Source organism: Stomoxys calcitrans, chromosome 3, assembly GCF_963082655.1.
Source record: "Stomoxys calcitrans chromosome 3, idStoCalc2.1, whole genome shotgun sequence".
Classification (NCBI taxonomy): Eukaryota; Metazoa; Arthropoda; class Insecta; order Diptera; family Muscidae; genus Stomoxys; species Stomoxys calcitrans.
In genome coordinates, this window is record NC_081554.1 from 94,704,772 (window position 1) to 94,983,677 (window position 278,906).

Sequence of the window (278,906 nt, forward strand, 5' to 3'; positions counted from 1 at the left end):
CTAGACCAACGCTTAAACTTCCGTCAACATATCTCAATGGTTGTAAATAAAACACGTGGTGCTCTTGGCTTCATGAAACGCTGGAGTGAAGAACTTAATGATTTCTCCGTGACGGAAAACTTTTATACGTCGCTTGTCAGAAGTAATCTCGGGTACGGTTCAGTGGTCTGGGATCCGTACTACAATATTCATTCTGATTTGATGGAATCGGTTCAAAAACAATTTCTATTATTTTGTCTCCGCCGACATGGGTGGGACAGAAGTTCATTACCTTCGTATGAGTACCGATTACATCTTATAAAGCTTCCTACATTAAAAAGTCAAAAAAACCACGCTAACCATTACGTTTCTGACTAAATTAATTCATAGCCGCATAGATTCTTGCTTTCTTTTGAGTCGAATTTTATTTAACGTTCCTATCAGACCTACCAGATATTTTGATCTTTTGAAAATTTCTTCTTATAGAACCAACTATACCAATAATGATCCTTTTCGGCACCTATGTTATCAATTTAATCAACTCAAAGATATAATAGATCTATCTGAGAATCGTGAAAGTTTAAAAAGGAAAATTATATTATTTTAAATTCTCGGGTTAATACATATGTAAATATATTGTTTTTAGTCTGTAGGGGTATTTCTTATCTATAGACTTAAATAAAAAAAAAATAAATAAAAAAAAATAGCAGCTACATATATCGAAATTTGTTCCGATTTGGACCAAATACTAACAAGTACAAGTCATTGTTCAATTGTGTACAACAAATATTAGTCTTTTTAGTAGCTATATCTAAAATTAAATATCTTATCTAAAAATAAGTCACTGAGTCAAATTTCAGGGAAATCGGATTATAGGGGGCCAAGACTTTAAATCGAGATATCGGTCTATATGGCAGCTATATCTAAATCTGAACCGATTTGAGCCAAATTGAAAAAAGATGTCGAAGGACCCAACACAACTCACTGTCCCAAATTTCAGCTAAATCGGATAATAAATGCCTAAGACCCTAAATCGGTCTATATGGGGGCTATATCAAGATATAGTCCGATACAGCCCATCTTCGAACATAACCTGCTTATGGACAACAAAAAAAGAATCTGTGCAAAGTTTCGGCTCAAATTCTTAATTTTTAAACATTGTAGCGTGATTTAAACAGACAGACGGACGGACATGGCTAGATCGTCTAAGATTATTACGGTGATCAAGAATATATATACTTTATAGGGTCAGAAATGGATATTTCGATGTGTTGCAACCGGAATGACATAAGGAATATACCCCCATACTTCTGTGGTGGGTATTAAAATGCAATTTTTAATACCTACATGTTTTCCTAAGAAACGTCTTCCAATCTACGCAACGCAAGGCTAACTAGATCATGTATGTTTTTTGATACGACAAGCCGGCAACAACAGATAACGGAATTCTTCTCTCTTTTAAACGGGTGTAGAGAAGTTCTCTCTGAGGCATTGTTATACTCACTCCCACTCTTTTGCACAACAAACGCATTCAAGGCTAAGCAATGATGAATCTATCGAAACACATTGTCTAGCTGCGCCCTTAATGGCCATATCAACGTGCTATCAGCAGGAGATTGACATACACAAGGAAACATGGCAGCTCCTTGGACCGTTTGAGAAATGCCTTAGAGAGATGTATGTTTTGAAAACATTTTGGTTTGGTCGTGCAACTCTTAACAACAACAAAGAAAGCAACGTTAAGATCAACATTGTGTAAACAAAGTACCGATCCTTTGGGACACTTGGCACATTGTATTCTAAATGATCCGTCCGTCTGCAGGTTTGTTTCAAAATTGACATGTCAAATGCTCGTAATAATACTAAGCGACTTGCTGACTGATTGTTTTATGTACTAAGGCATTCATGGCAGACAAGGTCGTTAAGATCATTAACAGATGATTTTCTGTGAAGCTGAAGGTCAATACCAAAGGATATGAAAATGAGACTTCAAATGTTGAAAGAAAAATAAAGAATATTTCCACAGACATGCATATTTCCAAAATGCATTTATACAGACATTACCAATACCCACAGAAATATGCTCGCAGTACGGTGTTTTTGTGACACTGGTTTTTTGAATGTCATTGATTTATGTCATTGGCTTCTTCTTTTTTGCTCATGACACCGTTGCTGCTCATATTTTACATTTAGATAGTGACGAGATTTGGCGTTATAATAGTTTGCAAATCGATTTTAAACGCTTGGCATGTTCTTTTAGTTTCTATTGCCAGTTACAGTATTATTTCCACTGTTTGGGCATGCTTTAGCTTCCATTTGGATTCAATTGCAGATGCTATTTGTAAATAATTTTTGTCAACCAATTAAGGCAGTTAGACAAAACATTTCAATCTTGCTTAATTACGTTTAAATTTTACCTTGGGAGAAAACAGTTGACGATCCTTTCAGTACATATAGCAGACTTTATTCAATAATGTAAATATGGTAACCGAAAGCTTAGGGAAATTGAATCGCGGTGCCATATTTCATAATAGAGTTTAAAGATTTTAAGCATACGCGGCTCCATATAACGTTTTTTTTTTAGCATTTAAGGACTTTTAAGTGCTAACCAAGTCTAATTTCTATAATTTCGCTTTCATTAGGTGTGTGGGGTACATTTCCCATAGAAAATGCGGGAGAGTAAAAACATCCTTTACTGTCTTTCGTTATTTATTTTAAATATTTGCACTATAAATGGTACTTTTTGTATCCAAAGAGTAATTTGTAAAAATACAGCACATTTTGAGAATTATTTCCATATTTTGTAGTTAAACTCATGGCACAGAATATCGATACCAAGCTAATGTATCTACATAATACAATAGCTATATTAGGTTATAGACCAATTTGGACAATTCATTCCTTCGTGGTTGCAAATCATATCAACACATTTCTTTGGGCTTAAGAAGTCAAATCGAATGGTCGATTTATATAGAAGATATGAATGTATGTATATCAAGTTATGGTTTGAACCACACATACCGATTTGGTCCATACTTGATATGGATGTTGCAATTTTCAACAAAATTATATGTACAAAATTTTAATCAAATCGGATCCAAGATGTAAAATTTTTAGATCGGTTTGTTTAGAAGCTACAATGGGCTATAGACAAAACAATACCTGCAAAGCTCAGAAAAAGCATCCTTTAAGAGTTCAAGAAGTCAAATTGTTAGATGAACTTTTATGAAAGTCATGCCTAACATGGATCGATCTGGCTGATTTGCACTCCCAAGCGTCTGGATCAATATCAAACATTTATGGGAAAAATTGATGGGCTAGCTTTATTCTTTAGGAAGATAGCGTGCCTTCGACAAACGGACGGATATGGCTAAATCTACTTTGGAACAAGGATTTAAGGTGTTGCAAACGGAATGACGAAGTTAGTTGTACCCTCTCCGATTCTATAGTGCAGAGTAAAAAAACATTTTTTGGTCAGTGAAAATTTTTCAAATGTGTTGTCGTTGTACACTGAGGCGGCAGCCCTTACCAATGAGGGACTCCATCGGGTCAATCCGGTACGTTTAACTGGCTGCCATAGGATTGTATCTCCACACTTAGTTGCGGACTATTTTACAATGTATTTAATCGTTCGCGGGGGTACTGCAGTATTCCTATAGTCGGAACAGTACATTAACATTCCTTTAATACGGACTTTTCCATCCTTAAATTGTATAGAAAGGCTGATTTTCGTATAACATCCGTTCCAAGTTGCAAATTGCAGGTTCTTAATTGTCAAACGCTTTCAATTTTGCTCGCTCTCTTCTGACCGTCACATAAGCCGATCTTTAAATTTAATTTTATAAGACCACAGTTTAGAATTTTTTTCACCCGATGAATAATTGCTGAGTATGGTGCTGTCGGTTCGACATAAATGTCTATAAGTTGTTTGTTGAGGTTATATTAAATTCTTTTTTTTTTTTTTGATTTCGACATATGCGGCTTGACTTATGGGTTTCTACATATTCCAAACATTGGTCCTGCCAAACTAAGCGCTGTTTATTATGTTATATAAGTTAGAGCATTGGATTAGAAACTATGCAAACTTAAACCACACAAAAATGTTGATCAGCTACCTGATGCCGCGAATTGTAAATTCGAATATCAAAAACATGGAGAAGCATTTGATGAGGGTACAGCAATTTGTTATTGTGATATAAAGCAATTGACGAAATAAGTATTGCTAAATGAATCTTTGAAGGGCCTCTTGATTGGCGATGAAGTCTTAGGCAATGATAATATCAAATTGCAGAAGTATTCTTAAATTTGGAATACATTCCCTGCAGCCACCGGCTAGACTACATACTTTTCTGGCATAATAAATTTTATTTGGAGATTTACAAATATCCTTTCATTATATGGGTATTATACGACAGTTTGCAGTATAAAAGCTGCAAAGCATAACACAACCAAGCTATACGAATATCACAGAGTCATTCGTTTATTTAGTTTCATTTCCAACTAATGGAAATTTGAAAAAAAAACGTGTTGGAAATCATTTACCATGACCTACCACAAGTGCTATTAATGAGATCGTCATCCTTCATGGAGTTTCGCAGTAAAGCGTAAGCCCAAACCATAACAGAAATTTTTGGGAATATTGGCTGGTGCACTTTTAAACAAATAAAAGCGCATTAAGTTCGGCCGGGCCGAAACTTATATACCCTCTACAATGGATCGCATTTGGCGCGTTCTTTGAATGACTTTTTCAAATAGGAAATACATCAAGTTATGGACCGGTATGGTCCATTTTTGTCGCGACTTTTAGAAGTCATAAAGAATACCACGCTTAAAATTTCAGCCACATCGAGTGGTAATTGCGTTTTCTAGATACTCAATCCATTCGGTCGATCGGTTTATATGAAAGTTTTTCAGGTTATAGACCGATTTGGACCTTACTTGGCACGGAAGACATAAGAAACCTTTGTGTGAAAACATTTCAGTCAAATCGAATGTTAATTGCGTCTTCTGTAGGTTCAAAATTTCAGCCAAATGGGATAAGAATCTGGACCCCTAGAGGCCCAAGAAGTCAAGATCCAGGAGTTCATATGGCAGTTATGCCAAAAAAATACCGAAACCGACCAAGACTAATAGGAAGACAGACGGATATGGCTAAATTGACTTAGAATGTCAACACAATCAAAAAAATATATATTTTGTAGAGCCCTAGATCAATATTTCGATGTGTAACAAACAGAATGACGATAAATTATGCGAACTTAGCAATATGCATTAAAATACAAATTCCAGCCAGATTTAAAGCCAAAAAACATAAATCCCTATAGCGAATACCTTACAACACCGAGTCTAAGTACTACTATTAATGCACAGAACCTATGTCCAAATCTAATCAGACTATTGAAATATCGAATAGAAGCCTTTAAAATTTTTTTACGATAGGACCTAAATTGTGGCTACTACAGCCTTAAAAGGCCATATCGGATGAAAAATATGTATGGGAGCTATATCTATATCTGGACTGATTTAAATTAAATTTCGCAAACATACTGGGAGGTCAAATAAAACACCTCACGCAAAGATCGGATCAAAATTGTGGCTACTACAGCCTTAAAAGGATATATCGGGTGAAAGATATATATTAGATCCATATGAAAATCTGATCTGATTTTTTTCAAAATCGATAGCGTTCGTCCTTGAGACAAACAAGCGATATATGCAAAATTTAATGACAATCGGACAATAAATGCTATCTCTACCTTGATCACAAGAATACATGGACGGACGGACGTAACTAATTCGAATCAGGAACTGATTCTAAGCCAATCGGTATACTTATCATTGAGCCTAGCTCTTCTCCTTCTTAAAGTTCCAAACAAATGCACAAAGTGATAATACGCTATACCACAGTGGTTGTGAAGGGTATAAATATAAAGCGAGGAGGTTAGCATATTTGCTTATGACGCTCAACGCCTGGGTTCGAATCCTGGCGAGAATATCAGATAAATTTTCAGCGGTGGTTTCTCCCACCTCAATATTGACCCAGAGAAAACGAAAATCTGCCTGATCACGAGAAACATGAAGGTGGAACAATTTGACACACCTCGTTTCCTCAATAGAACGTTTTCGTAATCTGGCAAGGTTTAATACTAAGGAGTGGTCTTGGACAGCAAACTGAATTGAAAGTATTACATTCAGGAGTATACCGTGAAAGCTCACAGATGTTGGCCACTATGCTTTTGATTTGATCAATTCTTCTGCGATGGAGAAAAAGCACAATGAAAGGATTATACAATACATGTTGCCTTGGCATAGGCTGGCATATAAAGACCTCACCCACTAGAGCAATGGAGACTATACTAGATTTCCGACCTATAGACATACAAATTATGTATGAAGCAACCACTGCGGCTATGAGACTTAAGGTGATGGGAAAATAGATAGAGGATAGGAGCAGGTCCCACCATCGCGGTATAATCGAGGCCACGCCCCCTGGGGCAATAGAGACTACACTAGATGTTCGACCTATAGACATACAAATTATGTATGAAGCAACCACTGCGGCTATGAGACTTAAGGTGAGGGGAAAAAGATAGAGGATAAGAGTAGGTCACACCATCGCGGTATAATCGAGGCGACGATAGGAAACATGAAAATAATGTACGAAGTTTCGGATCGGATACCTGAGACGATAATTGAGGTCTAGTTCGAGGCACTGCTGCCAGCGGTACAGTCTTGGATTGACGGAACACTGGTATTGCCATCTGGAAGTTCAGGATACACGGATGGATCAAAGCTAGAGGACAGAGTGGACCTGAATTCTACATAAAGAACCCAGGACTGAGATCTGTTTTCAATGGCCTGATCATAATGCGGTGCTGCAGGGGGAAATCCGAGCAATAACAACCAGGAGGTGATTAACGGGCTCTCTGATAGCGGAGTAAGGGGGAATAAAAGAGCTGACGATTTAGCAGTGAAGGCCAGAGGTTTGCAGTCAATGACAATGCAGTTAACCCGAAGATTTTCGGGTCGACGCAATCCGAGTTAAGGGCGTGGGCGAGCGTGGAACAGCAAAACGGTCGGTAAAACCACGAAAATCCTAAGGGAAGTGCGGCAAGTGATAGCATAGTGGGGTTGATAATGAGAAATTGGAGCATTTTCCTATTTCATTGCCCAGCTTTCGCGGATATTAGACATCGTCACTTAGGGTGGGACACAATACCAGACATGAACCAACATAGGGGAGTGAACCATTTAGGAATTTTGTAAGTAGAACCGAAATCCTGACTTAGATTTTTTTCGGGGTTACTTTTTAGTATTTTGAGCGCACAACAGACCGATTACTGGCTTAAGTGTATAAACCTTTTGTCAATTTTACCTAACTCATTCTATCCCCTCCTAATGCTTGCGACATTTCTAAGATACTATGCCATGCATAAAAGCCATGTAAAAACGGACTCGGCTATAAAAAGAGATCCCTTAGCATTAATCGGAGTTTTAATGGAATGCTAACGGGCAAATTTGCAGTTGAAAACATCAGTTGTCTATTATATAATATTTATGTAGGTAATTTTTTGGTTAGATAAGATTGGTTCGGTGTGTTGCGCTACACTATAAAATGGATTTTTACAAATAATTAATCCTTTAAATATAAAAAAGCTATTCCGCAGAAGTGTATTAGAAATTTAGGATTCTTACTGAATAAACATAATTCTTTTTGTTTCTCTTTCTAGCGTTCGAAGCCATCAATACAACTTCCAACAGAGGGTGTTGCAGCACGATTTCGTTGTCCGAGTTTGATGATTTTTATCTCTATATATAAAAGAGACGCGTGATTGACTGACTGACTGATCAACGCCCAGCCCAAACGGCTAAAGCTAGAGTCATGAAATTTTGCACGTGGTTTTGTGATATTCGTACGTTTAGGTACTAATAAGTACGAAATAGTGACTTTTTACCCAGCGCGAACGGATGGGGATAGAATTATGATTTTGAGCTCAAATTAAAAAAGTCTCGAAAATATAACATTTAGTGACAAAAACTTCCCTAAATAGTATCGTAAATGGGAAGTATGCTACGTTTAGTACCGCAATTGGTACTTTTTGGTTCCTTGTTTGTTAATTGAGCTAGAGCTTTGAATTTTAGAATTTAGGTACACTATGGCAACTTAAATGAAGATGCCAAAGAGTTCTTGGACATTGAGAATCAAAAAGGTACCCAACTTCGCTTAAAGCGAACGGGTAGAGCTAGAGCTTCGAAATTTGGCTTAAATGATTGTTAATGCGAAATATACCCCCTTTATATCCCCCTTATAGAAAAATGTGAAATATAGTAATGTAAACGGAAAAACGTACGTTTAGTACCGTATTTGCTACAATTTCATACTTTTTTTACGGATTGAACTAGACCTCTGAAATTTAATATGTAGGTTCTACTAAGAAATATATGTTGGCTGACTAAGTACTTTTTAATAAATCATACATTTTGGTACCAAAAAGAACGAAATAGCTTATTAACTTTTACAATGAACGGAGAAGGGTAAAATTAAACAAAATAGCTAAAAATGATCGATGTCTTAACAAATATACGATAAGTTGTACCAAATATGAAATGTTGAAATCGTAGCAGGAGTGGATAAAAAGTACTTGAGTGCTGAAATTGGTACTATTTAGTACTTTCTTTGTAGATTGTGCTAGAGATCTGAAATTTGGGGCACAGGCACATCTTGCAGTATGTACCGGACGAATAGATGATTTTGTTGATATTCGACCATTTTAGTACTAAGACGTACAATATAGCACCTTCTTTACGGATTGAGCTACAGCTCTGAAATTAGGAATATTGTTACATCTAGGTGCTATGTACCGAATGACTAGAAGATTTTTTGATTTTCGTTCATTTTGGTACTAAAAAGTGGTACTTTTTGCGGACTGACCTACATCTCTATAATTAGGGATATAGGTACATCTTGGCAGTATGCCACGGATAATTAGAAGATTGTTTTGAAATTTGTACATTTAGGTACTAAAACGTAAAAAATTTTACTTTGTTTACAGATAAGGCTAAAGCTATTAAAATTGCGATACAGTTACACCTTAGTATTGGGAGTACCATCGAGGGCTGCGAAGCGACCGGGCATAAGCTAGTATTATAATAATTTAGAGAATTTATATATACGCAGCAATTTTTGCAAATATTTTGAATTTTAAACATTTTTGAAAAAAAATTATTTCCTAAGCCAATGCAACAAAAAATCATTTGTTAACATTTTATGACCATTTAGAAAGCTAGATTTAATGATTTTGGTATCAAATAGAACCTGCTGTCAGAGAAGTAGGTTTATTGTCATAAATTAATTTTTTTTATAAACCATCAAATGCAGCAAGACATTAAAACGGATTACAGAAATCTCACCTAAAGAATTTTCGGAAATTGTTTCGTTTGATTATTGGAATATAAAATATTGCCAATTTTTGACAAGCCAATTTCCCCTCAAAACATGACGGGAAAAATTGTTGTAACTGGTTTCAGTTGTCTACTTTACGCCAGTCCAAATTTCATTACTAGGGCAGCTCTTATCTTTGGTATTATTCGTCGCTAATGTGAACCTGGGCACACAGAGCAGCAGCAAAACCCTTGCCGTTGTCTAGCGTTCGAAGCCATTAATACAGCTTCCAAAAAATGTTTGCACTGTGTTGGCAATCAGTGTAGAATTCAGCTCTGACTTTATGAGCAAATGTCACCGCCGATGTGTATGTTCCTACAGCCAATAGTTACCACAATTTTTAAGAAAACAAGTAAAAAGGCGTTAAGTTCGGCCGGGCCGAACTTTGGATACCCACCACCTCGGGTATATTTGTCAACCACCTTTCGTTAAAATCCAGTGAAAAATGCATACATTATGCCCCATAGCAGCTATGGGGACATATCATCCGATTTAGACCAAATGCTTATAAGTACAAGTCATTGTTCAACCGAGAGATCGGTCTATATGGCAGCTATATCCAAATCTGGACCGATCTGAGGCAAACTGAAGACAAATATCGAAGGGCCCAACACAACTCACTGTCCCAAATTTCTAATTCTAAAATTTCAGCAAAATCGGATAATAAATGTGGCTTCTATGGGCCTAAGACCATAAATCGGAGGATCGGTCTATATGGCAGCTATATCCAAATGTGGACCGATCTGGGCCAATTTGACGAAGGATGTCGAAGGGCTCACCGCAACTCACTGTCCCAAATTTCAGCAAAATCGGATAATAAATGTGGCTTTTATGGGCCTAAGACCATAAATCGGAGGATCGGTATATATGGCAGCTATATCCAAATCTGGACCGAACGGGGCCAAATTGACGAAGGATGTCGAAGGGCTGAACGCAACTCACTGTCCAAAATTTCAGCAAAATCAGATAATAAATGTGACTTTTATGGGCCTAAGACCAAAAATCGGAAGATCGGTCTATATGGCAGCTATATCCAAATTCGGACCGATCTCGGCCAAATTGGCGAAGGATGTCGGCTCATCGCAACCTACTGTCTCAAATTTCAGCAAAATCGGATAATAAATGTGGCTTTTATGGGCCCAAGACCCTAAATCGGAGGATCGGTCTGTATGGCAGCTATATCCAAATCTGGACCGATCTGACGGGGGATGTTGGGGGACGTAACACAACTCACTGTCTCAAATTTCAGCAAAATCGGATAAAAAATGTGGCGGGGCAATATCATGATATAGTCCGATATAGCCCATCTTCGAACTTAACCTGCTTATGGACAAAAAAAGAATGTTTGCAAAATTTCAGCTCAATATCTCTATTTTTAAAGACTGTAGCGTGATTTCAACAACCAGACGCACGGACATGTCTAGATCGTCTTAGATTTTTACGCTGATCAAGAATATATATACTTTATAGGGTCGGAAATGGATACTTCGATGTGTTGCAAACGGAATGACAAAATGAATATACCCCCATCCTTCGGTGGTGGGTATAAAAAAACTAAATTGTGGTATCTTTACCAATTTCAAAGTAACAAGAATTTTGGTAATTTTCGATTCTGAAAAAATATGGGGTGGGCCCGTGGGCCCCCCAAAATAAAATCCTGGCTACATCCCTGATGGCAGCTATATTAAAACATGGACCGACATGGCCCATTTACAATCCCAATCGCCCTACACTAATAAGAAGTATTTGGGCGAAATTTCAAGCGCTTAGCTTTATTCCTTCTAAAGTTAGCGTGCTTTCGACAGACAGATGGACGGACATGGCTAGATCGACTTAAAATGTCATGACTATCAAGAATATATATACTTCATGGGGTCTTAGACGAATATTTCGAGGTGTAACAAACGGAAAGACGAAATTATGCCGGAGGGTATAAAATATATCAGGAATAGATGGTGTGAAGCTCGTTAGAAATTAGTTAAATCGTCATTGAGTTTAAAACATTGATCGCACTGCACTATTGATATGAGAGAAGTATCCCCAGTTCCTAAGATCGCATGTTCATGGGAAATTTAGTATTTAGTAGTTAAATTCTGTAATGAATGTTTTCAATTAAGCGGAGCTGGTAACTGTGAACTGTGACTTTTTAGCAAAAATTCGTATTTAAGTTAAACGAGTTTTCAATAAAGCGTAGTCAAATATGTTAAAAAGTCCTTAACATCAATTAGTTCAAGTGATTTTTTCAATTAAAAGGTGTTCAATTAAGCTAAGCATATACATGTTTCCTTTATATCTGTCTGATATTTTATTTTTATTATAATCTATGAATAGCCTGTCAAATGCTTCTGGCAACAACACACTTTTGCTGACTTTTAAATGTTTTTCGCTATGCTACACTTTGAATAGAAAGTATTAAACAATGGTCTATAGCCGGACAATATCCTGCAAGGGAATCTTAATAAACTACAAATTACAAGAATTCACTAATCAATAGCTGTGTTTTATTTTAGTACTATAGAGTGCAGTGCAATGAAATTTGTTTGAAAATGACATATGTACATCAGGACAACCAGGCTTATGCAGAACATATGTCGTCAGTATTGCCATGATATTAATATTAAAACCAATTATTTATAAAATTGCGCGCACAAATCTTAATACATTTTATTTGTGCGCATATTGTGCACATATTTGGCAAATTTTATTTATAAATTTTACAATTATTTTCACTTTTTTCCTCTTATTGTTTTGACAGGTTGACAAATGACCTTACCACCTCATAGTAAACAAACAGACTTGCACTGGAAACATTTTTGTCTTTTCATTTTTGCCCTTCACGGCTTGTCTATTCAGTAATAAAATAAAATACAGCAAATATTATTGACATCACAAAATGTATTGACATTAAACCTATAGAAGATGACATTAAACCTATAGAAGATATAAAGATTTCCCAACCCTTTCATCGATGACACGTAGCCTCGGACTACGTTGATCACTAGAACTTTAAATATTTGTACTTGAAAATTGATAGGTTTCCTATTAAGAAACTGATTATATTTGTGATACATATTTTTAGATAATAGGTTTTGCTGTGTTACTCATAAACAATGCTAATATGGAATGGAACTTTTATCTATTACCGGGGATTTTTACAGAACTTCACATCGTTCCTTATTTTATTAGCTTGGGTTTAATGTGTCAAATAAAAATTTTGCTAGCACGCCTTGTCTGTGATTTATTAAGAGACCCACGTTATCAATGTTCAGAAAAATTGGGAAAACAGCCAAAACAAATGGCAGTTACTTCAGTTAATATCTATAATTCAACGTGAGAATATATTAAAAAGTCAGCCGGCTAAAACAAAGCGTTCAATTTCAAGTGATTCAGTGTTGAATTTGTAAAAAAAAAGAAATGAAATTGTTACCTGTGATATTAGTGATTGGCATGGTTGCCTATTCCAGAGGTGAATTTCATTAAATATTATGCAGAAAAAAACTTTGATCATAGGAATTTGTTAAAAAGTTTTCAATTTTTTTTAACTATTTTTTTTTGTATTGTATAAAGAACATCCTTTATTTAATGTCCTAGACGCAATTGTTACACAATCATTGAAATTTTGTAATATTTTTTATACAAGGAAACTTTCACATAGAAACGGAACTACAATTAAAACTTCAAAGAGCCGCAGATTCAAATATTGCTTTAAGTTTTTGTAATTTATTTTTCACATAGTTTCACTGAAATAACATAGTGCTAAAAATTTAAGTCTATCATTTTTAATGAGGGGTTCAAAATCTGCTAACTCAATTTTTAAATGTTGCTGAATATTTTACGTTTCAGAGCAATAATGCAAAAATAAGTCCCATTCATAAATTCCATATTGGCATATCACATGTTCGATTGGTATGGTTTTGGAGGTGAAGTAGTCCCTTCGGAAACTGGATTAAAATGTTTATATCAGAATTGTATTCTATAATGCAAGGTATTTGGGCATTTGTGTTGATTGATTGATTATTGAAGTGGGCTGCCAGCCAAATTCTTAACGCCAAGTTTTGATGTCAAATTCCTAATTGTATGCCAAATATCTTTTGTATACCCTCCACTATAGGTTTCAAATGCAAATTTTCCCATGAACATTCCGTTAATGAACAGGGGCAAACTTCTCACATATCAATGAGTTGCGTCCGTTTCATGTTTAAGCTCAATGATGAGCGGCCTCCTCATTTGAAGTTGACCTCAAAAGTGTCGTTTAATTCAAAATTTAAATTTCAACCTACAACAATATATTGTGAACCATTCGAAAAGGTATAACATTTTCTTTCATATTCCTGAAACATGTAGCCTTATGACACATAACCTAGTTGCAGTAGGTTCATGAACAAGTCATATGACCTTGATACTTTAAACCTATCTGTCTCATCCGTCGATTAAAACGTCACTTTTAGAGTTAAATTCCCCTCTGTACGGAGAGCCGCAGTGCTACACCTCTTTAAGGAGAAGTTTTTAAATGGCATAGTACCTCACAAATATCGCCAGCATTAGGAGGGGATAACCACAGCTGAAACAATATTTTCTGATGTTCTGGCTAGAATAGTCCTCCATTCTACAATAGGATAAGAGTATAGTTCTTTATTCCGTTTGTAATATTCGTCGAGGAGTGAATCTAGGCACCTAACATTTTGCATAAGTACTTCACAACGTAGGTCGGATGAGATTGTAAATCGGTCAAATCGGTCCACATTTAGATATAATTCCCATATAAGCCGATCTCCAAATTATATTTCTTATGCCTTTAAAGAGCGCAATTCTAATCCTATTTGGCTGAAAATTTGTAAGATAATTTTTTCTATAACATTCAAACTTGATAATACTCCCATATAAACCGATATTCCGAATATATTTATTTCTTGGGGCTCTAGAGGTCACGATTCTCTTGCACAATGACTTCTTCTATGACTTCCAATATATGCGCCTAGAATGGCTCGAATCGGTTTAAAATTTAATATAACTCCACATAAACAGATCTCCAGATTGCACTTCTTGAGTCTCTGAAAGTGCTGTTCTTGTCTGATTTGGATGAAATTTTCTACACTGACTTCCACTATGGTCCTCATTTACAAGTTCCAATTCAATATTTCAATAGGTATACAAAATTAAAGTCTAACTAGATTTCAACATAGGTTTCATGGATTAAAAGGAGTATGTACGTAGACTCGGTGGTGTAGGGTATCATAAAGTCGGCTCCGCCCGACTTTTGCCTTTTCTAACTTCTTTTTTATGATTATCCTTTGTCGCCTAAAAGGAGATACCGTGCAAAGAACTTTGCAGATGCGATCCATTGTGGAGGGTAGAAAGATCCGACCCGACTGCACTTAGCACGCTTTTGCTTGTTTTTAATCAATTTTGTACGGTGTGATGTTAGTTGATGAACCGCACAAACTTTCGAATGAAGAAGCTACCCAATCCCAAGTTGTAAATTGGCCAAATCGGTCAAGAGTTAAGTTTACCTTATTTGTTGGTACGGTTATTTTATACTAAAAAATTCTTTCTTCGTCATTTCTTCCAACATCCATGCAATGAAAGGGTCGAATCAGCTCCCTTTTAAACTCATCTTACGAGTTATCTACTTAAACACCAGTAGCTCCCATAGTACGGACCTTTCCTTTTAAGATTTCTTGAGCACCGCGCAAATTATTATACGATTTACCTTACATTTTGCATTAGTTCTGTTATGACTTTCAACCAAGCTTATTTCAAATCGATCCTGGTATAGCTTCGATGTATACCGATCTTCCATAGAGAGCAACTATATTTGACTTCAGACCAATTTCTTCGAATGAGATTAACTTTTGCATGTGGATTTTGTTTTAACTCCAGATATACACGTTAAGAACGATATTAATGACATCGTCCGGAAAACTAACTTCTGTATCAACCGTTTTTCGGAGAGCTTTATTCTGAACTTTCACGAGTTTTCCCGCTTTATATTACATTTCTTAAAATTATAATGGGAAAGTTTTTCATCCATTACATGTAAAATAAGTAAAAAGGTATTAAGTTCGGCTGGGCCGAACTTTGGATACCTACCAGCTTGGGTATATATGTAAACCTTGCTTCGTCACAATTCGGTGAAAATTGGATAACGTACTCATCCAAATTCGGCATAGACATTGAGTTGTCTAATAATTATACAATAAGTCACTGTTAAATTTTGTAGAACAAAATATTGGTCTTTTCGGCTTCTAAATTCTAATATAAACCGATCTGAACCAAGTAGGACACGGATATCGAAAAGCCTAACATAAGTCACAGCATCAAATTTCAACGAAATCGGATAATAAATGCGCTTTTTATAGGGCCAAGAGTGTAAATTGGGAGATCGTTCTGTATGGCACCTATAATAAAATCTGGACCAATCTGATCCAATAAACAAGGATATAATAATCATCCTATTTTATTATAACTCCACTACTATATCCACAGTTATATCTTAATATGAGCTGGTCTCGATCATATTTTATTCAGATCCCGAGAACTCATATAAAGTAACATTTTCAGACAAAAAATCTGCTTTTTACGGGATTAAGACCCTCAATTAGAGATCGGTCCATATGACAGCTATAACTATACAGTCCGATATGAACCATATTTAGGTCAGATTTCGTGAGGCTTGAGATAACTTACTGTTTCATATTTCAACGAAAGCGGGTAATAAATAAAGCTTTCATGGGCTTCACACTCTTTATCACGAGATCGGTCTATATGGCAGTTCTATCCAAATATAGTCCCACCTGAACCATACTCACTGTTTCAAATTTCAGCGAAATCGGATAAAAAATAAAGTTTTTATGGGCATTAGAAATTTTATCGGCAGAACCATCTATATAGCAGCTATATCCAAATATGGTCCGATTTGGAACTTAACCAGTGTACATCAAAAAGACGTATCTGTGCCAAATTTCAGCTCGATATATCAATTTTTGAAGGGTGTAGAGCGATTAAAACAGACGGACGGACAGACACACGGACATCGTTAAATCGTCTTAGAATTGCACGACTAGCCGAAATATATACACTTTGAAGGGTCAGAAATTAATATTTCAAAGTGTTGCAATCGGAATGGCTACCCACCTATTGTGATGGGTATAAAAATACAAGTATGTTTGTTAGCGTAAATTCTACGTCAGACAATTAGATTACCATTTCTGTATACGTGAAAATCTTATATTTACAAGACGGCTAGAATCTACACACTGTAAAAGTACAGAGAAATTCATTACAGCCATTTAAAATCTAGACCCAGAGAATAAGTTGCTATCAGCCACCACTGCTGACTTTTAATTAATTTTTATACCCTACGACACAACTGTAGCCACAGGGTATTTTAGATTTGTGCATTTGTTTGCAACGCTAAGAAGGATAAGAGCTTGACCCATCGATAAGTATACGGATCGGATTAGAATTACTTCCTGATTCGATTTAGCTATGTCCTTCAGTCCGTCTGTCTGTCTGTCCATGTATTCAAGGTACAGGTCGTATTTGTTGTCCGATTTTCACAAAACTTTGAATAAGTCTCTTCTTTGGTCCAAGAACGATCACTATTGATTTTGTAAAAAATCGGTCCAGATTTAGATATAGCTCCCATATATACCTTTCATCCGATGTGCCCTTTTAAAGGTAGAAGCCACAATTTTGGTCCGATCCTTACAAAATTTGGCACAAAGTGTTTTTTTTTGACGTCCCAATACGTGTGTAAAATATCATTGAAATCGGTTCAGATTTAGATATAGCTCTCATATATATCTTTCATCCGATATGCCCTTTTAAAGCTGTAGGAGCCACAATTTTTGTCCGATGTTTACAAAATTTAGCATGATATATTTTGTGTGACGTCTTAAAACGCGTGCAAAATTTCATCTCAATCGCTTCAGATTTAGATATAGCTCCCATTTATATCTTTCATCCGATTTGACCTATTAAGGCTGTAGATGGTACAATTATAATCCGATCTTTACCAAATTTGGCGCGAAGTTATTTCTATTCGATTGGATATTTCAACAGGTATGTAAAATTAAAGTCAGACTAAATTGGAATATAAGTGCCATATATTAAAAGCATTACGTAGACTCGGTGGCTACTATTAATTTAACACTAAAATGTGTATAACCAGCACTTATATCCAAATCTAGTCAGACTTTAATTTTGCATACCTATTGAAATATCGAATAGAACCTTCTACGATTTTCTTACGATAGTACAAAAAGGGACATGCAACATTTTGTGAAAATTGGACAACAAATGCGACCTGTACCTTGTTTAGTGATTCTAAGCCAATCCGTATACTTATCGATGGGTGCTTCTTAGCGTTGCAAACCAATGCACAAACTTATTGGTTGCCCAAAAAGCATTTGCAGATTTTTCATATAGTCGGCGTTGAAAAATTTTTTCACAGCTTGTGACTCTGTAATTGCATTCTTTCTTCTGTCAGTTATCAGCTGTTACTTTTAGCTTGCTTTAGAAAAAAAGTGTAAAAAAGTATATTTGATTAAAGTTCATTCTAAGTTTTATTAAAAATGCATTTACTTTCTTTTAAAAAATCCGCAATTACTTTTTGGGCAACCCAATATAATATCCTGTACCACAGTGGTGGTGTAAAGTATAAAAATGTTAGAAAATCCATTAAATACGATACGAACTATCATTCGATACAAAAATCCACTCGATCACATATGTGGTATTTAGACCCGTGAATTTCATATATCGAAAAAATGAGATCCACAGTCAAAAATAAGCGACCGATTCGTAAATATAACTGCTCAGGCAAATAGATTAAGGGTACAAATTCAAAAACGGGTTTTGGTTTTTATACCTTCCACCATAGGATTCTGTTTGTAACACCTCGAAATATGCGTCTAAGACCCTATAATGTATATATATTCTTGATCGTCGTAATATTTTTAGTCGAATTAGCCATGTCCGTCTGTCTGTCGAAAGCACGCTAACTTTTAAAGGAGTAAAGCTAGCCGCTTGAAATTTTGCAGAAATACCTTTTACTAGTGTAGGTCGGTTGGGATTGAAAATAGGCCAAATCGGTCCATGTTTTGATATAGCTGCCATTTAAACCGATCTTGGGTCTTGACTTCTTGAGCTTCAATCAAATCGTCCGATTTGATTGAAATTTTGCACGTAGTGTTTTGAAATCACTTCCAACATCTGTGCTAAGTATGATTCAAATCGGTTCATAACTTGATATAGCTGCCATATAAACCGATCTTGGGTCTTGACTTCTTGTTTTGCAATTAAAGAAAGAAATTTAAAACTTTTGAACTTTCAAATGATAATTAAAGCATTTCCTGCATTTTAAGGTAATTTTGTGACAATTTTTATGCAAAACATTTTTATTTAATTTATAGTATTATATTCTGAAATTTCATAAAACTAAATTCTGAAAATCTTTAATGTAATTTCAATTGTAACATTTAAGTGCTTCAGTTTAGTTTAACTAACAAATTTCTCTGATTGTATACATTCCCATTAAACATTATCGAAACTTTTCAAAGCTTTGATATTCACAAATGTTACCATCATAAGTGAGGACATTTTAACTGATGAAAACTGTTCTTGATTTAAATCTGCGCCAATGTGCCAACTGGAAGTCACGAAGAAGAATAGTTCGTTTTTAAGATGTTTGATTTAAAACTTTGGAAAATCACTTTCCACAGTTTTCAGAAAAAATAACTTTTTATTTTCGTTCGCTGCCGTGCTTAGTTTAATGTTCAAAAGTGTGCTTATATTAATTACTTAAACATAGATTTCAAGTTAAAATGGTTGCGAAATAGAAAAATTCCTTCTACAGATATGTTTCTCAATTTTCTCCAACTCATATATTTTGGTCACTTTCAAGTAATTTCCCAATATTTCGTTTAAATAATTTATATGAACTATTTCTTTCAACTATTTCGCAAGGAGCTATCAAAGTTATCTCTATGTCAGAGATAAAAAAACTATTTGTTATCGTTTATGTACATATCTTTATTATTCACATTTAGTCAGATATGACTAATAGAAGCGTAAATAAAATATTCAATATCTATTTCATTTGCATGTAAGGTTAGATAGGGGTTGTCTTTATTACTTAGGGCGGGCTAGGCTCGATTCTTTATGGAAGCATTTTTCGATAACTTGGCTCTCCTATTGACACCTCTATATCAACATATTCAGTTTTATAATCATTTTGCTATAATTTATAAAAAATTAAATGGATGATTTATACGGATGATTATCTTCAAGTATAAGCGTATGGCTGTATGGGTTCATAATTTGATAAAAGCCCTTTTTGGCTTATTTCTTAGAAATATTAAATTCGATTTTAAATATAAAATCACAGCAAAGCCTTAACTGAATGAATAAAATCCTTAGTTTACTCAATAATGCAATTTTTTTTTTTTGGGAATCAATTTTTTTTTTGAAAACTGTTTCATACTGAGGCCTTGTTTCCATATAAAGTACAATATGCGGAGGCTACTGTGGCACGCAGGTTAGCATGTCCGCCTATGACGCTGACGTCCACCTGGGTTCGAATCCTGACCAGAACTTCAGAAAACATTTGCAGCGGGGTTATTCCCTCCTAATGCGGGAGCATTTGTTTGCTTTTAGGTTAGGATGGGTTGAAAAGAGGGTGCAGAAATGAATCCGTCCCATGCCACTCTGGACATACACCTAAGCCAGTAATCGGCATGTTGTGCGCTCTAAAAACTATAAAGTAACCTCTAAAAATAATATTTTAGGTAAGGAATTCCTTGCTACTTACAAAATCCTTAATCAATACCATGTCTGGTCTCATCATCTTCTCCGTATGCCCTACACATGCTATCACTTGCTACACCGATTTTACATTAGTGAACTCGTAGTCCTATGTGTCCCGTTATGATACCAATAGCTATACTGACCTCCTTCTTGCTTCCTTTCATTAATAGCCTCGTCTTCTCACGATCTGGATCCTCACATAGGATTTTCGTCGTCCTAAACGGTCGGTAGTATGGCGAAAATCCTATGGGGGGATCCAGATCGTGAGAAGACGAGGCTGTTCCACAATGTTTTATGCGCATTCGCCCAATCCCTTAACTCGGACTGCGTCGGCCCGAAAGGCTTTAGGTTAACCAAGATTTTTGACGGCAGCCCTCTGGCCTTCACCTCCAAATCGTCTTCCCTTTCATTTCCCCTAACTCCGTTATGGCCCGGCAACCAAACGATGCGGATTTTGCCATCCTCAGAGAAGACGTTAATCTCCTTCTTATACTGCAAGACTGTTCGTGACCTTACCGTCCTGGTTGTTATTGCCCTTATGGCAATTTTACTGTCGGTAAAGATGTTCGCACTCGACGTCCTCGCGTTAGCACCACACCACTTCACACATTCCGTGATCGCCCGGATCTCCGCCTGGTCAAGCAGTCTAAAACAGATCTCAGTCCCTGGGTTCTCAATGTAAACCCCCAGGCCCACTCTGTCCTCAAGCTTTGATACATCCGTGTTCCATGATCTTCCAAATGGTAATACTAGGGTTCAGTCAATCCAAGACAGTGCGTCTGGCAGCAGTGCCTCGTACTCGACTTCAAGGTTCATCTAGGATATCCTATCGTCGCCTCTATTATACGCCGATAGTATAAGCTGCTACTATCCTCAATCCATTCTCCCATCGCCTTAAGTCTCATAGCTGCAGTGGCTGCCTCACACTTAATCTGTCCTCAGATATTGAAATCGTCTTATTGAGGAAATGTGGTGCGTTTAATTGGCCCACCTTCGTCTTCCTCGTGAACAGGCATATTTCAGTCTTCTCTGGGTTAACATTGAGACTTCTAGGTCTAGCCCAGTCATATGCCATATGCAAGACCCTTTCGGCCCTTCTGCATAGCTCGTTCGGATCCTTACCCCTTAGAAGTATTATAACATCGTCTGCGTAGCAGACGGGTTCAAATCCCTCCTCAGTCAGCATCCGTAATAGGTCATTTATGGTGGTCAGCCATAGAAGTGGCGATAAAATGGCCGCATGTGGCGTGCCCTATGCCTCTTTCTGCCTTATATTTATGCCATGGGACACACATTTTATGCAGCTGTTCCTCAGCATATGGTTTATCCAGTCTCTAGGGACCGGGTCCACCCGGTACTGGTCTAAGGATTGGATCAGTGTGTCGGTCCGCACATTGTTAAAAGTCCCCTCGATGCCAATGCATACCGCCAGTGTGTACGTTTTGGCATCAAAGGATTCTTCTATTTTATGCACAACCTCATGCAGGGCAGTCTCCACCGACCTTCCCTTGACATAGGCATGCTGTTTGTATTTGAGCATGGTGTCCACAATGCGTTCCATAGTTTTGAGTAGAAAGGACGTAAGGCTTATGGGTCTGTAGGCCTTTGGTGTCTCGTAATAACTTGCCTTGCCAGACTTGGGTATAAACACCACCCTTGCATCCTGCCAAGCTTTCGGAGTATATGCAAGTCCTAGGCACACTGTGAAAATTTTGGCCAGATGAGGCGCCAGATAGTCTGCTTCTCTCTGTAGTAATGCCAGAAATATTCCATTAGGTCCGGGTGACTTAAATGGTTTGAAGCTCTCAAGGATTCCTTCACCATAAATTCCGTAATTACAAACCTTCGATCAGAGTCATTATTCCAAGATTCCGGTGTCTCCGTGAGTCCCTTCGTATCCTATGGAAATTGGGTTTTCATCAAAAGCCTAAATATGTCTTGCGTTGTCTCTGCTCTCACTACCATGTCGTCTACTGGTTTCAGTTTGGACATGGGTTTTTGAGAGAAACTACTTTCATCTTGGAGGCGTCATTAACGCTATCGACCTTCTGTTAAGTCATGTTAAAACTTCTCAAAAGGGTGTCGCACTGTTCGACTCGACTATAAAAGTGTTTGCACTTAAAGCTTCATCATAACAGTGGGGATAATACTCTCATATCAATGAGTGCTGTCCCATACAAATTTAAGCTCAATAATAAGGGACCACATTTTTATTGCCAAGTCTGAATGGCTTGTGACAGAGCGACACCACTTAGTAGAGAAGTTTCAATGGTCACTTGTCCAAATTTCTTCATGTGTAGATTTGTGAGAAAGTGGTTAAAACGATATATATTTAATGGAACCTTTATTATATTAGCAATATAAAAGGGTAAAAATAAAATATGTCTCCTTCTTTTTGTAGTGCATTGTCTAGTTTCTCTTAGACAGGGCAAAAAATAAAGATAAGAAATGAATTTAAAATTTTTTTCTTTAATGCAGTTTCCGCTGACGGTTTAATGTGCTTCAAATGTGATGGCCCTTCATGCGGTAGTAAGGATACAATGACCATCATATCTTGCGCAAGCGATTCTGTTTCTTTCAATCCTGAATCAACTACTCTTTCGACAACACCTGAGTCTTCAACAGTATCGCAATCTCCAACGTCATCAGAGTCTTCAACAGTATCACAATCTCCAACGTCATCAGAGTCTTCAACAGTGTCAGTGTCTTCAACAGTATCACAATCTCCAACGTCATCAGAGTCTTCAACAGTGTCAGAGTCTTCAACAGTATCACAATCTCCAACGTCATCAGAGTCTTCAACCGTATCACAATCTTCAACGCCCTCAGGATCACCTTCGACTTCTGAACAATCCTCAACATCCGAACAATCTTCAACAACCGATTCGAGCTCAACATCAGATTCGACTACAACATCAGAGTCATCTTCAACATCGGAATCTACAACGGTTACGTATACTTCATCTGAGGGACCCACCACAGTTTCAACTACCTCAACACCACCGGCTCAGGTCTCATATGCCTGTTATTCCATTGTTTACAAAAGTAAGTTAAGTAAAAACTCCATGTCCTCCCAGTCATGCATACTCGACATTACATAGATGTTGCTGATTAACCTTTTAAAATAAGCTTTATTAACGATTCAAAGGTTGATAAAAGGATTAAGTTTATGGCAAGCTTAACAATTGTATTAAAACAAGCGCCGGTCCCAAAAACCACTGAAAGTTTTTTGTTCTCATCTATTACTAAACTGATTTAACAACAAGTCGATTAATAACAATTTGCACTTCGGTAAATATCCTGAAAAAAAAATTAAATTTTGTAAAATGCCAAGCTTAATGTTCAGGGAGATCCTTTCACTTCCTGTTTTGGACACGCCTCCATTTTGAACGTGCATTTGTTGTACTTCATTTTTATTCAACGATTCGCCAAAGCGATACCTTGAGGTTTTTGAAAAACAGGCTTAATGCCATCAATATTAATATTGATGTTAGTGGATTTTGTAACTCTAAAATTAAACTATTTATATTGAAGGGGCTACAATCGCGAGTGATGACTGATAAGATGTTTAGACTTATAGAAAAACAGCTATGATGGCTATATGCATGTCTAGAATACTGCATGAGCAAAGTCTGAAGGTACTTTCAGATTAATCAAACATCTGACTCAACCTATTTTATCATTCTTGCTCAAAATATGTCATTTGACATATTTTGGACAAAAACAAGATGCATCAAATATTTGACTATTCTAAACGAACCTTAAGAGAAGTCTATAATTTGTGTTAAAGATGGTTGCATTCTATTAGGAGTTACATGCGTTGAGCAGTATGTTTGCACATAAACGTGCTGTATGCGTCTTTTGGATTGAAGATTTCACCGATTTTCAGTGACCGGTGACTGGTCCCCTGGCTATCTATATTACAGGCGATTTTTATATGAGCATGTCATACCTAGGGACCAATAATTTTGAACCGGTCATTTCATCGGTTTAAAATACTGGTAATTTCACTGATTTAAAAAATCGGTCATTTCACCGGTTTGAAAGATCGGAAACAATTAAAAAAAAAATACGAGTCATTTCCGTCGTTGAGACAAACACATCACTTCACCTGTTTGGACAATTTTTTTATAGTTATACCCTCCACCATAGGATGGGGGGTATACTAATATCGTCATTCTGTTTTTAACTACTCGAAATATTCGTCTGAGACCCCATAAAGTATATATATTCTTGATCGTCGTGACATTTTATGTCGATCTAGCCATGTCCGTCCGCCTGTCCGTCCGTCCGTTTGTCTGTCGAAAGCACGCTAACTTCCGAAGGAGTAAAGCTAGCCGCTTGAAATTTTGCACAAATACTTCTTATTAGTGTAGGTCGGTTGGTATTGTAAATGGGCCATATCGGTCCATGTTTTGATATAGCTGCCATATAAACCGATCTTGGGTTTGACTTCTTGAGCCTATTGAGTGCGCAATTCTTTTCCGATTGGAATGAAATTTTGCACGACGTGTTTTGTTATGATATCCAACAACTATGTCAAGTTTGGTTCAAATCGGTACATAACCAGATATAGCTGCCATATAAACCGATCTTGGGTCTTGACTTCTTCAGCCTCTAGAGTGCGCAATTCTTATTCGATTGGAATGAGTTTTTGCACGACATGTTTTGTTATGATATCGAACAACTGTGCCAAGTATGGTTCAAATCGGTCCATAACCTGATATAGCTGCCATATAAACCGATCTCGGGTCTTGACTTCTTGAGCCTCTAGAGTGCGCAATTCTTATCCGATTGGAATGAAATTTTGCACGACGTGTTTTGTTATGATATCCAACAACTGTGCCAAGTATGGTTCATATCGGTTCATAACCTGATATAGCTGTCATATAAACCGATCTCGGCTCTTGACTTCTTGAGCCTCTAGAGGTCGCAATTATTATCCGATTTGCCTGAAATTTTGTACGACGGATTCTCTCATGACCATCAACATGCGTGTTTATTATGGTCTGAATCGGTCTATAGCCCGATACAGCTCCCATATAAATCGATCTCTCTATTTTACTTCTTGAGCCCCCAAAGGGCGCAATTCTTATTCGAATTGGCTGACATTTTACACAGACCTCCAACATATAATTTAATTGTGGTCCAAACCGGGCCATATCTTGATATCGCTCTAATAGCAGAGCAAATCTTTTCTTATATCTTTTTTTTTGCCTAAGAAGAGATGCCGGGAAAATAACTCGACAAATGCGATCCATGGTGGGGGGTATATAAGATTCGGCCCGGCCGAACTTAGCACGCTTTTACTCTTTGTTTATTAAGATTCTTTCAGAAATTTTGTTTAATATGTAAAAAATAAAAGTAACGTATAATTGAATTAATTCATTACATAAAAAAGTAAAACAATTTAGAATTCATAACGAAAAATAATTAATTTAAGACTAAAAATTAGTTCTTAATTTTTAAATATGGTTTTGTCATTAAATATATCGCTTTTCCAAGCTATTGCTTTATCCTTCTATCATTTTACGACGGTGGAATTGCTTCTAAAAAAAGAGAAGGAAACTAATTAAAATTTTGTGTCAAATATTTGCGTACTTACCTACTTGTATGTCACTTTCGTTTGAAATTATAACACAGACTGAAATAATTTGTTAAACTGCAGCCAAAGCAAACAAACATCACTTCTGCGAGCTAGTAACGGTTTAAGTTGTTGTTTTAGTTTGGTATCTTTTGACCGAAGCAAAAAAGAAAACTCATCCAGAGCAATGAAGAAAAGCACCAAAAGCAGCGAATACGTACTTATGAAAAAACGAACTGTCCCCAACATAGAGACAATTGAACCGGTGTTTTCATTGGTTTATTTCGCGAAAAGAAAAATTCCTCAAAGCAACCACGCATTGGACTAAAATTACTGGTGATGTAATCGGTAATTTATGTTAACAGGAGTGATTTTACCCCCAAACTTCCTGCAGGGTTACCATGCGTATTTTGTTATATTCAAATTTCTAAAAATCATATTAATTATATCATTTCCAAATTTAATTTCAATGAACATTGACAATGATTTTTAAAATGATTTGTTTTCTAATGGCGCTTTTAGACGGCATATCATGATCGTACTCATCGTGTGTATCTGCTTTTGCCAAAAACCGTACATCGATTTTTTCTTGTCTTGTCTTTGATTTTATTTAATTTTTTTCATATTTTACTTCTCATTTTATAAATTTATTTCGCACAAAACATGCTTTTCAATATCTGTCAATGCTTACACATTTATATGTAAACGGCAATCGAAAGACGCCATTCATCGAAAAAAATCAAATGATTTTGATTTTTCAGCCATGACTGGTGATTATATGTACATGTGATGCATACACCTTTGTTTTCACCAATACCATTACAATGACCATTCATCAGATGTGCCATGTAAACTCCGCATACAAACCTTTACTGATAAAATGTTTGTCCTAATTCTCAAATACTAGTAGCACTTTATAAGAAATTTATGAGCGTAATCCTCACAAATGTCCCCAACATAAGGAGGAGATAATCACCGCTGAAATTTTTTATGATGTTCCCGTCAGGATTCGAACCCAGACGTTCAGCGTCATAGGCGGACATGCTAACCTGTGAAGCAACGGTGGCCTACAAGCCCTGTTTTATTTTAGTACCATCCAGTGCAGTGCTGCGAAAATTGTATGAAAATAACATCTATCCAGTACAAGGAGGTTTATGTGCAGGAAGGTCAGCGCAGGCTTATGTAAAACACATGCCTTCAGGACTGCCATTTTATGTTTTCCACAATTGAGTGCGGCCAACTGTAGAAATGCCTCTATTGTGAATTGCAAAATAAAACTAAAACCAGTTATTTATAAAATTAGGCATACAAATATTAATCTATTTTATTTGATATCTATGCCCGCACATGTTTTGCAAATGATTTATACATTTTTTTTATAAAGTTTACAAATATTTTTACTAGTTTCCTCATACTGTTTTGACAAGTTGTCAAACGGTTTTACCAATTGATGTCAACAGACTTGACTGGATTCAATTTTTGTCCCTCACGGCATGTGTATCCAGTACTTAAATAAAACACAGCAATTATACAGAGTGCGCAAGAGAAACTTATTTATTTGAAAAGTCAATAAAAACATAGGAAATTCAGTTTTTTTTTTATTTGGGTATACAACATCCTTATTTTTTTCATGCATTCTTGAAGATGACAATCCTTATTGCTCATACACTAATTAAGTTAACTCTTAAAATTCATGCTATCGTTTTGCAGCATATCAATCGGTATATTGGAAATCAATAGAAATCGAAAGAAATCGCACGAACTCAAATTTGGAGATTGTCTCCAATAACTGAAACCCCACGTTTCTAAAGTTCATTTCTTCGAGGCTTGGAAGAAAAAATTCTTCGATCATGTGCCTGTAACGAACTGCATTCACGTTAACTGTGTACAACTGTCTTACTCTTTCGAAATTTTCCGGAATTCTGATGGCCAGTTGAAATCAATTGCTGGTTTTAGCGACACTTGCACACTCCCGAAATGAGTTAGGTTAGGTTGGTTAGGTCCATGCCACTATGGACATACACCTAAGCCAGTAATCGGCTTGCTGTGCTCTCTAAAAACTAAAAAGTTACCTCGACATAGAAAAATTTAAGTTTCGAAATCCATGTAGTTTGCAATATCCTTAATTATTTTCCACACCAACTGACTGGGGAGAGAAAAAAACTTGGAGAGTTTTTTCAAGTTAGTTTCTCCGGCGCATCCGAAGTTGCTAGTTAACTGTTATTGATCCAGCGGGTGATTTATTATTTTTAAAAGATATCACCATCTATCGGTCAAAAAATATTAAACCAAAACAGGGTCGTGAACTTATCGAAAACAACGAAACTTTCAAAAGGTTTGCGACTGTGCTGAATCTTGGCATTGTTATTGTGAATTTATCAACGATTTATTGTACAACAATTATAATGGCCGTTATTAAGGCCGATATACAATTACCGCGTTGTGAACACTTGGTAGTTTTTGGTTAGCCACATAGAACGCGTTGATTGGTCGTGGTAGTGTGAATAATTGCTGTGTTTTATTTTAGTACCGGACAGACAAGCAGTGTTGCCGTTTTTGGTAGGTTTTTACTCTCTTGGTAGGTTGGTAGGCTAACGCTCAAACTAATACCGTCTCATCTGCTACCCCTGTTTCGGAGCCACATAGTATAACTTTCACCTGTAAATACAAGTGGACAGACCGATACACGGGCATCGCTAAATCGTCTTAGAATTTTACGAAGATTAGGAGCACATATAGGAACAAAAATTATTTTTTATACCCTCCACCATAGGATGGGGGTATACTAATTTCGTCATTCTGTTTGTAACTATTCGAAATATACTTTATGGGGTCATAAAGTATATATATTCTTGATCGTCGCGACATTTTATGTCGATCTAGCCATGTCCGTCCGTCTGTCTGTCGAAAGCACGCTAACATCCGAAGGAGTAAAGCTAGCCGTTTGAAATTTTGCACAAATACTTCTTATTAGTGTAGGTCGGTTGATATTGTAAATGGGCCATATCGGTCCACGTTTTGATACAGCTGCTATATAAACCGATCTTGGGTCTTGACTTCTTGAGACTCTAGAGTGCGCAATTCTTATCCGATTGGAATGAAATTATGTACGATGTGTTTTGTTATGATATCCAATAACTGTACCAAGTATGGTTAAAATCGGTCCATAAACTGATATAGCTGTCATATAAACCGATCTTGGGTCTTGACTTCTTGAGCTTCTAGAGTGCGCAATTCCTATCCGATTTGGCTGAAATTTTGCATGACTTATTAAATTCTTATTTTCAATAACTGTGTCAAATAAGGTTCAAATCGGCTCATAATCTGATATAACTGCCATATAAACCCATCTGGGATCTTGACTTCTTGAGCCTCTAGAGGTCGCAATTATTATCCGATTTGCCTTAAATTTTGGACGACGGATTCTCTCATGACCACCAACATACGTGTTTATTATGGTCTGAATCGGTCTATAGCCCGATACAGCTCCCATATAAATTGATCTCTCTATTTTACTTGTTGTTTTCTTATACCCTTTAATTGTCTAAAAAGAGATACCGGGAAAGAACTAGACAAATGCGATCAATGGTGGAGGGTATATAAGATTCGGCCCGGCCGAACTTAGTACGCTTTTACTTGTTTTTTTTTTTTTTTCAAATCATCCAGGTTTATATTGAGCCAGTTAATGGAAATTTTTCTAATTGTTTTGTGGCATTATTAAACTTCTATTAATCAAATAATCCTGTTCATAAATCTATAATTTTAATTTTTTTTTCTTTGACAGATGGCGATAATTCTATAACTCAAAAAGGTTGCGTGGCCACGACAACATCTGAGAGTGCTTGCGGAGTACTGGGAAATTATACGAATTCGCCTATTGAAAACTGCGATATCTGCTTATATTCTGAGTGCAATTCCAGTTCAATCATTAGATTCTCAATTCTAACTCTATTGGGTTTAATCTTAATTGGATTCATTTTGTAAATTCGTATATTCATGATTCATATATAAAATATTACTGATGTATTACATATAGATAAACCTAATACACAATATCTTATTTTGATTTACTATCTGTAATGTAAAGGACAATAGTCCTCTTTTATACAAATGACATATGTCCAGTACAAGGAAGTTTTGGCTACATTGCTAGTGCAGGCTTTTGTAAAACATTTGTCTTCAGGATTGCCATGATATGTTCTTCACAACTAAGTTTAGCCACTAGCAGAAATGCCTCTATTGTGAATATCAGAATAGAAATTAAACCAAAAATTTATAAAATAACATGACTTCTATGCCCGCACATGTTTTGCAAATTTTATTTATATTTTAAAAATATTACCACTTTTTCTCATTCTGATGTAAAACAAACAAACTTGCAATTTTTTATTTTGAGTTTTATTATTTTCATTCACAGTACTAAAATAAAACATAGCAAATATTATTGTACCCTTAGTTGAATAAATTTCATGGCTACGATACAAATGTAAAAATTTAATAAAATCCTTTTAAACCTATCTATCAGTTGTACCAGTTTTTTTTTTAATGAAATATACAGTCTAATACTATCCGGAAATTAGAGGATAGAGTGGGCCTGGGGGTCAACATTGAGAACCCAGGGACTGAGATCTGTTTTAGACTGCCTGATCATAATACGGTCCTGCAGGCGGAGATTAGGGCGATCAGGGAATGCGTGAAGTGGTGTGGTGCTAACCCGAGGATGTCGAGTGTGGACATCTTTATGGACAGTAAACTGGCCACCAGTGCAATAACAACCAGGACGATAAGGTCTCGAACAGTCTTAGAGTGTAAGAAGGAGATTGACGCCTTCTCTGAGAATGGTACAATCAGCATCATTTGGGTGCAGGGCTTTACTCCGTTATAGACCGGGCAGACGATTTGGACGATGAAGGCCAGAGGACTGCCGTCAATAAACTTAGTTAACCCGAAGCCTTTCGGGTTGACGCAGTCCGAGTTAAGGGAGTGGCCGACGAATGTGCATGCAACATTGTGGAACAGCGAAAACGGTCGGTAGGACGGCGAAAATCCTAGGTGAGGATCCAGGTCGTGAGAAGACGAGGCTATTACTGAAAGGAAGCAAGAAGGAGGTCAGTATAGCTATTGGTAGCATTACGGGACACATTGGACTACGAGCTCCCTTATGTAAAATCGGTGCAGCAAGTGATAGCACGTGTAGGGCATGCGGGGAAGATGACTCATTTCCTTTGTCAGATACCGGCAATTAGGTGGGGACACTATACCAGACATGAACCAATTGGGGGAGTGGCATGGAAAACAATTAAGCATTTTGCAAGTAGCACGAAATTCCTAACTTAGATTTTCTATTTCGAGGTTACTTTTTTTGTATTTAGAGCGTACAACAAGCCGATTACTGGCATCGGTGTATGTCTGCACCCTTTTGCAACTTAACCTAACAGTCAGCCTGCTATAATAGCAGCAAAATTAACTACTATTATTCAGCAGACGGTGTTTCCTATTTTCAGCTAACTTTTTTTTATGAGTGTATTACTGAATTGTTACGATAGAAGTCTTGTTGTATTAGGAACACAAATACGTTAAAAAATAGTCATGACGAAAACGGTCCATATCAATTCTTTTTATATAGTCGAATGAAGCATTATATAATTCGTATAATAGAATACAATATTTTATAATGTACTAGCTGACTCGGACCAGCTCCGCTGTGCCTTCTTTTACTTTATATGGAACAAAAGTTTCCTTGGAATATTTGTTTTCGACAATTAAAGATCTTTTAGTGAAATACCACGCAAACTTGACTAAGTTTAACAATATAATTACCTTTATCTGTATCCTAAAAGATCTTTATTGGTCTACGAATTTTAGTTTGGATGTAGGGTGTACTCCATTCTTAAAATACTTCATTTCAGTCCGATATTCTCATGATGTCGATTAAGTGGTGTTTTCGGGGTAGAGGTGGTCCCCCAGATACTTGGCCCTGAAAAATATCAGCATCGTACTCTTCTCTCAAATAACATTTTTTTAAACCCCATATTGCCATTAGCTTAAGAGGAGTTTATAGGATGAGGCGTCCCCCAAACACATGGCCCCAAAATAGGTTATCAAATTCGTTTTCTAATCTCAAATACCTTTCATTCGAGCCACATATTGGCGTGGTCGTAAAATTTTTTCCTTTGGGGGTGTTTTGGGAAAGGTGTGATGCCCTGAATACATGGTCCTACATATGAATATCAAATTCGCATTCTACTCCCAAATACCTTTAATTGAGCCCCACATTGAGATGGTCAGTAAAAAATTGCTGTTTGTGGGGTATTTTGGGAAAGAGATAGACCCCCAGAAAATGGTCTCGAAAATGGGTATTAATTCTTGCTCTACCCCCAATTCCTTTCATTTAAGCTCCACAATGATATGGTCGGTAAATATGACCGAATTAGGGGTATTTTGGGGATTGGAGTGGTCCCCCAAACACTTAGCCCTGAAAATATATCAGCAACGTGCTCTATTCTCATATATCTATTTATCATTAATGTATACCCCATATTGCCATTGGTTTCAAAATTGGATATCAAATTCGTTTTCTAATCTCATTTTTTGCAAAAGTCAGCAAATATGTCCGGTTTGGGTATTGGCCCTAAAATCTGTGAATATTTAGTTCCACTCTCTTTAAGACCCAAATTGTCTTGGGGTTGTTATGGTGGTGGGACGTCCGCTAGACCGTAGGCCCCTAATGTTGATATTAGATACGTGGTCTACTCCCACATACCTTTAATTTGACCCCCATATTTCCAAGTCGGCAAACATGAACGGCTTGGGGGTGTTTTGGGGAATGGGCGGCCACTCAGTGAGTTGGCCTTGAAAATGTATATCGGATTCATGTTCCACTTTAAAAGCTCTTTTATTTGAGCCTCATACAGCAATAGTCAGAAATTACTTACTATTTGGGTGGTGTTGTGGCGGTGGAATATTGATATCAAATTCGTGCTTTACCTCCGAAGACCTTTCATTTGAGCCCCATATTGCTATGGTCGTAAATTTGTCCCCTTTGGGGGTTGTTTTTGGAGAGAGGCGGCCCCCCAAACACTTGATCACGTGTTTGGATATCAGATTCGTATTCTACATTCAAATACCATTTATTTAAGCCTCATATTCCCATGGTCAGTAAATAAGTCCAGTTTGGGGGGTGTTTTGGGAAAGAGGTGGACCCCCAGAAACGTGGACCCACATTTGGATATCAGATTCGTATTATACTCGCAATAACCTTCATTTGACCGATTTAGGGGTGTGAAAATATCAAGAAAATCGGTTCAGCCGTTTCTGAGTCTATAAGGAACACACATACAAACAAACACAAATTGGTTTTTATACCCTCCACCATAAGATGGGGGGTATACTAATTTCGTCATTCTGTTTGTAACTACTCGAAATATTCGTCTGAGACCCCATAAAGTATATATATTCTTGATCGTCGTGACATTTTATGTCGATCTAGCCATGTCCGTCCGTCTGTCCGTCCGTCCGTCCGTCTGTCTGTCGAAAGCACGCTAACTTCCGAAGGAGTAAAGCTAGCCCCTTGAAATTTTGCACAAATACTTCTTATTAGTATAGGTCGGTTGGTATTGTAAATGGGCCATATCGGTCCATGTTTTGATATAGCTGCCATATAAACCGATCTTGGGTTTGACTTCTTGAGCCTCTAGAGTGCGCAATTCTTATCCGATTCGAATGAAATTATGTACGGCGTGTTTTTTTTATGATATCCAACAACTGTGCCAAGTATGGTTCAAATCGGTCCATAACCTGATATAGCTGCCATATAAACCGATCTTGGGTCTTGACTTCTTGAGCCTCTAGAGTGCGCAATTCTTATCCGATTGGAATGAAATTTTGCACGACGTGTTTTGTTATGATATCCAACAACTGTGCCAAGTATGGTTCATATCGGTTCATAACCTGATATAGCTGCCATATAAACCGATCTTGGGTCTTGACTTCTTGAGCCTCTAGAGGGCGCAATTCTTATCCGATTGAAATGGAATTTCGCACGACGTGTTTTGTTATGATACCCAACAACTGTGCCAGGTATGGTTTAAATCGGTCCATAACCTGATATAGCTGCCATATAAACCGATCTTGGGTCTTGACTTCTTGAGCCTCTAGAGTGCGCAATTCTTATCCGATTGGAATGAATTTTTGGCACCAAGTATTTCGTTATGATATCCAACAACTGTGCCAAGTATGGTTGAAATCGGTCCATAACCTGATATAGCTGTCATATAAACAGATCTGGGGATTTGACTTCTTGAGCTTCTAGAGGGCGCAATTCCTATCCGATTTGGCTGAAATTTTGCATGACGTATTTTATTTTTACTTTCAAAACCTGTGTCAAATAAGGTTCAAATCGGTTCATAACCTGATATAGCTGCCATATAAACCGATCTGGGATCTTGACTTCTTGACCCCTAGAAGTCGCAATTATTATTACCGATATGCCTGAAATTTTGTACGACGGATCCTCTCATGACCATCAACAAACGTGTTTATTATGGTCTGAATCGGTCTATAGCCCGATACAGATCCCATATAAATCGTTCTCTCTATTTTACTTCGTGAGCCCCAATGGGCGCAATTCTTATACGAATTGGCTGAAAATTTACACAGGTCTCCAACATATAATTTAATTGTGGTCCGAACCGGACCATATCTTGATATCGTTTTAATAGCAGAGCAACTCTTTTCTTATATCCTTTTTTGCCTAAGAAGAGATGCCGAGAAAAGAACTCGACAAATGCGATCCATGGTGGAGGGTATATAAGATTTGGCCCGGCCGAACTTAGCACGCTTTTACTTGTTATATATAAAATTTCGACCACAATCCGTACCATTTTTAGGAGCCATAACGAAAATAGTTGTGAGAAAATTTCGAGAAGATAAATGCACTTGCAATGGTAAGGTTAGGTTTTAGTGGCAGTCTACTATATTTCTACTATCATATTTAGGTCAGATATCAAGAGGCTTAAGATAACTCACTGTTTGAAATTTCAGTGAAATTGGGCAATAAATAAAGTTTTTATGGGCTTCAGACCCTTAATAGGGAGATCGGTCTATATGACAGCTATATCTAAATATAGTCCGATCTAAACCATATTTGGGTCCTGTATTAGGAGGCCAAAAATTACTCACTGTTTAAACACAGGGAATGTTGCAGAGGTATGACGTTGCGGTTTTTTTAAAATGTTGAGTACTAATTCTGTTATATGTTTTCAAATTCTTCTGGTTCTCATTTTTATACCCACCACCGTAGGATAGGGGGTATATTCATTTAGTCATTCCGTTTGCAACACATCGAAATATCAATTGCCGACCCTACAAAGTATATATTTCGGATCGTCGTAAAATTCTAAGACGATTAAACGATTTCCGTGTGTCTGTCCGTCCGTCTGTTGTAACCATAAAAATTGAGATATTGAGCTGTCATTTGGCACAGATACCTCTTTTTTTATGCACGCTGGTTAAGTTCCTCAACGGGCCAAATCGGACCATATTTGGATATAGCTGTTATATAGACCGATCTGCCGATAAAGGGTAAAAGGCTTCCCGACATCTGACTCAAATAAGGTTCAGATCGGACAATATTTATATATAGCTGCCATATATACCGATCTGCCGAAAAAGGGTATGAAGCCCATAAATTTGAAACTGTGTGTTATTTGAAGCCTACCGATATCTGACCTAAATATGGTTCAATCGGACTATATTTATATATAGCTACCATTTAAACCGATCTCACGATTAGGGGTCCGAAGCACATAAGAGCTATATTTTTTAACTGATTTCGCTGAAATTTGAAACTGTGAGTAGCTTTATGCCTCCCAACATAGGACCCAAATATGGTTCAGATCGGACTATATTTAGATATAGCTGTCATAAAGATCGATCTGCCGATAAAGGGTCTGAAGCCCATAAGAGCTCTATTTATTTCCCAATATCGGTGAAATTTGAAAAAGTGGGTTATTTTAAGCCTTCCGACATCTGACCTAAATATGGATCAAATCGGACAATATTTAGATATAGCTGCCATATAGACTGATCTGCCGATAAAGGATCTAACCGATTTCGCTGAAATTTAAAGAAGTGAGTAGTTTTACGCCTTCCAACATGGGATCCAAATATGGTTGAGATCAGACTATATTTAGATAAAGTTGCCATACAAACCGATCTCCCGATAAAGGCTCTGAAGCGAATAAAAGCTTTATATTTCATCCGATTTCGCTGAAAGTTGAAACAGTGAGTGATTTACGCTTCCCAACCAATCCAACTCAACTATACAACAATATCAATAGTGACTTATATTCATTAGACCACTCAATGTCCGCGCCGAATTTAGGTGCAGAAGTTATCCAATTTTCACCGGATTGTGACGATACATATATACCCGAGGTGGTGGGTATCCAAAGTTCGGCCCGGCCGAACTTAATGCCTTTTTAATTGTTTTAATATTCAAGATGTTTCTGTAGTAGGGATGTTGTTAAGATCAAGCAAACTGCTGGAGCAAATTTGATATGCATGCTTTTTAGATACTTCCAAAATTCGTTTTAATAATAGTGAAAAAATATTTCTTAATAGCTTTATTAACTTTATTTTATAAAAGTGTAATATTTTTTATTTTCAATGATAATATTGCGTTTACATGATGTTTCAGTTTTTTGTGGTTTTGTAAAAAAAATTGCAGATTTTATTTGAAATTTCTTAAATTTAAAATTTTTTTCAATTTTTGTTGAAGTTTTAGTAATTTTTATTCCTAATACATGAAAAGACCTCTTTGAATAATGATAAAATTACAACGACCCACGATTGGATTAACACCCCGATTATGTTACCACCAATGTCGCTACGATTATGACTTTCTGTTTAGTTAAATAATTTCGATTTACTTGAAATTTAACACTGGCCACGCTTTGACTTATAATACCATATCACCGAAGTAACAAGAATAAAATTAGAAGTGAGCTTGCAAAAAATTCTTATAAGTACTTGGCAAGGCTATATGCAACGCTGTTAAGTAAAATTAGGCAATACACATTCATTTGTAGGCTAACTGCTGCATTTGGTGGCATTTTATTATTACAGTCGTTGGTGTAGCACAGAGTGCAAAATTTGTCATCCGTTAGGCATTCTCGTAAGCCCTGTTCAGCTAATTCGTCCACACAACCGCGCATTGTCATGTTGGAATCAACTGCAAAGAGAAAAGTATCAATTTTCAAAATTGGCGAAATCCTAGGTCATAAAAAAGATCATCAAAACTAAAACTACACTTACTCACCCTTGAATATGGTATAGCATCCTGAATGACCCTCATTGTTGTCGGGATTACCGGTTTTGCAATTCATCTTATTTGTTGGATTCGAATTGCAGAAGACCTCATCTTGACTGTTACAACTGAAGCATGTCTTAGGAAATTTGTTACTTGAATTTGTTCCCACGGATGCTGGCGTTGCTGATTCCGGTGCAGCCATATCAGGAGCATCATTTTGCATTTCGTCTACTGGATGTGCATGTTCTTGCGTAGGCTCCCCTGCTGGATCACCAACAGTATCAGCTTCGGCTGGAGTTTCATCGGGCGTAGCAGCATCCGCTTCCGCAGCGGGTTCAGTTTCAGTTTCCGTTTGTGGTTCAGGTTCTACTTCAGATTGTGGTTTCTCTTCTGATTCAGCTTCTGCTACAGGCTCGGGCTCTGGTATTGATTCTGGCTCTGCTGCAACAGCTGGCTCTGGCTCCGTTTCGGCAACAGCCTCTGGATCGGCTGGTTCTGTCTCCACCGCTGATGCTGGCTCAGGTGCGTTTTCTTCCTCGGGCACCGCAGTTTCTAGTTCGGAAGCAGCTTCTTCTTTCGGCTCCGCAGGTGGAACTTCCTCAACAGCATCTTCGCCCTCTGTTGCAGCTTCTTCTTCTGCTGGCATTTCAGGTACCAGATTTGCTTCGTCACCATCCTCTTCTTCCTGATGCGCATTTAAGGGTCCTGGTTTATTTTCAAATACCTCAACGTTCGGCTCAATTTCATTATTCAACTGCATATCAGCTTCATGTTTATTTTCATCTGATTCCGTTGGTGGTCGCTTTTCAATTGATGTTGTGTGAATCGCATCATTAGGTGAACTATCTTGAGTCGTTAATTGCAGAACAATAGGTAAAGATGTGGTCTGTATTGTTTGGTTATCGGATCCTGAAGCTTTAAAGAAATAACAGCAAACAATTATTTATTAATAATGACGGCTAAATAAATTTATACTGCCATACTTCAAGGGGTAAGAAATGTAATACAAATCTTTGATAGACAATGTTATTTTATAACTATACATGTAAAATTTACAAAAATTGCAAATTTGCTCAAAAATGTTCCAATAAGTGACTGGTGGTAAACTGCTCACAAATCAATGAGTGCTGTCCGATTCAAGTTTAAGATCAATGGTAAGTATCAGAGATGGTCCGTAATACGATTTTTTAGGTTTCCGACTGTCAAAAAGTTGTAAAAGTCGAAAACGTCGTATACTTGTATAAAACGTAGAAAAAGTCGCAAACGTCATAAACCTTAATAACTCAGTGTAAAAGTTTGATTTTTAACAAATATTATTGTCACTTATTTGTTGTATATAGAAGAGTTTATATGTAAAAAAATTTCGCAATAAAAGAAATATTAAGTTTTTTTTTAATTTTTGCATTTACATTTTTCACACAATAAATTGGAAATATACGCAAATTTCAAGTCAATTTATAAAGTAACGTTTAAGGATTTTTTTGTGAAGCAAAAAATCAATAAATTATTAGTTTTCATCAATTATATTTAAAAATTGCAATTATTTTGTATCCTTTTGCAAAATTATTTGCTTCTCCCGTTTTAATTTGCTTTTTGAAAGCTGTTGTAAACGACATATGTTAAAAATGCATGACATGAGGAAGTGTCAAGTGAAATGGTACATGGAGTGTTATACTTATGCCAAAATTTTTAGTTAATCATATCAAAAAATCGACATATTTTCGTTCGAATTTTTTTTCTGTCAGAAACCTAGTTTTTTGGCTAGGTTTACGACGTTTTCGACGTATGTAATATACGTCGGAAATGTATGTCATATACGTCACTGTTTCTGACAGGCCATCTCTGGTAAGTATATCTAAGATGTAAAGTACACTATAAGGAATAATATGCCACAATATCATATCAATCATTCCCTTAATCTATGTTCCTGCCGCCGTAATTGTCAGATTAGCAACCACCCTTTATTTCTTAAGTTTAGCTAAGTTCTTCGTTGTATTGCATTTTGCATATTTTGGCCATGAACATTCCATTAAGGAACAGGGGCAAACTTCTCACATATCAATGAGTGCTGCCCGATTCAAGTTTAAGTTTAATTATAAGGGGCCTCTGTGGCCCGGCACCCAGAACAGGTGAATTTTGAACTGTTCAGCAATCTCGTTGAGAGATCTGCGACAGTCGAGGGCGATTTTTGTGTTCAGAAATTCGTTCTCCATGGATTTAATGGCTGCCTGACGGTCTGAGAATATATTTTTGCCAATCGTCGTAATGACATTATGTCTTAGCCATTCCACCACTTCCTTAATTGCAAGGATCTCTGCTTGATACACACTGCAGTGGTCGGGTAACCTCTTCAATATGACCAGTTCTAGATCTTTAGAGTATACCCAAAGCCCACCTGATCTCGTTTAGTTTGGAACCATCCGTATAGAAGTCTATGTAACTTCTATTACCATGGATATCGTAGTTCCAGTCGGTTCTATTAGGAATAGTGGTACAGTAATTGTTATCAAAAAGCGGCTCAAGTAGTGTGTAATCCACACTGCCTGGAACATCCGATATTGTATCAAGGATAACACAGTGTCCGTAGCCGCCACATGACCAATGAGAAAGCTCCCTTACCTCACGGCAGTGGTCGCTGCAATTTGGGTAGCCACAATGTCCAGAGCCATAACATGTGGCATTAAATTCGGTGCATCAGATGGTGTCGTCCTCAGTGCGGCTGTGATGCGGTTAAGATGCGATTAGGATCCGGTTAAGTATTGAGCAGTAGATAGATTTTTAAAGCGCCGTCTACCAGACCACTACACCATATAACATAATAAGTCTGACAACTGCAATATATACCCAATGCATGACTCGCGGTCTAAATCCTCAACTTTTGCCAATGGCTCTCTTGCCCTTTCCAAAATGTTGGATTTGAAGTTCAGTTTCCTGTCCAGCAAAACACCCAGGTATTTTGCGCTTTCTGTAAATGGAACATTCTCTCCACCCAAGGAGACAGGGCCACAGAGATATCCCAGGAAATTCTAAAGCAGACGAACTTGCGAGACTAGGAACAAACTTACACACTCCAGGGACACTGGAATTTGTGGGTATGCCTCTAGCGACATGTAATCTAAGTTTTTAGGACCAGGTCTGAAGGACAACGAATGATAGATGGTCACAAAGAGGGGGCTGTGAGCATTTTAAAACTATGTAACCTAATCTGGACTTAAAGAGGCCTACCGCTTTGCTAAAACACAATGACCAGTCATTGTGTCCGTAATGACAGGTCACTGTCTAATCGGAAAACATGCTGACAGACTGAAGGTTGTGTGTGTGTCCAGCACTAACCGTTAGAAGGAGTTCCACTGTAGGTTCTCATTTCTTTGAGAACCTATCTGATTTAGCGGATGTTCGCAAGTTCGGACATTCGCAAGTTATTGGCCTTATTTTACGGCTGGTACTATCTTCATTTTTCACAGTTGAATACACATGTTTTTCGTGATTACGTTTTTGAAACACTTCAAAAACCTCTATGATAACCTAATGCTAATTCCACTAAGGAAGAGGGGCAAACTTCTCACATATCAATGTGTACAGTCTGATTCAAGTTTTTAAGCTGAATGATAAGAGGCCTCCTTTTTATAGCCGAGTCCGAACGGCGTGCCGTAGTTTGCACCTCTTTGGAAAGAAGTTTTACATGGCATAGTACAAGGTGGTCTCACGCGAACAGCTGAAAACAGCCAGCCAGTTTGACGGTATTAAGATGTCAATTATGTGTTTAGATTCATTGCAAGCAACCCCATTTTTTGCACGTTGTCTTTGTTGGTTGTTCGTTTTCTTTCATTTTATCTGAACACGTACACACACGAGCGCAAATTTCTTTGGGTTTGTGTTTCTCATTCTCAAGTATCTTTGGTTGTTTGAGAACAATGTTATTTTTGAAATGGCATCTTGATGACGAGATGGCGGATTGCACCATATGGCAAATGTTACCAGCATTAGGAGGGGAAAACTAAACATTTTTACTGATGGTCTCTCCAAGATTAGAACCTAGGCGTTCAGCGTCATAGGCGGACATGCTAATTTGATAACATAATACTTTTATTAAAATTGTTTCAAAGAGCAAGTTTTTTGCTTCAAAATCTTTTATCTAAAATAAGTAATCACGAAAAAATTCTGCGAAAAACGAAAATAGAACCAGCTGTTAAAGTGCAAGAAAAGGACTAAAAACATGTCACTCATAAAAAAAATCTGCTGAAAATAGCAAACACTGTCTGCCGACTGTTAGTAGTTAATTTTGATCCTTTTACATTAGTAGTTCTGCAATTTCAGAACAGCAGACTTACTGCTGAAAAGTCTGTAGTTTGCTGATAATAATTGCTGTTTAACAATAACGGGGATGTTAGAAGGAAAAATAAAATATAAATGTAAATGTGTGTCTCATTGGATGTTTATAATCACCACTGAATGTATAATTTCCATAAACTTTTTTCTTTAAATTTAGAAACAAAAGGCCATGCCAGTCATGTACAAATTATTAGAGCAATAACAAACAAGTAAAAGTGCGTTAAGTTCGGCCAGGCCGAACTTTGGATACCCACCACCTCGTGTATATATGTAAACCATTTTTCGTCCAAATCCGGTGAAGAATGCATACCTTATGCCCCATAGCAGCTATATCGAAATATGTTCTGATTCGGACCAAATACTAAAAAGTACAAGTCATTGTTCAATTGTGTATAACAAAATATTGGTCTATTTAGTAGCTATATCTAAAACTAAACCGATCTGAACCATAAACGACACGGATGTCGAAAAGCCTAACATAAGTCAATGTGTCAAATTATGTTTATGGGGCCAAGACGTTAAATTGAGATACTGGTCTATATGGCAGCAATGTCCAAATCTGGACCGAATTGAGCCAAGTTGCAGAACTCACTGACACAACTCACTGTCCCAAATATGGGGCAATAAATACGCCTTTTATGGCCCTAAAGACTCACATTTAGAGATCAGTTTATATGGCAGCTATATCCAAATCTGGACCGATCTGAGCCAAATTGAAGAAGAAGGGTATAACACAACTCACTGTCCGACATCGGACAATAAATGCGCCTTTTATGGGCTCAAAACCTTAAAACGAGAGATCGGTCTATATGGCAGCTATATGCAAATCTTGATCGATCTAGACCAAATTGCCGAAGTACGTCGAGGAGTTTAACTTAACTCACTGTCCCAAATTTCGGAGGCTTCGGACAATAAATGCGCCTTTTATGGGCCCAAAACCATAAATCGAGAGATCGTTCTATATGGCAGCTATATTCAAATCTGAACCGATCTGGGCCAAATTGAAGAAGGATGTCGAAGGGCCTAATACAACTCACTGTCCCAAAATTCGGCGACATCGGACAATACTTGCGCCTTTTATGGGCCCAAAACCTTAAATTGAGAGATCGGTCCTTAAGGCAGCTATATCCAAATCTGGACCGGTCTGTGCCATATTGCAGAAGTATGTGGAAGGGCTTAACTTAACACACTATCCCAAATTTCGGCGGCACCGGACAATAAATGCGCTTTTAAAGGGCCCAAAACCTTAAATCGAGAGATCGGTCTATATGGCAGTTATATCCAAATCTGAACCGATCTGTGCTAAATTGTAGAAGAATGTTGAAGGGCCTTACACAAGCCACTGTCCCAAATTTCGTCGACATCGGACAATAAATGCGCCTTTTATGGGCCCAAAACCTTAAATCGAGACATCGGTCTATATGGCAGCTATATACAAATCTGGACCGATCTGAGCCAAATTAAAGAAGGTTGTAGAGTGGCTAAACACAACTCCCTGTCCGAATTTCAGAAAAATCGGATAATAATTGTGGCTTTTATGGGCCTAAGACCCTAAATCGGCCAATGGTCTATATGGGAGCTATATCAAGATATAGTCCGATACAGACCATCTTCGAACTTAACTTCGAACTTAACCTGCTTATGAACAAAAAAAAAAAACAAAGAATCTGTGCAAAGTTCCGGCTCAATATTTCTATTTTTAAAGACTGTAGCGTGATTTCGACAGACAGACGGACGGACATGACTAGATCGTCTTAGATTTTTACGCTGATCAAGAATATATATACTTTTAGGGTCGGAAATGGATATTTCGATGTGTTGCAAACGGAATGACAAAATTAATATGCCCCCATCCTTCGGTGGTTGGTATAAAAAATGTATAAGTGTATAAGTTAACAGGCAAGCATAACCATATAAAAGCTGCCTAGATTGGCTGGGCCGAATCTTGGGAACCCACCACCATGGATTCTGCTATAAATTTTTACAAACCAACTATAGTTGAGGGGCATAATTTTGTTCTACAAACCAGCAAAAATTAAAGCTTCTAGGAACGAAACAAGAATATTCGAGGAATAGAACACCGCATGCAAAATTCCAGCCAAACCGGACAAACATTGCTGCTTGTAAGGACTCAATAAGTCAAATCGCGAGATCGGTTTATATAAGAGCTATATCCAAATCTGAACCGGTATGGCCCTTACGATCTACATCAATAATAAGCAAAATTTCAAGCGACTAGCTTTACGCGTTCGACCGCTATCGTGAATTCGGCAGACGGACGGACAGAATGTCGAGTTGACCAAGAATATATATAATTAGATCAATAATTCGAGGTGTTCTAGCGGAATGACTAGATTAGTATTTCCCCATCCTATTGTGGTGAGTATAAAAATAGCTTACATTTTTTTAGCAGATTTTTGTACTAAAAACAGCAGATTTTGTTGGCTGATTAAGCTGACAGAATTGTTTACTAATACAGCAGCCCTATGTTTGTTGCTTTCCCATTTTCAGCAGACAAAATCTGCAGTTTTAGCAGATATTTTTGTTATTTTGAATAACAAATAAGATTAAGTGCAGTATGAATGCGCTGCGGAATGTTATTGTATGAGAATGAGCCAAAGTACCCATAGATACCCATTAGTGCAACTTGCAACTCGTTTTTTGACCGACTGAGAGCAAAGCTCAAGACAAAAGGTAGTCATATGGAGCAGATGCAATTGAATTCAATAGGAAATATTTTCAGACAAAAAAATTTTGTCGTATCAAGCGTATTTATGATATCTGTGCGGACTTTATTCGCATTCAAATTATTGCGAAATCCGACGGAATCTATTCTTCGCCAGACGAAAGTCAAACAACAACACACAACAAAGACAACAACATTAGTAGTAAAGTGTCTTTATTTCATTATACAAATTAAACCAAATTTGAAGTTTCGTATGCATTTACAAATTAAACCAAATTTGAAGTTTCGAAAAAAAATGTACGGCTATAGCAGTATGTCATCAGCAGGTATTAATAATGCATATGCTTTTTCGAAATACATATTAAAGAGAACAATGCGATTATTACAAGATTTTGTTTAACTAAACTCTTTTATAATTGTCGATATTGAAGAGCCGTTTTAATATCACCAATAAGATTTTTCAGCCCAATACTTCTCTTCCTTTCAGAATATTAATAATTTCGACCTCGCACAATAAACGTTTTCCAAAGAAGCGCAATCTGTTATCTGTCAGTATAGGACAGATTCCCAGAAAGTGCTGAATAGTTTCTTTCTCCTCCGGGTTACATAACGTACATTTGAGATTTTCTACTTAGCCATACTTATTGCCATTGAGATAAATCGAATCACACCGTGCTATAAATATCCATGCTACTTCTCCAGTATTATACTGTCCATTAAAGTAAAAGCCATTGATAGGTAATACTCATATGCAAGTTGTTGCAAAAATGCATTCACTGTAGCCTCCACATCGAAAGAACGTGATGAGTTGTCTCTCCAAAGAGCTAGGCTTTCCCTTTCCATTACAATAAAGCTCAACTAGAAAGATTAATAATCATTTTTCACTAAAACTTAGTGGTTTTTTAATATAGACAAATGACTCACAAGATTGTAAGTAATGGTATAAAATATATCTAATCAACATGAAGAAATTTGAACCCAGTCAATCATTATTTCTTATGAACGTAGATTTCCCGGGAAAGTTGATACCTGTCAACACCTGTAAATTATCTTTACTATCTGTGAGTAAAATATGGGAATGGTTGTTGTTTATTCTATTTGGTGATATCAGCCAATGCTGTTGAATTTTGATTGAAAGCCATGCCAAACTGTTGAACTATATATTGGGTTGCCCAAAAAGTAACTGCGGATTTTTTTAAAGAAATGCATTTTTAATAAAACTTAGAATGAACTTTAATCAAATATACTTTTTTACACGTTTTTTCTAAAGCAAGCTAAAAGTAAGAGCTGATAACTGACAGAAGAAAGAATGCAATTACAGAGTCACAAGCTGTGAAAAAATTTGTCAACACCGACTATATGAATGAATAATCCGCAATTACTTTTTGGGCTACCCAATATTAATATACATTTTTGGCAATGTTTTGCGTAGATTTTTGTTTAAAAGTAGGAAAACGGTCTTAGATAACAGCAGACAATATATCGAATGTCTGCTGTTATCTGCAATGACAGTGTAAGTTAAAAAAAATCTTTTTATGAGTCTTATTCTTATAAATTTGTTAATCCTTTCTCTTTAAGGTTTGTATTTAAATGCTGCACAATTCAAATTGAATGAACGCTTGATTGCTGTGACAGCTAGTCATTTGGCGCTCAAGAGCGGCATGGCGTGAAATAACACACAGAAAGAATACAAATTTCGGTTTTATTAAGATATTTGTTTTATTAATAAACGATTTGCAATATGGATTTATGAGAACCTGAAAAATTCAATTAAAGCGGTTATCAACTCAATACACCAATTCATTTGAAAATCTTTTGTTTCTGCAAAAAAATATTTTACTGACTTAATTAATCCCTCATATAATTTCTACAATGTTCTCCATTTTTGGGTGCATTTCGTAAATATATATAAATGCAATTGGTCCATTCGTATTTGCACATGCTGTATCTGCATCTGGTTAGTAGGTCCGTTTATGACCCTGAACGCCTGGGTTTGAATGCTGGCGAGACCATCAGAAAAAATTTTCAGCGGTGGTTTTCCCTTCCCAATGCTGGTAATATTTGGGAGGTACTATGCGATATAAAACTTCTCTCGAAAGAGGTGTCGCACACATACAGTCACATTTTCATTTTGGCCGTGGGTCATGTTGTTCCGCAATACAGTTTTCGGCAAGTGCTGTTTTTTTTGGTTAGTACTTTGGCTCTTATTATACCCTCCACCATAGGATGGAGGTGTAGTAATTTCGTCATTCTGTTTGTAACCCCTCGAAATATCCATCTAAGACTCCATAAAGTATATATGTATATTCTTGATCGTCATGACATTCTAAGTCGATTTAGCCTTGTCTGTCCGTCTGTCTGACGAAAGCACGCTAACTTTCGAAGGAGTAAAGCTAGCCGCTTGAAATTTTGCAAGAATACTTCATATTAGTGTATTTCAGTTGAGATTGTAAATGGGCCATATCGGTCCATGTTTTGATATAGCTGTCGTATAAACCGATTTTGGGTCTTGACTTCTTGAGCCTCTAGAGGGTGCAATTCTCGTCCGATTTGACTGAAATTTTGCACGCCGTGTTCTGGTATTACTTCCAACAACTGTGCCAAGTATGTTTAAATCGGTTCATAACCTGATATTGCTGCCATATAAACCGATCTGGGGTCTTGACTTCTTCAGCTTTTAGAGGGCGCAATTCTTATCCGATTTGGCTGTAAATTTGCATGAGGTGTTCTGTTATGTCTTTCAAAAACTGTGCTTAATATGGCACAAATCGGTACATAACCTGATATACGTGCCATATAAACCGATCTTGGGTCTTTACTTCTTGAACCTCTAGAGGGCACAATTCTCGTCCAATTTGACTGTTTTCAAGAATTGTGTATGGATGTGTGTGATATGCACATGCATGTATACGCATGTACGCTTGTATATGTCACTTATATCCCCAAAAACGCAGTGTAATCGGACAGGATTTATTTTTGGATTAAGTTAAATCCAGATCATACAAATTTCAATCTAAACATGCTATTATGGTTCTGCTTTATTTTTAGACATCGGAAACATGCAAGTGCATATATTTTTTGGAGCATCGGTAAAAAATTTTTGAAAGCACTGAAATTTGTATGTGCGAAAAAGTGCATATTTCATGCAGCTGAATATTTTGCAATTTCCTGCATATTTTGCATATTTTTTGACATCAAAAACGGCAGATATCGAGTATGGGTGAACTGATTTGACAGAATTTTTGCTTGCACCATTAAAGAAACCCAAAAACACGAATCTGTTAAATAAATTTCCGATCAAGCTATTGAAAGAACGGCGCACCCCAAACTGACTCAGACAGATCAGGTCAATGTATGACTCAAATGAAAGGTTCGATATTACAATACGAATCTGACAATCAATTTTTGAACCATTTTGAACCAGAAATATATGGTTAAAGCTGCCATATAGACCGATCTCCCGATAAAAGGTCTTGGGCCCATGAATTGCTCATTTATTAAACAATTTCGCTGATATTTTAACACAGTAATATTACATCTTCATCTATGATATTGATACAGCCAGACTAAGTTTGGAGCTTCTGGAACGTTTTAAGCTTCGGGATCCTGAAAAGGCGTATTTATTACGAAATTTAAAATAGTGAAGATCTCTTGATATTTTTCCCGAATTTGGTCAAAATCGAATTATGTTTGGTTATAGCTGCTATATGGACCGATCTCACGATTTAAAGAATTTGGTCTATAAAAGGCTGATTTATTACTCGATTTGTGTGAAATTCGGAATACTGGGTGTTAAGAGGACTAATACAACTCTTTGTTTGAGACTTCAGCTAAATTAAAAAGAATGCACTTCTTTTGTCTCATGAACCTAAAATATTTAAAAATGGTTCGATATGGTGCATATTTGGTTTAGATGTTCAGTGAACTAGTATAACTCTTTCTTTAAAAATTTTTGGGAAACCAAGCATTAAATGGGTCTTTAATGGGCTTAGAACCTAAAATCGGAATATCGGACTATATGGAAGCTATATTGAGATATCGATCGATCTGGCCCATGTTCGCTATGGATCTCAATGCAACTCACTGTGATAATTTTCACAAAATGTGCCCTTTAATGCTCCAAGAATTTGAATCGGGAGACCGGTATATATGGCAGCTGTATCCAAATTTTGTACGATATGATCCATACTCGATACGTATATTGAAAAGCCTAGTACAATTCACTGTGCCAATAAAAGCCGGATACAACATGCGGCTTTTATTGGCCTTGTACCTTAAATCGGGAGATCGGTTTATTTAAGCGAAAAAGGGTAATAAATGCGGCTTTTAAAGGTCTAAGACCCTAAATCTGGAGATCGCTATAAATTTGAACGTTGTAAGTTCTCAAGATACAATTAGAGGAAAATGGGTTTAAAGAGCACATTTAAACCCAGAAAATTACTTAAAAACCTAACCGTTCACTTGTTTAATGGTGATTTCGATTCTGAAAAAAATTTTACACTAATGTTGCACTTATACGGGACAACATTTTGCATATGTCGCCCCAAACCTCTCATAATGTTACACTTTTTAAATTTTCAATGGAACATTTCTACCCAATAATAGGGTAAAAATCGCATCCTTGTCTTCTGATGAAGAACTTTCTAGCGATGCATCTAATACGTTAGCTTAATAAAACGCGTTCACTTTTTCAATTTTTATATAATTACTGTTAATATTTTGCAACTTTTTTCCAAACATTCAAACAATTTTGTCTTCTTCTTTAGTTCAAACAAAATTTGCTTGAATGGTAGTCGTTGATTTTAAGTGCGACATTCTCCATCCTAAACTTGGCACGGTTTTTCCACTCTCTGAAGGCAACACCATTACAAACGAACACTACCGCCGGTGATGGGGTTACATTCATTGGACAAACGAACACAAAACTTAAATTAATTTGGATTTCAGCAAATTAATTTAATTTGCTGATTTGCAAAATCGAAATCAGCATAAGATTCTAAACTTATCTATTTCGCCACGTAAATTTTGCATATATATTGCATAAAAAAATTATTTTTCAGATATGTACTCAAAATAAGTTTTCCAACACCAAATTATGCATAAATACAAATTTTGATCAAAATCGGCCCACAAAAAGTGCATATCAAAAATTTTAAAATAAAAAAATAAAATAAAATAAGTTCGGTCGGGCCGAACTTTGGATACCCACCACCTCTAGTATATTTGTAAATCAACTTTCTTCATGATCCGGTGAAAACTGCATAATCCAAGACCCATAGCAGCTATATCGAAATATGGTCCGAATTGGACCAAATTCGACGCGGATATTGAGTGGTTTAATAAATACAAGTCATTGTTCAATTTTGCAGAACAAAATATTGGTCTTTTTGGTAGCTATATTCAATATAGACCGATCTGAACCATATGCGACACGGATGTCGAAAAGCCGAACATAAGTCACTGTGTCAAGTTTCAGCGAATTCGGATTATAAATGTGCCTTTTATAGGGCCAAGACTTTAAATCGAGAGATCGGTCTATATGGCTGCTATATCCAAATCTGAAACGATCTCGGCCAAATTGAACCTACGGAAGGAAGGACCTAACACAACTTACTGTCCCAAATTTTGGCAAAATCGGGTAATAAATGTGACCTAAGACCCCAAATCGGCAGACCGGTCTATATGGGGGCTATATCAAGATATAATCCGATATAGCCAATCTTCAAACTTACCTGCTTATGGAGTGGCCTAACGGAACTCACTGTCCCAAATTTCGGCGAAGTCGGACAATAAATGCGCCTTTTATGGGCCCAAAACCTTAAATAGAGAGATCGGTCTATATGGCAGCTTTATCCAAATCTACACCGATCTGGGCCAAATTGGCGAATGATGTCGAAGGCCCTAACACAACTCACTATCACAAATTTCAGCGAAATCAGACGATATATGCGGCTTTTATGGGCCCGAGACCTTAAATCGAGAGATCGGTCTATATGGCAGCTATATCCAAATCTGGACCGATCTAGGCCAAATTGAAATGTTGACCGTAAATGTGCCTCTAATGATCCATCCGCTTAGTCCAATTTTGCCAAACCGCACCAAACTGTGAATTTTTCTGGATGCATTGGTAGCTTTTGCAATGCTTCTGGCTGATCTTCACTTCAAAATCGACAATTCGGCTTATTTATGTACCGTATTAGCCTTCGGTAATACGTCTCTTTCATTGAGCTTCGTCGCTCAATGGAAAAGACGGGCGATGAACTTTCTTAACAGAGTACGCAATTTGGTAACAAAATTCAATAATTTGCAAGCGTTGTTCGTTTTTAAGACGACTCATGGTTAAATTATAAACCAAACTAAAGATGTTTGTTAGTCAAGCAAAACACGAAACGTGCGAGACCTTTTAAAACCAGTATAGCCAAAAAGATAATAGCTAAAAAATTATCCTTTTTATCCGCTCTCTACTAATTATTTCCATGTATAAGTATGGTTTTCGATTGTTACTCTCTTTTTCTATAGTAAATTGTATGCTTGAATTTAAACTATTAAATGTTGTCAAGATTTTACTTATTGTACTATTAATAATCCCAATTATAATCCCCGTTTACACTGCTCATTAAGTTTTATAGGATGTGCATTACACACGGCTCAAGGACTACAATTAGACTACCAGAGCGGCATCACGTGCTTCCTGGAAGCTTTTCTGCGAACAGGGCGATAGCGTTAATGACGCCGCCAAGATAAAAAAGTTTCTCTCAAAAACGACGTGGTAGTGAGAGCAGAGACAACGAAGGACATGTTGAGGCTTTTGATGAAACCCCATTATCCACTGGATATGACGGAACTCACGGAGACACCGGAATCTTGGAATAATGACGTTGATCGAAGGTTTATAGTTTCGGAATTTATGGTAAAGGAATCCTTGAGGAACTTCAAACCATTTAAGTCACCCGGACCTGAAGGAATATTTCCAGCATTACTGCAAAAAGAGGCAGACTATCTGTCGCCTCATCTGGCCAAAAATTTCACAGTGTACCTAGAACTTGTATATACTCCGAAAGCCTGGCAGGAGGCAAGGGTGGGGTTTATACCCAAGCCCGGCAAGGCAACTTATTCGTCATCAAAGGCCTACGGACCCATAAGCCTTATGGCCTTTCTATTTAAAACCATCGAACGTATTGTGGACACCATGATAAAGAATAGTACAGCGAAGTGCTCAAAAACAAACAGCATACCTATGTCAAGGGAAGGTCGGTGGACACTGCGCTGCACGAGGTTGTGCATAAAATAGAAGAATCCCTCGATGCCAAAACGTACACACTGGCGGTATGCATTGACATCGAGGGGGCTTTTAACAATGTGCGGACCGACACACTGGTCCAATCCTTAGACCAGTACCGGGTGGACCCAGTCCTTAGAGACTGGATAAACCATATACTAAGGAACAGGTGGATTAATTGTGTGTACCATGGCAAACATAAGGGAGAAAGTGGCACAAGGCACGTCACAGGGGGGGCATTTTATCGCCACTCTTTGGGTGACCACCATAAATGATTTATTACAAATGCTGACTGAGGAGGGATTTGATCCCTACGCAGACGTTGTTATAATACTTCTAAGGGATAAGAATCCGAACCAGCTATGCAGAAGATGACGAGACGTTGCAGCATTTCTTTAGTCATTGCCCGGCTTTCGCGTCTAACAGATACCGGCACTTAGGTGGAGACACAATACCTGACATGAACCAACTTAGGGGAGTGGTATTGAAAACAATTACGGATTTTGTAAGTAGCACGGAATTCTTAGTTTTTTTTAGAGGTTACTTTATAGTTTTTACACAACAACAAGCCGATTACTGGCTTGGGTATATGTCTATAGTGGTATGGGGCGGATTAATATCTGCACCCTCTTTTCAACCTAACCTAACCTAACCTTAGGCTCTCGTCAGCCGATTTCATAGAGAGAAACCAGATGATCGAACCATTAAATCCGGAATTAGAGAACGGTCAAAAGGGGTTTTAAAACAAGTGCAATATTTTGTTTGAGGTATCCACTCCAGAAATAGTTAAAAAATCCCCAAAATGGTATTGGTTGGGCGTCAATTCGAAATTCGTGCGCTAGTTGACGTCACAGGTATTTTAAAAAGCACTAAAAATTGCATCGGGAAGCTTGATGATGAGAAAGCTGTGGGCAACGTAGGTGCCGCGTTGCGTGCAATACAACAGAAATAGCAACATTCACAAATCCAACAATGTGATGGCAAAGACAATTTTTTTTTAAAACAGGATATCGACACTATTGAAGATCGCTAAAAAAGGTGTATCGAGCTAAAAGAAAATTATGTTAAGTGGAGAAAAATTCCCCAAATTTGTTGTGTTTTCTTTGTTCGATATCGATGGCTTAATACAAAAAGGGCCTAACAAGATTTTCTTTCTGGCCAAATACCTCAAACTTAATTCTTAATTTCGGAAGAAACTTATTTATTTTCTTAAATCTTTTAACTAGTAAATTTAACGACTGAAATAAAAACTGTTTTAAATTAAATGCGTTTGTAAAATTTTTGATGCTCATTGTATACCCCACACTCAACCAAATTTGTTATTTAAAACAGAAAAAATTTTTGCTAAAACAGCAGTTTTTGTCTGCTGAAAATGGGAAAGCAGACATTACTGCTGCTTCAGCAAACATAGAACGGCAAACAGTTCGGTCACCAAAATCAGCAAACAAAATCTGCTGTTCTAAGTACGAAAGTCTGCAGAAAAATATGTTATGCTATTTTTTATGTTTGCCTGTTATTTGTTTTGCTAACTTTAGGCATTTGAGATTATATTAATTTGTGGAATATTACTGTAAAAATGGTGTCTGACCCATCCATTGGTATACATTTCGAAATGTGGCTAAGCTCGCTTGCATTTTTTGTTATTCCTCTAACTTTTGTTTCTAAATTAAAGAAAAAAGATTATGGAAAGTACACATTTAGTGGTGATTATAAGCACCCACTAATACATTTGTATTTAATTTTTTCTTTATTCTGTTTAGAGCGCACAACAAGCCGATTACTGGCTTAGGTGTATGTCCATAGTGGCATGGGGCGGATTAATATCTGCACCCTCTTTTCAACCTGACCTAACCCAATTTTTTCTTCTAACATCCCCTTCATAATTAAGCAGCAATCATTTTCGTTGTTCTGAAATTGCAGAACTACTGCTGTAGTAGCAAAACTACTACTACAATAGCAGCAGAATTAACTACTAATATTCAGCAGACAGTGTTTGTTATTTTCCGCAAATTATTTTCTATGAGTGCACAACACCCACCACTGCAAGCCGTGCATGCTTGATTTGTATGGTGCTTATATTTCGGGCAGTTTAAACAGCGCACTCGATCTGACTTATTTTGATCTCTAAGCTATTTTCGAAAATACTTTTCTATCCAATTATTTACATTTGAGGACGAATGGGACATATACGGGTTCTCATAATTTTTTTAAATATTTGCATTTGGTTACACTTTACTCAGGGAATAGGGCGATTCTAAGCACGAAAATGCAACAAAATCAAAACTTCACTTATTAAATATTTTTTTGATTTACAGCAATATTTGTTGAAAAAATCTATTTCATGGACTATCGCGGTAACTCGTTTCATAAATATCCCTCCCTTAATACATTTTTAAATTCTTGAATTAGATAGGAATAAATTCTTAGCTGGCTGCCAGAAAAACAAAAATGACAGTACAAAATATGCATAACGATGTAATAACGAAATTAAACTAAAATGGCTCATTGCAAACTTAGCTTATGGTATAAATATTGTACTTTCCAATATTTACCATTTGATTCGACTTCGGCTTCTTGGGCATTGAGTAATGCCGTTAGAGAGCATAAAATTATGAATTTGGTTAAAAACATTTTTTTGCTATGTTATTAAACTACAATTGGCGAGTAATCCGCAATTAAAACTGTCACACAATGGACACCGACTATTGCAACACAAATCCAAATGATAACTGAAGATCGCGTTACACTTCCTTGAATACGGAGTCGACAGCTGTAACTTTTGGTTTATCTTCGAATTTATCTCCTATTGATTTTGCACTCTGCTATCATATGGTTTGTTATCATTGGCAAACTCTTTGTGGGATTTTATTAACGGATTGAACTGAAACACGATCTGATAACTGGCCACTGGGCTGGGGTTGAAATCGAGTTCAATAACAACGCGAGCAAATATTTGTCCATGCACTTGAAGCCGTACGAATAAACTGAACATTCCAAAGTAAGTGCTACTCTATCCAGGGAAATAGTTTGAACAGTTGCCAGTACATGCATGTTTTTTATTGACCTCGTCTCAACTTAACGCCAGTCCGGTCGTACAACAAATCAATATTTAGAGAATGTCCTGTATTTCTCACCTCCCTTCTAAACGAACAATGGAATTACAACACAATCAGTTGTGGGGCTTTGTGGGAAAGTGTAAATATAGTATCAACAACTGAGCCTAAACACCACCCACTGAGGACACTCGTACACATGACCGCTGATTTTTCAACCTGGCCAATTATAAAGTTAAATAAATTCCATGTACACATGAATGAATTGCTTTGTGTGTCATGCCTTTATCGTCCACAACCCAGCACAACATCTATCATGTAGGAAAAGCTGAACTATATTCCGTAAAAGGGTTGGTATTCTATTCTGCTTTCAGAATAGACGCGGAAATCTTAAATTGTTCCGCTAGCGGAATTTGACAGTCATGTTTTGTTTTTATATTCATACCAAAAGACGTTTTTTATCTGTACTTATGGTTTTATTATTTTTTCCAAGTAAACAAAATGACAAAAGGAAAAAACGAACCATTTAAACCAATAAAACAAAAATGATGCCGACTATGATGTCAAGCGTTGCCAATAAAATTTGCAATTTTCCTCACTATAAACACAGTACTACTTTTTCACCTATTTTCTTCCAGCGTTTCGCCGATGTTGTTTTTTTATATGGAGTTTTGATGGCATTCCGCCTGAAAAGCTGAACAGAATACTCAGCTAAAAACAAACAACAACAATCAGTGCTGTTTTCCTAAAGGCCAAAACAGAATGAGCCCGTTGAGGATTTTCGCGTTGAAAACTGCAACTCTGCAAACAAATGTCAAAAAATCAAGTAGCAAATGTTATCTATTGTAGTTTTTACCTTTGACGACTAAAAACACTACCTGCGTATGGCACGTTGCTTATGTGGGATTAGTGTGCAGAGTTGCATTTTTGCAAGGCGACGCACAGTGGGAGAAATTCGGTCACCTCGCTATATCGAAAATTTGTTGGGGCTTCGTTTATGTTCCGGTTTTCAAAATGTTTCCTTTTCTTGGATAGTGCTCAAAATCTCTACAAAAAACACCGATTGAGGTTTCGGGGATATTCGACTTTTCATTTTTTTGCAATTTTGACCTGCTTCTTAGCATGCTACTTACGAAGATATTTGTAGTTCGATTTTCATTTTTATGGATAATTTGAATTCGTGACAAAATTTACAACGACTTTGCCCCAAAAGTGTCTACATCTGATTATTCAGTTGCAACTTATACAGTTTGGAAGTTAAAATTTGTGAAACAAGTGTATTTTTGCTTGTTTTGGTCAATAAAAGTGTTTTCATTGACTAGTCTTTATTGAAACAAATAAAAAGGAGTTAAGTTCGTCCGGGCCGAACTTTGGATACCCACCACCTCGGGTATATATATAAACTGCCTTTCGTCAGAATCCGGTGAAAAATTCATAATTTATGTCCCCATAGCAGCTTAATCGACACATGGTCCGATTTGGACCAAATTCGGTATGGATATTGAGTGGTCTAATAAGTAAAAGTCATTGTTCAATTTTGCAGAACAAAATATTGATCTTTTTGGTAGCTATATCCAAATATAGACCGATCTGAATCACATAAGGCACGGATGTCGAAAAGCCTAACATAAGTCACTGGTCAAATTTCAGCGAAATCGGATTATAAATACGCCTTTAATGGGGAAAAGACTTTTAATCGAGAGATCGGTCTATATGGCAGCTATTTCCAAATCAGAACCGATTTGGGCCAAATGGAAGAGGGATTTCGATGGGCCTAACACAACTCACTGTCCCAAATTTCGGCGAAATCGGACAATAAATGTGCCTTTTATGGGCCCAAAACCATAAATCGGGAGATCGGTCTATACGGAAGCTATATCCAAGTCTGGACCGATCTGAGCCAAATTGAAGGAGGAAGTCGAAATGCTTAACATAATTCACTATCCCAAATTTCAGCAAAATCGGATAGTAAATGTGGTTTTTATGGGACTAAGACCTTAAATCGGCGGATCGGTCTATATGGCGGCTATATCAAGATATGGACAGAGAAAGAATCTGTCCAAAGTTTCAGCTCAATATCTCTATTTTTAAAGACTGCAGCGTGATTTTAACTGACAGACAGACATGGCTAGATCGTCTTGGATTTTTACGACGATCAAGAATATATATGTATACTTTGTAGGGTCGGAAATGGATATTTCGATGTGTTGCGAACGGAATGACAAAATGAATATACCCCCATCCTTCGGTGGTGGGTATAAAAATCGTCTAGGTGCCCAATATATACTATCCATCCTTCCATCAGTAAATATATCCAAATTTTGATAGCTTTAGATCAATATGTAAAAAAGAAAGTACTGTTTTATACCTTTAAGTACCTAAATGTACGATTTACAAAAAAAATCTATTAGTCGCCCGATACAGTATATAACCAAAATTACCGAGATCTCACCCAATCCATAAAGAAAGTACGATTTTCTACGTTTTAGGACAAAAATGTACGAATATCAAAATAATCTTCCAGTTGCCCATTATATACTGTCAAGGTGTACCTGTATCCCATTTTTCAGAGCTTTAGCTCAAATTGCAATGAAAGTGCAATTTTGTACGTTTTGGTACTTAAATGTACGAATTTCAAAATAAAAAACTGCTTATCGCCGAATATACACTTTCAAAGGTTTCAATCATACCACAATAAGTAAGATTCCTTCCACTTCTGGTACGATTTGTGACGACATACCGTATTTTTGTTAAGATTGAATAATTTTTGTCAAATTGGTTAATTCTAGCTATTCCCGTTCGCTGTAGGCGAAGATTAGCTATATCGTATATGGCACTTTATGGTGCCACAATGTACGAATTGTGATAAATCATTTAGTAACCCAACAAAAAAAATTTGCTAGTTGTACCTATATACCAAATTTCAGACCTCCAGCTAGATTTGTAAAGAAAGTACCAAATTGTACCAGTTTTAGTACCAAATTGTACCAATTTTAGTACCAAAATGCACTAATTGTGAAAAAAAAATCATTTAGTCACCCATCATAAATTCGCTAGTTGTGCCAACATGCCAAATTTAAGACCTCTAGCACCATTTGTGAAGAAATTACTAAATGCTACCAATGGCGGTACTAATCGCACATTTTCTCCCGTTACCAGTACTTTTTTTAATTTTTTATTTTCACTTTCATTATATTGCAGCAGATGTCTTTTATATAAATTTCAAAACTGTAGCTCTATCCGTCAAAATAAAAGTCCGCTCATTTCGTATATTGTTGGCACTGTACAAATTTCCAAAAACTCATATATTCCCCAATTTAGGTTGCCAAAGTATTCCTACGTTCCATAACTCAGAGCTGTAGCACAATTTATATAAAAAGTAGCAAATAGTACCAAGTTCTGCATTAAATGTGCTATTTCTCCCACTTCCGGTGCTATTTTTGGAAATTTGTTCGACTAAATCATATTTGTTCGAGACGCTCTAATTTGACCCTCAATTCATTCTCCTTGAACTTTCCCTTCGCTCTCTACAAACATTCACCATTTCGTATTTTTTGGTACATTTCAGTACCTAAACTTACGAATATAACCAAATCCCGTCTTATCCCGTAATTTTAGCTTTAGACGTCTGGGTTGGGCGATGATCAGTCAGTCAGCTATCAGTCAGTCTTGTGTCATTTTTATATACATAAATAGAGAAGAGATAGAGATTAAACAAATTTCGTTAAAAACTGGTAAAAAATTCAACATTCGTCAATTCAAAAATTTATTTGGGTAATTTGTCTATATAGCAGTTGTCTCCAAATATAATCCCATCTGACCCATGCACTGATATCGTGAAGTTTAACACAATGGACTGTTCCGAATTACAGCAAAATTGAATAGTAAATGGGCCGTTCATGGTTCCAAAAAATAAATCTGGAGATTGGTCTATATTTCAGTAATATAAACTTCAAAACTTAACATGTCAATGAGGGAAAAAGCTTTGCTCACATCTTAATTTTTAAAACTGAAGCGTGATTTAAACGAACGCACGGACATTGCCAGATCGTCCTTGAAATTTACTACGACCCAAATTTGTACTTTGTAGACTCTGAATACATATTTTGATGTGTCGCAAACTCAACGACAAAATTAGTATTCACCCATCCTTAGGTGGTTGTTGTAGCCAAATTTTTGTATGTCGAGGTAGCGACCCTCGTCAAGTTTCATCGGTGAGAAAGCTCGTTCCGGTCCATAGACCTATTCCTGCGGAAACGTTATGATCATTGGTATTTAAAGCGCCATTTACTCGCCTTATCGCTGATATCTGTGACTGCAATTACAGCTACTCTCTATACGATGCATCCCACTATTCGCAACCGGTGGACGCGCCCGTTAGCTCTCAGCTGAGCATCTCCTGATAATGATGAACACCCTCAAATGGGAGCTCAGAGTTCGAACCCGTTCGGTGCTCACAGGCATTCCGTGCCGCATGGCGCTGGGTACAAAAAATACTGTTAGGCCTTCGTCTTAGCGAGCTAACTACGGTTAGAATTGCATCCTCTATGGATCCCAAGGAGTCTTACTGGCTGACAGAATATGGAAGCTAAATCTGTTAATGAGCCGATTTGAACAATACTTGTCATATACGTTGGAAATCAAAATAAAATAAAAAATTGCAGCTAGTTTGGATAATATTTGCAAAAAGGTCTATCTGGAAATCGGTCCATATGGAAGCAATATCTGATTATCGACAAAGCATAAATTTTGGAAATCTATCTAAATAGACTCCGAATATAGAAAATTTCTTAAAACCCTTTAGTCATGTGCTCTTCTTTAGTTTTTAATTCCAAGTTTTGAGATATCTTTTGGTGTATAAACTATGTACGTTCCGCATCAGTCTTTATTTATATATAGAGATATCTATTTTCCAACTTCTATTTTACTCTATTTGGTTACATTATTTTTAACAAATTTTACATAAGGACATTTGAGAGGTGCGGTTCATGAAATCTAAAGTGCGTCCCTGTTGTTTTCTAAAGCTTTTCGTCACTTTCTAGTCTTTTAAAAGGGTGTGATCAAATAATAATGCCAAATATAAATCGCACAAAGGCGTGAAACCAGCTAATTAAATTAGGACGTTTCGAAACACAATTTGTTAGTCTATCTTACGGAAGTCAATATTAGGATTTTAGTTCTGAAATGTGTGTTGTGCGAACATGTAATAATACGACCATTAATCGCCTTCACTTGTCGCATGCATCCAAAGCAGCAGTTACTTTAAATTTTAATGATGTGAAATTCGAATATGACACGAACCCACAGATAAACGAATCCCTTCAATAAACGGGTGGTACTTTCACATGCCGATAGATGGAACATTTAAGAACTATGTATAGAAGTACTATATAAAGAAATGGGAGAAAACTACATGGCATGTGTGCGTTTGTGCAAATGTGATATATGTGTCACAGTTCGAAAGTGGAAGATGTACCTTTGACTACTAATGGTGCCTTTCAATTTAGTGGCTTGGAATAAAACACAATAACAATAATGAACTCACGAACCACATCATTAAATGGACACCACACAGAATGACAATTCAGGAAAATTATTTTTTCAATGATGTTAAAACCACATCATGCAAAGGAAAATTTTCTTGGAACGTCATCACCATCAGTTGGTTTGAAATTGTGTCCATAATATGTTTATTTATCAACCAGGCAACTTTTAAATTTAAATGGCCGATGACAATTTCAAGAAAATTGACCAAATACAATTTCTTTTTGAAAGTCAATAATAAGCAGCAAGTTGTCGGTGGGTAATTTAAGACATGTCATATTAGGACAATCGTTTTAAATGTAACCATTACTCCATGTTCTGCTTTAAAATATTAGTAGATTCTAATACATTTTTTATCGTTCGTTCCCACGCCACTCACACCCACCTCTGCCGACCGAGGGTGCCACCTCTCATTACGTAGGGATGCGTACACCCCATAGTTCGAACTATGGAGGTTTAGAGTAATACTGGCTACAGAAATTTCACAGCCAGTTAAAAACTAGAGTTAGATCAGCATACACATTTTGTCTAAAGCAACATAGATATTACACACCAATGAAATATGCATTTCTTTGGCAACTTCTACAACAAAATACAGAGGAAGGATGGATTTCTTTATTATATGATTAGGATCGGTGAAGGATATACTAATATACAATTTGTTATATACATCACACAAAGAGCGAAGCGGATTGTTTAATTCGTAATTATATCTTACTAAAGGTAGTCTAAGAAGTATGTAATGCACAGTATTTCAGAGAGGAATATTAAAATTTAGTACGCCAGTAAACAATTGGGAATCAATCTAACCACGCAATAATTGCAACAGCCAATGCGGTTCTAAGCATCAAGCGTCTCCTTTCGGACGTTGGTAAATCAATAAGTTTCAAGCGGTTCTCGTGGGACGGAGGAACTTCAGCCGAATTCCATGGTAGACCCTTAAGCTCAAAAAAAGAAATTGTACCTTGACTGTTTCAATCCTATCTTAATATCACTTGTAGAATGGATTCCAAATCACACAACCATACTCCAATGTACGGCCAGACTAAGCTGGTAAACAAAAGTTTGGTCACATAAGGATCATTAAACTCCTTGGACTACAGTTTTATAAAACCCAACAAATACTTCGTCTAATTGATAACCGAGTCAAATTAAAACGTAATCTTCCATCCAAAATTACACAAAGATCAGTAAAGAAATCTACTTTATTCAATTAATAAGAATCTATATAATGGTCATATAGAACAGGTCTAGCCCTGAAAAGCGATAACATCTCGCATTTCTAAAGATTAAGCGCCATGACTTTAACACTCCAACTGTCCACCAGAGAGTGCCGATTGGCCTGCTAGCACAGTGACTACTCCGAAGAATCCAAATTACAATATAGTAGCACATCATCTGCGAACATTAAAATCCTTGAAGACTGAATAACTGATGCAAGATCATTCAAGTAAAGAACGAACAGCAATGGACCTCAATGGCTGCCCTGTGGAACACCAGAATAAGCAGCTATATCCTTGGAAAGAATATAATTAAGTAAACTTTCTGCGTACGGCCTTGTAAATAAAAAGTTTGCCAATTCAAATTAACTGAAGGGAAATCCATCATGTCAAGTTTAAACAGTAATAAATCGTGCGCCACATCTGTTTAAAAAACAATCTTATACATGGCACGTCACTTCCAATAGTTTGGTCAAAGTCCTCCTACCCCTAATAAAGCATTGCCCTTAATTCTTCATTATAAATCTGCTACTATTTCTATAAAAAGGAATTATATAACTTGACCTCCAGTAATGAGGAATAATCCTGAAAATGGCGAATCGTTGAATATGGCCGAAGGGTTGGTATTCTATTCTTCTTTCAGACAGCAATCAAATGTTTTTGTTTCCATACCAAAACACGTTTCTTTATCGGCAGTTATTGTTTTCATTATTTAATATCATTTTTTGCAAATAAATATTTAAAAATTAGCCATTGAAACCACTATAATATTTTTGGCCATTTTCCTCAGCGGAGTACTACTTTTCCTCCTGTTTCTAGCCAACGTTTCGCCGCAAACATCTCAGATACGAAGTAGACCATGCCGGTCCCCATTCATAATTAGGCCTCACAGTGGGAACAGACATTCATGCAGCACATAAAAAAAACGAAATTCACAAATCCATGCCGAATAAAGTCGAATGGTATCCATCCTCATGTTTCGCAAATGGCAAACATCTACATAAAAAACGTCCACATCTAGATACAGATCGAGGTAAACACCAGGTCCGAAATCCTATCCCTTACATTACGAAACAAGCACTGATCAAAAAGTGTCCTCCCAGAATGTATCCATATCAATTGAAGAACCTGTTGATGAAACACATACATATCCAACGGCGTTCTCTTTGAAGACTCGTGTTATCTTGAAGTCAGCGAAACAAACAAGTTCGGAATCAACCTGCAAATTCGATTTCTCCCCTATCAACTCCGAATGTCTCAGGTAAATATCTATCTCCAATATAGGAGCACGTTAAAATGGGAATATGGCCTATATATTTCATCTTGACTCATAACAAGTAAAAAGGCGTTAAGTTCGGCCGGGCCGAACTTTGGATACCCACCACCTCGGGAATATATTGTACGTAAACCATCTTTCATCAAAATCCGGTGAAAATTTTATACCTTTTGTCCCATAGCAGTTATATCAAAATATGCTCCGATTTGGAACAAATACTTATAAGTACAAGTCATTGTTCAATTGTGTGTAACAAAATATTGGTCTTTTAAGTAGCTTTATCTAGAAATAAACCAATCTGAGCTACACACGACACTGATTTCGAAAAGCCTAACATAAGTAACTGTGTCATATTTCAGTGAAATCGGATTATAAATGCCAAAACTTTAAATCGAGATATCGGTCTATATGGCAGCTATATCCAAATCTGAACCAATTTGGCCCAAATTTCAGAAAAATGTCGAAGGGCCTAACTCAACTCACTGTCCCAAATATCGGCGAAATCGGACAATAAATGCACCTTTTATGGACCCAAAACCTTATATCGAGAGATCGGTCTATATGGCAGCTATATTCAAATCTGGACTGATCAGGGCCATATTGCAGAAGGAAGTCGAGAGGGTTAACTAAACTCACTGTCCCAAATTTCGGCGACATCGGACCATAAATGAGCATTTTATGGGCCCAAAACCTGACATCGAGAGATCGGTCTATATGGCAGCTATATCCAAAACTGGACCGATCTTCACCAAATTGATGAGGAATATCAAAGGGCCTAACACAATCTACTGTACCAAATTTCAGCAAAATCGGATAATTAATGTGACTTTTATGGGCCTTAGACCCTAAATCGGAGGATCGGTCTATATGGCAGCTATATCCAAATCTGGACCAATCTGAGCCAAATTGATGAAGAATGTCGAAGGACCTAACACAACTCACTGTCCCAAATTTCAGCAAAATCGGATAATAAATGTGGCTTTTATGGGTCGAAGACCCTAAATCGGAGGATCGGTCTATATGGCAGCTATATCCAAATCTGAACCGATCTGGGTCAAATTGACGAAGGATGTCGAAGGGCCTAACACAACTGACCGTCTCAAATTTCAGCAAAATCGGATAATAAATGTGGCTTTTATGCGCTGAAGACCCTAAATCGGCGGATCGGTCTATATGGGGGCTATATGAAGATATAGTCCATCTTCGAACTTAACCTGCTTATGGACAAAAAAAGAACCTGTGCAAAATTTCAGCTCAAAATCTCTATTTCTAAAGACTGTAGCGTGATTTCAACAGACAGACGGACAGACGGACGGACATGTCTAGATCGTCTTAGATTTTTACGCTGTTCAAGAATATATATACTTTATAGGGTCGGAAATGGATATTTCGATGTGTTGCAAACGGAATGACAAATTGAATATACCCCCATCCTTCGGTGGTGGGTATAAAAACTCAATACCATCATAATCCGTAAGTGTAACCCGTTAAGCAGCCATGGAGTTATGAACAGCTATAAGCACACCTCCACAAAGTCTACCTACTCTATCACATCTATAAACTTGTTATTGGTTAGGAAAAAATTCGGTTACCGATACCAGGTTTCCGTGAAAACGAATATCTTGAAATCACTAACGAAAGATTTCAAATTGATGTCCCTAAGTTTAGTATTCAGGCCTCCAACATTTTGGTAAAGTGTAGACAAAGATTAACTCAGTTTTTGGAACAGGAGAAACAGAAAGCATAACCACAGGTCATACAGCGTTAGTTCTCTCCCTCGACACGAATACGTTAACCAAACCGCCATCCGCCTAAAATGTACTGCACACCATTAAACCAAATAGTTTAAACGGCACAATTATTTTAAAGAATGATATATCACGTGGTGTGGGTGAATTAAAGTCACAAATTTAAAATCATCGTCATTAACATTATTTATCATGGGTCTAATGTAAGCAGCGATGTCCTCTACAGATGTTCCAGAATGCAGGCTGAATGTAAAAATGATTTTCCTCAGAGATACTACGACTATTCGACCACTACCGGTAGGAGGAAAAGACTCGGTTACAACAACAGGACGAACCGGTTCACACAATCACAATCACATAAGGGCTCGTGGAGTTGTCTCCACACAATAATTTAGAGGAAATCGTTGTACGTTAGAAAAAAACGTCGACGGCGACAGGTAATTGTCCGAAACTAGAAGCTCCGCACCTTTACGTGGCGGAGCCACAAGTAGAGAATGTAACTTAATTAAATTATCACCAATAGCAATGGACGAGAATTTCTTTCGTTTGGGAGAACCATCTGTATACTCAAATTTTTCAAAATACTGCAGTTTAGTGAAAAATGCGTTGAAATCCCTCCTCAGCTGTTTCAACCTTAGATTCCTAAAAAACGATAGAAATCGATTTCCAAAGACCAACAATTGACACACGGCCAACGATGCCCGTTTTTACAATCAGTTATAAGATCAAAATTCCTACCATTGAAACCTGCGCATTTCAAGTGTGCATGCTTCTCTCACAACCAGCAAGTTATTATTCGGTCATTAACTTTAGTATTGTTACAATTATTGTACAAATCATCCATTATATTATATTATTACAATCACGAGGGATAGCTGTGAGCATCACACAGGCTTACTTACTTACTTTAATTGGCTATGACAGAACATTTGTTCCACTAGCCGAACGTAGAATAGCGTTCAAAGCGCCTCGAACTTCTGCGCTCATTCTAAGGTCTCTGACACCAAGTTTCGAGGTGTCTCCCACCACTTGATCTTTCCATCGGCCTTTTGGTCTTCCCGTTTTGCGTGTACCACCGTTTTTGCCTTCGAAAGACTTCTTTGCTGGAGCTTCTTCATCCATTCTGACAACATGACCTAGCCAACGTAACCGTTGTATTTTGATGCGTGTAACTATGCTTTTAACTCATACATCTCAAGGTTCATACGTCGCCAATATTCTCCATTAACGCAAACTGGTCCATGTATTTTACTAAGAATCTTTATCTCAAATACTCCAAGCACTGCCTCATCTGCTTTCATAAGTACCCATGCCTCAGAACCATATAACAACACGGGTAGTATCATTGTCTTGTATAGTGTAATCTTCGTCTGTCGAGAGGTAGCCTTGTTTCTAAACTTCTACTTAATCCAAAGTAGCATCTGTTTGCCAGTATATTCTTCGCTTTATCTCAAAACTGGTATCATTCGTTTCGGTTACGGCGGTGCCGAGGTAGATAAAGTTGTTGACTATCTCCAAGTTGTGGTTCCCAACTTTCTCCATGTTCTTTATCTGCTCGGTTGTACAAGGCGTTTTGGGAGTTGAAATTATCCTTTTCTCTTATCTCCATTTAATGCCAGACCCATTTTCGCTGACTCTTTTTCAATTCTTTCAAAGGCTGCAGTTACTACTTTCGGTGACCGACCTATGATGTTGTCGGCATAGGCGAGTAGCATGTTGTTCTGCAGTTGGGTCACTGCTACTTGGACCTCATTCTGAATAGGAGGTAAACATTCTATAACATCATTCGCCGCCAACGTCGGACACTAGCAGTTGGGTAAAATTTTCTTTCCATATCCTCAGCGTGCTATCTGTGTCAGTAACCAGATTTCCTTCGTTGTCTCTGCAGGAGGATGCATATGCATCAAAGCCATCGGTTTAATGTTTAATTCTTTGGTTGAATTTTCGAACTTCATTCTGGCTCCTGTACATCTCAATTCGCTTACAATCACGTCTTTCCATTTCCTTTTTCTTTCTGCGGAATAGACGTTTCTCCTCTCCCCTTTTCTTCATCTGGCGCGTTGCAACTGATTACAGGATTGCTCTATATGCCGCATTCTTGGCTTCAGTAGCATCTCGACACTCTTGGTCATACCATGGGTTTCTTGGATTAGGCTGCCGGTACCCAAGTTCGGATTTCGCGGCATTTTCCATGGAGTGGACAATGGTTTGCTACTGCGCCATTATATCATCGGAAAAAGGAGTGCTTTCATCAAGCAGTTGGGTCAGTCGAGTGGAATATGCCGCTGCCATCTGTTATGTTTGCAGCTTTTCAATGTCGAGCTTCCTCTTGGTTTAAGATCGTACTTTCCTCGCCATGTTTAAACGGGTGCGAACCTTTGCGGCAACAAGGTAATGATCCGAATCCATATTCGCTACACGGATCGATCGTACTTCTAACAGCGGTCATATTCTCTCTCTAGGCGCTAGTAAAAAATATCCTTGGTCTGCTCGTCCTAGTCTCCCGTCGGGACCTAAGCACCAATAAGGCTGATGTTGAAGATCCACGGCCGAATTCATGCCTCTTGTTATGGCAGCTATAGTATATAGTTCAGCCTATACACCGAAAAAAAGTTGGCCCAAAATTTAAAATTCTTCTTTATTCGAAGGATTTTAGCAATGAAAATGAGCTAAAGAACCAAAATTTTTCAATAAAGATGCATCTTCAATTTAATTTCCGATTAACTAACGGACATGACCATCCGTTTCAAATTTTAATGGCTGACTGATTCCTATTTTACTTCATAGATGACTGGCTGGTCAGTATTACGATAAAACAAATTTTTTAAATCTATATCTTTTATTTAATCTCTACCTAAATGTCTAATGAGCAAATGTATCAATAATGGGCACGTAGCTAAGAAATGTTGGACATTTTCATTTTGTCTTGTGTAACAAAGCGTAGATTGTTTATTATACCCTAAACCATAGGATGGGGGTATACTAATTTCGTCATTCTGTTTGTAACTTCTCGAATTCTTGATTGTCATGACATTTTAAGTCGAACTAGCCATGTCCGTCCGTCTGTTTGTCGAAAGCACGCTAATTTTCGAAGAAGTAAAGTTCGCCGCTTCAAATTTTGCACAAATACTTTTTATTAGTGTAGGTCGGTTGGGATTTTAAATGGGCTATATCCACGTTTTGATATAGCCGCCATATAAACCGATCTGGGATCTTGACTTCTTGAGCCGCTAGAGGTCACCATTCCTATCCGATTTGGCTGAAATTTTGCATGGCATGTTTTGTTATAACTTTTAATAACTGTGCTAAGAATAGTTCAGAGCGGTCCATAACCTGATATATCTGCCATATAAACCGTTATGGGATCTTGACTTCTTGAACCTCTAAAGGGCGCAAGTATTACTCGATTTGGCTGAAATTTTGTACAACAGCTTCTCTCATGACCTTTAACATATGTGTCGAATATGGTCTGAATCGGTTTATAGCCTAATACAGCTCCCCTATAAACCGATCTATTTTACTTCTTCAGCCCCTAAAGTGCGCAATTCTTAGTAGATTTGGCCGACATTTTACACAATGACTTCTACTATGGTCTACAATATTCAGTTCAATTATGGTCCGAAATGAACTATAACTTGATATTGTTCCAATAACAAAGCAATTCTTTTCTTTATCCTTTATTTGTCCAAAAAGAGATATCGTGGCCAGAGCTCGACAAATGCGATCCATGGTGGAGGGTATATGAGATTTGGCCCGGCCGAACTTAGCACGCTTTTACTTGTTATTATTTGCTTTGACATACTTGATCTGCATACACTTTGAAATAACTTTCATTTGGTCAATAAATTAACTTGTGGATTTTTTATTAAGCTTTCTAAGTTGCATTTATACAGCTTTTTGAAAAAAATATTTCTGTTTTTTAAATGGTTTGCATACGGTATAGATGGTGCTTATATAACTGCCAGACATTTGTACTCGTAAACAACTTCAATGCTTTGGTTGAGGTAACTCCATAAATCATTTCTGGAAAATCTTACACCTTTTCATTATTAGCATTATTTTTGATGCAGTTTTCTTCAATGTTTATCATGTTTTGTAATACTGTGCAGTCATAAGCCACTATCATTATGTTGTCCACGAATAACAATACTCGAATATTTATGTGTAACGTCTACGATCCTACGTCCTCCTTCCAGCCAATCATGAAGGTCGTTTAAATAAAATGTAAACAACTACGGTGACAATAAACATTCTTGCTTCAATCCTGTATAATATTAAAATTGTCGGTTAGTTCACTTCCGGTCTATAAGACAGATCTCGTATTTTTATACAACTTCTGTATCGTACTTGCCATTTTTGTGGACATTCCTATTGTATGCACACATTTTTCTGCTATTTTTTGTGAACTATTGATGCGAAATTTTAAATATTGACTACTGTCGAGTCGATCCTAAACCAGACTTCGCCCGATCCTAAACCAGACTTCATTTAGTACGTTTGTTTAATCACCCAGCTTGAAATTCTTGATTATAAAATCCAATGTACTTTCGCCATTGTATTCCTCTATAGTTATATCCACTATAGTTGCTTGGTATAGCAACACTTCCTTTTTTTTGGATTGAGAATACAATCGTAGCATTATTAGTATCATGGACTCTCCATTGTTAAAAAATTGGCTGGGGATTCCAGTAAATTCATTTAGGAAATTCTCGGATGCATTTTTTAAATATTCATATGGCACCCTATCCGCACCTGGACCCTTGTTATATTTTGTTGTGTCCAAAACGTATTTCCTTCACACCAATTTCACACCACCATCCGTTTGAAAAGGAATGGCGTATTGTGGTTGGTTGAGCAGGGAATGGAGGTATACCTTGAATTCATTCGTTGGTGTATTTGTAATTATCATAAAAAGACTTCAAGACGTGAACCAGATCTTTAAAAATTACCACGTAATCTCTATGTTTAGCTTCTTGCAGTTTGTGACTTAACTTCCTTTGATATGTATCTTTTCCGTTTGCCACCATGGTAGCAGATTCAAAGATTTTATTATATCTGTCGCATATCCATCTCTATACACAGTGGCATGTGATCCGACCATATTTTGTCCTCAATACTAAATTTCCTGATTAATTCCAACGCATCCATTGCAACTGCTGCTACATCGTTAACCGAAGTGCCCACTGTTGATGTTGTTGTAACCAAATTTTCATGTGGAGCTCCTGTAGGTGAGCAAGCTCGTTCCGTTCCAAAGGACCGATCGCCGCGGGAACAAGGTGGCCATTGGTTATTTAAAGGCGTCAATAACTCACCTTGTCATATTGAGCATAGTAGGCACTCAGAATGCGTGCAAGAGCCGGTGCGACCCGACCTATCACTGAGACTCTCCTGATTGTCCGCGACTGCAGTTACAGCTACTCCGGAAGGACCATTCCACTATCCGCAACCTGTGGACAAGCCCGGTAGCTCGCAGCTAAGCTTCTCGTGACAGCAATGAACATCACACAGATCGGACCTCAATGTTCCAGCTTGTGTGGTCTTACAGTTATTCCGTGCCGGGAGTGCCTACTGTGCTATATATGTGTAATTTCCTACCTCATCACCTACCGTTTTGCCATTTAACACCGCGAGACCATTGTCGTCACAAAACTCAATAAACCTTTTGACTTTTGTATTCAGCGTCTTATCCTTTGATTCCCGAATATCCAAAACAGCCACGAACTCTGTCATCAGCCGTTAAGATTTTGTTGCAGTGTACCAATTCCTACTTTCATATCCCCTGCCATAGCAATGCTGTCTTTCTGGATTGTTTATACCCTCCACCATAGGATGGTGGTCCGTCCGTCTGTCTGTCGAAAGCAGCTAACTTCCAAGGGATTAAAGCTAGCCGCTTGAAATTTTGCACAAATACTTTTTATTAGTGTAGGTCGGTTGGTATTGTAAATGGCCCATATCGGTCCATTTTTTGATATAGCTGCCATATAAACCGATCTTGAGTCTTGATTTCTTGAGCCTCTAGAGGGCCAAATTTTTATATGATTTGAATGAATTTTTGCACGAAGTATTTTGTTATGATATCCAACAACTGTGTCAAGTATGGTTCGAATCGGTTCATAACCTGATATAGCTGTCATATAAACCGATCTTGGGTCTTGACTTCTTGAGGCTCTAGAGTGCGCAATTCTTATCCGATTGAAATGAAATTTTGCACGACGTGTTTTGTTATGACATCCAACAACTGTGCCAAGTATGGTTCGAATCGGTATACAACCTGATATAGCTGTCATATAAACCGATCTTGGGTCTTGACTTCTTGAGCCTCTAGGGGGCGCAATTCCTATCCGATTTTTGCATGACGTATTTTATTCTTACTTTCAACAACTGTGTCAAATAAGGTTCAAATCGGTTCATAACCTGATATAGCTGCCATATAAACCGATCTGGGATCTTGATTTATTGAGCCTCTAGAGGTCGCAATTTTTAGTCGATTTGCCTGAAATTACGACGGATCCTCTTATGACCATCAACATACGTGTTTATTATGGTCTGAAACGGTCTATAGCCAGATGCAGCTCCCATATAAATCGATCTTTCTATTTTACTTCTTGAGCCCCCAAAGGGCGCAATTTTTATTCGAATTGGCTGACATTTTACACAGGTCTCCAACATATAATTTAATTGTGGTTCAAACCGGATCATATCTTGATATCGCTCTAATAGCAGAGCAAATCTTTTCATATATCCTTTTTTGCCTAAGAAGAGGTGCCGGGAAAAGAACTCGACAAATGCGCTCCATGGTGGAGGGTATATAAGATTCGGCCCGGCCGAACTTAGCACGCTTTTACTTGTTTTTAAATATCCTCAATTATCTCAAACTCTTTGTTCCAATCTTCTCCCTTTATATAAGTAGTAACAAGATGCTCCAGCCTTTATTTATGTTTACTTCCTTTTCTGAACAGATCTTCTCTTACTGCAATGTTAGGCAAGGTTAGGTTGAAGAGAGGGTGGGCATATTAATCCACCCCATGACACTATGAACATACTGCTAAGCCAGTAATCGGCTCTAAATACTAAAGAGTAACCTCGAAAAAGGGCACGCCACAGGGCGCATTTTATCGCCACTCCTATGGGTGACCACCATAAAGGACCTATTACGGATGCTGACTGAGGAGGGATTTGAACCCGTCTGCTATGCAGGCGATGTTATAATACTTCTAAGTAGTAAGGATCCGAACGAGCTATGCAGAAGGGTCTCGCATATAGCATATGACTGGGCTGGACCCAGAGGTCTCAATGTTAACCCAGAGAAGACTGAAATATGCCAGTGAAACAAAACACACACAAACGTGACTGAGCTGTTTTAACCAGTGTCGGCAAAAAGTTCATAGCTAAAAAACATCCTTTAGTATATAAATAGTATGTGTATATAATATTAAAAATCAGAACCATAATTTTAAAGGGAAAACTGTATATTCGAATGAATGAATACAAACATAAGCCTTAATATAAGAAACCAAAAATGCTGAACCAATCGGGGACTTTAGCAAATAACGACATTTCTAAACAAATGGAAGTTAAAATTTATTTTAAAGCGCGAAGATTACTATCGCTTGTGTAAATTCCGAATACAATAGAGTACCTGAGGCGACACTTTAGGTCGAGTGCTAGGCTCTACTGACAGCGGCATATTTTTGGATTGACGCAACTCTGGTAATGCTATCCGAAAGTTCATGCTACACAAATGGATCAAAGCTAGAAGACAGATTGGGCCTGGCAGTCTACATTGAGAACCCAGTACTGAAGTCGGAGAATCGTGTCCTAAAGGCGGAGATCCGGACGATCACGGAATGCGTGAGGAGATGTGGTGTCAACTCGAGAACGTCGAGTTCGAACATCTTTACGGACAGTAAACTGGCCATCAGAGAAATAACAACCAGGATGGTAAGGTCACGTACAGTCTTGAAGAGGGAGAATAATGCCTTCTCTGGGCATAGCACGATCGGCATTGTATGTGTGCCGGACCATAGCGGAATGAGCTGAGTCAATAAACTTAGTTAACCCGAAGCCTTTCGGGTTGACGCACTTCGAGTTAAGGGCGTGGGCGACGAACGCGCATTTAACACTGTGGAACAGCGAAACGGTCTGTAGGACGACAAAAATCCAATGGGGAGATCCGGATCGTTAAAAGGCGAGGAAGGAGATCAGTATAGCTTTCGGAATCATAACGGGGCACATAGCACTATGAGCTCACTTATGCAAAATCGGTGCGCAAGTGATAGCTTCTGGGGAAGATAATGAGACGTTTAAGCATTTCCTATGTCATCGCCCGGTTTTCGATGGCTAACAGACACCGGTACTGAAAGAAAAACCGTTTATTCATTAATATAAAGAACATTTACGTTTATATAATGAAAATTTTCGTTAATGTAATGAATTCAATCGTAGACGTTGTTTTCTGAATTCGTCAATCGTTGTTTTTAAGAATTCCCATTCATTAATATTACGAAATTTTTACTTTGCATATTTTAATGAAAAAACTGGGAAATTCCCAACTATTGCCATGAAACACTCCTGTATGTTCCACTCAATAAAGACTTTTAACTTTTGGGCAGATTTGACCACGAAAATCGAGGTTTGAAAACACCATAGAAAAATGAATGAAAAATGTTCATTAATATAACGATGAACCATCAATTAATATAACGATCAACCAACAATAATAACAAATTGCAATCACTAATACAACAACCCAGTTCATTAACTGAACGATTGACTTTGACATGAGGGGAAACATTAAAAAACACGTAACAAATGACTGTTATTAATATAACAACAATTTTCGTTAAAAAAGTAAGTATTAACACCGAGTTCGTTAAAACAACAGGGAAATACGTTAAATGAATGATTTCTTTATTTAGAATATATTATCGTGTTCGTAACGATAATCATCCTATAAACGACAAAAAATCGTTCTTAATAATAATGAAATTAAAAATTAGTATGCTGGTTGGCTACCCTAGTTGTTGTTGAAGTTGCACTGAAAGAATACCCGCTTTGTGAAATTAACGTGCAGCGTTCGTTGACTTGCATTCATTATTAGAAAAACAATTACGTTTATACAATGAAAATGTTCGTTAATATAAGGAATTCAATCGTTGACGTTGTTTTTATGAATATCGTCAATCATTGTACCTATTATGGTTTTTATTGCAAAATATTTTGTTTGGGTTAAAATGAGCAAATAGAGTTTATACAAAATAAAATGTTAATAAAAGGAAGATTTTATGATTCCTTAAACTGTGAATTCACTTTTAAGACATTTTAGAAAATATTTCACATAATGCATGTTTGTTTAAACAATTTTTTAGCAGTAACACATTTGGTCAGATCGAGTTTTTGGCAAACAGGTTTTTGTGTCAATAAGTTTGCCCCTTTTCCATTGTCTTAATATTTATATAAATAAAAAAAATTTTAAATATAAATAAAAAATGCTTAATACGGCCATCTGCAGACTGTCCAATATAAAAGTTTTTCCATAAATAAAGAATTTAAATTTTTATACCAGTGGCAACATTTATTTATAGTGAAATGAAGTGAAACAATGTTTAAAATCAATTTGTGTTAGTTTCGAAATTTTAAACTAAAAACAATGAAAAATAAAATAAACATTGAACTACTACGCCAGTTATTATTCTGCTGCAACTCCAAAAAAAATTATTTCAATTTTAATCGCGGATGTGAACATACGTAAATGTTGCCAGTGTAAGTGGAAGTGAATAGATGGAAATATTTTTAATCGCTTTGTCGCTTTCTTAATAAGAATAGACAGGATATGTAAAGAATTGCGTTAAATTCTAGTGATATATTTCTTCCCATATAAATCGTTTATTCCTTTTTTTATTCCAAGAACAAAATTGGAAGAAATTGGATACAATGACAGTCACTATTTCTCAGTTCACCGTCACGGTAAGTATCAAAACTTACAATATGGAGAATTCGCAGCAATTTTATTTGCCTTTATTAAACTGCGTTTTCAGATTTGTTTGAAAGAGAAGTGGGAAAATACATTTAACGCACTGATAGAGTATTGATGCATTTCCAATGGATTTCTACTGGCGTTCAAATGCGCATGTTCGCCTATTTGGTCGGTAAGCATTAAACTGAAAATAAATAATAATAATATTTTGCATTTTGAAAATAGTGTGGACCTGAAAAATGTAAATCAAGTTGATACTGTGAAAAGCAGCGAATCTTTGGAACTTCTTTATACGGCGTTAATGGTTATAAACTTTAAAGACTTATCTACAAATATGCAAAGTATCTGTGATTATCAATACAACGATTACATTTTCTTAAATGGTCCAATTTCGTTCGTTGCTACAACGATTGGACTTCATTAATACAACAATTCTATGTAATTAATATAACGATTGAACTCACCATTTGTATTTATTTATGTATTGACCCTGGTTGTGAATACAATGTAACAGGTTTCATTATATTAATGAAATTGTACGTTGGTTTAATATTTACGTCAGATTTAATTTATACAACGATCAAAATCGTTGATAGTACGAACATATTTCTTTCAATATACATAGGTGGGAACACAATACCAGACATGAACCAACTAAGGGTCGTGGTATGGAAAAAATTAAGGATTTTGTAAGTAGCACGGAATTTCTAAAATAGATTTTCTTTTTCGCTGACAACAAGCCGAATATTATCTTAGGCGTATGCCCATAAAGGAATGGGGCGGATTAATATCAGCGCCCTCTTTTCAACCTAACCTAACCGAGTGTTCACTCTTTCCTTACTATATTGCAAAAGACTACCAGATGTTGACGCAAATAGGGGCTATTTTTTTTCTAAAAAAGTGGTTTTAAATTTCCTTAATAAAGGTCATGTATTAAGGAAAATAAAAAAAAAAACACTTTTTTAGAAAAAAATCGCCCTATACTAAATAAGCGAAAAAAAGCTACAGAAATGTGTTTTAGCATCATCTTTTGTTCTATTCAAACGCTAAAAGCGGACCCTCCCCCTTACCTGAATTTTCAGAAACGTCAGATCTCGGAGTTGGGCGGTGCGATTTAAGCGAAATTTTGTGTGATATCTTATGGTAATTCAAAAACAAAAATTTGGTGTCCAAATTCCGGAAGAGGTACTTAGGAGGAGGCCCCCAACCAAAACCTACTATATATATACACCAATCACGATAATATAGGACTCAAATGAAAGGTATTTAAGATTAGAAAACATATCTGATATCCAATTGTCGGACCAAGTTGGTCCCCTAACCCCAACCCCCAAAATCCATATTTACCAACTATAGCAATATGGAACTAAAATGAAAGGTATTTGAGAGTAGAATACGAATATGATACCCAAATGTGGGACCAAGTTACTGGGGATCCACCCCTTCCCCAAAACGGTCTTATAGATTGACCATGGCAATATGGGGCTCAAATAAAAGGTATTTGAGTGTAGAATACGAATGCGATATCCAAGTGTGGGACCAAGTGTTTGGGTGGCCGCCCGTCACCAAAAACACCCCCAAAGAGGGCAAATATACGACCATAGCAATATGGGGCTTAAAATGAAAGGTCTTTGGGAGTAAAGCACGAAACTTATATCAATGTTCGGGAAAAGTGTTTATGGCGCCACCCACCCCTATAACACCACCCAAAAATGGCGTATTTGTTGACCATTTATTAGGTATTTTTGATTGGAACACGAATCTGATATAAATTTTCGGGGTCAAGTCATTGAGTGGCCGCTCCACTCCCCAAACACCTCCCAAACCGGACGTTTTTGCTGACTATGGGAATATGGGGCTCAAATAAAAGGCATTTGGTACTAGACCACGAATCTAATATCAACATTCCGGACAAACTGTCTATGGGACGATCCACCCTCATAACAACCCCCAAATAGGACGTATTTGACAATTTGGCGAGTTTGATTTGGTGGAGTTCGATATTGATAGTTTTTAGGGCCCATACCTCAATCCGGACATATTTGCTGACTTTTGCAATAAGGAGTGTAAAAAAGGTATTTGAGATTAGAAGAGAAATTTGATACATAATTTTGAGGCCAATGGCAATATGGGGTTCAAATAAATGATATATCAGAGTAGAGCACGATGCTGATATATCTTTAGGGCTAAGTGTTTGAGGGACCATCCCACTCCCCAAAACACCCCTAGTCGGAGATATTTACCGACCATGTTAATGTGGGGCTCAAATGAAAGGTATTGCGGAGTAGAGCACGAAATTGATACCCACTTTCGGGACCAATTTTTCCCCCAAAACACCTCACAAACAGCAATTATTAAAATGAATTTGATAACCAATTTTGGAGCCAAATGTTTAGGGGACGCCTCATCCCATAAACTCCTCGAAACCAATGGCAATATGGGGTTTAAATAAATGGTATTTTAAAGTACAGCACGCTGCTTATATTTATTGGGGTAATTGCGGATTTTTCATATAGTCGGCATTGACAAATTTTTTCACAGCTTGTGACTCTGTAATTGCTTTCTTTCTTCTGTCAGTTATCAACTGTTACTTTTAGCTTGCTTTAGAAAAAAAGTGTAAAAAAGTATATTTGATTAAAGTTCATTCTAAGTTTTATTAAAAATGCATTTACTTTCTTTTAAAAAATCCGCATTTACTTTTTGGGCAACCCAATATTTCAGGGCTAATTGTCTGGAGGACCACCTCACCCCCGAAAACACCCCTATTTCAGACAAACATATTTACCGATCATGGCAATATGGGGCTCAAATGAAAGGTATAGGGGAGTAGACCACGAAATTCATACCCACATTCGGGAGTCCACACTGGGGGTCCACACAACCCCCTAAACCCACCAACCACCATCCTGGGGCCTTCCCACTTCCAAAAATCCCATGCCAATATCTTGCTGAAATAAAGTCTTTTAGGAGTGGAGTACGATTTCGTAGACCAACAAAGATAATATGGGATCCAGATAAAGGCATTTATTTTGTTATGCTATTAGTCAAGCGATATACATCTTCTATTTTTCGTAGCATGGTATTTTACTAAAAGCTCTTTAATGTCGAAAGTAAATTTGCAAAGGATATTTTTGTTTCATATAAAGTTAAAAAAGGCGCAGCGGAGCGGGTTAGATATAAAATCTAAAGTGAAATCAATAGGAGAACATAATATGTATACACTTATATGTATATATTATAAACTTTTACTTCATAAAATACTTATTTGTTTTCCACTGTACAATTGAAAATTAAATAAATTAATTTAAACATTTCAAGAATAAAATTCAGTACAAAATAAAGTTATATATGGCGCAAGATATAATTATATATACAGGATATAATTATATCTAGTGCAAGATATAATTATATCTAGCATCATATATAAAAATATCTAACACCAGTTATAGTTGGATATGGCAGATCCAATTTGATCTAATTATTACTCAGGACCATTCGTTTTTTTTTTAAAGGTGTTGTGTTTTATTATATATAAATACCGAAGGGGTAGGTATTGGTTGAAATTACAACACATGGATGAATTTGAGTACGATCCACACACTCACATGTGAGTGTACGCAATCACTTAAGCGGCTGATAAATTTGTTGAAGTCATATTAATTTTTATATGTAAATGACATATAAAAAGCCAACATTTTAGCCAAAAAATCAAATTTGATACCTCTGTCAAACTAGCGAAAGAACGAACTTCGAAAATGTCCCGCTAAAAGGAATATAGTACCACCCTTAATACGTGTCCGCGTATGTGAAATGTGATTCCAAGGTAGTTGCAGTAGTTCATATGCCTTTTTAAAAAGCACATTTTTGTAATTGGTAGTTATGTATGAATTGAAAATATTCATAAATATTTTAGAGATAACAGCTTTTTTTGTTGTAGCTTCATCGACCCAATTTTTTCAATAAAGGCTTTTTGGCGTATTTTGTTCGCTCTTCGCGATTACTTTTTTAGAAAAAAAAACTTGCTCATATCATTCAGTAGAAAATGTTCTCATTACTTATCTAAAAATTTGTATTTTATCATTGAGATTTTTGCACAGAAAAAATGAGATTTTTTAATTAAGAAAGTTTTTTGTATTCAATTAAAAATTTACCTGAAATTAGACCTATAAAGATATTTATAATCGATTTTGTCCTCTGTATTTATGACAAGCTTAATAATTTAATTAAAGCGGTTATCAACTCAATAAACAAATTAATTGCAAATTGTTTGTTCTTTCACCGCTTAACATGAAACCGAGTCCATCACAATTATTAAAATTCAATTCAAAAGTTTTACTGAAACTTGAGCAACCACCGAATAATCTGATTTTTCATTGCCTAGCCACTGCAATCAGTTTATAAATTGATATTGGCTTTGTGATAAAGTAAATAAGTAATTTTTAGAATACTGATACAGAATTGGTAGCATTAAAGGTAATTAACATGAGTGGTGGTACTCCCATAAACTTAGACAATGTCTAACAAAGAAATCAATACAGTTCGTTGTTACAGCTTATCGCAGGCACTAGCGATAAGAAAATGGTTTGGTTGATACAGCATTCGCTATATCGATTTTTCAAAACATTTCTTTAGGAATGCTTCAATTACGCGACTTAATAAAGGATTCTTTAATAAATTTTGCTTCCTTTTACCGATGCCATGGTTAGTCGCTACTGTGGTATCACAGTTTACTTAAAATTATCTAAGTGAGCCTATAAAGAACTGCCACTCTGACCTTACCTACGGAATTCATAAAATGTTAAAATATGTACCCCACATCAAAATATTTTGGCTGAAATTTAATCTCTAAGTAGTACTTTCTTAGGCGTACACTCTGAAAAATTTATCATCTGTAAGAACAAAAAATCTGCTGAAGAAAATTTTGCTAAACAGCAAATATTTGCTGCTGATCTGAGATGGCAAAATGTTGAAAGCAACATTACAAAGCTATAAAGCTTATATGGATAGATCCCAGAAACAGTTTATCAACCACCAAATTTTCAAATAATTCCAAATTAATCTTTAGGTTGACTCAATTTTAGAGTAGAGTATTAGACCGAATCTTTGGAATCCACCACCAGGGATTCTGCTAAAAATTTTTACAAAATAAATTTACTTGAAGGACATAATTTTATTCTATATACCAAACTTCTATCAAACCAGTAAAAATTAAAGCTTCTACGAACCGAACAAGTATAATAGAGAGACCGGTTTATATGGGAGCTATATCAGGTTATAGACCGATTTGGACCGTACAGTTGTTGGAAGTCATAACAAAACACTACGTGCATCCACATCGGATAAACACTGCTTCTTGTAAGGGCTCAAGAAGTCAAATCGGCAGATAGGTTAATATGGGAGCTATATAACGGTATAGACCGAACTTGGTCTACAACGGAATCGAGGGTCAGGCGTAATGGGTTAAAATTTTGTCTCTAAAAGAATTTATTGAAATTTGTCTATAGAAAAATTTTTAGGAAAATGTTTTTTGGGATAGATTAGTACAATAAAAAGACTTTAAAAATGTTTATGGAAAATGTAGTATCGGAAAATACAAAATTTTATTGAATTTTTGGGTTTAAAAAATATTCTCGAGGTTAGGTTGCCTTTGGAGAGTTCTTCGCTGAAATTTAGTGCTTAAAAAATTCATTAACATTTTAGTCTTTAAAAAAATCTTTATTATAAAAATTTTGTCTCTAAAAAAAAATTAATAAAAAAGTTGTCTTTAAAAACTTTTAGAAAAATCTCTTTAAAAAATAATTTCGATGGATGTCCGGCTCATGCAAATGTTACGTTAAAATTTTATCTTTAGAAAAATTTGATTAAAATTTATTTAGAAATTTTTTTTACTTAGAATTTCACTACAATTTTGTCCTTAAGAAAAAAATTTAAGGCGGCCCCGGCAGTAGCAAATATTGTAAATATTATATTTATGAAATGAATATTTATTAATATTATAATTATGAAATTTTATCATTTTAAATAATGTTACTGAAATTTTTCGTTTGGTATAAATTTAATTTAAATTTTTGCTTTAGACAAACCCATTTGTGAGGGGTTTCGTTTTATAGACATAAACTTAAAAGGATCAAGAAACAAACTCTACGCAAATTTATACCCACCACCATAGGAAAGAAGGTTTATTCATGTAGGCATTCCGTTTGCAACACATCGAAATACCCAATTCCGACCCTACAGAGCATACACTAAACCAATTTTTGTTCTTATTTTAAAGATTCGAGTCAAAATTTAGTAAACTTTATTTAAATATTATAAATTTTCTAAATTTTTAAGGAAACATTCCCTTTGGTGAAAGATATTTTCCTTCATACAAAGGATTTTTTATTTTAAATGGTAGGTTAATAAATCCTTAACTATGCGTCTTTATACAAAAAACAAAAATCTAAAATGAAGGTCAATATATTGTTGAAAGTTAGGAAATTGACCTTGGGACAAGACATTAGTAAATCGTAGTTAAAGACGCAAAATAGCCTTAAAATAGGAGCGTCTTTAAATGTTTAGTTGTTTTAAGGTTAAGATGTCATTTGCATCTCCGATCATCCAGCTCGTCTCGAAAGAGAAACAAACAAAAATAGTAAAATTTAATGATCTCGCCCTAACAGGCAAAAATATGAAAAAGTTAAGATGCTAAGTTAAAAAAAATGTTAATAGGTATTAAATTGACTGTCATCTATGAAGTAAAATAATGATCAATCAGCGATCAAAATTGGAAACGGTTGGTCGTGTCCGTTAGTAAATAGAAAATTAAATTTAAAGATGGCATCTAAAGTTTTGGTTCTTTGGCTCATTTTCATTGCTAATATCCTATGAATAAGGAAAATTCTTAAATTTTGCACCATTGTATATATTCTGGATCGCAGTTAAATTTTAAGATAAGTTAACGATAACTGTGTATCCGTCTTTAGTAATGCAGTCTTCAAAAATTGAGATATTGAGTTAAAGTTAAGTTCTAAAATGACAAAATCGAATCATATTTAAATATATAGCTGCCATATAGACCGATCCCTCGGTTTAGGTCTTAAGCCCATAAATAACCGTATTTTCCTATTTCGTAGAAACTTAGAGCAGTGAGTTGGACTAGATTTCCCGTTGTCTGAACCAAATTTGGTCCAGAGCGGACCACACTCTGATATGAATTTGAAACATGGAGTTGTACTAGTTCACTCGATTTCCGAAACGCGTATGGTCCATTTAAGGACATTTTTGGATATAGCTGCCATATGGACAATCTGCAGATCTGCGATCTTAAGCCATAAAATCCTCATTTACTACCTGATTTCCTTGAAGTTTTAAACTACAACGTATATAAACTTCTCGACACCGGAACCGACTATGATCCAAATCGGCCCATACTTGGACATTAATACAGATTTAATAGGTTTATAATAAAAAAATTATAATAAATATATCCATGGCGATAGGTATTCAAAGTTCGGCACGGCCAAACTTAATGCGTTATTACTAGTTTTTTTTTTAAATTGGTTAGGAATTGCTTCCGGTATGTGCTTAAAAAGCAAAGTCGGATGGTCCGTTTATAAAGTAGCAATAGACACGGATTCAGACTATACGTGGCATGGATTTTTCAGGTTTTAGGACAAATTATTTTGCAAAATTTCAGTCAAGTCAAATAACAATTATGCCCTTTAGACGCTTAGGAAGTAAAACCGGGAGGACGGATCATACGGGAGTTGGAGCTCGTAGGAGAAATTATGCAAAATTTTACCCAAATCGGATAAGATTTGTGCCCTCTAGGGACTCAAGAAGTATAATCAGGAAATATTACAAAAATATTAGGGGTCATAAATGAAACCGGTTTGCAAAATTTCAGCCAAATCCGCTAAGAGGCTCAAGAAATTAATTCAAAAAATCGGTTTATATGGGTGCTTTATAATGCTATAGCCCGATATAGGCGGCGATCAAGAATGCATATAATTAGAGTTGCACATTGCTTGATATTTTTAACGAAATGACAATATTTATATATCACTTCAGTGTGTATTAGAAAAAAATTTAAAAATAAATAGTCAATTTAAAAGTATAGGAGCGGGAGCGGAGCGGAGCAGGAGCATGGAGCGGAGAGGAACATTTTTTGCCGGAGCGGAAAAAAGGTGCTCACTCCGGATCCCTGTCTTAGACACAAATTTTAAATTGTCGTTTGTTCGCCTTTAAATCATAGAATAAAATTTTTGAGGTTGATTACGCAAAGTTCGTTTGAAATGACCAGAATTTATATTAAGCTCGATAGACACTTTCAATTTTTGTAGCGTGCGTCACACAACTTTGTAACCATTTTTATTTTTTTTATTTCATTCGAAAGTATTTGCAACTCTCTTAATAAATTTCAATCAAAAATATCTTAAATATGTAAGGTTCGTCATGCAGGATTCAGATTGAATTTGATAAGTACACCGATCGACTCAGAATCACTTTCTGATTTAACGAGTTAGCTATGTCCGTCTGTCCATGTTAATTTGTGAACAAAGTATAGGTCATATATAGCCAGTAAGTATATAGCCAGGAAGCCAACCAGTAATAAGACTTATTTATTTCAAGGCAGGCTACTACTGAATCTTCAGTTCTCCCATTCTCTATACCCTCGAGTAGTTTAAATTCTTAGTACACGAACCATTTCTCCACACACCCATGGTTCCTGGATAAGAACCACGTCAAATCCTCCTGGCATCGGAAGGACCTTTGGTGCTGCCGAAGCGTTTTACAGCGGTGGAGATTTATCTGCAAAAACCGGACCATAGTCAATATTCAAAATTTCCACCAATGTTGCGTTAGCCTCTTCCTCTGATTCAGCATGGAGTTCATCCTTACAAGATTCGTTCGATCTTGTCATGATGAGTTTCCTTACGCATCCTAGGACGGGGAAGAAAGCAGTGGAACCAATCTTCCGCAGGACACTGGCTACTTGCGGTGTGGACGATTCTTCCTTAGATGCTTCCCTAGCTGCTACCCGCGAAGTTCATTTTAAATTTCGCCCTTCCCCGCTGGCGCTCACCTTAAAGCCCAATCCAACCTGACGACCTACCCACAGAGCTTATCGAGTTCCGCCTCGACGGGTTCCCCTCCTGTTTTGACCGTGGTGGGAGGATTTTCCGTCTCTTGCAAACCACCATACTTTAGAGATGTGGTGGATAGTTCCTCAGACAAGTGCTCAGCAACAACTGTTTATTCGTCTTCCGATGTTAACAATAACAAGAAGTCAAGATCCCAGATCGGTTTATATGGCAGCTATATCGGGTTATGAACCGATTTGAACCTTATTTGACACAGTTGTTGAAAGTAAAAATAAAATACGTCATGCAAAATTTCAGCCAAATCGGATAGGAATTGCGCCCTCTAAAAGCTCAAGAAGTCAAATCCCCAGATCTGTTTATATGACAGCTATATCAGGTTATGAACCGATTTCAACCATACTTGGCATAGTTGTTGGATATCATAACGAAATACTTCGTGCAAAAATTCATTCAAATCGGATAAGAATTGTGCCCTCTAGAGGCTCAAGAAGTCAAGACCCAAGATCGGTTTATATGGCAGCTATATCAGGTTATGAACCGATTTAAACCATACTTGGCACAGTTGTTGGGTATCATAACAAAACACGTCGTGCGAAATTCCATTCCTATCGGATAAGAATTGCGCCCTCTAGAGGCTCAAGAAGTCAAGACCCAAGATCGGTTTATATGGCAGCTATATCAGGTTATGGGCCGATTTGAACCATACTTGGCACAGTTGTTGGATATCATAACAAAACACGTCGTGCACAATTTCATTCTGATCGGATAAGAATTGTGCACGCTAGAGGCTCAAGAAATCAAGACCCAAGATCGGTTTATATGGCAGCTATATCAGGTTATGGGCCGATTTGAACCATACTTGGCACAGTTGTTGAATATCATAACAAAACACGTCGTGCACAATTTCATTCCTATCGGATAATGAAGATCCAAGACCCAAGATCGGTTTATATGGCAGCTATATCAGGTTATTTACCGATTTGAACCATACTTGGCACAGTTGTTGTATATAATAACAAAACACGACGTGCAAAATTTCATTCAAATCGGGTAAGAATTGCGCACGCTAGAGGCTCAAGAAGTCAAGACCCAAGATCGGTTTATATGGCAGCTATATCAGGTTATGGACCGATTTGAACTATACTTGGCACAGTTGTTGGATATCATAACAAAACACGTCGTGCACAATTTCATTCTGATCGCATAAGAATTGTGCACGCTAGAGGCTCAAGAAGTCAAGACCCAAGATCGGTTTATATGGCAGCTATATTAGGTTATGAACCGATTTGAACCATACTTGGCACAGTTGTTGGATATCATAACAAAACACGTCGTGCAAAATTTCATTCCTATCGGATAAGAATTGCGCACTCTAGAGGCTCAAGAAGTCAAGACCCAAGATCGGTTTATATGGCAGCTATATCAGGTTATGGACCGATTTGAACCATACTTGGCACAGTTGTTGGATATCATAACAAAACACGACGTGCAAAATTTCATTCTGATCGGGTAAGAATTGTGCACGCTAGAGGCTCAAGAAGTCAAGACCCAAGATCGGTTTATATGGCAGCTATATCAGGTTATGAACCGATTTGAACCATACTTGGCACAGTTGTTGGATATCATAACAAAACACGTCGTGCAAAATTTCATTCCTATCGGATAAGAATTGCACACTCTAGAGGCTCAAGAAGTCAAGACCCAAGATCGGTTTATGTGGCAGCTATATCAGGTTATGGACCGATTTGAACCATACTTGGCACAGTTGTTGGATATCATAACAAAACACGTCGTGCAAAAATTCATTCCAATCGGATAAGAATTGCGCACTCTAGAGGCTCAAGAAGTCAAGACCCAAGATCGGTTTATATGGCAGCTATATCAGGTTATGGGCCGATTTGAACCATACTTGGCACAGTTGTCGAATATCATAACAAAACACGTCGTGCACAATTTCATTCTGATCGAATAAGAATTGTGCACGCTAGAGGCTCAAGAAGTCAAGACCCAAGATCGGTTTATATGGCAGCTATATTAGGTTATGAACCGATTTGAACCATACTTGGCACAGTTGTTGGATATCATAACAAAACACGTCGTGCAAAATTTCATTCCTATCGGATAAGAATTGCGCACTCTAGAGGCTCAAGAAGTCAAGACCCAAGATCGGTTTATATGGCAGCTATATCAGGTTATGGACCGATTTGAACCATACTTAACACAGTTGTTGGATATAATAACAAAACACGACGTGCAAAATTTCATTCTGATCGGGTAAGAATTGCGCACGCTAGAGGCTCAAGAAGTCAAGACCCAAGATCGGTTTATATGGCAGCTATATCAGGTTATGGACCGATTTGAACTATACTTGGCGCAGTTGTTGGATATCATAACAAAACACGTCGTGCAAAAATTCATTCCAATCGGATAAGAATTGCGAACTCTAGAGGCTCAAGAAGTCAAGACCCAAGATCGGTTTATATGGCAGCTATATCAAAACATGGACCGATATGGCCCATTTACAATACCAACCGACCTACACTAATAAGAAGTATTTGTGCAAAATTTCAAGCGGCTAGCTTTACTCCTTCGGAAGTTAGCGTGCTTTCGACAGACAGACGGACGGACGGACGGACGGACAGACGGACGGACATGGCTAGATCGACATAAAATTTCACGACGATCAAGAATATATATACTTTATGGGGTCTTAGACGAATATTTCGAGTAGTTACAAACAGAATGACGAAATTAGTATACCCCCATCTTATGGTGGAGGGTATAAAAAGAAAAACCTAAATATTATATTAACATCAACATTGTATCCTCAAATATTAAATTATTTTAAATATAAACTTCCAAACGAATTACTAAAGTTTGTACTTGAAGTTGTTGAATAAAAAGCAATTCCCGAAGCAATTTAACAACAAATTGCTGCTATTTATAAACCATTTATGTCGATAAGGCATTACCAGTATCTTTTCGAAAATCATTCTATTCGGTCATTCAGAGCGTTTCAGTTAGCGAACGTGCGAGTTAGTTATATTAAAATAAAAACGATTTGATTATTCTGACGAAATGGAATTTAGAGATTCTTTTTTTGTAACCCTTGTGATATTATTAACGTCAACTTCATCCAAAAGTTAGTTAACAAATTGGGAATATAACAAATCAGATCAGTATTACGATGTATTACAAATGACGAAATGGTATCAAATATCCAATAGCAAAGTCAACGTCCATTAATACCGCCAAAGGATTTTCCATAAAAAATGTTACGTTGTCCTGCTCAAAGGTGTTTTTTTATCTATTGCGGAGAATAATTTACGCTGCTATTACAATATAAGACTTGTCACATGAGCTGGCATTTTCTGTATTCAAAAGACTTGTCTTATGTACGTCAAATAGACGTCAAATACAGCGTGCTCCAATCAGCATGTGTCTACATATACGTTCGATGAAATAAAAGCGCGATTTAACCAAAAAAAGCTGCATATATATTCCAAAATCCATTTTCATAATAAATTTTTCGTACTTACCACATGATGTGTGCAACATGCAAAAGATAGCAACAGAGTTGCTACCTTTTAATTATACAAAAAAATGAAAAACATGGTTCAATTAAGACATTTGTTCATTCAATTAAAAAATTCGCTGAAATCGGAGCTATATTGTATTATTGATTAATAATTTTGTAATTTGGATTTATGACAAGCTTAAAAGTTCATTTAAAGTAGTAAATTATGAAAGTTGTCCCTTCTCTTAAATAACATTCATTTTTTTTAATTTAATAAAAGGATATAACTGATATTTTTTTGGGTTATTAAAAAATATTTAATTTTATTGGATTAAATTGCTGATAAAACATGTAATATATTGATTTAAAATAATTATTTTTTAATTTAGTTTTCTACAAGAAAGAAGAAAAAATTGCCTTCTATTTATAAGCCTCTCTTCATTGTCGTGGATATCGTCTCTAAAAGGTATAATGAATCAAATAATTTATATACATATTAAAATGAATAGTAATAAATACCAATCTTTGCATTTTGCGCAAAAAATTCAGATCCAAATGAAGGAATACTGCATTTGTTATCTTCCGTCATCAGCGTCGTTTTCCAAGCCAATATAGTCTCTATGAGGATAATAACATCTTTTTATATATAAGAATCTATTTGTGTTTGTTTTTTGGTTTGTTTGTGTGTTGCTTATAGACTCAAAAACGGCTGAACCGACTTTCTTGAAATTTTCACAGATGATGCATAATGATCCCGTGGTGAAAATAGGGTACTACATTTTTTGATATCCTTTACCCTAATTTTCAGAAGCGATGGTGCGATTTAAGCGAAATTTTGTGTGCTCGCTTATAGCAATCTAAAAACAAAAATTCCGTATCCAAATTTCGGAGGGAGTACCTAGGGGGACCGCCTTAACCCCAAACCTACCAAATATATATAGACCAATTACGACAATATGGGACTCAAATGAACGGTAATTAAGATTAGAAAATGTATCTGATATCCAATTGTCGGACCAAGTGCTTGGGGCACCACCCAACCCCCAAAACATCCCTAAATCGGGCATATTTACCGATCATGGCAAAATGGGACTCAAATGAAAGGTATTTGCTAATAGAATACGAATCTGGTATCCAAATGTGAGACCAAGTTTCTGGGGCTCCACCCCTTCTCCAAAACACCCCCCAAACAGGACTTATTTACTGACCATGGCAATATGGAGCTTAAATAAAAGCTATTTGAGAGTAGAATACGAATCTGATATCCAAACGTGGGACCAAATATTTGGAGGCCGCCCCTCCTCAAGAACATGCCCCAAAGAGGACAAATTTACGACCATATCAATATGGAGCTCAAATGAAAGGTCGAAAGAACGAAAGTACGAATCTGATATCGATATTCGGGAAAAAGTTTCAATGGGGCCACCCCAACCCCATAACACCACCCAAATAGAAAGAATTTGCTGACCATTGGGATTCAATATGGGACTCAAATAAGAGGTATTTTAGAGTAGGACACGAATCTGATATATATTTTCAAGCCAAGTCACTGAGTGCCCGCCCCATCCCCCCAACCCGTTCATGTTTGCAGACTGTGGAAATATGGGGGTCAAATGAAAAGTATTTGGGAGTGGTCCCGAATCAACATTCGGGACACCACCAAACAACAAAAACCCCCAAGTAGGACGTATTAGCACGCCAAGACAATTTTGGTCTTCAAGACAGTAGAGCTCGATACGGATAGCTTTTAGGGTCTTTACCCCAAACCGGACAAATTTGCTGACTTTTGCATTAAGGGGTTTAAATGAAAGGTATTTGAGATTAGAAACGAATTTGAAATCCAATTTCGAGGCCAATGGCAATATGGGGTTTAAATAAATGATGTATCGATATATGAGAATAGAGATGCTGATATATTTTCAGGGTTAAATGTTTCGGGGATAACGCCACTCCCCAAAACACCCCTAAATCGGGCATATTTACCGACCATGTTGATGTGGGGCTCAAATGAAAGGTATTGGGGAGTAGAGCTCGAAATTGATACCCACTTTCAGGACCAATTTTCTGGGGGTCTACCCCTTTCCCAAAATACCCCACAAACAACAATTATTTACTGACCATGGCAATATGGGGCTTTTTTGGGCACCGCCCCTACCCCAAAACACCCCCCATAAATTTACCGACCATGCCAATAAGTGTTTTAAATGAAAGATATTTAAGATAAGAAAACATATTTTATAACCAATTTTGGGATCAAGTGTTGGGGGGACGCCTCATCCTTTAAACTCTCCTTAAATCAATGGTAATTTGAGGTATAAATAAATGGTATTTGTCAGAATAGCACAATACTGATACTTTTCTCGCAATTTTCGCATTACATATGTGTGAAAGAACACACAACAAAACGCAGGAATTGATACTCACAATTTGTATTATTAAATAACAATTTAATGCGTACTATTAAAAATACGTTCAACGAATATCTTCTTTACCAATCACTTGCCTTGATACAAAAAAGCGGGTTTCAATGTCAAAAATAATTAAAGCAATTAACGCCTTGTATGTTTTGGAGTATTTGAGAGAAAGATTCTTCGTAAAATATATGGACCAGTTTGCGTTAACGGAGAATATAGGTGACGTATGAACCATTAGCTGTATGAGCTGTATAACGACGTTGCATAGTTACACGCATCAAAATACAACGGCTGCGTTAGCTGGGTCATGTTGTCAGAATGGATGAAGAAGCTCCAGCAAAGAAGTCTTTTGAAGGCAAACACGGTGGTACACGCAAACCGGGAAGACCAAAAGCCCGATGGAAAGATCAAGTTGTGGGAGACACCTCGAAACTTGGTGTCAGAGATTTTAGAATGAGCGCAGAAGATCGAGGCGCTTGGAACGCTATTCTACGTTCGGCTAGTGGAACAAATATTCTGTCATAGCCAATTAAAGTAAAGTATGTAGGTCAATACCATGTTTAATCGCTGAAATTTAGGTCTATATTTTTTCTGTGTACATACGACAAGTCTTATCGTGTTGTAGCAGCTTTAGACTCTCTATCGAATAGCTTCGCAGCAGTTTCAAAATCATCTGCAGATGTCTTGCTCCAAAGACTCTAACTAGTGTTCGATGATACACGATGTTATACATATTTATAGTTATTCTTATTTTTCAATCACAAACCCTTTAATATTTCTATGTTGCAGTTCTGTGCTATGCCATTGTTTGCTACAAATGTGATTCCATCTCACTTGAGGCATGTGCCACCTCATTAAATGTTACGGAATTGCCATACGAGAACTGTCCTTCAGCGTCCTTGCAATGTACAATGTCCATAGGTGAGTACATTAGTGTATTGCAAATATAGCATTGCATTACTAATTTTAAATGGAAAAAATATTATTTGCATAATAAAACACTGATGAATATCAAATATGCTCTCATCGCTACACTGAAAACAAATTTCCTAACTTGAAGATTTGAGCCATAGATGTCGAACTTAATATAAAGTCACTACCCATTCTTGTGGTGGAATCCCTTTGAAACTTGAAAGAAGCATTCGGTTTACTGATAATCAAACACTAAACCTGTGTGTGTATGTATTGTAGTAAATTTCCCAAGATATCAGGTTTGAAAAGAAATATAAAGAAACAAGTAATGACGGGCTAGTGTCGGGCGAAATCAACCTCTTGATATCCTACACCACATTGGATACGAAGGCTAAGTTGTCGAATTTAAAATTTGCTTAAATTTGATATGCAGAATATTGATCATAACCAGTACATAAGGGAAGATCGATTAATAAATGGGTTAGTAAATGCCTTACAAGTGAAAATGGGGAGATGCATATATATGGGACCTATATCTAAAACTGAACAAATTTCTATGAAATACAAATTTTGTAAAGATTGCTTAACAAATTACTAAATTATTGAGTTTTATTTAAAATCGGACTAAAATATATATGGAAGCTATTTCTAATCCGAACCAATTTCAATTAAATTCAAAAGCAATACCGGAAGTCATAAGGGAATCTTTTGTGCTAATTTTCGATTAACAAATGACCAAATTATTGTAATTCTAGTTCAAATCACACGAACATATATATGGGAGCTATATCTAAATCTGCACCGATCTCTATGAAATTCAACAATAAAGCCGAGACTTATAAGAGAATCTCTCGCGAAAAATTTAGAATCGGTTTACAAATGACGATATAATTGCAATTTTAGTCCAAATCGGACAAACATATAAATGGGCGCTATATCTAAGTCTATACTGATTTCTATGAAATTCACAAATAATGTCGTGATTTATAAGAGAATCCCTCGCGCAATATTTCGTGAGAATTAGTTTACAAATGAAAATATAATTGTAATTTTAGTCCAAAACGGACGAACATATATATGGGAGCAATATTCAAATCTGAACCCATTTTTTTCCAATTTCAAAAGGTTTTTCTATAGTCCCAAGAAAATGCTGTGCCAAATTTTAATTCGATCGGATGAAAATTGCGACCTGTACTTTGTATACAAATTAGCATGGACAAACGGACAGACGAACAGACAGACGGGCATAATTAAATCGAATCAGAAAGTGATTCTGAGTCGATCGGTATACTTATAAATGGGTCTATCTCTCTTCCTTCTGGGTGTTACAACTAATTCACTAAATTATAAAACCCTTTACCCCAGCAGTGGTGTAGGGCATAAACACTATATTTAATACCAAACAAAAGAATTTAAAAGAAATATGTTTTCTTAAAAATCTTCCTTTCTTCTAGTTGTCTTTGGGATGCTTTTAAATAAGGTTAAGTTATGTTAGGAGTAAGTGATAGTCTGCCGTCAGACTCACATGGATATTTTTGTTCATTGTGATAACACAGGAGAAAGAAGATAACTTCTATATCCTACCGTTGAACAATCCAGATCGCTCTAAAACAACCCAACAACTTGCGAATGTGTACATCCGCAAAATCAGAAAAGTTCTCAAAGAAATGGGAACCTAACGTGGAACTCATTCTGACTTCCTGTGTGGGACACACACAGCAGATGTTCTACAGTCTCTTCTTCCTCGACGTCCTCACAGCTTCTGTAGAAGTCGTTACTTGCACTTACCTGATGACGGCCAGCGACAGCAAGGCGTAAGACCTCTTCAAGTCTAGATTGGACCACATAATTTTGATCTGTTTACAACCCCCACTTTGTGATAATCTGTTATTTGTTGCCCTTTGGGCCTGAACCTATAGACTTAGCCTACTTGCCGCTAGAGGCAGAGCCACGGATTCCAGTTTACCTGTAATGTGTAAGGTAGTCCCTAGTCTCGCAAGCTCGTCTGCTCTACAGTTCCCAGGGATATCTCTGTGGCCCGGCAACCATAACAGATAAATTTTGAACTGGTAAACCAACCCGTTGAGGGATCTGCGACAGTCGAGGATGGTTTTCAAATTTAGAAATATGTTCCCCATAAACTTAATGGCAGCTTGGATGTCTGAGAAGATATTTATGTAGGGTGATCATTAAACCAGATTTTTTCCAAATCTGTTTTTTGAAAAAGCTAATTTTTCAAGTATTACCTTTTTCAAAAACCTGTTTAAGTTTTGAGATTGAAAAAAAAAACTGGTTAAACAAGTAAACCATTTTAAAATTATTTAAATAAACCTTTAGATGAAGTCAAATCCTTTTGACACTTTCTGAGACAACATTGATTTAGCGGCGACAACATGTCGATAAAAATCTTTTGAAGGAAATATTGGTATGAAATTTCCGAAGAAAACGAAATTTTCTCTAAACTAAATTTCAATGATATTTTATCTTAAGACAAAAGCTCTATAAATTTTTTTTCATACATTTTTTGCCCCAGTTTGATGAACTTTTCTGACCATGTCTGATCATGGTATGATTTTCGCTTAATTTTTTTTATACATAGGTGTCTGAGGAGTTTATAGAACTTCAGATTGCATCTACGGGACGATTTGTTTGCCCAATTGCCTACCTTGATGCTTTCAGATTTTTATACCCTACACCACTGCTGTGGAACAGGGTATTATAACTGTGTGCGTTCCATAAGGAAGAGCGTCAGACCCATTAAAAATATACCTATCGACTCAGAATCACTTTCTGATTCGGTTTAGCTATGTCCGTCTGTCTGTCGGTTTGTCCATGCTAATTTGTGTACAAAGAACAGGTACCTTGTGAAATTGGAAAAATAAATTATTATCGCATTTTTTTTATTTGCAATTTATATTGGAAATATAAGACAATAAGCAAAACAAATCACAAACAAGTAAAATGGCGTTAAGTTCGGCCGGGCCCAACTTTGGATACCCACCACCTCGGGTATATATGTAAACCACCTTTTAGCAGAGCAAAAATAAAATACGTCTTTTCAGTTGAACGATTTGATATAACTATGAAGAAAATATTTTATTGACATAAGTTTCAAAGACAAGAACAAACAAAAAAAAATAATTTACAAAATCAAAGCCTACTTGTTTTGTTCGCACAAGTACATTTTCAAATAAGTACTTTTCTAACACCCCCACTCGAACAAAATTTATATTACTTGCAAGCCCATTTGTTTTGAACAAAATTTGTGCTTGTCAGTTGGTACTGGCTTTGTTAAATTATCTGCTACCATGAATTGAGTTTGGATTCCCACGAAGTTAACTATATTTTGATCTTTTTTCTCGCGTACAAAATGATGTCGAACGTCGATATGTTTTGATCTCGCTAAATACTTATTAGTTGATGCCAAATTTATAGCGCTTTGATTATCGCAATATATCTCCGTCGGTTCATCTTGAGATTGTGGGTTGAGTTCTGCATTTAAATTTCTCAGCCATATAACTTCCTGTACCGTAGCAGATAGCGCCATATATTCAGCTTCCGTTGTAGAAAGAGCAATAGTTGGTTGATGTTTTGAAACCCAGGATATTGGTCCACCTTGTAATATACAAATGTACCCAGTCACTGATCTTCTTTCATCAATATCATTTGCCCAGTCTGAATCTGAATATGCGGCCAGTTTCTCATTTTCTCCTTTAGAAAATTTGATTTTTGCGCCTTTCGTCCCTTTTAAATATCGGAATATTCGTTTGACTGCTGACCAATGTTCTTTTCCGGGACACTTGTTGAATTTGCTTAGCTTGTTGACTGCCAAGCATATATCCGGTCTTGTGCATTGCGAAGCAAACAGCAAACTACCAATCGCTTGCTGGTATGGTATTTCCGACATTTCCTTGACTTCAGCAAATGTTTTCGGAGACATTTCCTTGGAAAGTTTAACGTTGACATCCATCGGGGTCGATACGGGATTGCAATTTTCCATGTTAAACTTTACTAACATTCTGTCGATATACTCTTCTTGGTCCAAATAAATGTCCCCGTCTTTGTTTTCTATACGTAGACCAAGGCATTGCTTTGCCTTTCCAAAAAACTTCATTTTGAATTGGGACATTAATTCCGATATAAGTTTCTCCCGAAATGAATTTTCATTACTAAAGAGCAAAATGTCATCGATATATATAGCCAAAAACGTCATAGATTTTCCATTTCTATGTATATAAATACACGGATCCACTTTTGAGCGTATAAGTCCAGATTTCTTCAAAGCTTCATCCAGTTTGTTATTCCAAACCAAACTTGATTGTTTCAGTCCATATATAGCTTTGTTGAGCTTCAAATGCTTTCCCTGTTCCCTAATAGAAACTCCATCTGGCTTTTCGATATATATATCTTCTTTTAACTCACCTTGCAAGAATGCTGTTATTGCGTCCATCTGATAAATTTCCAGACCATATTTCACTGCCATGGCTATTAAAAATCGAACTGATGTATATCGAACCACCGGGGAATACGTTTCTTCGTAGTCGATCCCTTGTACTTGGGTGCATCCCTTGGCCACCAATCTTGCTTTGTACTTGATATGGTTATCAGGTTCCCGTTTCTTCCTAAATATCCATTTTGTTTTAACAACATTTGTTCCAGGTGGTTTTTCGACACATGTCCAGGTGTTATTCTCTCTAAGTGACTCTAGCTCACTCTCAATCGCCTCAATCCACCTTTCTTTTTCACTGCCTTGGGTAGCCTCAGCAAAACTTTCGGGTTCTTCTGTGCTATCTAAATTTCTTGTTGCCAATGCTTTCTTTTTTCCAGCTAGACGTTCGCTTCTACGAGGAATATCAACATTATAACCTTGAGTATTGACACTATCACCTTGAAGCTCTACAATTTCATTTTTCTGGTCACAAGGTAATTGAAAGCTCTCCTCTAAGCTATTCTCCAAATCCCCCACTTCAGGTTCATTTTGTGGTGGAGACGATGAACATGATTCAAAATCGCTCTGGTTGTCAGGAGTTTCTGTATAATCTGCCCCCACTTCAACCGCATACACAGGAACATCTTTCTTGTCTTCGTCAATGATACCAGAATAATAAAAAGAGCTTTCATGGAAAATTACATCTCGACATACAAATACTTCTCTCCGCTTTGGGCTATAAACTCGATATCCTTTCGAAGTTGTACTGTATCCCACAAAAACGCACTTTTCGGACTTGGCATCCAACTTTTTACGTTTTTGCTTTGGGATATGTGCCATAGCTATGCAACCAAAAGTTTTTAAATAACTTACATTTGGGGTACGGCCGGTCCACATTTCTTCTGGAGTATTTGGCAGGTTTTTTGAGGTGATCTATTTATTATGTAGCTTGCACAATTAACAGCTTCGGCCCAAAAAAATTTCGGCATATTAGCATCACACATCATTGTCCGTGCTTTTTCTATCAAGTTGCGATTCATTCTCTCCGCGAGTCCATTTTGCTCCGGAGTATATGGAACTGCAGTTTAATGTATTATACCACATTTCTTCAACTCGACGGCCATTTCTTTATTGATGTACTCCGTTCCATTGTCTGTACGTATTATTTTAATGGTAGCTTCCATCTGGTTTTCAACCTCAGCTTTATACTCACGGAAACAGTTTATGACTTCATTTTTACTTTTGATAAAATAGACCTTTACTCTGCGAGTGAAGTCATCAATGAACGTCACGAAGTAAAGACTGCCTCTGATGGATTTGACTTCCATTGGTCCACAAACGTCTGAGTGTATGACTTCTAAAACTTTAGATGCCCTTGACCCTTCTGTCGGAAAACTGCTGCGATGCTGCTTTCCTTCTGCACACGACGTACATGACGTCAAAGAACTTTCTGGAAACCGAACACCTTTTACCAAGCCTTTTGAAAGCAGTTTCAAATTATCAGATCCCAGATGAGCATACCGACGATGCCATAAATCAATGGAATCTTCTTTTGCAATGAAGACAGCATTCTGGGAAGGTGTATCGAGTTTATACAAACCATTCGTTTGACTTCCAGTTGCAATGATTTCCTTCGACGAATTCAAAATACGACAACCCTTTTTATCGAAAATTACGCTGTTGTTGTGTTCGACTATATTCTTAATTGACAATAAATTCATCTCCAACGATGGAACATAAAGAACTTCGGGCACGGTAACGATTTCATTACCTCTTGGAGTCGAAACAGTCATGGATATATTACCCTTTCCAACAGCTTTCATGGTTGCATTATTTGCAGTTTTTATCTCTCCAGAGAAATCACCAATCGTCTCGAAGCATTCCCGACTTGAAGTCATGTGGTTTGTAGCACCGCTATCTATGTACCACTCGTTGTCTAAGGACTTTGTGCCTAATGCAGCGAGCATAGAACCGCCTTTGTTGGGAGTTTTATCTTTGGCTTTTGATTTGCATTCTGATGCGTAATGGCCTTTACCATCACAATTAAAACATCGCGACTTACCCTTCTTATCTTGCTTGGAGAACTTTTTCTGACATTTTGCGTTCTTTCCATCAATATTTCTGGTTTTCTTGGAGAACAAAGCACTATTTGAAGTTGATGGCTCAAATTTGACATCTTGCAGAAGTTTCATTTTGACCCCATCGGCAGTTAACGGCTTCCCGGTACTTCCAATTGTCATTATCATGGGCTGATACTCGCTTGGCAATCCCTTCAGAAGTAAGCTTCCAATCCATTCATCGTTCACACTGAATCCTATATCATTTAATTTCTGGGCTGTTGAAATTACTTGATTGACGTAATCTTCCACCGATGAACATTCCACCAATTGAATGGAGCACAATTTCTGCAACAGGCCAATTCGTCTATCCAATCCGCTATCTTGAAAAAGATTTTTGAGAGACTTCCAGACTTCCGCTGATGTGTTGCAATCTCGCACATGCACATATAAGCTTTTGTCAATAGCTAGGATTATCTTGCATCTTGCCTTTTTATCCTTCTCAGCATCCAAAACGGCATTGTCTCCTGAAGGTTCAATACAATTCCAAGAGTCCTCTAATTCCAATTGCGTTTTCATGGCAAAGCTCCATGTTGACCAATTTTCGGATCCAACAAGCTTTTCCATCTGTTGTATTGTTCCAATCGAATTCATTGCACAAATTTCAGGACAAATTCCACGAGAAAAAAAACAATATTCAATTAACAGATTTTCTCTGGGCCCATAACCTTTTAGCAGAGCAAAAATAAAATACGTCTTTTCAGTTGAACGATTTGATATAACTATGAAGAAAATATTTTATTGACATAAGTTTCAAAGACAAGAACAAACAAAAAAAAAATAATTTACAAAATCAAAGCCTACTTGTTTTGTTCGCACAAGTACATTTTCAAATAAGTACTTTTCTAACACCACCTTTCATTAAAATTCGGTGAAAATTGCATATCTTATGTCATATAGCAGTTATATCGAAATATGATCCAATTTGGACCAAATGCTGATAAGTACAAGTCATTGTTTAATTGTGTATAACAAAATATTGGTCTTTTTAGTTGTTATATCTAAAAATAAACCGATCTGAACTACATACGACACGGATGTCCAAAAGCATAACATAAGTCAGTGTGTCAAATTTCAGTGCAATTGGATTAAAAATGCGCCTTTTATGGGGCCAAGAATTTAAATCGAGAGATCAGTCTATATGGCAGCTATATGCAATTCTTGATCGATCTAGACGAAATTGCAGAAATATATGGAGGGGCTTAACTTAACCCTTTGTCCCAAATTTCGGAAAAATCGGACAATAAATGCGTGTTTTATGGCCCCAAAACCTAAAACCGAGAGATCGGTCTATATGGTAGCTATATCCAAATCTGGGCCGATCTGGGCCAAATTGACGGAGGATATTGAAGGGCATAACACAACTCACTGTCCCAAATTTCAGAAAAATCGGATGATAAATGTGGCTTTTATTCGCCTAAGACCCTAAATTGGAGGATCGGTCTATATGGCAGCTATATCCAAATCTGAACCGATCTGAGCCATATTGACGGAAGATGTCGAAGGGCCTAAGACAACTCTCTATCCCGAATTTCAGCAAAATCAGATAATAAATGTGGCTTTTATGGGCCCAAGACCCTAAATTGGAGGATCGGTCTGTATGGCAGCTATATCCAAATCTGAACCGATCTGAGCCATATTAACGGAGGATGTCGAAGGGCCTAACACAACTGACCGTCTCAAATTTCAGCAAAATCGGAATATAAATGTAGCTTTTATGGACCTATGACCCTAAATCGGAGGATCGGTCTATATGGGAGCTATATCCAAATCTGGACCGATCTGGGCCAAATTGACAGAGGATATCGAAGGGCATAACACAACTCACTGTCCCAAATTTCAGCAAAATCGGATAATAAATGTGGCTTTTATTGGCCTAAGACCCTTAATCGGCGGATCGGTCTATATGGGGGCTATATGAAGATATAGTCCGATTTAGCCCATCTTCGAACTTAACCTGCTTATGGACAAAAAAAGAGTCTGTGCAAAGTTTCAGCTCAATATCTCTATTTTTGAAGACTGTAGCGTGATTTCAACAGACAGGCGGACAGACGGACGGACATGTCTAGATCGTCTTAGATTTTTACGCTGATCAAGAATATATATACTTTATAGGGTCGGAAATGGATATTTCGATGTGTTGCAAACGGAATGACAAAATGAATATACCCCCATCCGTCGGTGGTGGGTATAAAAATATGTGGATTTGGGTGTTGACGATGTCTTTGGAAATAGTTGCACTATGTTAAATGATTTCTTTCTCAACTGAGAGTACTTCGAGATCCTTTAAAATATCCTTGTTTCTTGTAAACCACGGCGCATCAGTTATTAACCTTAAGTTCTTAGATTGAAACCTTTCTAATATTTCATGTGTTGGAATTTCTTGCAGTACCCCAAAGTTGGAGTCCATAGGTTCATTCAAGATTAAGAATAGCTTTATAAAGTCGTAGCTTGGTCCAAGAAGCCAATATAATTTGCGAGTTTTTATTGTCAATTGCTCTTGTTTGGCTTTAATGTGTGCCTTCCCGGTTAGTCTTCTATCGAAAGTCAATCCAGGATACTTTACAGTGGCTGTTGGTGGTACTACAGTCCCATGAATGTTTACCGGGAGAAATCTTTACGCATTGTTGTAAATGTTTGCTGAGTTTTATTTTAGTACTGGATGGATAAGCCGCGAAGTGTAAAAAAAAACGCAAACAATTTTCCAGGGCAATACTGTTTGTTTGTCATGACGTGGTAACGCCATTTGCCAACCTGTCAAACCAATAAGAGGCAAAAAGGAACAAATATTTGTAAAATTTACAAAACATGTGTGGCCATAGCAGTCAAATAAAATTTATTAAGATTTGTGCGCACAATTGTATAAATAATTGGTTTTCATTTTAATTTTACATTCGCAATAGAGGATTTCTGCAGGTGACCACACTTATTTGTGAAAACAGATCATGGCAATCCTAACGACAGATATTATACGTAAACCTGGAGCCGAAATACCATATACGTGAACGAGTAAAATCGTTCGAAATCTCTCTATTGTGATCTATGTATATTTTTATTAGACGGGAATTTTTGAAATTTAAAAACGCGAATATTTAAATCTATCATATATAATACCTTTGACATACAAATTTATACACAAATGGTAAACCTTCCATTAAATAAAAGTTGAAATTTAAATACTCGATCACGTATGCGATAATTCGGCCCCAGCACTGGTAATTTATCCAGAACTTCGTTGTCCTAGATAGATGTCATTTTCATACAATTTTCATTGCACTGCACTAAATAAGTACTAAAACAAGTAAGAGCGTGCTAAGTACGGCCGGACCGAATCTTATATATCCTCCACAATGGTCGCATCTGTCGAGTTCTTTGCACAGGAGCAGCTATATCAAGTTATAGTCCGATTCGGGGCTCAAGAAGCGAAATTGGGAGATCGGTTTTTATGGGAGCTGTACCAAGCTATAGATCGATTCTGACCATATTGCACACGTATGTTTAAGGCCATGGGAGGTGCCGTTGTACAAAATTTGTGCCAAATCGGATGAGAATTGCGCTCTCTAGAGGCTTAGGAAGTCAAAACCCAAGTTCGGTTTATATGGCAGCCATATCAGGTTATGGACTGATTAGGACCATACTTCGCATAGTTGTTGAAAGTAATATCAAGACACTATGTGCAACATTTCAGTCAAATCCGACGAGAATTACGCCCTCTAGAGGCTCAAGAAGTCAAGACCCAAGATCGGTTTGTATGGCGGCTATATCAGGTTATGGACCGGTTAGAACCATACTTCGCATAGTTGTTGAAAGTGATACCAAAACACTATGTGCGAAATTTCAGTTAAATCGGGCGAGAATTGCGCCCTCTATAGGCTCAGGAAGTCAAGACCCAAGATCGGTTTGTATGGCAGCTATATCAAAACATGGACCGATTTGGCCCATTTACAATACCAAGCGACCTACACTAATAAAAAATATTTGTGCAAAATTTCAAGCGGCTAGCTTTACTCCTTCGAAAGTTTGCGTGCTTTCGACAGACAGACGGACGGACATGGCTAGTTCGACTTAAAATGTCACGACGATCAAGAATATATATACTTTATGGGGTCTTAGACGCATATTTCGAGGTGTTACAAAAAGAATGACGAATTTAGTATACCCCCATCCTATGGTGAAATGTATAATAAAACACAGCTGTTGTGTGTATTGACTTTTCTGTGTTAACTTTTATGTCCCATTTAGATGGCCATTTTTCAAGATTATTAATTTGACTTTGCACAAGACTTAATGAGTGGATAGGATATTTCCTTCATCCAAATGTTACCGTGGCGTCAACATACGTTGCCAAAGAAATATCACTTGAATTTGGTATATCTGCCGTAAAAATAGTATAAAGTACTTGTCCAAGTACGCTGCGTTTAGGAATGCCAACCTAAATTTCAAAAAAATATGATGTTTCGTCCTTGACTTTGACTTAAGAATTGAGCTGGTAACCATTTCTTGATCTTGTAGAAAAATGCCAACATGCCATGCGCGATCAAAGGCTTGCTGAACCTTTCCGTGCCCTACCTTTTATTCTCTTGGGCATCAGTTATAACATTTGCTATCCGATGGCATTGTGTAGAAAACCAAACTGATGCTCTGGAATAATATTTTGCTCCTCCAATGCTGGCAATAATCGTCTTAAAAATATTCTTTCAAATATTTTTGAGAATACCGGCAAAAGGCTTATGGATCTAAACTATGACATAAAATTTTCCGGTTTATTTGGGAACATAAGGTCTTTACGCCCATTTCCATTGCGTAGGAAAATAGTTTAGCCTCATCATAGAGTTATAAACGTGAATTAAACACAGTTTGGCTTTTTTAGTTAAGCTTTTAATTACTTTAAAGTAATTCTATCACAATCAGGGGATTAACAATTGCTTAACTCATTGATCTTACGCTTAACTTCGTTCGGTGTAATATTTTGGGTTGCCCAAAAAGTAATTGCGGATTTTTCATATAGTTGGCGTTGACAAATTTTTTCACAGCTTGTGACTCTCTAATTGCATTCTTTCTTCTGTCAGTTATCAGCTGTTACTTTTAGCTTGCTTTAGAAAAAAAGTGTAAAAAAAGTACATATATTTGATTAAAATTCATTCTAAGTTGTATTAAAAATGCATTTACTTTCTTTTAAAAAATCCGCAATTACTTTTTGGGCAACCCAATACTTAAGAAAAAGGTGAATTAGCATGGTGAATGTAGTCAAGTAGTTTGTCAAGTAGTTTTTTTAGATTATTAATTTTTTTTTAACATTTTGTTTATTTTTTCACATCTTTAATGTTTTAATTTTTAATTTATACGTCTGTAAAATCAAATCTTTTATTTATTTTTTTTTTGGCTGCTGCACATGGCAATGCGAATAAAACCTATAATGTCAATTTGGCAGTGTACAGAAGTTTGACAGATGAGTGAGAATTTTTACCCCCATCCCCACAGAGTTGTATCGTTAATATCGTTGTTATTGGGAAAGTGACTCACCCTCTTATAACTGTACAATGCTTCAGGCTTTATTAAATAGTCTTTTATCATGTTTGCTCCTAGTAAACACAAATTTTGCCCATGAACATTCCACTAAGGAACAGGGGCAAACTTCTCACATATCAATGAGTGCAGTCCGATTCAAGTTTAACCTCAAAGATAAGGGGCCTCATTTTTTTAGCCGAGTCCGAATGGCATGCCGCAGTGTGAAACCTCTTTGGAGAGAAGTTTTACATGGTATAGCACCTCACAAATGTTGCCAGCATTAGGAGGGGAAAACCACCGCTGAAAATTTTATCTGATGGTTTAGCCAGGATTTGAACCCAGGCGTTCAGCGTCATAGGCTGACATGCTAACCTCTGCGCTACGGTGGCCACGGTATGCTCCTAGTGTTTTGCCACATTTTACTTAACCTTTGTTTTTGTCTAATAATACAACCAATTTCAGTGAAAATATGCATACCTCTTGAGACAGGGGATTGTGGCATAGTAAACAGCTTCACAAATTAAACCTCTCAAATATTCTACAGCATCATCGATATCTATACCATCTTTGAGCTTCTTATTAGGATTAATGTTGACGTCTATCCAATGCTGAAATATTCTTATATGTTGTAATGTACAAGTGTGGTTAGAACTAGGGTTATCGCAACTACAGACGTCTTGGTGATGGCTCGGTATTCCAGCGTATACAGCATAATCAAGTAGGTCAGGAATTTTAGAGAGAACCCAATATATTCTTTGTCAAGCATTTGTAAACCTCTCTTCCTTTAGGGTTTACTTATGTTTAGCCTCACCATGGATGCATGGCATTAAAATCTCCTCCTACGATAAATTTTGAGCCAATGGTGAAACCCATCTAGGAGTTCGTACTTTATAATACTTTTTATTCAAATGCAGGTGCCTGCGTGATCACGATAGCTTGGATGATTGGTAGCTATTAGGTCGTAGCCGTTTATGCGAAAATGAGTTTCTGAAACGAGAAGAATATCGATATAAATTGTCTTAAAAAAAATTTCAACTTCATTTTGTTGTTTTGGAAGCCCATTGGCATTCCATAATGCAACTCGAAAATTTATTTGCATAATTTGGATACAAGTAATGACATCATGCCTATCAAAGAGTTCGTCAATTCAATTTGCTTGTTAAGTATCGCTCAATTTTATCAAACGAATTTGATAGGGTCTGGCACGGTGCACTTTTATCAAAGCTTGTCGCCTTTGGTGTCGGTAATAACTTCGTTCGATTTATATCGAGCTTTCTCAGAGATCGCACAATACGAGTTGTTGTAGATGGGTTCTCATCAGATGGGTATACATTGACCGCAGGTGTGCCACAAGCCTCTGTCCTTTCCCTTTCCCCTTCCCTTTTTCTTATTTTCATTGACGATCTATTGGATCAGACTTAAAATCCAGTCTACTCATTTGCCGATGACAGTAGTCTGTGTCATTCATATTTATTCGACCATAGGCCCAGTCCTCAAGAAATTGTGGACAGGAGGCACATTATGGATGAGACGCTCTCCCAGGATTTATTGGCCATTTACAATAGATATTTGATATTGATATATTTGATAGATATTGAGCAGTCAGATGCTCTTGATGTTCTGGACATGAAGATACAATGTGATGTCCGTTGGTCAAAACACGTATTCGAAGTGTCGAAAGAAGCATTCAAGTGTTTGGGATATCTTAAGCGATGCAAGAAATATTGCACCTGTTCTGATCTTCTCAATATCTATACTACCTACATCAGAGCTCCAAAATCATCCTTGGAGCTACTTGACCGGGTTCAACGGAGAGCGATGGTGTTGATTGGGGACAGTAGGGTATCCAACTCTATTGCTACCCTTGAACATCGTCGGAATGTGGGTAGCGTTGTATTGCTCTATCGTTATTTTCATGACGTGTATTCCAGGGATATTCGTCTTCTTATCCCTGACGTTAGGATGTTCACCAGGAATACAAGACTTGCCAGGAACTCACACTCGTTTGTAATCGATTGGCCAGTCGACCGGACCATACATTGCCGAGAAAATTCATTTTTCGCCCAAACCATTCGTATATGGAATCGACTTCCGGCTAATGTCTTTCCCACCGGCATTGACGTTCAGAAATTAAAGACTAATATCAATAAACACTACTCCCCCTTTCCCCTTCCAACCCTTTACTTTCCTAATTGCCAACGCAATGCACTGCATATGTTGGTTATGTGAAATAAAAATGTTTATGATAATGAGTATGTGTTTTAGGAAATACTCCAGGTTTATGGTTCGGAAATCAATGATAGTCTCCAGTGACATAGTGGGCAGTCCTCTGGCCTTCACTGCCAAATCCACATTAATTACCTTCTGATACTCCAAAAATGTTCGTGACCTTACCGTCGTGGCCAGTTTATCAAGTTTATGGATGTCAAGAATAGTCTCCAGTGCTCTAGTGGGCATGGTCCTAATCGCCTCGCTTGTCCCATTACAACATGTTCTCTGAACCTGTTGTATCATCCTTACGTTACACTTTTTCTCCATTGCAGTCCACCAAACTATTGATACATAAGTAAGTATTGGTATAGTCACTCTTCTGTAGAGCCAATGGACTATCCTCCGATTCAGGCCAATCATCCGATTTCAAGCCTATGGCCTGTCTACATAGGGCCCAACATCTGTGAGCTTACTCAGTACGCTCCTGCATGTGACACTTCCTGTCCAAGATCAACCTAAGTATGTGATGTATCAAATATATCAAAATCGTTCTTCCTCATGAACAGACAAATTTTAGTATTCTCAGGGTTAACATTGAGACTCATAGGTTAGCCCAGTCGCATGCCATCTGCAAGACCCTTTCGGCTTTTCTGCATAGCTGATTCCGATCATTACTCCTTAGAAGTATTTTAACATGGTCCACGTAGCAGACGGGTTCAACTCTCTTCTCAGTAAGCATCCCTAATATGCTATTTATGGTGGATGGACAGAGGGAATCCAGCCCTCTGTAGTAGGCTAGGTTAGGTTGAAAAGAGGGTGCAGATATTAATCCGCCCCATGCCACTATGGACATACACCAAAGCCAGTAATCGGCTTGTTGTGCACTCTAAAAACTATAAAGTAAGCTCAAACAAGTAAAAAGGCGTTAAGTTCGGCCGGGCCGAACTTTGGATACCCACCACCTCGGGAATATATTGTACGTAAACCATCTTTCATCAAAATCCGGTGAAAATTTTATGCTTTTTGTCCCATAGCAGTTATATCAGAATATGCTCCGATTTGGACCAAATACTTATAAGTACAAGTCATTGTTCAATTGTGTATAACAAAATATTGGTCTTTTAAGTAGCTTTATCTAAAAATAAACCGATCTGAGCTACACACGACCCGGATTTCGAAAAACCTAACATAAGTAACTGTGTCATATTTCAGTGAAATCGGATTATAAATGCACCTTTTATGGGGCCAAAACTTTAAATCGAGATATCGGTCTATATGGCAGCTATATCCAAATCTAAACCGATTTGGCCCAAGTTTCAGAAAAATGTCGAAGGGCCTAACTCAACTCACTGTCCCAAATATCGGCGAAATCGGACAATAAATGTACCTTTTATGGACCCAAAACCTTATATCGAGAGATCGGTCTATATGGCAGCTATATTCAAATCTGGACTGATCTGGACCATATTGCAGAAGGAAGTCGAGAGGATTAACTTAACTCACTGTCCCAAATTACGGCGACATCGGACCATAAATGAGCATTTTATGGACCCAAAACCTGACATCGAGAGATCGGTCTATGTGGCAGCTATATCCAAAACTGGACCGATCTTCACCAAATTGATGAGGAATATCAAATTGACGAAGGATGTCGAAGGGCCTAAGACAACTGGCTGTCCTAAATTTCAGCAAAATCGGTTCGGTCTATATGGGGGCTATATGAAGGTATAGTCCGATATTGCGCATTTTCGAACTTAACCTGCTTATGGACAAAAAAAGAACCTGTGCAAAATTTCAGCTCAATATCTCTATTTTTAAAGACTGTAGCGTGATTTCAACAGACAGACGGACGGACATGTCTAGATCGTCTTAGATTTTTACGCTGATCATATTTCGATGTTTCGCAAACGGAATGACAAAATGAATATACCCCCATCCTTCGGTGGTGGGTATAAAAAGAAAATTTTAAGTTAGGAATTCCGTGCTACTCACAAATTCCTTAATTGTTTTCAATACCATTCCCCTAAGTTGGTTCATGTCTGGTATTGTGTCCACATCCAAGTGCCGGTCTGTTAGATGTGAAAGGCGGACAATGATAAAGGAAATGCTCCAACGTCTCATCATCTTCCCGCATGCCCTACACATGCTATCACCTGCCGCACCGATTTTACATAAGTGAGCTCGTAGTCCTATGAGTACCGTTATGATACCAATAGCTATACTGATCTCCTTCTTACTTCCGTTCAGTAATAGCCTCGTCTTCTCACGATCTGGATCCCCCACAGGATTTTCGCCGTCCTACCGACCGTTTCGCTGTTCCGCAATGTTGCATACGCATTCTTCGCCCACTCCCTTACTCGGACTGCGTCTACCCGAAAGGATTCGGGTTAACCAAGTTTATTGACGGAATTCCTCTGGCCTTCACCGCCAAATCGTCTGCCCTTTCATTCCTCTTTACTCCTGCACCCAAACGATGAGGATTTTGCCATCTCTGAGAAGGCGTTAATGTCCTTCTTACGCTGCAAGACGTAATTAGTCCACCAAACAACTGAGGCGTATTGATCTAATCACGCTCCTATAGAGCCAATAGACTATCCTCGGATTCAGGTCCCATTTCGAGCCTACGCCCCGTCTACAGCCTACACTTTGAGCCTACACTCCTGAATGTGACACTTCCAATTCAGTTTCCTGTCCAAGATCACATCTAAATATCTTATTATCATTAAATTGGGCAACTTTCGTCTTCTTCGTAAACAGGCATATTTCAGTCTTCTCTGGGTTAACATTGAGACCTCTGGGTCTAGCCCAGTCATATGCCATATGGAAAACCCTTTCGGCCCTTCTGCATAGCTCGTTCGGATCCTTACCCCTTGGAAGTATTATAACACCGTCTAAGTAGCAGACGGGTTCAAATCCCTCCTCAGTCAGCATCCGTAATAGGTCATTTACGGTGGTAACACATAGGAGTGGCGATAAAATCTCCCCCTATGGCGTGCCTTGTGCCACTTTCTCCCTTATATTTATGCCATGGGATACACAATTCACCCACCTGTATGGTTTATCCAGTTTCTAAGGACCGGGTCCACTCTGGTCTAAGGATTGGATCAGTGTATCGGTCCGCTCATGGTTAAAAGCCCCTTCGATGTCGATGCAAACTGCCAGGGTGTACGTTGTAGCATCGAAGGATTCTTCTTTTTTTGCACAACCTCGTGCTGGGCAGTCTCCAAAGTCTTTTTCAAAAGTCTCAACATGCTTCCGTTATCTCTGCTCTGGCTCCCTAGTCGTATAATAACTTTTGAGTTTGGACATGAGTTTTTGAGAGAAACTTTTTGGCGGCGTCATTAACGCTATCGACCTGTTCGCAGAAAAGCTTCCAGGAGGCACGTTTTGCCGCTCTGGTAATCTTATTGTATTTCTTGAGCCGTGTGAAATACACATACGACGTGCTCTGTCTGCGGACCTCTTTCCCAATATTGCGAATCTCCCCGGTCATCCAGGGTTTTTGTTGCGCTGATGTCATTTCTCGAACTGGACAACCATCTTCGAAAGACCGCACTAGTGCAATCGTAATCCTGTTGACATTTTCGTCAATGTCTTCTATGATTGGACAATCTAAATTATCTTGACCAGGTCTTATTCCGGAAGCTTATCGGATTCGGCGCTGGCCATGCTATTCTAAACCTAATGTAGTGGTGGTCAGAGACAGAGTGTTCCATGGAGACTCTCCAATCCTGAACCTCATCGATTAGATTTTCTTTACACATCTAACGCCTTCACCCTTATGCTACTAACAAAGGTAGCGGTGTTGTTTATCCTAGCATCCGCGTAGAGCATCTTGTGACCCTTTTTGATTCCTCATGAAATATTCCTCTTCTCTCAGCAGTTAGACCTGCCTGGAAGACATATTTTCCGAACGAATTGACACATTTAAAACCCTTCTCCCGAATCCTATTAACAAAGGTAGCGGTATTACCAATATTAAGTGTTATTAGGTCGGTTGTTAGTATTCAAAAATTCTGTCAGGGCCTGTCACCGCCGTACTTTCCATGGATTTTGGAATTCATCACAAAGCACTATGTGCAGCGTAATCGGGTAAAAATTCCGCCCCTTGTGTCCCAAAATGTCAAATCGGGAGATTGACTTACACTAATAAGAAGTATTTGTGCCAAATTTCGAGCAGCTATATCATAAAGTTCAAGAATATACATATATGCTTTATGGAGTCTTAAACCAATACTTTAATATGTTTCAAACGGGTTGACGAAATTAGTATATCCTCATCCATTGCATAAAAATCTCGATTAACTAGCAAAACCGAGCAAATGTTCTAATATATACTTGCATTTGAAATATGTGTAAAATTCCAAGACGATCTAATCATGTCCGTCCGTCTGTCTGTCTTTAAAAACGGAGATACTTGTATAGTAAGTTACATTAGACACATCGACTTCCGTGCCGAGTATAGTCCACAATAGACACATATTGGGATATACATAGCTGCATTCAGACCGTTCAATCGATTTAGGTCCTTGAGCCCCTGTAAGGTTATTATACCCACCACCGATGGATGGGGGTATATTAATTTTGTCATTCCGTTTGCAACACATCGATGTATCCATTTCCGACCCTATAAAGTATATATATTCCTGATCAGCGTAATAATCTAAGACGATCTAGACATGTCCGTCCGTCTGTCCGTCTGTCTGTTGAAATCACGCTACAGTCTTTAAAAATAGAGATATTGAGCTGAAACTTTGCACAGATTCTTTTTTTGTCCATAAGCAGGTTAAGTTCGAAGATGGACTATATCTTGATATAGCCCCTATATAGACCGATCCCCCGATTTAGGGTCTTAGGCCCATAAAAGCCACATTTATTATCCGATTTTGCTGAAATTTGAGACGGTGAGTTGTGTTAGGCCCTTCGACATCCTTCGTTAGTTTGGTCCAGATCGGTCCAGATTTGGTTATAGTTGCCATATAGACCGATCCTCCGATAAAGGGTCTTAGGCCCATAAAAGCCACATTTATTATTCGATTTTGCTGAAATTTGGGACAGTGAGTTGCGATATGCCCTTCGACATCTTTCTTCAATTTGGCTCTGATCGGATCAGGTTTGGATATAGGTGCCATATGACCGATCCCTCGATTTAAGGTTTTGGGCCCATAAAATGCGCATTTATTGTCCGATGCCGCCGAAATTTGGGACAGTGAATTAAATTAAGCACCTTGACATACTTCTGCAATATGGCACAAACCGGTTTAAATTTGGATATAGCTGCCATATAGACCGATCTCTCGGTTTTAGGTTTTGGGCCATAAAAAGTAATGCTAGGCCCTACGACATCCTCCGTCAATTTCACTCAGATCGGTCCAGATTTGGATATAGACCGATCTCTCAATTTAATGTTTTGGGCCCATAGAAAGTACATTTATTGTCCGATGTTACTGAAAATTGGAACAGAGAGTTAAGTTAAGCCCCTCCATATATTTCTGCAATTTGGTCTAGACCGATCAAGATTTGCATATAGCTGCCATATAGACCGATATCTCAATTTAAAGTCTTGGCCCCAAAAAAGGCGCATTTATAATCCGATTTAACTGAAATTTGACACGGTGACTTATTTTAGGCTCTTCGACATCCATGTCGTATATAGTTCAGATCGGGTTATTTTTAGATATAGCTACTAAAAAGACCAATATTTTGTTATACACAATTGAACAATGACTTGTACTAATTAGTATTTCGTCCAAATCGGAACATCTTTCGATATAACTGCTATGGAACATAGGGTATGCAATTTTCACCGGATTTTGATGAAAGGTGGTTTACATATATTCCCGAGGTGGTGGGTATCCAAAGTTCTTTTTACTTGGTTTTTATGTGATTTCATTGAAATTTTGTACTTTTTTCTCTGAAATTTGTATGGGATGTGTAGACAGCCCATTTTTCATCTGATGGCGACGAAATTCGGATATAATATATATATATATATATATATATATATATATATATATATATATATATATATATATATATATATATATATATATATATATATATATATATATATATATATATATATATATATATATATATATATATATATATATAGGCGGATCTAAATCACCTCTTGCCAATAATACGATCGATTTTCATCCATTTGATTAACATTGCAGTTTTGTATTTTAAGCTGCAATTACATTCCAAGTGATTTAAGTGCCTAAATTTTACAACTTACAAAATCCTCCTATTAATTTCTTTTCAGTCGACTCCATCACATATCGAGGATGTTCAAGTACCACCCCAAGCATTGGTGCTACATATAGCAAGAAATGCAATACAAACCTTTGCAATGTTGGCGTATATCCTCCGGGTAGAATGAAATGTTATCAGTGCAGTGATGTAAGTTGTGCCTCCAGTCCCCAAGGAAAACCACATCCCTGTCGATACCATCAAGAGGTAGATCAATGCTATTTGGATATACGCTCTGCCACGGAGGTGTATCGAGGATGTCGCTCTGACACCAATCACACTATGGCAAATACTGTCATCTATTGCGATTACAATGGATGCAACGAAGATTCAGCGTTTGGAAAGCTAAAATGTGCATATTGCGATTCCAAATTGAGCTTAGGATGCAAAAGAGACCTAATGACACCATCGAATATCACCCAGTTCGAAATGTGCGAAATGGACATGCCGCTCAATGGAAACAACAGCTGTTTTCTATATAGGAACGTTGATCATGTAGTAAGAGGTTGCTCCGACCGGCACATAACAAACGAGATAAAACTTAATATGAAACGCGTTACCAATTGTACCAATAAGGACTTCTGTAATACTGGTAACCTGCCACTGCAACAGTGTTTACAGTGTAACTCAGAATTAGGAAATGATAACTGTCGTTATCTACCCACTAGTGTAAGTAAATCCGTTTGTGGCGCTGCAGAAGCATCGTCCTGCTATGCTCAAGAATTTGTTAACTGGCATGTGCAGCGAGGATGCGCTAGAGCCCCTCAAAGAAATGATGTAAATCGTCAATACGAATGTGATGATAGGGACGACTGCAACGCAACTCCATTCATCCGATGCTACAAATGTTCCACCGAAAGTAACAAGGACTGCGGTACTTGGCAGAAGCCAGGCTTCTTACAAATCGAGGAGTGCCAGCAACAAGGAGCTAATTGTCTAATTGCAAAATTCAAAAACGGCGTTACCGAGCGGGGTTGTGAAAACGAACATTTCAATTGCTCCCTGAGTACGGTTGTCGATTGTCAACAATGTCAAGGAAGTTTTTGTAATCGCAACACCTATCCCACAGCCCGCTTGCTGTGTTACCAATGCGGCTCTGAATCAAATGATTGTAGCAAGGTCTTAGCACAAGTCCCCCTCCCATGTCCGCAAAGTGAGCTGGAACCTGTGAACGGCGGAAAATCGGAATGTTTTGAATATTTCAATAATCCCCTCAATCGCGCCGTTCGTGGATGTGCCTCAAATTCCACAGAATATTATAGATGCATGCTGCAATCCAAATCAGGTTGTCGTTTGTGTTCTACAGACGGTTGCAATAATCAAATGTCAAGGCTAGCAAGTGACTAAAAGGATCTAAAATTTTAATTTAATCGTGTAATTATAATAACCCATAATAATAATTTTTTTTGCGAATACGGTCGTTAATATTCAAATTAACTCAACCTGTTTATTTAACTTTTAGTGATTCCATTTACATTCGAATTCGCTACACCAAAAGTGAATTTTAAAAATTTTATGTTTCTTCAGATGTTTTAAAGCCCGTGTCCAGAGCCATGAGTATTTTCGGGTGTACATTATTTTATTTTGTCGTATGTGTTGTTCAATACATACTATATCCGCTACAATATTTCTAAAGTTAGTAACTTGAGCCCGATATTGTCCGTATTGGCCTTGATGTCCATTATAGGGGTTTTGTGGCGTGCCCCCTCAATTCATATAACAGATTTGTTCATTACTCCCAAAGTCCAACGCCTGGGAGATATTTGGAGGACCTCAGACACTTGGTTCCTAATGTTGTTGTAGCAGTTTGTTGTGTTCTATCTTTCGTCAGCTTGATTCTGTTGAGTGTTAAGACCCAGGCACTCTGCGACTAAGATGGGGTGCGTCCACTGGGATCTGGGTCTGAGTCGAGTGGGTCTGACTGGGCAGTTATACAGGTGACGTATATCGTGTGGTCCCTGGTTACAATCGGGACATACATCTTCCACGTCGGCATCAATCCTTGCTCTGTAGGAGTTGAGGCGGCTACATCTGCCGGAACGTAATTGAGCCAGAACTACTCTGGTTTGCCGGGGGAGGTCAATTTCTTCTGGTGCAATGTGAGGCGGTCATTCTCCAAGGACTACATTCACCCGGTAGCTATTTACCGCATCTGCTACCGTGTCTGCAGGAATGTTGTCTAGATCTGCTTGATATGGCGCTGGATCTAGAGGTTCTCTCTTGTAGCGCTGAACCACATGCTGTACATCATGTAGATCTACCTTAAGGCTTCTGGGCGGTGGATATCTATCCACAAGATAATGATTTGGATGGTCTCTGCGAATAAATAAGAAAGTATTTATTAAATAAAAAAATATATACTCGAAAGAAAAATAAATATTTCTTTCACAACAAGCAACTCAATCAATCAGTACGAAATAATAAGGATTGTGAAAGAATGTGTTGTGCTTTTGGTCTTGCAATTACATCAACAATATTTGGATAAAAGTGGAAGATGCTGACAAAGACTTTTGGAAAGTTGTGCTTTTTTTACTTATAACAGTGAAAATTATACAAAATCTAATTATTTTTACAAATAAATGCAGCATTTGTCTCTTTTTAAATTGTTTTGTGTTTCATTATTTATTAATTACGAAGGGTGGGTTTTGGTGGATATTGCAACACATTCATGAATTTCAGTACGACCCACACACTCACATTTGCCATATTATTTTTCATATTTAATGGCAACATTTTGTCAAACCACCGAAAAACGATTTCCGGAAATTTTTCCACAAAAAAGAACGTAGTACCAGCCTTTATGTGGTGATTGGCTGTTGAAATATGTTGAATAATGTACGTTTAAAGATATTTTCGCGATATTTTTCGCCGGTTAGTTTTTTGAGATAATAGATTTTAAAGCAAAAAAACTAGCGGATTTCAGTTTAGTAGGACAATCCGTCATACTTATCGTGAAATTTTAATATGATTGTTATTTTATCGTTGTTATTTTAGTAATATTTTAAAAAAGTAATAGCGAAAAAATGGTTTCCAACGGTGAAAAACGAAGATAGTACCAGCCTTAATAGGTTAATGTAAACATACCATTAGAGAAAGTAGATTTGATAATCGATACGTTGAATTATCGATAAGTTGAATAATCGATAAGTCGACAATCGATTCAGTTACACCACCGATGAACTGTCAAATTAATTAATTGGGTATCGAGTATCAAGATTTCCTATTTAACCATTTAATTAATATTAAATTAAAACCAGCATAGATTTAATAACATATTGGGCATGGCTAATACAATTGTGAACAAATTACTTCTAGTGGCCGGTTTTACCAGTTTGTTGCATGCCGCATACTCAGCAACTCACTGTAAGTACTTCGTCATTCTCACGCTGACGAGAAGAAAAGTACTTGTTCACTACTCCATAAATATCCATTGGTTTACTTTTCAGATCGGACATATTTACGATTGATTGAACAAGAATTCACCAAATTACCACTGGATGTAAGTTTGTGGTGTAACCTGGCATGAGTGCCCACTCTCTTATATTTTCCGTAATTTCTTTACAGATTGTGGTACAAACGGTCGTCAGCTTGATAATAGTTATTTATAATGTAATACAAATTGTAGGCAACTTCAAGGAAATTCGTGCCACAGTTGACATGCAAGCCAAATCTTGGGACACACTGGGCAATTTTCCCTCTTTCTATTCATTCAATCACCGTGGCAGAGCCTTATCACCCACTTATGTACCTGAAGAGGAATCATCTGAAGGAGGCAAATCTAAATTGGATTTGAATTCATAAGAACGTGAGAGGAAAGTTTACATATCTGAGGCACATACGCAACACAAAGAGTTATTTAAACAAGGGGTTTTAGTTTAATTGAGATAATGTTTGTCATAAGGCATTTCTATTCACTATGTTCTTTCTTACATTCTTTATTTAGCCATTAAATACAAGATTGTCATACATTTTACGTGCGTTGTTGTAGCCACATTTGCATGTGGAGGTAGCGATCCTCGTCAAGCTCGTATTGGTGAACAAGTTCATTCCGGTCCATAGGACCTATCGCAGCGGGAACTTTATGGCCGTTCGTTATTTAAAGACGCCAATAACTCGCCTTGTCACATTGGTGCCATGCGTTCTCTTACTGGAACTCTCCACCCGATACCGCTGATTGTGCGACTGCAGTTGTAGCTAATCCGTATAAAGCATTCCACTATCTACCGCATCTGCTACCGTGTCTGCATTAATGTTTTCTAGACCTGCTTGATATGCCGCTTAATCCAGAGGTTCTCTCTTGTAGCGCTAAACCTCGCGCTCTACATCATGTAGATCTACCTTAAGGTTTCTGGGCGGTGAATATCTCTCCACAAGATGATGATTTGGATGGTCTCTGCGATAACAGCCCAAAAGGTATTGCTTAGACAGCATGTAGGATCACACTGCTAGGATTTTTGTCTCCTGATAGAGGTGGTCTACATGGGAACTGAGGAGACAGTTCGGAGTGCGGCATTCTGACAGATCTGAATATTAGTCCACTGCGTGTCACAAAGCTGATAAGATCACACTGGCCCTGCATAACTTACCAAAAGGTATTGCTTAGACAGCATGTAGTTATGTCTTCGTACTAGTAGGATCCTGGTGGAGTTGGTCAACATGAAAGCTAAGGAGACAGCCCGTCGCAGTTGGAAGGGCGGCATTCTGACAGATCTGAATATTATTCCACTGCGTGTGACATATCGAATATCATAGGCACTCTGTATTGCAACAAGAGTTGGTGCCGTTCGACCTCTCTAAGACTCTCCACTGGATACTGCTGATTGTCCACAACCTGTGGACGAAATTTTCATGATTACGATGAACACCACACAAATCAGAACACAAAGTTCCGATAAGAACTGCATTCTTAAATTGGGTGGTCGGTTCATATGGGAGCTATATCAGTTTATGAACCGATGTCAATCATGCTAAGCACAATTGTTGGAGGTGATACCACAACACCATGTTCAATTTCAGCCAAATCGGATAAAAGCTTAAGAAGTCCTGTAGAAGTCAAGATCCACGATCGATTTATATGACAGCTATAACAAAACATGGACCGATTTGAATCGACACGCCGCGAGAACATGATGGCAATTGCCATATCGAATATCATAGGCACTCTGTTTCATCAATCCTTACATACATACATTGCAGAATGCCATCTGCTTGTATTTTAAATATACACAACCGAACGTAATATTAAATGTAAGCGCCATCTTGTCCCGATTCCATACTGATATTTAGTACTTCTTAGAGAAGTGCGAGTTATCGATAACTGCTGCTTTGTCCACTTAGTAGCTTCTACATGTGACTTGCATATAACAAAATTAATTAGGTCTATATCTTCCAGCCCCAGCTGTATCAGTTGTGGGGTCTGGAAATTGTTTGCTTATTAAAATATTTTCGTATGGAAACTTAAAGTGTTCCCTTAAGCGAAAAATATTAAAGTTTGAAAACACCACTATAAACTATAGATTGGTGCCATCTATAAAATTTTAAAATGGCATTCGACATTCTTATTAGATTTAAGTTATAAGAGTGAACAATAGATGTCAGGAAGAACAGCACAGTGTTGATTTCCTTTCAACATCAAAGTTGAACGAAGTAGGCTTCGTTGTTTGATGTACGACCGCCTCCTCGTGCGCGCAGTTAACGACGTCGCTAACTTTCGATAGCATACAATTCTCCAAATTCATAGGGTGACACAAAGAGGAAAAAAAAATAAAAAGTACGGAAGTTATCAACCATTTCCTATCGCTAGCAACGACTGAAAATTATGAGCCCGTTCACACTGATCTTTAAGTCCGGATTTAATGGCTCGATCATCTGTTTTCCCTTTATAAAATCAGCTGACGAGAGCCTTAAATCCGGATTTAATTAGCAGTGTAAACGGGGTTTGAGTGACAACCTATGAGAAAAAATGGTAGTCATTCACTCTGCGAGCGAGTATAGTTTTCACTAGCGAGTATATAATTATTCGTATGGCCTTGAGTTTTGCGAATTTTCTCTCATTCGCTGCGGCCAGATCCACAGTTTTGAAAAAACCTACATTTGGCAAAGAAAAACCCTGTTCCTTAATGGAATGTTCATGGGAAATAGTGTTTAGTAATTTTTAAGGCCGTAAGTTTTGTAAGTGAGGGAAAATGAAACCAAATCTAGAGTTTAGAAAAAAACGTAAAAAGTATTCTGTACTAATCTAAACAGTTGTAAAAAATAAAAACAAATAAAAGTGAAGTTCAAAAACTGCGCGCTGTTGTACAAAACAAAAATAATGTTTATTTCAGTGGCGATATAATTTTTAAAGAAAAAAGAAGTAATATTTTTCATGTTGCCACATAACAAATGGGCACCGATAGTTCGCAACACATATATCCACCCAGGTATAAAACTGGTTACTTTTTGAGATTTGCAGCTACGAGGAGCCATTATGAGTATTTTGAATCTCCAAATACAGGAGTGTCCATAGCCAAATACCAAGGTGGATTTAAAAGGGTAGTCTCGCGCAAACTTCCGAAAACAGCCGTCCAGTTTGACAGTATTAAGACAGTGCGTGTGTTTCTTAATATGAAAATAAATCCGCAAAAGTTAATAAATTAATAATCAAATTAATAAAAGAAGAATTTCAGGCTATGAGAACTATTATTTATTATTTTTGTCGATCCCTCTTTGTGTTTTTCGTTTTTTTTGGATAGAGTTGCCAGATGGAAAAATAGGTAGCGATTTCTGTTAACGAGGTATTATCTAAATCCTAATCGTAATCGTTAGTGCAAACGATTTTATGGTCGACAAAATTAACTAAACGATTTTCGTTATATGTTCCAGAATTGCTGTACAGGAAGGATTTCGTACAAAAAATTGCGTTTGCTAAATGAAAGTGCAGGTCAGAACAAAACTCTTACCGTTAACATAATGCTTTTACTAAAATTGTATCATGGTTTATAAGGGAAATCCGTAATGAATAAAACCAGCTTGAAAGAATTTTGCTTGAAAATTTTTTATCAAAAAAATAATTGTGAAAAATATAAATTTTCATTGCGAAACACGAAATTAATACCCACATTTAGCGTGAAAGTCATTCGCTAAAATCTTTGTACAATTATTATAAACCATAATATTTTGCCGTCGTTACACAAAAATAGTTTGATAATTTCATATTTTATTTTTTTTTGACTTTGTGTCACCCTATGAATTTTAGAAAATTTTGTGTTATCGAAAGTTAGCAACGTCGTTAACTTTACGCAGGTCCGCCTCCTCAGCGACTGAACTTAATCAAAAAAACTTCAACAGTCGGGCTGAACGGTTGTAGAACGGTGTAACGGTGTGTTTGGTTTTCGAAATAACGGTAACGAACGATTTACAAAGAGCTGAAAAGAAAAACAAGTAAAAGTTTAAAAAATAAAAAGTAATTCCATTTAGAAAAACAAAGTTTATGTTCATTCAACAATCTTCGTTTGGAACTACTCTCTGTACATTGTGGTCCTTTACGTTAAGGGTGTGTTTTTGTGTTTCAGTTACCCCATTATCTTTTCGCTTGTACAAAGCAACAACCAACAGCCCAACCCACGAAAGAATTTCAACCAACACAGGATACTGCAGTACTTTGGGCGTAGAAAACAAAAAAAAAATTTTTTATTCTTAAAAGGAGTTTGTCCTAGTAGAAATAACAAATCATAAGAGCAACCTAAAAATGTCTGTGTCTTCAAATGCTTCTTCTGCGTCGTCCGTTTCGGGCGTCACCAGCTCCAATGACCGTCGTTCATCCTTGGGCCGCACCAATAGTGAATCTGGCACAGACTCATCCGAACTATCGCACATTTTGAATCGACGCCAAAACATCATCGATTCGCAGGAGGCAGGCATTGAGGTGCCACACAATTTCAAGGTGGTCAATGTGTACACGGAATTTCATGAGTTTTCGCGTAAACAAATAAAGGAATACCAGAAAACATTTAACACGTAAGTACCCCCTAACCCCGAACCTCACTTCACTTACTTCAATTGGATGTGGTGAAACTACTATCATCCTTTTAATAAAGTCAAAATCTTAGTTGTCAAGGTCATTTTTCGACTACTCTGACATTTTTGTTTGTGTACATACAACCTAAAAGTTCTATCTTAAATACCACCACCCGCCATAAACTGTATGGGAATGCAGGCAGAAGCAGCAGCCAACAGCAGGAATTAAAGCAAACAAAAGACAAGAAAAACGCCCACATACCAAGAAGGAGATTTTGTGTGATGGGATATTTTTTTCTCAGTTCATCTTTGGATGCTGGGGCTGTGTGCACTTCTTATAGACACCTTAACTTTGTATGCCGGTTGTGTGCCTAAATAAACGTCCGTCTGTCTGTTGCCATTTGTGTGTGTTTGTTTGCACATTTTTTTTTGCCCATAAATAAAAGACTACATTCACGTGACTGAGCTGTTGTCACAGCAGGTTTTTCTCTACTGGCTTGAGTTTTTGACGTAGTTTATTCAGCCAACCTTTGATGATTGCTGCTGCTTGCTTCCGAGTCTTTTACTTTGCCTTTTCGTCATCATGCGTGTACGGGTAAAGTTGCCACAATTGTGAATAGCTTCTATACCATTCCTTGATTAATAATTTATAGGCTTACATACTTTAAATACTTTAAAGAAGAGTTAAAGGTTAGTGCAAAGGTGCCTGTTACCAAGCAGCGGCTCGTTAAAAAAAGTCCTTGTGGTGACAACTCCAACTAAAGGCTGGTACTATATTCGATTTTCGCCGGTTACTTTTTTTAGATAATAGATTTTAAAGCAAAACAACTTGCTGATTTCATTCTCTCATTATTTACTGTAAAATTTTAACAAAATTAAAATCGCGGAAAACATGGTGAAAAATGAACATATTGCCAGCCATAAGGCAATTTTAAACACAATCTTTTATCCGGGTTTCTACTGCGCACGCTAAACTTTTTTTTGTTCGTCTGTATGCATTTGCAAGACAGTGGCGGCTAGCCATCCCAGCATTTTGCCGAAAAAGTTAAGTTAGAACTTTGGAACTTTCAATCCGTTTGAAATTTCGTACATGTTTTTTTATTGATGTAGGCCATTTCATACCAAAAAGACCGCATTTATCAACTATTTCTTTTTTTTGAAAGATTTGAGGGTCTAAATAATTTAATTTTGAAATTGAGGTTTTGGAAATTAATTTTTGGTGGAGCATATTTTGGGCGATTTTGAAATGCCGATTTGAAAATTTTTGAAAAAAATTGGGAAAAGTTAAAATTTTAAAGTAAACACATTCTACGGCGCAAGACCTTAACATTGGAGACGAATACATTAGAGTAGGTCAAAATATCGTGAATGATTAGACTTTGAGAAAAGGTTAAAATTGTACCTTATACTAAGGTCCTTAGTTAAAGATAAAAAAGCCTCACAAATATGAGCAAATTTACTTGATATTAAAGAATTTTTTGTCCTGAATGGTAGTTTCATATGTCTTTGACTTTGAGTCCTAAATTATTAAAATCCTGATATCCAATTGTCGGACCAAGTGCTAGGGGGACCACCACAAGCCCCAATACACCCCTAAATCGGACATATTTACCGATCATGGCAATATGGGACTCAAATGAAAGGTATTTGTGAGTAAAATACGAATCTGATATCCAAATGTGGGACCACGTTTCTGGGGGTCCACCCCTTTCCCAAAACACCCCCCAAACAGGACTTATTAACTGACCATGGGAATATGGGGCTTAAATAAAAGGTATTTGAATGCAGAATACGAATCTAATATCCAAATATGGGACCAAATGTTTGGGGGCCTCCTCTCACCAAAAACATCCCCAAAGGCGACAAATTTACGACCATAGCAATATGGGGCTCAAATGAAAGGTCTTTGGGAGTAAAGCACGAATTTGATATCAATATTCGGGAAAAGCGTCTATGGGGCCACCCCACCCCCACAACACCACCCAAATAGTAAGTATTGGGTTGCCCAAAAGTAATTGCGGATTTTTCAAAATAAAGTAAATGCATTTTTAATAAAACTTAGAATGAACTTTAATCAAATATACTTTTTTTACACTTTTTTTCTAAAGCAAGCTAAAAGCAACAGCTGATAACTTACAGAAGAAAGAATGCAATTACAGAGTCGCAAGCTGTGAAAAAATTTGTCAACGCCGACTATATGGAAAATCCGCAATTACTTTTTGGGCAACCCAATATATTCTGACTATTGCAATATGAGGCTCAAATAAGTGGGGTTTTAAAGTGGAACACGAATCCGATATATATTTTCAAAGCCAACTCACCGAGTGGCCGCCCATCCCTCAAAACACCCCCCAAGCCGGTCATGTTTGCCGACTTTGGAAGTATGGGGCTCAAATTAAAGGTATGTGTGAGTAGACCACGTATCTGATATCAATATTAGGGGCCAACTGTCTAGCGGACGTTCCACCACCATAACAACCCCCAAATAGGACGTATTTGCTCACCAAGGCAATTTGGGTCTTAAAGAGAGTGGAACTAAATATTCATAGTTTTTATGACCAATACCCCAAACTGGACATATTTACTGACTTTTGCAATAAGGAGTTTAAATGAGATTAGAAAACGAATTTGATATCCAATTTTGAGGGCAAAGGCAATATGGGGTTCAAATAAATGATATATAGATATATGAGAATAGAGCACGTTGCTGATAAATTTTCAGGGCTTAGAATTAGGGGGACCACCCCACTCCCCAAAACACCCCTAAATCGGGCATATTTACCGACCATGACAATGTGGGGCTTAAATGAAAGGTATTGGGGAGTAGAGCAAGAATTGTTACCCATTTTCGGGACCAATTTTCTGAGGGGTCTACCCCTTTCCCAAAATACCCCACAAACAGCAATTTTTTACATAGGGCTCAAATGAAGGTATTTGGGATTAGAATACGAATTGTATATCCAAATGTAGGACCATGTATTTAGGGCCAATTTTATCGACCATGCCAATATGTGGCTCAAATGAAGGGTATTTGAGATTAGAAAACGAATTTGATAACCTATTTTGGGGTCATGTGTTTGGGGGGACGCCTCATCCTGTAAACTCCTCTTCAGCCAATGGCAATATGGGGTTTAAATAAATGGTATTTGAGACAAGAGCACGATGCTGATATTTTTTCAGGGCCAAGTATCTGGGGGACCACCTCTCCCCCGAAAACCACTAAATCAGATATCATGACAATATCGGGCTGATATGAAGTATTTTAAGTATGGAGTACACCTTACATCCAAACTTAAATTCGTAGACCAATAAAGTTCATATGGGATTCACATAAAGGCACTTATATTGTTAAACTGTTAGTCATGGTCGAAAATAAATATTCCAAGGAAACTTTTGTTCCATATAAAGTAAAAGAAGGCGCAGCGGAGCGGGCCCGGGTCAGTTAGTTGTGTATATAAAAAACAATAATGTGTAGACTGAACGAAGACACACGAGTTCCTACACTTTTCGTATGCTGCTGTTCGTTTTTATATCCGGTTGTGTGTTGTTGCCCATTTATGGTATAGAGCGACTTAAATTTCATGGTAGTATCGTTATTTAAAAGTTTTGCTTCTTTAGCTTAAAACCATTACCAACGACGTTCGATTCTGGAAATTTTTTCTTATTTTGTTCTGATACTTGGGTCTTATTTACGATATGACCCCTATATGAATTGATTTCTCCAACCAACTTCTCAAGGAAACAGAAGGTGTATAATTACTGCAATTTTGATCAAATGAAATGTAACCGAGAAGTTCGTTACCTGTAATCCGTTAAGCGATTCGATCATATTTCTTCGCATGTGCTCATTTTGGCGTTTTATTGACATTCGCTCATTAATATTATTTCGAAATGTTTTGATTCAACAATCTCCTTCTTTTTTGTTGAATTGTTCAGTTTTATCCGGTCACACAGGGCTAGGTTATATGAATAATTCATTCCAATTTAGAGTAGCCAGACTTTTCAACCGCCTACCTGGTACATTAAAACAATTTTCTCTTAGCAATTATTCGTATCGTGGTAAACTTTGCGAGTACCTTAGAAGTTAAGAAGAGTAGTTGTAAACGCGTATAGTGTCACCAGCAGGCTATCATTGTTTGTATATTGCATAGTCAAAAAATGATTTAAGCTTCTTTAATTCCAATTGCATTGAATTTTTGGGAACTTCGATTGTCATGGTTTTACTTATTTGTCTTTGGGAAAATAGTGAATAAAATTAAATTTTTTTTTATGAATTATATCACGTCGTGACGATTAAAGTCGGTGTAGCCCTGTCCGACCGTTTGTCGAGAGCACGTTAACTTTCGAAGGTGTAGCTAGGGTAAATATAGCTCCCATCTCCCGATTATACTTCTTGAGCCTCTAGATAGCTCAATTCTTATCCGAGTTGGCTGAAATTTTGCACGATGACTTCTTTTTGTATAATTTCCAACAGATATGCCCTGAATCAGTTCATAACCTGATGTAAGTCCTATATATACCGATCTCTCTATAAGACATCTGGAGCACCTACAGAAAGCAATTATTATCCAAGCATATAAAGAACCCATGGAGATTTCATGTTATGACCTCTCATTATCCTATCTTATTCTCTGCGTGCAAAAAAGGAAAACGTGCAAAGAACTTGACAAATGCAATCCATGGTGTAGGGTATTAAAATTCGGTCTAGCCGAACTTAACACGCTTTTACTGGTTTTTTTAGAACAAAAAAATATAATTTTCTTAACACTTTATAACCATTTAACGCAGAAAAGGGGATTTGAATGACTTTTACATTAAATCGCACCTGATGTGGAAAGTGATAGGCTAACTAATCGCCATAAATTTAAAATTATGTTTAATATAGAAACCATCAAATGCAACAATACTCCAGAAATCTCACTCCCTATGTTCAATTTTCAGAAAAATTGCCGACTTTCGACAAGCCAATTTTTTCCCAAAACAACCATATATAATAGGAATTTTTTTAAACTAGTTTCATTGGTCCACCTTACGCCAATTTAAATTGCATTAGGATACTCCTTTCGCAACTCGAGTTAGAATTTATCAAAGATAGCTCTATTGTTCGGTATTTTTCTACCCATTCAGCGTTAATGGTTTAATATAAGGCCTTGTTTTGATTGTATAAATTTCGTGCTATTTAACAACACAACAAAAATTTCAAAATTGACACACTACAAACCATCACTTGATTATGATTAGACGAGAGCGAAAGCCACTTGTTGATTGTCGGAGGCAGTTACCTTGAAACGTGCAAATATTCCAGATCATAAAGAAAAGAATTTTTGTTTTATTAATAATTATGTGAATATTCATATGGAATGGAAGCATTGAAGTTTATAATAGTATGACATAGGAATGTACAAAACGATGATTGGTGTTTAGGGGCAAATGTGAATGTGATGTTTAATGTTTGGAGTTTTATTATTGATAGTAAAGTAAAATAAATTCTAGGAATTACATGAAGACTTGAACTTACAAGTTACATATTTTATTATGATAATCTTCTTGCCAGCCAGCTTATAGCTGCTATTTCATTTGTATGATTATATAAATTTATTTAAACATGATGAATGTTCTGTTGACAAATTTGTTATTAAGTTTTCGTATACCGTAAGGTCAACAAACTGATGTACTCTGCCCCAATTCATTTTGTTGATTCGCTTTTCGTCTTCAAAAAATTGAGTGTCATTGACTTTCAGCTTAACATTTTATGATGGCTTATCAATACTTGCCCACTTATACTTATAATACAATGTGTTGCACATACTTTTCCATGAGTAGAATTTGGATACCTTTTTAAAAACTTTATTCACATAAGCTGATCTTCATCCTAACAGGCAAAAAAAAAGACTTGAAATCAAAATTTAGCTGAGCCCGGCCGGACAAACTTAGACACTTGGAGCAACAGCGAGAGCTTTTGCCGATGTCTATCGTTCGAAGCCACAATACAACTTCCAAAAATGCACACATGATATGTGTATACCATGGAAGGAATTGTAGTCGTGTGGACAGCAAATCTGTCACACACCGAAAAGCAAATGCAGTGGAAAAGAACAGCTAGTGTAAAAGGTGTCAAACTTGGTTAGAGTCGTAGTTACATACATAGTAAACACGTTTTCGAGGTATATTCCATGTAATCATGGCCTATCAATGTATGAAATTTGAAGCCTCCACACCTAATGTGGTCGAATCAGTCCCCTAGCCATAGACAAAACGCCTCCCACAGTAGTTGGTGTGTTATATACTATATATTGCGCCAAAATGCCTAGGGAAAGATTTACAAAAGATGCAAGATTTTAAAAAATATTTCCAGCCAAATATAATGCAATCACACTATTACGCTTGAACACGAATAACTTTCTAATTATACGCGGAAGCAAATGCTTTTGGTAGCTTGTAAATAATTTAATGAGCTGTCAATAAAACACATATGACATAGCTGTCATTTCTAGTTTCACAAATATGCTAGTGAGAATTTTGTGTCAGCTAGCCTGTAAGTAATCAAAAAATTTTTTTGAGTTACTTAGATGTATTACCTCAATACAACACGGATTTTTGTACTCTGCACCACAGGGTACTGAAGAGAGATAGACCCATTGATAAGTAAAGGATCGACTCAGAATGGCTTTCTGATTCGATTTAGCTATGTCCGTCTGTCTGCCTGCCCATACCGTGAGATGATATCCCATTTTTTTGTGCTCAAAATGGAAGAACTTGATTTGTAGGACATGCGGTTTCAACAAAACGGTGCCACATGCCACACAGCACGCGTAACAATGGACTTAATGAGAGGCGAGTTCGGTCAACATTTTACTTCACGTTCGGGACCGGTCAATTGGCTGCCTAGATCGTGCGATTTAACGCCTTTAGACTATTTTTTGTGGGGCTATGTTAAAGCTCATGTCTATATAGACAAGCTCGCTTCAATTGACGCATTGAAGCATTTATTCGTGAGATACTGGCCGAAATGTTGGAAAGAGTATTTATACTCGCATATATATGTATATTGCAAGATTATCACATGTGCATTTATCAACCGATCTTCTCAAAATTTTGAACAACGTATTTTTCTCCAACTGCCTTAATAACTTTCTATTTTGATCAAAGTCGTTTCAGATTTGAATATATATGGAAGCTATATTCAAGTCTGAAATACGTTCATCCGATTTGGACTAATATTTCAATAATGTAGTCATTGGTTAACCAATTCGCACGAATGGATTCCCTAATGATTTCCGGTATTGCTGTTGAGTTTCATAGAAATCGGTTTCAAATCAAATATATTGGGTTGCCCAAAAAGTAATTGCGGATTTTTCATCCGCAATTAATTTTCGGAGCTATATATATCTATATAGCTCCGATATATAGATATACTATGCATTACCTGATTTTCACTTTCGGAGACTTTGTCATCGTATTTCTCAACAGGTTTTCACAACATTTTGCACAAAGTCTTCTTTTGTGGCAATTTTGGTTGAAATCTGTTCAGATTTAGATATAGCTCTCATATATATTTTAGTCCGGTTTTGACTAATGCTGCAATAATTTGGACATTTGTTAACCGATCCCCAAAAAATTTGGCATGAAAGCTCTCTTGTGAATGATTTTCAAAGAAATCGGTTCAGATTTAGATATAGCTCTCATATATGTGTATCGCCCGATTTTTGCTTCTAGAGCCCTAGCAAGCACAATAATCAACCGATCATCCCAAAAATTTGCACAACGCTATCTTCAACGACCACATTATGTACGAATTTTCATCGGAATCGGTTCAGAATTAGATGTAGCTCCCATTCGTCTAATTTTAACACACTGCTACAAACCGATCCGCACGAAATTTACCACAAATGTTTCTCATATGACTCTTCTGATTACTGGTGAACTTCGGATCACTTGTAAATTTCGGTTTAGATATAGGTCTTACGAGGTCTGACCAAGAAATAACGTTATTTTTAAATTTCGTGAGTAACGTTTGTTCGATTTTCGCTTTTTTTTCTATTATTTTGGTCTGTTCTATGTGTTGGGCATATCAGCTATTTTGGATTGTCAGTTTGTTTTTGACAGATAAAAAAGTTAGTGGTGTTTTGGTGTTCGTCGATTTTTTATTATTCAAAAAAATGGATCAAAGAAACTGCATTAAGTTTTGTGTAACCAAAAAGCGCATTTTAGAAGAGTTTCGAGGGTGGGAAAAAACGAAAAAAAAATATCTGAGGGGGATTACTTTGAAGGAGACAAGATAGTTATTAATGAATAAATAAATACTTTTTGAAAAAATTAAGGTTTTGGTGTTTTGATCTGACCTTGTATATATGTAACCCGATTCTTTTATTTTGGCGCTTTTGCAAGAGGATTAATCAACCGATCTTCTTACTTATCCTGCATACGTAATGTCAAGGGTATCCAAAGATCGGCCTTTCTCAGCTTTAGTCCATCCTTACTTGTTAACCATACATCTTTTATTGTTTGTATAAGTTCTTCCTTTTCTTTTTTGACAGAAGATTAGACAATTTACCAATGTTGTTGCGAAAATTCTATGGGGGGATCCACATTGTGAGAAGACGAGGGTATTATTGAAAGAAATCAAGAAGGAGGTCAGTATAGCTATTGGTATCAGCTCACTTATGTAAAATCGGTGCGGCAAGTGATAGCATGTGTAGGGCATGTGAGGAAGATGATGAGACGTTGGAGCATTTCCTTTGTCATTGCCCGCCTTTCGCGTCTAACAGATACCGGCACTTAGGTGGAGACACAATACCAGACATGATCCAACTTAGGGGAGTGGTATTGAAAACAATTAAGGATTTTGTAAGTAGCACGGAATTCCTGACTTAAAGTTTTCTTTTTAGAGGTTACTTTATAGTTTTTAGAGCGCACAACAAGCCGATTACTGGCTTAGGTGTATGCCTATAGTAGCATGGGACGGATTAATATCTGCACCTTCTTTTCAACCTAACCTAACCTAATGTTGTTGTTTTAGCCAAACATTTGCATGTGGTCGAGGTAGTGATCATAGTCAAGCTTTATAGGTGACCAATGGCCCATGGACCAATCACCTCGGGAACGTTATGGCCATTTGTTATTTAAAGGCGTCGATAACGCGCCTTATTACATCGAGTATGACAGACCCTCTGCTTTTAAGGCGTTGATTGTCTGTGACTGCAATAGCAGTTAGCCCATAGAACATTCCACTATCCGCAATCAGTGAACACGTCCGGTAGCTCTCAGCTGAGCTTCTCGCAATAACGATGAACACCTATCAAATCGGAGCTCAGAGTTCCAGCCCGTGCTCATATCTATCCCGTACCAGGCCACTACCAATGTTAGTGATATTTATTGGCACTTCATTCCGAAAATCTTCTCCGTACAAAGGCATTGGTGTTTACAAGTCGATTTGAGAATGAGATCCCATATAATCGTGCTAAAATTTTAATCGGACATAATGGGATGTAAGGCAGATGTAGTATTCGGCATTTTTTTACCATCAGGAAGTCCATTAGAGATATTTACATATTATTACATATATTGGATTTATTGAATTTATTCGAATGAAATAAAAGTCTTCTTGTGTAATCAACAAGTCATATTGGCTTAGGGACTATATAAATGAGTCGATTGTGAATAATTTTTTAAAACACTGATATTAAATGAATGACACTTTTTTATTTTATGGTTTTATTTCCTGAGAACGAAACAATAGTTGAGTTGTAATTCACAATCGACCCGCAAGATTAAATCCGATTTAGCCCAACTACGCTGTTGAAATTTCTTTGGAAATATTATGAAGAACCTTGGTGTTCGAAATTGAAGAAGGGGTGCTCAAGATCGTAACGCTCATTTTGTTCCGTTCCGTACCATAAGTATTTTGCCTAATTACCTATTCACAGCAGGCATTTCAGACGATTATGGAATACTTTGTTCCGATATAACGAGAAAATCGAATTGCCATTATGGGCGTAATGGTTTGTATTAATTCATAGCCACCATTTTATGAATTATACAATAATAACCTTTCACATTTTAATCTCTTGATTTTTCTGATGTTCTGGGGTTTTGTGTGCGCTAATTATCATCATCACACCTGAAAACTCAATGCCTTCTCGCACTTGACACTTGTGCTCTGTCTCGATTTTCTTAAGTTAAATTTGATTACATCGGCTGTCTTTAAAATGTGTTTGGGTTGAAGGGAACAAAAGTTCCTTCCTTTCGATTCATTTCTATACACGATAGTAAAACATAGCCGTGGGGACAAAAGACTTGACGAGTAGGTGTTTCGTTTAAAAAGAATATGTCTGAACTGGCGACGGTTTTTAAGGTAAAGCCATGAAAAGGCAACAGAAAAGTATATTAGCTCATAAAAGAGATTTCTGTCCTCTGACTTAAAAAATTCCTATTTTTGCGAATTTACATTTTATTTTTTAATCTCAAAAAGGGCAGCACTCTGATATGAGAGAAGTTCCCTTTGTGCTCGTGGCTAAACATACGTAATAAGTTACACTCAACTAAATGTCTCACCACACTTTTAGCAACTCAACAAGCAGAGATAAAATTTAAACGCACGCTTTGCTGAAGAAAGAGGTGAATTGTAAACACTCGCTTTACTGAAGAGTCTGGGGAGTCACACAAGAGCTCTTATCACATTTGCACTTTTAACAAAATTATACTAAACCTTAAACAAACACTCAGTGTAACAAATTCAATTAGAATATCAGGAACAAAAAACACACAATCCAGTGTCTAGGCGAAGTAATAACATTGGAGCAGACAGAGGGAATTAAGTCTATTCAGCTTGAAAGAGGTTTTATTCAATTGTTGGGAGAATAAGGAACCGAGCTAATTGTGTGTGTAAGCAACAAATGAAAACAACATTTGTTGCATTTGCACCATACTAAGACTAACGTTGAGGCAACAATGAATATAAAAAAAGCAGGAAAGACACGAACAAAATCTCTTGTCGCAAGCGGGAGTTTCTCCAGTGCCTAATCTTGCATTTCAAATCGCGATGCAATTTCAAGTGATATGAGGAATTAAACGCTACATTACATGTTGACGATGATGGCGTCTGCCTGATGATGTCTGTGTGGGCCGTGAGTCATTGTTTGTTTCCTTTTTTATGCAACGGATAATTGTTCCATGACAAATTATCACATTTATGGTTGTAGTGCCATATTGTATCGTTACATCAGAAGAACAGTGGGCCATGTAATGATTCATTACACCAAAAACAAGTAGAAAAGTCAGCCACAGCCTTTCTGTATTATGCCTTAATTGTTTTTGTAATGTATGTTCTTGTGTACAAACTGTATGGTGTGGACCTACACGATTTTTTATTTTTTGGAAAATAATGATGTGAATGACTGAATTGCCTACGGTTTCGAAAACTTGCGTCAGACCCCGAAAATTACGAGGCGAAGCATAGAACGATCAGGACATAATCTGCGTATCGTCCAAATAAAAAGAAAATATTTGAGTTGTTAGTTCTATTCTTCGAACAACTTTATTTCTTGAAAGTTTATGAATGAAAAGGATGCATAGTTTGATATGTGCGAAATATTCAAACATAATATGTACAGCTGGTCAAGAAAAAAAATGAAAAAAAGGGGATGTTGTTGTAACCACATTTTCATGTGGAGGTGGCTTCCCCGTCAAGCTCCTGTAGGTGAGCAAGCTCGTTCCGATCCAAAGGACCGATCGCCGCGGGAACATGGTGGCCATTGGTTATTTAAAGGCGCCAATAACTCGCCTTGTCGTATCGAGCATCGTAGGCGCTCAGTATTTGTGCAAGAGCCGTTGCCATCCGACCGCTCTCTGAGACTCTCCGCTCGATACCGCTGATTGACCGCGACTGCAGTTACAGCTACTTCGGATGGAGCAACCGCAACCTGTGGACGCACCCGGTATCTCGCAGCTAAGCTTCTCGAGCAATGAACATCACACAGACAGTAATGTGACTAGCTAAAGCCACAGCAAACTACAAGTACACCATATTAACCGTCAAACATGTTGGTGGAAATTTCATGGTTTGTGGAATGTCACTTACAATGGAGTGGGCCTTTCGTATCGTATGCAGGACATCTTAATATATACAAATTGCGTTGAAAATTACAGAATAAGAGCCTTAAACACTCTTCTTAATACAGACAACCTTGGTATAGAAGCAATAAAATGTCAGTCTTGGAGTAACCTCCAAAGTCTCCGACTCTAAATTTGATTAAAAATCTGAGGTTATATCGATAACACTCAAACTTGATAAGTTTTGGTTATTCATATAAGCTTCGTAGGTAGTTATGCCAAATTTGGTTCGCCAGAACTGAACCAAATCTATGTCTAGGGTGATCCAAGCCCTTTTTAACCACAAGGGATCGCTGAGTAACTAATAACCTGTTAGAACACAATTTGGCTATATTCGTAACCCAAAACTTGCCTTCCATTTTCTTATTTTGCGGTTTTTCGTTTAAAACCCAGAAGAGTCTCTATTATTTTTCACACGCTAAATTTTGATATTTTATTTTAAATTGCAAAAAATTAAAAGAACAAGACATGTGTGACATTTTCGCATGGGTGCACAAAATTAAATATTAAAAATTAAATAAACGCTAGTGCTAATGCTCAATTCACAAATAGGGTCTGTCTGCGTATTTTTCCAGTAAAAAATTACCAGTAAAAATTTCCCAGTAGAGTAAGAGCTAGTCTCTTTAAAAAATTTGCAAGCTAAAGTACGCCAAAGACTTCCAGTGAAAATTTGCAGAGCAACAGCTGATTTTTGTTTTGATTGTTTTTGATTTACTTACTTAGGGAAACAATTGCTTTTTTTTTAAAACCCAGAAGAGTCTCTATTATTTTTCACACGCTAAATTTTGATATTTTATTTTAAATGGCAAAAAATTAAAAGAACAAGACATGTGTGACATTTTCGCATGGGTGCACAAAATTAAATAAACACTAGTGCTGATGCTCAATTCACAAATAGGGTCTGTCTGCGTATTTTTCCAGTAAAAAATTGCCAGTAAAAATTTCTCAGTAGAGTAAGAGCTAGTGTCTTTAAAAAATTTGCAAGCTAAAGTACGCCAAAGACTTCCAGTGAAAATTTGCAGAGCAACAGCTGATTTTTGTTTTGATTGTTTTTAATTTACTTGCTTAGGGAAACAATTGCTTTTAAATAATAAATAAACGTCAATTTATTGACCCGAGAGTGGCAAGGCTAGAAGGGGAGCCATTCGTTGTATACGTGATCTCCATGCCGCTGGACAGCCATCACAATTTACCGTGCACGAAGTTACAAATGTCATCCGTGGCATCAAATTGCGCAAGGCGCTGGTCCCAAACGGAATCTCTACACTGATGCTGAAGAATCTGGATCTGCCTAAGGTCGAGTACCTTACAAAAGTCGCAACAGAGTACCCAATGTTTGGAAGATGACCAGTGTGATCCCGCTACTGAAACTTGGAAAGGAAACGTGCAAGAGCGAGTTGTACAGCCTGACCTCCCTTCTCTCATCAGTAGCCAAGACGCATGAGAGGCTACTCCTCCCTATCCTCCTGTTGGTCAATTTCCATTTGCCGAGCATCAGCATGCATTTCGTAGGCTGCCTAGGACTAAAACTGCTTTACATGCCATAACCATACACAAAAGTACAAAAGAAACAACGTTCTCAAGTTCCGCGTCAGCAGCACTTGGTGTGCGTACAAAGAAACCTTGGACCTAATGCTTCTGGATATTGTGGCTAGACAAATTGCTGTGACCACTTATGTGAGGCTAAGGGAGCTTGCTATTTGGTTATTGTTGAAGATATCTGTATCCGTTCACGATTGTCAGATTATTTTGCACAAATTTTTTCATCACTTTTAACTGCCCAGCAAGACCCGCTCAATCCCATGGCAGCATCTCCCCTCCTTAACAAATTCACAGGGATGGCGTTGGTTTCATCGTAGCTCGTAGGGTGATTCCAACAAAACACTTAAGAACTCGATAATTGCTCTTTTCTTGGCGTCTAAGGGATACAATGTTTTAATTTTTGAAGATTTTGCAAATAATTCCGCAAATTTTGCACTTATCTGCTAATGTAGAACAACCGAGTTAGGTTAAATTAAAACTTCATCTGGCGGGTTTTCTGTACCTAAACTCTAGCTGCTGCCTTGAATCTTCATTAAAAGTAAATAAAATTGAAACAAACTTAATAATTACCAATAAACAATATTATTTTGATTCATTTTGGTGTTAGCTTTTGCATTTTCATGTAACAGCTGCTTTTCATAAAACAGCTGACCTTTACAAAACAACTGTTTAAAGTGGCAAATTTCTGCTGGCAAAAAAGTCCCAGTAGAAATTTGCAGGGTCTCTATTTTCGAACTGTCAAACTTTTGCTCTCTCTCGCGCTCTCTTCTGCTGGCAAATAAAGTACACGAACGACTTCCAGTAAAAATTTGTGCATATTGTCACAAATTTTTGAGTTCCCGAACACAGCTATAATATTCGTATTCTCTTGGCTTTAGTCGTTGTTCATTCAAAAAATAATGTTTTTCTCTGATTTAACGCTAGACCAAAAAGAAAAGTGCTTAAATTGTCCTTATACTATGTTTACTTTTAAAAAACTTCTTTGGTGCTGTCAAATTATATAATTTTCAATCATGGAGTAAAAATAAAAAAAAAATGTAGAGAGTAACACACGCATAAAATCGAATTTTCATTTTGTGCACTTCTGCATTTTCGTAACGTACGCGCTTTAGAATCCCTTTTTTCCGTCTTAACGTTCAATAAAGCAACTGATTACAACGTCCAATATCTTATGAGTTGCAGCCCTAAAATGACATTGTACATATTTTTTGGGCATCCTACATTTTTTGGCTTTATGGAACTTGTTGTTTTGCCGCTTGCTACAATAGTCAAAAAATCAACAGAGATGATTCTTCTTAGGCAACAATGATTCCAATTATCTAATTTCAGGTATTACTTCTAAAATAGGACATTGCAAAAGTATCTCTACGTATCTAACTCATGAAGACGGTTCAACCACTCTTCTTTTTTAAATCAGATAAAAATTAAAAATATATATTTTATCACATTTCTTGTAAGTGGTTGAAGAGTAGATTATCTATAATTTCTTAATTGTAAACAAGTTATTCACCGCAAATAACTCCAAACAGAATATAATATTAACTTTGCAGAATAGAACGTTTTGTGTAATATTAATCATCAAAATGAGTAATTTGTCGATGAAAAATTTGTACGTATAATACTAACCCTGAAGTAGTTATTGTTAAGGCGTTTTATTTGGCTTCATTAATTTTTTACATAAAACACAATTTAAAACGAGAAATATAAAAAATAGATATTTGTGATTTAGTAGTGTAGTTGTAATAAATTTATAGAAATATGATTCACCATTACTTCCATTGTGTGTATAATTTGTTTTTCTTCGTACAAAATTGTTTGTGTAAACTATTGTTTAGAAAATCATTTTTTTCCACATATATAGTACATGCATAATTGTTATAAATGAACAAAGGAAAATCTCTTATTGAGATTTAAGGTATCTCATGCTTATTGACTACTACCGGGCCCACTCCACTGTGCCTATTGGAACACACTATTTGGAACAAAATTTTTTTCCTTTGAATATTTATATATGGGAATTAAAAAGCTTTTAGCTTGGCTAACATTATGTTATTTCAAAATGCGTTGTTTTGAACTCCATATGATCTTTATTGATCAATGAGATCTCTCGGATGGTTTTCAGTCAAATTGCAAATTTGCCCATTAAGGAACAGGAGCAAACTTCTTACATGTCAATGAGTGCAGTCCGATTCAAGTTTAAGCTCAATGATATGGGACCTCCGTTTTATATACGAGTCCCAACGGCGTGCCGCATTGCGACACCTTTTTGGGAAGAAATTTTTACATGGCTTCTAAGCATGGCAAAGTACCTCACAAATGTCGTCAGTTTTAGGAAAATGTTTTCTGATGTTCTCGCCAGGATTCGAATCCAGACGTATATCGTCGGAGGCGGTGTATAACCTCTGCGAATGTGAAAAAAATCATGTCCAGTTTGTGGGGTGGGGCGGACACCCAGACTCCCTGAAAAAATATCAGCATCGTTATCTACTCTTATATACCTTTTACTTGAGTCTTATATTGCCATTGGTTTAGGGGGTGTTTATGTGATGAGTCGTCCCCACCTGAAGTTGAGTACCTTACCACTGTCCTCAACCTGTCATTGAACACTCTTATAGTTCCCGATTTCTGGAAAATAGGCAGAGTGATCCCGCTACTAAAGCCTGGAAAAGACCCGAGTTTGGGGGAGTCGTACAGACCGATCTCCCTTCTCTCACCAGTGGCAAAGACGCTTGAGGCATTACTCCTCATGAGCCTCGTAGGAGAATTTCCATTCGCCGAGCATCAACATGGATTTCGGAGACTGCACAGCACAACAGCAGCTTTGCATGCCATCACCGCACACATTTGCCGTGGCTTCAATCAGCCCAGGCCATGTGATAGGACGGTCCTCGTGGCACTGGACCTATTGAAGGCGTTCGATATGGTCAGCCATGCCAAATTATTTGAGGACATCGCCAACACGTCCCTCCAGCCAGGCCTGAAACGATGGGTCGCGAATTATCTGTGTCACCAGCCCAAAAAACTTGGACTCAAAATTGGATATCAAATTTGTTTTCTACTCTCATGCCTTTCATTTGAGCCTCTTATTGCCTTAGTCGGTAAAAATGTGTTGCATCGTGCTCTACTCCCAAATTTTGATATTATTATTGTTTTAGGTTGCTGTATGAGAGCAAAAAAAAAAAAAATTCGCTAAAATCGCTTCTACGATCTCCGAGATCTGGCTGTTTTGAATATTAGGGTAAAGAGGAGTGTCTGTCCCCATTAAGATATCATAAAATGAATTACTCTATTTTTACCACATGCTCTTATTGCACCATCTGTTAAAAATTTAAGAAAATCGGTTCAGCTATTTTTGACTCTATACGGAACATATAATCAAACAAATCAACACAAATTGATTTTTATGCATATATATAGGATGATTTTTTACGAGCTATAGGAAAATTTATCATAAAAGCACATAAAATTGAGAAAAATGCATGAAATCTGATTTTGAATCGATAGTACGTTCCATATAATTTAATGTTTGATGATTATTTCACGCAAATGTTGACCGCGACTGCGCCTCAAATGGTCCATCCGCTTAGTCCAATTTTGGCATACTCTTTCCAACATTTTGGCCGGTATCTCATGAATAAATGCTTCAATGTTGTCTTCCAATGCGCCATTTAAAGCGGGCTGTATAGACATGAGCTTTAACATAGCCCCACAAAAAATAGTCTATAGGCGTTAAATCACACGATCTAGTCGGCCGAACGTGAAATAAAATGTTCACCGAACTCTTCTCTCAATAAAGCCCATTGTAACGCGTGCTGTGTGACATGTGGTACCGTCTTGTTCAAACCACATGTCATGCAAGTCAAGCTTTTGCATTTTGAGCAAAATAAAGTTGGATATCATCTCACGGTTACGTGAATCGTAACGTAACCGTGAGATGAGCATCATCTTTGAAGAAGTACTGTCCAATGATGTCACCAGCCCCTAAATCGGACCAAACTGTGACTTTTTCTGGATGCATTGGTAACTCCTGCAATGCTTCTGGCTGATCTTCACTCCAAAATCGACAATTCTGCTTATTTACGTACCCATTTTGCCAAAAATGAGAACTTTCTTAACAGAGCACGCATTTTGATAATAAAATTCAATAATTTAAAAGAGTTGTTCGTTTGTAAGACGATTCATGGTTAAATTGTAGACCAAACTGAAGATGTTTACCAGTGCAACAAAACATGAAACGTGTGTGAGCTGTTGTATATAAGAAAAGATTCTGAATGGCGCAACGTAATTTTGGATCAAAATCCATCGTCTAAAAATACATAATATGGATTAAACAGGAAAATTTGGTTATGTAAAACTCCGGTTTGAAAAAAGTTCAATTTACTTTCTTTAAAGAAAAAATTTTAAATTTATGGAATACATAGATTGGCTGGTTATTAATTCCTTTAAAAAATCATTCAATGAAATGAAAATTTTTTCACATTTTTCGAAAGTAAGGTTTTTTATGACTTTTATGATAAATGCGATATGATCGCCTGGATTTGAAACCAAACCAAAGTTTTGAAACCAAGTTTTACTTTGTTTTAAATCACAAAACAAACAAAATCTTAATCGGTGATTTATAGTCTGGACCATTGTGCGGGGCTTCGCACAATTAAAAAGCTTTAGGCATTGTATAATGTTTCTAAAGAAATCTCCCAAAAGTCCAAATTATTCCACTTTTGAATTGAAATTTAGCAAAAAAATATGAGACATTTACTACATCTCAAATCACATTAACAGTTAAAAAAGTAACTTATACATTCTAAACTTAGGCCGGGTTTCTCATTCTCCGGTTACAATTTATCGTATCGATATTCTTCTTCGTTTGGGGGACTTTTTCTGTATCTGGTCGGTATCTCATTTTCTTGATTAGAGACAAAATGTGTGTGGTGGATTTTAAGAATACTTAAGGGAATAAAATGCTTCCATTGGCGAGGAAAAATGGCCTAAAGTGACAGTTAATGTCAGTTAACGACTCAAAGCACTCTTCCTAACCAGCGGAATTCTAGTTCCAAGAGCTTTCTGTACCGAGTTTGGAACGCTTATCGCAATCATGGGATCTAGACCTTATTGAAAACCTCTGGGCCACAAAAAACAAAGATTTGAAACTTTTATGGTTTGAATATGTTTTCTTTTAATTTTTTGGTCACTTTTTTCTCTTCTTCAGTTGTTTGAACTACGCAAACCGTTTTGAGCAGCTAAACCTTAAATTTTTTCTCGTTTTAAAATTTAAGTTACAAAAGTAGGATAATTCATTAAAAAATATTTCCTTAAAATTATCCGAGCAATCCGTAACGTACATCCAATACATACATGTAAATATTTAATACGTCACTGATGCGAACACGCAACACATGTCTAAAGTGGGTAAAGTAGGGCGTGAGAGTGAAAAACAGTTTTGAGAGTTTTGCAAATTTCTGCTGGAAGATTTTTCCCCAGCAGAAATTTCTAACTCTCCTGAATATTTTTACTCGCAAATTGTAACGGGATAAATACGGGAACGCGCCTTATATTACACAGCTATCGGTAAGCCAAAAACATCTGATTCTATATTACCATCTGTTGTTATTTATCTGGTCGATAAATTACTTACCGACACCCATTTGCCGGGTAAGGTTTATCGACAGGATAAGCAATAACCATTTATTTAGAAAAACATTCTGTTAAAAAGAATAATACTGATACAATAGATTGTAATCTATGTATCCAGTCGTTTTTATTTGTATGTTGTTCAATTTTCTGATATTTTGTCCCTGTAAATCGGGCGCCTATTAGAGACAACAAGATGTTATTTCTATTTATGAAATTGACACCGTTCATAAGCAACAACGCCTGCTTATTATATTGACAACATTCCGCTTTGGGCGATTAATTAATGAGAAACATTTTTACTCATTTGTGAGGCGTTTACTAATCTAGTCAATTTGTTTGTAACCCCTTGAAATATAATCTTGACATTGTAAAGTGATCTAGCTATGTTCGTCTGTCAAAGGAATGAAGATATACAATTGACATTTTACACAGATAGTCCTTATTGATGGAGGTAGATCGTTGGGGATTGCTAACGGACCATATCGGTTTAGATTCGTACGAAGCTCCCATATAGGGTGGTTTGATTTGACTCATTGAATTTGACCCTTAGGAGCCTCAATATATTACCGCCATGTAAACCGAACACCGAATTTGGGTTCTTGAGTCTCTAAACGCCTCAATTTTTATACACCAATTATAGTCAGATAATACTGAGTTAATATCTGTAAATTTTTAGCAAAACCCATGGTGGTGAGTGGGCAATATTCGGCCGCCCGATTTTTATTTGCTTCTATTATATTGGTTTTTTTTTCTTGTTTCTTGTTAAAATGTTTGATTTCCCAATTTTAATTTCAACATTATTTTAAGTGTATCGTTGTTTGTAAAACATTCCTTTACAAACTATGCGAGTGAATGACACTTTTCATTTTTTCGTTTACCATTTCAAAACAAACACCAATTGTTTATATTCAGATAGAATAGCGCCAGAGATAAACTTGAAGTCTGTTATTATCTAATCTGAAAGATTGCTTAACTTCTAAATAAACAAAAACAACAAAGAAGAAGGCATGCAAACGCTGGGCTTCAATCACTTCAGAAAAAAAGCCCAAACATCTAGAACGATTAGAATTTTAAATAAACGAAAAAGCAATTGAGATTTTTTCATCAAATCATATTGGAATTACATTGCAAACGCTACCCAACTCTTAATGTGTCTCTTTACGCAATAATGTAATTGTCTTTGCAATAACAAGATTATAAAAAAAACAACAGCATTCAGTGCTGGGATAATTGCATTTATTAATGCTCATGTGTGCTCAAAGCCAGAGGTTACCTCCTCCTTTGCGTTCTTCTCTTTTTCCTCGTTATTAGATGACATTTCAATTGTGGCTAAACTCCATCATATGCTGCCACACTGTTCAATGTGTGTGTCTGGCTACTCAAATGGTATTACAAAAATACATTTTGAGGTTTTTCCACGAGAACAACATTGCGTGGGTCTTAAAAAGTTCAATGTGTGCCTTATAGAGTTGAAGTGATACTTAAGTGATTTTTTATTCAGATAATCCATCTTGTGTTGAGGAATGTAATTTAAATGTTGTTTACCATGATCAGCTTTGTGAAACCATATATAATAATGAGCCTTGCACAATGTAGAGCAATTAGGAAATTGGGGGAATCAAAATTATTGAAATCACGTCGTAATTAAAATCTTTAACACCTTGCCCTGCCAACCATTTCTTTGATTTCAATGAACAATGGATAAACTCTTTTTCTTTAGGTGGATATTAAGAGACAGTATACAATCTGACCGAGACCAACGTAGTGCAGAGTTAAAGGTAGCGTGTTCGCCTACGACGCTGAACGCCTGGGTTCGACTCCTGGTGAGAACATCAAAAAAAAATCGCAATGCTGGCGACATTCGTGAGGTACTATGCCATGTAAATACTTCTCCCTAAAGAGGTGTCGCACTGCGGCACGTCGTTCGGAGTCGGCTATAAAAAGGAAATTCCTTATCAATGAGCTTAACTTGAATCGAATAGTTTGACATGTGAGAAGTTCGACCTTGTTTGAGGGCAAATTTGCATTTGAATGCAATTCGACTCACTTAGACAATAAAGTCCCTTTTGTAACCACAAATTCTTAAGGGAAATGATATAGAAAATAATGTACACCAAGAGAAATAAGTTTGTTGATATCAGCAAATACTGTTTACTGAATTTAAATTATAATTTTTTAACTATAGAAAGAAACACTCTCAAATTTTTGAGCTACAAAGCTATAATTAAAGCATTTCCTATATTTTAATAAATTTAAAAATTTTTTTGGCGCAGTGAACTGTGTTAAGACCCTTGACATCCGTACCGAATAAGGTCCAAATCGTTCTTTATTTAGATATAGCTGTCATATATTGTAGATTGATCTCCCGATCAGTAAGGTCTCCGGCCTTTTACCTTTTAAGCACTTTTTTCGAGGAAATTTCTCAGAGCGAGATATTATAAGTCTAACGACGTTCTTGTTGTTGTTGTTGTAGCAGTTTATTGTGTACTATCTTTCGTCTGCTTGATTCTGTTGAGTGTCAAGACCCAGGAACTCCGCGACTAAGATGGGGTGCGTCCACAGGGATCTGGGTCTGAGTCGAGTGGGTCTGGCCGGGCAGTTAAACAGGTGACGTGTGTCGTGCGGTCCCTGGTTACAGTCGGGACATACATCTTGCACGTCGGCATCAATCCTAGCTCTGTGGGAATTGAGGCGGCTGCATCTGCCGGAACGTAATTGAGCCAGAATCACTCTGGTTTGCCGGGGGAGGTCGATTTCTTCGGGTGCAATGGGTGGCGGTCGTACTCCAAGGACTACATTCACCCGGTAGCCAGTTAACGCGTCTGCTACCGTGTCTGCATGAATGTTGTTCAGACCCGCTTGATATGCCGCTTGATCTAGAGGTTCTCTCTTGTAGCGCTGGACCTCACGCTCTAGATCATGTAGATCTACCTTAAGGCTTCTGGGCGGTGGGTATCTATCCACAAGATGATGATTTGGATGATTTCTGCGATAACAGCCCAAAAGGTATTGCTTAGACAGCATGTAGTTATGTCTTCGCACTGGTAGGATCTTTGTCTCCTGGTGGAGGTGGTCCACATGAGAACTAAGGAGACAGCCCGTCGCAGTTCGGAGTGCGGCATTCTGACAGATCTGAATATTATTCCACTGCGTGTCACAAAGCTGACGTGACCACACTGGCGCTGCATAACTTACCACAGACCGGCCAATTGCTTTGTACGTGGTCAACAAGGTTTCTTTGTCTGCACCCCAAGTGCTGCCAGCGAGTGACTTGAGGACCTTGTTTCTACTTTGACTTTATTGCAGATTGCTGTGGCATGTGGGGAGAAAGTGTAGGAGCTGTCAAATGTGACGCCAAGTATTTTGGGACACTTGATGGTCGGAATCAATTCTCCATCGACCATCACAGTCAGCTCAGAATTCACCTCACGCGTATTTGTAGTGAACAGTGTGGCTGAAGATTTGGTGGCGGATATCTTCAGATTTCTTGCAGCGAAATATGAGGCAAGCTCGTTGAGGTAGACGTTCAACCTATCGCAGATGTCATCAATGGGTGGGGGGCCTGATGCCAAGATCGTACAGTCGTCCGCATATGATACGATCTCTATGCCGTCTGGAGGAGGTGGGATGGAGGAAAGGTAGAGGTTAAACAGAGCCGGAGATATCACCCCGCCTTGGGGAACTCCCTGTTTCACTCTACGGTGTTTTGACTTCTTATCCCTAAATTCCACAAATGACTGGCGGCCACACAGATAATTCGCGACCCAACGTTTAAGGCCTGGCTGGAGGGACGTGTTGGCGATATCCTCAAATAATTTGGCATGGCTGACCGTGTCGAATGCCTTCGATAGGTCCAATGCCACGAGGACCGTCCTATCACATGGCCTGGGTTGATTGAAGCCACGGCAAATGTGTGTGGTGATGGCATGCAAAGCTGTTGTTGTGCTGTGCAGTCTCCGAAATCCGTGTTGATGCTCGGCGAATGGAAATTCTCCTACGAGGCTCGGGAGGAGTAATGCCTCAAGCGTCTTAGCCACTGGTGAGAGAAGGGAGATCGGTCTGTACGACTCCCCCAAACTCGGGTCTTTACCAGGCTTCAGTAGCGGGATCACTCTGCCCATTTTCCAGACATCGGGAACTATAAGAGTGTTCAATGACAGGTTAAGGACAGTGGTAAGGTACTCAACTCCAGGTAAATCCAGATTCTTCAGCATCAATGTAGAGATTCCGTCGGGGCCCAACGCCTTGGAAGATTTGGCGCCACGGATGACATTCGTAACTTCGCCCACGGTAAATTGTGATGGCTGTTCATCGGCTCGGAGACCACGGATACGGCGAATGGCTCTCCTCCTTGCCCTGTCTCTCTCGGGATGCACGATAAATTGACGGTTGAACAACCTGGCGCATCTCTTCGGATCAGTCACGGTTAACTCGCCAAAAGTGACTGAGGTCCTGTCGTCCCGTCTACCGGGGTTCGAGAGAGACTTAACAGTGGCCCACAATTTGCCTGCACCGGTGCCTAAGTTACATTGCTCCAAGTGTTCCAGCCACAAATTCCGCTTATGTTCGTTGACTACCCTGTTTATTTCCAGATTCAGCTCGCTGATTCTGGGGTTAGCGGGGTCCATAGCACGAATCCCATCACGCTCGTCTGCGAGTACCACTGCTTGCGCCGGGAAATTGGGTCGCACTTGCGGTATTCGACCGGCTGGTATAAAGCGAGCGGCTGCTGCGTTGATGATGTCTCGGAATTTCCTCTCGGCCACAAGCACATCAGAGGGGGGTGGCAGTTCATTGAAGCGGCGATTGGTATACTCTCTGAAGCCAGTCCAATTGGCCTTCTTATAGTTGATGAACGTTCGGCGCTCAGAGGTTATGAAGTCGGGTGGTCGGTCGATGGTGAGGATTATGGGGAGGTGGTCTGACCCCAAAGAGATGACGGCTTGCCAGGATACGTCACTCAGGAGATCAGGGGATGCGATTGAGATGTCTGGCGAGCTGCTGCACCTCCTCGTAATCCTAGTGGGGGCATCCTCATTCACCGTGCAAAACGTGGAGCTATCTATCTGCTCTGCCAAAGCTATGCCACGCTGGTCGTTGCCTAGGGGAGAATGCCATGACGAGTGATGTGCATTGAAATCCCCCAGAACCAGACGACTATGGGCAGATAGCAACCCACTTATGTCGAGGCTGTAGGCCTGGCCATTAATCGGGACACAGCTGCCAACCGGCGGTATATACACGTTGTATATCTCTATCTCGGCAGTACCAGACTTGACTGCTACCCCCATACATTCCATGTATGGGTCACTAGCGTCAAGCGCAGGCGAGATAGGTCTATACTGCACGGAATGGTGTATAACGAAGGCCAATCCCCCACCTCCATTCCTTGAGCGATCCTTACGTAGCACATTGTAGCCGTGACAACTGTGCAAGCTGCAGGTGTTAGTCAGCTTTGTCTCCTGGATCGCTACGACCGATATGCTCTTCCGACTCATAAAATCCACAATCTCATCAATCTTGCCTCGCAGTCCATTGCAGTTTAACTGCAGGAACGATACATTTCCCGACACTGGCCTGGCAATAGTAGGGCTAGGGTGCTGTCTTTGCATAAATTGCCGTACGGGAGAGGTCGGGGGGGTCACATAGTCCGACGACGAGGACGCCGAAGGCGACGACGGCGACGCTTGTGACCCACTGCTGGCTGTGTTCGCACAGCACCTAGCGACATAGCCAGTATGACTATACTCCCGTAGCGAAGTTAGGCCAGAGCAAGAACGGAAATGTACCCACTCCAAGCACCTGTTACACCTCACCGACACTGACCGATGATGAAGGCGGTTCTGGCAAACGGAACAGAACCAGGGTCCGGGGTTCTTTTCAATCCCGGCACGGACCAAAAGCATACGGAGAAGGCACTCCGGGATGTGCCTCTCCCATGACGAAAAAAGACGAGCACGTACACTGAGGCGGCAGCCCTTGCCGATGAAGATTCCATCGGGTCAATCCGGTACGTACAACCGGCTGCCATGGGATTGAAACCATGTACAATTTGGGTAGCAAGTAGCTGTAAGTGGACTGTATGTTTTATTGAAGCTCCCAAATTGTAAGAAATGAAAAAGAGAACAGTTGAAATAAAAGGCAACAGATTAAATTTCACCGTTACAGTTTATTACATTTCAGTAAGCCCTTACCGCCTTCTTGAGATGATGCTGCACAAGGAGCTCCTTAAATTTGTGATGATGAAGATTTGGCAAATGTTGAATTCCTTGGCTTTCTTGTAGTAGTTGTATGATGAAGTTGTAGGATAGCAATTCTAAATGCGTGAGATAAGGATGGTGGAACCTCCGTGGTTAAAAAAAAAATAACTCTTTGCAATTTGAAGTCTGAACAAAGAATAATTTTTATTTTCATTTTAAATCTTAAAGAAAACTAAGTTACAATATAATAAATGATGATTAAAGTAAAAGCTAGATTTCTTGGAATTATACAATAAAAGTTACAAAACAATTTCTTATTAATTAGTTGGTGTTCTTATTGCTAACAATGATATTGGTTATATGAGACAAATATATTTATTGGTTATTCAGCGTTAATTATGACCTAAATCAATAGGTTAACGTTCTCGGTGGTTTTGGTGGAGATAATAAGGTGGGTGTCGTAACTGGTTTTGGTGGAGACAATAAGGTGGGTGTCGTAACTCCTCCCCCCTTAAGATAGAGCGACGGCCACAATGAAGATGTTGTGGTCGGAGTGATAGGCTGTGGAGGTGGAAAGTGGTGTTTGTACGTGTTTTTTCGTTTAATGACAATGATGAGTATGGTAATGACTACTATTGTGCATACTAATGTTGTTGTTGTTGTGACTGAGTGAACTGTTGTAGTGGTTATTTCCAGGTTGCTAATTCTGTTGTTGGTTAGAAAGTTGAAATCCTCGAGTTTTTGAAGACTAAGTATTTCGATTGTGGAGTTTACGGAAATGTTGCTGTTTGGTAACGGGGGTATGTGGAGTTGATCCCAATATGCATCGGTATCATCGTGGTATGTTATACCATTTATTGAGACGTCACAGTTCTGGAAACGCACAAGGGCTGTGTCTTTTACTGTGAGAGTTTTGATATTGTGTGATCGATTCCCTTTTTCCAACGTCACTAATTGGGCAATTTGCTTCTTTATTGTTTATTAAGTTTCCAATACATAACGAGTATTTGGTTTCTTCCTGTCGGATCGGTATACCGCAATAATATGTTCCTTCGATCGATGGGCAAAGTGTTTTGTGATGGTGTGTGGAATTTTCATTAAACAATATATATGGTTCTGTTATTATTAACTTAGTTATGTTTATTGGTAAAGGAATTATGTGGTATAGAAAATAGTCTTCTTCAGAGACATTCGGTACAAGAATATTAAAAATGATATTTGTTTCATTGTAGTAGGCTTGCATGCCTAGCATTTCATAAATATTTTCGATAGATCTGACTTCAATATTTTTTTGTTTTAATTTGACTTCTATGTTTTCGAGTTCTTCCGGGCTGAGGAGGAATCTTGAAATTATATTTAGTTTTGACAGAACTACTGCCTGACATTGTGTAAGTCTCTTATTAGGGATGTCTCAGTCCGTTTGTCTGAGTAGTGAAGTATGAGGTTATTCTTTATGTCATCCCAAATGAGTGGAGTTCCGTACATATTGAGGACCTCATTGGCCTGTCCCTCAATTTTGTTTCGTATGGCCCTTAGTAAAATCTGGCCATACGGAGTGTTGTCCGTGCCACGTATATATAATAGGATCTCCTCAACGTTATTGAGGAATTCGTACAGGAGTTTTTGGTTTCCGTCGAATTTAGGCAAATCCTTAATCGCGTCGGGGATTCTCAGTGAGTTGAAAATCTCGACCTGATTGGTTGCCGGGCCTTGAGTTGGTTGCGTCGATTGATTCATTTGATCTAAAATGGAACACGAGCTACCTTCAAAAGTGGTCAAATCACCTCCGTCAATAGTACTGTTAGAATTTGTGAGGGTCTGGTTACTTTTGTCAATACCTTCGTCCGGATCCTCTGCGAGGGATTCACTGTCTCTTCCGGCGATGGAGGTTAGGCTAGTAAATTTTCTCAATTTATAAGGGATAAATCGAAGTTTCTGTTTCTGATTCTTTTTGTCGGGCATAAGTACCGATATTTTTTTGATTTCACAATTTGTTCGCTTATATATATTCGAGAGAGAGGGGAAAAAAAACTTATATTTTGTCTATCTCTTCTTCTATCTAATAGAAGAAATTTGTGGACTATTGAGTAGTGGGTGCCACTATACAGATATTCCTTCTGTACTCCTGTCGAATAAGCCAATGATGATCATTCAAGGTCTATGACAAGGATCGACTTTCACTTCTCGGTCTGACCACACAAATTCTTCTTTTTCTTTTTTTTTTTTTTTTTTTTTGTCGATATACCTTCGACACTGTTCTAAAGGTTGGTACAGAAAAAAAAAATTAACCTTCAAATTGCGTTTAAAAGGTAAAGATGTTTCTTTAGAGTTTTTCACAACTATTCCGATTTTTTTTTTTTTTTTTTGATATTATATTTTTCTTAATTTACTTAAAATAATCTTAGTTCCATTTTTATTTATTTTTTTTTTTTTTTTTTTTTTTTTTATTATTATTTTCTTTTCCACACACACACAAACACTTACATAAGCCCGATCAGGAAGTTAGTGATGCTCGTTCTCCTTGTTGATTTCGTCATGTTGTGATTTGTTGTGTCCTCCTAGGTTCCAGTGGATAAAGGGTTGATACCCACTATCTCGTTGTTGGCTTGATGTGTGTTTTCGTGTTTCCTCCAAGGGACAACGAGATTGTCCACTGAACTGCCGACTGCGCCAGATAAGGATGGTGGAACCTCCGTGGTTAAAAAAAAAATAACTCTTTGCAATTTGAAGTCTGAACAAAGAATAATTTTTATTTTCATTTTAAATCTTAAAGAAAACTAAGTTACAATATAATAAATGATGATTAAAGTAAAAGCTAGATTTCTTGGAATTATACAATAAAAGTTACAAAACAATTTCTTATTAATTAGTTGGTGTTCTTATTGCTAACAATGATATTGGTTATATGAGACAAATATATTTATTGGTTATTCAGCGTTAATTATGACCTAAATCAATAGGTTAACGTTCTCGGTGGTTTTGGTGGAGATAATAAGGTGGGTGTCGTAACTGGTTTTGGTGGAGACAATAAGGTGGGTGTCGTAACTCGTGCGACACTCACACACACACAGTGTTTTTGTTTTGCACATGCCCAAGCAAGTGAAATGGGCCCATATTCACATAGAAATTGTACAGAATAGGGGTTTAGCCGATTGGTTGGATGGTTGGGAAAATCAATGAAAGAAATACAAGCAAAAATAGAAAAATAGAAAAGAAAGCTATAGTGTCCCTGTGTGTGTGTGTGTGTGTGGGTGGTAGTGGTGGTGGTGGTGGTGGTAATGATTTTATTGAATTGATGTTCGTCTATTTCTTTTTAACAATTTCTTTCCTGTTTTAAATGAAAATTCGTTGCTTGTGTATGTAAATGTTTTTGTTTATTTAGATCGTCTAGGGTTCTTTCCTTTTCTGATTTCCATATGCTCTTTACTATGTAGTGGATGATGTTTATATGTAATTTCCTCACTAAGTATGTAGTACTCGTATATGGTAAAAGTCAGAGAGGGCATGATCGATCGTGTGTAGACAATTTATGGTTGGTTGGTTGTTTGTTTGTTTTTTGTATGCTAAATAATATTTTCATATATAAATCTCCTCATTTCGTAATTAAATATAACTAACAATGCTGTTGTTTGATTGATTGGTAAAAAAGATGATGTTGTTTGTTTTCTTTACTTCCTTGCCGTTCTATGATCTCTTTCTGAGGGGGAGGGGGGTATAGTGGGACAGTAGTATTCTTGAATACAAAAATCCTCTTAATTTGTTCTCAATTAGAATTCTTTCTCTATTTGTTCTTGCGGTTTTGTGTGCTTTTTATTAATTTTTCGCTCGTAGTGGCATTTTAAAGTTGGCTGCTGCCTGCAGCTGTATTTGATAAGCTAAGCTGTGAATTTTGAAGCCATAAAGTCTTGGAACAAATTGATTAGTAGGCCTTTTAGGACGATATTCTGGATGCACCACAAATAACATGTGTGGAAAACCAGTACCAAAATAAGCACCATCCGTATGATGGTGACGCGATGATTTTGGCGTGTAAACATCAATACATTTAGGGCAATATACTTTGACCATTGCCTCGCCGGGAATATCCGATAAACCCAATGGCAACATTGGTTGACTCTCGCAATAAACACGTGGACAATGACCAAAATCACCTGTTTGATATTTTTCAATCATTTGTGCTATGCCACGATTTGTTAAGATATAACGTGCATGTATCAAGCCATATAACATTTCCGCGGCCTGTTCGGTCATATCCGATTGTAAAGGATTATCTTCAAGCTCATCCTCTGGCTCCAGATCAAGAATCATATCAAGAGCTTGTCTATAATTTGGTACTTGTTCATTTAAGCCAGTTAAATTGAATTTGTCTTGTATGTAATCTTCATCGACCTCACAAAAAAACTCATTACCCCTTAGACCGCAAAACCAAGTAACCCAAGATACTTCTTCAGAGCTGCTCATTTTTCTTTATCGAAACCACACGACACAACGACGTTCTTGTATGACCCTTCGACGTCTGTACGAAGTATGGTTCGGATCTGACCATATTTGGATTAGACCGATCTTCCCATTGAAGGATTTTTTACCCATGAATGACATAGTTATTACCCGATTTTGCTTAAATTCGGAACCGTGAGTTATTTTAGATCCCTACGGACCATATTTGGATATGACTGCCATTTATACCGATCTCACGATTTCGATTTTAAACCCACCTTAGCCCCATTTATTACATGATTTCGTTGAAATTTGGGACAGTGGGTTGTTGTAGATGCCTCACCATATGTGCCGAGTTTGATCTAGATCGGACTACATGGTGCCTTTTTATTGGATTTTGGTAAAATGTCGTCAATATATAAATATATCCGAGGTAGTATGTATGCAAAGTTCGACTTGACCAGACTAAATGCCGTTTTACTTATTTTATTTTAAGGGTAACATATTGGATGTTTGCAAATTTTATTTAAATATGGTATATCAATCATTTGTGAGGTACTATGGCATGTAAAAAATGCTCCTAAAAAGAGGTGACGCACTGCGGCACGTCATTCTGACTCGTCTATAAAAAGGAGGTCCCTTATCATTGAGCTTAAACTTGAATCGGTCTGCACTCATTGATATGTGAGAAGTTTGCCCCTGTTCCTTAATGGAATGTTCATGGGCAATTGTATTTGCATATCGATCATTTACATCTCAATCTCCAAAACTCAAAAAGATACGTGTCGTTGCGTTTGGACGAAATTTTAATTCGGACCGCAATTACATTTCCTCGCAATTGTATTTCCACGTGCTTGGCATTATTCAAAAAAAACTCATTGCGATCATATATACTTGAGAGACAAAGAGGCCTTAGTATTGATCTATGAATTGCCGATCGGAACATTGAGTGAGGGTAAAGGTTGAAGATTGACTGAGGTGAGGTCCACCTTCAAGTCTTATGAGGCAGTGTGTTGCACACTGGGGCGGCAGCCCTTACCGATAAAGGACTTCATCGAGTCAATCCGGTACGTACAACCGGCTGCCTTGGGATTGCTTATGAACTTGTTTACAAAATATGCAACTAATGTTCCTCCAACTGTGCCAACATCGCCATTCCGTTTGCCCGTCGATCTAGACTTTTCCGCCCGTCTTTAGTGGTAAGCTCGAAATTTTGCACAAATACTTCTATTGATGTAGGCCGGAATTGTAACTTTCCGGAATACCAACTTTCACGCCAATTATGGTCCAAATCGACTAATAACCTGATATAGGTACCATGTAAACCCACCCCCGTTTTGAAATCTTGAACGACTGGAAGCCGTAGTTGTTATCCGATTTGGCCAAAATGTTGCTCTACGATGTTATATTATGTTACGACTATCAACATCTATGACAAATATGGTCCAAACCGGTCTATAACCTGACATAGCTCCCACATACACCAATCTTCCTATTTGAGTCCTCCTAGAGGTGGGAAATAATGTCCGATTTGGCAGAAATTTCGCACATGGTATTTTGTAATGATTTTTAATAGCTACACTCATAGAAAAAAAGTACGCCGATAATAGAAAACACTGTCTGCTGACTGTTAGTAATTAATTTTGCAGTAATTCTGCTGTTGTAGTAAAATGTTTGTAATATCAAACCAGCAGGCTGCCTGCTTAAAAGTCTGTTGTTTGTTAAAATTGTCTGTGGCTCAAAAAGTAAAATAGGAAAGTAAAGCTCTTTATGCGAAATTCCATGCAAATAAATACTCGCTCTTTATAAAGCGCAAATTATTTGCTTTCGTAGCAAAATTTTTGTGCTTGTTCAACAGTAATACTTGTTCAATATTTTTGAACCTTTTGTTTTCTGGAATAGCAGTCATGTCTGCTTTCCCATTTTCAGCAGACAAAACTGTTGTTTTAGCAAACATTTTTGCTATTTTGAATAACAATTTTCGTTGAGTGTTTGAATGTAAACCGCATAATTAGGCGTAAATAAAATATTAAAAATCGGCTGATCCGATCCATGGTGGTTTCGTTTCATGCAAACTTAACGCACTCTTCTTTGTTTTTTTTTAAGAATTTTGAGAATATGAAGCTGCTTTGTATATAAAGGATAATTTTTTAGCTATTATCTTTTTGGCAACACTGGTTTATGCAGCTCACGCGCGTTTCGTGTTTTGTTTCACTGTCAAACACCTTCAGTTTAGTCTATAATTTAACCATGAATCGTCTTACAAACGAACAACGCTTGCAAATGATTTAATTTTATTATCAAAATACGTGCTCTGTTAAGATAGTTCATTTTTGGCTCAATGGGTGCGTAAATAAGCATAATTGTCGATTTTGAAGTGAAGAACAGCCAGAAGCATTGCAAGAGCTACCAATGTATCCAGAAAAAGTCACAGTTTGATGCGGTATATGGGCTGGTGGCATCGTTGGACCGTACTTCTTCAAAGATGATGCGAATCGTAACGTAACTGTGAGTGGTGCGAGCTATGGTGAAATTATATCCAAATTTTTTTGCCCAAAATTCAAGAACTTGAATTGCATGACATGTGGTTTCAACAAGACGGTGCCACATGCCACATAGCTCGCGTAACTATGGACTTATTGAGAGGCAAGTTCGATGGACATTTTATTTCACGTTTGGCAGCGGTCAATTGGACGACTAAATCGTGCGATTGGAAGACAACATTGAAGCATTTATTCGTATGATACCGGCCAAAATGTTGAAAAGAGTATGCCAAAATTGGATTAAGCGGATGGATCATTTGAGACGCAGTCCCGGTCCACATTTGCATAAAATAAACCTCAAACATTAAAATATATGGACCGTACTATCGGTTTATATAAAGATTTCATGCATTTTTCTGAATATTAGGTTTTTTTTTGAACAACTTTCCTATAACTCTTAAAAAATCACCATTTATATATATATCTTAGAAAATAACTTCAATGGATGTAACTCCCTGTTCCTTTTTAGAGTGTTCATGGGCAAATGTGAAACATTTAACTGAAGAAACAGAAGATTTTAATTCGTTCCATGCCGTACGATATCAAAATATTAAGTATAATGCGGCAAGTATGCAAATAGATCTATACGCATGATTTAAACTCACCACTGCATTTGAAGTCGCTGATTATTATTCACACACATTTTCAGTTTGGAAATAAATGTCAATCTAATTATTTCCAACCAAAACAAAGTGTGATAAACATAGATTTTTTATAAATCAACCATTTCGTATTCGAGTGCGAAGTTCGAGACACACTCATTCTGTTTGAGGACATTTGTTATTGGTCTGAGAAATAGTGAATCACCTTTTCGCACGGTTGTGCTAGATTTTGGCAGAACAATTGCCAATTAGTTGGTTGATTTAAAAGTGCTTCCGCTGTTATCCCCACAATGTTTGCTGACAAATTTTATAGGCTGAACAGAGTACACACTTTAAACTGCACAAAGGAGTTTTGAGCAAATATACGGGATACTTCCCAAAGGAAAACATCGACATCTGTTAGAGGAATTCTCTTTACAAAACAGGTAAAGTTAAACAAAACAACAAATCTTTCAAAGTTTTTTTTCTGAAATTGGCGATATTTATTCAAAAAAACGCCAACCCATATAAGAGTACAAGTTTTCTCCATAATATTGTAGTTGGCACTTTTTTTAGTTTTCTACAAAAACCTTATTCCAAAGGTGCAAACATGTTGTCTAATAAACCATATTCGATGTCGTTTTCATTTGATGCTTTAAAATGAGTCATGCATTCTCGAGCGTAATGAAAGTTTAGGTAGTCGGATTTGGTTTATTCAACAAAAATAAACTAATTTCTTATTTGCATGCAAAACAGTCCAAAATTTTCCCGGTCTGATTCACTGAATTATAAACGAGTTGAAAGCAAACAGCAGCAGCTTGTTACTTAGCAATCGAGGAAAGGAATGATATTCTGGAGAACAAAAGAATAATGTTGTTAAAATCAAAAAAACAAATTAGCAAAATTTACACTTGTTTTGTAAATATTTATGTATTTGAAACATGTGAGCTGATGTTGATTATCCAGTATTATTCGAGGGGAGCTAATGAAGTAATTTTTTTTATTGAGTAATAAGAAAACCAGATCTTTACAAAAAAATAATTAAAAAGAGCACACATGGATGTGCTGTGTCTGGGAACTGTACATCAACGATTGGTTATATAAAAAGTATAATTAAAATCCATAGAACCTGTTCAAATTAAGGAAAATCCAACCCAGCTAATCGAAAATAACATCTGTGTTGATATTGACTAGCTGTTCATATTGACTAACTGCGCATTTGATATCAATAAGGGGGTACATTTTAGATACAGTGCAAAGTGAATTATGTACATAATAGGTGGTCAACGAAAACCCGATATTAATAAAAAAAAACATTTCTCTCAATTCTACACTTATGCTAGTAAATCTTTCTGAAAAATCACTAATGATTTAGTTAGTGAATTTTAACTGCATGAAGTTCATTCTTCTTAATATAAAAATCTTTATTTACATTAGCGTTATTTGTGATATTAAACTTAAGTATTCAATTTATTATCTGTAGTCATTTTTTATGTGTGTAATGTACAAATATACCATGACGCCTGCCCAAATAACATTTTTTTAACTAACTAAAAAATATTTAACAAATTTCAAACGACAATCCAAAAATAAAAATTGCTAGCAAAACGATTTGCCGCTTTAAAATTTAAGCGTTTAGATAGAATGAATCTAAACTGGCTGTAATTATGTAGCATTGACATACTTAACAAACAACTTTAAAAAGTATTTCATGTTTTTTTTTTCATTTCTATTTGTTCACATTATTTTATTTATATGCTGGTGTTTGTACAATTAAGTACTTTAGTTTTGCCAACAGGCCATTTCTTTCTATTTCGTTTTTATTTTTGCTCAAATTTATTGTCTTTTGCTATTATGTTAATTTATTTGAATAATAAAACGTTTCTATTAATGTAGTTGGATTTATATACGCATTACAAAAACTTACTAGAACAAAATTGACAACCGGTTTCGGTGTTAGTTTCGTGTCAGAGTTTTTGTCAATGAACACATTTTAGTGAAATTTCGTAGCAAATGCCTTCAAGATTAATCGACTTGTACCCTCCACTGAAGAATGGGAGTATACTAATTTCGTCACTCCGTTTATAAACCATCGAAATATTGATATGAGGCCCATAAAACTATATATATTCTTGACATCCTAAGTCGATTTAGCGGCGCCATGACAGTGGGCACCGAATAATTGCGTCACAAATTGAAAATGTGTAAAGGCACAAATGCATCTCACAGTATGCTAAAGAATCCCACAAAATAAATGCAAATTGCGCCCAAATATAAATTTTGGGGTGTATTTTCAGAATCCAATTTCACCCCAAACACCAACAAGCAAATAGACCCCAAAGTGTTCATAATGGCCCCAAATATTTTGGTGTTGTTTACAATGCATATATGGGGTGTAAATGCATAAAACAAAATTGTAAACATTCAAACCTGTTACTTTTTAAGGAAAAAAAAAAACTATTGTAAATATATATATTTATATTTAATAAGGCAAAAAGCGGAATGTGAAGCGAAGCGAAAAAGAAGGGCATTTTCAAAAATCGAGTGATTTTTTGAAAATATTTTTAAATTTTTTGTAAATGGAAGAAAAAGGTTTTCACAAGATTGGTGTAAATTTAAAAAAATCGATTTCGAAAATATTTTTCACACTGGTGGTGTATTATAAAAGGTTTATTGCTCTTGGCGATTTTATTCTTCCTCAAATTAACTGGATTCATTCGTCAGAGTCAAATGATTTAACACCCGTATATTGTTACCCGTCATATTGTTAAATTTTGGCACCCGGCATATTGTAATTTTTTTTTTACAAATTAATTACATAAACAATTCATTTTTTAAATTACTCGATCTTGTTTTCGTAAATCAACCATCTGAGTTATGTTTAAGTTCTAATGATCCGGTTGAGGATAGACATCATCCGACACTCAAATTACTTATATCTTATCCCACTCTTAAAGTTAAAACCGATGTAGCAATTGAAAAAATGAACTGTTTTGCTAAAATTGATTACATCAAACTGAACTTACTACTATCATTTGTTCATTGGAATGAAATTTTCAGATCTAAAGATATTGATGAAATCATTTCAACATTTTATACTGTGCTACCTGACTTTATTTCGCAATCTGTCCTTAAAATTACTTTTCGCATCGCATCTGGTCCTCCATGGAATACAACCAATCTTTCTAGGCTGAAGGACAAGAAGAATAAATTATATAAAAGGTTTAAACGCTCAGGGTCAACGTCTAAATTTTCGAAGTATTCTTTAGCAAGATGTGAATATAATAAAGCAAACAAATTGGCATATGGTAGTTATTTGAATAAAATTAGAAATCAATTGAAATCAAATCCTAAATCTTTTTACAAATTTGTGAATTCAGCTTTTATAGACGCATCTGGGATTGACGAAAACGTAGTACTTGAAAATTTAAGGTCACTGAAGATAACTTTTAATCCTGGTCCAGATGGAATTCCACCGATCATTTAAAAGCGTTGCGCTCTCGAACTTTTATATCCCCTTTGTACACTTTTCAACAGTTCATTAAAGCTTTGATATCTCCCGGAATTGTGGAAGCAATCTTATATAAGACCGTTATTCAAAGCCGGGAATCGCAATGAGGTTTCAAATTACAAAGGCATTTAAATTTTGAATGCTATTCCGAAGCTATAAGAGAAAATTTTGCCTGACAGTATTTCACATCAAGTCTCTTCTATATTACCTCCCTACCAACATGGGTTCCGGAAATTGAAAACCACGACATCAAATATTTTGAATTTACTTATTTAGTCAACGATGGGTTTAGGGAACGCTACCAAACGGATACTATCTATACCGATTTTAGTAAAGCAATTGATAAAGTCAACCACAACCTTTTGTTAAAAAATAGACCTTATTGGTTTCAGTCCCTCTTTACTAATGTGGATCAGATCATATCTGACTGAACGTACTCAAAGAGTTAAATTTTGTACTGCAGTTTCCAAATCAATTGTTGTCTCTTCAGGTGTTCCACAGGGTAGTCATCTTGGCCCCGTGCTGTTTTGTTTGTTCAGAAACGATCTCCCTTTTACTTTAAAGCACTTGAATATTTTGGTATATGCAGATGATGTAAAGATCTTCAGATCGACAAGAAACTCTGATGAACAGTGTTATCTTCAGTATGACCTTGATCTTTTTACGAATGGTGCAAACAGAATTTTATAGAACTTAATATTTCCAAATGCAAACACATATTGTTTTCAAGAATAACCTCTCTTAAAACTAGCTACTTTTTGGGTTCCAATCAACTTAAAGTAGTCTATAGCTTTAAAGATATTGGAATGAAAATTAATTTTCCTTTAAGGAAAGTTTTCTATCATAGAAGAAGTAGCATAAACACAGCAAATTGTTGTTTTTTTTTAAGCAAGCAAAGCCATAGGTGGGATTATTAGTCGTGAGATTAAGAGAAACGAAAGGTGGGAGAGAAAGAGTATTAATATTTAGGTGAGGGTGTTGTGCTCACCTACTTGAATGTAGGTGAGCATTGGCGTGCAAGGCATTTGCATCTTTGTTGTTGTTTGCATATGTTTTGCGAGCCAGCAAAACAAGAAAAAAACTACGTTTTATAACTACTGTACAGGTCATTTGCGGTAAGTGGGTGAGTGTCACTTATTCTTTTGGAACATAGAAGTAAAAATTAAAAAGATAGCCAGTTGTGAAAGATTCTGCTCATTTTAAGAAAGTAATGGTGGGGGTATACACTGAATGAACGATATGGTTGATGGACAATTAAAAGACGTAAAGGAGAGGATGCAGTATTTTGCATTATATGATGGCCTATGAAAAATAAATATTTATGCTTGTTTGTATGTCCATATGGACTCCATATGGAAATATTCGCAGTGAATGAAACGAGTTTAATCCCGGAGTACTATTTTGATACTCATTTATTTCTTCAAAATCTCATCCTTATATAAATTATTTTTAATGAATGGATTAAACTTTATTCATTGAGTATGAGTTAAAAACTGAGCTTACAATAATGCTGTTACTTAAAACTAAGCCACCACATTATGTTGCGCCGCTGTCGCTCTGCCAACGTTGCCATTGCATTTCTTGCCGACACAGTGGCCCGTGTAGAATATTGGGCTATTAACCTGTAGTGGGGTGTTGAATAGGCGGCTCGTGTTACTTGTGGGAATACGGGAGCATGAAGGTTTCCCATGAATGGTTGTAAGTAGTTGGTTTGGGTGCAACCAAATGAATAAGGTGTCTAGAATAAGGTGTCCAATGCGCTGACTTAGCAGCTCGTGTGGGGTTTTTGGTTGCCTTGGTGCAGCTAAACTGAGGGAATACGGGAACACGAGGGTTCCTCATGAAAATAAACAAAAAATGGAAAGTATCTTATCTATTCGTTCTCAAGGCTAAAACATTTCCATGACACACATCAACTAATATCCCATGTTTAGAAATCTAAACATTCTGCGGGCGGCCAAAACTAATTATGAAATAGCTCTACTTATAAACTGTAAAAATTCAGCAAAATGGACTGTAATTCAAATATATATGTTAAAATCTAAACATCCCGAGGACGAACAACAACTATGTTACTTTCTCTTGTTAAATACTTATAGATTACATAACTTAAAAATAATATTATTAAGATTAGTGAAATATGACCACTGATGTGATGCCATGATAGCTCCTTAAGGTGGATCGGATTCGCCTTCATCATTTTAATTTCTTCCTCCAATCCTTGAATCGTTGACGAATGATCGATTTTATTGTAGTTTAGCTCGTCCACCATCGCTATGTCCTTCACCTCTCTCAAGATATATGATGTGGAATTATAGGACATCTCAGTTTTTGCTTCTTGTGACGCAGTTAATACGGTTCGTCCAATCCTAGCAGTACACCCAGGCTGGAGAGTGATGATACCTAGGCCTGGTAATTCAAATACTCCTTTAGTGCGCTCAGCACATAGAATATGGGCCGAAACTTGATCTTTAGTTTTAAACAACCATGACCCTCTTGTCTTCAGCTCAATCCAAAAATTCCTGTTCTGAGTCTTCAAAAACTGGCAGCCATATTTACTTGTTGGCTTAAGCGCTGCTAGCTCACATGAATGATCGTTGGCGTCTTCCCAGGCCCAGTTGCCTCTGCAAAGAAATTCATCTTCACCAGTTAGCTGACATTGGTTCATCAATGACTGCGACAGTAGATGATAAGCATCCATTTCATAGTTGTAGGCCAGGAACTGCTGTCTTAAAGCTGCTACCATTGCGGTTCCGTTTCTCACCATCGGCAGTGGTACGACGCGGAATATTTCTGCTGATGATTTTTCTACCAAGGGAATCTGCACGTCAATCACTAATTTTTCTTCCACCAGCAGACCATGCGCCGTCATCACCTTGTATATTGCCTGCAACACATTGTCCTTCTCACCAGGCAACCTTAGTCCTTTAGGTAGCTGATCCTTTATTTTCATCACCTCTGCCTGCAACTGGTTTGGCCGTACTAAATTTGGATTTACTTTTCCATGGTTGATGTCAATTAATAAGCCAATTACCCTGGCTTGAATATGTTCCACTTCAGTAAACAAGCTGCTAAGTTGATCGGCTACCGCGAAGAAGTCCATCGCCTTTTTGCAGAGGGAATAGTCAGTGTTCAGCATCTGACTTATGTTTTGCACCTTCTCATTCAGCTCTTTAAACTGTCCATTTATTTCATCCGTGGTCTTTTTCAGCACATTAAGCGTTGCTTCCACCACAGACGTTTGCTTCTCAGCCAAATATTTCAAGTTGTGCTGATTTTCAAGTACATTTTTCATATTTGCTTCCATACTCTCTCTGTCGTCCGCATCCATTACTCCGAAAAGAATGTGGAAAAGAGACCCAACAAACTCTAAAGGAGCCCTTTTATTTCGTTGACGTTTTTTGTGTGAGAGTAACAAGTGGTTCTCATCTATAGTGTTCAGTCTGTTCGTCATAATATCCATCTGCGTGTCGCACTGCTGCTCGAACGATCTCAGCCGAACACATAATGATTTACACGCTTCTAGACCCTTATCCAGATGATTCACCGTGACAAAATACCCGTGCAGATCGAAATATGTCATAAGGTTCCATGACGATGTTACTCGGTTGATTCTGCCAATTTTATCCATATAAATGATTGTGTCATTTCCCAATTCTTTTATCGCACCGCCGGTAATTGAGGTTGACATCGATTGAACACTTGCCATCATTGCCATGATCATCCATAACATCATTGCTACGTTTATTTTTCTTTTTTGAGGTAATTTGCAAATATATGTCTGCGACACTTCAATGTCGGCTTCCTTTTCACCACCATTAGCGAATATCTCCAGCGGGCATAACTTGTGTATGGGCCGTTTTAACAACCCCTTTTGTTTAGCGACCTTTACTGTAGCGACTCGAACCTTTCCATCTTTGCCTTTATGTACTTCCGCAATACTTCCCAAAGGCCACCTTCCAGGAGCAGTATTTTCATCCCTCACTATCACCATCTGTCCAACCTTGATATTTGGTACTGGAGTTTTCCATTTTACTCTCTGCTGAAGACTACTCAGATAGTCATTGCGCCACTGTTTCCAGAAATCATCCCGCATTCTTTGAATTATTTTCCACCTGTCTAAAGATCCCAGTTTATTCTCCACGCCTCTTTCTGGAATACTTAGCAATGGTCTTCCGACTACAAAGTGTCCTGGCGTTAAAATCTCGCAGTTGTCCTCACTGAGTGGACACAAGGGACGAGAGTTGAGAACAGCTTCTATCTGCGACAAAAACGTTGCCATTTCCTCATACGTTAATTTCGTTTCACCAACAACCCGTCTCAAATGGTGCTTCACAGACTTCACGGCAGCCTCCCACAATCCTCCGAAGTGAGGAGCTCCGGGCGGAATAAAGTGCCACTGTATTCGCTCAGATGCTAATATATGAGCCACGTCTGAATTTTGCTGCACCGCTTTGACGAACTCTTTATCCAGATGTCTTGCCGCTCCCACGAAATTAGTGCCATTGTCCGAATATATATGGCTACTTTTTCCTCTTCTACTGAAGAATCGCCGTAGCGCAGCCAAAAACGCTTCTGTTGTTAGATCGCTGACTGCCTCCAAATGTAATGCTTTGGTTGCCATACAAACAAATACAGCTATGTATCCTTTGTAAGCTCGCTGTCCTCTTCCTTTAGACACCTTCATTTGAATAGGACCTGCATAATCAATTCCTGTGTGATCAAATGGATGAGACACACAAACTCTGCTTTCTGGTAGGTTACCCATTAATTGAGCCGCAGTTTCTCGCCTATAACGCAAACATTTGACGCATGACCGAACTGCTCTCTTGATGGCATTTTTGGCACCAATCACCCAATATCTGCTGCGTAGTTCATTTTCCATGAGTTTCGCACCTCCATGTAGCGTTTCTGTATGGATGCCATCAATTATTCGATCCACCAGACAACCTTTCCCCAATAGAATTGGATGCTTTCTGTTGAAGCTTAAACCAGAATTCTCCAGCCTGCCTCCAACTCTCAACACTCCAGCTGCATCAATGAACGGTGTTAGTCCACATATCTTGCTCCTCGTCGGTACTTCGCTGCCATTCCTTAGACACGAAATCTCTAACGAAAATTGGTTTGCCTGCACGCTCGTAATTATTAATTGCTCTGCCTCGTTTATTTCTTCCGCAGTTAATTCATTTTTTCCTGGTTTACGCTGAGCACGTTCAATAAATCTTCGCACATATGCTATAATTCTTATGAGTTTTTTGTAGCTAGAAATCCTCGTAATTAACTGCATGATGACATCGTCTTCCTGTTTATTTTCCTTTAGAACTCCAACAAAGGGTTGAACCGTCGATATGGGCCAATTGTTTTTCTCCAGCAGCCAATGTGGACCACTCCACCATAACTCATCTCCTTTTAGCAGCTCTGGCTTCATCCCTCTTGATGCAGCATCCGCTGGATTCTCCTTGGATCGCACATGACCCCATACGGCACCAGGAACAGACTTCTTAATTTCCTCTACTCTAACCCGAACAAATTTGTCTTTAATATTTTCAGCCTTTGCGATCCATGCTAGAGCAATAGTTGAATCGCTCCATAAATATTTCTGTTGTTTTTGGACTATTAACTTTTCCACATTAAGCATCAATTTAGCCAACAGATGCGCTGCACACAATTCAAGTTTTGGCAGTGTTTTCCTATTTTTCACTGGGTTTACCTTAGATTTTGCTGCTACCAACGTAACTTTGTTTGCGGCCCGGATGTATATGACAGCTGCGTACGCCTTTTCCGAAGCATCAGCAAAACCATGCAGTTCTATTTCCATTAGTGATGAGGTAGACAACCAACGCGGTATTCGGATTTCTGCTAAGTCGGGCAATTTCCTCATGATGACATCCCATTCCTTTATCATCTCAGAGCTTAACTGGTCGTCCCATGCCATATCCATTACCCATAGTCGCTGAATGAATAGCTTGGCTAGAATGGTTACAGGAGCCAGCCAACCCAAAGGATCATATATCTTGGCCAGTGTGGAAAGCGCCTTCCGCTTAGTCAACTTGTTATCTTCAATGATCTGAAAATAGAAAGCAAAATTATCTGTATGGGGATCCCATTGAACACCCAACGTTTTCATTGTTTCGCCTTCCTCAATCCTAATGACTTCATTTTCGCCAACATTTGGTATTGCTTCCAATATGTCATTTTCATTAGACATCCATTTACGCAGCTTGAAACCAAACTTATCCAATTGTTGGCTGATGTCATGATGAATTCCAATGCATTCCTGTACTGAATCAGCACCTGTCATCAAATCATCCATGTAAAAATCATTTTCTATGATGGCTTGAATCTTTGGATTCCGTTCGCTGCACTCTTTTCCAATTTCAATTAGAGCTCGTTTTGCCAGAAATGGAGCACATGCTGTTCCGTAGGTAACAGTCGTTAGCGCAAACTCCTCAATTGGCATATGTTTATTCTCGCGCCACAATATGCATTGGTATGACTGATCTTTATCTGCTACTAACACTTGTCGATACATTTTCTCCACATCCGCTACCAAGACAAATCTCCATAATCGCCATTTCAATAGAATTTGAAATATATCTTGTTGTAGTTTTGGACCAATTTCAAGTACGTCGTTTAAGCTTTTACCATTCGATGTCTTGGCTGAAGCATCAAATACCACCCGAACTTTTGTTGTAAGATGGCTTTCTCTTATCACCGCTTGATGTGGTAAATAGTACTTTCCACTATTTCTTCTTGAGACCTTTTTCATATGCCCCATCTCCAAATACTCCTTCATAAAAGCACAATATTGTTTCTGTAACTTTTCATCCTTTTCCAATCTTTTTTCAAGATTTAAAAAACGTGCTAACGCCATTTTCCTTGATGCGCCCAACTCGATATCCTCCTTAAACGGCAATCTCACCACCAATCTCTTATCCTCATTTATTGTTGTTGTTGTTGTAAAGAGCTGCTCGCATCGATCTTCCTTTACGTCGTCATCTTCACATACTTCCTCCATCTCCCAAAATCTTTCCAGCTCTTTCGTAACCGCCATCACGGCATTTCCAGATTCATGTCCGCAAACGCAACCACAGATTATGAGACCAAGTGACGTCTCTTGTCCAGACAAAGAGCCAATTTTGACTACCCCTTCTTGAATGATTTCATGATATAAATCTGCACCAATTAATAAGTCAATTCTATCGGACTTATAGAACAGCGGATCAGCCAAACAGTAATTTCGCCAGCTCTCCACACTGACGTTCAAATTTCTATCAGGTTGCGCTGAAGATAATGTTGACAACACCATAGCATCTATAACATGAACCGCATCGCTCTCAAACCGTGGTTTGATTTCAATTTGCATGATGGCTTTTGATCTGCCGACTGTCGTGTTACCCAGACCCACTAAATCTGTAACTAACTTCTTTCTGGGTAACCTCAGTATTTGGGCTGCCTCTTCCGATATTGAAGTGCGTTGAGAACCTTGATCGATTAAGGCTCTCATTAAAATTTGCTCACCACTTGCAGCCTTTACTCGTATTTGTGCTGTTGCCAACAGAGTGACAGCATTGCCTTCCATGATTAATTGAGCTTTGGAGTTTGATCTCTGAGTTTCCTGCGTTTTGTTTCCTTCGACGTGAAGCATAGTAATATGTTTTCCGCCGCACTTTTCGCACTTGGTGTTAAATTTGAAGCATTTCTTTTCCGACGGGTGACTCAAACAAATTTTGCACATTTTCATTTTTTGTGCCCACGCACCTTTTTCAGCTGGTTGCAGTTTCAAAAATTTGTAGCACTCTTTTAACCCATGTCCTGATGCTTGACAAAATGCGCACGATCGTTGAGTTGTTTGGTATGACTGTGTTGTTTTTGCTCTTTGATGCGTGTTTCCTTTTTTGCTGTATACCGCTTCCAAAGCCAAGTATTGCTGCTCCAGAAAAGACAGGACATCCTCTAGCCTTTGGACTTCTTTTGATTTCTGGACCCATTGCTCATATTTCAGCAATCCTTCCTTATCTAGCTTTCTAATAAGGATCCGAGCAATGAATGGATCTGCCTCGTCTACCTTCATTCCCATAGCTTTCAATGCATGTAATGATTCCGTAGCCGTATCCAATAGCTGCTTTATACTGTTGCTATACTGAATATTTATTATGCCGTGGTCGATGATCTTGTCAAACAATGTGCAGAATAACAGCCGCCGGTTATCGTATCTCTGCTCCAGTATCTTCCATGCCGCACTGTAGTTCTCCCCTGTCACTTGAAGATGTTGTATTAAGCGAGCAGCATCACCTTTCACCACACTTTTAAGTCGATAAAATTTTTCGACTTCCGATAGCCTTCTGTCCTCCTCTACTAACTTTGTAAATATTTCTTTGAAGGAATTCCAATCGTTGATATACCCACTGAATATGGGCACTTTTAACTCTTCCAATCTAATTAAACTTGTTGATCCTGTATTTTGCATTGTTTCTACACGTTCTTCAATTTCCACACAGACATCCACGTATCTTTCCCTGATACAGTCCCAAGCTTCAATCATGTCTAAATCATCTTCGTCATCATCATCAATAATTATTTCCACTATTGATTCCAGTTGTCCATACTCTGATTGCAACGCCAGCCATTGCATATTTAAATAACTTTTATTCGCAGTTGGCAATCTGCTTTCTATTACTTCCAGCTTTCTTGTAATAGTTCTATACTTCAATTCAAATTTTCTTCTTAGCTTCGACACAGGCTTTTCTTGCTCTCTGCTAATTGCCTGATCTCTCGGCTGGGTGTTACTCTCATTTGCCGTTTGTTCGCTAGGTGCCAATGCAGCTGCACCTTGCGTTACCATTAATTTTTTCTCCGCACTGCCTTGCGTTATCTCTGCGTCCTGATTAGCTGCCACTTTGGCTGAGGCTCCTTTTTCTTGCTGCTCAAACCCTTGCACAATTTTATCCATTTTGCTAATTGCTTCTTCTACTCGTCTTTGCAGCTCCTGGACCTCTTCTTCATGCCCACTGGACGACTTTCCGATATCCTTGTTTAACTTGTTGTAGCCTACAATGATTTCCTGCAGCCACTTTCTATTTTTCTTGACAACTGGCAGTAACATTTCCTCCACATCGAGGTCAACTGCTTTTACTGCCAACAAATGTTCAAGGTTTTTCAATTTCTCCAACAGAGAATCCGATTGACTCCTTGTGAACATTTTTCTTTCAATTTTAAATCACTTACACTGATTCGATACGTGTATTAAATCTTTGTTTATTCTTTACTACTTTGCAAGAATCACCAACTTTTACTTTAAACACACTTAACCGTACCGAAGGTTCGAAGGACCAAATGAATAAGGTGTCTAGAATAAGGTGTCCAATGCGCTGACTTAGCAGCTCGTGTGGGGTTTTTGGTTGCCTTGGTGCAGCTAAACTGAGGGAATACGGGAACACGAGGGTTCCTCATGAAAATAAACAAAAAATGGAAAGTATCTTATCTATTCGTTCTCAAGGCTAAAACATTTCCATGACACACATCAACTAATATCCCATGTTTAGAAATCTAAACACGCAGTGAAGAATGATTCTTTCAAATGGAAGATGTGGCGAATCTGACATGGACATATGACGTCGAGTGCCTGAAGATTATTCCAGCCTCTAAGGCCTACGGTCATGATACGTTAGCACTCAATTGCGAGGGTTTAAGAAGTATGGTACGAACCAAACATTAAAATATTAACTCAAGTTACAGAAGGCCTTAACCCCAAAAAGTGCTTAACGGAAGTGTAACGTAATTATGACAACATGGGGTTCAAATGTAAGATACTTGAGAGTAATGTACGAATTTGATATCCAAATGTTGACACAGGTATCTCGAAGACCTTCAATCTGGGTATCAAATAAAAGAGTTTTGACACTGGCCATATAAAGTCAAGTATCTTTGCGCCCACATCTCCTTAAAATTTTAATAAAAAAAACTTTAACCGGATCATAACATTTTGGTTTTATTTTAAGTCATTTAGAAGTGAAGTCATAAAAACTTTAGGCCAAACATCAGTACGGCTCCCTGAGAGTCCCCCAAAACCTTCAAATGGATTGTAGTCTGATAAAAGCAATATGAAGCATAAATGAAAGGTATAAGAGGGAAGAGTGCGAGTGAGATAAGCCACATAAAACTATAAGAACGTAGACCCAGAAGAACTTATGAAGCCTTAAAAATATTTGAGGAAGAGTGCGAATTCGTTGAGTGGTTTAGGATAAGCCACATAAAACTATAAGAATGTAGACCCAGAAGAACTTATGAAGGCTTGAAAATATTTTGTCATTAGCCCGGAGAAATAAGTTTTCTGATATGAGCAAATGCTCTTTGCTGATTTTATATTAAAAGTTTTAAGCCTTGCAGGAAACCGTTTCAACTTTTGGAAATTCTAAGCAATAGCTAACGCATTCTCTACATATTAATGTACATTTGTGTCAGTTTTAGGCGTAAATTTTTTGTTTAAAACATAAATATGATTTTAGCAGATATTTTGTCTTAAAAAAGTCGATAAGATTGATTTCTGAGACTCAAATCATTAAAAGATGAGGTGCAATATAAAACTTTTTAAAGAATTTATGATATTTTACTATCTGAAACAGCAGAAAATGTTTGCTATTTTGCAATAAATTGTTGCTTTCCCATTCTCAGTGGACTTTGTGTTGTTACTCCAACTTTTTCGTTAATTTTACTACCATATAGCTTTAAGTGTATTTTTTTGTATACACAAACTTTTAAAGCTAAGTTGCAACCATGAACCCTAGAAGTTTTTTTCTGTGTATTGTAAAAAAGGGCACACCGGGCATGCCTGAGTGGGCTAGTGACTATTAATTGTTAATAATAGTGAATAATCGAAACCCCACTTCCATATTGCTCATAGATTGATATATGAGGTATTGGATTACCAATACCCATCTGGGTGCTATACAGCAGTAGTTCTGCAATTTCAGAACAGCAGACTGGCTGCTAAAATGAGGGTTGTTTGCTGAAAATGACTGCAGCTTAATTTATGATGGGGTTGTTAGTCAAAATAAAATGAAAGAGAAGATTTTAAAAACAGAAAAAAATACCTACACCCAGAAAAACTTGGCAGTAAAAACAGCAAAAAGGTTTATTGTATCAGCAGAAAATGTGATGATAAATTGGCACCAATATTTTTTGCTTAAACAGCAAATTGTAAAAAGTTCTATCAACTATTGAGTTATATTACTCGTTGTGTATTTATAAAAACTCAACCTTGACCTCTTAAATATATTTAAATAAATTGAGATCGTCCAATATTGCGACTTCTCATTAAAGGATATCATGGTGGACTAAAGTATGAGAATAGTTTTCTTTTTGTGTAAAATTTTACAAAATATTTTTATCTCATTATTGTTAATTTTAACAATAATTGTCTTGCCTTGATGATTAGCATACTTTATCTTTGTGCAGGATTTTCTGTGACTGTCTGGAAATTAATTCGTTTGTGTGTATTCAAGTGTAAATCATTTTTGTTTGCCTTGTAGAATTGTTACTCTTTTAAACGCCGTATGTTTGTGGTTTTCCGCATAATGGGATGTTAGTGCCAGATGTAAGTTTCTTGCTTAAGAATTTTGGGTCGGATTTGTGATTCGCCTGTCGTCCGTCCTCTAAGTTTTTTTTTGGTATACCAGGATTGATTTTCCCATTGTAGATGTACACATATAGTCTTACAGGTCTGGGAGCTGCAGTGTACAGCTAAAATATGTTTATAACAATGGAGGTATTTAAAACTGTGTGGATAGTTGCTGAGGTATTTGCAGATTTTTTTGTCCCTTGTGGGTCAGCACCCGGCTGACCCATGGACTTTTACAGTATATTAGCTTTTTATAAAATTCTAACCGTTTGAAATTATAACGCAAATTTGCATGTTTTCCACAGGTTAGAAGTACGTCTTTCATTCGTGGAATAGTTTATGTCCAAAAAATAAGCCATAAGATATTGTTACAATAGAAATTTACCAAAAAGTTTAAGGATGATTCATTACAAATCACTACAGGAAATTTATTGGGCTAAAAAAAAACTTCGTTCTTTAGATTTGCGTAAAATAAATGCATTGCATTGCGTATTTCCTTTTCTGATTGGAGTTTTTACTTAAAAATAAACTCAATTAATCACAACACTGATTGTTTTCGTTTTATATTCCAATTCTGTTTCGTATTGTCGGTCGTTATTGTTGTTTTAAATGTTCTTGTCGGTGATTGTAGGAGGCAGTCATCATTTTTAGTTTGATAAAAATGTTATGACTACCCCAACGAGAGAAGTCTTTTCTGAGAAGTCGTCTTTAGTCGACCAATTCTATATCCATACGGCTCTAGCTGATAACGGCAATTGCGTCGCGAATAAAAATAAACAATAAAATTAACAAAATCGTCATTAATTTAATATTTCCTCACGCACTTCGCCGCACTCTACCTTAAGTGCATATTTAATTGAGCCAAAAATATGTAGCCAACAGCCAGTGAGAAATGGAAAGCTTACAAATTGATTAAAATCATTATCATGTTGTGGCATAACAAAGTGCAGTATGCTCCTCCATATTACCATTACGTGGCCAAGCGGCGAACAGGCAGTCTTATATCAATGAAACATAAAGGGGCAACTAAAGGTATTTTTAATCTTGGATACAAATTGTAATGGTTACCGTCGTCTGTCTGTGCACCGACGCTTTTATGCGCTCCCCTGGATTTATTGATCATTGTATTTTGAATATTAATTGCATATTTTTCCATTACCTGCAATGTGAGTTGCATTTCTAATGAAGAATTTTGAAAGGCCGATGAGGCTTAAAGTTCAATTATTTTTTTTTTTGTTTAATGTAGGTGTACATGAACATTTTGAAAGAAGTAGAGATGCATAAAAACAGAAACACTTATAATAAAAGCATATTTAAGTCAAATCCGCTCTTTACCTTGGGGTTAAATTAAAAATACTCTAACAATAACAAGTCATTGAAAGTTAGGTGTTTGCATTGAGAATTAATTGATGTATCAGCGTTGGAAGAGGATGTAATTTATTAAATAACAACCGCCTACTGTATCTGTCAAATGCTAATCATGAAGGAGGTGGAATCTTTTGGCATCAAAGTTTAGGTTGAAAGGGTAGCCGCCCCGCCCCTATTATGTCAACCTAGTAAGAAAACATAGAAGAAGAAAAGTTAAAAGAAAAACTTGGTGAAAAATTATGATAATGAAATACACTGCCCTCGCTCCGTCCCGAAGAGCAGGCAGGAAAATAGTGAGATATGTAAAATACCAGAGTTATACGTAGGAGTACAATACGGAGCAAGTGCCTAGCTATCACGCCACCACGCGATTGCTTCCCCGGAGCGTAAGCCCACACTCACTCAAGTATTTACTCGCCAAGTGCCAAGCATTGGTTTTCCCCGTATGCGCTTGCATGAAGATTTCATCGCGTCCCTCGTCGAATTAAAGCCGCCCGATCCACGTAAGAAGAAGAGATCGGAGAAGAACCGCTTCGCTAGGATGGAAAGCCTATGCCCCTGTAGACCGTCTCCTCCTCAACCTTACCAAGACATCATCCACAGTAGTCGTTGTGCGGTATTCCCATACGTGCGGTCATATGGCCTGTAGCACAGTGTCGAGCTATGACTTCTGTAATCGTACTCAGTGTCACTTTACCAAGGGCCAGAAAGTCTCTCGTCCTCTTCCGGTCAATAACTGGGCAGAGTATCCTGGCAATCTGACATCAATTCACAAAAGGCACGTGTGCAAGGGCAGCCAGAGGTCTGCTTGCCGTGGAGGATCCTCTCCTACCATACTCGTCCACCTTCTCATTTCCCAGAACACTGATGTGTCCGCGAATCCAAGACAACAAAATGCACTGGACCTGGAGCCCTTTCAGGGCCCCCAAATACTCCGCCACGCACTTCGACCTTGAATCCAAAGCCTTGAGGGCCATACCATTCACCACATCTCCTTTGTGGCCGCTGACTTCTGCCTGGAAGTTCGTGCACTCGTCCGGCAGTGTAACTGACATACCGATGTCGAGTGTCTCCTAGTCCCTTCCCTGACTTCGTCCTGGGGCCATCAGTGAAAATGTAATGTATGATTTCCATATCTCCACTGGAGCGTGAGTGAGTGATTTTTCACTTACATATTTTAAAAATTAGTCACGCATTTTTAGTGCCTGTTTTAACTCTTGCCCCAAGTCTCGCTTATCGCGACTTATATTTCCCATTTATTATTATATAATCTTGTATAAAATCTACCGTTTGTGAATGGGGATAAATAACTCTTTGAAGTTTCAGTTAGAGCTTAAGTAGAGTACTCAGTTTTTAGTTGTTTAAAACTTCAACAAAATATCTTAATTTACTTAAAAATATTAACAGCAAATTTTCTGCACAAACACACTCCTGACATCATATTATAATAGGATAAACCGTGCCGTATTGTTACTTTTAAGTCATTAGCCTGAAAAGAGCATTAATAGTTCACACATTTTTCATTAAAAATTTTTTATTTGGAGTTAGTTTTAGCAGACCTTATAAGTTTGTCACCTCGGCCTTTCAAAAATTTGCTCAATTGCTGATTGTGCTCAAAAATCTCTACAAAAAATCCGCTAGAGTTCTACAATATCTCTTCTGATTTCGTTTACTAAATCTGGTTGAATTATCATGAAATTACGAGAGAGAAGTGAGACCGATTTAGATTTGAACCCTAACTTTCAGACAGAAAAGTTTCGATTGGCATGACTTCCAAAGTCACACAATCAACATGTGTATACCCTAAAAGCAATTGAAAAGGGGGATTTTTTATGAAAATTATTCCAAGCATCATTTTTGAAAGTGACAAGTGTTTAGTATACTCTGTCACTTCATCATAGAGGAGTTCACAATTAAGCAAAGAATCGTTGAAATTTATTATAAAAATTCGTACTCTGTGACAATTTGTTATGAACTTTTAATTTATTTATTTACAACAGCAAATGGTAGCTAGAAGACCCATACAAAAGTAAATATTACTTTATAATTTAACATCCATTAATAACGTTAAAAAAATATCAACTTAAAACAACGCAGGTTCGCCCATAGGTATTGGCAGAGTTCAAATAAAATGACCTTGAACCCACCGTTATGGATTCAGATTGTGCATCTCTGTATTCCGAACCCGAACAATTTATCGGAAAGCCCGTAGTAGCGGGGTCTGCATACACACGGATGCGCTCAGTCGTCTTACATGGACCCGCAGAAGTGGATTAGGATGGAACCAACAACGTCATCAAATCCACAGTAACGAATTTTATTCTCGACTCGCTTAGGTCACAAATAGCTGTAACCAACAGAAACGCCTCAATATAGTTATGGAGCAGGAGCAACGCGTATGAAGAACAGAAGGAGTGTAGCAGAGTGCATCAGCACGGCGACTCAGTTAAAATTGAAACGACATGTAATGATTAAAAATTATTGAAGAGTGGTAAAGTGAAGTGGGAATTCCGGAGAATAGGTGCTTTCGGCAATATAAGCGACAGGAACAAGAGGGAAAACTTTAGTTGGTAACCCTTATGTTAGGCTCGATTTAAAAGTTTTGGAGAATAGTACGTTTAATAACCTGAATGGGGTTAGATGCGGAGAAAAGATGGCTTAATTCGTTAAGTTTAAAGAATAAAGAAAAGAAAGAAAATTAGCTTTTACTAAGTTTTTTATGAGCACTCAGATGGTGTTAGTAATTTTTGTTTAAACTAATTTCTTTGGAATGACTAAGCACTTTACCGAACATGGCTAAAAACATATTATCGTCGACAAAACCTCTTCTGGAAGTTATAACTGAATCATCTATTTAAAGAAATTTAGAATTTTAGTTTAATAAATATAACTAAAATTTTAACAATTTCGATTTATTGAGTTCACAAAAACATGCGCGAGGCATGATTTAGTAACTGTTAGTTAGTGTTTATGACCGTGGCATGTTAACCTAAAATTTATACTTTTTTTTGCTCTCCACAAACCCGCGGAATAATGTGGGGCCTTATTTTCAATTATAAAATAACTGAAAATCATTTTGCTGGTCCGAGATTCGAACTCGAGATCTTTGTATTGAAAAGCAGGATCACATGCTCTGTCCCACATAGCTCCTGCCCATTTTTACAAAATTCCAAAAATGTTTAGTTAAACTTACGTCCACTGGTGAGGCATTGTGTCTATAAATAGAATATGTCGAGCGTTACCAAAAAAGCATGAACATATTTGATGAAAAAAAGTTCAAAAATGTTTTGCTTTTCTTTTTTAGCAATTATTAAAAGGGGAAACTAGTGTCAGATTCAAACAATAGTGATGTAGATGAATACGTAGAGCGTCTGCTTTGTAAAATGAAGTTTCTTGGTTCAACTCTCAGCTGCGTCAAAAGGTAGTGTTATTTTATTTATAATTGCAATGTTTCATATTAAATTCAGCTTCTTTAAAACAGCTGAGGAATAGATTGCGTTGAGGGTGGAGACAGGCAGAACTAAATTGTTTGTGTAATAAAAGATATATTTGTGTAATAAGGGTGTGTCCGTCAGCCTCCAATTGGTCCATATGAAGAGTTCGGAAATAGGGATTTATTCAATAATTTTACCTTTCAGTTTTAGTCATACTTTATTTATGGGAAGTTTAAACTAATACTTTGTAAAAACAATTCCGTACATGCTAAGAAATTGTTTACATAACAACGAACATATAATTCTTTAGCGCTTTATGAAGTTCAATGTTGCACAAATTTAGTTAATTTTAACTATAGTTGAGTTTCAAATTTTTTTGATTGAGAATCAAAAATTCGTGCTGTTATCACCAAATTTACTTGGTAAAATGCACATTTGCCCTTCAATATACCATTAAGGAACAGGTGCAAACTTCTCACATATCAATGAGTGCTGTCCGATTCAAGTTAAGCTCAATGTAGGAAGAGGCCTCCTTTTTACAGTTGAGTCCGAACAGCGTGCCGCAGTGCGACACCTCTTTGGTGTCGCATACCTCACTAACCTCTGCGCTACGTTAAACGTCTCTGTTTGGATCCGATTTCTAAACTTTGGTACGTGAAGTACACTTCAAGTTTCCAATAAGCACATCATATACTACTTCATAAACCAATTCCGCGATATGAGTTCTTGACCTGCCAGGGGTCTTAGTCAATATCCTATTTTATTTCTTTAAAATAAATCATATATAAACTGATAAAGTACCATTAATTTTTAGACGAATGCATATTGATGCGTATCCAATATTCGGCTCGGCCGAAATTAATCTGTTTTTTTTTTAATAAAAACTAGATTTTGACTTATTGTAGATCATGCGTTTTGGAGAATCTTGACTAAGCTCGACTTATACTATCGATATTTCCGATTTCATACTTTGAGGACCTGGCAAGCCTACGTGTAAAGGAACTTACAAATGGACGATTTCTACCGGAGCTATAGTCAACAATTAGGTAAAAAATCTTTTAACAATTAAAACCGCGTTAAGTTCGGCCGGGCTGAATCTTATATACACTCCACCAAGGATCGCATTTGACATGTTTCTCTGAATGATCTACTCAAATATGTTTGTAGGAGATACATACGTCGAAAGACTCGTATATCTAACCAAAAAAAACTAGTTCTTGACAAAGTTAAAAAATAATAAGAAAATCGTAAAACTATTTTAAATTTTTGTAAATTTATAATTATGGTCACCCTTGTGTGTAGGTTAGAAGGTGAGTTTGAATCCTGGCGAGAACATCAAAAAGAAGTTCCGCTGTTGTTCCCCCTTACTAATATTGGTGACATATATGAATATCTTAAAGTGGTCCACATTGAGCTGACATTAAAAAAATTTTTATCAAAAACTTGTTATCATAATTAAATTGTTGAAATATTGAATAGCTACTTCAATGTCGAAACTAAACAACTAACAGTGCTTTTTCGAAGTTTATGACGTTTTTATGCAAGTATATGGCGTTTTCGTCGTATACAACTTTTTGACAGTCGAAACTTAAAAAGTCGTCCAACGGACCATCTCTGGCTGAAAAGTCATAGCAAAACCTTACATGCAAAATTTCAGCCAAATCGGATGGTAATTGCTTCTTCCAGAGAATCGAGAAGCCAAATCCGAATATCGGTTTATATGGCAGCTACATCAGATTATGAACTAATTTGGACCATACTCCGCACAGTTGTTGAAAGTCAACAACAAAAAGTCAGGAATATTTGTGCTTTGTTGGGTCCCAGATCAATATTTCGATTTGTTGCAAACGGAATGACGAAATCAGTATACCCCTATCCATTTATTTCGCAGACGCGTTATTTCAATAAATTCGATATATTTATATACACTTGAAAAATTCGTTAATTTCGTTGCATTTATCCGTGAATTTGTGTTGATCGTTCTTTTGCACTAATTAGTTTTAATTAAAAAGAAATTTGGGTATACAATTTTTTCAGTTAAGCATAGTTTTCATTTTTGGGATATTTCACTTAAGCGAATTTAATTCAATAACACCACAGATCTTTCCATCAAGTTTCACTTAAGGAGAATTTTCACTAAATCGTGTTACAGTTATGTTTCGACTGTAGTATTTATCAATGTACTCCTACGGTCTTTTTAGCTTCTATTGACCGATTGACCAACGACGAAACGTGGCACATCATAGTGGGTATGTGGTATTCTCTTTCTTTCCTTTGTAAAAGTAAAAAACATCAAGTTGAGCTCGAAAGAGAAATACGCCGAATCCATTTAATTGAACACCGATTAATTGAAAATAATTAATAATCAATTTGAAATACAAATTACTTTGGAAATTCAAATTTCTATATAATTGAAACAAATTTTTAGATATTTTGCACTTTTGAATTAAAGGAATTCGACTATAAACAGAAAAAGTTTATTTTATAATTTCGCTGGGATTTGAATTCGGACGTTGGCGCGAAATGCTGCCCCACTCGGCAATTCGAATAGTATAATTCAACCGCGAATCTAGAAATTTGTATTACTCGCTCACCTGTAGACTTTTTGTAATTTGCTGGTGAGCGAGTGATACAAATTTCTAGATTCGCGGTTGAATTATACTATTCGAATTGTTTTATGGGTAGAAGTTATTAAATGGCTTCTATGCATGGCATAGTACCTCACAAATGTCGCCAGTTTGATGAGGGGATAACCACGGCTGTGAATTTTTCTAATGTTCTGGCCAGGATTCGAACGCAGGCGTTCAGCGTCATAGGCGGACAAGCTAACCTGTGCGTTACGATAGAAGCTTGTAATGCAGGTTTTATAAAAAATCACCACCGCATCAATTGTCATTGAACATCGAGGCATGGAAACCACAAAAGAATTTAACACCAACAACTTTTCACAGCTACTACCGAAGTGACAACCACCCCCATTTAATGTAGAATATCTTGCGTACATACATACTAGTATAAAGCCCCTGCTCAGAGCATGACACATTCAGACCAGATATACATCACACATCAGACACAAAACGGATACATTTAAATGGCTGGTAAATAAAGCTCAAATGGTATTTTGCATGTTTGCTAGTGCGGTTGTTTCCGTGCGGATCTTTACTTACCGCCTCACTAAATGCTTTACCAAGAGGGTTCAAGGAAATTCATTTAATTTTCAGTCAGATTTTTCTGTGATACAATTCGCACGAAGAGCACTGAGAGAAAATGGCATATCCACACCCGTTTTTTACTTCATGTTTAGCATTTAATTAAGCTGCCATAATTAGAATATTTTAGGGGTTAAAAAAATTCACTTGTAAGTCAGAATAAACATAAATTAAAAGAATGTGGAAAATATTAACACAAAGTTAACACTTGCTATGCTTTATTGGAGCTTTATAAGGTATGGACCGATTCGGACCATACTTGGTTTGGATGTTGAAGGCCATAGTAGAAGTCATTGTGAAAAATAACAGTCAGATCTGATAATAATTGTGCCCTATAGAGGCTCAAGAAAAAGTACCGGAAGATCGGTTTATATGGAAGCTATATCAGATTATGGAACGATGCAGACCATATTTAACACGTATAATGAAGGTCATAGGAGAAGTCTTTGTGCAAAATTATAGCCAATGCAGACAAGAATTGCGCCCTCTAGGAGGCTCAAGTAGTGCAATCGGGAATTCGGCTTACATGGGAGCTATATCAGATTTTAAACCGATTCATACTTGACACATATGTTGGAGGTCATAGCAGAAGTTATTGTGCAAAATTTCAAATGTGCCAAATCGAATAAGAATCGGAGATCAAAAAATACAATCGGGAGATCAGTTTATATGGCAGCTATATCAGGTCTTGGGCACATCCAGTGAATGTCATAGAAAATGTCATACAGTACAAAATTTCAAATCGAATAAGAATTGCGCTTTCTAGAGGCTCGGGGAGTTCGATTTACAAGGGAGCTAAATCAAAACAAGGATCGATATGGTCCATTTACTGGCCCAACCGACCTACTTTAATAGGAGGTATTTATGCAAAATTTCAAGCGCCTAGCTTTACTCCTTCGAAAGTTAGCGTGCTTTCGACAGACATACGGATAGACTCTTAGAAGCATAGTTTCAACCTAGGTACAAAACGAAATCGTGATCTGGGAAACCAGTCAAATGCTATTACAAAGCAAACACACATTTTCTGGCTAACTTAAAAAAAGAGTTTTTTGTTTTTCTATTTGTAATAAATCGGTGTTCAATTAAATGGATTCGGCGTATTTCTCTTTCGAGCTCAACTTGATGTTTTTTGGTTTTACAAAGGAAAGAAAGAGAATACCACATACCCACTATGATGTGCCACGTTTCGTCGTTGGTCAATCGGTCAATAGAAGCTAAAAAGACCGTAGGAGTACATTGATAAATAGTACAGTCGAAACATAACTGTAACACGATTTAGTGAAAATTCTCCTTAAGTGAAACTTGATGGAAAGATCTGTGGTGTTATTGAATTAAATTCGCTTAAGTGAAATATCCCAAAAATGAAAACTATGCTTAACTGAAAAAATTGTATACCCAAATTTCTTTTTAGTTAAAACTAATTAGTGCAAAAGAACGATCAACACAAATTCACGGATAAATGCAACGAAATTAAGGGTGATTTTTTTGAGGTTAGGATTTTCATGCATTAGTATTTGACAGATCACGTGGGATTTCAGACATGGTGTCAAAGAGAAAGATGCTCAGTATGCTTTGACATTTCATCATGAATAGACTTACTAACGAGCAACGCTTGCAAATCATTGAATTTTATTACCAAAATCAGTGTTCGGTTCGAAATGTGTTCATTCACCGTAACGTTGCGTCCAACAGCATCTTTGAAAAAATACGGTCCAATGATTCCACCAGCGTACAAACCACACCAAACAGTGCATTTTTCGGGATGCATGGGCAGTTCTTGAACGGCTTCTGGTTGCTCTTCACTCCAAATGCGGCAATTTTGCTTATTTACGTAGCCATTCAACCAGAAATGAGCCTCATCGCTGAACAAAATTTGTCAAAATTTGAACACATTTCGAACCGAACACTGATTTTGGTAATAAAATTCAATGATTTGCAAGCGTTGCTCGTTAGTAAGTCTATTCATGATGAAATGTCAAAGCATACTGAGCATCTTTCTCTTTGCCACCATGTCTGAAATCCCACGTGATCTGTCAAATACTAATGCATGAAAATCCTAACCTCAAAAAAATCACCCTTTAGAAACAGATACAGCCGGATAATATCCGATTGTATAGCTTTTTTATAAACAAAATTTTAATGTAATTTTTCTAAAGAATTTTTAGAAGAAATCGCATTTGAAGGCATATTTATTTTTGAAGACATATATATTTTTTTGGAATAAATCGCATTTGAAGACATATTTAAAAAATTCTATACATAAAACTATATTTCAAAGAAATTTTTAAAGAGAAAATATTGATATATTTCTTAAAACAAAATTTCAATGCAATTTTCTTATGAAATTGAAAAAATTATTGAAAGATTCTTTAAAGACAACAGAACAATAACATTTTCTCCCAAAACAATATTTCGATAAAAGTTACTCTAAAATTTTGTCTGCTTTTTAAATTTAAAACAATTTTTTTTTGCACAGTGCTACTATGGTCCCCAAACATCCAAACAATGTATGGTCCGATTCGGTCTATAGCCTGATATAGCTCCAATATCATAGCAATTCTTATCCATTATCCTTTGTTTGCCTAAGAAGAGATATCGTGCAAAGAATTTATATAAGATTCGGACCGCCAGAACTTTTACTTATTTTATTTAAATGGAATGCATTTTCAAGATATGATATATCCAAACACGATTTTCATATACAAATATCGATAAAAAAAAATTTATAAAAAACAAAAGGACCTGGAGCTTGAATTTGAAAACAGGAAAATTGAATACAACAGTTTAGTATAAAAATAACAACATTTTATTTGTTTATTCTTTACTTTTTTTAAAATTTATTTATGTGTCTCCACCTAAGTGCCGGTATCTGTTAGACGCGAATGCGGTTTGTTAATTGTAGGACCTTTTTCACAAAGGGCCGACTACTGGCTTAGGTGTATTTTCAACCTACCCATACCTAACCATATAGTAGAAGAATAAAATTAATAGAAAAATGAAAACCTTATATGATACGAAAACACAAAATTCACCTAATTTTTAAAAACTGTTTTTTTATTTTGTAATAATTATTGTCATCAAACCAAGACTAACTAAAAGAGCTATTTTCAGCTTTGACATACATTATTATGGTTTTTCGCAGAGTACGGCGGTGGTTGGTTTTACAACCATATGATATGTTGACAGCAATCCTATGCATTTTCTTTGCAGACTGCAGAGATATATAAAAATTTTTAACTGTCATTTTTTCCCGATTCTAAGAGCAAATTTCGCATTTGGGTAAATTTTACTCAAGCTCTTAAGAATTGATAATTGATTGCCAACCAAAAATAAACTATCTTGAACGCTCAAAGGCGAAGAGCTATCATATTATTATTAAAATTTTGTTTCAATGTATTTCTTGTACACCCTCATTGTTGCAATTAAAGAGGGTGGTATATATGTATTTGTTACTTGTACGTCTGCTTTCTATATACATACATATATTTAATTTATATGCTTTGTGCTTTTTTATACCAAAGGGTTTTGACCGTGGTGACCATGGCTTTTAATGACTTTAGCGCTGATGGGGTGAGTGGGTTTGTCGAACTTTTTAAAGCAGCTCGGCTAAGGGAAATTTCTATCTCCTGTTTTTGTTTAAAAGTTTAAAACATTTAATAATGAAAGCCTTTTTCATTTTATACTGTAGTATTGTACTTTGTAGAAATTTCGAAGATTCTTGCCACAGGGGTAGTTCTTATATTCAATAATTCTTTATGACAGACTTCATTTCTGATGAACGCTGTACATAGCGTGGTGGATGGATAGTTTGTGTCTGTAAATGGCATTGCTGGCTATTCTGTTTCTACGCTCGCTTTTCAAATTTGCATTAAATTCAATCAAAGTTGGAATTGTGTAATTTCTTAAGTTGTCACTTGTCTGTTGAAGAACATTTGATTTTGCCTTAGTTTGCAAAAATTTACTTGTTCACAATGTCATTGAACTACTAGATCAATGACATATTTGTTGGGTTTTCCGCAAATACGATGGAATAAAAATATGGAGAGCAAAAATATTTATTAGTTTTATTGCAAATTACTATTAGTAACAAAACAACAAAGATAATTCTTAGTCTTAAGTGATTTATTTCTCGGATCAAATGGAGTTTAACAATTTCTATTGGTATTTTCCGAATTACAGCTGAAAATATACAAGCTTTTATGTAATGTATCTTAGTACACTAAAAAGTCAATTATATTTAGTTTTACCAACAGATATATACATGCATTTATATTTAGATTGTATCCATTATATATAATTTATGGAACATTTCTAACCTTCATTCATTTTTTTTCAGGTATGTATTATGGAAGTGTAAGATCTAACAAACCGTAAGTTATCCATAGATTTTTAACTCAAGTCTACAGCACCATTACTATGTCAGAGCAGTAAAAATCTATTGCAGATTTTAGTGTTTTTTTTATAATTTTAGGAAGCAATTTTTGTAGATTCATTGATCTGGGAAATAATAATTTAACTGATACTAGCAATGACAAAACTAACGTGATGTATTTGTATTTTTATTTTAAATAATATATTATTTAATAAAGGGCAAAATTATACGTTGTTTTACAGTCTCTGTACATACAATATGGATATTAATATATTTATGTGGGACTTTTCAAAGTGCATTGACCCACGTACAAAAAAATGCATCGTTGTACTTCTGCGGATGTATGTATATATCTGTATAATTTTCGCTTTAACGCCAACATTTTTTGCACTATGTTGGGTCAGAGCCATCTCTCTCTCCAACATACTACACACACACACTTGCATCAACTGACATGTACGAGTATTTGTGTCTGTTTATCTTTTTGACAGATGAAAACAAAGCGGCAGCTGCTGCTTTGAATTTCAAGTACTCCGAGTCAAACTTCCAGCTCCGTAGTTTGGGACGAATATTTCGTTTTGAATGTTGGCAGATGTAGGCGCCAAAAAAAACAAAAACCTCGGTTAATTTTGTTGTTGGCGTACTTTTTGTTTATGTAGTTTCTTCTCTGTTGTTGTTTTCCGCTTGTTTGTTGCTTGCTTCCTTTATGTATGTGCATGTTGTATTTAATATGATTGTACATGACTTTATTCAAACTATTGTCGTTGTAGCTATTTCGGCTGCTGAATATCCAGACAACGGTGAATTGCATTCTCTGGGGCGTTGCGTCGTATTTGCTGCAAACAGTTCTGAAATAAAATATGACCCGGTTTCATTTCATTGTTTTTGTTTCTACATGTTAACATGCAAATATTGATGTTTTCATGTAAACACTCAATATGTGTGTAAAATCCATTCTGTGTTTATCAACAAGAATGTATATAATACATTGTACGACATTTGTTCTTTAAAATTAACAAAACAAAACCAAAGACCTCCAGATCAAGTATTTTCTATAATACTTTTATGCAGATTTTGACAATACCCCAAAAGTGTGGACGCAACTCTTTTTTTTGCGATATTAAAGTTAATATTAATAACTCAGTATAGAAGAAAATTCACAAAAAACTTCAATTAACGATGTAATTAAAAATAACTATGTATTGAATTAAACAATTAATGATTGAGCAATCATTCATTTATTAGAATCTGAAATTGTTGTCAATTAAATATGTGATTGAAAATGTCACCTTTTTCAAATAAAAAATAATTGATTTAAACATTTTGTAAGTGAATTTACATTTTTAAAATAAAATTAAAAATATTATCTTAGGTCATATCTTATAAAAATAGTCAAAATAATTTGAATATTTTTAGAGAAACATTTTTATAACAAACCAAATTTACAAAATAAAAAGCAATTTAGTAAAATAAAATTAAAAATATTATCTTAGGCCATATCTTATAAAAATAGTCAAAATAATTTGAATATTTTTAGAGAAACATTTTTATAACAAACTAAATTTACCAAATAAAAAGCATACTTGAATGATTACTATCAAAACTTGTATTTTTCAATTTTTTTTTTTAAATGTAGAATATTTTATTGATATTATTTCCATAATTGAAGCAGTTTTATTTAAAAAATTTATTGAATCAATTAATAATTTGATTGAAACCGATTTTTATTTTTCTCTGAGGAGATTTTAGTATCGAGTGAAAGTACCTCAAATCGAGTGAAAGTACCTCGAGTACCTCAAATTAAACTAAAATTCAACATTACAAAGTTACCTTAATTTTAACACAAGTTATATTTACAAATGTTTTGAAACTACACAGAAAAAATTAAAAACATAGTTCAATTAAGAAAATTGTACATTCAATTAAAAATTAATTGAATTGGACCTATAAACGAATTTGCATAATTGGTTAACAATTTAGTAATTTGGATTTATGATAGGCTCAAAAATCCAATTAAAGCGGTTATTAACTCAATAAACCAATTTATTTGAACTTTTCCCTTCTCTCAAATAACATTTTTACCAATATATTTAAAGGAAATAATTGATATTTTTGCATTCATAAAAATCTTTTTATTTTATTGGATTAAATTGCGGAAAAATGCAATGTATTGCTTTAAAATATTTATTTTTTAATGTATATTTAAAAAAAAAGAAGAAAAGATTGCCTTTCCTAATAAGCCTCTCTTCATTGTCGTAAATACGTCTATAAAATGTATAAAGAACAAAATAATTTATATACGTGTTAAAGCGAATCGTAATAAATACCAATCTTTGCATTTTGAGCACGATACCACGAATGAAGGAATGCTATATTTGTTATCTTCCGTCATTGTTTTCCCAGCCAATATAGTCTCTTAAGGGATAATAACATTTAAATAAAATACAATAATATGTATAAATACCACGTCTACCTTTTTCCATATTCTCAAATTTGTTTGTTTTTTTTTTTTTGTTTTGTACCTTAAAGATGCTCTTATCTGTTATATGTTCTGGTATTTATTTTTATGCTCTTTGTCTTGAAGAATCTCTCTCTATAGCATGATTTGTATACACAACTACTAATCTTAGATGCAAATGCAACTTTTGCCCATGAACGTTCCACATAGGCACAGGAGCAAACTTCTCACATATCAATGAGTGCAGTCCGATTCAAGTTTATGCTGAATGATAAGGATTCTCCGATTTATAGCCGAGTCAGAACGGCGTACCGCATTGCGACACCTCTTTGGAGAGAAGTTTTTGCATAGTACCTCCAGCATTAGGAGGGGATAACCACCGCTGAACGTTTTTTCTGTTGTTTTCGCCGGGTTTCGAACCAAGGTGTTCAGCGTCATAGGCGAACATGCTAAGCTCTGCGCTACGGTGGCCTACATAATCTTAGATATTCCAGCTTATATCTCTTTCTTGTTAATATTTTTATTTCTTCAATTAATTTTACGCACACAAATATTGCATAATCTTTATTGTTTTCTATTAATTTGATCAATAACATTTAAAGTAGCTCTATAAAACTAACCATTTATTTGTTTCGATTCAACCATTTTAAGCGTAGCTATTACTTTCCTTTGTATTTAGCATTCAAATTGTGTTTTATGCAAAGTATCTCAAGGTCATCTTCATTTTGTTTCGAAAAAAATTAATAAAAATAATAAACAAAATGGGTATTATATGTATGTATGTGCATATAAATCGCAAGCTGTTTAATTTCCATAAGAATACAATAAGGTGTTATTTTATTATCAATCGCGATTAATTTGAGTGAAAGGTGAATGTATGATGGACAAGGGCGTATTATTATCAAACGCCGCATACATTTTCTAAAATTGAATAATACGTCGAAAAATAATTTTTCGAATTAACCTCCATAGCAGGGCTAAGTTTATAAACAAAACAAACTAACTGACTTTAATAAAAAAAAATAGAACCTTAAATATAAATAATCTTACAAAAGATTTATTCCAACAGAAGTGACAGTGAACCTATCAATATAAGATATAATAGAAAACGTATTCAAAGCGATTGTACACAGATGCATTGTGTTTCAATAAATCACATACGATGAAAGGAGGGTAGTATGCTAACCTTTAGTTAAATTGTGGGTATGGTTTGGAGTGGCAAGATGAAGCTCTTTTCTTAAATGCCTTGGTTCGCTTCCTGTCTAGAACAGCGGAAGAAAATTGTCAGCGTTGATCATCCCCTTCTAATGCTTACGATATTTATATTAAGACATTTACAAACTTTCTCTCTCACATTTCAACAGCACACATTGATATTTGAGACCTTTGTCCCATGTCAATTTGCGATATACAAAATATATTTTTATCACCAAGTTTTCGTAGAACTTCTTTTGCTAAATTAAATACTAAATTTGCCATGAGCATTCCATTAAGGAACAGGGGGATACTTCTCTCATAGACCGATCAAAGTTTAAGCTCAATGATAAGGGGTCTCCGTTTTTATGCTGGGTCCGAACGGCGTGCCGCATTGCTACACCACTTGGTAGAGAAGTTTTAACATGGCAGGATACCTCACAGATGTAGCCAGCATTTGTAACCGCCGCAAAACATATTTCTAATGTTTATTTTTTTGAAGTGGATCAAAAATCTTAAATCCATAAACAAATATTTCCAATCTTCAAAAAAAAATCCGGATAGGCTTAGAACTGTGTTTAAAGCAAGTAGTGCACGGTTTTTATTCAATTATTCTTTACATTTCACTGTCTTTTAGCATGTGTAATGTTCATCTTATTTCGATTAATTTTTAAATATTCGGTACACATAGGCCCATTTAACGTTAAAGCCCCATATTATGCGACCTAGCGATTAGTCCTCTTGAATGCATAGAAGGCTAATTTGTGATCTGTTATCGTTAAAATGCAAGGTTATATTCTACGAAAGTCATAGCAGATGTTGTCCTCAGACGTAAGCTCTTCCAATTTGTTTAGATTGTAAAATTTTTAATTCCTTGTATTCTAATAAGTTTTCACCATTTGTCATTGAATCCTCCTATATATTTATATAAGGAATTAATGTGTCTATAATAGACACTGTGTATACAATGTGGAGACACAATGTCTGTTGTGTAACGACTGTTGGCACTATTCACCAGTGATAATAAGTATATTGTTGCAAGCACAGGCTCTCGTGATACAGAACTCAAGCTCCAACATCACTGCATGAAAGTTTGCATAAAATGAATAATATTCCAAGCCACATTAGAGCTTGTCCACAGCTGCCTGTATATGACCGACACAAGAGAAGAGGCTGGCTGAGTGCCTACCCATTGCTAAGCGACTTTTTATCGTTGTGGTTAGTTTTATTTTTTTTATCTCTACCACAAGGTACAAAAATACATTCAACTTGAATGTGCTTTGTGAGGGTATGGTGGAATGTTTTGTTGTCATAAAATTGAGGAAATATCAAATTATGGACAAATTACAGGAATAAAAGGTGGGGGAATTACAATGAATGATCTACGTTTGTTAAAAGAGTACCTTTGGTGAACACAAACTATGGTTCGCCAACCCCCCGGTATGGCATTTAAACTATCATACGTTAAGACTCCATATTGACGTCTTTTTTTATTCATTTACAATATATGAAAATTCATATATAAATTTTATATATGAATTTTCACATATTATTCATTCCATTGTGGTTTAGTAAGTACCACCACTACATTTATGGCAACGCTTGCCTCTGAGCGACATAGATGTTAAGTATTATTATATACTCATGCCTCATGAGCAATTCTTTGTCAATCATCGCGTTTAGCTGGTGCATTTAAATATGACAGAATTGATGTCATTATTGCTTGCACAAATGCACCGTGGGACGATGTATGCATGTTCATATATTGATAAAGCGCATAAAAAACCATATTCAGAATATTTTGTTTGCTCGACCGTTGTTAACAAGTCCCAGAAAAGTACGATGACTAAAGATTATGAATGCGTATCGGATTAGTTTCAGACCTTAAGGTCGTACTATACGTTGGACAAAATTAGCGCTAACCTAAGCTAAACTGTTATAGTTAAAATTAAATTAAGATAACGAAATAACTCACTTTCTTTATTTTTCTGCAGAAGCAATGTTGTTGTGGCAGTGTGTTGTACCCTGACATCCTCTGTCAATCGCTAGGTTGTGTGAAAATGAGTAAAATTGTAAAATTTTCTTAATTTGGCTGCAAATTTTTACTACAGGATTTTTTCTTGCTGCAGAAAACAGTCGATTTGTTTAAATTATCAATAAAAAGGAGAAAAAACTTTTTTAAATAGCTTAAAAAGTGAAAAGTACGCAAACACACTTTATATAATCGCTTTAACGATGTAGAGTTTTATGGCTAAAAACACGTTGTGCGAGGAAGTCTGAGAACCTTCTTTCGTTATGTTATCGATTGTAGGTAAATTGGTTCATTACAATAAGCCAACCAGTCAAATCAATGCTAAAGCCGAATACCCTTGGCGCCAAGGTAATTCGTTATATATGGTGGAATCCTGAAGTTGTTCTGTATTGTATGTAAGCCATTGAAATCGGATCAAGGACCCAAGTACAACTGGGTTTTTTGAAGATAGCAATCAACGAAACACAACCAGAATATTGAAATAGACACGAGACCATAATTTTCCATTGTGAAAAAGCTCGGCCACATGTTGCAAAATCGCTCAAAAACTTTTTGGAAAACAGTAGATGGGAAGTTTGGCTATAGCTTAGACCATGATTCTTCTAACTACATTGAACAGGGTATTAAGAATTAACTTGGTTCGAAACCCGTATCTGTTCGTTTAGCGTGTTAAGTTCGGCCGGGCCGAATCCTTTATACCCTCCACCATGAATCGCATTTGTCAAGTTTTTTTTCCCGATATCTCTTTTTAGGTCAAGGATAAAAGAAAAGAATTGCTATGCTACCGAAGATGGTCCGATTCTGATCATAATTGAGGTGAATGTGGGGACCATAGAAGAAATCATTGTTTTAAATTTCAGCCAATTCTAATAAGAATTCCGCCCTTTAGGGGCTCAAGAAGTAAAATAGGGTGATCGGTTTATATGGGAGCTGTATCAGGCTATAGACCGCTTCAGACCATATTTGACACGTATGTTGAAGGTCATGGGAGAAGCCGTTGTACAAAATTTCAGCCAAATCGGATAATAATTGCGCCCTCTAGAGGCTCAAGAAGTCAAGATCCCAGAAAGGTTTGTATGGCAGCTATATCAGGTTATGGACCGGTTTGAATCATATTTGGCACAGTTGTTGGGATTCATAACAAAATACGTCATGCAAAATTGCATCCTAATCGGAAGCATACTTAGCAAAGTTGTTGAAGATCACAACAAAATACCTCATGCAAAATTTCAGCCAAATCGGATACGAATTTTGCCCACTAGTGGATCAAGAAGTCAAGATTCAAGATCGGTTTATATGGCAGCTATATCAGGTAATGGACCGATTTGAAACATACTTAGCACAGTTGTTAGAAGTCATAACGAAACACGTCGTGCAAAATTTCAGCCAAAGCCGATAAGAATTGCGCTCTCTAGAGGCTCAATAAGTCAAGACCCCAGATCGGTTTATATGACAGCTATATCAGGTTATGAACCGATTTCAACCATACTTAGCACAGTTTTTGAAAGCATAGCAAAACACTTCATGCTAAATTTCAGCTAAATCGAATAAGAATTCCATCCTCTAGTGGCTCAAGAAGTCAAGATCCGAAATCGGTTTATATGGCAGCTATATTAAAATATGGACCGATGTGTCCCATTTACAATCCCAACTGAATTTTATTTATTAACGGCCTTATTCATAAAACTTAATAAAGCCTTAAAATAGGTTTATTTGACAGTTCTATAAAGGAAAACCTATTTCAAGTCTTCACAAAACTTTGTGAATATGGCGGTAATTGTTTAAATTAATTTACAGTAGACTCCGCTTTACTGGAACTAAAAAAAAATCCACATTTTGTTTCAGTTATCCGATATTTTCTCTAAAACGAAGTTCGGATTACTGAAATTTATTTCAGTAAAGCAGTACATTACCCCACAAAAAAACTCTTAACTTTTTTCACATAAAATCTATATATTTTTTAAGTATTTGTCGTTGAGTTAAAAAAAATATAAATAAAAGTATTTTGTAAATGTAAAAATAAAAGTTTAAAACAGAAATTAAAAGAACTCTGTCTTCAAAAAAAAAAAAATATAATAATAATAATAATAAATTAACAATTCAGTCTCTCATTAATAAAAATAAAAAAATATATATAAAAATTCAGTCTCACAATACAGTTAATATTAAAAATCAAACATTATGTCCTTTAAAATAATCTTTAATTTGACTTTGAGTCATTTTTTTTTAAATTTGTATGGGCTATTTTATTTTCAAGCTCATTAAGCAAGTTGCGTGCTTCAAAATTATCCGAAAAAAAATCTTTCAATTGGCATATTAACTTATACGCTTCTTTAACAGTTGGCTTCGGAAAAGCCTCATCCATTTCAATTTCTTCATTTTCTATAACAGCTTCACGACCAATTACTTGTTCAACTATTTCTTCTTCAGTCAAATCCTCGCAACACTCCAAATCCTTCTCTATTTCAATAAAGTGTTCTATTTCATTTCCGATTTCATTTAATATAGAATCCTCTTCTTCAACCGTTTCCAGTACTTCCCCAGTAACAAAGCCAGCCTTTCGGAAACAATTTTTAACTGTTTCGGTTGTTACAGTTGACCATGCATTTTTTACCATGCTTAAGGCTTCAAAAACGTCAATTTTCTTCGAAAAGTTTTCTAATGTGCCAGAGCATTCAAGATGTAAAAGTTGCTTCGAAATAATAAGCTTTCTATAGAAGCACTTGAATGATCTTATTATGCCTTGGTCCAATGGTTGAATAATTGACGTGGTGTTTGGAGGTAAATATTCAATTCTTATGTTTTTTAATGTAACGTCATCGGATATTTTGTGACAGGCAGCATTGTCAATAAACAAAGTCAAGTTCTTTGATAATTTCTGTCCATAAAATACTTGTCATCCAAGCTTTCTTATTAGCAGAATAATTTACAGGCAAGTTCTTTCCTTTAAAGCATCTAGGGTTTGAAGATTTGCCAACACTGAAGACGTATTTATCACTTCCCGTAGAGTTTGTTATAAAAAGAAGTGTGATTCGGTCTTTCGAAATTTTGCTGCCTGATGGCTGATCGGACCTGTTTGCTAAAGTTCCACCTGGTAGAGCTTTATATAAAAGAGCTGTTTCATCTGCATTATATATGTCATCTTCCGAGTAGTTTTTCAACAACTCGGGCAATATATTCTTAATCCATTCACTTGCTGCAACAGTATTCGCTGAGTTTTTTTCTCCATGCAGCTTTTTAAAGTGAATGTTTTCTCTTTTCTTCCAACGCTCTAGCCACCCTATAGTTGGTACAAAATCTATATTCATAATATGAGCCAAGTCTTTCGCCTTTTGCATAATAATAGGCCCTGATATTGTTGCTTCGTTTGACCTCATTTTTGTAAACCAGAGATGTAAAGCCTCTTCTACTTGCTTATTTGAACCTCCTCTAATGCGTTTCATAAGAATGTTCTTATTTTTTGTGGCAATGTTCGAAATTGATTTCTCATTTTTTAAAATTCTGCAAACCGTTGCTGCGCTACAATCAAACTGTTCATAAATGATCTTTCTCGGCACTCCTGCTTTAATTTTCTCAATAATTTCAAGTTTCTTTTTCATAGTCAGGCATATGTATTTTGAAGAATTTCTCTATTTAAAATATACAATAATAATAAAATAAATAAATTTGTGGTAAATAATTAAACTTGTTTCCTATTTCTACCTTTGTTCCAGACATTTTATTTATTCCGTTTTTATATCTGCAGTAAGCTTTATGCCAAAAACATAGGACACACATAAATTACGTCTGCTTCTGTTCGCATTTCAACTAATATAACTTAATATGTACAAACACACAATACAAAGGCATACACATTGTATACGTTTTGTTGTTAGATGTTTATTCAGAATTTCTGTATATGTATTGTGTCAATTCATTTTTTAACGGACAAACATGCAAAATTTCTTCAGCCTAAAGTTATGTATCGATTTCCAAAAAATTAAGATTTTATTTTTTTTTCACTAAAGCGAAGTAGGTTTCATCCAAAACGTAGATTTGGATGCACTTTTGTTTTTCAGTAATGCGATATTTTCAGTAAACAGATGTTTCACTAAAGCGAAGTGAATAAGACTAGATGATGTGAAAATTAGTGCGGGGATTTGTGTCGTTTTCAGTAATCCGATATTTTTCAGTAAAGCGTGTTACGCAAAAGCGGATTCGACTGTATTTTATATTCAAATGTATAGCCAAAAACAAATAAGTATTTTGTGAAATAAAATTTATATACATATTATGTTCTTCTATTGATTTTACTTTAGATTTTATACCTAATAGTATAATTTGTAATTTATTTATTTACACCCGAACAACAAGAATATAAAATTCTTACAATTAAAGTGCGGGTAATATCTCCAACAATTGTACATAGTAAACACTTAAAACTAAGAATCTATAGCTATACAATAAATACATCACAGATTTTGAATGAATAACTTACTAACGGAAAAAACTAACATTTGTGGCTTTGTAGATTTGAATTTAAAAGAAAAAAAAAACAAAAGTGAATTTATCAATTAAAGAGGAATTAATAGACTTAGTTGATCCGAAAAAAGAAATTAAGGTTAGTATAAAAGAATAAAAATAAATATATAAATGAGTCTTAACATTCATCAACTTAATGCAGTAAAATGCTTCCAAAGTCTGGTTTTAAATGTTGCCGAGTTACTGCGTAATTGCAAATAGTTAGGAAGTGAATGCCATACAAAAATAATAACATGTGTAATCGTAATGTTTTGTTCTTGAATTGCGTCATTTTTTTTCCTAAATTTTAATGTGGTTCAAATGTTGTTTGTAGCATAGGCGGTTTTTGCGAATGAATCACATCAAATTCTTTATAAAAACCTCACATTCAAACCGAAATACAAACGTTACTCATAAAGGACGTCATAATGTGTCAACATAGCACAATCGAACATTTTTATAAAAAAATTCATATAAAATGTCTCATCTTTAAACTTAAATCATCATACTCTTTGAGAAGTTTTTACGCGGCTTAATATCTCACAAATATACCTTTTATAGTCAATTATTTGACGAAATAGCTTTATACCATATCTTTCAGCTTTGGAATACGACAAAAGATGATCCTAACTCAGTTTTCTGTGGCTTTTTTCATTTAGTTTGTATAGGGAAAATATTTACATGTTTTTTTATTTTCCTTAATATGGGCCATGATCCCTTATGCCGCTATGAAATAAGGGATAATTATGTCTAATTATACCTAATTGATGTCTAAAATTGTATTTAACTGTATCAGATTGAAATTTTCACCGATTGTGTAGATAAGTGTGGAAGGAAAGCACCACACAAAATGAAAAGTGGACTGATGGGGACAATATAGGACTCAAATGAAAGATAATTGGGAGTAGAATACAAATCTGATATAAAAATTTTTCGCCATATATCAGGGGGATATCACTCCTTTAAAGGTTTTTTTTATAAATTCACAAATTTAAATTTTAGTAACTGCAGCAGATTCATGAACAGTTCCTGCTCTTGGAATAAAGGTTCAAGACCAATTACATAAATCATACAGGGTAATCTGGAACTCAATTGTAGAGTCAAAATTAAGCTTCAATATTCGAGAGCAGTCATGGGTCTCAAATAAAAGGTCATTGGATGAGGAGTACGAATCTGATATTAATTTATGACACTCAGACAAATCAAATCTGGCATGTAGGTCGATCGGGACAATAAGGGACTTACATAAAAGGTCTTTAAAAGTAGAGTACGAATAGTAAGGACCAAGTGTCTAAGGCCCTCCATAGATACTCCTGCAGAAACTCATGTATAATTTATGACTTTAATGAAAGAACTTTAAAAGAAATGTACGATTTGATATTCAAATTTAGAACAAGTATCTAGTGCCCGCCACAAAACCGCTTTAATGGACATGGAAGCGGATCGGGACATTAAGTTGCTTAGCTATGTAATATAATTGCATGTAAAATAAGAAATACTAGTTTAGCAATTGTTTGTAGTTTGGGAATAAAATACTAACCACATGCCACCAGACCAAATCTGGTATTAATCATTATTAGGAGGTCAAACCACAGCACTTTTATCGGGCAATTGGTTGTCAAGAAGTTCTACAGAGTTTGGTCCTAGCATGGACTAAAGAGTAACATGTTGGCTGTTGTTTAAAACAAAATAATGGGGAGAGACCATACTTAATGTGGAATTACGTTATCAATCGGGTGTCGTCATTTGTAGAACAAAAGTAGTTATGAATGTAAAAATTAAAAAATATTTTTGACATCTGAACCCACGGTACGTAAGGGTTGCTTTGAATGTGTCAATCATGTTTTTATGAGTGCAGTATTTTAAACAATGTTGTATGAATAACTACAGTTAAATCATAAAACCCATTGTCTGTTGAAAATATTTAATCAGAAAATATTAAATCACTCATACATTGTTCATCAAAGTGCATGACTTGGAGGAAGTATTGTATTATTTATGTCTGCCATGTTCAAGCATTCTTTTTGTATATTAGGAATAAAATTTCCTAGATAATTTTATGGAAATATACTTAAATCCGTCTAAATAGACGAATCTGGATCAGAGTTACTTACAGCCTCCCATTCGCTGGGATTTCTTTTTCGACATCGACAAACTTGCTGTGAAAGACGCAGTTAAAAGAGTCTTACCCTGTAAATCTATTTTGATTCTGAAATATTGCAAAATGTGCTGTTGCTATACCAATTTCAATCAATGGATATAACGAGTTTATTGGGGTAAATTATATCACCCATCCACCAGCCAAATGGATTAATAACCTCCACTCTGATTAATTGATACAATGGTGAAAGCATTTCTATGGTCTAAAGCTGTACAATATTATTGTATGTTAAAAAAAAGTACGATTTTGAGTTCGAAAAAAAACCAAAACATATAAATTCCCCAAAATAGGGTACACTTTTAAATAACGCTTCTAAGATTTTCTCCTCCGCAGTGGTTTATCTTCATGTATAAACCACTGAGATGAGCCTGAATAAACAGCTGTTTAGTAAGATACTTGACAGTCAAACAGAGAGTATGTAGTACAAGTGTTGGGCATGCTTATTTTCTTTAAAATCGTTTAGAGCAAAGAACTAGCTTGTGTCACAGGTTGTGGCGGCATATGCATGAAAAGCACACAGTTGGCATGACAGGCGTACATCTTAATGTTTTCCTTCCTTTGGCGAAAGATGTGACATAAACATTTTTATGAAGTTTACCGCATGCACCCTTACTGCATTCTACCATCTTCTTATTTAAAACCAAAACCAGGGTAAATAAATGTTTTTTTTTCTGTGCTGTTCTGAAATTAAATGAAATCTAGGTCAATATGAAATTTTATGCACCAGAGACTGATACTTACGTTACTTAACACAGTACCTAACAATAAAAACAACAAAAATAATATGAAGAAAAACACTGAAATTTCAATGGAAGGAGAAGGATGGATGCACTATGAACCAAGTGTGCCACCAACCATTCATTTACCAAGCCAGTAAAGTTTCTCTTTCAAACTCTTGGCAAAATGCCAAACAATAGCTCAAGTAAAGAAACTGCAGTCAAAGACAATAGCAGCGACAACGACAACCATAAAATGAATATGTTAAACAAATATTTACGAAGTTATGCACAGTCGAGGGTTATTGAATAGAAATTATTTGATTAGAGCTGACCTTTCAAGACATTAGTTTAACAATACGGATTTTTTTTCAAGAAGTCTAAAGTACCTTATTAAACCCACTTGCTTCATTACGAGAAAATCCTTCACATCTAAGCCACAACTGACACCAGTTTATCATTATCAATCCCATAATTTCGGAGTTTTTTCTCCTAGCTGCGAGGTTGATGTACGAAACACCAGATAACTATCCTACTTTACCCCTCCATTACAGACCTTATTGGCAATAAATTCGCGATTCCAAACGGTTAACTGCAGCTCTTTAAAAGACATCCGAAACACTCGTTACCACAAAACAAACAAAAGCAGCTCTCTCACACAGAACCTTAAACATATACATATATTAGACATAGGCCGCTCCAGGTTAAATTATTATACCCTCCATCATAGGATGGGGGTATGTTAACTTCGCTATTCTGTTTGTTACACCTCGAAATATTGATTTAAGACTCCATATATTCTTGATCGTATTGACATTTTTGGAAAGGACGCTGACTTTCGAAGGAGTAAAGTTGAGTACTTGAAATTTTACAAAAATACTTCCTATTAGTGTAGGTCGGTTGGGATTGTAAATGAGCCATATCGGGCCATACGTTTTGATATAGCTGCCATATATAACTATCTTGGATCTTGACTTCTTGAGCCTCTAGACGGCGTTATTCTTATCCGCTGAAATTTTGCATGACGTGTTTCGTTATGACTTCCAATAACTGTGCCAAGTATGGTTGAAATCGGTTCATAACCTGATATAGCTGTCATATAAACCGATCTCGGATCTTGACTTCTTGATCCTCTAGAGGGCGCAATTCTTCTCCGATTTGGCTAAACTTTTGTATGAGTTGTTTTGTTATGACTTCCAACAACTGTGCTAAGTATGTTCAATATCCGTTCATAACCTGATATAGCTGCTATACAATCATGCTTATGCTCTGTTTGCCTATAAAGAGATGGCGGGCAGAGAACTTGTTTTACCTTTATTGAGATGCCGGGCAAAGATTCGGCCCTGCCGAATTTAGCACGCTTTTACTTGTTTTAAAAATGTTTTTAAAATACAAGCTGTAGTATTCGAAAGAGGAAAGTTAGACATGCAGCATTATCTATTCTCACTATTGCCACCAACCAATTTAGTTCTCTATATCCAAACTTTAATCTATATATCAATAAGCATTAACTGGGCATCCTTAAGTGTTGCTGTGCTGTAAACATAAATCCTGAGTTTGGAGGGCACAATGTTTCTTCCGGGATTTCAATTGCTTTGATCGTTGAGACACTTATCTCTGTCCGATTGATCCTGCATCATTCTCGCAATTTTAATCATATGTAAAGATCCTGTGTGCCAGTTTCAAACAACATGTTGGAGCCATCTGCACAGATTTCAGATCTTTCCGGGATTTCAATTGCTCTGATCGTTGACGCACTTTTCTATGTCCGATTGATCATGCATCAGTCCCGTAATTTTATTGTTATGTAAAGATCCTGTATGTCTGTTTCAAACAACATGTTGAAGCCATCTGCACTGATTAAGATTTCACCATCCGTAAACAAAATATTAAGTGACCAATAGGTTTTACGCTGTCTAGACCTTCCCTGGGTCTTTGGCATTTGAAACCATGAACATTTCAAGTTTTTACTTTTCCTTGTCCCTCTGGTTCTTTATTGAGGGCATTTTAACTGCTGATCTAAAGAACAATCATTCATAAATTATTTGTAATACACCCAACTTCTTTTCAGCTATGCATGCTTCTACTCAGGGAAGTTGATTTTGAAACCATATCTTGTTAATTCGAGTAGAATATGGATAGCATTCTAATGCACTGGCCATGCGCTGTTTCAATTTAAACGTTTGCAACAAAAATGCAAGTGGAAAAATCTCTTTCAATAGCAATAAAATCCAAAGACAAACGATAGGTTGGAAAGACGGACGGACTGACTGAGTTAGTGCCATTGCAACTAATTTCATTTGGCTAAGAAATGGGGTCTTGTGAAATTAGCCAACAACGGTAGCGTAGCACATCCAACGAAACAACAACAATGGACTGAGGCTTGCTGCAACTTGAAATTGTTTAGACATGATCTCACAGAGCAGACTTCATAAATATGACGCAGTAGCTTAACTTTTTGTGAGATGTTGTTGGATGTGATGACAACGATGCTGCTACTGCTGTTGATGCCGATGATGTCTACAACCACCACGTCGACGCTGATAATGATGCTATTGTTGCCACAACATTAGATAATTCCCATTGTAGACCATCAACGTTATTGAGTATTGCAACAAAAGCATTTGTAATGGCACAAGTTGTTGATGTAATCCAAGCAGGATAAAAACGTACGTACTAGAGTGCAACAAATATACTGATCTCTATATAAATGATCTCTATATAAAAATACTAAAATCACTAGTTCCGATCGACAGATTAAAAGTTTATTTTTTAGATTCATATACACAACAAAAATATGAAATATAACTGAATAGATTAGCTTTATTGTAAAGGGTGCTTTTTTAGCTACTTTCTTTTTGGCAACACTGGTTTAAACGGCTCACGCACGTATCGTGTTTTGTTTCACTGTCAAACATCTTCAGTTTGGTCTATAACTTAACCATGAATCGTCTTACAAACGAACAACGCTTGCAAATTATTGAATTTTATTATCAAAATGCGTGCTCTCTTAAGAAAGTTCATCGTGCGCTTCTTCTATTCAGCGACGAAACTCATTTTTGGCTCAATGGGTGCGTAAATAAGCATAATTGTCGATTTTGGAGTGAAGAGCAGCCAGAAGCATAGCAAGAGCTACCAATGCATCCAGAAAAAGTCACAGTTTGGTGCGGTGTATGGGCTAGTGTGATCATCGGACCGTACTTCTTCAAATATGATGCGAATCGTAACGCAACTGCACTATCGTTAGATGTTATCCGCCCAAAATACAAGAGCTTGACGTGCATGACATATGGTTTCAACAAGACGGCGCCACATGCCACATAGCACGCGTGACAATGGACTTATTGAGAGGTGAGTTTGGTTAAAGTTTATTTCACGTTCGGCACCGATCATTTGTCCGCCTAGACCATGCGATTTAACGCCTTTAGACTATTTTTTAATGCTGATGTCTATACCGATAAGTCCGCTTCAATTGACGAATTGGAAGACAACATCGACACATTTATTCGTTAAATACCGGCCGAAATGTTGGCAAGAGTACGCCAAAATTGGACTAAGCGTATAGACCATTTTAGGCGCAGTCTCGGTCAACATTTCGACGAAATAATCTTCAAACATTAAATTATATGGACCTTACTATCGATTCAAACGAAGATTTCATGCATTTTTCTGAATTTTATGTGTTTTTTTTTTTTTGGTAATTTTCCTATTGTTATTAAAAAATCACCCTTTATTATTATTAAATATATCATAGAAATAATAGATTTGATTTTAGAATTAAAGAAATAATACTGGCGAAAATAAAAAGATAAGTGATTTTGGGGAAAAAAGTGATTGGACAAAATTCTTGTTTAGAAAAATGACACAATTAATCTATATTGTGACATAGAAAATATTTTTCAAATGGATGTTTATTATTTTATTTAGAAATAATAATGTGGGATGTTTAGACCAGTGCCCCAAATATGTGCCTATTTTTCTCTTTATCAAATATAAACAGGACTACAGCAGTTTCATGAAAACTGCAATAATTTAGTATCGCCTTTAAATAATCGGTTATCAATAGGTACCATTTGGTACCTAAGCACCCTCGCTGTCGTTTTTGGTAGCGTGCTCGGTTCACCCCTGTGGGTGTCGTATGTTCTTTTGCCACTACAGGCTTAAGTCTCTACCTACACAGAAAAAATAGGTTAGGTTAGGTTGAAAAGAGGGTGCAGATATTAATCCACCCCATGCTACTATGGGCATACGCCTAAGCCAGTAATCGGCTTGTTGTGTGCTCTAAAAACTATAAAGTAACCTCTAAAAAAATTACGTTAGGAATTCCGTGCTACTTACAAAATCCTTAATTAATTAATTTGTAATTTATTTACACCCGCACAACAAGAATATAACATTTTTATAATTAAAGTGCGGGTAATATTTCCAACAATTGTACATAGTAAACACTTAAAACTAAGAAACTATAGCTATACAATACATCACAGATTTTGAATGAATAATTAACTAACTTAATTGTTTTCAATACCACTCCCCTATGTTGGTTCATGTCTGGAATTTTGTCTCCACCTAATTGCCGGTATCTGTTAGACGCGAAAGCCGGGCAATGACAAAGGAAATGCTCCAACGTCTCGTCATCTTCCCCGCATGCCCTACACATGCTATCACTTGCCGCACCGATTTTGCATAAGTGAGCTCGTATGTGTCCGGTTATGATACCAATAGCTATACTGACCTCCTTCTTGCTTTCTTTCAGTAATAGCCTCGTCTTCTCACGATCTGTATCTCCCCATAGGATTTTCGCCTTCCTACCGACCTTTTCGCTGTTCCACAATGTTGCATGCGCATTCGTCGCCCACTCCCTTAACTCGGACTGCGTCGACCAGAAACGCTTCGGGTTAACCAAGTTTATTGACGGCAGTCCTCAGTCCTTCACCGCCAAATCATCTGCCCTTTCATTTCCCCTTACTCCGTTATGGCCCGGCACCCAAACGATGCGGATTTCGCCATCCTCAAAAAAGGCGTAATCTCCTTCTTATACTGCAAGATTGTTCGTGACCGAAGGAGATTTACGCCTTCTCTGAAAAAAATAACTCTTAGAAAAAACCAACCACCAAATTTGTACGTGAAACTTTAAATTCTCAACGAATTTTAGCATTGAATCATAGACATTATTTGTTGAAGTACCTAAGTAAGTGTCTACAAGAGACTTGACACACAAAATTATTGAAATTTTGTTGACTTTCAACAAATTCTATTGTTGAGGTAGTTGTATAAATAGGCGTACTACTATGTAGAGCACACAACTCCTATGCCATCCATGAGTTGTAAATCCAGGTTCGAGTCACCCGTTCGGTCAATCAAAAATTTAGTTTTTTGTTCATTAAACAAATTTTATAAAATTCGGCATAAAACAAATGAATTTTGTATTCAGAAAAATTTTTAGAATGGGTTTTAACTTTTTTTTAATTTAATTAATTGAGACATTTAATACTGTGCAGCAGAACTTATTGATTTATTTCATCGTAAAGAAGATGATGTCGGTAGGCTAGGGGATACGTGCAAGACTACAAAAAGTGAGATCATGAGTTCAATACTCTGCTGCACCAAAATTATTAACAATTTTTAAGATAATAGTAGAGAGAGTGACAAAGAAAATAAAAGCACCACCACCCGAAGTAAAACACATGCGGCAGGCTGGAATATTGTTTTTTTTTGTCTTGGTTATCGATATATTGTTGTTGTTATTATATGTTGGAAAGAGTGCCTTTCAATAATAAATTTGTACTTTGGGTCGTTGAGATTCAAAATAAATCGTTGCAGTGAAATTAACAACTTCCGTAGTTGTTTTTTCATCCAAAGTTGTTGTATTTCAAAATTGTTTTTATCTGTGTACACATTAACTCATTACACCTAACCTATCGAAAACAGTGGATTTTAAAGAATTTGGCATAAAATTGCATCTGCTATCCAAAGTAAAGGGTTATTTTTTTTGAGGTTAGGATTTTCATGCATTAGTATTTGACAGATCACGTGGGATTTCAGACATGGTGTCAAAGAGAAAGATGCTCAGTATGCTTTGACATTTCATCATGAATAGACTTACTAACGAGCAACGCTTGCAAATCATTGAATTTTATTACCAAAATCAGTGTTCGGTTCGAAATGTGTTCAAATTTTGACAAATTTTGTTCAGCGATGAGGCTCATTTCTGGTTGAATGGCTACGTAAATAAGCAAAATTGCCGCATTTGGAGTGAAGAGCAACCAGAAGCCGTTCAAGAACTGCCCATGCATCCCGAAAAATGCACTGTTTGGTGTGGTTTGTACGCTGGTGGAATCATTGGACCGTATTTTTTCAAAGATGCTGTTGGACGCAACGTTACGGTGAATGAACACATTTCGAACCGAACACTGATTTTGGTAATAAAATTCAATGATTTGCAAGCGTTGCTCATTAGTAAGTCTATTCATGATGAAATGTCAAAGCATACTGAGCATCTTTCTCTTTGACACCATGTCTGAAATCCCACGTGATCTGTCAAATACTAATGCATGAAAATCCTAACCTCAAAAAAATCACCCTATAGTAGGCTTATCGCCATCAATTTAGTTTTTTAATATAGAAATCGTCAAATGAAACAAGACATTGAAAAGGTTTCCAGAAAACTCACTCCTTAGAATTTTGAGAAAACATTTTGTATTTTTTTTTTTAATTGCCGAAAAGCCCATTTTCCCATAAAACATGACTTTATATGACGGGAAAATTATTTTAGCAAGTTTCATTGGTCTACTTCACGCCAAGCCAAATTTCATTAGAATATCTCTTTTTCTAACTCGAGATGGAATTGTTCTATTCTTGGGTATTTCCCCACCCTTTCGTAGGTAATGGGTTAATATTTCTACCCCTAATCGTATGAATTGTTGTTTGCGTGAGCTTCGAGTCAGGCATATATCACAGACTCATTTCAGAGTCATGACTATTTATTAAACGCCTTCATATGCATGAAGTTCATTAACAACGGCGATGCCATTATGTCTGTGTGAACATTTTTATCATTATTTCAAATGAATTTTCATTTCTATCGCTGCAGTGAATGGGTTATGGTGCCATGTAAACAATTTCACTCACTGCCGCTGTTTTGATGTCATGTATGATTTCTTGTTCATGAACAGGTGGACAGGTCTCCCTTCCATGTAACGATAACCCATTCTCCCTCTACCTGTGATTGTATATGCAATTTTAATATTTTATTAAAACTGTGACTGCATTTATTTCTTGGTTCAAGTTCAGTTATTAAAGAAGCGAAAAAGCACACATATATGAAAGTTTTTCTTTTTTTTAGTTCTTGTTATAGAATGATGTTTAATGTAAGAAATTACTCCTTTCTCCATTTTGAAAAGATTATTAATATATGTTAAACGAATTTTTAGACCTAAAATTGGTTAATCACAATTTGAACTTGCAATAATACTGCTACATTCAGTCAAGTCCTGATTCCAAAAAATTCTCAATTTCAAGACTGTTTTAGTATTCAATAATGTATTATTGTTTCGATAAAACAAATATTGTATTAACACGGATTCAAAATTAAATGTATTTTCAAAATCGTACTAAAAGGAAAAATTTCGAGTAACTTTTTATTTTGGGTCACTATTAGTGTTGCCACCAGGGTTACCTTTGAAAAATTTCAAAGGGAAGCACAAAAAGAAGTTTGTTTTTTGTTTTAAACAGAGGCACACAAAACATTGGTTTTTTATCGAAAAAAGTTTCTCCAAATTGAATTGATTTTTTATGAAATGGGTTTTCCCTCCTAATGCTGGCAACATTTGTGAGGTACTATGCCATGTAAAACTTCTCTCTTAAGAGGTGTCGCACTACGGCACGCCGTTCGGACTCGGCTATAAAAAGGAGGCCCCTTATTATTGAGCTTAAACTTGAATCGGACAGCACTCATTGATATGTGAGAAGTTTGCCCCCGTTCCTTAATTAAATGTTCATGGGCAAATTTGCATTTGCAGAATATAGGATATTGTACAATACTAGGATAATGACCGACTTTAAGAGATTTAGCCTTAATAACTTTATAACTTAAGATATAAGATATTTTAAATAATATTATAATCTTCGCTAAATTGATTAAAATGAAAGAAAAATGTAATAAACCTTACAATATTTTTCGATCTTCGATCGAACTAATTCTGCGTGCTAAAGACTAATTTTAGTGGATAAAGTATGGATATCCTTTAGGGTAACTGTGTTTTTATATGATCATCAGATAATTGCAACCGGTGGATTTTTTTCGTACTCCGGTGTTACAAATTTCGGTGGCAGTTAGTAAAATCTCAAAACACCATGCGTTCTTTCAGTTAAATACAAATGCAACATCAAACATACACCTAGTATTAGTAGCGATGTTATACCAGCCAGCAGGCTGAGTAAATGCTGGAACTATATTAGTTTTTCGTGATAATTTTCGCCGATTAATTTTTTGGGATAATAGATTTCAAAGCAAAGAAACTTGCTGATTTTGTTCAGTATGACATTCTCCCATTACTTATGGTAAAATTTTAATACAATTCTTATTTTATTATTTTTATTTTCGTAATGTTTCAAAAAGAGTAATCGCGAAAAAAGAGGTTTCAACGGTGTAAAACGAACAAAGTACCAGCCATAGGTTAGGTTAGGTTGAAAAGAGGGTGCAGCTATTAATCCGCCCATGCCACTATAGACATACACCTAATCCAGTAATCGGCTTGTTGTGCGCTCTAAAAACTATAAAGTAACCTCTAAAAACAAAATTTTAAGTTAGGAATTTCATGGTACTTACAAAGTCCTTCATTGTAGTCAATACCACTCCCCTAAGTTGGTTCATGTCTGGTATTGTGTCTTCACCTAAGTGCCGGTATCTGTTAGACGCGAAAGCCGGGCAATGACAAAGGAAATGCTCCATTAACAACGTCCTGGTTGTTATTGCCCTTATGGCAATTTTACTGTCGGTAAAGATGTTCACACTCGACGTCCTCGCGTTAGCACCACACCACTTCACGCATTCCGTGATCGCCCGGATCTCCGCCTGCAGGACCGTATTATGGCCAGGCAGTCTAAAACAGATCTCAGTCCCTGTGTTCTCAATATAAACCCCCAGGTCACTCTGTCCTCTAGCTTTGATCCATCTGTTTAACATAATCTTCCAAATGGTAAAACAATGGTTCCGTCAATTCATAACTGTGCCGATGGCAACAGTGCATCGCACACAATTTCAAAGTTCATCTCAGGTATCCGAGCTGAAACCTCTTCCCTTCCTTCCAGGTTTCCTATCGTCGCCTCAATTATACCGCGATGGTATGACGTGCTTCCATCCTCAATCCATTCTCCCATCGCCTTAAGTCTCATAGCCGCAGTGGCTGTCTCACACTTAATCTGTATGTCAATGGGTCGGATATCTAGAATAGTCTCCAGCGCCCTAGTGGGCGTGGTCTTCATTGATCCGTCTATGCCAAGGTAACAAGTTCTCTGAACCTGTTGTATGGTCCTTATGTTCCACTTTTTCTCCATAGCAGTCCACCAAGCTACTAAGGCGTAAGTAAGTTTTGGTCTAACCACGCTTCTGTAGAGCCAGTGGACTATCGTCGGATTAAGGCCCCATTTCGAGCCTACGGCCCATCTACATAGTGCCCAACATCTGTGAGCCTTCTCAGTACGCTCCTGAATGTGACACTTTCAATTCAATTTCCTGTCCAAGATCACGCCTAAGTATTTGACCCTGTCAGATATCGAAATCGTCTTATTGAGGAAACGTGGTGCGTTAAATTGGCCCACCTTCGTCTTCGTCGTGAACAGGCATATTTCAGTCTTCAGTAACAGGCATATTTCAGTCTTCAGTAACAGCGAAAGATGCAAAAACTTAGTAGCAGAAGAGAGGAAAATAAAACCAAGTAGGGATGCCATGTGCTAATAAAACAAATGTTTTTATGTGGTCCCAGAAAGGGTCCCAGTTGTCTCTGAGAATTGTGAATCCCTTGAAAATATGCGATATGGTACTTAAATAAAATGATATTTAGAGTAGACTGCCAATTTTGTGTTACCGCAAGATTTTCTGAAAAAGTTTTATAAAAAAAAAGGGGAATAAGCGCCCTAGGGGAAAATTTTTTTTAGAATTACTTAACAATTTCTAAATATGTAGGAAATAAAGCTCTGCAGATAAAAAACATTTTATTTTTTATTAAATTTGGTAAAAAGAGTAAATTTTTAACTTGTTGAAAGAGCTTTAGAAAATGTAGATTTATTAGAAATATAATATAGATTAGAGCCCTATTTTTTATAAATAAAAATGATTTGATATACATTTTTTGAAAATACATCACGTTTAAATTAAATTTATTTGCATTTTAATCAATAAACGTGAATTCATTTTATGAAAATCAATCAAATAATTATGTTGTTGCAAAATTCCCCGCTGGGTAACAATTTTTGCTTGGCAACTCTGCGTAACAAATAAACGACCAACTCATAGATAAATTATATACAGATAAAGAATTTGAACTTCGCACATAGATTGGTTGGTGGTGCTTGTGAATATAGATAAATGAGCATTATCTAAGAACATGCCGCAAGCAGAATTCTGCTCTCAATGGCATGCAGTTTGCGTCGTTTGCATTTTCTAAATATGCATTTTTCCTAAAAACTTGTCTTTTCTTGGTTAACGAACGAACATAACGAAACATTTCTGCAGAAGATATTTTGTTCTAACGATCAAATTGCTCATGAACATTCCATTAAGGAACAGAGACAAACTTCTCACATATCAATGAGTGCTGTCCGATTCAATTTTAAGCTCAATGATAAGGGTCCGCCTTTTTTAGCCGAGTCCGAACGGCGCGCCGCACAGCGACACCTCTTTGGAGAGAAGTTTTTACATGGGAAATTAGCTCATAAATGTGGCCAGCATTAGGAGGGGATAACCACCGGGGATCCGAAGGGGATCCGATCGGCGTGCCGCACAACGACACCTCTTTGGAGAGAAGTTTTTACATGGCAAATTAGCTCATAAATGTGGCCAGCATTAGGAGGGGATAACCACCGCTGAAAATTTATCTGATGTTCCTGCCAGGATTCGAATCCAGGCGTTCAGCTAACCTCTGCTCTACTATGGCCTCCATTGGCGTTTATTAGTGAACCATTTGAAATCATTAATTTCGTCCTTTATAAGAATTTTGAATTTGTAGCTTGACTTTAGGCACCGACCGATAACAAACCCCTTTTGGTAATCTATTCCCTCAGTGCCAAGAATTCATATAAATACATTCAGAGGTGATGATGTAATAAAACGCACACAATGTTTCCCATACATTTTCGCTTGAGGAGTGAAATACACTGAAAGCCATGTAATTCTTAATGTTTCGTCGAATTATTTCTTACAAAATTTCATGTCAAGCTTTTGCATATTTTGAATGTATAAAGATACATAGAGGCATACAGACTAACTGGAGCGCCTAAGGTTGTCTGGCTAAATAACGTTACGAACACTAAATTCAATCTTAATTGACCCCATGCTAAGATCTTAATTGAAACGTTCAAATGCCATCAAAACATTCAAATTGACGTAACTTAAAACACCAAAGAAAACTTGATGGTTGAAAATTTGCCATTGCTGCACTTATTCAATTTAAACTGAAAGTTTAAATATTCATTTGAACAAAGATATTTTTATACTCAATTAAATGTGTCTGAAATTGGGGATGTATAGAAATGCGTTTTATTAATATATTTTCAAAAAAGAAAAAAAAAGTACTAAGTGCGGCCAGGCAGAATATTGGATATCCACGACCATGAATTCTACGAACGTTGTAAGATTTTCGTACGATAGAACCTAAATGGCTACCAGAACCTTAAAGACAATATCATATGAAATATATATATGGCAGCTACCTATATACAATAAATCTGGACGGACTATGATAAAATTGAGCACACGAACCAAAACGTCAAATAAAACACCTCATGCTAAATCAAACCAAAATAGTGGCTTCTACGGCCTTAAATGTCTTAAGTTAGGTTAGGTTGAAAAGAGGGTGTAGATAATAATCCGCCTTATGCCACTATGGACATACACCTAAGCCAGTAATCGGCTTGTTGTGCGCTCTAAAAACTATAAAGTAACCTCTAAAAGAAAACTTTAAGTTAGGAATTCCGTGCTACTTACAAAATCCTTAAATGTTTTCAATACCACTCCCCTAAGTTGGTTCACATCTGGCATCGTGTCCCCACCGGTACCGGTATTTGTTGGACGCGAAAGCCATTGCCCGGCTTTCGCAAAGGAAATGCTCCAACGTCTCATCATCTTCCCCGCATGCCCTACACCTGCTATCACTTGCCGCACCGATTTTGCATAAGTGAGCTCGTATGTGTCCGGTTATGATACCAATAGCTATACTGACCTCCTTCTTGCTTCCTTTCAGTAATAGCCTCGTCTTCTCACATTCTGGATCCCCCCGTATTATTTTTGCCGTCCTACCGACCGTTTCGCTGTTCCACAATGTTGCATGCGCATTCGTCGGCCACTCCCTTAACTCGGACTGTGTCGCCCCGAAAGGCTTCGGTTTAACCAAGTTTTTTGACGGCAGTTCTCTGGCCTTCACCGCCAAATCATCTGCCCTTTCATTTCCCCTTACTCCGTTTTGACCCGGCACCCAAACAATGCGAATTTTGCCATCCTTAGAGAAGGCGTTAATCACCTTCTTACCCTGCAAGACTGTTCGTGACCTTACCGTCCTGGTTGTTATTGCCCTTATGGGAATTTTACTTTCGGTAAAGATGTTCACACTCGACGTCCTCGCGTTAGCACCACACCACCTCACGCATTCCGTAATCGCCCGGATCTCCGCCTGCAGGACCGTATTATGGTCAGGCAGTGTCTGAAACAGATCTTCGTCTTTGGAGCAAAAATGTGACTTGTGCAAAATTTTATGACAGTCGGACAACAAATGCGACCTGTACTTTGATTACAAGAATACTGGGACAGACAGACAAACAGACAAAGCTAAATCGAATCAGGAAGTGATTCTAAGCCGATCGCTATACTTAGCGATGGGTCTACCTCGTCTTAGTATTGCAAAAAAATGCACAAAGTTATAATACCCTGTACCACAGTGGTGGTGTAGGGTATACTTAGTAGTCGGACAACAAATGTAATATCTGTTAATGTAAAATGTTTATTTAATATCTTAACCAAAATATTATCTCAAATTGCATCTCGTTTGCAATATATCAATATCAAGCGAGAATTCCGACAAGTACATGAGGCTGGCGTGCAGTTTCTCTAAATAAACAATTAGTTTCTCTCATAAACAATCATTGGAATAATGTCTACTATTTGTAATTTTAATATCACAAGCAACTGGCAATCAATTCTGCTCAACGGAATATATCACTATTACGTCGAGTAGAAAGAAACAAAAATAACAGAAACTTAATCAATGTGTGTGTGCGATAACTGCAGAGTTCTTCGCCAGAATTAAATTACAATACCTTTTCAAACGGTGACCAAAGCGACCTTTTACACATAATATATGTTTTATCTTAAACATCCCAAAAAAGTAAGTGATTAGAGCTCACATCAAGTCGATTTCTGGCTTAGGTGTATGTCGATAGTGGCTTTTCAACCTAACCTTAGTGGTGATCTTTCAATGAGCCATAGAGTCTCTAGAATCTCCTTATTTAAAGTTTTTAGCAAATAGGTGGAGTTGAGTAGTAGTTCTTCCTTGAGATACTACAAATATATGTATTGGATCTATATTCTTAAGCAAATGTCACCAAAAACTAGAGTGTTTTTATTTCTTTAGCCCCATTTCCATTTATTGATATAAAATTTCAAGGTACAAACCCCCAAAATATCTCCTCTTTACTTTATTCCTTATGTCGACATTACATGTCTTTACATAGGGGAATCTATGGAACAGGGGTGCCTTGCTACTTCTTAGAATAAAAATATATGTAAAGGGTGATTTTTTTGAGGTTAGGATTTTCATGCATTAGTATTTGACAGATCACGTGGGATTTCAGACATGGCGTCAAAGAGAAAGATGCTCAGTATGCTTTGACATTTCATCATGAATAGACTTACTAACGAGCAACGCTTGCAAATCATTGAATTTTATTACCAAAATCAGTGTTCGGTTCGAAATGTGTTCATTCACCGTAACGTTGCGTCCAACAGCATCTTTGAAAAAATACGGTCCAATGATTCCACCAGCGTACAAACCACACCAAACAGTGCATTTTTCGGGATGCATGGGCAGTTCTTGAACGGCTTCTGGTTGCTCTTCACTCCAAATGCGGCAATTTTGCTTATTTACGTAGCCATTCAACCAGAAATGAGCCTCATCGCTGAACGGTGAATGAACACATTTCGAACCGAACACTGATTTTGGTAATAAAATTCAATGATTTGCAAGCGTTGCTCGTTAGTAAGTCTATTCATGATGAAATGTCAAAGCATACTGAGCAATCTTTCTCTTTGACACCATGTCTGAAATCCCACGTGATCTGTCAAATACTAATGCATGAAAATCCTAACCTCAAAAAAATCACCCTTTATAACTATTGAAGAAATTCAACATCTTAAGGTCTGTAAAACAGTTGTGGATATGCACAAACACCTTTCCATATTATTTCTAAGCAGAAGTGCTTATATTCTTGTGTACGCACAAGTCCTAGTAAAAAATCTGCCGTTCGAGAACGGGTACAGTTATCCCCTTAAAATGTTAAATGTTGACGTATGAGATCATGTGCCAAATTTGAAGGCACTAGGGGGTCCGAGTGTCTCTTTTCAGAACCCTAAAATTGCTCATCTCGGCATTTCGAAAATTTGTTCGTGCTCCCAAATTTTTTGTGGTCCCATTCCAAATTTTTGTTTGCGTTTTGAGAACTCGAGGGGGTTTTCCAATTTTTTGATAAAAATATGTCTATTTCGCAAAACACAACGCTCGTTTAATTTGACATATGATATTCAAATTTTACTTAAAACGTATCTACAACATGTTTACTTTACAAAACAAAAGGAAAAAGTTAAGGTGTTTGAGTGTAAGAAGGAGATTGACACCTTCTCTGAGAATGGCACGATACACAGCGTTTGGGTGTCGGGCCATAGCGGAGTAAGGGCCAGAGGACTGCCGTCAACAAACATGATTAACCCGAAGCATTTCGAGTCGAGTACGAGTCCGAGTTAAGTGCGTGGCCTATGAACGCGCATGTAACTCTGTGGAACAACAAAACAGTCGGCAGTACGACGAAAATCCTATAGAGAGATCAGGATTGTGAGAAGACTAGGCTACTACGTAAAGGAAGCTAGCGGGAGGTCAGTACAGCTTTGGTGTCATAGCGGGACACATAGGAAAACGAGCTCACTTATGCACAATCGATGCGGCAAGTGATAGCATGTGGGGAAGATGATGAGACGTTGGAACATTTCCGCGGTCAAAAAAAGTATTCATCATTCAATGTTTTTTTTTAATAAGTCTACAAAAGACAATTGGAATAAAAACATATTAAACTAATGATGCAGTAGTGCTTGTGTGATATATATGTACACAATTTCATTGTTTTTAAAGAAAAAAATAGTATTTATTGGAACAAAAAGGGCCATTTTACAGCTGAACACAAAAAATTAAACAAAAAAAGTATTCATCATTGCAAAAAAACAAAAAAATAAATAACATAATTTAAAAAAATTAATACTTTGTTATTCGACCACCGCGTCTTATAACTTCTTTTAAACGGTTTGACATCGATTGGACTAATTTAGCGGTTATATTTTGGTCTATATTAGTCCATTCCTCCATTATCACCTGTTGCATTTGACTCTTGCTCGAAAAATTGCGCGTTCTCAATTTGCGTTCGAGATGTTCCCAAAGATGTTCAATTGGGTTCAAGTCGGGACTTTGAGGAGGAGTTTTAATGACTTTGGGGCAGTTATACAGCATCCACATCTTGGTATTTAAAGCAGAATGTTTGGGGTCATTATCTTGATAATATTGAAAGTTATTACCAAGCCCAAGTTTTACAGCACTATCTTTTAAATTCCTCTTTAAAATGTCAATGTAATACTTATGATCCATTACTCCATTAATAATTTCAAGATTTCCCGCTCCTGAAGCCGCCATACACCCCCAAACCATTAAACCACCTCCACCATGTTTTACAGTAGCAACTGTGTTTCGTTCTTCAAGCTCTGTATTTGGTTTTCTGTACACTATGACCTTTCCATCGCACCCAAAAAGATTAAACTTGCTCTCGTCTGCAAAAATGACTGTTTTCCAAAATGATTCGGGCTGTTTTACATACATTTTTGCGAAGTTTAGCCTTTTCACTCGGTTTATTTTATTTATAAAGGGCTTCTTACGTGCAGTTCTTCCTCTGTAACTATGCCTTTTGAGTGTATTTCGAATTGTTTGTGTAGTAACTTCCTTCCCTAAATATTCCATAGTGTTTTTACGAAGAATGGTCGCATTTGTCTTCGGAGTTTTCTGAACTTGCCGCACTAGCCAACGCACATCTCCAACTGAAAGTGCTTTTGGTCGACCAGATCTAGGTTTATTGTCAACAGTTTTCGTTTCTGTCCACTTTCTGATGATGGATTGTATAGTAGATCGTGGTCTATTTAATATTTCACTGATAGTTTTTTGAGTTAAACCATTCCTGTGGTGTTTTATTATCAAAACTTTTACCTCATCAGAAACCTCGTTTTGCTTACGACCCATTTTGACAAAAACTATATTTTCAATGAAATTAAATATTTGCTGTCAAGGGCAAAGCCTCCTTTACTAAATAAAACAGAAAAGGGGGATTCCCAAATAATATTTGAATTTGACTTTGATGATAGCACATCAATGATGAATACTTTTTTTGTTCTGTTTTTGGTGTTATTATATAAAATTGCATTTTTTGCGCTAATTAAATTTATTTTTTGAATTTATTTTAAAACATATTACGAAAAATAAACTATTGCATAAAACTGCATTATTTGTTTACTTTAAATTTTCTTCAATTACCCAAAATAAGTGAATTTATTATCAATTTTGCTAATGATGAATACTTTTTTTGACCGCTGTATTTTCAATGAAATTAAATATTTGCTGTCAAGGGCAAAGCCTCCTTTACTAAATAAAACAGAAAAGGGGGATTCCCAAATAATATTTGAATTTGACTTTGATGATAGCACATCAATGATGAATACTTTTTTTGTTCTGTTTTTGGTGTTATTATATAAAATTGCATTTTTTGCGCTAATTAAATTTATTTTTTGAATTTATTTTAAAACATATTACGAAAAATAAACTATTGCATAAAACTGCATTATTTGTTTACTTTAAATTTTCTTCAATTACCCAAAATAAGTGAATTTATTATCAATTTTGCTAATGATGAATACTTTTTTTGACCGCTGTATGTCATTGCCCGGCTTTCATGGTTAACAAACATCGGTACTTAGGTGGGGACACGATGCCAGACATGAACCAACTTAGGGGAGTGGTATGAAAAATTAACGATTTTATAAGCAAAACGGAATTCCTAACTTAAAATTTTCTTTTTCGAGGTTACTTTTTAGTGTTTAGAGCGCACAACAAGCCGATTACAGGCTTAGGTGTGTGTCCATAGAAGCATGCGGTGGATTATTACCCGCACTCTCTTTTCAACCTAACCTGACGTAAGGTGTGTAAGCAAGTATATTCAATAGAGACTAAACAATCAAAATACTTACTTTTGCCAAAAATACAAAAAAAAAAAAAATTTTTTAATTAGGTGACTTCCAAATTGCATAAATTTTAGCTAGATAATCGGCTAAGTTGTCCTTACCAAAACATGCATCAATATGAAAATCGAACCTAAAGTATCTTCGTAAATCGCAAAATGCACAAAATAGTTGCAATGCCCGCCTCCTACTTAAGCTATGGGTCGCATACAGTCTCCAGTGCCTCAGTAGCCGTGGTGCTCATCGTCTTATCGTCTATGCCAAGTGGCATCCACAGAGTTGGTATGGGTCTGATTACACTCCTTTTAATCTAGTAGACTATCCTAAAGCCCGTCCCGTCTAGATATTGCCCAACTTCAGTGAGTCCTCTTAGTACGCTCCTAAATGTAACACTTTCAGTTTAGTTTTCTGTCCAAGATCACTCCTAAGGATCGCATTTTCCAATAAATACTTGACAATTTTTTTTTATAAAACTCAGACCATTTGAGAAATTTTATGTAGAAATAGAAACAATACATTTATCAATAGAACTCGACTTCGTTCACTGCGGGCACGATTGCAACTGTCAACACGTTGAACCCGATTTTCGATGACTCGGACACATAATAGCCGAAACGGTCACTATTTCCCGTTTAATGTTGACTCTGAGCTCCTCCAACGTCGTCGGCTTATTGGGATAGACCAATGACTTGAGGTAGCCCCAATGAAAATATCCTGGAGGGATGTGCTGTGTGGCTTGTGGCACCGTTCTGTTGAAACCACGTCGCCCAGGTCCATATCTTCCAATTTAGGCCAAAGGAAGTCAGTGTGTGGTAGCGTTGGCCATACACGGTAGCGTGAAGAGTTGGCATCGTCGACGAAGAAGTATGGCCCAATGACGCCGCCGTCATGCAAACCCCACCAAACAGTTATTTTCTGTGGATGAAGTGTTGATTCGTGAAGCACATTTGGATTTTCACTTGACCAAAAACGCATATTTTGCTTATTGACTGGATTCGTCAATCAGCCAAAAATGAGAAATGGACTAACGCTCTTAAGTAGCGGTCACAGACTCCGAATTTTGGTAATACATTTTTATTAAATTTGCAGACGTTGTTCGTTCGTGTACCATGATGGAAATGTTGAGTAAACTGAATAAATTGACAGTGACAGTTCGATGATAAGTGTAACAGTGCGTTCACCAATTAAATTCAAAGTTGTCAAGTCCCTATTGGAAACCCCTTTGTTTGAACTTGCCAGATATCGCAACCCTTCTGTCGAGGAAACACGTAACGACTTCCTCGTGTACAGATAGATTTCAGTGTTCTCTGGGTTAACATTCATATTCTTAGGTCTAGCTCTATTTAGAGAGCACAACAAACCGATTATTGGCTTAAGTGTATGTCCATGGTGGCATAGGGCGGAATAACATCCGCACTCTCTTTCCATCTTAACCTAGGTTTGCCCAATCGTATAGCATCTCAATTACACAAAGGCTGAACCTTTCTACATAACTGGTTCGGATCGCTATCGCTTAGAAGTATTATAACAACGTCTGCGTAGCATACGGGTTAAAAATCATTCTCAGTCAGGATCCGTAGTAGACTATATATGATGGTAACCCATACAAGTAGCGATAAAATGCCACCTAGTGTCGTGCCCTGTGCAATCTTATACTTATGTCATGTTACCCACAATTTATGCATCTATTCCTTAGCTTCTCGTCCAGTCTCTAAGTACACAGTTCTCCCGAATTGGATGAGTGTGTCGGTTATCACATTGTTAAAAGTTCCTTCGATATCAATGCATACCACTAAAGTGTACATCTTGGCATCGAAGGGTTCTCACACCCCGAGCAGGGTGGTGTCAACCGAACTTCCCCTGATAAGAGCATGTCGCCAGTATCCGAGAAACTCGCTGGATGCCCTACACTTTATCATGGTATTCACTACACGCTCCATGGTTTTGAGTAGAAAGTACGTACGACTTATAGAACTATAGGGCTTCGATATAAACACCACCCTTGATTCTGCTAGGTTTTCGGAGTATATGTAAGTCTTAGGCACGTCCTCAAATGTAACAGCCATATGGGGTGCCCGTAGTCCACCTCAATCTGTTGTTATGCTGGAAATATTACATCAGGTTCAGGTAGGTGAGGTTGAAACGAGGGTGCAGATATTTATCCGTCCCATGTCACTATGGACATACATCTTTGCCAGAAATCGACTTGTTGTGCGCTCTAAATACAAAAAAAAAAACCTCGAAAAAGAAAATTTTAAGTTAGGAATTCCGTTTACAGGTAAGTCTTCAAGACTTACTGTACTTAAATTGACTATGACTGAACATTTTTCTTATTCAGTGTTCGGCTTAAAGACTTCTTCGCTGGAGCTTCTTCATTCATTTTGACAACATGACCTAGCCAACGCAACCATTGTTTTGATACGCTTAACTATGCTAACGTCGTCATACAGGTCGTGGTTCATACGACGCCGACACTCTCCATCAATGCAAACAGGTTCATAAATTTTACGATTGAACTTAAAATTTTCTTTTTAGAGGTTACTTTTTAGTTTTTAGAGCTCACAACAAGCCTATTACTAGCTTAGGTGTATGTCCATAGTGGCATGGGACGGATTAATATCTGCGCCCCCTTTTCTACCTAACCTAACCAAAATTTTATGAAGAATCTTTCTCTCAAACACTCCAAGCACTGCCTCGTCTGTTTTTGCAATTACCCATGCATTCGAATAACCTCATTGTCTCTAGATTCCGGCGTCTCTATGAGTCTCGTGGAATCCAACTATCCATGGTATGAATGTAATACTCTATATTTGATAGGTTTAAAAGGGTTGCTGAGCTGCTGAATCGTGTCAGATGATCACAGACGACCGAACACAATTGATTTGTTTGACAGCTATCAACGAAAAGCAGTCCAAAAATTCGACCGGACACAAATCCACTAAACTTTCGTCAGGAAAAAACTCGGATATCTACATGTTGTAGAAAGCTCAGAAAATGTTTGGAAAACAGTGGATGGGAAGTTTTGGATCACCCGCCTCACAAGTCAGATCTTACCGCTTCTGGCCCCATCGATTGATACAAAACACGCCAACTGGATTGAGATTTACTTCAAAACATGTTAAAAGAAATAGCCTTGATTAATCCTTTAACTCAAAATTGGAGCAGGATATTTGGCACGTTCTCAATACTTTGGGGAAAAGGAGTGAATCATATTGGGACAATCTATTAATTTTATTATTATAAATGCATTTCCAAGTAAGAAAACACATTATAATCTTGTTTATCAAATAGCATCTGCGACTCCACTTTATGGCCACACTATCATCATAACAATTGCAATAGTTCAATTAACGGCTGACTAACTATTTATTTAATAACTACTTCGTTTTCTTGTTGTGCTAACATTTCCAGCCCAAGAAAAAATAACAAATGATGTCATTATAGGTACTTACACTGTTGGTCAACATTATTACATAAGAAGCTACGACAGAGGCATTCGCGATGATTTCTTTTGAAATCAGAATGATTTCATTTTGGGGACGTTTTTTTTTTTTAATTTCGTAATATAATTACTTTCTCTAATCTCATGCTCCAAAGAAAATAAACATGTGCGTCGAATCAATGGAAATAGTGGCATCCATCACCTAGACTAACACCAACCGTCTCCATAGCCTCCATAGCCTCGTACAACGCACATGTACACAGAAAAAAATAATTTTGAAAAGCAACAACTTTTGTTAAAAAATCATCTACAATAATCTGTACAAGTTTCAGCTCTTAATTTTAAGAGGCTGCATCGTGATTAAATCAATTAAGGGATTTTCTCGCCAGCATTTGAACTCGGAGAATGAATTTCATAGGCGGACAAGTAACTTCTGTGCCACGAAAGGCTCCAACGTAGTACAGATTAATATTTCGTCCATATGCAGGGTAATTTCGAAGATAGGCTACATCGGACTCGCACTCAAAAGCCGACTATGAGACCCCATAAAGTATATATATTCTTGATCGTCATGTCATTTTAAGTCGATCTTGCCATGTCCGTCCGTCCGTCTGACGAAAGCACGCCAACTTTCGAAGGAGTAAAGCTAGCCGCTTGAAATTTTGTAGTTCGGTTGGGATTGTAAATGGGCCAAATCGGTCCATGTTTTGATATAGCTGCCATATAAACCAATCTTGGGTCTAGACTTCTTGAGCTAGAGGCTCAAATTCGCAATTCTCTTCCGATTTGACTGAAATTTTGCACGTGTTGTTTCGGTATTACTTCCAACAACTGTCCTATGTATGGTTCTAATCAGTCCATGTTTTGAAATAGATATATACCGATCTTATAAACCGATCTTAGGTATTAATTTCTTGAGCATCTAGAGGGCGCAATTCTCATCCTATTTGACTGAAATTTTGCTTGAGGTGTTTCGTTATGACTTCCAATAACTGTGCTAAGTATGGCGCAAATCGATACATAACCTAATATAGCTGCCATATAAATCGATCTGGGATCTTGACTTCTTGAGCCTCTAGAGGGCGCAATTCTCATCCGATTTGGAAGAAATTTTGTACAACGGCTTCTCTCATGACCTTCAACATACACGTCTAATATGGACTGAATCAACCAATAGTTTGATACAGCTCCCATATAGACGGATCTCACGATTTTGCTTCTTGAGCCCCTACAAGGCGCAATTCTTATCCGAATGAACTGAAATATTACACAATGAATTCAACAATGTTTAGCATTCATTTATGGTTCGAATCGGATTATAACTTGTTTTTCTTAAGAACAGGCACTTTTTGATGGACACTCTCTCACTAAAAGCGATTTTCTGCCATAATCTGTAATCTCAGCTCAAATATTTTAGTTTACAAGTAGAGCCGAGGATTTTATTGATGTTTATTGACCATTTTTTTAATAGAAAATTTAATAAATTCTTAGTTAGTTGAGTTTAAACAAGTAAAATCGTGCTAAGTTCAGCCGCTTAAGTATGGGAGCTATATCTGGTTATAGACCGATTTTGACCGTACTTGGCACAATTGTTGAAAGTCATAACAGTACAATATATGCCAAATTCTAGCCAAATCGGGCGAAAATTGCGGCTTGTAAAGGCTCAAGAAGACATAGGGAGATCGGTCTATATGGGAGCTATATCAGGTTCTTGACCGACTTAGACAGTACTTGGCACAGTTATTGGAAGTCATAACAGAACACTGCATGCAAAATCTCAGCCAAATCGGATGAAAAGTGAGGCTTCCAGGGGCTCAGGAAGTCAAATCCGAAAATTTGGGTTATATGGGAGCTATATCAGGTTCTTAACCGATTTTGACTGTACTTCGCACAGTTGTTAAAAGTCATAACAGAACACTGCATGCAAAATTTCAACCAAATCGAACGAAGGCTGAGGCTTCCAGGGGTTCAAGATTTTAAATCGGGAGATCGGTTCACATGGGAGCTATATCCAAATCTGAACCGATATGGCCCATTTGCAATCCCCAACGACCTACATCAATATTAAGTATCTGTGCCAAATTCCAAGCGTCTAACTATACGCGTTTGACCGCTATCGTGATTTCGACAGACGGACGGACGGACATGGCTAGTTGGACCCAGAATGTCGAGGCGATCAAGAATACATATATCAGTCAATTTGTAACACCTCAATATTTCGAGGTGTTACAAACTGAATGACTAGATTAGTAATACCCCCATCCTATGGTGGTGGCTATAAAAACAAAAGTGCCGACTACTGGTACATTCCGAACATAAGAATAATTTCCCTACGTACTTTCTTGAGCGCAAAACTTTACAAAATATTAGTTGGTGGGTTCTTGATACTATTTAACAAATATATTTGTTTGTTAACAACTCAATTGGTATGTTGTTTATTGAAAAAAATTTATTGAAAATCCTTACAACTTCAAAATTTTCTCTGTCAAGCATCAACAGACACACTTCAACAACTACAAGCAATAATCCAATTTCCAAATTGTTGAGCACCAACTCTTTTCACATACAAATAAAGTTGTTGAATTTTTCTTGCAGTGATTTTTGTCTGTGTAGCCACCACCGCCATAAAAAGCCAGAATTGGCCGAATAATAGTTTCTTGTCATTTTCTGGCACTGTTGATGGCAATGTCATCATGACCAATAAAGTAAAATAAAATGAAAAGGAGTCTTTGTTGTCCACACAACCGTAACAAATCACAGCGTGTGACAAATTTTATAAGGTCCAGAGCTCGAGCAGCACACATGCATGGTTCATACAATAATTACAATTAGAAGAAGCAAAACAAAATAAAGAAAACACACCTCACTCACCCTTCCCCCTCTCAGTCTAGCGCACACCCACATTGGGCAGTTACGCTATTAAACAATAAATGAAAATCAAAACAGACACTGCAAGCTCGGCGATGACAGTATCATGACAACTTCACATTAACGGAAGAAATTGAAAGTTAAACGAGTAGTCTTTTTTTTCGTCTTCGACTTCGTCTGCATCTAATGATTTTCCAATGAAAATGAAATTGAAGGAGAGTAAATGATGAGCAAACTGTGCGAATTTATGCAATACGTACACATCGTACATAGCTGGTCTGGTGGCATGCTGAATATGGTGCATATAATGGCTTTTTTCAACACAAGCACGACTACTTTGCAATTTGTGCATGGATTTAAACCCGATGGACTCATCTCTGTATGATTTACACTGTTTACTTAGACCTAACTCGGGAGTTTTAAATTTTTGGCAATTAGAATAAAATTGCTCTGAATTTTCATAAGTTCTTTAGCATAAGGTAGATGGTAGTTTCAAGTTATTTTTGGTACGCCTATACCGCCATATTTCGAAGGCTTCTATCTTTTTTATATCGGCATCTTTGTTAATATCATCTATTATTTATTATGTTTGTTCCGTATAGACTCAAAAACTGCTAAACCGATTTTTATGAAATAGAAATAGAGTACTACATTTCATCCCCTATACCCCCATTTTCAAAAACGCCAGATCTCGGAGATGGGTGCACCGATTTAAACGAAATTTTGCATGCCATCTTATGGTACCCCAAAAACACGAATTGCCATAACATTTTGGGGTCAAATAAGCGGGGGGACGCCCCATCCCAAAACCCACCCGAACGGACATGTTTACCGATTCGGACAATATTGGTGTCAAATGAAAGATATTTAAGAGTAGAGACATTAAAATGTCCCCACAAGTGGCGGGGAGGTCCCCCACCCCCAAAACACCACCCAACAGGGGACTTTTACCGCTTTGGGTAATATGGGTATCAAATGTAAGATACTTAAACGTATTTCTTGGTGTCTGAGGAGTCTCCGCCATCCACAAAACCCCACAGTAGAACATATTTACCGATTGGGACAATATGGATATCAAATGATAGGTATTTAAAAGTAGAGTAAAAAACTGGTATAAAATTGAAATGAATCTGGTATACACATTTGAAACAGAGTCTGGGACCGGCTCACCCACTAAATACCCTTCAATAGGACGTGTAGTTCGAGCGGGATAATATGTGAATCAAATCTAATCCTACACAAAAGAAAAATTAAAAATAATATATGTAATCCGATCAGAATAGAACAGGACAGCAATTAAAGATCTTTGGTAGTATAGTACACTTTTTACCCTCAAATTGGGATAGACACAGGAGGACCTACGGATCTTTAAAAATATGATATCCCAAGTGGTAGCTTTGAAATATGTATGATTTTAAATGTAGATAACCAATACAAAAAAAAATTAATCAGTGTGTATCTGAACGAGAGCCGTAACTTTATATATATGGCTCAAACAAAATCGTGCTCTCTAAACTTCCTTCAAACCGGCCATGTTTGCCTACTGTGGTAATAAATAACAGGGTGTCGTCTCACACCATAAACTCTCCCCAACCTAAACCAATGTTAATTAACGCTCAAATAAAAGAAATTTGAGAGTAGAACACGATGCTGATATATTTTCAGGGCTAAGTGCTGAGTGGCCGCCTCACCCTATATACCCTTCAAACTGGACATACTTGTGGATTATGGCAAAAAGGGTCTCAAATTTGGTATCTGTTTTATAGCCAAGTGTTTCATGGACGCCTCACTTCATAAACTCCCCCTTAACCACACATATATACCGTCTATAGCAATATGAAGCTCAAATGTGGTTTTGGGAGTAGAGTAGCAGTTTAATATCCACTTTCGGGGAAAAGAGTTTGGCTACTCCAATCCACCACCAAAACCAAGAGAATGAAGTAGATGTAACATCCAAACTTTAATGGGCGGATCCTCTCGTTACCCTATTTTCAAAAACGCCAGATCTCGGGCATGATTTATAATAACTCAAAAACTCAATGGGCGCTGCGCCACCTTCAAAGCCCGCCAAATGGAAATATAAACCAGAAACGACATTGTGGGGCTCAAATGAAAGGTATTTGAGACTAGAGCACGAATCTGATATATGGGGGTCCACCTCACCCCCAAAAATACCCAAACATACCGGACATATTCACCGACAATAGCAATATAAGGCTCAAATAAAAGATATTTGGGAGTAGAGAAGCAATATGATAACCACATTGGAGCGAAATACCTGAAAGGCCGTACCAGCATCCCCAAACAAGACTTATTTCCTGACCATACCAGTATAGGGCTCAGAAAAAATAAGAGAGTGAAAGAAGGCGCAGCTGTCCAGCTAGTGGTTTATAAATGTTCAATGCGTTCGGCGCCATTTAAATTCGGATGTTTATCTATTCGAACTATTACATTGTTCATTAATTGTAGCTCGCTCCAAGGTACTAAAAACTTTTAAAACCCTTTCGACGTTTGAATTATGTATTGTCTATTTGACATTGTTGTTAACGTTTTCAATGCTTCCCATCCTAATTTGTTTTCGTGGGAAGTGACTTTTACACCATACTGTTCACTATATGTCGTGAAGTTGTTCACAAGATTTTCTAGCCCAGATATGCTACTGACCAGCAAGGTGCTGTCATCAGTATATCTAATGATGTTAAAAAGATCTATCGTATCCCATTCCGAAGTTTGCTTATCGACCCATGAACAAAATTTTCAGAGTATATATTGAATTGTTAGGAGAACAGGAACACCTTAATGGAACGTTCATGGACAAACTTCTCACATAACAATGAGTGCTGTCCGATGAGTGTAGGGTGACACCACTTTGGAGAGAAGTTTTTACATGGCTGCCATAAAGTGCAGTACCTCACAAATGTCGCCCGCATTGGGAGGGGATAACCACCGCTGAAATTTTTACAGATGTTCTCACTAGGATTCGAACTCAGGCATTTAGCGTCATAGTCGGACATGCTAACCTCTGCGCTATGGTGGCCTCCATTCAACATACAAACAAAGAGTACACGAAAAACTCAATTTGCTTAATGACAAAATTTGTAGAATCGACTATCTCAGTTAATTGTCCTTTGATCAGTATAAATAATATAGGCCCGAATTACATTCGCGAAATGCTCTTAATTGTCTGGATGGTCGAACCATAAATTGATGTCGTAAGTTATTGTCTGGATAACCTTAATCGTCTGTAGGAAACAGTGTTTTTCTCTCTCTCTCTCTTTTAGCCTTTTCAATTGTTCGGACATTGGAGTATGCCATGTGCAATGTTCAGTGACCGTGGCCTTAAATGTATGTTGCTTCCTTATATCGAGTCTATTATGTTTTGCAATTGCAACATCCAGCGAAGGCTGCTCTTGCCACAAATGCTGCAACATTACAGAACAAGTTTTTCCAGTTGGTTAGTCATTCGCTTAGGCAGCCGGGTGCCGCACATGCATTGTCTACGGCCTTCGTTTGGTCGCCTCGTCTTTTCTTTTAACCTGTCTGCTGGCAATGTTGAAGGCGATTGCCTTGCCAAATTTCAAACTTGTTTGCGGCTCATTCGATGCTAAGAAGCGTGTGTGTATAAGCAAACAAGCGCCTGCGCAAAGGCATATCCTTACCAAGGCGCACGCAAGTGTTTTGAACAAAAAATTGCAGACTTTTGCATAAGGTCAACACACAAGCCGTCGACAGACGTTCCGAAAGTTGTATTTTTTTCTTTTTCTTATTTCTCTTCTTTTCAAATTAACTGCCAAGTTTTCCACTGTTTTGCAACTTTGATGTAAACTTGTTTTCCTTTTAGCACTTTGTTGTTTGGCTAACTATTTGGTTTGGTCGGTCTAAAATTCTCTTGAATGTCTGCTTCGATGTGTGATTTAAATTTTTTTACTTGGTCGTCTTTATGATTTCGTGTTCCGGTGCCCATCAATTTGCCGTCTGTTTATCTAAATTTCTTTTGGGTGATGATGTTTGCACAAAACTTAATCACGCAACTTTTGTAATGCACATTAAAAAAATCGAAATAAAAATTCATTTTCTATTCCATTAACAACGCTTGGTGTGAATTTGTGGGTAGGCAGGCTTGTGTGTTTGTTGTTGTTGTGATTGTGTTATTATTCATTAATTTCTTTTTGATGATTTCTAAATTATTTTGTCTATCCTCTTTTTTTGGAGGCATGCATTCCATTCCACTTGCTAGCCATATTGGCGGTTTGATTATTTGGCTTCCAATTTGCGGAAGTCAATACATTAAATTAACTAATAAATTTACATAATTGTTGTTGTTGTTGTTCATTTTCCCACTATATTTCGCGGTTGCTATAACTCCTCTTTGTTGCCAAAACCCATTGAGAAAGTTAACAAACATGAACAATTGGTGGCGGAAATTGTTTTTGAGGTTTTGACATCTTTCTTGAACCCAGATGGTCATCGCTAAACAGGCATTGACATTTTCTGGTTTTCTCCCAACGCACAGTGGGAGAAAATCGAAAAAAATAGTAAAAAAAATATGCCGTAGGAGAACAGGTAAAGAGGTGTCAACGAGATCGTGTGCACAATGTAAGGCCCAATATTGTCCGGGCGCCTTTTGGCAGACCCCTAAAGTTGGTCACCTCGGTGTTTCGAAAAATTATTCGGGCTGCCAAATCTTCATTTATGGTCTGATTTTCAAAATTGTTGTTAAGAAAAGAAAAAAACGAATGGAGATGTCTTAGTAATTCTTTTTGAATATTGCAAATAAAAGTGTCCTTAAAAAACTTTTCTGCCTAAAATTTTCTAAAAATACGCACTTCTTGCCAAACCAAGAAATGGTGTTCACGTGCTAAGTTCGGCCGGCGCGAATCTTTTATTCCCTCCACCATGGATCGCATTTGTCAATTTCTTTAAATGACTTTTCCGAATAGAAAAACACCAGTCATAGAAAAACACCGCCTCCAAAATTTCAGGCAAATCGAATAATAATTGAGTAATATTATTATAATAATTATATAATAATAATTATATAATAATAATAATTATATAATAATAATTATATAATAATAAAAATTATATAATAATAATTATATAATAATAATTGCGCCCTCCAGAAGTTCAAAAAATTAAACTGGGAGATCGGTTTATAAAGCAGCTATATCAGGTTATATACCGATTTAGACCATACTTAATAAAGTTGTTGAAAGTCATACCAAAACGACATATACAAAATTTCAACCATATTGGATAAGAATTTCGCCCTCTTGAAGCCCAAGAAGACTAATCGGAAGATCGGTTTATATGGGGATTCTACTAGGATATGGACTGATTTAGACCATACTTAACACAGTTGTTAGAATTCAAAATAAAATACTTCATGCAAAATCGGATAAGAATTGCGCCCTCTAAAGGCTCAAATGTGCAACATAAAGACCATACAACAGGTTAAGAGAAAATGTTGCTTTGGTATAGGCGGAGCGATGAGGAGCACGCCCACTAGAGCACTGGAGACTTTTCTATATATCCGACCCATTGACATTTAACATTGACAGATTAAGCGTGAGACAGCCACTGCAGCTATGAGACTTGATGCGACGGGAAAATGGATTGAGGATGGGAGCAGCTCATAGCATCGCGGTATAATTGAGGCGACGATAGGAAACCTGCAAGGAAGGGAAGAGGTTTCCGAACGGTTTTAGACTGCCTGATCAAAATACGATCCTGCAGGCGGAGATCCGGGGGATCACGTGAAGTGGTGTGGTGCTAACGCGAGGACGTCGAATGTGAACGTCTTCACCGACAGTAAAATTACCATAAGGGCAATAACAACCAGGACGGTAAGGTCACGAACAGTCTTGCAGTGTAAGAAGGAGATTAACGCCTTCTCTAAGGATGGCAGAATTCGCATCGTTTGGGTGCCGGGCCATAACGGAGTAAGAGGAAATGAAAGGGCAGACGATTTGGCGGTGAAGGCCAGAGGACTGTCGTCAATAAACTTGGTTAACCCGAAGCTTTTTGAGTCGACGCAGACCGAGTTAAGGGAGTGGGCAACGAATGCGCATGCAACATTGTGGAACAGCGAAACGGTCGGTAGAACGGCGAAAATCCTATGGGGGGTCCTGATCGTGAAAGACGAGATGAGGGAAGGAAGTAAATATGAATGAGGTATAGTTAGTGGTACCATAACGGGACACACAGAACTACGAGCTCACTTATATAAAATCTGTGCGGCAAGTGATGCGGCATGTGTAGGGCTTGCGGGGAAGATGATGAGACGTTGGAGCATTTCCTTTGTTATTGTCCGGCTTTCGCGTTTAACAGATACCGGCACTTAGGTGGAGACACAATACCAGACATGAACCAACTTAGGGGAGTGGTATTGAAAACAATTAAGGATTTTGTAAGTAGCATGGAATTCCTAACTTAAAATTTTCTTTGTTTGATTCTCTTTCGAGACGAGCTCAATGGTCGGAGATGCAAATGGAAAAGGAAACCCAAAGATAGTAACACACACCAACCACTATGGATTGACAGACAGACATTCTTTTTGTGACAAATTACACTTCTTCCGTGCATCTGTTGGAAGTTGTATTGATGGCTTCGAACGCTAAGACAACGGCAATGGCTCTCGCTGTTGCTTTGTGTGTCCAGGTTCGAATCCTGGCCGGGCTCTCGCCGTTACAGGCAAGAAGCTTGAAAATTAAAATTTTCTTTTAAGAGGTTACTTTATAGTTTTTAGAGAGCACAACAAGCCGATTACTGGCTTAAATGTATGTTCATAGTGGCATGGGGCGGATTAATATCTGCACCCTCTTTTCAACCTAACCTAACCTAATACTTTCCAACACCCACACCCACTACGGCCGACCCTTTATGAAACCGATTCCAATTGCAGTAGGTTGAAATTTAGTTTGTGAACTACATTTATAGCTTCCATAATCTGCATAAAATACTGTCCAGATAGGTTCCCATATAAACCGATCCTCCAATTTGGTTCCTTTAGGAGCGCATACTTATAGCAGATTCAAGGTTCGGCGCATTTTTAATTTTTGCTCAAATTGTTTTTTTTTTTTTTTTCAAAAAAGTTTTCCTTATACAGTAGAACTTCCCTATAATGAATCTTGACGGGACCAGAAAATTACTTATATTTTTCCTCACCTTTTTTTATAAAAAAAATAATAAGGCATGTTAGGCATATTACACATTTAATTTGTTTTCCTCAACGAAACCTTCAAATACCAAATTACAAAACAATTGTATAAAAATTATATTTTCTTTTTCATCTTTATTTAAAATAATAAGGTATTTTAGTTTGGATAACACTCTTTTCTTTCTCTTCGTCAACAAAACCTTCAAATATTTTTAGAGACTTAAATACATTACTTGGGATGTTACTCTTCATCTGCACAAAAGTTCTAAGAACATATTGATCTAAATACTGGAGCACGTTGTATGTAGGTATCGTCTTATTGACATCAGCCAATTCTTCATCGGCTTGTTCTTGTTCACCGTTATCTGAATCTGTGGATTTAAAAGTAATTTGACATTAAGCATTGCTTCATCAATAATTAAGCATTGCTTCATCAATAGTTAAGCATTGCTTCATCAATAATTAAGCATTGCTTCATTAATATTCTCAAAAAGGCAGGTTGGAAGCCTTTTCCGTTTATTGCGAAATTGCTCGTCTTCTAAATTTTTACAGCTTTTTGTTTTTTAATATTTGATAACGTAGTAGGCAGAATTCCCAACTGCTTAGCTATGTCTTTACTCCTTCTTCAACTTTATTGGTAATTTACATTTTTTCCAGAGAAATGCTATTGCGCTGCGTCATTATTGTTTCACTGAACACCACTAACTGATGCCAAAAAATGTAATTGATATGTCTTTCTTCTTTTGCTTGTTTTGGATTTTTATATTTGGGAATCCCCTTATTATATGTAACTTTATTCTCGGTACACAGAGGTGTTAGTGTGCGTAACAGAAAATTCAGGAGACGGAAACGCACATAAGTCAAATTTACACATGCATAATTGTTTCATTGTATAGAAAATATCACTGTATAGAAATTCATTATAAGGAGATCAGAATACAAGAAAATGGGAAGGAAAAAGCAGTGTTTTGAAATTTGTTCTTTATAGAGAGAGCTGCATTGTATAGAAGTTCACTGTACAGAAATTCGACTGTAATTACATTTGATATGAGTTAAGATATTCATACATTTCTTTTTGCATTTTGATTAAATATTTACATTTATTCATTTTCTTCTTTTACAGATATGATACTGGACGTGACGGTTATTTGGATTTAACCGAGTTAAAGTACATGATGGAGAAACTCGGTGCCCCACAGACACATTTGGGCCTCAAGGAAATGATCAAAGAAGTTGATGAAGATAACGATGGAAAAATTTCTTTCCGAGAATTCTTGTTAATCTATCGTAAAGCTCAGGCTGGAGAATTGGACAATGATTCTGGCCTGAACCAGTTGGCACGCTTGACAGAAATCTCTGTAGAAGAGGTGGGTGTCAGCGGTGCCAAGAACTTTTTTGAGGCCAAAATTGAACAACAGTTGCGTACAAATAAATTCCATGACGAAATTAGACAAGAACAAGAAGAGCGCCGGCGACAGGAGGAGGAGAAGGCCAATCGGCGTCTTTTGTTTCAACAAAGAGCTGCAATTTTTCAATAAATCTAGAGAGATAAACATCGGTGCCACTTCATTGTAAAGTGCGCCAAAACGAAGGAGTTGCAATTGAAAATTAAATTTTAGTATGATTAAAAAACTGAGTACTTTTGCTCACACACACACACACATTTTAAGCTTTAGCGTTGTCGTAATTATTTAGATATTTAAATACCTAGTTTTTATGTATATTTTTGTTTTGTTTATATTTTACAAATTTAACTTAAAAAAAAAAAACAAGTATATAATAGTGTATGAATAAATGTTGGTATTAAGTTTGCATTTCACTGCGAAAATGAAAATAAAAATTTTGTAAGCAATTTTTCTAAACTACCATTGGATATGGTTTTTAATTAATGATGAATGTTTCTTATATGAAACTTTACAGTGAAAAAGGAAGTTAATGCCATCAGTAGTGGTGGAAATCCACTAATAAAAAGTTTTACACTTGGTCGAAATCGACTTAACATAATATTCATACAAAAAACATGTTTAGGGACAATCTTCCTGTTTTTTTTTATATTTTTTTTTTTTAATTTTTATTGATGTGATTTGTTTCTATCACTTTTATTTGGGCATAGTTTTAGTACACTTTAGAGCAAATAGCAATAAAACTATCTAAAGAAGAATTGAGAATATATATAGTAAAACAAGAAAAATTAAACAACAAACTCACTCACTCAGTGCATCAGAAATTATCTGTTTTTGTTTTATCCTGGATTAAAAGACGTAGCGGCTTAGCGGCAAAAGGAGATATACCATCAAGGCACCCTCAACCTTATGAGCAAAAACTACCGTTATTTGCTCAAACCTAGCTAAGATGTTACGGCTTGATTTATGCCAGTCCACGCTACAACAGAAACAGATCATATACCTTCATACATATTTTAATAATCATAATGTGCTACATAATCACTCATACAACAATTTACATTTATACAACCACCATTCTCTTGCATTATCATATAATACATTTCCTACGAAAAGTTAAAATAAAACTAACAAAAACTGAAAATCAAAGGACCACCATTTACTCAACGCAAGCGTAAAATATAAAGTGCCGTTTACTTCCATATGAATATTATGCGATCTCTGGATAAATGGTGGACATTGGCACTAAATTATTATCAATTTTAAATAAAACTAAAAAAATCTATCTATACCTATATTCTATGTTTTATACACATTTGCAGTAAGAACAATTACTTTTCTAATCGTTATGCTTCTTTTGTAATTATATCTTTTTCCAACTTCCTTTTTTACCAGTTATGTTAAGCATTTATTGTTTTATTTTACAATGAATGTGCTGCAAAGAACTTTAATTAGGTTTATTTTGGATAAGTGATCATCCTGTATTGTTTTGCTATAGTAAAATATTTGCTCCCGCCAATATCTTGGCCTCCTTTTGTATGCAATTGTTTGTGATAAGTTTTTGTTTTGTAATTTTCTTCCTTATCGTCGTATTAAGAAACCGATTCAGGAAATAAAAATTAAGTTTTCCAAAAACTGCACATCCTAACGGGTCGTTAACATTTCGAAATGAATCTGTGTAATTTTTGTTAAATTTTAGTAACGATGACAATTAAATTCAGAATTTAATTCGGAATGGTCGCTAAGTAAAAGTTAAAGGTTGGGCAGTGAAGTTGATGCTCGGCGAATTTCCATCAACATCGCTCGGGAGGAGTAATGCCTCAACTGTCTTTGCTACTTGTGAGAGAAGGGAAATCGGTCTGTACAACTCCCCACACTCGGGTCCTTATCAGGCTTCAGTAGCAGGATCACTCTGCCCATTTTCCAGACATCGGGGACTATGAGAGTGTTCAAAGACAGGTTGAGGACAGTAGTAATGTACACAACTCCAGGTAAATCCAGTTGGAGAGTTATATCATTGATTGTGTGGAATGGGAGCGTAGTCTCTGGAGTAAGAATTGAAATCTCGATGAGCCAAAGTCAGAACAAAGACAAAATTATGGAGAATTTTGTCTGCCTTGTTCCTCCAGTTGGGTTTATGATTGCAAACCCCAGGTGAAATAGAAAAGGGAAACAAAACACCGAATTAGGATTGTTGGAACAAAAATGGATTTTTATTTTGGGTGCTGATAGACGATCTTACCAGTGCCAAGGTTGGATTTGAACAAGAAGGAGCTTAAGTCAAGTCTATCGGAAGTTGTATCTTCGACATGATTGGTAATTTCGTTAAATCGATATGCTATCTGCAATGATAGCATGAGTAGGGAAAGAAAGTAATTGGGGATTTCTTTAGAAAGTATAGGGATCGCGAATTGAGGTTGAGATCTGCGGGATTCTAGTTCGGCGTTAATAATTGTGTTTCAGCGTAAACATTGCCGCCCGCCTTGCAGTACGGCTGCAATAAATGCATTCCAATCATATCGACTATACAAGATCCAAATATAATTTAAATGTCTGAATGGTGTGTATGATTAGGATAAAGAAATGTAATTTAAATCAAGTTATTTCAAAATTTTAATACATATTATCAATTCATTCATATATTCCAATTATGTTTGAAATTAATTCAGCAGAAAATAAAAAATCAATTATGCCATTAAAAGGATAGACAAATTAGCTATACATATAAGTAAAAAATTCTTAAAATCGAATGAGGGTCTGTAGCTAGTTTACATATAATTCTTTGCAATTCAGTTGCTAGTGCGAAAATGGTTTCAATTATTTTGTTGGAAATCTGATTGCGCTCTAAATTATTGAGTTACTTCGAACAAAGCCCATAAAGGGACCACCCAAATATAGTGTTTTGAGCAGTGGGAAGCCCATATTTGTTCAGGATCCCTTCCCGGATTACCCGAGCGTAAATATCGATGCCCAGAATTATGTCAACGGAACGCGACTTAAAGAATTCTGTGTCCGCTAACAGGATGTTGCGAAAGTTTTTTCGGAAAGACGCTGGAATTGATTCGCTAGGAGTAAGCATGGATATGCGATTTTTTACTTTAAGGATTGTTTGTAATTGGACGTTGTGATCGTGGATAGAGATCATAGTAAGTGGACAAATGGTTTCGTCTTCTAGTGCCAAAGTGGCCAAATGTAATTTTTCCACAATGCGGGAGGTTATGCAACTTGAGCGAGAGCCGGAGTCAAGAAGGCACCTAACAACGTTATCTTCGGATTGGCAGCAAATCTTAACCAGGATTGTAGGCAGCAACGTTATAGCGTTTTGCTTTAGAAGAGCAGAGAGCGAAGTGTGATCTAAGTTGGAGTATGATCTCATCGGAGGTGTAGAAAGCTCTTCCTTCTTTGCGGTTTCAACTGTTTTAGAACGGTCCCCCGATTGCCTGGGAGGTGAGCTGCTAGTTTGACATCTGGGATGGGAATGAAGAAGGGTATGGTGTTTCTGGTGACATATTTTACATCCTGTTTTTGTGAAACATGAACCTTCGGAATGGTTGTGAGCTAAACAATTGACGCAGTATCCGTAGGTTTTCACAATACTTTCCCTTTGGGTTATGTTCATATCCAAAAAACGGCTGCATTTTCTTAGTGCATGTGGGTGTCGACATATTCTACAAACATAAGGCAAATCTCCCTTCGATTTCCTAGGATCGTTTTTGTTGTGGCGCATAGTTAACTAGTAAATACAAGAAACAGGACAATTTTTCAGATCTATGTACGAATTCCGGTTATATGTGGAGCAGAGTGGTTCATGCTGTTTCGTTTGGCAAAATTACTAATTTGGTTATTGGTCTAGTAATGGTTCCTTTGGCAGTCATAACGTCAGCGACTCGAATTCTGCCATCACTGCCTGAATACACCTTTGAAACACGGCCAAGTCGCCAGGAATTGGGTGGGAGATTTTCGTCTCGGATTACTACCAACATATCTTGTTTCAAGTTCTCCGTAGCTCGTTGCCACTTATGGCGTTTATGAAGTTCCTTGAGATACTCATCTTTCCAGCGAATACAGAAATGCTGATGGATTGCCTTGAGTCGTTGCCAACGATTAACAATGGATATGGGAGTCTCTCGAATGTCTGGATCGATGGGAGCTAGAATTGGCGAACCGATGAGAAAGTGCCCAGGAGTAAGGGCATCGAGGTCGGATGGATTTTGGGACATGGGAGAAATTGGACGGGAGTTCAAACAGGATTCGATTCTGGATAATAATGTTTGCAACTCTTCGAAAGTGTACTTGGAGTTACCTGCAACTTTGCGGAAGTGGAGCTTGAAACTCTTTACACCCGCTTCCCAGAGGCCTCCCATATGAGGTGCCCCAGGTGGGATGAAGTGCCAGGATATATTTTGGTGTGAATAATTGGAAAGGATCGCTTGGTGCGAAGTTTGAATAAAATCTTTGGCGAGGGTTCTGGAAGCGCCTACAAAAGTTGTCCCATTGTCCGAATGGATATGCAATGGGCAACCTCGGCGAGAAATGAATCTACTAAATGCCGCTAAAAAAGTGGAAGTGGAAAGATCGGATGTGGCTTCGAGGTGTATTGCCTTCGTAGAAAAGCACACGAATACACACACGTAGCCTTTCGTAATCAAACAAGCCCGTCCAGTGTAATTTTTTACATCAAATGGTCCCGCGAAGTCCAAACCAGTGTGGAAAAATGGGCGAGAAATCTCAACTCTCTCTGGGGGTAGTGCCGCCATTAGTTGGACCTGACATTTGTGCTTGTATAAAATACATGGCTTGCATTTGTTTATAGTGGCTTTTATTAGAGTTTTTACCTTCGGAATCCAGAATTTCATTCGAAGCAGCCTGAGAACTAATTGATTTCCTCCATGCAAGGATATTACGTGGATGAATCGAACCAATAACCGGGAAAGCGGACAATTATATGGCAATATAATGGGATGCTTCTCATTGTACGTCAACGTTGACGAAGATGCTAGCCTACCACAACTACGGATAATCCCATCTGAATCGCAGAATGGATTAAGACTTAATATTGTACTGGATTTTGATATTATCTTTTTAGAAGATAATGAAGAGTATTCGTTCGGATAATAAGCCTTTTGACACAACAATATTAACAGGTTCTCAGTTCGAACGAATTCCGAAGACGAAATAGTTCTAGAATATGTCTGACCATTTGACCGAAATTTAGAATGTGTCCTGAAGTAGAAGCGATAAACGTATGCCATGACACGAATGGCCCTCGGGAAGGATGAAAACCGATCAAGAACGTCCTCAAAGTTTTCGAAATAATTAAAATTGACTTTGATACTTTTCTGCTCTATTTCTACGATGTCAGTGGGAAGACGGTTCGGTCTAGGCCAGTCAACAGAATCATATTTTAACCAAGATGGTCCTCTCCACCATAGATCATTGTCAACAATCTCTTGTGGACATATTCCGCGGCTAGCCATGTCGGCAGGATTGGACTCTGATGGAACATGGGCCCATTTGGATGGATGAATAACTTCGCTAATCTTTGACACTCTATTTGCGACAAATGTGGTCCAATAGCATGGAGGTTTAGCTAACCAAGAAAGCACAATGGTGGAATCGGTCCAACAGTGCACAGTGTAGGCAGGCACATTCATCTGAGGAATAATGTTATCTATCATTTCGGCTAACAGAGCAGCGCCACATAATTCTAAACGTGGAATGGAGAGCGTTTTTATGGGCGCCACTCTGGTTTTGGATGATATAAGAGTTGTGAGAATGGAGTTGGATGCCTTCACACGAATATATAAGGCGGCCGCGTATGCCTTTTCGGACGCATCACAGAACCCATGGAACTGCACCTCACAATCCGGAGAATAGTGGATCCAACGAGGAATCCTAACGGAATTTACAATTGGATAGTTCGTCTGAAAAGATCTCCATTGAGATAATGTCTGTGGAGAAATATCATCATCCCAATCCATTTTCTCCATCCAGATGCTTTGCATTATTATTTTTGCAACAACAATGCAAGGAGAAAGCCACCCGGCAGGATCAAATAGCTTTGAAATCTCGGAGAGCACCTTTCTTTTGGAAAAGGTCGTGGACTCAGAGAATGGTTGTATAGAGAAGAAAAAACAATCAGACATTGCATTCCAGCGAATGCCCAAAGCCTTTGCAGTACTGCTATCATCAAATTTAAGGAAGTCCTCACGAAGTAGATCTTCTTGGGGTATGTCGGACAGAATTTCCCTACAATTCGCGGTCCATTTTCTCATGGTAAATCCAGCAGATTTGAGAGCCTTAACTAGCTGACCCTTCGCCTCCTTGGCATCAGAAACTGTGTGGGCCCCCACCAATGCATCATCCACATACATATAATTACGCAGAATATCACTCGCCAAAGGATATTGCGTTCTTACATCTTCCGCTAATTGACAAAGTGTGCGAATAGCCAAATATGGCGCACAGTTCACCCCAAAAGTGACGGTCTTCAATTCATAATCTTGGATTGGACAATTAGGACTTCTCCGGAAAAGGATTCGTTGAAATGGAGTATGTTTCTCATCCACCAGAATTTGACGATACATTTTTGTTATATCGCCATTGAAAACGAATTGAAAAAACCTCCATTTCAAAATAAGGATCGTAAGATCATTTTGTAAGACCGGCCCGATGTGCAACACGTCGTTAAGACTGGTCCCATTGGACGTAGATGACGAAGCATTAAACACAACTCTGACTTTAGTAGTTGTGCTTTCGGGTTTTATAACTGCGTGGTGTGGCAGATAATAGCAATGGCTGAAATCTGTAGGATTAGAAGAAGAAACCACACGCATGTGCCCCAGACTGATATACTCCTCGAGGACATCATCATATTCTCGCTTAAAATCGGGGGTTCGTAAAAGTCGTGATTCATTTTTAAGAAATTGAGCCATTGAGCTTCTCCTAGACTCGCCCAAATTAATCTCCCCAGGAAATTCTCGCCGGAATGGAAGGGACACTATATATCTCCCAGTAGAATCTCGCGTGGTAGAGCGGGTAAATAAGTCCTCACACAATTGATCAGCAGGGGACATAAATCGTCTCCGTGGAGGCTCTTCCACCTCCCAGAAGCGTGAAATCTGTTTCTCTAATGAGATTTCACAAAAATTCGAAACAATTGTGGTAAATGAGCTAGTGGTTTGGATAGGTATGGGGCCCGTAAGGATCCAGCCAAATACTGTTTCCTGGGCTAGTAGCGATCCACAAATTGGATTTTGTATACCGGAAAGCATGACAAACGGAATTATGTCTGCGCCTATAAGAACATCTATTTGGGAGCTCTGAAAGAAGTTTGGATCGGCCAGAGGAATATTAGGAAGCTCTGAAAGAAGAGCAGGATCAATAGTCCTTGATGGAAGGCTGCCAGATAAATGAGGTACCACCAAGGCAGATGTTGAAATGTCTATGCTACTATCCGAGCAAGACCCCAGTGAAAAGGTGCATTCTTTCCGAACCGATGCAGAAACGGATTGGTTCAAGCCCGAAATCGTGGCTGAAGTCCGCTTAAATGGGAGTTTCATAACGTTAAACAGTCTCTCCGATATAAAGGTACCTTCGGACCCTGAATCCACCAAAGCCCTTGCTCTATAAGTCAGCCCATTGTGACTTACTTTTACAAGAGCTGTACCCAAAAGGACACCCTTTGAATTCGTTGCGAAATAAGTCTGAACTACACCACCCTGAGACGAACTAGTGGACTGTATAGGGTTAGCATGAAATGGTGCAGAGTTTGGATCGAGGCTAGAAGTAGAAGGTGATGGTGCCGATGGAGATGATGGACTGTTCGAATCGTCTTTATGGAGGAGGGTGTTGTGTTTTTTGTTACACTTATAGCAAGAAAACTTGCTAGAACAATTCTTGACAGTATGAACTTTCGAAAAGCAGTTAATACAAAGACTGTTTTTCTTGATCTCGGAGAATCTTTGTGCCTGCGTCATCTTCAGGAATTTCGGACATTTCCGGATTATATGGTTCTCCTTAGGACACAAGTGACAAACGGGTTCAGTCACTTTGTTTTGAAAGGCACGAATGTTGTTGGATGGGAATTTCGGATTGGACTTTTGACATGTCTTCGAACCCGGCTTGGAACTAGAGCTAGGAGTATCAACAGGTTTCCTAATCTCAGATACGGATTCCAGAGTCCTATGCCTGTTGGTCAGAAAGCTGTCCAACTTTGACCACTTAGGAATACATGATTTGTCAGACAATGTCTGTTCCCACAATGTCAGGGTCACATTTGGAAGGCGGTTGGAACAAACGAATACAAAGATGGGGTCCCAGCTATCCACATCAACCTCGTACAGTTTCAGCAAAGAGATACATGAGTTAATATCTCGTTGAAGAATCTTAATGTTCGAAGCAGATTCGTTGGTAATTGCGGAAAGTCCAAAAAGCTTCTTCAGCTGAATGTTAATGAGTACCCTTTTGTTCTCATATCTTGAACAAAGACTGGCCCAAGCTACCTGAAAATTTTCGCCAGTAAGGGGAAGTCTCCTGACAATATCGTTTGCCTCACCCTTGGTCTTCTGGTGCAGGTGGAAAAGCTTCTCCACTGAACTGAGTCTCGTATTTCGTATACAGACTGCCTCAAACATATCCCTAAATGTGGGCCAGGCTGAATAGTCGCCCTCAAAGAATGGAATCTCGCATGGCGGTAGCTTGAAACCAAAACTAGCTTGTCCGGACTTCGGAACAGTCGCGGAAGCAGAGAGCTCCTGGATAAGCTCGCGAATCCTAGTATTACATCGGCAATATGTAACATATGCACTCGAATATTTGTGCGTAACTGTGGTAATCTCCACCCGTTCTTCCGCTCCGTCATCTCCCGAGAGCTCACCCTCAATATCGGCCAGGCATCTCTCATATGACTCCTTTAACTTTCCCCAGATCGAGGCCAACTCCTCCTGGTGGACCTCAAGAGAGAAAACCGAGGACATAGGAAAATCCTTATCGTTCAAACTGGCCTCGAACACGACCAAATGATCGGATTGGCGGATGAACTTTTCTAGGGACATAGTGAGATCGTTCAGTCTCGAGAAAGAAACCAAAAGTGTAACGAGTGAAAGGACGGAAGGATCGAAAGAATGAAATCGGAATATTGTCACTGATAGCAAGTAATGGAGGATAATGTATATAATGGATAAGAAAATCAGAAAAAATCCAATTCAAATTCAGAAAATCGCAGTCAATGACTTCCTTTCTTTTCATCTGGTCATGAAATCCATAATGAGTTTACTAAAGGATAAGACTCTGAGAAAGTCGAAAAAAAACCCTGTCCTAACGACAAACAAACTAAAAAAAAAATTGGATTTATTTCTATTGAAATGTACGACGTTGAACGAATATTTAATGTGGTAGATCTATATAAAAACGAAATTTGAATGAAACTTTTTTTTTCATGGGAATCCGATTTAACAAAACAAAATCAAGTCTCAAAGAAATTCTGTACCAATAATTTTCAAAATTAGTCACTACGGATATTGGCCTTGGATCCAAAATCTTACAAAACAAAGCGCAATTACTTTCTAAGAAGAACAAATTAGTCGACAATTTTTTTCCAAACCTTTAGCTAGTTTCTTTTCTTTTTTATCTTATTATTTTTTTCCTAAATCGAATTTTGACACTATCTTAAGTATTTATTAAATATTTATCATGTAGGCTATATAAAAAAAACATGAAAAAACCGACCTATTAAATGATCTCCTTGGTCCCAAAATAACCAAAGGGATACATCTCATATAAAATAGAGTAAAATAAAAAGATATTATATCTTTATCGCAGCCAAGACAGCGACAATAACTAGAAAACAACAGCTGTTCGAAAGTCAATGTCTTTCTTCCTCTCGCTTTGATACATGGATTAGAGGAACACATGGAACTACGGGCCAAATGACAAATGTGGAGTTCATTAACCTTTCCCTTTATTTCTTCACTAGAATCGTAAATAGAGGACGAATGGAATTGCGAAACAGAAAGAATGCAAATTACAGCAGCAACCAAACACCCACGAATCAACGTATCACAATGGACGTTTGTAACAAAGTGGGGGAGGTGTGAATTGCGGCTCACCAAAAGCAAGAGTAGGAATGATCAAAACAGAACCGTCTGTGTCGACTGCTCACTACTCTGCCAACGGCGCTTTGTCAGTGAGCACGAAAGAGGGTTTGTAAATGTCTCCACAAGAGAGTGGAGCGGTTCCAACCAGAGAGTGGAGTGGCTCCAGCCAAAGTGGGCTGATGTTAGAGAATGGATAAAACGTAAACACTCAGAATAAAAATATAATAGAGAGGAGATCTCTGGATGATATTTGAGTGTGGCGGGAATTTAACTCCAATTACCAAACAATAAAGGCAAAATGTGGGAGGCAAGAACATGTAAATAAAAAACTATCGCATGCGATATATGGCATCCAAATATCATTTGGAGCAAGATATAGCTGAAATAAATGTTGGCATTCATAAGCACATGGGTGCTTGCATTCAGAAATACATTGATGTTGATAACAGCGCTATAAATTCACAAATAGCGTGGCTTTGATAAAAAAAAACAGCATACGTAACATGAGGTGGCCAATCTGTTATATATAAGAACCTGGATTCCACGTGTTTTCCGTCTACAATATTCTTATGAAAAACTCACCAGCGTATGTTTTTTTTTCAGATTTCGTTCAATATATTCTCATATAGCTAAGATTCCTTACATATGTTCCATAATTTTTAATATCCTTTGCCTTTCTCGGTCTGTTCGGCTTTCAGGTAGTTTTTGCGGGAAATCTTCTATAATGGTTTTTCTTTTTCGGCTTTTAGGAACCCTTTCTTATTTCTTTTCAATTCCGTATAAAACAATTTTATTTCCTTTTAATTTTTGGCGATATTTTCCATGCGTTTAACCGCATGACCACTCATTTTCGCACTATGATACAACTAACCAATTTACAAAGAAAAAAATGCAAACTAACCTGCTTCAGTGTTTGTCACAATGGAGAGACAAAGTCACAAGATGAACTCTCTCGAGTATTTCCCAATATAAGTCTCCAAATAAACGCAGCAATCCGGTTCGAACGGGACCAAAATGATTGTGTGGAATGGGAGCGTAGTCTCTGGAACCGGATCGAAGGACCAAAATGATTGTGTGGAATGGGAGCGTAGTCTCTGGAGTAAGAATTGAAATCTCGATGAGCCAAAGTCAGAACAAAGACAAAATTATGGAGAATTTTGTCTGCCTTATTTCCCAATATAAGTCTCCAAATAAACGCAGCAATCCGGTTCGAACGGGACCAAAATGATTGTGTGGAATGGGAGCGTAGTCTCTGGATCCGGTTCGAAGGACCAAAATGATTGTGTGGAATGGGAGCGTAGTCTCTGGAGTAAGAATTGAAATCTCGATGAGCCAAAGTCAGAACAAAGACAAAATTATGGAGAATTTTGTCTGCCTTGTTCCTCCAGTTGGGTTTATGATTGCAAACCCCAGGTGAAATAGAAAAGGGAAACAAAACACCGAATTAGGATTGTTGGAACAAAAATGGATTTTTATTTTGGGTGCTGATAGACGATCTTACCAGTGCCAAGGTTGGATTTGAACAAGAAGGAGCTTAAGTCAAGTCTATCGGAAGTTGTATCTTCGACATGATTGGTAATTTCGTTAAATCGATATGCTATCTGCAATGATAGCATGAGTAGGGAAAGAAAGTAATTGGGGATTTCTTTAGAAAGTATAGGGATCGCGAATTGAGGTTGAGATCTGCGGGATTCTAGTTCGGCGTTAATAATTGTGTTTCAGCGTAAACAATCATGGAAACTTTAACTGAATACACCTTAACTTGAATTTACTGCTCCAAATGTGCTTTGGTTGTTGTTGTGGCACTTTGTTGTGTTCTATCTTTCGTCTGCTTGATTCTGTTGAATGTTCAGATACAGGAAGTCTGCGACTAAGATGGGGTGCGTCCAAAGGGATCCCGATCTGAGTCGAGTGTGTCTAGGAGGGCAGTTTTTGTCGTAACAGAGTAAGGTTCTGTTATGCATCCAGACTAACGAACACTGCAAGTAGGTGAATAGGATTGAGGACAACTATCTGATCGCCAGAGGTTTACTTATTCTGATATTATTGGAGACCAAAGCGTATATAATATTTTGTAATGATGAAATTTGTATAACCCAAGGGGCTAGTTAGAGCTTTAACTGACCAGTGTAAAAACTCATCAAAAATAAATACTAAAAACCGTCTATATAGACGAATATAGATCGGAAAAAGAAGCCCAGATGAAAGAAGAGCAACCGTTTGACATCGACAAACAGGCTAATAGTGTCATTGTATTCAAAAGCTTGGTACTGACTTCGACTTTTCATTCGTGATAGTGACGAAAATAATGCGAACACATTTCGTACAAGTGATACTGAGTTCTATGAGCAAAATTGTAGCGAAATATCACTGCATCAGGATAAATTTCGCACAATTTTAATTTTAAATGTAATTAAATGTTCACGAAATGGGCCGAATTTATTCTGCTTCAATACTGTTGTTAGGTCTGTTCGCGTACTTTCCCAGTAAAAATTTGCAGAAGAGTAAGAGCCATTTTACTCTCTTTAAAAAATTTGCAAGCAAAAGTACGCTAACGACTTCCAGTGAAAATTTGCAGAAAAACAGCTGATTTTTGTTTTGGCGGTTTTTTATTTGCATGCTTGGAAAACAATTTTTTTAAATAGAAAATGATGGCGATACTTGCGAGGTATTTTCCTTAGATAAACGTCAATTTGTTGACCCGAGAGTGAAAAGGCTAGAAGGGGTGCCATTCGTATATCCGTGCCACTGGACAGCCATCACAAATTATCGTGCAATCCCATGGCAGCCGGTTGTACGTACCGCATTGGCCCGATGGAGTCTTTCAGTGGACAACACACTGCTACAACAACAATCGTGCACGAAGCTACGAATGTCTTCTGTGGTGCCAAGTCGTGCAAGGTGCTGGTTCCAGACAGAATCTCTACATTGATGCTGAAGAATCTGGATCTGCCTGGAGTCGATTACCATACAACAATCCTCAGCCTATCTGAACACTATTATTCTACCCGATGTTTGGAAGATTGGCAGTCTGATCCCGGTACTGAAACCGGAAAAGGACACGAGCAAGGGGGAGTCGTACAGACCGATCTCCCTTCCCTCATCATTAGCAAAGACGCAGTAGGGACTATTCCGCCCGCTCCTCTCGTTGGACAATTTCCATTCGACGACATCAGCATGCATTTTGAAGGCTGCATAGGACTACAACTGATTTACATGTCATCTCCGTATAAAAAAGAACACTTGTTGTGCTGACAAAGATCTAATCCCACTGTGTGTCACTGCTGGCAAAAAAAGTCCCAGTAGAAATTTGCAGGTTGGTATTTTCGAACTGTCAAAATTTGTCTCTCTCTCGCGCTCTCTTCCGCTGGCAAATTGAAGTACGCAAACGACTTCCAGTAAAAAATTGAGCAAATTTGCACAAATTCCCGTACACAGCTGATGTCTGACTATTCTTTGTGTTCTAACGAAGAAAAGTGTCAATCGGATTTCGCAATAATTTAAAAGGCATTTTCGCTGTGAATGAAGTCAGTACTAGGCTTAACGGCCAAGGCGTATTTACAAGGTGGTCTTGTAGTTGAACTTGATACGTCAACATATGTAAACAGGGCGAAGAAAATTCGATACGCCGTGACTCTTTAAATTTTCGGCAAATTTGATTTTATTAATCAGAGCAATAAGAAATAAGTTTCAAACTACCTATTGGTTCCAGAGGCTGTATGGACAAAACCACAAAGATGGCAGGTTTAAATAGTTTTCACTAGGTTATCGTAGATTTTACCTCTACCATTTAAATACCTACCCTTCTACGGGTAGTTCTGGCTGAATTCCAACTGGGCTGAGATTGATTCCAACTTCATAGACGTGTGTCTCGATAAAAACGAAGGACCGCATGTGTCAGATTCATGAATCTCTGGTTGACATGAAGATTCCTCCTGAATTGAGTTCATACGATGTTGATGGACAGGGTAATTAGCGTTCCACTAGAAAAGGGCTGAAATAGGATTATTATGACTAGAGCTCAATCACCACAAGGTTTTGGTACCCCTTTTGAGGTTTTTGGATATTTGTGGGATTTGAGGGGGAAGGGGTTAACGTTTGTTGGGTCGAGGATGACGTCGCACTGGACACATGGCGAACATACCATTTATTTATTGTGTGGATGAGGAGGAGTTATAGACGGTTGAGCACCTATTGTGGCACTGCCCTGAAATTTTGTGGAAGGCGAAGGATAATGGATAAACAAACCACCTTTTTTCCTGTCTAAATTATTTTCAGGTTCACAGACCTTTCGCCATTCATGACTACAATGGGGACTTAAAATGGCAGATTGAAGGGATCTTCTACAGCCCGTCTGGTCCCCATTATTGTCATGCATGTTGGCTGCTTTTCTTCCTCATTCTAATGTCTGGCATTGTACTGCCGTAAATTGAAAAACCACAACAGCAGGAAACATTAAAAATCATTTTATAAAATATTTATTTTGAAGTTTATATTTTTATAAGGCGAATTCCAAATATGAATTGACATATCAAGTTCCATCAGCTGTGCTGATTCGGCCAACTTATTAAATACGCTTTGCTAACGGCCTTATTCACAAAACTTAATAAAACCTAAAAATAGGTTTATTTGACAGTTCTCATGGTACAATGGAGAGGTTTCGTCTTTAACACAACAACAAAAATCTATCCCCAACGAAATTACCTTGATTACTAGATGTCGCAAATGTCAAAGTGGTTTTAGAAATGAGCTCTGTTTTACAATTTATGTCGCCACTAAAAAATAGTTGTGTTGAATACAATATGGCCGCAAACATCGATTTATAATTTTAGCCGAATTTCAATAATTTTTGTCTAACAAAGTACATGTCATTTTATGGTAACGAAAATTTCGTCAGAAGTGCATACTGCCCTTTGGAATAAAAATCACATCTGTATTACACAAGCTTCTGACATTTAGAATAAAAAAAAATTACTCAGCTGTTCGCATGACCTCACCTTATAAGTGCATGCTGGACAGTTCTATAAAGGAAATCTGCCAAATAATCCTATTTCAAATCTACATTATTGCGAATAAGGCCGTGAAAAAACAGATTTATAGATATGATTTTCTTCAGATTTTTCATTGATTTTTAAAAATTTCAGGAAATAAGTGTGTTTTATGCATCAGAAAGCCACCAACATCTTCCATAGAGCTAGGCCGCCATTAAAGAATCCAAAGGCTTGAACCAGTCATAATATATTACTATTAACAATATTTACTATTTAACAATAACCGCACAGATTACAATGTAAATTTTAAAGTCCTGTAAGCCATTAACCTACCTTTAAGTGAGTATTGAGTTCGCTTTTCATAATAAAAGTGGGTACCAAGCAAAAAAACACATTTTCAATGATTGGAATAGTTCATTTCCCGAAGGAAAAAATACTTTAATTGCACAAAGAAAATGCCAACTCAATACGTGCCTTTAGTTACACATACGGTTTGTTTCGATAGATACATTAAAGTGATTTTAGACTTTTTTGTAAATATTAGTTTCTAAAAGAAAAAATGTGACTTTTTATTGAATTATTTTATATTTTTAATGGTATTTACTATTTTGGTTTATTAACAAAACATCAATTGAGAAATCCAATACCACTAAATTTTGCGTTGATATGTGTTAATCTTTTTGTATAAGTGTAAATAAAAATCTTAATAATAAATATTTAATAAAGAAGCTGTTTTATTTGGGAATATATTTCATGAACCATAAAGGCCCTGTAAGCCGAGTTGGTAGGAATGTCGGATTACCATTGATTTAATCGCCATAAAAAAAAAAACAAGTAAAAAGCCGTTAAGTTCGGCCGGGCCGAACTTTGGATACGCACATCCTGGGGTATATATGTTAACCACCTTTCATCAAAATCCGCTGTAAATTGCATACCTTATGTCCCATAGCAGTTATATCGAAATATGTTCCGATTTGGGCCAAATACTAATCGGTATAAGTCATTGTTCAATTGTGTATAACAAAATGTTTGTCTTTATGGAAGCTATAACTAAAAATAAACCGATCCGAAAAATAACATATGCGACACGGATGTCGAATAACATATGCGACACGGATGTCGAAAAGCCTAACACAACGAACTGTCCCAAATCTCGGCAAAATCGGAAAATAAACGCGCATTTTATGGGCCCAAAGCCTTAAATCGAGAGATCGGTCTATATGGCAGCTATATTCAAATCTGCACCGATCTGGCCCAAATTAACGAAGGATATCGAAGGGCCTAACACAACTCACTGTCCTAAATTTCAGCAAAATCGGATAATAAATGTGGCTTTTATGGGCCTAAGACCCTAAATCGGAGGATCGGTCTATATGGCAGCTATATCCAAATCTGGACCGATCTGAGCCAAATTGACGAAGGATGTCGAACGGCCTAACACAAATTTCAGCAAAATCGGATAAAAAATGTAGCTTTTATGGGCCTAAGACCCTAAATCGGCGGATTGGTCTATATGGGGGCTATATCAAGATATAGTCCGATATAGCCCATCTTCGAATTTAACCTGCTTATGGGCAAAAAAAGAATCTGTGCGAAGTTTCAGCTCAATATCTCTAATTTTAAAGACTGTAGCGTGATTTCAACAGACAGACGGACGGACATGTCTAGATCGTCTTAGATTTTTTACGCTGATCAAGAATATATATACTTTATAGGGTCGGAAGTGGATATTTCGATGTGTTACAAACGGGATGACAAAGTGAATATACCCACCATCGAAGGATGGGGTTGCAATCCATAATCAACCCATAAAGTTACCAATCAGAGTGCTTAGAGATACATACAGTGGTGGAAAAAATTATAGGGACAACAGTTACTAAGAATAATATTGCACAAAAAGAGTAAGAAAACATGATTACTTCTGTATAAGGAGTTGGTATTCTATTCTGCTTTCGGAATAGCCGCTGAAATTTTTAATCGTTTCGCGAGCGGAATTTGACAGCAATCAAATGTTTTTGTTCCCATACCAAAACATGTTTCTTTATCTGCACTTATTGTTTTCTCTATTTTATATATTCTTTCTCAAATATATAAAGAAAAACGAACCATTGAAGCCAATAAAACAGACAAAAATGATGCCGGCAATAGTTTCAAGTGTTGCCACTCTAATAGTTTTTTGCCATTTTCCTCGCTATAAACAGAGTACCACTTTTCCGCCGATTTTCATTCGCCGACGTTTTTATACCCTCCACCATAGGATGGGGGTATACTAATTTCGTCATTCTGTTTGTAACTACTCGAAATATTCGTCTGAGACCCCATAAAGTATATATATTCTTGATCGTCGTCACAATTTATGTCGATCTAGCCATGTCCGTCCGTCTGTCTGTCCGTCCGTCTGTCTGTCGAAAGAACGCTAACTTCCGAAGGAGTAAAGCTAGCCGCTTGCAATTTTGCACAAATACTTCTTATTAGTGTAGGTCGGTTGGTTTTGTAAATGGGCCATTTCGGTCCATGTTTTGATATAGCTGCCATATAAACCGATCTTGGGTCTTGACTTCTTAAGCCTTTAGAGGGCGCAATTCTTATCCGATTTGAATGGATTTTTGCACGAAGTATTTTGTTATGATATCCAACAATTGTGCAAAATATGGTTCAAATCGATCCATAACCTGATATAGCTGCCATATAAACCGATCTTGGGTCTTGACTTCTGTAGCCTCTAGAGTGCGCAATTCTTATCCGATTTGAATGAAATTTTGCACTACGTGTTTCGTTATGATATCCAACAACTGTGCCAAGTATGGTTCAAATCGGCTCATAACCTGATATAGCTGTCATATAAACCGCTCTTGGGTCTTGACTTCTTGAGCTTCTAGAGGGCGCAATTTCTATCGGATATGGCTGAAATTTTGCATGACGTATTTTATTCTTACTTCCAACAACTGTTTCAAATAATGTTCAAATCGATTCATAACCTGATATAGCTGCCAAATAAACCGATCTGGGATCTTGACTTCTTGAGCCTCTAGAGATCGCAATTATTATCCGATTTGCCTGAAATTTTGTACGACGGATCCTCTCATGACCATCAACATACTTGTTTATTATGGTCTGAATCGGTCGATAGCCCGATACAGCTCCCATAGAAATCGATCTCCCTATTTTACTTCTTGAGCCCCAAAGGGCGCAATTCTTATTCGAATTGGCTGCCATTTTACACAGGTCTTCAACATATAATTTAATTGTGGTCCAAACCGGACCATATCTTGATATCGCTCTAATAGCAGAGCAAATCTTTTCTAATATCCTTTTTTGCCTGAGAAGAAATGCCGGAAAAAGAACTCGACAATTGTGACACATGGTGGAGGGTATATAAGATTCGACCCTTCCGAACTTAGCACGCTTTTACTTGTTTTTTATATGGAGTTTGACAGCAATCCGCTCGAATTACTAAACAGAATACTCAGCTTAAGGGTTGGTATTCTATTTTGCTTTCGGAATAGCCGCTGACAATTTTAATTGTTTCGCGAGCGAAATTTGACAGCAGTCAAATGTTTTTTTTTTTCATACGAAAACACGTTTCTATATCTGCACTTATTGTTTTCTATATTTTATATACTTTTTCTCAAATAAATAAAGAAAAACGAACCATTGAAACCAATTAAATAAACAAAAAAGATGCCGGCAATGGTTTCAAGTGTTGCTACCAAAATAGTTTTTTCTCATTTTCAGGGCAGAGTACTGATTTTCCGCCTATTTTTAGCCAACGTTTCGCTGACTTTTTTATATGGAAATTGGCAGCATTCCGTTCGAAAAGCTGAACAGAATACTCAGTTTAAACAAGGCACACGTTGAACATATTTTTAATTGTACAAATTAAATTGTTATTTAATAGTATAAATTGTGCGTTGATCTAATTTTTATTGTGTCCCCTTTCTCACATACATTAAGCGAAAAAATTGAGAATGAGTCAAATATATGTCTCGCTTCTATAAGGTTACGTTAGGTTGAAAAGAGGGTGCGGAGATAAATCCGCTCCATGCCACTATGGACATACACCTCGCTAGTAATCGCGCTCTAAATACTTAAAAGTAACATCGAAAAAAATCTAAGTCAGGAATTCCGTACTTCTTACAAAATCCTTAACGGTTTTTCATGCCACTAAGTTCGATCATGTCTGGTATTGAGAAAGAGGGCAATGACATAGGAAATGATCCAACGTCTAACCATCTTCCTCACATGCCCAACACATGATACCACTTGACGCACCGATTTTGCATAAGTGAGCTCGTAGTCCTATGTGTCCTGTTATGACACCGAAAGCTATACTTCAGCAATAGCCTGGTCTTCTCACAATCTGTTTTTTCCCATAGGATTTTTCGTATCGCTGTTAACTGTGTTAAATGCTCATTCGTAGCCCACGCTCTAAACTCGGATTGCGTCGACCCGAAAGTCTTCGGGTTTACCAAGTTTATTGACGCCAGTCTTCTGGCCTTCACTGCCAATTCGTCTGTTTTTTCATTCCCCCTTACTCCCCTATAGTTCGGCACACAAACGATGCGGATCGTGCCATCCTCAGAGAATCTTCTTCTTACACTCCAAGACTGTTCAGGACCTTAGCGTCCTGGATGTTACTGCCCTGATGGGCAGTTTACTTAAATTCGCTATGACAGAACATATGTTCCACTAACCGAACTTAGAATTGCGTTCCAAGCGCCTCAACCTTCTGCGCTCATTCTAAAATCTCTGACATCAAGTTTCGAGGTGTCTCCCACCACTTGACCTTTCCATCGGGCTTTTGGTCTTCCCGGTTTGCGTGTACCACCGTGTTTGCCTTCAAAAGACTTCTTTGCTGGAGCTTCTTCATCCATTCTGACAACATAACCTAGCCAACGCAGCCGTTGTATTTGGATGCGTGTAACTATGCTATCGTCGTCATACAGCTCGTGGTTCATACGTCGCCTATATTCTCCATTATCGCAAACTGGTTCATATATTTTAAGAAGAATCTTTCTCTCAAATACTCCAAGCACTGCCTCATCTGCTTTCATAAGTACCCATGCCTCAGAACCATATAACAACACGTGTAGTAACATGGTGGTCAGTTTACTGTCCGTAAAGTTGTTTACAATCGCCGTCCTCGCGTTAATACCATAACACACCACCTCACGTATTCCGTGATCGCTGGGATCTCCGCCTTCAGGGCCTTATTATGGTGAGGCCGTCTAAAACAGGTCCACTCTGTCCTCTAGCTTTGATCCATCTGTGTAACACGATCTTTCAGATGACAATACCAGGGTTCCATCAATCCAAAACTATGTCGCTGGCAGCAGTGCCTCGCACATGACCAAAAGTGTCGTTTTAGGTATCCGATCGGAAATTTCTAGAATAGACTCCAGTGCCCTAGTGGGGGTGGTCCTCATCGCTCCGCCTATGCCAAGACAACATGTTCTCTGAACCTGTTATATAATCACTTTATCTCCATAGCAGTTCACCAAACTATTGAGGCGTAAGTGAGTATAGGTATAACCATACTCCTATAGAGCCAGTGGGCTGTCCTCGGATTCGAGCCCCATTTCAAGCCTACGTCCCGTCTACATAGTGCCCAACATATGTGAGTCTTATCGATACGCTCCTGAATGTGACACTTCCAATTAAGTTTTCTGTCTAAGATCACTGCAAAGTATTTGACCTTGTCAGATATCGAAATCGTTCTACTGAGGAAAGGTGCTGCGTTAAATTGGCCCACCTTTGTCTTCTTCATGAACAAACTGATTTTGGTCTTTTCTGGGTTAACATTGAGAACCCTAGGTTTAGCCCAGTCGTATGCCAGGACCCTTTCGGCGCTTTTGCATAGCTAGTTCAGATCCTTATCCCTTAGATGTATTATAACATCATCTGCTTAGCAAACATGTTAAAATCCCTCCTCAGTCAGCATCCGTATTAGGTCAAATTTGGTGGTCACCCATAGTAGTGGCAATTTCTCCCTTAAATTTGCGTCATGGGCCTACAATTTATCCATCTGTTCCTCAGCATATTATTTATCCAGTTTCTAAGGAACCGGCCCACCCGTTACTGGTCTAAGGATTGGATCAATGTGTCGGTCCGCATATTGTTAAAAGCCCCCTCAATGCCAATGCATACCGCCAATGTGTACATCTTGGCATTGAAGGATTCTACTATTTTATGCACAAACTCGTGCGGGGCAGTCTCCACCGACCTTCCCTTGACATAGGCATGCTGTTTGTACTTGAGCAGTTCGATGGATGTCCTACTCTTTATCATTGTATCCACAATGCGTTCCATGGTTTTGAGTAGAAAGGACGTAAGACTTGACGGGCTTGAGTATAAATATCACCCTTACCTCCTGCCAGGCTTTCGGAGTATATGCAAGTCCCAGGCACGCGGTTAAAATAGTGGTCAGATGAGTGCCAGATATTCAGCCTCCTTCTGTAGTAACGCCGGAAATAGTCCATCAGGTCCGAGTGATTTAAATGGTTTGAAGCTCCTCAAGGCTGCCTTTACCTCCTCAAGGCTGCCTTTACCTCCTCAAGGCTTCCTTTACCATAAATTCTGTAATGATATGCCATCGATCAATCTCATTATTCCTAGATTTCGGTGTCTCCGTGAGTCACGTCGTATCCTGAGGAAAGTACGTTTTCATCAAAAACTTCAAGATGTCCTCCGTTGTCTCTGCTGTCACTCCCATGTCGCCTACTAACGTTTCAGTTTGGACATAGGTTTTTGAGAGAAACTTTTTTCATTTTGGAGGCGTTATTAACGCTATTGACCTGTTGGCAGAAAAGCTTCCAGGCGACACGTTTTGCCTATCTGGTAATCTTATTGTATTGCTTGAGCCGTGTGTAGTACACATCACAATAAAATTCCGTTTTTATACCACATGCTCTGTTTTACAGTATGCGGACCTCTTTCCCAATGTTATGAATCTCCCAGGTCAGGACTGATTTTCTTTCTCGAAAAGGACAACTATCTTTGAAAGACCCCACTATTGCAGTCGTAATCCTGTTGACATTGTCGCCAAAGTCTTCTATGCTCGGACAATCTAAATTATCTTGTCCAAGTCTTCTTCTGATCAATTTTCCGAATTTCGGCCAGTTGGTTTTCAACTTATTACGGAAACTTTTTCGAACATTGCGCTGGCCGTACTATTCTAAACCTGATGTAGCGATGGTCAGAGAAGGAGTGCTCTTTGGAGACCCTCCAATCCTGAATCTCATCGAACAGATTTTCAGAAAATATTGTCACATCTAAAACATCCTCCCTAATCCTATTAACAAAGGTATCGGCGTTACCAATATTAGTTATTAGGACGTTAGTATTCAAGAACTCTGCCAGGGTTTGGCCCCGCTTATTAGTGTTGGTACTTCCTCACGAAATGTGGTGAGAGTTCGCATCGCACGCTATTAGTACCTCGTTTCCTGTATGGCTTGATTTCCTCACCAGCCGTTGCAGCACCGACGTTGGCGGCGGTGTCGGAGAGTCGAAAGGCAGATAAAGTGAAGCCAGGTATGCTTCATCGTCTCCCTGTCTCACCACTGTTGCATCCGACTTTGGAAACCCTGGGGAAAATATATAATTTAAAATTTTATGACAAATAACGCAGGTCCTCGGCCGAGTACCAGTGTTGGCATAGAAACTTTATCAGAGCGTGTCTCGCTCCGGTGGAGGTTTATCTGGATGACCTTAATCATTAGTCCTCCACTAAAAAGGCTTCTTGGGAGTGGATGATGGTCTCATCGTCTGCGCCCTGTTCGTTAAACTGCATTGAGCTTCCTCTCACTGCATTGCCTGATGTTCCAACATTAGGATCATTACCTATCCTAGTCTTCCGAATATTGAGAAAGTTGTAGATGGCTCCATGGTCGGGTCCCTGTGCGTTAGACTGTGTTGAGTAGCCCATCTTTGCACTGTCTGTCTTAACATTGGGATCTTTGCTTATTCTAGTCTTTCCAATATTGGCACGGCGATGGTCTCATCGTCAGCCCCCTGTTTGTTAGTTTGTATTGAGTCACCTGCCACTGCACCGCCTGATGTCTCAATATGAGGATTTTTGCCTATCCTAATCTTCCCAATACAGACTTGGTCCCGTAATGCGCCATGCCTTTAATCTTTGCCAAACTTGTCACGGAGACTTAATGAATGCCCAACACAAGGAGAGTTCCTTCCTACGTCTACCAGAAATGCGACCAAATCTAGGTTTTCCTTGCCGTCGCAAATTACCTCGATGAAGACCGTTGCATTTGTGAGCTGAGGGATGTCCACTTTTCTCACCAGGTCGAGCTTTGCGCCGCCGGTAGTGTGGATACTTCCGACGAGCTTCTTGACGGTATCAATACATTCTGCTGACGCAAATCGTCTCCATTGGAGGAAGGCTGGCTTGGAATTCCCAGAGTACTTGAAAGCCGGGAGCTCTTTTCACCATTTTAGCAATGTTATGCTCTTTGGATATCTGGTTCTCTTTCCAGCTTCTGTAGAAGTATCTGGAACATCAGTTCTATCTCTTCCAGCATTCCGCACGTTCGCCCGATTGCGCTGCCGGTGCATTCTCCTCTGTCTCCCTCGTCGTCCCCGGATTGGTTTCTCGGTTTTCTTGTGAGCTAATCGAAGCCCTTGCTTACTTCTGCCGTCATCCCGCTATCCTCCACTCTCGATTCGGCTTCGATGAATGTTTCATTATACCCTCCACCATAGGATGGGTGGTATACTAATTTCGTCACTCTGTTTGTAACTACTCGAAATATTCGTCTGAGACCCCATAAAGTATATATATTCTTGATCGTCGTGACATTTTATGTCGATCTAGCTATGTCCGTCCGTCCGTCTGTCTGTCGAAAGCACGCCAACTTCCGAAGGAGTAAAGCTAGCCGCTTGAAATTTTGCACAAATACTTCTTATTAGTGTAGGTCGGTTGGTATTGTAAATGGGCCATATCGGTCCATGTTTTGATATAGCTGCCATAAAAACCGATCTTGGGTCTTGACTTTTTGAGCCTCTAGAGTGCGCAATTCTTATCCGATTGGAATGAAATTTTGCACGACGTGTTTTATTATGATATCCAACAACTGTGCCAAGTATGGTTTAAATCAGTTCATAACCTGATATAGCTGTCATATAAACCGATCTTGGGTCTTGACTTCTTGAGCCTCTATAGGGCGCAATTCTTATCCGATTTGAATGAATTTTGGCACGACGTGTTCTGTTATGATATCCAACAACTGTGCCAAGTATGGTTGAAATCCGTTCATAGCTGCGATATAAACCGATCTTGGGTCTTGACTTCTCGAGCCTCTAGAGTGCGCAATTCTTATCCGATTGGAATGAAATTTTGCGCGACGTGTTTTGTTATGATATCCAACAAGTATGGTTCAAATCGGTTCATAACCTGATATAGCTGCCATATAAACCGATCTTGGGTCTTGACTTCTTGAGCCTCTAGAGTGCGCAATTCTTGTCCGATTGGAATGAAATTTCGCACGACGTGTTTTGTTATGATATCCAACAACGATGCCAAGTATGGTTCAAATCGGTTCATAACGTGTTAAAGCTGTCATATAAACCGATCTTGGGTCTTGACTTCTTGAGCCTCTAGAGGGTGCAATTCTTATCCGATATGAATGAATTTTGGCACGACATGTTTTGTTATGATATCCAACAACTATGCCAAGTATGGTTCAAATCGGTTCATAACCTGATATAGCTGTCATAAAAACCGATCTGGGATCTTGACTTCTTGAGCCTCTAGAGGTCGCAATTATTATCCGATTTGCCTGAAATTTTGTACGACGGATTCTCTCAGGACCATCAACATACGTGTTTATTATGGTCTGATTCGGTCTATTGCCCGATACAGCTCCCATATAAAGCGATCTCTCTATTTTACTTCTTGAGCCCCCAAAGAGCGAAATTCTTATTCGAATTGGCTGACATTTTACACAGGTCTCCAACATATAATTTAAATGTGGTCCAAACCGGACCATATCTTGATATCGTTCTAATAGCAGAGCAAATCTTTTCTTATATCCTGTTTTGCCTAAGAAGAGATGCCGGGAAAAGAACTCGACAAATGCGATCCATGGTGGAGGGTATATAAGATTCGGCCCGGCCGAACTTAGCACGCTTTAACTTGTTGATACTGACAATGTCTGAATCTGAATCGAAAACACCACCTCTACTTAAAGGCTGGGGACGAACTGTGCATCACTTTGATAGTCCCAAAAGAAAATTTGCGAAAAAACTCTAGAAAGTGTAAAATGTATTCACTATTGCATAGAATTCAATAATTTTGAAATAAAATAAATTTATTGTGTGAATTGCAAACAGAAAAATCTAAGAAGGGAAAATACCTTTAAATAGAAGAATTGCATTGAATTGAGTAAGCCAATGTACTGGAATATCAATTTCCCATCTATAATTTAAGCATGGTAATGACAGAATTGACTGACAGAAGCACAACTTCCAAATATTTCTTCCTGTGCATCAATACTTCGAGATATTATACGCGAAATGCTTAGGCTGGTATCCATACAAATTTATTTCCATATAAAAATAATTTCGTTATTATAAACTTTACAGACACGACAATTGTCTAAGGCAAAGAAAATGAAATACCTGTACACAATGTTCTTTTATTGAATTTATTGGCCGCAGTAAAACAAAAGGCAATCACGGTTGAAAAAATCCCATGGCAGCCGGTTGTACGCACCGGATTGACCCGATGGAATCTTCATCGGCAAGGGCTGCCGCCTCAGTGTACGTGTTCGTCTTTTTTCGTCATGGGAGAGGCACATCCCGGAGTGCCTTCTCCGTATTCTTTTGGTCCGTGCCGGGATTGAAAAGAACCCCGGACTCTGGTTCTGTTCCGTTTGCCAGAACCGCCTTCATCATCGGTCAGTGTCGGTGAGGTGTAACAGGTGCTTGGAGTGGGTACATTTCCGTTCTTGCTCTGGCCTAACTTCGCTACGGGAGTATAGTCATACTGGCTATGTCGCTAGGTGCTGTGCGAACATAGCCAGCAGTGGGTCACAAGCGGCGCCGTCGTCGCCTTCGGCGTCCTCGTCGTCGGACTATGTGACCCCCCCGACCTCTCCCGTACGGCAATTTATGCAAAGACAGCACCCTAGCCCTACTATTGCCAGGCCAGTGTCGGGAAATGTATCGTTCCTGCAGTTAAACTGCAATGGACTGCGAGGCAAGATTGATGAGATTGTAGATTTTATGAGTCGGAAGAGCATATCGGTCGCAGCGATCCAGGAGACAAAGCTGACTAACACCTGCAGCTTGCACAGTTGTCACGGCTACAATGTGCTACGTAAGGATCGCTCAAGAAATGGAGGTGGGGGATTGGCCTTCGTTATACACCATTCCGTGCAGTATAGACCTATCTCGCCTGCGCTTGACGCTAGTGACCCATATATGGAATGTATGGGGGTAGCAGTCAGGTCTGGTACTGCCGAGATAGAGATATACAACGTGTATATACCGCCGGTTGGCAGCTGTGTCCCGATTAATGGCCAGGCCTACAGCCCCGACATAAGTGGGTTGCTATCTGGCCATAGTCGTCTGGTTCTGGGGGATTTTAATGCACATCACTCGTCATGGCATTCTCCCCTAGGCAACGACCAGCGTGGCATAGCTTTGGCAGAGCAGATAGATAGCTCCACGTTTTGCACGGTGAATGAGGATGCCCCCACTAGGATTACGAGGAGGTGCAGCAGCTCGCCAGACATCTCAATCGCATCCCCTGATCTCCTGAGTGACGTATCCTGGCAAGCCGTCATCTCTTTGGGGTCAGACCACCTCCCCATAATCCTCACCATCGACCGACCACCCGACTTCATAACCTCTGAGCGCCGGACGTTCATCAACTACAAGAAGGCCAATTGGACTGGCTTCAGAGAGTATACCAATCGCCGCTTCAATGAACTGCCACCCCCCTCTGATGTGCTTGTGGCCGAGAGGAAATTCCGAGACATCATCAACGCAGCAGCCGCTCGCTTTATACCAGCCGGTCGAATACCGCAAGTGCGACCCAATTTCCCGGCGCAAGCAGTGGTACTCGCAGACGAGCGTGATGGGATTCGTGCTATGGACCCCGCTAACCCCAGAATCAGCGAGCTGAATCTGGAAATAAACAGGGTAGTCAACGAACATAAGCGGAATTTGTGGCTGGAACACTTGGAGCAATGTAACTTAGGCACCGGTGCAGGCAAATTGTGGGCCACTGTTAAGTCTCTCTCGAACCCCGGTAGACGGGACGACAGGACCTCAGTCACTTTTGGCGAGTTAACCGTGACTGATCCGAAGAGATGCGCCAGGTTATTCAACCGTCAATTTATCGTGCATCCCGAGAGAGATAGGGCAAGGAGGAGAGCCATTCGCCGTATTCGTGGTCTCCGAGCCGATGAACAGCCATCACAATTTACCGTGGGCGAAGTTACGAATGTCATCCGTGGCGCCAAATCTTCCAAGGCGTTGGGCCCCGACGGAATCTCTACATTGATGCTGAAGAATCTGGATTTACCTGGAGTTGAGTACCTTACCACTGTCCTTAACCTGTCATTGAACACTCTTATAGTTCCCGATGTCTGGAAAATGGGCAGAGTGATCCCGCTACTGAAGCCTGGTAAAGACCCGAGTTTGGGGGAGTCGTACAGACCGATCTCCCTTCTCTCACCAGTGGCTAAGACGCTTGAGGCATTACTCCTCCCGAGCCTCGTAGGAGAATTTCCATTCGCCGAGCATCAACACGGATTTCGGAGACTGCACAGCACAACAACAGCTTTGCATGCCATCACCACACACATTTGCCGTGGCTTCAATCAACCCAGGCCATGTGATAGGACGGTCCTCGTGGCACTGGACCTGTCGAAAGCATTCGACACGGTCAGCCATGCCAAATTATTTGAGGACATCGCCAACACGTCCCTCCAGTCAGGCCTTAAACGTTGGGTCGCGAATTATCTGTGTGGCCGCCAGTCATTTGTGGAATTTAGGGATAAGAAGTCAAAACACCGTAGAGTGAAACAGGGAGTTCCCCAAGGCGGGGTGATATCTCCGGCTCTGTTTAACCTCTACCTATCCTCCATCCCACCTCCTCCAGACGGCATAGAGATCGTATCATAAGCTTGCCTCATATTTCGCTGCAAGAAATCTGAAGATATCCGCCACCAAATCTTCAGCCACACTGTTCACTACAAATACGCGTGAGGTGAATTCTGAGCTGACTGTGATGGTCGATGGAGAATTGATTCCGACCATCAAGTGTCCCAAAATACTTGGAGTCACATTTGACAGCTCCTACACTTTCTCCCCACATGCCACAGCAATCTGCAATAACGGCAAAAGTAGAAACAAGGTCCTCAAGTCACTCGCTGGCAGCACTTGGGGTGCAGACAAAGAAACCTTGTTGACCACGTACAAAGCAATTGGCCGGTCTGTGGTAGGTTATGCAGCGCCAGTGTGGTCACGTCAGCTTTGTGACACGCAGTGGAATAATATTCAGATCTGTCAGAATGCCGCCCTCCGAACTGCGACGGGCTGTCTCCTTAGTTCTCATGTGGACCACCTCCATCAGGAGACAAAGATCCTACCAGTGCGAAGACATAACTACATGCTGTCTAAGCAATACCTTTTGAGCTGTTATCGCAGAAATCATCCAAATCATCATCTTGTGGATAGATACCCACCGCCCAGAAGCCTTAAGGTAGATCTACATGATCTAGAGCGTGAGGTCCAGCGCTACAAGAGAGAACCTCTAGATCAAGCGGCATATCAAGCGGGTCTGAACAACATTCATGCAGACACGGTAGCAGACGCGTTAACTGGCTACCGGGTGAATGTAGTCCTTGGAGAACGACCGCCACCCATTGCACCCGAAGAAATCGACCTCCCCCGGCAAACCAGAGTGGTTCTGGCTCAATTACGTTCCGGCAGATGCAGCCGCCTCAATTCCCACAGAGCTAGGATTGATGCCGACGTGCAAGATGTATGTCCCGATTGTAACCAGGGACCGCACGATACACGTCACCTGTTTAACTGCCCAGCCAGACCCACTCGACTCAGACCCAGATCCCTGTGGACGCACCCCATCTTAGTCGCGGAGTTCCTGGGTCTTGACACTCAACAGAATCAAGCAGACGAAAGATAGTACACAATAAACTGCTACAACAACAACAACAACAACGGTTGAAAAATTGTCATAGATTTTTTCGTCATTTATTGTAGATAGTGCCCATGCAACAATATATATAAACCCAAAAACTTTGTTGAGATCCATATAATTAAAAAGGGTGATTTTTTAGCTATTATCTTTTCGCACCACTGGTTTAAACAGTTCACGCAACTTTCGTGTTTTGTTGCACTGTCAAACATCTTCAGTTTGGTCCATAATTTAACTATGAATCGTCTTAAAAACGAACAACGCTTACAAATTATTGAATTTAATTATCAAAATGCGTGCTCTGTCAAGAAAGTTCATCGCGCGCTTCTTCCTTACGACGAAGCTAATTTTTAGCTCAATGGATACGTAAATAAGGAAAATTGTCGATTATGAGTGAAGAGCAGTCAGAAGCATTGCAAGAGCTACCAATGCATCCAGAAAAAGTCACAGTTTGGTGCGATTTAAGGTCTGGTGGCATCATTGGACCGTACTTCTTCAAAGATGATGCGAATCGTAACGGAACTGTGAATTGTGAGCGCTATCGTTATAAGATATCCACTTTTTTTGCCCAAAATGCAAGAGCTTGACTTGCATGACAAGTGGTTTCAACAAGACGGTGCCACAAGCCACACAGCACGCGTACCAAGATATATTCATTTACAGGTAGTGGCATTTGCCCAACAACAAAATATTTAGCAAGATATATTCATTTACAGGCGGTAGCAGTTGCCTAACAACAAAATATTGATTGAACTATCTGTCAAAATCAGTAATTAGTGCAACTCTGATTTTGTGTATGTTCTTAGTTCGCGCTATTTTCCTTGTTTGTATGTGATATGGTTCTTAACTATAATATACACGCACAACCAAAAATGGATGACAGATAGTGCACTTATGGAGAAATTATTGTACTCAGCTGTTTACAGTACACTAACTGGTAATTATGTTATGGCTTGAATCCATGTGTGGAATATTTCGCAAATCTAAATGAATATTCGCTCCAATTTATTGTAAAACGAATCGGTAAGTGACAACATTCCATATGCAATATTTTATGTCAAATGCCTAAATGTATGCTACAATAATTTGTTAAATATATATTCAATTATGTTAAATATATATTCATTTACAGGTAGTGGCAGTTGCCCAACAACAAAATACTGAGTGCACTTTCTGTCAAAATCAGTGATTAGTGCAAGTTCGCGCAATTTTTCTTTGTTTGTGTGTGTGTTATTTTGTCATGGTACCAGTCATTATGGATAAATAAAACGCTCTTCCCGCTAATGCTTTATACTTTAAAAGTTGGCAGCACTGACATATCCAAATTAGTCAAATATCAACCAACCAAACAAATAAAGTCATTTTAATTTTAAATAAATGTTTCTCGGAGTTCATATTCATGTGATTTTATTAAATTCCTAGGCAATTTTTGCATTCCACAATGTTTAATCATTGAATAAATATGTTGCGTTCTACCACTCTTAGTTTTGTCACTCAAATTGAATGATGATACCATATGTTTCAATAAACGGTGACAAGATTAGCCGTTTAGCTAATCGGGGATAGATTTTTTCTCCGTGCTCACTTCTGGAATTGAGCATCAACAATCGCGTAAGAAAATTTTATGAGTCTATTATGGATAGCAACCAACGTTCAGTTGAGTTGTTGTCTGACATCGCAGCCAAAAGAAAAATGTGCATTATGTATGACAACTTTCGTCAATTGATGATGCCGGTAATATTGGGTTGTCCAAAAAGTAATTGCGGATTTTTTAAAAGAAAGTAAATGCATTTTTAATAAAACTTAGAATGAACTATAATCAAATATACTTTTTTTACATTTTTTTTGTAAAGCAAGCTAAAAGTAACAGCTGATAATTGACAGAAGAAAGAATGCAATTACAGAGTCACAAGCTGTGAAAAAAATTGTCAACGCCGACTATATGAAAAATCCGCAACCCAATAGTTTTTTGGTCGTCCGGCAGGAAGAAAATGTGTAAACAAATAATTAAATCACCACAAAAAGGCTAGAGGTTGTGAAATGCCATGAAGAAACATTTTACATTTAAATTAAGGCACTGTTGAACTATCTTTTTATTTATTAACGTGAAAAGATAATTTTATGTCGCCGTTTGCAGCTCTTCTTTATGTGCTCCAAATGCAATATTTTGTCAACACCAAAGTGCTCGCCTTCTGGATTTTCATTCAAGTTAATTTGCAATGAATCTGGTACCGTCTGTATAATGGAAATAGACACTCCTGGCGATGGCCGACTATCTGTGATTCCACTTTTTCTTCTTTTATTACTCGCCAGTTTAATTGTTTTGCTTTATAATGTTTTCACACGATCTACTATTCTCTAGAAGTACGCGACGATGTTTTTTCCATACGCACAACCAGAATTGCATTTGGGTTTGCTTCTTTTTTTTCTTTCTAATATCAAGAGCTATTGGTTTACAAACTCTAACACATTTGAAATAAACAAACAATTGAACAATTTGAAAATACAAAAATAATTAACTTCCTTTTGAGTTCACCGCTTATTTACTTATAAAAACAACAGAGCAAACAAAAAGGTGATTGCGGAAAAATCCCATTTTTAGCAACTTGCATAGGCAAGTTCAGTTGAAAGTTGCCATCCGTAATGCAAATTTGTCAACTGTGTTACGCGTGCCTATTGCAGCTTGGGGATATTTTCCGGGCACCGGCTAGCTTCGTCGACATCTCTGGGGAGGTCCCAACCCTATATCCTCGCCCTAGGCCCGTAGACAATAAAAAAAAACGATATACATTCAAACACAAAAAAAAACGTTACTTACACCTGAACTTTCACATTCCATTTGTTTTGGGAGATCGTCCTATGACCTCCGGCCGCCCGCCCTACCTTGGTCAACATTCCATCATATTCATGTGACCCCACAAACCCGCCCACATCACCTAACTTACCACTTTACATTCCCCTCAACAATTAACTTTAACGCATCATACTTTCAGTTTTAAACATTCAAGATATAAACATATTTATTAATATAAAACTAACACTAACACCAGTATACGTTATTTTCCTAAAATCTATTTGGTATCTTTACTTAGTTTGTTTTGTCAAGGAATCAAAGTTTAATAAAAATGATAATAAGTAAAACGAATGGTCTTGTCGACCTGAAACGTAACGATTTTAGAACCCTCAAATTCTTAATAAATTATTTCTGACTAATTAGTCAAACTAAAGCCTTTTAATCAAAATTCCCCCTAACCTGGCCTAAAGGAGCTCGCTTAGGTAAGTTCTAAGGGTAAGTATTAATCTGTTTCACACAAAAGGGAAACTAATGATTATGTATATTTAAAACCAAAAAAAAAAAATCTTTGGGGGCCCTATCACAAAATTCTTTCAGCGTAAAAAAAAAAGGTATGTTAAAACAAAAATCAAAATTAAAAAAAAAGGGTAAAAATATGTAAATCAATAAATTAAATGAATAAATCAAAGAAACTTAAATTTGAACCTAAAAATAACATGAATATAAATATATAACTTAAATTCTAATGATATTGGTCATAATGATCGTTGTGGCTCTTTTTGTTGTGTGGCTTGTTCGTTTTGTTAAGTGCCAAAATTATGCCGCAGCAGTCTCGTCAATGTATGTAGCATGCGAGACAATCTTGATGGTATGATGCGGCCAAAAATTAAAAATATCGTCTTATAGTTGGACGTCGACGCTTGTGTTGGTGTGCGAATATATTGGTGGGCATAAAAAGCCAGAATCCAAACACACACACAAAAAAAAATGATATCTATGCGTTCATCAAGAGAAACACATAACTGGAGCCAAACATAAATATATGTGGATGGCCACAAAATACAGATGGTTAAAACAACAAAAGGCTTAGACTTTTGGGAATTTCAATTTTGTTGTGGTGCTGAGCTTTTGCTCTCACGGACAACGCTGTATTGGTGATTCAACCACTTTATTAAAAAATCCAAAAGTGGTGACGCCAGTGGCTGACAGATGGAGTTCCTCCACTGAATTGTGTCGGTAATGGCGGACACCAGGAAAGACGGACTCCTTTATTCCACTTTCCTTAATAAATTGTTGACCGTACTATATATGCACTAAGAGGAATGATCCTACCTTGTGAATTTCACTAACGGTCACAGTAATATGGATCCTTTTCCCTTATTATGGACGCACAGGGGTATGTAGCACAATCCAATCCAGCACCTCTGAAAACAAAATTTCATTTCACTGATTTATCCCAAAATCACCCACTTTTAGACAAAATTTACCTTTTCTATTTAGGCGATTTTGCCAATAAAACACAAAGATGGATATTCTTCTGACATACAACGCTATTTTCCGGTCTTATAACCTTAATCACAAAAAAAAAAGGATGTTAACCTTTATTCTATGTCCTATTAACACCTTCACTTTTTTTCTTGTAACACTTACTTCGACACTCTATGATACGTGCCTGCTCAGCACCACTTTTTCACAAACTAATGGCGTTTTTCCCCCTTCTGTGCCCTTTTATAGGCCGGAGTTGATACAATGGCGATTTTTCCCGAGCCGACATATTGGACGCTGTCCGACATTTCTACTAAATATTCTCAATATTATTATTATATTTGGCCTTTTCTAATAATTCGCCTCGATTTCAAATAATTCTCTCTTATAACCGCCGAATTTATGAATGAATCAACCTACTACACGTCATTATCAACCGTACTCTACGGATCCTACTAACTACCAACAATTTACTACGAGTAGTAATGAGTGGCAACATTGGCCGATAATGCCGTGCCGCTGTCAAATTGCCAAATGTCAACGTGGACTCTCTCATTAAAGCGCAGCCGTCAGGGAGTATAAACCATTGCTTCTATTCTATTAATCTATTCCTACTAATATCTCCCTTTCTCCTTTCCAGGCACACTTTCTACGCATGGAATTGAGTGGACACTACCTGCTGGCCATATTTGTGAATTCGAAACTTCCTTGGACAAGATTTTTCATTTCACACGTTTGACGGTGGTAATGTTCACTCAATGGCATGCGTAGAACATACATACATCACAATAAGCGCATGGCGGGGAGGTAATCATAATACGGCAGACAAGAACCAATACCTCTCGCCATAAGCGCATAAAAAAATCAAGCAAACATGCCCTAACAAAGGCACTAAATAAAAGCGTGTCAAAGTGGATCCAAGTGTCCCAGTCGTTCCATTGCGATTGTGAGGATAAAACATCCCACGGGTATGGATATTTTACCCTCAGAATTGCCCCGAACGGCAAGACCACTTGGCTCCATGGACATATATATATCAGCCTCACCACATCCATACAGCGACAATAAATTTGGACACGGCGGACCTCCAACGCTATACTTTGTGGTCCAGCTGCTCGGGTGTCCAAGTAGTTCCCCCAGACCCCTCCAGCGACCAAAAAAAAAAAAAATAGGGGCTGGGAATAAAGCGTGGTTTTGAGGCCGCCACGAAGGCGTAAAGGCCCACCCTTAAGGCCCTTCCACGCAAAATTTTTTTCTTGCATGTGGCAGGTGGAAATGTCCTGGGTGCGGCCACGCAACAAAACTCCAGGCCTGACGATGGCAAGAAGTCAGGAATGGTGTGCGTGTGGCAAGCTCAAACGCGGGTTTGTGGCAAAAAGGACCCAACGTGGGGAACTCCCACACCCTGAGATCCAGCCGGGCAATACCGCAGTCCACCATTAGGGAAGTACACTGTGCATCTTTAATAGAAACCGATACTTTGTGTCTGTTTCCTCTTTCCAGGTGTGGCCTTTCTTCCAGACGTCCAAAACCACGATCGTCGACGTATCCAGGTATGTAAGATCAAAATTCATTTACTCACACGGCAAGTACATAAAAAAAATACACCGCGGGAAAAAAGAAGACAAATCCATGAAGGTCTAATAGTTAGAAGTTAACTTTTTATGAATAATTAAGCTCGAGGTCAAGTCAAGATAGCAATCAATGTGGACTGGTCAAGAAGGTATAATCACATGAAAGATGCATAATGAAAAGAAAATGGTTGTATAATTAAAAAAAAGGTGTATAATTAAAAGAAAGTGGCTGTATAATCACAAAAGAGGTGTATAATAGACATAAAGTGGCTGTATAATCACAAAAAAAACAACTGTATAATCACAAAAAAATTGTAAAATTACGAACAGCGGTGTATAATTACAATAACATAAAAGGGTGAATAAAAAAAATAATCACGACACAACACAGATATCACAGATATATACATATATTGCACTATAGATTTAGATGTCTCTTATACTAGGACAAGCACAAACGTATAACTTATCCTAATATTGCACTGAGAGAAAAATCATATTCTAATTCTATATTGCACTACATTTTAATATCTTTTACGTGATAAATGCCTATTGGCCTGCCCTGAATCGTCTCCAACTCATACATATTCTCGCCAACAGGTCTTACAATCCGACATTTCAAAAATTTCTTGCAAAATTTTGCATTTATATTCTTTGAAAAGTCTGATTGCACGATATTCCGCCTATATACCTCCTGGCCGGGTATAAACTTAACGCAACGAGCCCTTCTGTCATATCTTTCGGCGCTCCGTTGGTATGCCTTGTGCAAGTTATCGCCGATCCGGGATCTGATCACCTCCAACCTGTCTGGTCTTGTCAAATCCTCCACCTCATGATCAGACATCGACATCAATTTACGGGCCAGCTTGTAATCCGCCCCATTTGAAAACATGTGGTATCCAAATAGTGCGAAGAAAGGCGTTACACCGGTGGCCGAATGCACTGATGTCCTCAACGCGCATTCAATTTCAGAGAGGTAGGCGTCCCAGTCTCTGTGATCTTCAGCCAGATAGGTCCTGATCGCCGTAATTACCGATTGATTAACCCTCTCTGAAGCGTTGGATTGTGGCGAATATACCGCAGTTCTCAAATGGGTGATCTTATAAGCACTCGTCATCTCCTGAAAGGCTTTCGAAATGAATTGTACGCCATTATCGCTGTGGATCACTTCAGGCACCCCAAATTTGTGAAAAACTTCTTCAATCAGAAATTTTATCACGTTTGTGGCTGTGGCCCCCTTCATGGCCTTAAGAAGGGTAAATTTGGAGAAGTGATCCACAACAATAAAGATGTAGGCATTACCTCTCTTGGAGCGGGGGTATTTTCCCAAAAAGTCAATGTATAATTTCTGGAAAGGTCTTTCAGTTACTACCTCCTGACCTATCCCGGGCATCATATTCCGATTAGATGATTTGGCCTCTTGGCAGCTTTGGCAATTCTTCACATATTGTCGAACTTGTAACGTCATCCGAGGCCAATAGAAAAATCGTTTAACCCGTTCCAGGGTCTTGGCCACTCCACCATGAGCGCAAGTGAGAGATTTATGTGCTTTTTCGATGATTTCATGAGTGAGGCTAGTTGGCAACCAAAGTTTCCATATGAATTCCTCCTCCAGTTCCTGATCAAATAGGGTCCTTTTGAATACCATGCCTTTATCAACCTTGATGTCGGGTAACCTATCCTGGTTAGCTGTTATGTTCCGGATCAAGTCCAAGTATTCTTCACTCTCAAACTCATTCGTCTCGAAATCCAATAAATCGTCTCTTGTGATCTCCTCAATGTCCATGGAGGTGGGGGCTCTAGACAACATGTCGGCGACAACATTGTCAGATCCTTTGCGGTGCTCAATATCAAAATCAAATGCTTGCAATTGTAAAGACCAACGAGCCAATCTTCCTGTTAAATCTTTCAATGACATTAACCATTTGAGAGAGGCGTGGTCTGTGATGACAGTAAAAGGCATCATCTCCACGTATGGCCGGAACTTCTTAATCGCCATAACCGCAGCTAAACATTCTTTCTCTGTCACACTATAATTGCGCTGACAGGTATTCATCTTCTGTGAATAAAAGGCAATGGGGTGTTCCTCTCCCCGGTCATTCAACTGGAACAGCACCGCTCCTATCCCATACTCACTGGCATCACACTGTATGAAGAACCGCTTCGAGAAATCAGCGTGGCGTAGTACAGGCGCCGAGGTTAAGGCTCGCTTAAGACCCTCAAATGATTGTATAGCCTCATTTGTCATCCCAAACTTCTTCGCCTTCTTCAATGTATCCGTGAGTGGGGCCGAAATTGAGGCAAATTCTTTAATAAAGCGCCTGTACCACCCAGCGGTTCCCAGGAAGCTTCTAACTTCCCGTGGGTTTCGGGGTACCTTTATCTCTCGAATGGCCTTAATTTTATCCGGATCAGTCTTTAATTTACCGTCGCCGATGATGAACCCCAAGTACTTCAATTCGCGAAAGCAAAACTGCGACTTTTTCAAGCCGATCGTAAGGTTGGCATCCCTCAGGCATTTCGCAACTTCCTCTAACAATCGGATGTGTTCATCAAAGTCGCTGGAAATCACCAACAAATCATCCAAGTAGATGAACACATTCTCCTTCAGGTGCTGAGGTACTACACGGTCCATCAACCTGCATAAGCGTTGTGCCGCATTACAGAGACCGAATGGCATCACCCTAAATTGATACAGGGGACGCCCTGGCACTGTAAATGCGGTGTAAGCCTTGCTTTCGGCATCGAGTCCGATCTGCCAAAAGGCAAATTTCAAGTCCACACTGCTTATGTAGTAAGTTTCATCGATTCTGCTCAAGATGCCGTCTATATTTTGGAGCGGGTACGCGTCCTTCACCGTCAATTTGTTCAATTTTCGGGCATCTAGGCAGAATCGGTTCTTCCCTGGCTTCCTAACGACCGTAGTTCTGTTGCTCCAAGGACTTTCACTCTCTTCTATCACCCCTAGCCTGAGCATGTTATCAATCTCCTCGTATACTATGGCCTGTACTGCTGGTGAGATCGGATAGTGACGGTCCTTTACGGGAACCGCGCCATCAACTAAGGTGATCGTATGTCTTTCTAAATGAGTTTTGCCTAAACCTTTATCTTCAAAAGTATCAAAGCTTTGAATCGCTTTCTGCAATTTCTCTAGCTGTATTGGAGTCAATTCATGCGGGTTCAATTTATATTTCTCATCTTCATCTACCATATCTTTAACTATCTTCTCAATATTGCATTCATTAACATCAATGATATCAGGAGCCAATCCAAACAATCTCCAAAAATCTATTCCAAGGTACAATTGTTGCTCTAGATCAGGGCATAAATAAAAATCCATCCCTTTAATCTGATCTTTGTACTGTATTTCTAGCTGAACCTTGCCTAAAATTGTATGGACCTGGCCTCCAGCGGTTTTCGCTTGGGAAAATATTGGTCTAAACGACATTTCCAATTTGTCCATCAATTCCCTACAACCTTTTCCTAGAATACTCACTGAGGCTCCAGTATCTAGCAATCCTCTTACATTAATATCTTGCAATTTGACTTCGGCATATACTCTAGGATCTGATTGGTCACTCGCTCTACAAATGGCTTCCAGCAAAATTTTCATCTCCTTTCTCTTTTTCTTAAACTTTTGCCGTACCTTGGGTATAATTTTGATTGTCTCATCTTTATTATCGCTTTCTCCAAATATTCTTTCTCTTACTCTATCATAATTTTCTTGCCTTATCTCTATAGGTACATAATGTCTAGTATCAGGACGGACAATCTTCTTATTCGACGTTAACACCCTCTTAGTAATATCTATTTTATATGAAGGGTTAGATTTCTCCCCAATCACTTTCTGAAGGGGTTCTCTAACGGACGTGGTCCCCCTGAATTTTCCACGCCCTTGTTCCTGTTTCCCTGCTGGCAAACATTACACCTTGGTGTTGTCGTACCAGGGTTACCACACTTATAACAGAACAAGGTCCTAACCGCCTCTTCACAATCTCGAAAAGAGTGTCCTTGTTGGCGACAGTTCCAACATGTCATAGGTGCCCTGGAATTCCTTTCATAATGGACGGCAGCCACCTCCTGCACCCTGGGCTCGTCATAATCATCCTCAGACCCCGTCTCAGTTATATCCATGTAAATATCATTGACATGTCTAGTGGGACGCATAGAAGGTTGTACATTCCTGTTATCGCGTCTGGGGAAATTCTTCTCCGCCTCATTGCATTCCATTCTGAGCTGTTCGACAGATGAGACCTGTATTGGGTAAACGATCCTGCCAATACTTTCCCTCACATTCTTCTTCATGATCTTTATCATGTCGAACTCAGATATGGGCTGCACTAATTTGGCCCTGATTTGCCCCATGACATGGAAAAAAGTATCGATTGATTCATTCAAGTCTTGTTTACGTTGGGCTAAATCGGTCAAAATCTCAAAATTAGAACGAGAGGATTGGTATTGGCTAAGTAAGCTATGCTTCAAATCGTCCCAATTATGAAACCTGTGTGTCTTTTGAAACAGCCAATACCATGACTCAGCACGACCAGTCATCACAAGGGGAAAATCTCGAATAACTTCGGCCCATGGAATTCTGTACTGCCATTGAAAGTACTCTAGCCTATAGACAAATTCCTCAACTGCTAAGCCATTAGTGGTTCCATCAAACATCAATCCTAATTTATTGATTCGAATGACATTATTTTCCCTTCTCTGAATTTCAGGTGCCTCAGGTACGGTATTTTGTTCCGTGGGTTTATCCCCTGCTCTCTCGGAATTAAGTGGACGTCCTGGTGCCATAGCCGGGGTGCTCACAGGTGTATTCTCGCCTCTACCCGGATTCAAAGCTATCTGGGACAACTGAGTGACCGCTTTGGACAAATCGCCAATAGCTTTCCTTATGTCACTCATCTCTGACTGAACCGACTGAAATCGATTCTCAACAGCCCGTTGATAACCTCCTGCCTCACCCTGTATCTGACTTCGACTCTGGGACGTTGTCGGCTGTTGTGCCATCGCAGCTTGTACCTGAGATCCGGCCTCTGAATTGGTTCCTGACGGTGGCGCATTTATCGTCTGAGACATGTCCGTAATTTGGCCAGCTCTGTCAACATTACCAGGCGCTACACTCATCTCGGTTCTCTGTTTCGATCTCTTTTCCTGTACTTGTAATGACCTATTTAAATCAAATGTCTCAGGCCTATTCCTCTTTCTATTTTCAGCCTGTGTTCGGGTCTCAATGCCCATAACTTGCCGCTAGACAACAATGGAAAACACCAATATCCTTCCTGAGACACTGGCCAACAATGACAACTTCACACGCAAAAAAAAAAAAATCTGGCATTCAAGAACGCACAACACAATATTTAACGCAAAACTCTTAACAATTCGATATACATGAGAGGATTGTAAAGCGGGATGTGATGTGTGGGGTATTTTTTCGGCTCTACTCAATGGAATGTGAAAGAAGACATTAGCTATACAAAACGGAAAACATAAAAATTACGGTTTGGGTAGTGCTTTGATACGCCATCTTTATGGCCCTATCCACGCCTGATTCTTCTCCTTGGAATACAGCTGACCTCTAGATAAAATCTAAAGCGGTTATTCCTTTGGTCCAAAACAGGGTCACTTCAAACTTCAGGCTGAAACTATTCTAATCATTTCTAGTTCCGATTAACGTGTGCAAATACGGCTTCCTATAACAGTCCGTATGTCACTTCGCGCCTCATCTTTTGTATTGGTAGTCTCTATTCTAACCCTAAAGTAATAGAGTTACAGAATCTCGTACAACGGTTCTATATATATTCATAAGAATGGCTACGAAACCCTGAAACTCGCCTACTTTTAGTTTTGAATATAAACGTTGGGCTATTGCACTCATTTAGTGTTCTATTGCACAGTGTTTAGGTGATCTACACTCCTACATTCCGATAGCGATCTTTTAAACCGCCATACATTTGGTGTGGGCGCCATTTTGTTACGCGTGCCTATTGCAGCTTGGGGATATTTTCCGGGCACCGGCTAGCTTCGTCGACATCTCTGGGGAGGTCCCAACCCTATATCCTCGCCCTAGGCCCGTAGACAATAAAAAAAAACGATATACATTCAAACACAAAAAAAAACGTTACTTACACCTGAACTTTCACATTCCATTTGTTTTGGGAGATCGTCCTATGACCTCCGGCCGCCCGCCCTACCTTGGTCAACATTCCATCATATTCATGTGACCCCACAAACCCGCCCACATCACCTAACTTACCACTTTACATTCCCCTCAACAATTAACTTTAACGCATCATACTTTCAGTTTTAAACATTCAAGATATAAACATATTTATTAATATAAAACTAACACTAACACCAGTATACGTTATTTTCCTAAAATCTATTTGGTATCTTTACTTAGTTTGTTTTGTCAAGGAATCAAAGTTTAATAAAAATGATAATAAGTAAAACGAATGGTCTTGTCGACCTGAAACGTAACGATTTTAGAACCCTCAAATTCTTAATAAATTATTTCTGACTAATTAGTCAAACTAAAGCCTTTTAATCAAAATTCCCCCTAACCTGGCCTAAAGGAGCTCGCTTAGGTAAGTTCTAAGGGTAAGTATTAATCTGTTTCACACAAAAGGGAAACTAATGATTATGTATATTTAAAACCAAAAAAAAAAATCTTTGGGGGCCCTATCACAAAATTCTTTCAGCGTAAAAAAAAAAGGTATGTTAAAACAAAAATCAAAATTAAAAAAAAAGGGTAAAAATATGTAAATCAATAAATTAAATGAATAAATCAAAGAAACTTAAATTTGAACCTAAAAATAACATGAATATAAATATATAACTTAAATTCTAATGATATTGGTCATAATGATCGTTGTGGCTCTTTTTGTTGTGTGGCTTGTTCGTTTTGTTAAGTGCCAAAATTATGCCGCAGCAGTCTCGTCAATGTATGTAGCATGCGAGACAATCTTGATGGTATGATGCGGCCAAAAATTAAAAATATCGTCTTATAGTTGGACGTCGACGCTTGTGTTGGTGTGCGAATATATTGGTGGGCATAAAAAGCCAGAATCCAAACACACACACAAAAAAAAATGATATCTATGCGTTCATCAAGAGAAACACATAACTGGAGCCAAACATAAATATATGTGGATGGCCACAAAATACAGATGGTTAAAACAACAAAAGGCTTAGACTTTTGGGAATTTCAATTTTGTTGTGGTGCTGAGCTTTTGCTCTCACGGACAACGCTGTATTGGTGATTCAACCACTTTATTAAAAAATCCAAAAGTGGTGACGCCAGTGGCTGACAGATGGAGTTCCTCCACTGAATTGTGTCGGTAATGGCGGACACCAGGAAAGACGGACTCCTTTATTCCACTTTCCTTAATAAATTGTTGACCGTACTATATATGCACTAAGAGGAATGATCCTACCTTGTGAATTTCACTAACGGTCACAGTAATATGGATCCTTTTCCCTTATTATGGACGCACAGGGGTATGTAGCACAATCCAATCCAGCACCTCTGAAAACAAAATTTCATTTCACTGATTTATCCCAAAATCACCCACTTTTAGACAAAATTTACCTTTTCTATTTAGGCGATTTTGCCAATAAAACACAAAGATGGATATTCTTCTGACATACAACGCTATTTTCCGGTCTTATAACCTTAATCACAAAAAAAAAAGGATGTTAACCTTTATTCTATGTCCTATTAACACCTTCACTTTTTTTCTTGTAACACTTACTTCGACACTCTATGATACGTGCCTGCTCAGCACCACTTTTTCACAAACTAATGGCGTTTTTCCCCCTTCTGTGCCCTTTTATAGGCCGGAGTTGATACAATGGCGATTTTTCCCGAGCCGACATATTGGACGCTGTCCGACATTTCTACTAAATATTCTCAATATTATTATTATATTTGGCCTTTTCTAATAATTCGCCTCGATTTCAAATAATTCTCTCTTATAACCGCCGAATTTATGAATGAATCAACCTACTACACGTCATTATCAACCGTACTCTACGGATCCTACTAACTACCAACAATTTACTACGAGTAGTAATGAGTGGCAACATTGGCCGATAATGCCGTGCCGCTGTCAAATTGCCAAATGTCAACGTGGACTCTCTCATTAAAGCGCAGCCGTCAGGGAGTATAAACCATTGCTTCTATTCTATTAATCTATTCCTACTAATATCTCCCTTTCTCCTTTCCAGGCACACTTTCTACGCATGGAATTGAGTGGACACTACCTGCTGGCCATATTTGTGAATTCGAAACTTCCTTGGACAAGATTTTTCATTTCACACGTTTGACGGTGGTAATGTTCACTCAATGGCATGCGTAGAACATACATACATCACAATAAGCGCATGGCGGGGAGGTAATCATAATACGGCAGACAAGAACCAATACCTCTCGCCATAAGCGCATAAAAAAATCAAGCAAACATGCCCTAACAAAGGCACTAAATAAAAGCGTGTCAAAGTGGATCCAAGTGTCCCAGTCGTTCCATTGCGATTGTGAGGATAAAACATCCCACGGGTATGGATATTTTACCCTCAGAATTGCCCCGAACGGCAAGACCACTTGGCTCCATGGACATATATATATCAGCCTCACCACATCCATACAGCGACAATAAATTTGGACACGGCGGACCTCCAACGCTATACTTTGTGGTCCAGCTGCTCGGGTGTCCAAGTAGTTCCCCCAGACCCCTCCAGCGACCAAAAAAAAAAAAAAATAGGGGCTGGGAATAAAGCGTGGTTTTGAGGCCGCCACGAAGGCGTAAAGGCCCACCCTTAAGGCCCTTCCACGCAAAATTTTTTTCTTGCATGTGGCAGGTGGAAATGTCCTGGGTGCGGCCACGCAACAACTGACAACGCAATTGAACTAAAGTTGCCATCCATAATCGACCCATTAGTTTTGTGCACCCCTGGCCAAAATTATGTGTATTATGTGTATCTCGACTTGAAGAGGTCTGTCGCTTTACTGTTATGACAGGTCACTGTCTGATCGGAAAACATGCTGACAGACTGAAGGTTGCAATTAACAACTTCTGCAGAAGCTGTGAGGACATGGAAGAAGAAGAGACTATAGAACATCTGCTATGTATGTATACCGCACTGGTAGTCAGAAGGTTCTCACTTCTTTGAGAACTTGTCTAATTTATCGGATGTGAACATTCGTAAGTTGGTGGGCTTTTTAAAGTAATTTAGATGGTTCAACTGTAGGAACTAGACGGTATCTTCTTTCTCCTGTTCCTGTGGTATCACTTAAACCTTACCTGACCCCTGGCTTATAGCATCAACACAGAATGGCCAGTAGACCATGATGACAATAACGCTTTTCGCAATGAAGAAGAGCAACTCGCGCCTGCACCAAATGCAGACCAGGAGGACATTATCAACAAAAGAGTGATCCCATTACATTTTATTTTGCTGTTTTACCTTATTTGTTGGCACATCCCACGATCGGTCAATCCAAACCACTTTTATATATACAGTCTGTAATTCAATAATTGAAAAAATCACTTAAACTTATTAATTTTAAGGACTTTTTACCACATTTAACTTCGCTTAATTGAAAACCCGGTTAAATGAAAAATAGCTTAATTGAAATATTTACAAACTTATGTCAAAAAAAGTCACAATTCAACATATCAACTCAGCTCAATTGAAAACATTTATTTAATTTTATTTATTTTTTTCAATTTCTTTATTTTTTTTTTATTTTTTTTTTAATTTTTCAGTTTTTTTTAATTTTTTTTTTTTGTTTTAATTTTTTTTATTACGAGTATTTCATAATCAAAGTAACGTTTGATCAATGTTACGATTTAAATAATTGCACTAGTTTCTAAATAGCTTCACAGCATCTATTTATCATAATTTTTATTTTAATTACAAAGCCTTTAACTTACTGAAGTTCAGCTAATGGAAAAAAATCTTAATTCTTCAAACTTCGGTCAATTGAAACGTATTTCAATTATCCGGACTTCGCATAAATGAAGACGTCGTGTAAATGAAACAAATTTCTTGTAATTGCCTGTTTTTAATTAGCGGTTTAGTTTTTACGTTTCTCGCACGGATTGAACCCAATCTTTCAGCTTCCTAGAAAAACTGGCTGAATGGTAGGGCGACCCATATCACAATCAATTTAACCGATTGATTTTATTTATTAAAGCTAACCTATGCCCCATGGTAGCTGCCGTTTGTTTTTACTTATATAAAAACCAGTAAGGAAGGGCAAAAATCGGGCGGTGCCGACTGTATAATACCCTACACCTACCCTTATAAGAACAATGTGGGAGCTATATCCTATTCTGAACCAATTTTGATGGACCTCGGCGGATGTTTTCAAATGTGTTATTAAACAATCCCTATCAAATTTCGAGCAAATATGTTCAGATATTGTGGTAGTCGTCGAGGAAACCGTTGTGCAAAATTTTGGCAAGATTGGTCAATAAATGCGCTTGCAGTGAAAATCGGGTGATATATGTACATAGTATATGACAACTATATCTAAATGTGGGCCTAATTCTATAAAAAAAATTCTTCAGCCAATTCTTCAACGCCCGATTTTTGCCCTTCCTTACTGGTTTTTATATAAGTAAAAACAAACGGCAGCTGCCATGGGGCATAGGTTAGCTTTAATAAATAAAATCAATCGGTTAAATTGATTTTGATATGGGTCGCCCTACCATTCAGCCAGTTTTTCTAGGAAGCTGAAAGATTGGGTTCAATCCGGGCGAGAAACGTAAAAACTAAACCGCTAATTAAAAACAGGAAATTACAAGAAATTTGTTTCATTTATACGACGTTTTCATTTATGCGAAGTCCGGATAATTGAAATACGTTTCAATTGACCGAAGTTTGAAGAATTAAGATTTTTTTCCATTAGCTGAACTTCAGTAAGTTAAAGGCTTTGTAATTAAAATAAAAATTATGATAAATAGATGCTGTGATGCTATTTAGAAACTAGTGCAATTATTTTAATCGTAACATTGATCAAACGTTACTTTGATTATGAAATACTCGTAATAATAAAAATTAAAACAAAAACAAATAAAAAAAACTGAAAAATTAAAAAAAATAAAGAAATTGAAAAAATAAATAAAATTAAATAAATGTTTTCAATTGAGCGGAGTTAATATGTTTGAATTGTGACTTTTTTTGACATAAGTTTGTAAATATTTCAATTAAGCTATTTTTCATTTAACCGGGTTTTCAATTAAGCGAAGTTAAATGTGGTAAAAAGTCCTTAAAATTAATAAGTTTAAGTGATTTTTTTCAATTATTGAATTACAGACTGTAAATATAAAAGTGGTTTGGATTGAGCGATCGTGGGATGTGCCAACAAATAAGGTAAAACAGCAAAATGAAATGTAATGGGATCACTCCTTTGTTGATAATGTCCTCCTGGTCTGCATTTGGTGCAGGCGCGAGTTGCTCTTCTTCATTGCGAAGAGCATTATTGTCATCATGGTCTACTGGCCATTCTGTTTTGATGCTATAAGCCAGGGGTCAGGTAAGGTTTAAGTGATACCACAGGAACAGGAGAAAGAAGATACCGTCTAGTTCCTACAGTTGAACCATCTAGATTACTTTAAAAAGCCCACCAACTTACGAATGTTCACATCCGATAAATTAGACAAGTTCTCATAGAAGTGAGAACCTTCTGACTACCAGTGCGGTATACATACATAGCAGATGTTCTATAGTCTCTTCTTCTTCCATGTCCTCACAGCTTCTGCAGAAGTTGTTAATTGCAACCTTCAGTCTGTCAGCATGTTTTCCGATCAGACAGTGACCTGTCATAACAGTAAAGCGACAGACCTCTTCAAGTCGAGATACACATAATACACATAATTTTGGCCAGGGGTGCACAAAACTAATGGGTCGATTATGGATGGCAACTTTAGTTCAATTGCGTTGTCAGTTGACAAATTTGCATTACGGATGGCAACTTTCAACTGAACTTGCCTATGCAAGTTGCTAAAAATGGGATTTTTCCGCAATCACCTTTTTGTTTGCTCTGTTGTTTTTATAAGTAAATAAGCAGTGAACTCAAAAGGAAGTTAATTATTTTTGTATTTTCAAATTGTTCAATTGTTTGTTTATTTCAAATGTGTTAGAGTTTGTAAACCAATAGCTCTTGATATTAGAAAGAAAAAAAAGAAGCAAACCCAAATGCAATTCTGGTTGTGCGTATGGAAAAAACATCGTCGCGTACTTCTAGAGAATAGTAGATCGTGTGAAAACATTATAAAGCAAAACAATTAAACTGGCGAGTAATAAAAGAAGAAAAAGTGGAATCACAGATAGTCGGCCATCGCCAGGAGTGTCTATTTCCATTATACAGACGGTACCAGATTCATTGCAAATTAACTTGAATGAAAATCCAGAAGGCGAGCACTTTGGTGTTGACAAAATATTGCATTTGGAGCACATAAAGAAGAGCTGCAAACGGCGACATAAAATTATCTTTTCACGTTAATAAATAAAAAGATAGTTCAACAGTGCCTTAATTTAAATGTAAAATGTTTCTTCATGGCATTTCACAACCTCTAGCCTTTTTGTGGTGATTTAATTATTTGTTTACACATTTTCTTCCTGCCGGACGACCAAAAAACTATTGGGTTGCGGATTTTTCATATAGTCGGCGTTGACAATTTTTTTCACAGCTTGTGACTCTGTAATTGCATTCTTTCTTCTGTCAATTATCAGCTGTTACTTTTAGCTTGCTTTACAAAAAAAATGTAAAAAAAGTATATTTGATTATAGTTCATTCTAAGTTTTATTAAAAATGCATTTACTTTCTTTTAAAAAATCCGCAATTACTTTTTGGACAACCCAATATTACCGGCATCATCAATTGACGAAAGTTGTCATACATAATGCACATTTTTCTTTTGGCTGCGATGTCAGACAACAACTCAACTGAACGTTGGTTGCTATCCATAATAGACTCATAAAATTTTCTTACGCGAGTGTTGATGCTCAATTCCAGAAGTGAGCACGGAGAAAAAATCTATCCCCGATTAGCTAAACGGCTAATCTTGTCACCGTTTATTGAAACATATGGTATCATCATTCAATTTGAGTGACAAAACTAAGAGTGGTAGAACGCAACATATTTATTCAATGATTAAACATTGTGGAATGCAAAAATTGCCTAGGAATTTAATAAAATCACATGAATATGAACTCCGAGAAACATTTATTTAAAATTAAAAAGACTTTATTTGTTTGGTTGGTTGATATTTGACTAATTTGGATGTGTGTCAGTGCTGCCAACTTTTAAAGTATAAAGCAATAGCGGGAAAATAACACACACACAAACAAAGAAAAATTGCGCGAACTAGTAACATACTCAAAATTAGAGTTGCACTAATCACTGATTTTGACAGATAGTGCACTCAGTATTTTGTTGTTGGGCGGCTGCCACTACCTGTAAATGAATATATATTTAACATAATTGAATATATATTTAACAAATTATTGTAGCATACATTTAGGCATTTGACATAAAATATTGCAAGAATGGACAATAAATGCGATTGGTCAAATATATATATTGGGTTGCCCAAAAAGTAATTGCGGATTTTTCATATAGTCGGCGTTGACAAATTTTTTCACAGCTTGTGACTCTGTAATTGCATTCTTTCTTCTGTCAGTTATCAGCTGTTACTTTTAGCTTGCTTTAGAAAAAAAGTGTAAAGTTTTTTTGATTAAAGTTCATTCAATGTTTTATAAAAAATGCATTTACTTTCTTTTAAAAAAATCCGCAATTACTTTTTTGGCAACCCAATAAATATATATCAAAATCTGATTTCAATGAAATTCAACAGTAATGTTGAAAGTCAAGAGAAAAACCTCCCTGCCAAATTCCCAGAGAATCTGTAAACAAAATTACCATTATTGCATTATTACCAAAATCGGACGAACATATATATGAGGGCTATATTCAAATCTCAACCGATTTTTTCCAATTTCAATAGGCTTGATTTGAATTTGAAGACGATCGGATGAAAACTGCGACCTGTACTTTGTTCACAAATTAACATGGACAGACGGACATAGGTAAAATGAATCAGAAATTGATTCTGAGTCGATCGGTATACTTATCTTTGGATCTCTCTTCCTTCTAGGTGTTACAATCAAATGCATTAAATTGTAATTCCCTGTACCACAGTAGTGGTGTAGGGTATAAAAAAATTGCATGGCGATAGAAGTCAGATTTGCTACTGCCGAGATAGTGCTATACAACATATACATACCGCCAGTTGGTAATTGTGACCCAGTAAATGGCCGAGCTTACAAGCCCGACATAAGTGGGCTACTGTCTGGCCATAATCGTCTGGTTTTACGAGACTTTAATGCGCATCGCGTTTCATGGCATTCTCCCCTAGGTAAAGACCAGCGGGGTATAGTTTCGCCAGAGCGCATTGAAGATTCCACGTTTTGCACGGTGAATGATGATATCCCACTAGGATTACGAGGAGGTGCACCAGCTCATCCGATATTTCCATTGCATCCCCTAATCTCTTGAGTGACGTTTCTTGACAAGCCGTAATTTCTTTAAGATCAGAGCACCTCCCCATAATTCTCACCATCGACCGAACGCCCGACTTCATAACCTCTGAGCGCCGGACGTTTATCAATCAGAAGAAGGCCGATTGGACTGGCTTCAGAGAGTATACCAATCGCCGCTTCAGTACACTGCAACCCCCCTTTGATGTGCTAGTGGCCGAGAGGAAATTCCGAGACATCATTAACGCAGCAGCCGCTCGCTTTATACCAGCCGGTCGAATACCCCAAGTGCGACCCAATTTCCCGGCGCAAGCAGTGGTACTATCTGGCCATAATCGTCTGGTTCTAGGGGACTTTAATACGCATCACATTTCATAGCATTCTCTCCTAGGTTACGATTAGCGTGGCATAGCTTTGCCAGAGTAGATTGGAAGCTTCACATTTTACACGGTGAATGAGGATGCCCCCACTAGAATTACGAGGAGGTGTAGAAGCTCGCCAGACATTTCCATTGCACCCCCTGATCTCCTGAGTGACGTGTACTGCCAAGCCGTCATCTCTTTGGGGTCAGGCCACCTCCCCATAATTCTCACCATCGACCGACCACCCGACTTCATAACCTCTGAGCGCCAGACGTTTATCAATCAGAAGAAGGCCGATTGGGTCGGCTTCAGGGAGTACACCAATCGCCGCTTCAGTGAACTGACACCCCTCGAATGAGCTAGTTGCCGAGAGGAAATTCCGAGACATCATTATACCAGCCAGTCGAATACGGCCTAATTTCCCGGCGCAGACAGTGGTACTCGCAGACGAGCGTGATGGAATTCGTTGCACGAACACCGCTGACCCCAGAATCAGCGAACTGAAGCTGGAAATAAACAGGGTAGTCAACGAACAAAAGCCGTATTTGTAGCTGGAACGCTTGGAGCAATTAAACTCAGGTACCGGTTTAGGCAAGCTGTAGTCTACTGTTGAATCACTCTCGAATCCCTGTAGACGGGATGACAAGACCTCCCGAGAGTGACAGGGCATGGAGGAGAGCCATTCGCCGTATTCATGGTCTCCGAGCCGATGAACAACCATTACAATTTACCGTGGGCGAAGTTACAAACGTCATTCGTGGCGCCAAATCATACCTTACTACTGTCCTCAACCTGTCTTTGAACACTTTTATTGTTCCCGATGTCTGGAAAATGGGCCGATCTCCCTTCTCTCATCAGTATCAAACACGCTTGAGGCATTCCCATGGCAGCCGGTTGTACGCACCGGATTGACCCGATGGAATCCACATCGGCAAGGGCTGCCGCCTCAGTGTACATGTTCGTCTTTTTTCGTCATGGGAGAGGCACATCCCGGAGTGCCTTCTCCGTACGCTTCTGGTCCGTGCCGGGATTGAAAAGAACCCCGGACCCTGGTTCTGTTCGGTTTGCCAGAACCGCCTTCATCATCGGTCGGTGTCGGTGAGGTGTAACCGGCGCTTGGAGTGGGTACATTTCCGTTCTTGCTCTGGCCTAACTTCGCTACGGGAGTATAGTCATACTGGCTATGTCGCTAGGTGCTGTGCGAACATAGCCAGCAGTGGGTCACAAGCGTCGCCGTCGTCGCCTTCGGCGTCCTCGTCGTCGGACTATGTGACCCCCCCGACCTCTCCCGTACGGCAATTTATGCAACGACAGCACCCTAGCCCTACTATTGCCAGGCCAGTGCCGGGAAGTGTATCGTTCTTGCAGTTAAACTGCAACGGACTGCGTGGCAAGATTGATGAGATCGTAGATTTTATGAGTCGGAAGAGCATTTCGGTCGCAGCGATCCAGGAGACAAAGCTGACCAACACCTGCAGCTTGCACAGTTGTCACGGTTACGTAAGGATCGCTCAAGGAATGGAGGTGGGGGATTGGCCTTCGTTATATACCATTCCGTGCAGTATAGACCTATCTCGCCTGCGCTTGACGCTAGTGACCCATACATGGAATGTATGGGGGTAGCAGTCAGGTCTGGTAGTGCCGAGATAGAGATATACAACGTGTATATACCGCCGGTTGGTAGCTGTGCCGCGATTAATGGCCAGGCTTACAACCCCGACATAAGTGGGTTGCTATCTGGCCATAGTCGTCTGGTTCTGGTGGATTTTAATGCACATCATACGTCATGGCATTCTTCCCTAGGCAACGACCAGCGTGGCATAGCTTTGGCAGAGCAGATAGACAGCTCCACGTTTTGCACGGTGAATGAGGATGCCCCCACTAGGATTACGAGGAGGTGCAGCAGCTCGCCAGACATCTCAATTGCATCCCCTGATCTCCTGAGTGACGTATCCTGGCAAGCCGTCATCTCCTTGGGGTCAGACCACTTCCCCACAATTCTCATCATCAACCGACCACCCGACTTCATAACCTCTGAGCGCCGGACGTTCATCAATTATAAGAAGGCCGATTGGACTGGCTTCAGAGAGTATACCAATCGCCGCTTCAATGAACTGCCACCCCCCTCTGATGTGCTTGTGGCCGAGAGGAAATTCCGAGACATCATCAACGCAGCAGCCGCTCGCTTTATACCAGCCGGTCGAATACCACAAGTGCGACCCAATTTCCCGGCGCAAGCAGTGGTACTCGCAGACGAGGGTGATGGGATTCGTGCTATGAACCCCGCTAACCCCAGAATCAGCGAGCTGAATCTGGAAATAAACAGGGTAGTCAACGAACATAAGCGGAATTTGTGGCTGGAACACTTGGAGCAATGTAACTTAGGCACCGGTGCAGGCAAACTGTGGGCCACTGTTAAGTCTCTCTCGAACCCCGGTAGACGGGACGACAGGACCTCAGTCACTTTTGGCGAGATAACCGTGACTGATCCGAAGAGATGCGCCAGGTTGTTCAACCGTCAATTTATTATGCATCCCGAGAGAGACAGGGCAAGGAGGAGAACCATTCGCCGTATTCGTGGTCTCCGAGCCGATGAACAGCCATCACAATTTACCGTGGACGAAGTTACGACTGTCATCCGTGGCCCCAAATCTTCCAAGGCGTTGGGCCCCGACGGAATCTCTACATTGATGCTGAAGAATCTGGATTCACCTGGAGTTGAGTTCCTTACCACTGTCCTTAACCTGTCATTGAACACTCTTATAGTTCCCGATGTCTGGAAAATGGGCAGAGTGATCCCGCTACTGAAGCCTGGAAAAGACCCGAGCTTGGGGGAGTCGTACAGACCGATCTCCCTTCTCTCACCAGTGGTAAAGACGCTTGAGGCATTACTCCTCCCGAGCCTCGTAGGAGAATTTCCATTCGCCGAGCATCAACATGGATTTCGTAGACTGCACAGCACAACAACAGCTTTGCATGCCATCACCACACACATTTGCCGTGGCTTCAATCAACCCAGGTCATGTGATAGGACGGTCCTCGTGGCACTGGACCTATCGAAGGCATTCGACACGGTCAGCCATGCCAAATTATTTGAGGACATCGCCAACACGTCCCTCCAGCCAGGCCTGAAACGTTGGGTCGCGAATTATCTGTGTGGCCGCCAGTCATTTGTGGAATTCAGGGATAAGAAGTCGAAACACCGTAGAGTGAAACAGGGAGTTCCCCAAGGTGGGGCGATATCTCCGGCTCTGTTTAACCTCTACCTATCCTCCATCCCACCCACTCCAGACGGCATAGAGATCGTATCATATGCGGACGATTGTACGATCATGGCATCAGGCCCCCCCACCAATTGATGACATCTGCGATAGGTTGAACGTCTACCTCAACGAGCTTGCCTCATATTTCGCTGCAAGAAATCTGAAGATATCCGCCACCAAATCTTCAGCCACACTGTTCACTACAAATACGCGCGAGGTGAATACTGAGCTGACTGTGATGGTCGATGGAGAAATGATTCCGACCATCAAGTGTCCCAAAATACTTGGCGTCACATTTGACAGCTCCTACACTTTCTCCCCACATGCCACAGCAATCTGCAATAAAGTCAAAAGTAGAAACAGGTCCTCAAGTCACTCGCTGGCAGCACTTGGGGTGCAGACAAAGAAACCTTGTTGACCACGTACAAAGCAATTGGCCGGCCTGTGGTAAGTTATGCAGCGCCAGCGTGGTCACGTCAACTTTGTGACACGCAGTGGAATAATATTCAGATCTGTCAGAATGCCGCCCTCCGAACTGCGACGGGCTGTTTCCTCAGTTCTCATGTGGACCACCTCCATCAGAAGACAAAGATCCTACCAGTGCGAAGACATAACTAGATGCTGTCTTAGCAATACCTTTTGGTCTGTTATCGCAGAAACCAACCAAATCATCATCTT

General features: G+C 37.7%; 6 protein-coding genes and 2 long non-coding RNA genes across 10 annotated transcripts; 5 read left to right on the plus strand and 3 right to left on the minus strand.

Annotated features, from left to right (window-relative positions):
• The first annotated feature begins 12,732 nt into the window (after positions 1–12,732).
• LOC106086566 (uncharacterized) lies at positions 12,733–30,303 on the plus strand. The gene is made up of 3 exons (XM_013251296.2): positions 12,733–12,887; positions 22,709–23,275; positions 29,599–30,303. The coding sequence occupies exons 1-3, from the start codon at positions 12,836–12,838 to the stop codon at positions 29,796–29,798; spliced, it is 819 nt and encodes a 272-aa protein (XP_013106750.2). The 5' UTR covers positions 12,733–12,835; the 3' UTR covers positions 29,799–30,303.
• A 6,412-nt stretch (positions 30,304–36,715) lies between these two features.
• On the minus strand, positions 36,716–54,416 carry LOC106086565 (protein TsetseEP). Its single transcript, XM_013251295.2, has 3 exons — positions 53,975–54,416; positions 37,135–38,040; positions 36,716–37,047 (listed from the first exon to the last, which is right to left on the minus strand). Exons 1-3 carry the CDS (start codon positions 54,051–54,053, stop codon positions 36,836–36,838), a joined length of 1,197 nt encoding a protein of 398 aa, XP_013106749.2. The 5' UTR covers positions 54,054–54,416; the 3' UTR covers positions 36,716–36,835.
• LOC106086567 (uncharacterized) lies at positions 38,143–112,121 on the plus strand. 2 transcript variants are annotated; one of them, XM_059365098.1, is made up of 3 exons: positions 38,143–38,279; positions 90,046–90,177; positions 110,702–112,121. In XM_059365098.1, exons 1-3 carry the CDS (start codon positions 38,246–38,248, stop codon positions 112,033–112,035), a joined length of 1,500 nt encoding a protein of 499 aa, XP_059221081.1. In that variant the 5' UTR covers positions 38,143–38,245; the 3' UTR covers positions 112,036–112,121. The 2 variants fall into 2 exon arrangements, with proteins under 2 accessions (XP_059221081.1, XP_013106751.2); XM_013251297.2 differs by lacking the exon at positions 38,143–38,279 and adding an exon at positions 86,323–86,467.
• LOC131995862 (uncharacterized) lies at positions 60,787–61,988 on the plus strand. Its single transcript, XR_009397656.1, has 2 exons — positions 60,787–60,950; positions 61,021–61,988. It is a non-coding gene; the product is annotated as an uncharacterized LOC131995862 (long non-coding RNA).
• A 1,749-nt stretch (positions 112,122–113,870) lies between the features above and the next one.
• LOC106086568 (ER membrane protein complex subunit 5) lies at positions 113,871–114,661 on the plus strand. Its single transcript, XM_013251298.2, has 3 exons — positions 113,871–114,051; positions 114,135–114,187; positions 114,253–114,661. Exons 1-3 carry the CDS (start codon positions 113,970–113,972, stop codon positions 114,487–114,489), a joined length of 372 nt encoding a protein of 123 aa, XP_013106752.1. The 5' UTR covers positions 113,871–113,969; the 3' UTR covers positions 114,490–114,661.
• A 3,350-nt stretch (positions 114,662–118,011) lies between these two features.
• Positions 118,012–124,024, minus strand: LOC106086574 (uncharacterized). Its single transcript, XR_001221148.2, has 4 exons — positions 123,969–124,024; positions 122,763–122,918; positions 122,489–122,700; positions 118,012–118,094 (listed from the first exon to the last, which is right to left on the minus strand). It is a non-coding gene; the product is annotated as an uncharacterized LOC106086574 (long non-coding RNA).
• Positions 118,020–226,599, plus strand: LOC106086573 (EF-hand domain-containing protein D2 homolog). 2 transcript variants are annotated; one of them, XM_013251303.2, is made up of 3 exons: positions 118,020–118,110; positions 118,242–118,686; positions 224,651–226,599. In XM_013251303.2, the coding sequence occupies exons 2-3, from the start codon at positions 118,418–118,420 to the stop codon at positions 225,063–225,065; spliced, it is 684 nt and encodes a 227-aa protein (XP_013106757.1). In that variant the 5' UTR covers positions 118,020–118,110; positions 118,242–118,417; the 3' UTR covers positions 225,066–226,599. The 2 variants fall into 2 exon arrangements, with proteins under 2 accessions (XP_013106757.1, XP_013106756.1); XM_013251302.2 differs by having other exon boundaries at positions 118,024–118,132.
• Positions 147,523–148,652, minus strand: LOC131995956 (casein kinase II subunit beta). The gene has a single exon (XM_059365304.1). It carries the CDS (start codon positions 148,629–148,631, stop codon positions 147,984–147,986), a length of 648 nt encoding a protein of 215 aa, XP_059221287.1. The 5' UTR covers positions 148,632–148,652; the 3' UTR covers positions 147,523–147,983.
• Positions 226,600–278,906: the final 52,307 nt, after the last annotated feature.

Coding starts and splice junctions, on each gene's coding strand:
- LOC131995956 (XM_059365304.1), bottom strand. CDS start 148,631: ATGAGCAGCTCTGAAGAAGTATCTTGGGTTACTTGGTTTTGCGGTCTA.
- LOC106086566 (XM_013251296.2), top strand. CDS start 12,836: ATGAAATTGTTACCTGTGATATTAGTGATTGGCATGGTTGCCTATTCC. Junction 12,888..22,708: donor CATGGTTGCCTATTCCAGAG/GTGAATTTCATT, acceptor TCTTTAATGCAG/TTTCCGCTGACGGTTTAATG. Junction 23,276..29,598: donor TTATTCCATTGTTTACAAAA/GTAAGTTAAGTA, acceptor TTTCTTTGACAG/ATGGCGATAATTCTATAACT.
- LOC106086565 (XM_013251295.2), bottom strand. CDS start 54,053: ATGTTTTTAACCAAATTCATAATTTTATGCTCTCTAACGGCATTACTC. Junction 38,041..53,974: donor AGCCGAAGTCGAATCAAATG/GTAAATATTGGA, acceptor ATTTCTTTAAAG/CTTCAGGATCCGATAACCAA. Junction 37,048..37,134: donor ATGCTATACCATATTCAAGG/GTGAGTAAGTGT, acceptor TTCTCTTTGCAG/TTGATTCCAACATGACAATG.
- LOC106086567 (XM_013251297.2), top strand. CDS start 86,404: ATGGAATTTAGAGATTCTTTTTTTGTAACCCTTGTGATATTATTAACG. Junction 86,468..90,045: donor AACGTCAACTTCATCCAAAA/GTTAGTTAACAA, acceptor TCTATGTTGCAG/TTCTGTGCTATGCCATTGTT. Junction 90,178..110,701: donor GCAATGTACAATGTCCATAG/GTGAGTACATTA, acceptor ATTTCTTTTCAG/TCGACTCCATCACATATCGA.
- LOC106086573 (XM_013251303.2), top strand. CDS start 118,418: ATGTCTGTGTCTTCAAATGCTTCTTCTGCGTCGTCCGTTTCGGGCGTC. Junction 118,687..224,650: donor TACCAGAAAACATTTAACAC/GTAAGTACCCCC, acceptor CTTCTTTTACAG/ATATGATACTGGACGTGACG.
- LOC106086568 (XM_013251298.2), top strand. CDS start 113,970: ATGGCTAATACAATTGTGAACAAATTACTTCTAGTGGCCGGTTTTACC. Junction 114,052..114,134: donor CGCATACTCAGCAACTCACT/GTAAGTACTTCG, acceptor TTTACTTTTCAG/ATCGGACATATTTACGATTG. Junction 114,188..114,252: donor TCACCAAATTACCACTGGAT/GTAAGTTTGTGG, acceptor ATTTCTTTACAG/ATTGTGGTACAAACGGTCGT.